The following is a 233,278-nucleotide window of genomic DNA, read 5'->3' as shown; positions in this document are numbered from 1 at the left end:
GGAGGTTGGAAAGTCTTCTCGGTTGAAGAAGTTCTACTTATTCTGGAAGGTAGGTTATGCTTTGAAAGTCTTATTATTTGAGATCAAATAGTGCTTAAATTTTTGTTTTTAATTATCATAATGTTATTTATTTATTAATTAACAGCTTGCGCAAAGTCACCCCATCTGACTAACGCTCCTATACTATCAGAGCTGACCTATCAAGAAATATTGGAGCAAACAAGTTCGCAAGTTAACGTTATTTTAGTATTCATTATGTTATTACAGAGATGCCAACTGCTGCGGACACGCCAAAATAATTAAAAAAAAAACGGTAAATAACTACAAAGTAAATTTTGCAAATAGTTGACAATATTTGCTTGCTTTTAAAAATGTAAAGCATGTCATAAGTACTATAAGGTGGTGAATTATATAAGCCTACGCAATGTTTAGAAATAGTGGTGGATTAAAATCTACTAAATCGAACTTACGAAACCAAGAATTACAATTAATAAACTACCACTTGAAAATATTTATACGCTGTGCTCATGTTAGCTCTTACAATAAATGATAAGTCGGCCTGTCTAATTCAGGGGCTCTACATCTGACGGTATTTAATAAAAAAAAATAAGTAAAAGCACTATTTTCGTACGAAATAGCTGTTATAGAAATTTAGGTCTATTTTTTTTAATAACAAAAAGATAAATGGTTTATATTTAACTAATTTCTTTATTGTTCCAAGCCAACCCACGCAAGAAAAAATTAATTTATGCAGTAGGTCATTTTAATACATATATTTCTCATTTACCCGTGACTTTGCATAAAGAGTATTTTTAAAACCAACTCTCAGCTGCATTTTTCTTTATCCTTGTAAATTGTTCGCGATTTATCAAAATACACAAGGGTTGAACGAACTGTGGAAACACAATCTTTACTAACTCCATATAAAGAATACATCACTTAGCAGTAAATGTTTTGAACTACTTGTATTTTAATTATCGAACTTTGAAAAATCATTCTTGAATCATTTAGTAATGATGTCCTTTTTATCCATGCAAAATTTGCATCAACAGAAATGAAACTAAAAAGTTATAAGATTCTTCTTTTTTTCTCAATTTAACTATAATTAAAAAAAAGCATTTTAATATAAACTTTGCAATCTTATAATGCAATTTTAAAAATCGTTCGTATTAAAAAAACGCAAAAAAAAAGAAGTTATCTTCCCCTCTTCATTGCGGTCGATCTGAATTGCATATCTAAAAATGACAGAGTTTTCAGAAGCTAAAAGAATGATCTTTCAAATTTGGCCTACAGTTTAGCAATCTTAAATATTACAAAATATTTTCTGCTAAGAGAAATATTGTTTACATTTCAACAATGCATAGCAGGCGTGTTATTTTGTCGAAATGGGCGTTTCTGTCAAGGTAGGTGTGCTCAGATCACGTCCGCAGGTTACCAACGTGGAGAGAATGTTATCGACAATGTCAACCTTCATCTATGAGAAAGTACCCCCAACGTAGAAACATAATCTAAACTTTGGATCAAAATCCTTTGAAAAAAAGGTATGTTTAATCAGAAAAAGTTCGTTTTTGTGTCTGATTCCGTTATTTAAAATATCGTCTGCATTCTTAAAACAACATAATTCATTTTGAACAATTTATATTATTATAATATTCAATATTAAGCAGCATAATGAACACGTGAAGATTCTATCATTTCATCGAAAGTTACACTAGGTGGTCCGTTTTTTCGACGTAAATGGGTAGGATGAGAATTACGAGATATCACAGTCAATTTGATCTACTATTTTTGAAATAATGTTTACTTTTTTACAATCCTAATCCTGTAGTTTGGCCGAGGTGCCTGAGGCCATAGGGCCCTTTACCTCTTCATCATGTGGTGCAGATCTTTCTGGTGTAACCTTGAGGTCTTTGTTCCTAGAATTGAAATTAGAAAATTAGTATGAGCCATTGCTCAGGTATAATCATAAAGATGATTTAATAGTAAAATTACGAGATATTAGTAAATATTAACATGATAAAATAAAATAAAATAGAAATATACATGATAATACATAAGTATGCAATTAGAAATAAGAAAGTCCTGTAAAGAAAAAGTGAAGATTATTATTGACTCCTGATTAGGAGCATGTTAGATTGCTCGCCAATAAAGCAAAAGTCAAGATTATAATGACCCATTATAGGGTATGGTCCGATTTATAATTATGAGGTATGGTCCATTATGAGTCGTATGATTCATTTTGTTTTATATTTGTCCGTGATTTAGTCATGTCCGAGTTAATTGTCAGTAATCAGTGCCATTATATAAAATTATAATGCCATTTTAAGGTTATTTGCCATTATATTTTGCTGCCATTGAGTTAAACTCACATGGTCAGTATGGCATCACTTGTAAAGAAGTGAGCCACTGGCCTCAGGGAGGCGTCTTCAGCTAAGTTTTCGAACTCAAAAACTGAGTCGAAACTTGCTGCAGTACACGTCAACGCTTTCTTGAAAAAGTTTCGATTGAGTTTGGTAAAGTGATGTTCGAAACTATCTAACTCTAAGTCTGAGTGAATGTCAACATTCCTCTCGTACCACTCTGCGCCTGTTAGTTTTCGCAGGATCTTGTTCTGCGTGGTTGTGAGTTTCCCAAGCTCACTCCCTGAAACATTACACCATGCTGGCAAGGCATAGGTCATGATCGGTCTTATCATGGAGGTGTACAGTAGCCTCTTAAGTTTCAGGCTCATCTTCCCACTGTACATCAAGCTTTGCAGTTTTATAGTTGCAGCGTTTGCCTTGTTTTTAACGTGGTCCGACCAGGTCAGTCTGCTGTTAATAACTAGACCTAAGTAAGTTGCCTTTTTAACTCTTGGTATCACTTGGTTAAATAGTACCAGTTCGTTATGCTCTCTGATTGATTTCCTTGTCTTTTGGATAATCAACAGTTGGGACTTTTGAGCATTTACTTCAAATCTCCAGTCTAAACACCACTCTTCGTAGTCATAAATCTTATCCTTCAGTTTTTCTATAGCCAAGTTTGGATCTCTAGATCTTACTATGACCCCAGTGTCATCAGCATAAAATGCAGTTAAGCTATTCCAATCGCCCCTATCTATTGGAAAGTCGCATGTAAGTTTTTACAGTCTTAAATCTGGTAGCTATTTATTTTACTTTCTTGATTTTAGTTTTAAAATAATTCGTTTCTGTAACGATTATTTATATAAAATTTATTTAATGTTTACAAAGCTGTAAACTTATTTAGGGTTGACGTTAATCAGAGAAATATATACAAAGTGGTATCGTTAATATAAATAAACGAAATGGTATAACCTTTTATACATTTTACTTTTAATTAAAACACTTCTGAAGTATTTAACGTTCCAATTTATAATTTAATCAGATTATAATTTCGATTTTGAAATAAATGTAATTGGAATCATTTCTTTTTGTTCAAATTTTCATCAAATTGTTATTAGCTCCGCGCTGAAGACCATTTCCTTATGGCAGGGTTGTCAACTCTCTCCGCTTTTTGGCAGTATATATTCTAATGGTAGCTAAATTTATGATTTAATCTTACAGGGATGCCAACTGCTCCGCTTTCTGGAATAGTTTTAATAAAGTGGTAGCAAACTATGTCGTAAAATTCGGTAAAGAAGGGTAATTACGCTTACTTTTTAATAGACTTACCAGTAGATTGATATTTAAACGTTGCATTTTATATGATACTTATAATTTTTGTTACTTAGTGGTGAAAAAAAATTACTTAAAATGAGAAGTACTAAACTAAAAGTAACTTAAATTTCGATACCACCAGAAAATACTATTTTACAAAGCGGAATAAGTTGGCATCTCTGAATCTATGATTTGTTGTCTCGTAAAAATGATTTAATACACTTATGCTGGGATGAAAATTGCTCCGGATGAGACAAAATATTTTAAAAAACGGTAGAGAACTGAAATTGGCATATTTTCGGTTTATTTTATTAGCTTTTTAAAAAGGCTCAACACGACTTAACAGTATTTATTTAGTGGAATTACATACATTTGCAGGCTTGTGTACTCAATTTAGGCTTATAAACCTTTGTAAAATAGAAGGACAGACAGCACGGAGATGCATCCAGGATAGCAGCGGGATTCAAATCCGTTTTACCTCCACGTTTCGCATAGTGTTTTGCGAGTGAATTTTATACTAGTGAACTAGACCTTTGCACTCCAATGTCACCCACGGAGGCACCATAAACAGGCACCACTTTAAAATTAAGAAATTTTGCACCTTAATAGTTAGTAAGTTCATTATTTTTAAGAATTTTAAAATTGCATGATAATACTATATTGTGTATTTTAAATGCTGAAGGGTTGATAGTAGATCAAACAGCTTTTAAAAGTACTCGGAGTGCAAAGGATTAATAGTTATAGGATACTAGTGAACTGGAATCTAAATTTAACTGTTGTAGTGGTAGATATGCTACAGGCTCTGAGTCGTACGCTTACAAGGGTCCTATATATAAATTAATATTGGTCCTATGTTCAAAACCATTCGAAGACCAGTATTAAAAAAATAAATACCCCAATAGTGGCCATATATTGTAAACCTATAAAAATCCTGCATAGAAATAAATACTTGGCCAGAATACAAAGCCATTCTAGGACCTATTATTACAAAACTTATACACCTCAATCTCAGTCCGATATCGAAGACCATTGTTTAGAAAGAAAGATATAAGATCATTACAGGCTAATTATTAAGGTCCAGTTTCTTAAATACATCTCTTGAACCTGGAAAGACTTAAATTATTTTAATAATATATATTTCTAAATATAGTTCCCTAATAAATGATTTACAATACGAACAATTTAATACCAACAGATTTTTCTTTTTTGCTCATGAGACATTTTTGTTTATTTCGCAATAATCCAAGTACAGTACAATATAAACATTCACCTTTTGAAAATAAATATTTTTTCTTTGCTCGTCTACTTAAATTCTGATAGTTCAAATTAAAGTTTGATAAAACTATACAAGATTGAAAGAAAAGTTTTGCTAAGGATTATTTATTTTGTTTTGGGATCATTTATTATGATATAAGAAAAATCACCGCGTTAATGCTTTGTCTTAAAGCTCTCAACTGATTCAAATATCTTGAAATTAATTAATTAATAAACTTATTATACTGCTTTTACTTATTATACGGCTTTTGTGGCCCAATATGGTGTGATTTGGCATAAAAAACTAAGCGATGTATGGGATCTTAAAAATTTATTCTAATTCTTGATATTACAGGGTATAAAAAAATAGATTACTTAAGCTGCACTTGAGCTATCGGCTCCATTTAAGAGTGGGTTTAGAAGATACAAAAAGATATCGGTTGAGTCAGACACTTCTATATCGATCCGACATAGGCTGAATAACGGCTATAAAATATTGGGTGAACTTAACAAATCTGTATAGGGTCGATATTGGGTATGAATAAAGGGAATAAAATATGGGGCTATTTTGACAATTTTATTCAGGGTAAACATGGGCTGAATAGTGGCTATAAAATAACGGGTGAATCGGATATTTCTATATAAGTCGAATATTGGCAAAATAAATGGCCCTTTAAAACCTTGTTGAGCCAAGATTGGTGAATATTGGCCCAATGAGTTCGCAAGTTATATTGCTACTAGCGTAAGATGTCAAGTTATACGCGTTAATTTTAAATTTGTTGCCGATATGATAGCGAACCATTAACAGCTTTAGGAACAATTTAAAATAATGTATACTTTTAAATCAATTTATTATTGGAAGTTATATATTTGTTACCAGTAATAAAACTATATCGCATTATACGATGAAAAACAATTACTTGCTAACTCTATTGGTTTTCCCGGAAGATTTTATTTTTACATTTAACGTAATGGCAAAACTTCTAGAATCATATTTTAGTTTTCATTACATAAATACGGTTAGAAATTATTTTGACTGCCGCAGAATTTGAATAATTTATACATTTATATGGTAAACATATATATGAAAAAGAGACATGTACCAAAAATAAGACATTGGAGTTAACGACTAGGTGGTAACAAAATCAAGAGTGCAAGAATCATGTCTAAATCTAAAAAGTATGTGAATATTTTGTAACGAGATATTATACAAAAATCAAATATTATATAACAGTTTATTAAAAAAAAAGAAAAGAAAAACATAACAACTTGACTGAAAGATAGTAAAAAATCCACCTGAATCGTTATAAACATGTTTGAAAAGGTTTGAACCTTACGCCTGCAAAAATATTCGTATAGTTAGACCAACATTAAAGTAAAATTCAACAAAAACCAATCGAGTAATTTCATTATCTTTTTCTCCATTTTAAGACTCTGTTTGCTCTGCTAAATAGGGAAAAATATAAATATTTTAATTCAGTTATAACTCCATTTTTTTAAAAATACAACCCTTTGGATCCGGTTTATTTAAATTCCGAAATAGCAGGAAATAACCAAATCAAAAACCTGGTATTAAGTGTTTGATTAAAAAAGTTTTTTTTTGTTAAATAGTTACCAAATATGACCTGACACCTTCACTAAATGCTTTGTCATTTATAAGATGTGGTAGTTATCAATACATTATTTCTTTCTAAAGTAAACTGATTGCGAAATATTTTAGTCACCACTTTTTATTTATTGGTAATAAATGCATTGACGAGTGTCACTAGTCAAATGTACCCAAAGGGTTAAAAACCATTTGTAGAAGTATGAAAGAACGAGAAATATTTGTAATGTTTAAGTGAGTTAAAAATATATTTGTAGACGAGAATAAAATTTAGCTACCACTTTTTTTTATTTATTTGTGGTCGTTACAGCCATGAAATTGGAATTTTCTTTTCTTAACTAAACCGAATTTTATTTTTCTTAAAGCCTGAAAATATCAGTTTTAAACATAATTTTATTTACAAAATTGCATTAAAAGTTTTTTTTGTTTTTGATATTATTTCTTAAGAAAGGATTAAACTTTTTGTTTAATAGGTATTAGATCATTCAAAACAAATTTTCATCACACTGATCATTAGAAAGCAGATTATTTATTGCTGTGTGATTAAGTTTGAGGGTTAATAACAATAATTTACTGTACAACACGAGAATGTCCTTTAGATGAAAATATGATTATCTTGTATATTTTTAACTGAAAACATAATTGCTTTTACATACAAAGTGGAACTATCCCCAAAATTCGGAGTTTAGTTAGGCGAAATCGTGTATTTTAACAGCATTTAGTAACTTATAGCGGCAAACAAGTGGACCGTTGTTAACTTGCGAATATTTTGGTGAATTAGGAGACAGTTTCGGAAATATGAGTCGATCTACCTTCCAATGATTTAGGACTTTAGCTGCATTAGGATTCGAGATATCCAAGAATTCACTAAACGCTTTCAGATTTTTTTGTTCGTTCTTTTCGTATAATATGTAATGAACCATTTTGGTTTGAATACAAAAAATCAAGCATCTTTTGTTTTTGTTTATACAAGACCATCCAGCTGCAATGGATATTTTATGTTTTAAAACATGAATTAAACATTTATTTTTTTTATATATACAGAATCTCAAAGTCACATTAGGATTCGAGATACCATAGAATTCACTAGAAGTTTTTCAATTTTTTTGGCAACTATTTTCCTTTGATATGTAATGAACCATTTAGGTTTGAATGCATGATTCAAAAACCTTTTGTTTTAGTTCATACATTATCTCACAGTCACACTGGAGGATTTCGGTTCCAGTACATAACTCAAGCTCTAGTTTCTGGATTTAATACATGGATTAAACACATTTTGTTTCTGTTTATACATGATCTCACAATCACAGTGGGGGATTTCGGTTCCAATACATAACTCAAGCTCTGGTTTCTGGTTTAATACATGGATTAAACACATTTCGTTTCTGTTTATACATGATCTCACAATCACAATGGAGGAATACAGTTCCAATACATAACTCAAGCTCTGGTTTAATAGATGGATTATATACATTTTGTCTTTGTTTATACAGGATCTCATTGTTGCAATGGACGATTGCAGTTCTAATACATGAATCAAACACTTTTTGCTTTAGTTTATACATTATCTCACAGTCACAATGTAGGATTTCGGTTCCAAATACATAACTCAAGCACCTTTTGTTGTCGTTTATATAGGATCTCTCTCTATTATTTAAGGGATAGTTAAAACGTTCAAATGTGTTGCAAAGTAGAATTTATCTACACCGGAATGTCATTCAGAAAAACCATATATGATGAGTAGTTCTCTATGCATCGATGAATAATTTGAAGAAGAGAAATAACTCTTCTGTCTAGAGCATGAAGGTGAGGTTCTGTTAGTACTGGTGCTACAGGATCTCCATAGAGACTTTCTCTCATCAGGTCACTTAGTGAACGTGGTCCGATTAAAAAACTGTACAGTTTGTTGAAGGTAGACAAACGTATCTGGCAACACTGGGTTAATGGCGCAATTATACTTTTCTCATCATGGTATGAACGCGCAAACCTATAAAAATAAAGTATGTGATTAAATTTTACATGTGCATGCAAAGATGCTAATTTGCTGTGCTTAACAGAGAGAAAATATTCTAATGGTAGCATTTTTTGTGTTTTTATGTTTGATTTTTAGTTTAGAAAATTAGATTTTAGTAAATTTAAAATTATTTTGTCAATCACTACATTTTATGAATTAAAACAATTATAAAAAATATCATATTTTTATCTCGATATGTTCCGTAAACTTTGACTATCATTTACAGAAGCTTGTATAATTTCACAAGCTTTAATGTAAATTTCACGACTAATTTTCGATGAATTCTGTCTAAGGCGGAGGTGCTAAATTTTTATATATATATATATATATATATATATATATATATATATATATATATATATATATATATATATATATATATATATATATATATATATATATATATATATATATATCAGTTTGCATAGAGGTTCTATGCAAACTGATATTACTTAATGAGAGCATTCAAAGTAATTAACGAAAAATATGTTAATAACCAAAAACCGACTTCTTATAAGAAATATTTAAAGTGTAATGTAAAGTATTTATGTAATTATACATCCGATGAAAATGATTTTGATTACCATGACACTTTGATATTTCAAAATTCAGGACTCTAGATTTTGTCCGAACACCATGTATGCTAGCGTAATTAAGAACGATATATCAAAGCATAACTCTCGCTTCCCATTGAAAATTTAAAAATAAAATTTTATCAATATAAACTTTAAATTATCGGAAAACGTAAGGAATTAGCAGTACGGCACTTGAACTTCGAGATGAAGAAGACCCCAGATACCCACACATGTGATCTATGACGTCAGCTGATCGTTAATAAGTGAAATAGCATGTTATGGTTGAGCTAAGTTTCTACACATAAGTTAGAATTGTAATTAACGTGAAGTTAATCAAATACAGTACCGTATCTAACATCGGATTTGTTAAAATATATAATTCTTTCTCGTCTATGTCTTTTAGTTAACTTAATTTTACTATTTGTATTGTATTTTATTGTATTGTATTGTAGTTTACTATTGTATTTTATTGTATCCTTGATAAGTTTTTGTTTTGTGTACCTGGCAATTTATAATATAAATAGTTTGTTTATGTTCCACATGGCTTCATGCCTGTCTTTATGTTAAGAAATATATTGTGTAAGAATAGAAATCTTTGATAAAGAATCTTTTTGAATGAATATAGAATGTGTCAACTAAGAGAATTGATACTTGATGAACTTGGATAACTCAAAATAGAACGGAAAGAACAGTCGCTAACGTAAACAAATGTTACGTTTCAACAACCAATCAGGATCGAAATATCCACACAACGACACCTGCAGGTATCCCATTAATGCAAGATCTCCACGCACTCTTTTAAATGCCTAATACATTAATTTAATACTAAAATTACATAATATAGTTTCGTTTCGAGAAAAAGTAAACAGTTCACATTATTTCTCGTTCGTAATGTCGTATTCGTAATAAAATTCGATGTCTCCTTACAGTTCTTTCAGTAAATTAGAATATATTTATTAATGGTCTTTTTTATTTTTGAGATAAGATATAATTTGTTGTTGTGAGTTTTTTTAATTAAGTAGTTAACTTACCCACGACCATTATCCAGATGAATGATTGTAGGAGAGCTGTCCTTGCCAAAAACAGTGAATTCATCATAGTCATGCCTATCTTCATTGCCTACAATGTTCATACAATTTGAGAGCTTACACAGTAGTTAACATTAATACAATTTTAGAGAGTATAGTCATGCCTATCTTCATTGCCTACAATGTTCATACAGTTTGAGAGCGTATACAGTTTTTAATATTAATGCAGTTTTATAACGTATAGTCTTGCCTATCTTCATTGTCTGCAATGTTCATACAGTTTGGGAGCTTATACAGTAGTCAACATTAATACAGTAGTTAACATTAATACAGTTTTAGAGCGTATAGTATTGTCTATCTTCATTGCCTACAATGTTCATACAGTTTGACAGCGTATACAGTATTTAATATTAATACAGTTTTATAACGTATAGTCTTGCCTATCTTCATTGCCTACAATGTTCATACAGTTTGAGAGCGTATACAGTAGTTAACATTAATACAGTTTTAGAGCATATAGTCTTACCTATCTTCATTGCCTACAATGTTCATACAGTTTGACAGCGTATACAGTATTTAATATTAATACAGTTTTAGAGCATATAGTCATGCTTATATTCATTGAATTTGAAGTTAACTTAAATAAATAATCCCGAGAAACTGAAGCGGTAAAATATTGCCTGATTGTAAACTTCATACGCTTGAAAACTATAAAAAAATAAGTCGACATGTTTCAAGCGCATCAGAAATAGATACCCATTTTCAAGACTTGACTAACGTGAATGCAGCGAAACAAAAATATTATTAAAAAAATTTAAAGTTGTCAACCAAAAACGAAAAAATAAAGGAACGAAACAAAAAAAGATAGAAAAACCGCAGAAGAAGAGAGAGAAAAAGATTAAAAACAGAACAAGAAAAAACGCAGTAGCCGCGAGGCACATCAGAATAAAATGTATTTCCACGCGTTATGGAGAGGCGGAAAAGAACTAAAGTTTTCAATAAGGGAATTAGCATTGAAATCAACTAAATAAGATTCCAGAGTATCAAGATGAGCTGATGTGACTGAGGTGGAAATAATTTCAGCTATTGCTTTACATTGTTGGAATCTTGGGCATGAATTCAATTTCGTCAACGCCAAAATCATTTCCTCCTCATTCACTTCAGATCATCTTCATACCCTGGAATCTTATTTTGTTAATTTGAATGCCGATTCCCTTATTAACGACATTAGTTCTTCCCCACATCTCCATAACGCCTGGAAATACATTTTACTCTGACGTGCTTTTCGGCCACTGAGTTTTTTCTTGTTCTGTTTTTCATCTTTTTCTCTGTCTTCTACCTTGGTTTTTTTAACTTTTTTGCTTCTTATCTTTGATTTTAATATTTTTCGTTGGCGATTTCAAATTTTTTTCCGCAAATCTTTTTTGTATCGTTAGCTTCATTTCAATCAAGTCTTGAAAATGGGTGCCTATATATGATGCACGTTCTGCATGCCGTCTGTTATCTCATTTTTGTATATTTTCGAAGAGTGTGAAGTTTTCAATCAGGTTACATTCATTCTGAAGTGTTTGTTCACAAAATAAGATGAAATTAATATGACAGTTCTGTGAATTTCAGAGTGAAAAAAAAAATGTGTTTGCACATTTTTTAGCAGAGCAGCCACTTTTCTACGCATTTTTAGAAAAATTTCCTTAATTAATAGCTGCATTTATGTTTCTAATGCATGATGGTTTGTTTTGTAAATGTGATTTAACACGTTCACGCCTGGAAAAGTGAAAATACTGGGACGGGAAAAGAGAAAATACTGGTAGAAGAACTATTTCAATATTAGATAATATTCGGGAAGAGTTAATCTATTCTCAACAATAACAATTCACTATAAGGAAATTTATCACGGCAAAGAAGCAATTCAATATAGAAATTTCATCCGCTAAAAACAATTGGTAGTTATTGATTTTTATTTTTCCCGGAAAAAAAACAAAAAATAAAATTTATTTGTTACCAGTTTTTACTCCGATGCGCCGTCAAGATGAGAAAATCTAGCGTGACCCACCGGTGGGTCACCCCGACGTGAACGTGTTAAAGTCATATCCCTCATCGTGGTAATTATTTGAAATTTCATACGAAGCGCCCCTTTGTTCCGATTCTCTTGTGCTAAGGTGTATTTAAACGTTACCACCAAAACCTGAAATTCTAAAAAAAAAACTTTATTTTTTAATTTTCTACCACTCTATATTTTACAACAAGCGTTCTAGTTGGTAGCCTTGAAAATTATTATTAACCGGTTAACGCCCAGCGTCATATACATAGGACAGTTCCTTTTTTCAAAGACATTCATTGTGGTGGGAAACTTTTTTCAGCATTTTCATTTAGATGGGTGAATTAAAGGATTCACAGATACCAGCATGATTTAGTTATTTCTGATTACATGTAGAATTATAAGGAGCAAGTACTTTTTGATCTATCCATGACTTTTTGAATGTCCTGCTAACAGTAGAAAAACTATTAATTTCGATAATATATTATACCACTTTTTCCATAAAACCACTTTTTGAATCATTTCAATAAATAAATTCGGGACAAAACGGGTTTAGTGACAAATCAAGTACGATTATTGTGATCTGATTGAATCGATGATTTTGCACTATATAACGTTTTGTACTAATATATTTTTTAACTTATTCAAGATTGCCACAGGTGACTAGTAAAAAAGTGGGGACTCCTAAAAATCAAAATATATTAAAAGATATTAACTCCTTAATTTGTGCGCTCGAATTAATTCGAGCGCGCTAAACTGTGCACACTCGAGATAATTCGTGCGGCGATGTATTTTATGCTGCTATAATTTTTCACACTCGAATATCGATATATAATCGAGAATTGAAAATAACAATGTGAAAGCTAAGAAGAAAAAAATCGTTTTATTGATATTTATCATTTACATAGGATTGTAAGCTATAACACTTATTTATTCAAGAAGAAAATATAAAAAGATGCAAACTTTGCTCCGGACAGCAAATATATATTTGAAAGTGGTAGTTTATCAATTGTGATTCTTGGTTTAATAAATTGAATTTAGAGGATTTTTACGCACAATTATTTCTACATATTTCGTAGGCTTATAAAATCCACCACTTTAGAGTACTTACGTCATGCTATACTTTTTAAAAAGCAAACAAAAATAGTCAAATATTTAAATTTGCTTTGCAGTTATTTACCGTTTTCTTAATTATTTTGGCGTGTTCGGAGCAGTTGACATTTCTGAATATAGCCTATTTCCGAAAGTATTTCAAAATTGTCCACCAAAAGAAAAGACAATGCTCAAAAGTGTGTGTTTTTACATTAAAAAATAGATTTTTTGGCCGGTTTTTTTTTCAAAAATTCTGTGCGTTAAGGGGTTAAAAAAGCAACTTTTTGTCATATTGGTTTCAGTTTACCATTAATTGGAGAGAAAAAAAGTTTTTGCTTTGAATATGAATAATTTGAAATATAAGTTAGAGTAGTAGCTACGATTGGAAAATTAGAAAGAAAACAAATAGAAGTGATTTGAGTTTCTACCAATTTTTATATTTTTATTTTCCTAGGGTATCCCAGCTTATTCTATCACAGATCTTATATTTAAACGATAAATGTATCTTTTATCTAATTGACAGCTGATATATATCAGCTGTCAATTAGATAAAAGATACATTTATTGTTTAAATAAAAGATTCATCATCGTTAGGATAAGTTTTAATGCGAATATGCAGTGTATAAGAAGTATTCAAAGTGGAGAATAACAATAAATTGCGTATACGTATGCATATTTGAATTGAAACCTTAGAAAAAGTATCGCAAAAATAAATTAGATTTAAAATTTTAAAAAAGAAAATATAAGTAATAAAATAAATAACTACCAGTTTTTATTTTTTATTAAATTAATTATTATTACTTAAAATTTTGATCGCAATAATAGATCTTGCGCCACCCTAGTCATGTTTTAAATTAATTCCTCACATTTCGATATGTTGATGGAAGGAAATTAAGTGATATTAGTCCTACATACTAAACTATAGTATCTCTTTTACTAAAGAAAGTGAGCTCTACGTACATGATTATTACCGATGCATGCCTTTAGCGTGATGCAGATTTTTGCGAAATGTAAACTTTCTCAACATTTTAAGTTACTTCAAATTTTCTCTCGTAACTTGGTTTTGAAATTGTGACCAAAAGAGATGATGAAATGAATTAAAAATAGGTTGTAATTTAACACGTTCACGCTGGGGTGACTCACCGGTGGTTAACGCTAGATTGTCTCATCTTGGCAGCGCACCGGAGTAAAAACTGGTAACAATAAATATCATTTTTTAGTTTTTTTTCGGGAATACTAAAAATCTATAAGTACCAACTGTTTTTAACGGATGCAATTTTTATATTGAATTGCTTCTTTGCCGTGAAAAATTTCCTTACAGTGAATTGTTATCGTTGAGAATAGATTAACTCCTCCCGAATATTACCTAATATTGAAATAGTTCTTCTACCAGTATTTTCTCTTTTTCCGTACCAGTATTTTCACTTTTCCCGGCTTGAACGTGTTAAAGAATCTGGCTTAATTGCTCTTTTTTTCCTGTAGTTCTTGTTTATTCATAAGTGAGGAAAAAATGATTTTTTTAAAAATGTCATTGTACCACGGTGTTTGTCCTTTCAGAATAATAAGTTATAGTTATTGATAGAAAACTCATAAAAATGTCTTCACTTTGGATTATACTTAAAATACTGTCCGTCTTTTCTGTCAGAAAAAGAAAAATGATGTAAATTTTAAAACGGCACTTAATTGCAACTTTGGTAATTTTTTCATGAAAATAGAATGATACTTCATTGTTTTCTTTTCCAAACATTTGTATGTATAAAGAAAAACTCTACCAAATTAAACTGTTTTTCCAAAATGCAGAATAGCAGTAAATTGCATATATGTATGCATATTTGAATTGAAACCTTAGAAAAAGTATCGCTAAAATAAATTGTATTTAAATTTTAAAAAAGAAAATATAAGTAATAAAATAAATAGCTACCAGTTTTTATTTTTTATTAAATTAATTATTATTACTTAATATTTTTATTTTATTCTCGCTCGAAGAACCATATCTCAATTTAATGCTTTTAATTAATTCCTCACATTTCAATATGTTGATGGAAGGAAATTTAGTTATAATAGTCCTACATTCATAGTATCTATCTTTAACTAAATACGTACATGATTATTACCGATACATGCCTTTAGCGTGATGCAAATTTCTGCGAAATGTAAACTTTTTCAACATTTTAAGTTATTTCAAATTTTCTCTCTTAACTTGGTTTTGAAATTGCGACCAAAAAAGACGATGAAATGAATTAAAAATAAGTAGTAATTTAAAGAATCTGGCTTTATTGCTCTTTTTTTCCTGTAGTCTTAAAATACTGTCCGTCTTTTCTGTCAGAAAAAGAAAAATGATGTAAATTTTAAAATAGCACTTAATTGCAACTTTGGTAATTTTTTCTTGAAAATAGATAAGACTTCATTGTTTTCTCTTCATCTTTCCCAAATATTTGTATATATAAAGAAAAACTTTACAAAATTAAACTGTTTTTGAGGGGGGAAGGAGGCGATGATCCTTTTTTTTCTGATAGGCAGTGTTGCCATGTGCCGATAACCGTTCACCCCCAGATTGCGTTGTAAAATCCCCTAAAAATTTAAAACAAAAACCCAAAATTTTTTACTTAATGTATAAGTATTAAAAGATAGTACAAAAGTTAAATAATGTATAGAAAACATTGCTTTAGTACTATTTAATATTTTATTAACCACGAATTAATCTTTTTTTCAATCGTTGCATTATCTTTAATTTCTACTAAAATATTCAAGATATTTTTTTCAATACTTTTTGACTCACACATTTTTTGATAAATATTTTATTATCAAAGATATAGTCTTTTTAATATTTTAATTCAAACATTATGCTTAAATTTCTGATAAAATATCCAACATATTTTCGTTAATACTTTCTGATTTGTATATGTTTTTGCTGTTAAACATTTTTAACATAGAAAAAGCGCAAAAAAGCATCAGCTGTAGTTATAGACATTTTATTTCTCAATTTGTCTTTAATAATATTTAATATGGAGAAACGTCTCTCCACAGTTGCATTTGAAAACGGAATACTTAATAAAGCTAAAACAAGAGTCGAAATATGTTTGAATTTTAAATTTCCACAAGAATTTTTAATTTCACTCATTTTTACCCATAAAGATTCTGTAGAATCACAATTCAAATCATATACATCCGAAAATAAATTCCACTTAGCAAATGTTTCATCAACATCAATACAAATTGATGAAAAATTTAGCAACAATATCTGTAATATTTGCCTTAACAAATTTAAGTTTTGAATCCGGTGAATGTAGACTCTTATGTTTCAAAATTATCTGGTATTCTGTTCTGAATTTCTTTGCATAATTTAACAACAAAATTTATGCATCTTTCTTTAACATAACGTACGATTTCGGAATCAATATTTATTGCAAGAGAATTGAATTCGTAGTTAAAATCAACACAAAAGGGAATCATTAAAAACGACTCAAAATTGAAATTATGCATTGATAATTTATTCACTTAACTATTGCGGTACAATGATTTGCTGTAAAGAAAAAAAATCAACTCGTGTAAATCTTCGAATAATTTTAGCTAGTAAACTAGTAAAATTCACAAATAACCCTAAAACAAACCCCTAAAAACAAATTCCCCTAAAATACCCACTGAAGATAAAAATTCCCCCTAAATTTAGGAGAAGGCCCCTAATATGGCAACACTGCTGATAGGTTTAAATAAAAAATTGGGTATGTAGCATTCTTTAAACTTTCAGTGGCTCTATAATGGAATCAGTGTAACATTTTTTATTATTGCTGTGGTTTAAGCAATTTTCAGGACAGAAAAACGCCAAAATCTGTTTTTCACTAAATGACTTAAATTTAGCACGAAAAAAGAACTTGGAAATTAGAAAAACGTCTTCTGAGATTTTAATGGGACATGGTTTAATTACCTGGGCCTTTTCTAGATAAAGAAAACGTGACGCAATCTTAGAACAAAATTGTTAGGCTTCAAATTCATATGTTTATTTGCAGACTTTAAGTTGTTAGAAAAGTAAAGAGAAACTAAATTTATATAATTGAAAAGATTCTATAGAATTATCCCTTTCAAGTTTAAAGTCTACTTGAGTTGGTAATTTATGCTAAACACTTACCAATAAGAAAATCGAAAATGGCGCAATCTATGACATCATACAACCTCCTAGTTGATTGAAATAATTTCAAATTCTTGACAACATCGTTACAATAATTTGAATTCTTTTCCCATTCGGCTTTCAAGCCAGGTATGTAAGTCCTCTTCCAAGGATTTTGTACAAGTCTTTGAGCCAACAACTCATAAGGAGCTGGAGGTAAGTAGGCTGCAAAACTCCCTTCAATGATGTCGGGGTTTCCACAGAAACTATACCGTTTATCACAATACATTCGGCACTTTCCATAGAAACAATGCTTGCCCTCTAAAACAGAGAAGATATTTATAATGCAATAAACACTATCTGAGATACGGATAATTTTTTACTATTTTGGAAAAGCCAGAAACAAATTGATTAAATACCAAACTTAACTAATTTAAACAGGGTTACAACGAGTCTAAAAAAAGCTTAATAGCTGCAACGAATAGGAAACAAACCTCAATTATTCAACTTATCTGTGAACACAACTTTCCTTATGTTTTTTTTAATAAGCAGCTATACGTATATATTTGAAAATAATTTTCCAAAAGTTCTAAAAATTCAAAGTGCTATCTTAAAATATAGGATTTTGCTCTGGTAATTGTGAATGTCGTAGTTTTCTCAACCTTGAATAAGATGACGGAGACAAAGGGAAAAAATGCTATGTAAATATATATATATATATATATATATATATATATATATATATATATATATATATATATATATATATATATATATATATATATATATATATATATATATATATATATATATATATATATATATATATATATATGTATAATATTATGGGGCTATTAAGTCTATGATAATAGCCTTATTTGCTTTGAGAGATTTATAAATCCCATATTTCAAGATCTTCTACCATGAGGAGTAGCATTTATTTTTATGGAGGACATTTTTATTCCCACCACGGACGAATTTGAAGGGTTAAAGCGGTTAACCTGCTTCTGAATATTAGTTGGATTTTAATTTAAAGAAGTGTAAATTTTTAAAGAGTTCAATAATTGACTTTTTGGGACACTTTATTGAGATGGGGGAATTTAGACCCTCTTTAGAGAAAACTTCGGTAATCCAGAGCCTCAAATTCTTAACATATGCAAAGTTTCCTTGGATTAACGAGATATTATCGAACATTTATTCAAAATTTAACGTCGCTTTAATTTGTTTAGACACTAAGTGACTTGCTCAGGATGCTGAGTATTTTGGATTAAACGAAAAGCGAGATGGGTGTTTAAAAACAAGCAAAACAATATTCGCCATGTGAAAGAAAATAGAATAAAAGAGAACAAACCCGCTGTTATGTAGAATGTATTGATGAGATCCAAGTTTTTAATCAATGGAAAAAGTTCTGACGCTATGTTGATTCTTCTCCCTACCACAGGTGGTGCTCGTCTAAATCCCAAAATCCTAAATGAAAATTTTATACTTTTTATTAAAACTTTAATAAAAATGTATAAGCATTATATTTTAAAAATTTATGTAGGTATATTACTAAAAATAAACATGAAATTAGATTTAACTAGTTACAGTGTAAATTCAAGAAAAATATATTAATCCATCTTTAATGTAATTGCCTCAATGTGATTCAAATTTTTTTCATGTTTAGGAAATGTAAGTTTAGAGAAAAAGATTATGTGATATTAAATTCAAGCAATGTCTGGTTAAAAATTTAAACTTTCTTTATTACTTTTGATTTATTTTTTTGAAAACTTATAGATAACTATCAGAAAATTTTCTTATAATTTGTTTTGTTTAGTCTACCATTTTATGGGTTGCAGGAAAAATAGCTTGGTGTATTTTCGAAAAAGTAATCATTCGTTTTTTATTGTTATATTAATTAGCGTTGCACCGCAAAACATTGGAATACTTTAAAATAATCATGTGTATGTAGAATGTTTCTAAACTCAAGGGTAGAAATTTAAGGGACGATAGAAAACTTATAAAAAGCAATTTTAACATGCGAGAGCGGAGAGTGAGCTAACTATTAGGAGGTATTTGCTACTGTCACGCGAAAGAATGAGAAACCGTACAGAAAGAGGAGGGAAGACTAAATAAATTTTATTGGTGGCATCTGAGTAAAAATTACAAAAACTGTTTAAAAAAAAGCGAACGCTTCTAGGAATACAGGTGTTACATCTTTGGCGTAACAAGTTTTTAAACACACCCTGCATTTCTCAGACAAGCAACAGGAATCTTGGCAAATAGGTTAGAGTTGATGAGGGCGAAACTTTTTAAATGGTCTCACAGGAAAAAGTCCAGACAAGAGAGATCAGACGGTAGCCAAGACAAGGACCTACCCGGACTAGTCCATCTCCCTGGGAATTTGAAGTACTCAGCACATTCAAGCTGAAACAGTATTGTACTCTGTAACGCTGGCACAAACGCATCAGGACGAAAGTTCATACGGGAATTGCAGCGCGAAGTAGTAATGTAATGTTGGCACAAACACATTTTATGTTGGCTGCAGTAGTTTGAAGTAATTGGGGCAATATCTTTAGTAAAAATGTGATGTATGTTCTGCCGTTCACAGTCAAAATGACAGAAAGTATGGGCTGATAAAAAAGTTACCCAGAATTGCATGTAACAAAATTACGATGTAAAGAGGCTCGAAAGAACGTGTGTCATATGGATTGCGAGATGCCAACTTATAGAGGCTGTGCATATTAGAAATGCTGTAAAGAGTGATAACGCATTTTTTTCGTGAATAACACGTGGGCACTAAACTCAGATTGACTTACTAGCTGTTTCGAAAATCAATATGCAAACTTGTATGCTGGCTCATACTCTGCAGGTATTAAGCCTTGTACTTTTTGTACATGGTAGGGTATAAACCTTCGTTGCGTAGTACTCACTAAACAACGGAGAGGGGCTCTTAACAGGAAACCTTTCGCGTTCTAATATCCGTACGATCTACCACTCTTTGCAGGATGTCTTCCACAATTTCTGACTTCTGCAAACTTCTGCCACGCCGTGCATTATGCATGCTAGGAGCATCATGATGTGACGAGGGCGGAATGAGTTTCGTCATTATCGAATTCATCAGTATATCCTGATACTCTTGAATCTTGCTTGAAGACTATCTTTTCGAGAAATCTTGACAACACTCTAACAAAAAATTGCAGATAGCAAAATTGTATAAGTGAAGAAAAGTTAGAAATAAAATAGTTTTACTGATAGTTTTATTTTAAATTTTTGAAAAACTTCAGCACTTTAAACCATAGAGAAAATTTCAGGTTAATAGTACTTATTCTACAATATCATATATAATTGAATTTCGTAGCATTTTATTCTCATTTTATTTGTTACTTCAATTCTAATTGTCAAAGCAAAAGAATATTATACCTAAACAAAAATTTTTCTCAGAAACATAAAGCATAAAATCAATGACTTCTTGCAATAAACATTTCAATACCATGGAAATGAGACAAAATTAATATCCTCATTTAGTAAATACTAATGATGAAACCTTATGATTATTACCTGTCTAAATGAAAGGCTGCAATTTCACTGACATGTCGCTCATGATCACTCAAATATAACGTTCTCATAGGCACTGCTTTATCTCTAGGATATCTGAGAAAGAAAAAACGTAAGCTTACAAGGAATGTATCAGTACATATACATTCCTTACTATATATATATATATATATATATATATATATATATATATATATATATATATATATATATATATATACCAACAAATGAGTGTCTCCATAAGTGCTTACTCGAAAAAAATGCAGAAAAATGTTCATGATTTTACTTATAAGAGAATAGATAAAAATTTAACTGAAACTATCACATATCACTAATTTCAAATAGTTACACACCATCATCGGTACTTCTTCATCTCCAGGAAAGGTAAGAAATAAATGTAGGCTTAGAGCTAATGTTTCCATAGCCATCGTTCAAAAACGTTTCAAAAAAATTTAAAGGATTTCATTAATATCCGAACAAGGATAGATAAAACAATCCCGCATCACAAATTTCAGACAGTCACACACCACCATAGGCATCTCTTCATCTCTAAAAAATCTAAAAAAGAAATGTAGGCAAACAGGCAACGTTTTCATAGTCATCTATTTAAAATCTTTGTCACAAAAATGTACAAAATTTCATTTGTATCTCAAACATAGAGAGAAATTTAAATGAAACTATCACTAATTTCACACGTTGGCGTGCACTGCCTCCTGCAGCAACATAGATCTAAATTCTTTCCAGGGGTGCTCCGAGCGTTCTAGGCGACTTGTCCTGCACCTTCTGCACCAAACGTTGGGTTGCCAAATCGAGTACCCCTGACATCCATCATGCTGGCAGTACTCATCTGACTGCCGCTGAGATCACCGTAGTCAATTAATTGGCAATTTTGTCTACATTTTTACCGGATTTGATGTGATTTGGAGAGAATGTCAAAATAAACAAATTTAGCGATGTGTTATTGTTTTAGGTTGACCATTTTTATAGGATCTCGAATATAGGCATGATTAACATCTGCGCTGATTATCCTTATATATTTTTTTTCTATGACGTCCGTGAGCCTTCGATGACGCAGAACGGCGAGTCCGATAATTACGTTTTTCAAATATATCAAATAGTTTTCGAGCAAAACGGTTTCGCTCACATATACTTCATATGAGGTATCGCAATATGCAATTAAAAATAATCGATATTTTGAAATTTCCAGGTCAGAAAACCCCTTAACACAATATAGGCAAAGTAAGAAATGAAAAATTTTAAAAATGTACACAAATATAAATACTAAAAAGATCATTCGTCATAGATACAGAGATGCCAACTTACTTCGGACAGAGAATAGATATTTTCGAGTGGTGGTTTATTGATGTGTGATTCTTGGTTTAATAAATTCAATTTATTAGGTTTTTATCCACCACTATTTCTAAATAATTTGAAGGCTTATATCATTTGCCACTTTGTATCATGTAAGTCATGCTCCACCGTTTTAAATGTAAACGGAATTAGTCAAATATTTGCAAATTTAAGTTCGTAGTTGTTAACCATTTTTTAAATTAAAATGGCGCATCCGGAGCAGTTGGCATCTCTGAGGATGCATATTTAATAAGACACCGGTAGCACTTTCCAGTAGAAAAATATATCTGTATATACATATCAAATTTAATTATAAAATATATTGTGGTTGAAATAAGAAACTTGAGAAATATTACGAACAGTCAAGAAAGTGTTAATTATTTAACTTACCTCATCGGTTTAAAAAGAGCTCTTCCTCCATCTTCGAAAAATATAATAAATTTAAGTTGTGTACCACCAGGGTGTTGTTCTGCAAAGAGAATTTCTATCAAACAATTAAATAAATACAATGCTTTTCTTAGTTTTCAAAGTCCTTTTAAATTGCATTAAATATATTTCAATACGAGCAGATATTCACCAGTCACGTAGCCGTGCCTGAATACGCCACCGGAGCCAACGCCTCCCATAGCTGAAAACTTCCACGCCACTATGAAGATAAACCAGTTTACGACAGAGCTATGTAATAGAAAATCTAGTAAAAGTAAGAAAATAGTAGAAAATATATATCTAAAAATTTATTTAATATATGAATATGATTGGTTTGTTCTTATATACTTGTCAACCACCAAAGATTCAATTCTCAAATACATAGAAAAAATTTATCTCAATTACTTTTAAAATGGAATTTGGGTTCATGATCATCATTATCATCGAAATATATCTGGGCGCCTGGCGCCGTTAGCGGCCTTTTTCCCATTCGTCTTGTATTTGGGTTCATGCGCGCAACTGGTTCCCCTTTTAAATAATACTACTTTAAAAAAAAACAGTATAGATGTAGGAGGTGATGCCGGAGCATTGTCTAGTTCCCAAGATATTTTATTAATTTATTTTACTTTATTTACTTTCATAATGCACATATTTTTGTCCCCTCCATTTTCGTTAGCTATTCATATAGTGCTACAAGTAATAACTATTAATAGAAAATTATAAAATCCTGAGACAATTAAATTATATTTTTTCGATATGAAGTTGATAAATTTTAAGAATGAAAGTTGAACTGAAAACTTTAAATATTTTAAAAAGTTTCATTAAAAATCTTTCATAAATTTAAAATTATTCCTGCTAGCATTAAAGCACTATCACAGCATACTACTGATTGCATACAACATACAATCGAAAATATCCCCGACACACTTCAAAACGATATCATAAATAGTTTCTTAGAAAAGGTTCATAGAAAAAGGTAAGTTTCTGCGTTATTGATCTATGCCCTACTGACTCTCCTTAATTATTTGACCGTTTAGACATATATGTCCCGCAGAAGAAGACACTCACTTCAACAGGATATTCATTTCCAGTGGATCCCATCCCATGTGGATCATTTGGTAACGAGAAGGCAGACTGTCTAGCAAAGAACGGTTGCAGCCTGCCAACTTCTGCATCTGATGAACTTACCTACCTAGAACTTTTCTCTCAGATGAAAAACTTAAATAGGAGGGTTTGGCCGGTGCCTGTCACTCATGGTTGGAATAGTGTTAGTAAACCGGCACAGTCGTTGATTCTTCCATGTGACAGAAAAAACAATACTTCCTTTTCACGCCTTGCCAGTTGACATCTAAAATGTCCTACTTTTTCTCAAGGTATAAAATCCTACCCTCTCTGCCCAAAATGCCAGTTGCTTGGGACTTCTTTGGTAAGAAATTTACACTTCTCCTCTCCTTGTTTCCGACTTTTTGCTCATCAACGGACTTATGGATCTGGTTTGAAGCCGTCAGACCTTTGGAGATAAGTAATAACAACATCAAGAAGAAGAAAACACGGGCTGGGATAGCCTGATCGGTAGGGCAATAGGCTCATGTCCGAGAGTTCATGGGTTTGAATCCCGCCGTCTGAAGACTCCCCGTGTAGTGAAATGGTGCTTCTTGCATGTTAAATCTATCGAGTTACAAAGTTCTCCAGGTTCCCATAACAAATCAATACCTCTGGGGTACCGAATTGGAGATTTATCTTTCTCTGATTCAGGTCAAAATTATGATCTGTGGATGAATGAATGGGTCCGCCCTATAAACGGGCGTGACGTATGGGTGTGGCAGAAGGCGAATTCTTGGTCATAGATGGAGCCACTGGAAAACAAGAACAATCACACCCCTCTACCTTAACAGGCATACGAGAGAGAGAAGAAAATACCGTTAGGATGCATGTGTCCTGTCTAAAAACCCCAGTTGGACGCATAAGTGCCATCCCCCAAATTGTACTAATAGTTATTAAAGTAATGATTTGTCTTTTTATTGGGAAAAAAACTGCTTTCGAAAGGGTTACATTATAAAATGAAGTTGTGGTTAGCATTCTTTTAATTCGAAATCATTAAAATTCGAATAGAAGGAATGATGATTAAGGAATTCATAACGTTTGATAATAATAGGGGTGACTATTATCAATCGTACATTATCCGTGTGTACGGATATTTCCGTAGAAATTGGAGATAATGCTCAGGGTAATGACATGATTTTTTTCTTCGCCGTGTAATCCGTTTCTTGATACGATGGTGTAAATGTACATATTGTTCAGAAACTGTTCTTACAAAGTAAGTGGTATATTTAACTTAAACATGGTGTACATTTTTTGTTCAGGGCTGTTTGTATCTCGCTAAGGAGATATGAGTATTTATAAAACCAGTCCTTATTTACATTGTTTTGGGCATTAGTAAACATTGTATTTGGGATAGTTGGGATTAGTAGCTGTGGCTACTAACACTTACTACATATTATCACATGAATGCAGGATAATTTCTTTAATTTGGAAAAATTAAATAGGTGTAGATAATTAATAATGGAATGTAATTAAAGTTTCAGCTATAAAATCATATTATTACCTTTTTTTCCACCATGAAAAGAGTTCAATCTATTTTTAGGGGCTACGTTTAATTTTTTTTAAACAAAAAAGGGAAGAAAAAAAATTCTATAATTTAAGACTAATGCTAATTTTTTCGATGCCATATTTCTTAATTTTACAGTAACAAGTAATAGGAATGAAATTAATTAACGCCAATGCTGTTATCGTCAATGATCGAAATTATTTATCGTCTGTATCGAAATTATTTATCGTCAATGCTGTTATTTTTTACGTTTTATTTGTCAAAAATTTGATTTTTCTTCCTATTTCTTCACAAATGTAAACCATACTTTTATAAATACTCCATCATATATCGTCGTGATATATATTTGTCAGATATATTGAGCAGAATTTGGAACAATTTTACCTCTTGGAGAATAATATTTAAGATTTGTTTTTCTGTTTGTATACTTTTGCGTAGTGATTATATATAAAAAATATAATTTAATTCACCCAAGTTGATCAGAGTGTTTAACCACTATGAAAAAAATATATGAGAGGTAAGAAATTTGATTTACGTAACAATTTGGACAGTTTTATGGTTTATAAATATAGAGTGCTTACATTTCTGGAATCTTTCTTTAAAGTGGTAGCTAAATTGAGATGTATTTAGTTGTGTTAAGCTATCAATAAAATTTAATTTTTAGGAAAATTTATGTGAGTGCAAAAAATAACTCTTGAACAGAATTTTCAAATGAAAGATAAGTTTAACCATTTTTTCAGTATTTTTGTAAAATCTTAGCTACCACTTATTTTTTTCCAGGTCTTATTACTTGAATCTAGTGGATTTTAATTTTTTTACCAAACTATAAAAAAAAATTTAATCTAACTATTTAACCAAATCATAAAAAATATTTTGCAATAAGCAAATATTGTTAAAAACTAAAAAATTATAATTTTATGAAATAATTAAAATTACCCAATAAAACTTAATAAAGTTAATTAACTGAATTATTTTATAATAAAAATAAATATTTCCTCTCTGTTAAAGAGCTGTGTGGATAAAACGGGTAAGTCATACCTGCCAACTTTTAATCCCTTCCATTATCATTTTTCCCAGTGGTATTAAAATGGAATTAAAACTTCAATTTTAAGCAAACAAATACGTTGCATTTGACAAAACTTAAGTTGACAATCATGATAGTTCTGCATATTAATACATGTGCTTAATTTTTGAAAGAATAGTGGTGATCAAAATCATTTAAAAATTAAGTTTGTAAAAGAAAAAATAGTATGCATTTACTACCACTTTAAATTTGAAAATAAAATCTTCGGGAAAATCCGGAAGAGTTGGCTAGTAAGGGGTAAATGATATTATCAGAGGGGCTTAAACCCTTTCGCGCCGACTGTCACAAGTACGTGCCAGCATAAAACCGTCTCAATCAGGGTAAAAAGATAAAACTGGTAATCAAAGTATTTCGCTAGCAGTTTATTTGTGGGCGAAGTTATAATTGCTTGATTTATTTAATTCACCATTACTTTGTTCAAAATAAAACTATTTAATTATACTTTGAATTAACATTGATTATATATATGATTAAGCTAACAATAATTATAGTCAAAGCAAAGTAAGTCTGTCAAATTAGCAACGACTACATTTAAGTTACCGTTTTTTATTTAATTACAACTTGATTCTGATTTTGTACGAATGTTTTCTGAATCACCCGTCCCCAAGGGGTTAATTGGAGTAAGAAAGTAAAATACTATTCTATCACAGATCTATTGGAAGGCGGAACTATTTACCCTTATTCTTTGACTTATTTTATTTACCACTAACTAATTTAAAATGAAAATCTTCCAACCAAACTCAAAATCCAAACTCATTTGAATAGGAAATGTCAAAAGTAAAGTGAAAGCATAGACAATTATATGTTACAATAAACATTCCCATCCTGATAATAGCAATTTATGTAATATTCCCAGATAAATAAGTACCCTTGAAAATATCACTTACATACTTATCAACTTCAACTCTCTTCGATGATGATTTACCCAAGTGTGATTTAACAAGAGGTAATAAAATTACTACTGAATTACCAATCATATGCAGAAGAGTATTTTTTAGTCTGTAAGAGCACAAACCGACCATCATATGAAGATCATATTTCTAAATATATGTTTACTTTATTTATAAGCAGTAATAGTCAAAATCATTTTAAATCATGTTTATTAATTCAAGAAATAAATAGAATGCATAAATTTTATTAGCACTTTAAGTAGAAATATAAATTTTTATGCAAAATGCGTAAAAGTTGGCAGCTATGCACTTATCTGCTTCATCTACTAAGTTCCTTTATTATGAGTTTACTTTCTTCTAAACTACATATTAAGCAGAAACCAATACTTAAATCTCACATTCCGGATAAATATAGAACATAATAAGGAATGATTTATGCAAACATTACGTATTGACTCCTTTCAGTAAAATGTAATAAATTAAAAATAACAAATTAAAAATAATAAATTAAAAATAATAAATTAAAAATAATAAATAAAATAGAATAATAAATTTCTCTATTTTAATTTATTGCTAACCCCTAATTTCACTGACGATCTATACTTAACATAAAATTGCAAGCATATGATTTGTTTCTCTGTATAGGTCTATTTTATTGCTTTTAGACTGAAAAAAAACCTACTATTTCAGACTAGGAAATTCTTTTTACCTACAGCAATAATTCTTTGTGTGGCCATATCTTGCAAAAGTCCTTCAATTATTGTAGAATCTTCATATAGGTGATTTTTACTAATTTGATAGTGGAATTTTGTCCAATTCGGCATTTCGTCCCTGTGAAATCAAATATATAATGTTGATTTATCCACTTTTGAAAAATGCAGAAGCAAAATAATTTGAACATTTATAAAATTAATTCATTATAATAGAATTTAAAAGGCAGGATGATTGAAATATTTTTTGCTTTGCTTCTTTAAAAAAACTAAATGTTATTAACAGGGATGCCACAGGTGACTATAAATGTAAAAAATGACAGAATTCAATGAATTTTGAATTATTTATTATTTCCTTAATTAGTCAATCGTAACTACCACTAGGATTTGCTTTTCAAATTATTCATATTTAAAATAAAATCCTCATTTGCAATTATATATTTATACGATAACACCGTAAAAACAAATAGATCAATGGCGCTGCGCGCCCAACACCAAGATAACTCAGATATCCAGCATACCTAATACATCTGGCATGATGTTTCCTCTACTTTATATTTTTTTACAGGTTCTAATGAACCAACACTACACCTATTGTACGTATGCCCCCCTTTTTGGGATAACACAAGATGGATGGGAAAATGGCCATCAGGACTCAGATGCCCAGTTTTTAAGCAAAAAAGAAGAAGACCATGCGAGCACTCTCTAACTCTATAGTAAAGTTTAAAAAAATTACAAAAAGTAGCTAATTTTAATCTTTTTAATGAAATTTTAAATAACATTAGTCACCACTTTTAGCATGGCAACCCTGTGTTAAATTATTTGACATTAGTTATTCTGAAGAAAGCAATGAATTAAGAGAAGATTGCAATAGCTTGTAATATTGATGTGATCTCATTTTGGAATTGTATTGAAATCGTGCTAACATACCGTAACTAAATTAACAAATTAATAAGTTTTCTGAACATTTTGTCTTCTGAACTGAAAAGATTATTACAATATAGTAATAAGATGTAATAGCTATTTTGGTGGGTTCAAGACTCAAATCATTTTCAATAAAAAAGTATACAATTTACGATCGATATATTTTTAATAAGCAAGAATGCTAACTGCTCCGCTTTCTCCTAACATTTTTTTTAGTGGAAAAGTAAAATATACTGTAATTTATAGAAATTAATATTTTCATACATATGGGCCTCATACGAGGACAAATATATTTTCACGTCAAAATGTTATTTAGATCCGCATTTGTGTTGTAATTTACAAGTACTTTTCATTTGGAGGCTCCAAACAGTTCTTGGTAACCGCACCAGGTGACAGGCCATTCAAGATACACTGGTGGACAAAATTAAGAGATGGAAAGCATTTTCGCACATTTATTCGCACATGCAAGATACTCGCACACCGCTCCATGTGCTTGACAATGGTTCCGTGAATGCCCAGAGGTACAGGCAGGAGGTCCTAGAGCCCTATGTGCGCCTTTTCAGGGGCGCTGTTGGCCCTGAGTCCATTTTTATGGACGACAATGCGCGACCACATTAGACTCTCATGATTGATGAGTATCTGGAAAGTGAGGATATTCAACGAATGGATTGGCCAGCCAAATCCCCTGACCTGAATCCTATTGAACATGCTTGGTATTCTCTTGGGAGAGCTATTGCGATGCGCCAACCTTCCCACAGAGCCATTCTAGAGTTAAAAACTGCTCTGGTGGAAGAATGGGAGAGTCTTCCACAAGTCCTCCTTAACTCCCTTATTAACAGCATGCATACTCGTTGTGCATGCTGTCTGTCTGTCAGGGGTGACCATACACCATACTAGAGGCAACACACACTGTACAAGCCTCACTTTTATTGTCATCTTTTATCCTTAAGTTCAGACTACATTGGATTTATTGGCAATAGGTCTTGAAAGTGAATGGCACTTTCCTTTTTGTTTTGCATGCTTTATATCACGGAATAAGCTATATCCATACCAAATTAAATTTCATTTATTTATAATCAGTATTATTTGAGATATTGGGAAAATGTCTTCCATCTCTTAATTTTGTCCACCAGTGTAGTTAAAAAATATGATCAAGATTTTATCTCCCTCAAAACAGATCGAGTCAGTTGGCATTTTTGGTAATACGTTAAAATTTGTTATAAACATTTCATTAATGTGAGCAACATTTCAATTTCTTTTAAAGAGTTACTCAAATGCATAATTTTAGATAAAAATGTAACTACTTCTTTTTTGGTTTAATATTTAAACTTACCTGAAAGTAATTGCTGACTGAAACTTTCAAGCATTTAACGAAACTTTGAATTTCTTTGTTCTGACATAGAACTACAAGTATTTCACTAACAGTTTTAACTCAAATTTAATGTTATTAACAGTTATTATTTGAGAAATTGTTGTTGTTGTTTTTTAACAAATTTTATATCTTTTTAATTCTATCATTTAAATTTGATAACTGTGCTTACAAAGATGATTTATGTTTTCATTTCTTGTTACAAACCATTGACCGAGAAAATGTTCTATCAACTCTTAGCGTTTTTTTACCTGTTACAGCTGATAAACAATTCTTATCCGATTTTAGAAGAGACATTAATGTTTAGAATCAAAATAGCTAACCAAAAAGTAGATCTTTATAGTAATTTAAAAAGTGATATTTACAGTTGCTCGAAAAGAGATCTTTACAGTCGATCGAAACGAGGTCTTCAATCTCGATTAAAAAGAGATCTTTACTGTCAATTGAAAAGAGTTCCTTGACAAAAGATCCTTACCGTCAATCGGAAAGATATCATTAAAGTCAAGTAATAAGAGATTGAAAGGATATCTTGACACGTAATCGAAAGAAAATCCTTACTGTCGATCTTGCTCGAAAATTTAACTCAATGCATATTCACGATTCTAACCATCACCTCCTACACCAAGAAGCCTCCGCACGCTCTTTTATAAGTAGTCCGCACAGACTATTTAAAAAGTGAACCAGTTGCGCGCATGAACCCAAAACCTTTTATAAAAGTAATTGAGAGAAATGTATCATATATATTTGAGAATTGAATCTGTAGTGGTTGACAAGTGAATAAGGCAAGCCAATAATACTTATAAATAAGACAAATTTTTAGTCATATATTTGCTACCACTTTCTTATTTTAACTAGATTTTGTATTAAGTGATTCGTTTGGAAAATGGATATACATCACAGTGGTCTGATCGGACTACCTATAAAAAACCGTGTGGAGGCGTTGGATCAGACCATTGTGATACCGAACGAGTCATTTAATACTGAACGTAGTTAAAGTAAGAAAGTGGTAGCAAATATATGACTAAAAATTAATTTTATTTATGAATATTGCTCCCGAGACCGACAGTGAAATAAAAAGAGAATATCCCGACAACACCTGCGGAGATAGAAACAACTGAACAGATGGAAACAGGAGCCACTGCTGAAGCCCCGGTTACAGTTGAGACACCTACTACAAATCCTGATCAGACAGAAATCCTGCGGCCCACCGGCAGGAAAATTAAAGTTCTCTTCCGGAGACTTGATACCGAGATTTCCAATCTCAAAAGAACTTTATACTATTGGATACTAGCCAAGAATAATTGAACAACTGAAGAAGAGGCGCGGCCTAGAGTATAAGCTCCTCCCCCTCTTCCTTAGCATCCTCCCAGATGATCCCTAGCATAGGGAAATCTTTCATACGGACAAACAGCTCGACACACCCGTGCGAGCTGAAAGATTTCGCGGCGGCCGTCGCGAGATTCAGTGCTTCAAGTGTCAAGGCTTCGGTCACAGAAAACTGCACCGGACAAGTTGCGTGCATGAAATGTGCAGGAGCATATTGGACATATCTTTGCAGTAAGCCAATCAACGAGCCTCCAACCTGCATCAACTGCCACGGCGATCACCCAGCCTGTTTTTCAGGCTGCGGTGCCAGAAAAAGGAGGAAAACACCACCAAAGAACAGGCAACACAGGAGTGCTGCCGACTCTGCCTCTAGATTTCTTCGAATCGTCATCAAGGAGTTACAAGAACTTTTGAAGGACTCTGAATTAGTCAACCTGATACAATCCCTTCTCCCATCAACCAAGGACTAGAGTGGAAACACTACATGGAGATAAACACAGATTTTTTCTGTGATACACCCCATATCTTCATCGTCACATAGTCATCGCCGCCTTAGGGCAAATTCTTATCCGACGAAGGAGTGAGATCCCCGCTTGCGCGGGCAGTTACTCCGCATCACCTCATATCAAGTCAAGTCAAAAGTGGATATCCTTCACAGTGGTCTGATCGGACTGATTAAGAAAAACCGTGTGGAGGCTTTTAGTTATAGGAGGCGTTGCATGTTCAAATCATTTACAATAAAATTTAACCTCTCTAGTATTTTAGCTAGTTTCAATTCCAATAGCTAAATTGAAATTGGTAGTAAATACGCTTCACCACTTGACTTTTTATTCAATTAATTAGTTTTACAAGGATTTTGACTATATAAGCGATTTATGTAAACAATTTAAGCAAATATCTCATGTATGTATATCATGTATGTATATATATATATATATATATATATATATATATATATATATATATATATATATATATATATATATATATATATATATATATATATATATATATATATATATATATGATATAAAATTAGGAAATTACTTTTATAAAAATTACAAAAATTTCTTTTTGAGTGATAAATATTTGAAATATTTTTAGCTATATTAATAGTCCTCCTCATTCCCATTTATATAAATAAACTTAGCTGCCAACTTTTTACGCTTTTTGGAAAAATTACTTCTAGTGATAGCTAAGTTTATGTTTTAATGTATGATTCTTTGTTTTGTAAACTTGATATAAAGTTACTTTCACAGGATATATATATATATATATACACACAGAGATAAATAGATATATAGGCTCAGGTGTACAATACTTGTGGTGGATGTTTCACAAAATAACAGAAATTAATAAGAGATCAAAATGTAAGCGAAGTGCATAAAAAGCTTCTTCGCGCATGCGTAATATTTTTCTTGTTGAAGAGAAATGACGTAACGAAGTCTGACACAAAAGAGTGTAATAACTACTTCTCAACTTTACTTTTAGAAAGCTCCGGTTTTCTCAAAACCTGATAGATATCATCGCTGCTCAAAATTTTTCATGTTTGTTAGTCACATTAGGATAATTAATGAAGCACTTTTTCTAAACATCACAAATCTTCTGCATTCATAATAGAAATAGAAAATACTTACAGTATTGTAAAATTCCATATGTCGGCTAAGTTTGGATTTTCCGTTTGTAGTAAATGAGATGGTGCGTATTCCATATACTTTTCATAGGATGGGCTGTAGATTGAAAACTTATATAAATCAGTAAGCAAATTTTCAATGTTCGTTGAAATTATATCAGGAATTGAAGCACTTCTGTGTCGGGCACTGGGATTGCTCTCAATTTTGCTACCTGTGTTAAATACCAGTTTAGCATCTGAATTTTCATGTTGCTCCATAAATCCAATTTCATTAATTATTTCCATGTTAAAATTAAATTCAGGTTGCAAATTGTAACTCAGAATTTTTATGTAAATTAGGTCATTATAGAGCAGTAATATAAGAAATGCGACTGTAAATGTCCACACAGTTGAGAATAATAACTTTTCATGGCTTCTCTTCATAGCTATTCGGTCCAATGAATCTTTCTATGGAATTAATTTTGCCTCTTTCATATGGATATGGTCATCACGTTAAAAATTACATGTTTTGTAAAGATTATAGTTCAAATTTAAAATTATCAAATTGCATAACAATATTTCAGAGGTAGACGTACAAGTCAATAACTTGCTCTAAATTCTAGGCAATAAATATTATAGAGCTTACAGTAGTGAAGAATCTCGTAAATAAAAAGATATAAAATGGATTATGCTAGAAATATTTACGGATGAAACACGTGATTGAAGGTCCTCGAGCAATAAAAATCGCTAACTGATTTTGTATAAATACTGATTTGTACTTTTAACACATTTCATATAATATCCTTTTTAATGTGTTTATAATACTTTTTCTGTGGCAATATTTACGAAAGTAGTGTAAAGTTTCGTCACTAATTGCAGATATGTTAATTTCTGTGATTTTATAAAGTATTTTTACAGAGATGACACAGTTGCTTAAAATTTATTGCCTAGAAATGAAAGAAGCACTGTGCAAATTAAGAAAATGTGTCAAAAAATAAAGTTAAAATATGGAGACAAATTTGTTACTTTTGCCACATCACACAATATTTAGAGAGTTTTTAAAATAAAAATAACATAACATTAAGTATTTTATATGAAAAAAAAATTAAGAAACGCAGTCTTCCAGCATTTTCCCTTCCTTTTACGTCATTAAGTAAAATGTTTAGAAAAGGAAAAGCTAATATCGGGGAACATCTTTTTCTCCAAACTCTTTGGATTTTTATACAATTTTCTCTTTATTATGAAAGTGATAGTAAAATTATACTTTGAATTAGTGATAGGTAGTGGTAGAAAAATTAAATTTCGTTACCAATGGAAAATATTTTATTTTAAAGCGGAGAGCAAGTTGGCTTCTCTTCTGTGTGTGTGTGTATATATATATACTATATAAATATGTATTTATTAAAAACTTTTTGTTAATTTATGTAATTTTTGCCATGTGTAAATCGTGGGCTAAAAATATGTGCAAAACAGGCAATTCATGTTTCTTTCCTTTTTTCTGAAATAAAAGTTAATTTGCTAAAATCATGAAAAATTGTATAATTAAATATCAACCTTATTAATTATAAACCTCTTTAAATTATCCAGTCTAATATTATCTTGCGCACGTCTATTTTTGGGCCCATCCTTGGTAACTAATAAATCAAACGCGCTTCGAGTACTGCAGTAAGAATGAGCTATAAAACAAAATTCTTCTATTTACGCTTTTACCTCATATTGCTCTACGGTTTTCTTATTTTGTAATCTGGCAATCTCATTACGAAAATATTTTAAATCATTCTTGAAAATTTTCCCGTTCATGTAAGTTCATTTGAATTCGATACTCGCTTTATCGATTTTGTTTTATGCTTTGTTTTTTTTTTTTCTTTCCATTTTATATATATTTTTTTTTTTTTTTTACATTTTATTTTCTGCTTTTTTTTTGCGTGATATTTATTACTTAATGTGTTCGATTCTATTTTGTTTCAATTTTTTCAGTGCTCCTCACACTATTATATTAATATACTTTTCTTTTGCTATATTGATACAATATTAGAAAGCACGCCTTTTTGGTGGATATAATCGTGTGAGCTGATGAAGAGATTATATCTTTTTCGGATTTTTATTAATTTTTTCAAAAAAATTTTCTTCTCTTTTTTCATTATTCCGTAATTTTTTCCATGATTATAAAATAAAGGTATTTCATAATACCTTCTTACTATCAATTTTAGATAACAAGAAATCCGTTTCGGTCTCAGGCACCCCGACCAACCGACAGGGCTAGGACTAGGCATTACTACTCGTCCAATAAAAGGTATAAATTGTTAACGTCCAGGGTTCACACGATAAAAAGTAAATTAGTGGTAGCTAAGTTTTTTCAAGGCTGCTGAAATATGCTTCAATTTTTCTTTCATTTCTGAATTACAGCATTTTATCAGAGTTATTTTTTGCATCCATACATATTTCCAATAAATTAAATATTTATTGATAGCTTAAAGCATCCAGACCTTGGGAGTCCTGAATGATCTTTCAAATAGTGCCAAAGCAAAACCTTTGGTGCTGTATACATAAGGAAGATTCTACATTTCTATAGATAAGGATGTTTTCTTAGCAATATAAAATTTTAAATACATATAATTTAAATAACTATTGAACCGCCAATTTAAACGGAACTATTTTAAATAAAATAAAGCATTTTTTTGAACCATTTGAATTCATATACTTTCTTGAAAAAATTTTATTCAACAAAAAAATAGTAATTTGATAAAAATAAATACATTGAGCATCAATATTTGAAACAAGTATGAAAAAGAAATTCACTTCGAATATATTTCTTACTAATGATTGGATTTCTCGTTGCAATGTGTCGATCTTAATGGTTGAAAAGGTTCTTTTTATCTTTTAACTTCAGTCACACTAGTCACAAAACTAGTAACTAGTCACAAAAGCGTTCTCTCTTTGAATAAACATATCTTTACTTTTGGAAAAGTTGACAGGCATGAAGTATATCTTATTTTAATAACGAATAAAAACTTTTCATCAGCAAAGAAACCCGCACTTATGGGCTCACCCATCACCTCCTACATCAGAAAGCCTCCACACGGTTTTTTATAAGTAGTCTGCGCAGATTAATTAAAAAGTGAACCACTTGTGCGCATGAACCCAAATTCTATTTTAAAAGTACTTGAGAGAAATTTATCATATATATCTGAGAATTGAATCTGTAGTGGTTGGCAAGTAAATAAAACAAACCAATTATATCCATAAATTAAACACATTTTTAGACATATATTTGCTACCACTTTCTAATTTTTAATAGATTTCATATTAAATGGTTCTTTCACTAATTGATTTACTTTCATAGTGATGTGATCGGACTACCTATAAAAAAGCGTGTGAAGGCTTTCAGTTATAGGAGGCGTTGGCTCACCTAGAGCTGAATGTCTTTTGACTATATAGATTTCAATCGTTTCTTGACTGCGACAACCAGCATTCATATCGCTTATTGGAATAGATCGCCATTCAAAATTTTGAAAAATTTCCATCTCGCTAGAACGTTCAAAATTCTACCTGATGCCATTAGAAGTTAAAATTTCTTCCTAAATGATTCAAACACAAAACTGAAAAAAAAAAAACTTTTAAAACTCTGTTACTTAAGTGGACTAAAAATAAGAAAACATTTTTTAAAAATTTTTATGAAAAAATAGGGTGTATCCTTTCTGTAATTAACTTTTATCCCCACCAAAAATATCCCCCGCCTCTACTAAAAGTACTGCAGATTTCGTTTCCTTTTAACCCTTAACACACGAAGCCCTTTCAACGGTTGAAAAAGCGAACTCTAAACACAAAAAGTTTACTAGACAAAACTCCTCATTATATTAATCATACAGAGAGGCAAACTGCTCCGTATTTCACTAGTTTTTTTTTAAAAAAAAAAAAAAAAAAAAAAAAACTGCAGAGAACTACAAACAAAAATTTGCAGATTTTCGGTTAATTTTACCAACTTTTTAAAGGGCTTGACCAGCCCCCACATGGTTTTTTATAGGTAGTCCGATCAGACCACTGTGAAGAATATCCACTTTCCGAACGAGTCACTTAATACAAAATCTAGTTAAAATAAGAAAGTGGTAGTAAATATATGACTAAAAATTTGTTTTATTTATGAATATTATTAGTTTGCCTTATTCACTTGTCAACTACTACAGATTCAATTCTCAAATTTATAAGATGAATTTCTCTCAATTACTTTTATAAAAGGTTTTGGGTTTATGCGCACAACTGGTTAACTTTTTAAATCGTCTGCGCGGACTACTTATAAAAGACCGTGTGGAGGCTCAACACGGCTTAACCGCTTCAAAGCGGGCGAGTCATCTATGCATTCTCATGGTGGCGACAATCACGGTAAAAAAGATAAAACTGGTAAATAAACTATTTTTAAAAGCAGTTTGTTTGTGGGCGGGGTTAATAGTGTTCTTTATTTAATTCACCACTACTTAGTTTAAATTAAAAATTATATACTTACACTTTTAACAAATATACATACCTGCCAACTTTCACTATTTCCGAGAATGGATTTTCAGAGTGGTTATAAAACAATAAACGAAAAACAATATGACTCAAAAATATATTTATAATTTGATCCCGTTGAAAATCGCTAGCGCAAGGATTATTATGCTTTTATATATTAATTGTAATAATTTATATGTAGTGGTGGTCAAAGTCATTTATAATTATATTTATAAATCAAAAAGTTAATTGGAATATCATGAGTATTACTATCACTTTAAATATGAAAATAAAATCTTCCGGAAAATCCGGAAGAGTTGGCAGGTATGAATATAGATTTGAGCTCAAATATAGTTTTACAAATACAGCTCTTCCCCTCACCTTATATTTTATAAGCACGACTACAAGTATAAACTTACGTCGACCAGTGCTTCTGTTAGTCTTGTTATATTGCTATAAACACAGTACTCCAGTCGAATACGGGCATCATCACAGATGAAGAAGTGGAGTACCCGCTCCGCGGTCAGGTACTTCATACTACACCTCAGTCTAAGTCAGTCTAATATACACCGAAGAGCCATTACATTATGAGCTCCCTGCTAATAACATGTAGGACCACCTTTAGTCCTCAAAACTGCTAGCACCCGTCGTGGCATTGATTCCACAAGGTGCTGATAGGTAGTCTGAGGTATCTGGTACCAAGCGCTCACCTACTGTTCCTGCAATTCCCTCACATTGCGATGGGGTAGCGTGGCAGCACGAATTTGGTTTTTCAAGTAGGACCACAAATGCTCTATTGGATTCAGGTCAGGTGAATTTGGGGGCCAAGACATGACTTGAAAGTCACTGGAATGTTCCTCGAACCAATCCATGACGATTCGACAATTATGACATGGTGCATTATCCTGTTGGTAAACACCATCCCCCGCAGGAAAAACTGTTGCCATGAATGGGTGAACCTGGTTTGCAACTATGTTCAAGTAGCTTACAGACGTCAGGGATTATTATATGAGGATTATGGGTTTGTTCTTGGGCGAGAAACCATGAAAACCTGGGCGAGCCCATTGTTATAGATGGAGGGTGGTCATAATGTAATGGCTCTTCGGTGTAGATTGGATGTATTAGATTTAAAGCAAAAGCAAAAAGAAGGTTGTCAAATTAGCCATGCCCAAACTTATGCTTCCGCTTTTTATTTTTTCTATCCTGTTTCTGATTTCATACGAATATATTTATGACTGACCCGTTCCGAAGAGATTAACTGTAATGTCTTCGGAGCTCTAAATCTGTGTACTTTTAACCCTCAGCCAGGGCCGGAAGCCTATATATACCAAGACCTAAAAGATCAATCACTGGTACGAAATGCATCTCATTCTAGCATTATTTTCAAAAAAACATTAAATTTCTGCAACTACAGCGATTGTTTTTACAATCTCTGATTGTTTTTGCAAATATATAAAACTTCTTTTTCCCTGAAAAAAAGTAGAAATTGTTGAACAGTTTGAAGAAGAAACTAGATCTACTCCTACCGAAAGCAAGTTTTAAATCTGAAATGGGGTTGCTCATCACCTCCTACATCAGAAAGCCTCCACACGGTTTTTTATAAGAAGTCTGCGCAGATTAATTAAAAAGTGAACCACTTGTGCGCATGAACCCAAATTCTATTTTAAAAGTACTTGAGAGAAATTTATCATATATATCTGAGAATTGAATCTGTAGTGGTTGGCAAGTAAATAAAACAAACCAATTATATCCATAAATTAAACACATTTTTAGACATATATTTGCTACCACTTTCTAATTTTTAATAGATTTCATATTAAATGGTTCTTTCACTAATTGATTTACTTTCATAGTGATGTGATCGGACTACCTATAAAAAAGCGTGTGAAGGCTTTCAGTTATAGGAGGCGTTGGGTTGCTACCAGCTTTTTCTCTTTTCAGTGTCTATCTCTCACCCATGCCCTTAACACACGAGGCCCTTTCAACGAATTAAAAAAGCGAATGTGAACCACGAGAAGTTTACAAGATATAACTGCTTTTCACGTTAATTATACAGAGATTTCAACAGCTCCGAATTCGATAAAATATCTTAAAAAAAACAATAGAGGACAAACTAAAATTTGCAGAATTATATGTCAATTTTTTAAAGAGCTCGACCAACGCCTCCTATAACTGAAAGCCTCCACACGGTTTTTTATAGGTAGTCCGATCAGACCACTATAAAGGATATCCACTTACCGAACGAGTCATTTAATACAGAATATATTTAAAATAAGAAAGTGGTAGCACATAAATGACTAAAAATTAATTTTATTTATGAATATTATTGGTTTGCCTTATTCACTTGTCAACCACTACAGATTCAATTCTCAAATATATAAGATACATTTCTCTAAATTACTTTTATAAAAGGTTTTGGGTTCATGCGCACAACAGGTTCACTTTTGAAACAGTCTGCGCGGACTACTTAAAAAAGACCGTGTGGAGGCTCGACATGGCTGAACTGTAACAAAGTGGTATATAAAGTAAGCTTTTGAATCATTTAGAAGTAGTGGAAGGTATTAAAACCCTATAAATCAATTTTAACAAATCAAGAATCATACATTAAATGACAAACACTCGGAAACATCCGCTGTCCGGAGCAAGTTGATATCTCTGTGCATATTATACTTGAAGACCACTAAATAAAGTGGTCAAGGAGTAAAAAAATCTAACATTCCGAATTGTAAACAGTTTATAAATGAAATTTGTGCCTGTGAGACACTTTTTGAGTGAAAAATGTTGCTTGGCATATTTTGCTCTTTTTAGACGATTTCTTTTATTTTTATATTAATGATAAATTTTATTATATTACATCATCTTGAAATACAGTTGGTCCGCCATTTCCTATTAGACAAAGTCTGATTAAGGCAAGAACTTTTTCTAATCTTCTGTCCAAGGCTTCGAGGTGGCTTTCAGTCAGTATGGGAGAAAGTGGATCTTTGGCAAGACTCTCTCTCATTAATTCACTCAACGTCCGTTCTCCAACGTATAGTTCATAAAGCCTGTTGAATGTTGACAACCTCACTAAGCAACATTGGGATAAAGGTGATAGTATAGATAATTCATCGTGATCCGAACGTCCAAATCTGTGGGTAAAATTATTTAGTAGGTTATTAGAGAACACTGCAGAAGTATAAGAGTCATAAATAATAATTTTCCTTCCGTTCCAAATTAGATTTAGGTCGAAAGTTTTATCCTAAATCAGTTGCTATATTTCAAGCAAGTGAAGTTATAAATAACTTCTGAGGCTGTTTAGTAGATCGATTCCAGTAAAAGCAGGGTTGCAAACTACTACGCAAAATATTTTATACAGTGGTAGACATTTAAAAATTGAAGCTTTCAAAATGTTTGGTAATATAGCCACCATTTTAAGAACTTAACATTGATAGAACTAAAACAAAGTGGTGTTGCATATGAACTTTTAAATCATTTCTGAAGACATAAAATCTAATTTAACATAATTAGTAATAAAATAATGAAAATTCTTTATCCTCGTAATTAAATATTTTAAATATAGTCTTCTGCTGCTTATGACATTGACAATTACCTTTATAAGCTTTATTTATGAAGTCGGAGTTAGGTCGAACAGAAAAGATCATTTAGGCTTCCGTAGCCGAAAAATTTGGGAACCGCTGATCTAAACTCTATTTATGTTCATTAAATATTTTTCTATAGACATTTAAATTTGTTTTAAGGCAATGACTGATGTATACTTTATACTTCGAATGCATTTGCTTTTGAGGTTTTTATTGATTGAATATAACTGATTGATTTGTTATTAAGAACAACATACTAATAAACAATTTAATTTAAATTTCAAAATATACTAACCCTTGACCATTGTCGAAATGTATAAGTGTATTAGTGTTGTCAGCACCAAACACTGTAAACTCGTCAAAATTCACCCTATTTTCATTTCCTGAAATATCGAATTCTTTGTAATTGAGAACATAAATAGTGCATAGGAAACATTACTATATGAAAGAAAATAATGAATAAAAAGTTGAGTGGATGAAATGTGTTAAGTGACAGTTTTATTAGATCTACCGGAAAATTCTGTCTGAGAAAGAACAGACCCAATTCTATGACAATAGAAAAGGTGCCTTAATAAAAAAAAAAGGTGGCAGGGCATTTACACTTAATGTACGCATCAGATGCACCGCTTTGTTCAGTCGCATACTTTCGTTACAAATTTGAAAGTGTACACACATGTTAGGGATACATAAAAAAGAAACTTTATCATTAATGAAAGCCAAAGAATCCTACTCAATTGAAAATATTTGTACATAGTAAATGTAATGTAAAACACATAAAAAACCTGGTTGGTTGGTTTGCTAGTGTAGGGGGAACTGGATGTGTAACCATCTGCGTGTACTGAGTTCTATGTTGATCAAGTTAATGAAAACAATTCTATACTAACTTTATGAGCAGTGGAGGCTAAAGGAATAGAATATACGCCTTACAATGAGGAGAACCAGGTTCGAATCCAACCGATGGCTAGTTGATACGAATTTCCCACCTTCTCACAGGCCACAGTACTGACGTAAAATATCCTCAGAGGTAGACGGATTATGGGTTAGAGTCCCCTTGCCCTCAGGCTAACCATGGGAGGTTTTCGTGGGTTTCCTCTCCATGGAACGCAAATGCGGGTTAGTTCCATCAAAACGTCCTCCACGAGGGCAAATTTCTCCCAATACTTGATCGAGGACTTCCCTTGCCTTCTGGATTGGGTTCAAAATTAGAAGGCTACGGAGTTGAACTTTAGTGGTCGTAAACCCCCAAAAACTGGGTCGGCTGTTCAACGACGGTTATAAAATAAAAATAAATGTAATTGCCCATCGATATATGAAACTTGTCTGGGGAACAATAATGCAATGTAATATAAAGAATACTATGCCAGACTACGAATTTGAAGGTACGAGATTTGAGCAAGAATAACGGAGAGTCAGAAATCACAAGTTCAAAAGAATACTGAAAGAGGGAGAAAGGCGAAATATTATTCAGAAGGTAAAGATAAAGTTTTTAAGATCTGGAAAGAAGGGTGTTTCTTCTTTCTTTTCTAGACTGCTTTTATTTCTTAATTTTTTTAAGTTTATTTCGGAAAAAATTTCTGACTTTCTTTTTACCAAGTGCTTCTGATTAGATATTATACATGTATGCTTGAATGTATAAGACAGATCCAGATTGAATTTGTATAGGAAAGAGTATGGCACAACTATATTTGTGTTATAATGCGGAGCGTAAAATCAATACCTCATAGAAAAGAGAAGGCCTCAGCACGGGTTACCATAAGCAAGAAATTCGATCCTTTAGTAGTCCAAACGTAATGACATGTTTCGTAATTTCCACTACTGCGCAGTTTAGTAACCCGAACGTCGTGGCAATCTTTCTAATTTTTTATCCATTGCGCATTTTAAGTTCGTTACATCGGACTACTAAGATGATCCGTGCTGAGGCCTTCTTTCTTCTAGGAGGTGTTGAAAGAATGCTCTCGTTGATTATGTTTTTCGGAAAGTTATGTTCGCGTGCAGGTCGTCGGGCTACCGAAGCGGGGGTGCCATCCCCTCTGCAGAGGATCAAAATTGCGAAGGCATGTCTTCGGATCACCCTCAGGGATGTTTCCCAGACCGTCGCCAATAGCCCATTGTGCAGCTCTAGTGCGACGTAAATGAACAACAACAACATCAGAAAGTTATGCGATATTTAATTTAAGTTATTTTATTTTTTGCTAAATGAAATTTTTTGTAAGTTCAAAGATGAATTTTCAATTATGCTTGCTTGCTCTTTTACACTATGCTCTCAACTATTCTAGTATAACAACCGTTTTTTGTAAAATAACAAATTTTGTAAAATAACGGATAGTATACAAGAGGATTAAAACAAATTCATTAATAATAATATTAATACTCACTATTACAATGTTTTCTATAGCTACTTTTTTCATGGGAGTTTTTTTTTGTTGGAAAGAAACAAAAATTAAATTTTTTATGTGAATAAATTGTATAAATTAGCTCTCAATTCCCATGGGCCAGGATAGCTTGGTTGGCAGGGAGCTGGACTCCCGTTCGTGAGAACAGGAATTTGAATCCAGCCGGCCGAAGATTCCCGTGTACTAAATGGTGATTGGTGCACGCTAAATTTGTCGGATCACAAAGTCCTCAATTAATCCATAAAAATTACACCTCTGAGGGTACTGAATTGGAGATTGGTCGTTCAATGGTTCAGGTCAAAATTACGATCTGAGGATGAATGAATTGATGTATGAATGGGTCCACCCTATAAACGAGTGTGACGTATGGGGTAGGCAGAAGTCGAATTTTAGGCCATAGATGGTGAAACAGGAAAACGAAAGCAATCGCACTTCCTCTTCCTTAATGGTCGACGACGACTTTGCTTTGCCGATAATATGCATTTGATTAAGCAAAATGCTTGTTTTTCATGATTTTAATGAAATACGACGCAATGTTTCACGTTTCTCTCTACATATTTTCATGTTATAAGCATTTAGCTTATCAAATCAATAATTTGTTGGAAAGATTTAGAATCGAAGAAGGATTATGGAAGAAGCATCTCGAAAGTTTTGGAAGAGAGTTCAGCTGCCAGATAGTTGTTCTGTAATGAGTTTAAAATAGGACATCCAGTCGTTAAGAACATAAAATATTCCGTACTATTAATTCATATCATTTATGACTGTCAAAAACAGTTTTAGATAGCAGACTACGGTTATTTTGTTTTCAAATATTATCTGACATTTTATAAACATCAAATATTCTTTACTTTTTATCTTTTATCAGTATAACAGTCAAAACCAATTTTAGAATATTTGGCTTTTATATATTATTTAAAATTTTACAAATATTATATATTTCATACCTTTAATCTCTAACACTTATTACTGTTAAAAACAATTTTAGATTGCTCACTGAGACATATTTATTTTTCATAAAATATCTCAAATTTTATAAACATCAAACATTCCGTGCTTTTTATCGTTTAATTGTTGATAACAAATTTGTACAGAATACGTCAGAGTATTTCGTTTTATTGAATGTAACATTTGAAATCCCTGAATAAAAAATGCTACTTGAGACAGTCATAGTAAAAATATATTAAATTTGAGTGACAAACATTTTGTTTCTAAAAAGTCTATTCCAAAGAAACATTCTGCGCTCTGTATGAGAATAGTTTTCTTTCTTAAAAATTGTCTTAGCATAAATTGCAGGGTGGTTTCAATTTACTTCAGAGCACGATGACAATAGTCTAACTTATTTTATTCGTCTCTCCTTGCTTGAATTTTAAATTAGGCGAGAATGCATAGAACAACTGTAGACAAGATTTGTTAGAACTAAAATAAAAGTAAATGGAATTTTTTTTGACAGCTTTTTACTTTACCGTCATTTCCAAACAACATAAATAATGAGCATCATAAAAATACAGTCATGAAGATTAATACAAAAATATTAAAACAATAAGGGTTAAACCAACGCCTCCTGTAACTGATAGCCTCCACACGGTTTTTTAAAGGTAGTCCGATCAGACCACTATGAAGGATATCCACTTACCGAACGAGTCATTTAATACAGAATATAGTTAAAATAAGAAAGTGGTTGTAAATATATGACTAAAAATTTATTTTATTTATGAATATTACTGGCTTGCCTTATTCACTTGTCAACCACTACAGATTCAATTCTCAAATATATAAAATAAATTTATCTCAATTACTTTTATATAAGGTTTTGGGTTCATGCGCACAATTGCTTCACTTTTTAAACAGTCTGCACAGACTACTTATATGAAACCGTGTGGAGGCATCTTGATGTAGGAGGTGATGGTTAAACGCATTAACTCTTTCAGGTCGAATTTGCACAATTATGCGGGTTAGATATTTACCCAATGTGCGAAAAATAGTAATATATGTGTTTTAAATCATGATTAAACTAAATTCAAAATTTTTTCTCTTTTACCATTTTGATTTTTAAAATATTCTAGTAATTTCCTCCCACACATAAATATAAATGTTAAAATTATTTATATATTCTATTAGGCATAGGGTATCTTTTATTGCTTTTCAGCAATTAAATTCGAATTTATTTTCTTAACTTTTTATAAGCTTTTTTGAAGAGTGAGGAATGGATAGTTAAAAAGTACATGCGGTTGTAATGTACTCGTATTATCAGCCATTACTCTCGTTTTTGTTTGCACTTCTTCCCCAAAAAATTTAAAAGCGGTCATTTAATTCAATCAATTTTTAAATTTCAATTTGGTGACATAACATTCCTATTCACCAAAATATACATAAATAATCTAATAATAATATTAATTTTATCTAATAATAATATGTATAAATTATTTATACATATTATTATTAGTATAATCTAAGCTGTTACATATTCATTTTTTGGACCTGAAACTTCACATATGCAACATTGTTTTGAACTAAAATGGTAGTTACTTAAAATATAATTAACTTAGATTTATAGTTAATTCTCTACCAATTTTTGTTTTCAAATTGACTCCTTCAACATCACTACATAGTCATACCTGCCTACTTTTAATCCTTCCGAGGGCGATTTTTCCCAGTGGCAGTAAAATGGAAATTGAATTAAAATATTAGGCAGAAACACACTGTAGTTTGAAAGAGTTCATGTGGACTACCTCAACAGTATTACTTAATAATATATATGCTTAATCATTATAAAAATAGTGGTGGACAAAAAGATTATAAATTAAACTTATAAATACAAGGAATATATTATAAGCATGCATTTTACTACCACATTAAAGATATAAATAAAATTTTACTCCAAATGCGTAAAAGTTGGCAGGAAATCATAGTGTTGCGGAAACGCAATGTAAAATCTGGAAACGGTTTAAAGATCGACTTTCCAATAAAGATAATTAAAATTTATCTCGATGCAAAAGACATTTATGTTCACCGCAAATTATCAACAATATTTCAATACATAACTATATTCCATTTACTATTTTAAAACTCAACTTATAGGAAATGGTAGAAAACGACAAATCTAATTTTTTTTAATATATTCTCATAACATCACTACAAATTGTTGCAACATTATTCTCCTGAAAGGATTAATTTTTCATTGTTGAATTTCTCAGATTTTAATATATAGTTATATTTCAGTTAATATTTTTAATGTCCACTTGTGGCCAATGTTAGAAAACGTCAAATCTAATTTTTTTAAATGTGTTCTTTTAACATCACTGCAAAATGTTGCAACATTAATCTTCTGAAATGATTAATTTTTCATTGTTGAATCACTCAGATATATTTTGATGAGTAAAAGTTTTTTTTTTTCTTTTCTAAATAACTATCCCTGTTAAGGAAACATAAACTAAAGCGAATAAAAACAAGTTAATTGACATACCTATAAGAAAATCAAATATTGCGCAATCAACGGCATCATACAACCTTCTGGTCTCATTGAAAGGACGAAGATGCTGGATCACATTTTTGCAGAAAGATGGATCTTTTTCCCACTCAGCTTTTACATTCAGTTGGTATGTTCTTCTCCATGGATTTTCCACCTCTCTGTGTTCCAACAATTCAACAGGTAGAGGTGGTATGTAAACTGCAAAACTTCCTTCAAGCATATAAGGATTTCCACAAAAACCACTAAACAGCTCGCTACAATACATTTTACATATTCCCGCTAAACAATAATTCCCATCTGAAATAGAATATGCATTTCACTTATAAACAGTCGACGTTCTTGTTTGTAAATTTCATATTTTTCTTGAAGACGGATAGAGCGTTCGACTTTCAATGAGGTGAACCGGGTCGATATGAAATCCGCATCCGGCTAGCACCGACCACAGTGCTGACGTAAAATATCCTCAATGGTAGACAGATCATGGATTAAAGTCCCCTTGCCGCCAGGCTGACCATGGGAGCTTTTCCTGTCCATGTAACGCAAATGCGGATTAGTTAAATCAAAAAGTCCACCAAGTAGGCAAATTTACCAACAATACTTGATCCAGGAGTTCCCTTGTCTTCTAGAATGGTTTCAAAATTACAAGGCTACGGAGTTGAACATTAGTAGTCGCAAACCACTAAAAAATTAGGTCGGCTGTTCAACGACGGTTATAAAATAAAATAAAAACTTTACTTTTATCTTAGAGAAACGAAACGTGTATGACTATTATGATTTATTAGTAACTTAGTACAAATTGATGATTTATTATGATTTAGTATGATTTATTACTAAATTAGTACAAACTTTTTTGTTTCAATCCGAATTCATGATATTATAATAATTAACAGATTAAGATGAAATGATTGACTGACTTGAATGAACTTGGCAGTCCAATACAAACTTGTGAATTTTCTACAGTGCTACTACTTAAAAAGTGTTTACTCAGGTCACTAGCATAACAAAATTTTAAGTAAAATTAAGCGTATATTTATGACTACGGCAAAATAAAGCACATAAACATAAAAAGTTTTTCAGAGATAACCTGATTAACTAAAAATGAAATTTTGACAGAAATTATAAATCGAAACTGAACTGGGAACGTTGGCGAAATCATGTCAGCGAAACGATCGTGTCAGTGAAATGATTATGTCGGCGAAGTGATCGTGTGGGTCAAATGATTGCGTCGATGATAGGAGTCGTCGGTGAAGTGATTGTTGGCGATATGTATATGACCCAATGAAAAGATTCTTTGCAGAGAGTTAAGATAGTTTTATAATTTTTATTTTATAACTGCCATTTAACAGCCGACCCAATTTCTGGGTTTACAATAAATTTGTTCAACTCCGTAACCTGGTAACTTTGAACCCAATGCAGAAGACGAGAAGACTCCTGGATTAAGTATTGGGAGAAATTTAATTTCGTGAAGAACTTTTTGATGGAAGTAACCTACATTTATGTTACACGGAAGAGAAAATCACCATGAAATCCTCCCATGGTTAGTCTGACGGCAAGGAGACTCGAACCCATAATCCGTCCACCACTGAAGATATTTTACGTCAGTACGGTGGGATATTTTACGTTTACTCTGTAAAATTTGCGCGAAAGTTTGAAATTCATTTATTGACCAGAGCTTAACTTATTTAGGTTATTCAAACCAACAAAGAAACATTGCATAATAAAGCAGGTTTACTTCAGAATTTTTAGGACACTTAAACAAAATTAAGAAATACCTAATTTTTTCCAAATTTTCATTAATTTTAAGTATGATTTGAGAACGGAAGATAATAATCCAGTTTAAAATTTTCAGGCTATTTTTATTTATAATACTATAGGCAACTTTTCCGAGTTAAAGTGTTCTAAAGTTAAATAATTCATTTTTTATACATAAATTTTACTTTGGCTATATACAATAATCGTAAATACTATTTTGCGAATATAATCCTTTGGGTTGTCAACAAGATGTTTCCGTTATATTTTTTTTTCACCACTTTTAAATTTTTTGAGACTGGATTTTGAAATTATAGAACGAATAGTTCACAAAACTGTTGTTGGAAATGTTACAATTTTTAATTTTACTTCATGAATTCTGTTGATCAATTTCAACACAAATCTTTGATTTACAAATTTCTTAAAACGTCTTATTTCTTCTATTGTTTTTCTCGTAGCTCTTAAATTATCCCACTTTTTAGGACCTCTGCATTCACCAGTAGGTGTCGTAAGAGACTGGTAAATACCACCTGCGATGGTAAAATGCATTTAATATTAAGCAACGGCATTCACCGGAATATATAAGTTCCAGCAAATGGGTTCAATTAAAAAACATATGTTATGTAAAGAATGAATATAACAAATAAGATTTATGAAAAGATAAAAACTTTATTTTATTTAAAAAGGTGGTAGATTTAAAAAAAAGTTTAATGAAAATTTGAGATTTCATTTTTTTTGCTGATAAAGCTTGTAAAAAATTTTGAATGGTCAGCACTTTCAAATTTAGTCATTTATCCAAACAAAATTTAAACTCGACCCTTTCAGGTGCAATGTGTTCAGTTTGGCAACTCTAACTCATAAGATATTAAAAAACCAAAAAAAAGTCCAATTATTGACTTCTTAGCTTACACAGTGTTTTAGCAACAAATGTACTTTAAATAACATAGAGCTTAAGTCTTTATTTAAAATTTACGATCTGGGATTGCAGTTACTTATGTGCTGTCTTCGTTAATAATTCTTTAATATACAAACTTAGGTACCATTAGAATAAATTTTTACAAAATCGTAGAAAGTTGGTTGCCCTTAAGATGTCATCTCTGAGTAAGCATCAAAATTCACCCATTTCTCAGTAGTTAATGCCACTTTTATATTTAAAAATTAGAAAACACGTAATATTATAAATTTCTTTGTAATATAATCCTATACAACAATCCTACAAACATCTACGAGTTGAATGCAGATTTTATCAAACATGCAGTAAATAGTGAAGTAATATCAATAAAGAACTAGATTTCAATGTTGGCAGCTTTGAATTCTGTCACAGACTAGTACTGCTTCTTTTTTGTATGTAAAGTGTGCAAAATTAAAAAGAAGTCACCTTGAACAACTTTTTTTTTGACTGATCGGATTTTCATCAACTAAGAGCCATTCTTTAAGGATCAAAAGGGGTACAACAAACAAACAAATTAAATATAGCTTACTTTTAATTAAATTTTAGAGACAGACAGAAAAAAGTTCTTTCTCTGAATGAACATATCTTTTTTTCAACAGAATTTTATTTTTCTAACAATCAAAACATGGGAGGTAGCCGCAATCTGGAAAATATTCTTCGAAATCTACTACGTCAGGAGATCTGGGGAAAATGTTGGCTCCTTAATGTGAACTTCAATTTCTGCGTCTTTAACCATATCTCAGTATGTTTTGAATCAAATCGAAAAATTCACAATTATAAAATTAATTTGTTTAAAAATATTTCCTTTTGAATTTTTTATTATTATTTTATTTGCTATACATTTTGTTTTGTATATTTGTTTGGATTGATTACTTATTTTTTCATTTTGAATTTAACTATAGAAGCTGATTCTGGTTGTCTGATATTTAATTTTTTTCCTAAGAAATATTTATTTATTTTATTTATTTATTTTGCAATTGAAATTAATAGATATTAAAGACAAATTCGTTTTAATTTTTTCTAAAATTTATTCATGTAAATAAATGAAAATAAATTAATTTTTAGCATCTATACAGTTGTTTATTTCTAATTTAATATTGAATGAACTAAAACGTTTGAAAGGTCACATTTTGATCCAGGAGTAGCAATTGAGACAATTGTTTTCCCTTAGGTTTTAACCCATTCTTTTGAGCTTCTGCTTAGTTCCCGTTTACTTGGAGTTTTATAGGCTGGTAGTACACTTGTTGGCTGCAACGGGGGGCGATTTTAAGTAGAAAAAGGTAAGAATAATGCGTATATCATGTGTATATATCATTTTTTACTTTTTACGATGAACGCTGTGAAGGACTAAGAGCTGCGAACAAATAGCGTAATATTTATTGTGAACTCTTTTATTGTCCTGAATAATGTCATTGTTTATGTAAAACTTGTGTGATAGCACTATTAAAGTTTCCCAAATGGTCCACTCTTTTCACGGGCAGACTAATCGTATCGGCAACACACTTTATGTTTCTTTGCTCTGTACGGTTGACACTGTAAAGGAAAAACAGCGGCGAACAAATAGTGTAAAATTTATCGTGAACTCTTTTATTATCCTGAAGAATGTCATTGTTCATTTCAAACTTTTTGTGTGATAGCACTATTAAAGTTTCCCAAATGGTCTATTCTTTTCACTGGCAGACATATCGTATGGGCAACACACTTTATGGTTTTTTGCTCTGAACGGTTGACACTGTAAAGGAAAAACAGCGGCGAACAAATAGTGTAAAATTTATCGTGAACTCTTTTATTATCCTGAAGAATGTCATTGTTCATTTCAAACTTTTTGTGTGATAGCACTATTAAAGTTTCCCAAATGGTCTACTCTTTTCACGGGCAGACATATCCTATAGGCAACACACTTTATGTTTTTTTGCTCTATACGGTTAACACTGTAAAGGAAAAACAGTGGTGAACAAATAGTGTACAATTTATCGTGAACTCTTTTATTATCCTGAATAATGTCATTGTTTATCTCAATTTTGTTGTGTGATAGCACTATTAAAGTTTCCCAAATGGTCTACTCTTTTCACGGGCACACATTTCGTATGGGCAACACACTTTAAGGTTTTTTGCTCTTTACGGTTAACACTGTGAAGGACAAACAGCGTTGAACAAATAGTGTAAAATTTATCGTAAATTCTTTAGTTATCCTAAATAATGTCACTGTTAATATCATTGTTTATCTCAAACTTGTAGTGTGACAGCACTGTTTAAGTTTCCCAAATGGTCTACTCTTTTCACGGGCAGAAATTTCGTATGGGTCGGTAGCCCTCATATTATAATGTTAAACCGAATTTTATTTCATTTTTAGAAGCGAGAATACTTCTTTCAAATATTTTATACTATATGACATCTTGATGTGACTTAACTTGTGGTGGCGCGAAGATTCCACTCTCCATCTGAATTTTGCCCTTGTGTTACAGAAACAAATGAAAAGTTAGCACATGACATACCTTCTGTATAATATGTAACATGTAACACTTACCTGGCGAGTAAAAGAATGTATCAACCATATAAATATCATCCAAAACTAATGGTAAAAGCTCTCCAGTAATATTTATTTTTCTCCCAACAACTGGAGGTACTCTTCGAAAACCTAAAAGCCTAAATTATCAAATGATGATATGAATATTTTCATTAAAATAAAGACTAATTTTAATTAATGGGACTAACTCAATTAATTAATTTCTAATTAACTAAAAGACTAATTTCAATTTTTTTAATTAATGGATATGAAAAAAATATCATAGTACACTTTACACTTTTCAGTATGTAAAAAATAATTATAAGTTTTCGATAATTATTACATTAACGCTACAAAGTAAGTATTAAACTTGCATTATATACACTGAAGGGATCTGCCTTCTGCTCGCCTCGCTCACAGACCTTCAAGATTAATAAAATCATGTATTATTTCTCAACATTAAATGTGTTGTAACGTCTAAATTAAATAGTATATAGTTGGAAGAACATTAAATGCGTTGTTACGTCTAAATTAAAAAGTATTTAGTTGGAAGAACATTAAATGTGTCATTACGTATAAATAAATAGTATTTAGTTGGAAGAACATTAAATGTGCAATTACGTCTAAATTAAATAGTATTTAGTTGGAAGATCCCAAATGTTTTATTATAGTATCGCAGATTTGGTTTCGAAGATTTAATACCCGATTCAATTAAAATGAAATTTAAACCAAATCTATTCATTACGCTAGGTTAGCACTACAACTTCATCTACATTTTCTTAAAAATCCTATTCATTTTTTTTGTCATTAAATAAAATATGTTTTTCACCAAAGAGACCATTTTGTAATAATGCGAAAAATTAAATCCCAATAATCTTTTCCAATTTTGAAATCTTATTTTAAAAGCAAATGTTGATTGGTCACAGTTTTCATAGTTAATTATTAAAATAAATATAACTTATATACCATTAAATAATTGCAAAACAGTTTAAAAGTTATGCCTATTTGAAGTACGCCTTTTATAATGAAATGCAGCGTAGTTTGGTTGTGTCCTAGGATTATTTTATAGCAAAATGGCTACCTTAGTTTTAAATCTTTATTTACTATCTTTTTTTTAAATTTTGGCGACCACAATGAATAACAGTTCTTAAGCGTTGTATTTTTATGTTTTATATGGAAAACCAAATTTCCTGTTAAGAGATTTACCTTATTCTGAGATAACCCTTAATTTAAGATAAAAATACCCACTATTTAAAATGGAGTGCAATTAATCGTATTGATAATTGCACTCCACAACCTGTGTCAACGAATTAAACTCTATCTAATTTAATTTTACATTTGATTCAAAAATGAAGTGGAAAGTAATATAAAACATGAACCCTGAATTAACCTAACTTTAACGCTTACTTTGTATTAGTTGAATATTCAGATGAAGTTTTTGAAGGAAAAAAAAAACATTTTACTTTTCAAACATTTTCTATTACTAAAAAATTAGTTGAAGAGCTTAGTAGATGAAACAGTAAGTGACATTCTCACATTTGATAAAATCAGGGTAAGAAGAAAACAAGCAGCTATTTTATTATAGATTTATCAGAAGATTGAGTTTATAATTCTCTGATTACTTTATTAACTACCACTTTATTTAAAATATTCCTGCAAACTTAATAAAAGTAACGCAGGATAAAATATTATTGGTAAGGGCCATTTAGGTCCCAGATGCCCAGTTCTAAAACAACGAACGAACGAAAATATTATTGGTGAAGTAAAAAAAAGAAAACAATTCCGTTACACTGATCATACATATATTGAATATAGCTCTTAATATTTTATTCCCTGATTAAATATATGCTTCTGGAAATGCCAGTTACAGTCTTTATTATAATCTTTTTAATAGTAAATTTTTATTTATTTGTTTAATTTTTCTTGTTTTGAAATTTACTTCAAAGTAGAAAAAAATATTCCCTATATTTCCCAATATAATGTGAATGAATACCTGTCTAAATGAAATGCCGCAATTTCACTCACATGTCGTTCGTAGTCAGCTAAATACAAGACATTTTCATTGCGTTCGACATGCCTTGGAAATCTAAAGATTAATAAAGTAATGAATAAAAGTACGAAATAATTATGTTCAAAATATAAATTAATGAAAATGACAGTTCATTTTTGTTTATTTATTATCTCTTTAATAATTCAATATATTTGGCAATTTACATTTTCATCAATTATGTCTTTCATTTTTCAAAAATCAATTTTTGTACACATCAAATCATGTTTTATCTTTATTTTTAATTTAAGTCTACAATCAATATTTATAATGTTATGTAAAAACGTCAATTTGTCATATTGAATTTTTTCATTGTTTTATTATTTCACAAGCAAACGGCTTGATTTTTCATGGCTACCATAATGTTTGCCAAATCAATGTATTTTACCTTACTGCATGTAATTTAATGATGAATGAGATAGGGGCCACTTCGCGGTCCAGGTGCCCAGTTTATTTAAATAAAGAAGAAGAAGGTAATTTGCATTTCAAACTTTTGATATTTAAAGGAAAAGCAATTTTTAATTTGTGACTATTTTTACCGTCAACCACCTCATTGGGGGAGTAACACAGATGCCAACTACTCCAGACACGCCAAAACAACTGTAAATAACTATAAACTAAAATTTGCAAATATTGTACTAATTTTGATCCCTTTTCATAAGATTTAGCATGACTTAACTTTAACAAGTGGCGAATCATGTAAGTCTTCGAATTAATTAGAAATGATGGTGGATAAAAACCTAATAAATTGAATTTATTAAACCTAGAATTACAATTAATAAACTACCACTCGAAAATATTTATCCACTGTGTGTATTGTGTTGGTGACTCTGGAATAACCTATACCATGACCTCCTACATCAAAAAGCCTCCACACGGTCTTTTATAAGTAGTTCACGCAGTCTGTTTAAAAAGTGAACCAATTGTGCACATGAACCCAAAACCTTTTATAAAAGTAATTGAGAGAAATTCATCATATGTATTTGAGAATTGAATCTGTAGTGATTGACAAGTGAATAAGGCAAACCAATAATATTCATAAATAAAACTAATTTTTAGTCATATATTTGCTACCACTTTCCTATTTTAATTAGATTTTGTATTGAGTGACTCGTTCTGAAAGTGGATATCTTCCACAGTGGTCTGATCGGACTACCTATAAAAAACCGTGTGGAGGCTTTCAGTTATAGAAAGCGTTGCCTATACACGATTTTTTATTGGAGTTCAGATTAAAGAGCTATTTATACAAAATCTAGTACAAATAATAAAGTGGTAGCAAACATATGTCTAAATATTTGTTTAATTTCTGAATATGATTGGCTTGCCTTATTTACTAGTCAACCCCTACAGATGAAATTTTTTTCCCTCTATTATATACGATAAATTTTTCTCAATTGCTTTTAAAATATAATTTGGGTTCATGCGCACAATTGGTTCATTTTTTAAAAAGTCTGCTCAGACTACTTATAAAATACCGTGTGGAGGCTTTTTGATGTACTAGGTGATGCTCCTTTCGATAAGCTTCTACTCCTGTTATCCACATACCTCCTTTGCCCTATTCGTCATGAAATCACGCTTAGTGTCCGTCCTTTGTACACATTCCTTGTATATATTCTTTTATTTTTATTCGTACTCAGTTATTTTATCGCCATCAACATGTATATAGCCCGCTTTGTAAATAGTTTCATCTTTTTCGTTTCGCTTTTTAATTGCATTACTCACTATCGTTGACTTTGATTATGTATATAGCCCATTGTTTGATTATTCTTTTATTTACTCAGATTTTTTCTCCCATTATCTTTTTCTGTATCTCATCATTATCGTTGCCCTATAGATGCTGATTATTACGACACAGCGTGAATTGTCCTCGACGATCATGCTCGTGCACGCTCCTCCTCTTCCTTCACTTTTCCTTTTTTTCCCTCACTCAATTTCATTTCAATTTGGCATACTTAATTTCTCCATTTATCCATCGTCCATTTATTATTATTTTTTTTTTGGCATACTTAATTCCGACAAATCGGTTTATTGCCGCCTTCGGTGGCAGACACCGAGATAATGCAATCTTCGTGAATCGTGAATTCTTGCAATTCACTTTCCAAAGCGAAAACTAAAAAGAAATATGCTAAAATATGCTATTGCTAATTTTAAAAACTTTAATTAAAATAACAGTCATTATATGCTTGTGACAACCCTATTTATTTGTGTCTCAGTGAAAAATTTTGTACTAATCAAATTCATAAAAAAGTTAAAGAAGTTATCTTTCCTACCACTACCGAAAATATCTGAAAAATGTCTGTGAAAGAATAGTATTGTTAAACCTACAGCATTTTTCAGTAGATTCTATTAGACAGCTAGAGTGCATTATTTTGCTAAGCTTACAACAAGAGTGCTAAAGTATGCAGGAATGCTATTTGCGGCAAGAGTGCTAATCCTACAGCATTTTTTTCGCAGTTATTTGTGTGTCGGTAGTTTCGATTAATTAGCTAGAGTGCAATATTTTACTCAACCTACAGCAAGAGTGATAAAGTGTCCAAGAGTGCTAAACCTACAGCATTCTTCTGAAATTATTTGGGTGTTAGTAGATACCATTAGTTAGCTTGAGTGCAATATTTTGCTCAACCTACAGCAAGAGTAATAAAGTGTGAGGGAGTGCTAAACTTACAGCATTCTTGTTGCAATTATTTGTGTGTTAGTAGATTGCATTAGTTAGCTTGAGTGCAATATTTTATTCAACCTACAGCAAGAGTGATAAAGTGTCCAAGAGTGCTAAACCTACAGCATTCTTCTGAAATTATTTGGGTGTTAGTAGATACCATTAGTTAGCTTGAGTGCAATATTTTGCTCAACCTACAGCAAGAGTAATAAAGTGTGAGGGAGTGCTAAACTTACAGCATTCTTGTTGCAATTATTTGTGTGTTAGTAGATTGCATTAGTTAGCTTGAGTGCAATATTTTATTCAACCTACAGCAAGAGTGATAAAGTGTGCAAGAGTGCTAAACCTACTGCATTCTTGTAGCAATTATTTGTGTGTCAGTAGACTCCATTAATTAACCAGAGTGCACTATTTTAGGGAAGCTGAAGAGTTCAATTTATGTTAATTAGATATTGTTAAAAGCTTTCAAACGAATCACTCAAGATAGAAATTATGAAAGAACTGATAGTTTATTTACATATTTAAATACTGCCTTAGTAAAACTGGAAACATTATGCTTATTTTTTTTAAAAACTACTGTGCTGACTAATGATATGATCCTCAGATAACTTGATCCTAAAAAAAATATTTTCGTGATTTTAAACTGACCTCATTGGTTTGAACAGTGCTCGACCTCCATCTTCAAAAAGTACAATTAATTTAAACTGAGTACCACCTGGATGCACATCTAAGAATTGCAAAAACAAAAATAGGTTTATTATTTTCAAAGTACAGCAAGTCCGTAAAGTCACGGTGCACTTTTGATCAGTTAATGATCATATAAGTGTATAATGACTTTACGGACACTCAGCAAAAAAATACTGAACCATTACAGCAAATTTTAAAATACATAGAATTTAATTTTTTTTTATTGAGGAAACAATTTAATTTGTTCTTTAATGATAGACAAAAATAAATGAGTAAAAATAAAATTCGTTTGTTTTTGTGAGATTTTGGATGTAGGCTGTTAGATATGTCATGTTTAAATTACCATTTTTAACATCGTTATCTTATAAAAAACTAAATCAAGTCTTAAAATTTTTCTGATCTGTATGTTTATTTTTTAAAGGGAACTTTAGATTTAGAAAATCATATTTTTAAAATTGAAGTTCGATAATTTTTTTTAGCAACACAACTGATTTTAAGAATAAATTATGAATAATAATAAAATTTTTTAAAAATATTGTTTTTAAAATATGCAAAAAAAATACTTTTATGAAACGCATTATTAACTACCACTAAATAAATACTATAAAACTTCATTTTTAGAGCACAGTTAAGGAAATCTATGGTACTATGTTGAAAACAGACATTTGAAAAGCTGTGGTTGCATAATTGCGAGCGCAGAATATTTATTAGGCAAATATTTTCCAGCAGTTTCGTATTTCACTTAACTGGTAAAGATGCTACTGTCGTTTTCTTTTATTTTTTTTTACTATATTTTCAGGAAATTAGGTCCTGTTCTAGTTTATTCATGTGCATACAAGCACCGAATTAACCTGTTACTGCCCAGCTTCATATTTATAGGACAGTTTCCTTTTTCAAAAACATATATTGTGGTAGGACAATTGTTCCCATTTTGTCTTTTATCTAGGAGAATTAAAATTTTCCCTTCCACCATAATTTTTTAGTGATTTAAGTTTCTATCACTAGATGTATAACTATAAGATGCAGGGACATTTCGAAATGCAATGGTAAAAAACAATTGATATTAGCCATTTAGTTGAATAACATATTATACCACTTTTTTCATAAAGCCACTTTTTGCACCACTTCAATATAAAAAGACGGGATAAAACGGGCTAAGCCGGCATCAACGCGATGACCAGTGTGTACGAGCACCGTATTTAGTCAGCATGATACCGTTTTTATATAACTGAAAGCCTCCACACGATTTTTTGTAAGTAGTCCGATCAGACCACTATGAAGGTAAACCAACTATTGAAAAAACCATTTAATATGAAATCTATTAAAAATTGGAAAGTGGTAGCAAATATATGTCTAAAAATTTGTTTAATTTATGAATATGATTGGTTTGTCTTATTTACTTGTATACCACTACAGATTCAATTCTCAAATACATATGATAAATTTCTCTCAATCACTGTTAAAACAGAAATTGGGTTCATGCGCACAACCGGTTCGCTTCTTAAATAGTCTGCGCAGACTACTTATAAGAAACCGTGTGGAGTCTTTTTGATGTAGGAGGCGATGCCTAATCTGCTTCAAAACTGCCACTGGTTAACCCCTTGGGGACGGGTGATTCAGAAAAGCATTCGTACAAAATCAGAATCAAGTTGCAATTAAATAAAAAACGGTAACTTAAATGTAGTCGTTACTAATTTGACAGACTTACTTTGCTTTTATTTTAATTATTGTTAGTTTAATCATATATATAATCAATGTTAATTCAAAGTATAACTAAATAGTTTTATTTTGAACAAAGTAACGGTGAATTAAATAAATCAAAAAATTATAACTCCGCCCACAAATAAACTGCTAAAGAAATACTTTGATTACCAGTTTTATCTTCTTACCCTGATTGATACGGTTTTTTGCTGTCACGTATTTGTGACAGTCGGCGCGAAAGGGTTAATATTCCACTGACCTGAATAGAATTCAAGCAACTAATTATATTTAAGAACATTTTGAATACTCTTAAAAATTTTCATACATTTCGCATTTTATTTTGAATTTTTATATATAATACTTGCATTTGCGTCGATTGCATTTTTACTTATGATACTTGCAAGATCTCTAAAAATATTTTTCTAACACATAAATAAGAAAATCCGAACACCAGCTCACTGACATGCAATGTGCACATTTTGTGGGGGGCAGCAGCGTTCAGTGATGTCACATCAGCGGGGTCGACCACTTTAAGGGGTAGTCTAATCCTTGTCGTTATTTATAACGTGTGTATTTTCGAAATTAAAAAAAAACTTCCAGATGGTAAGAGAAAATGTCCAGATGGGATCAAATTAATCATATTTTAGTATAGAGGAGACATTTTTTATAACAATACACTTGCGCGTAATCAGTAAACAAAGTTATGTTAAAAATTTAGAGAATAAATTTTACCTACTGCAATGATCTTTTTGTTGGCCATATCATGCAAGAGATCATCAATTAAAGGCGAATCTTCATATAAGTAATACTTGCTGATGTTGTACAAGAATTTTTTCCAATTGGGCATTTCTTTCCTACAAAAAAAGGCCGATAGCTGCTAAATGAAGGCTTAAATTTCTAAACTGAATTAGTGTCTTTTTAAGAAAAAGTTAGCAACAAAATTTTTAAAAAAAGCACTTTAAATGTTTTAAAAAATATAACATTTTCTGAAAAGTTACCTATGTACTTTTTGCCAAACTCAACGAAAGGGCAATTTTATGGTTGACAGCAATGTTTATAGTGAAAAAAAAGTTAACGAATTATAGAAAAACTTTGTCAGTACTTACAGTTTTAACAATTCTCAAGCTGTTAAGAGTAAATCTTTAAATAATTAAAAATCGTGGTGGTTAAAATTATTTTAAATTAGAGTGAAAATGTGAAATTCGCAACGATTTTATACTTGTCAGATCTGATATGGCACGGATTAAGCCTGGGTTGGAAATTGTTTTAAAATGGTAGATAAATTTTGATTAAATATACACGTTTTAAAGTATTTATATCTCCTAAAAATATTGTCTAAAAAATTATCATGTTATGAAAATTTTGAGACTGATTTTATAAAAATGAATAAAATTTTTAACAGTCTTGAGAAAAGTTCGTCGCAGCTATTTAATTTTTCTAGGTAGTAGGTATCCTAGATTGGTGATTTATCCTAATCGGATCTAACATAGAATATGAAGTTGTAAAGAAGATGAGCAATTCTAATAATACCGAAAAATTCTTCTGCTAAATACCGACGAAGTTAGCAATCTTGCTTTTATGGATTAATGTAACATTTTCATCTTTAATTTTCATCGTTTGCAATGATTCAGATTTAAGGCTATTAAATGTATTTTTTTGTTTAAAGAGTAAACTAAAAAATATATGTTATCGTTTTTCTTATTATTATCTATGTAAAAAGCTAAATTTTCCTCTGAAAACTTTTTTCCATAATTTCTAAAACCTTATAAGAATGTTTGAAATTTTTTTATGGTAGCCGAATTATATGTACACCCTCTGTCCCAAATTAGTTGCTACTTTTTGGTCAAAAATTTTGTCCCAAATTAGTAGCTACGGTTCAAATAGATGTAGTCATAAATAACTTCCGTAGCAGTTTAGTAGATTGACGTCAGTAAAAGTATACAACTGAGGAATTTAGGATTCATTACCTAGCAGACAGTTTTATATGATTACTGTTGAAAGTCTTTTCAAAATAGGACGTGTATTGACCCCTTAACTTGTGCGCTCGAGTCGAGAGCGCTAAACATGCTAAACTGTGCACACTCGAGATAATTCGAGCGGCGTTGTATTTTAGGCTGCTATAATTTTTCACACTCGAATAAAATAACAATGTGAAAGCTAAGAAAAAAAATCGCTTTATTGGTATTTATCATTTACATAGGATTGTAAGCTATAACACTAATTTATTCAGGAACAAAATATACAGACATACCAACTTGCTCCGGACAGCAAATATATATCTTAAAATGGTAGTTTATCAATTTCGATTCTTGGTTTAATAAATCCAATTTAGTAGATTTTTACCCACCACTATTTCTAAATAATTCATAGGTATATATAATTTACCACTACATAAGAGTAATGCTAAGCTATTACTTTTAAAAAGAAAGCAAAGATAGTCAAATAATTGCAGAATTTACTTTGAAGCTATTTACCGTTCTTTGAAATTATTTTAGTGTGTCAGAAGCAGTTGGCATACCTGAATACAGCATTTTTCTATGGAACAAAAGCGCAATATATCAAAATTGTCCTTCCAAAGAAAAGACAATGTTCCAAAATGCGTATTTTTACATTAAAAAAATTGATTTTTTTTTTGGTCGGTTTTTTTTCTCAAAAAATCTGTGTGTTAAGGGATTAAGAGCTTGCGAACCCTGAGATTTTAAATCTATCATTTAATAAGGAAGCAGTGAATGCTTAGTAAATAGTTTGCGTTGATTGATAGCGTAACACGTTGAAATCGTTAGTAATATTAAAACAAAATCCAAAGAATTATCAGTATCAATTATCAGCAGAAAAATATTTAAATGTAGCAATTAATTTGGGACAGAGGAACCATAAATTTTATTCTTACATATAAAATTTATCTATATATTTTCACAATAAGTGTGCATGTTGAGGTATTAAATAATTTTAAATTGAACTAAACAAAAAAATAAATATATATATATATATATATATATATATATATATATATATATATATATATATATATATATATATATATATATATATATAGAGAGAGAGAGAGAGAGAGAGAGAGAAACGAAGAAATTAAGGGAAAATTAATAATATAGAACTCAAAATAAGTTTATAAGTTTAATCAGGGTTCCCGCGGTCCCTGAGAAGTTTTAGTAGCTGTAGTAAATTTAGGTTAATAATAGAAGATATTTCTTATTCCACTTTATATCCTTAAGTGGTTTAGAAGCCAGAATTTTCATGCATATATACTTTCCTTGGAAAACAATTTTATATCGGACACAGAAATTAAAGTATCGACACAACTTATCGTATTTCGTTACAACTTTTTAAAATTTCAATTCTTTCGGGAACCCTGTTAATATACAGAGAAAATATGGAAATAATAAAGATTAAGAAAAGAGAAGAGAAAAAATTATTAATATAAAATATTTTTAAAAAATATTTAAAAAAGAATTTCTTTAAAAAAAATATAAAAAAAACAAAAATTATTAAAATGCTGGGAAACAGACTAATGAAAAAATATCTCATCATCAGCTCACACAATTATACCCACCAAAAAGGAGTGCTTTCTAATATTGTATTAATATAGCCAGAGCAAAATATATTAATATAAGAGTGTGAGGAGCATTCAAAAATTAGAAATGAAATTAGAGCACATTAAGTAAAAAATATGCGACATAAAACAAATCATGCATAATCAATATATAAATTTTCGAATACATATTTTAAACGACATAAAACAAATCAAGCAATAATCAATACATGAAGTAAAAAAAACAGAAAAATAACAGAAAATAAATTTAAGAATAATACAGAACAAAACACCAAACGTAATCTATAAAGCGAGTAGCGAATGAACTTGCACGTAGCAGAATCTTTCAAGAATATATATATATATATATATATATATATATATATATATATATATATATATATATATATATATATATATATATATATAAAGGAATAAAACTTTGCCACAATTTTACGGATATTTGTTCAAAAACTATTTCCATAGGTGATAAATATAAAATTTAATTACATATGAAAACATAAAAAAGCAACAATATTTAATTTCTAATTTACATCAATAAAAAAATCAGATTATTACTTACGTTATTCTAGTTTCCCAAATTTCAGCTAAATTTGGATTGTGGTCTAGATTCCAAAGCATTGGTGGCCATTCTGTTAGGTGCCTAAAGCCTGAATTGTAACGCGAATATTTATGCAGTGCATCTTTCAAATGTTTCTTTGAATCTGTAACGTTTCCAATTTTTGTATTATTAAGATAATGCAACGTAGAGGCAGTGGCATTTGCGCTGATTTTGTTGCTATTGGAAAAATCAGTTGATTTGATAATGACTTTCGCATCTGCATTCACAACACGTTTACCTCTTTCTTCAACCAAATTGAAATCATATTTCACTGTAGATAAAGTCTTCAAATTTACATTATCTACATACGTAAAGTTTTTAAACAGCAATACCAATAGTACTGTTACTGGCAATGCAAAAGCGGCAATTATCAGGAGTCTTTTTCTGTGAATTACCATTTTAAATAGTCTAATTAAATATCCAAATTAAATTCATTATAATTAAATAAAAAGAAACTTTCGTGTTATCAGCTTAAGTCGTCATCAAATATTTTTTGCACCATAAGTTACTAACAAACCAAATTAAAAACTCGTAATTAAACTATTACGGACCAATCAAATATTAACTGCGAGAGTTTGTGTGGGTAATTCTCACTACGAACTCTAAATGGTTGATTCTTTCTTAAATCCATAAAATCTATTTCATCTACGTTCAGTGTTTACTCGAGACGTATTGAGGATAAAAAAAAAGATTTGTTTGAAACACCATTTAGAGTGTACGGTTATGTTTGAGATGAAAATTGATATCAATCGGGAGTGTGTTCTGTTTAGTCTTTCTTACCTACAATGTTATAAACTTTATTTATCTGCTAGACTTATATTCGGAAGAATTACCGTAATATAAAAAAAAAATTGTAATTTACTGTTTCAAGTTACTAATATTTATTTTACCAACACATCGGAAAAAAAATCTTTAAACATTAATAAACATTTCATAAGCTGCGGATGAAGCTTAAAGCTTGTTTGGATAGTTTACAGGCTAATAATTAGAATTCCTTGGAGCAGGCCTTGTATATATATATATATATATATATATATATATATATATATATATATATATATATATATATATATATATATATATATATATATATATATATATATATATATATTAGAAAATTAATACAACTGATTATAATTAACATAATATTTAACAATTAGAAAAATAATATTAAACTTGATTGAATAATAAATATTGAAGTAGTACTGAAATAAAGAATAAATATTTTCAGATAAAAAGCATTCTTCATAATGCGTCTATGCCTCTAAAAAAGTTTTAAAAGAAATACTGTAATTGTAAATGTTTTAAGGATAAAAGAAAAAAAGGCCGAAAACAAACTTACCGATAAAAATAAAGTTAAATAAAATTATGTTGAAATTAATTACAATAAATGAAAAAATTTACTAAAAAGAAAATCATAATGAATGTGCTTTTAGCTTAGCTTAAACGTATAAAATAATTAGTAAAAAACTGTTCTCGTTTCCGTGAAGGCTTATTAAATTCGTAGAGAATTAAAATATAAAACATGTATAATAAGTGTTAATTTTGCCAACTCTTCCAAAGTCTCACCAAATGATAACTGCAGCAAATATTCAATATGAGGCTGTGAAATTTCGATACATAGTGGTGAAAAAATAACTTAAAATCGAATCAGAAAATAACTTACGTTTCGCTACCACTAGAAAATATTTTATACGAAGCGGACTCATTACTCATAAATTTGAGAGCAGCATAAAATCATATACTCTGTAGAACTTCATTATTCCTTTGTTAGTACTGATTACGCAAGACATTAACCATTTTGTTTCTGACTTTAAAACTGGTTTGCGAAGAAAAACAGGCAAGTATTGTTTTATATAAATAATCTTGATTTTTTTTAATTTAAAAAAACAGGTTTGTAAAGAGAATTGCGTTGTGAACTACTTCTTTATAGGAATGATTTAATAATCACGTAAAAATTTTAATTGCATATAGAACGTAATAGTTTGTTTCTGAATCCATAACTTTTTTCAAAAGTGTTTCACCAGCATTTTCAAATTATATGCTTCAAAATTTGATACTTGATACTTTTAAAATTCTCTAATAACAAAGATATATTATTAATATTTGAACTCTTTAAGGTAATTTTTATAAAAGCATGACTTTTCTTTAAAATTGGTTATTCTTGCAACAAGCCACGTATATAACCTTTAGGTTTTATAGTACATAAACTAAAATATTTTTACGCAATCGATAACTTAAATTTCTTATAAGCATTTATGGTTTGTTCACAATAGTATTTTATGGTGTCTATAAAAAATTTTATTTACTCAGGAATGTATCAAATGTGGTTTGGATCCTTACTGTTATGCACAAAATAATGTAGAGCACTTAATGTTTATGGCCGTATAAATATAATGCAGTTAATATCGAAAAACTGTATTATTGTATCAGTAATGGCTTTTTTAGTATCAATTTCCTTTCGATATTTATACAACCTAAATTTTGAGAAGTAATTAAATATTTTGTAATTTTAAATAAATATTGATGATGACTTTGAATATGAATGGCTTAAACATGGAGGGTATTTTTCATCTCTTATTCTGTTGAACATCGTGTGTTTTTTTTAAAAATAGAAATAAGGACATTATTTTAACATATTTTACTTTGAAAAAGTAGTCAAGATTTCCACCCTTGTTAATCTGCCTGAGCCCTCTGCATCCATATTCAAAAATTTTCAAAAATATATATATATATATATATATATATATATATATATATATATATATATATATATATATATATATATATATATATATATATATATATATATATATATATATATATATATATACATATATATATATATATATACATATATATATATATATATATATATATATATATATATATATATATATATATATATATATATATACATATATATATATATATATATATATATATATATATATACATATACATATATATATATATATATATATGTATATATATATATATATATATATATATATATATATATATATATATATATATATATATATATATATATATATATATACATATATATATATATATATATATATATATATATATATATATATATATATATATATATATATATATATATATATATATATTACATTCTACAAATCCTTATTCTTCCTTACTGATAGAAATTTCAGATTTTGTTAATCTTTCCTTGCGCCCTTTATATGTTTTAAAATTTTTGGAAATTTGAAAAAAAAATATTCATGTACAGCTCTAGTTTATAATTTTCAGATCTAATTACCACATACTTTTATAACGTCCCCTGCACTCGTTGTATGCTATAAAAATTTACAGAAATTCGCAAAGAATATTTCGTTTTCTTTTTTACATATTACAGGGTTGTCACTCAAATCTGGAGAAAAAATATTCCCTGTGTTTTCCCTGTACATATTATGCACAATATATTAAAAGGAAACAACAATTACTGTGCTCTTGTGTGAGCTATATTGGGAAAACTATATTTATTAGTTTTGATTGCTTGAAAAACAGCTGAACATACCTAAATAATGCTATAATAATTGAAATAGTTTAGTATAGCTGAAATATCATGGTTAAATATCCCATAGATTACACTTTGAGAGATCAAAATTTTTTAAAAGACGAAAGTAAGAAACAAAATTCCCTGTATTTTCCCAGTTTGTAAAAAAAAAAAAATCCAAATTCCTTGCATTTACCCTGTTATTTTAGGTGATTTTCAAATTCCCTGTATTTTCCAGGTTTTTCATGTTCTCCCTGTGGAGTGGCAACCCTGTATTACAACTCATGTGACATTATATTTTGTTAATATTTTGCTGATCTAATTACTACAGATCTTGTTGCTGTCTCCGGTGTCCTTTACATTCTGCCAAATGTTTTTATATTATATAAATGTTACAAAAGGTATGCAGAAATTAGCTTTTAAACTATATTTTCTTTTAAAATAGTTTCATTTTATTTCAGTTGGAAATGTTTAAATATTCGTAATATTTTCACCAATTTTAAATTTTTTCTATACTGTAAGAATTCTGAGTTAGGCATTTTTTGATTTAATAATAATAATAAAAAAAATCCATTCATAAATTAATAAAAATAACACATATCGAAATTGTAAATTTTTATTATTATTTTTACATACTTATGCACAATTCACACACACACAATAAAATCACAAATTCATCAAAATAATTTTGTAAATATGTGTTTGTAAATATTTTTTTATTTCATTTAAACGGAGACTAGATATGTACTTTAAAAAAGTAAAGTCATTGTTATTAGATTTCATAACAGAACATGAAAAATAACATTGTTTTTCATTCTATTTATAAAATAATATGTAAAACAACTAAATTTTAAACACAACACATTTGAGATTGAAATATTTGCCTGGAAGAAGCACAATTAAATAAATTTCGGCAAAGACAGTTAAAAAATATTTTGATTGGTAAAAAAGTAAAAAATTATTCACATTCGGAAAGATGTAGCAGATACTCAATTTGCAGTTACTCCAAAAAAAATTTTTTTTTTAGCATGTGTGAAAATCTAAGTGCTTAGTGCTCAGTTTTGTGAAAAGTATTTTGAAACGTTTAAATTTTTAAAAAAATCTTTTAATGTTCAAAAAAAAAAAGTAAAATATTTCCAAGATCGTAAGAAAATTATCATGATCAACCAAATATAATAAATTCTTGGTCCATACATTTCTTCACATTCATTTTCAGCTTTTGTAAATATGTGTCTAAGTTTATTGTGGAAAATAAATGCTAAGCTTTCAAATAAGAATTAAGATTACAAATTTAAGGTTACTTAATTTTTAGTAAAGCTTAATTCAATCTAAGATAAAGGGGGAAGACAAAATAAATTTCGTATTGAGAACAGCCTAATTTATTTTATTCAATTTATGAATTTATGTTATTATCTTTATTAATTATTAATGGGGACGATTATAAATTTTATTTATAAAATATTGTTTTTCTTTTTTATCCCTTTTTGAAAAGGGGTTAAAATTTTCTGAACATTTCATCACAAACTAATTGTCCACTACCGAATTCCTTTAGAATTCGGCAACACAAATTTATTAAGGTAGAAAAGTTATATAGAAAAGTAAATTAAAATGACAATTTTTGTGCTGCCATCTAACGGGGAATTAGAGTAAAATTAACTTGACTGAATATTTGAAATTCCACGAAGACATTGAATGCCTTCTACAACAATTTTTTAATAAAAATTTATTACGTTTTCAATTCTTAAATTTTTTCAATTTTTTTAGTACTTTCTGAGTTTAAATGTTATATAAATAATGTTATGATTAAATAATAATAATTTGTCATTTAAAAAATAAATAAAAATAGAATAAAAGTTTTTATTTTATTAATCACTGAAACCTAATAGTAAACTCTCAAAATAATTTGCAACTCACTAACGTTTCATTCAAATATTTTAAAATTAAGATTAGTACATTATAAACTTAAATTAAAGATATGCTGAGACGTGTAATAAAGAAAGAATATTGCTTTTAAGCGACACTAAGAGTGCTTAAAATTATAAGAAAAGTCTACAAGATAAAATTTTGGCCAAACTTACAAGAAATGAATTATCAGTAGTTGTAAGTGACACATAAATATTTTAAAAATATCATTTAATAAAATATTAGCCACATCTTAAAACACAACCATAAAGTAAAAAAATATATATATCCTAAACTTATACCTACAATTGATTTCAAATTCATGTAGTTCTTGAAGAAATTTTTTTTTCAGTGGTTTTAATTAATATATTAAATTGGGAGATAATTTAAATAGAATCTGAATAATTAATAACCGAATATAGATTGAAATCCTCAAAACTAGAAATTATACAGAAAATAAATTCCTCTACTAATCTCAGACACTGTTTTTCTTAGCAACACGCTGCATGTAATAAAAATTCCTTTTTTAAAAAAACGAAAACATTCATTTATCTTCTTCAAAACTTAAAAACAGAAACTTTTTGCTTTAACATTTTTTAATTTGGATTCCCACAAGTAGCCCCATAAAAAAACAATGAATCACATTATGTTATTGCCTCAAATAAGAAAAAAAATGAGGCAATATTAAACACTTTCAGCAACAAACATTGAAAATAAAATTTTAACGGAGAATCAAAACAGTCGAAAGATTTAACAAAATCAAGCAAGTGCAAAAGTTCAAACACTAGTTCTTGATTTGATATTCAAATCACAATAGAATGTTCAAGTTACGTTAACAATTCGGATTTTTTTAAATTTTTTTTTAGTAAAACGTTGCATGCAATAAAAAATATATTTCTTAAAAAAAACAAAATCATTCAAATATTTTCTTCAAAACTTGAAAACAGAAACTTTTTTCTTTAACATTTTCAATTTAGATTCCCATAAGAAGCCCTATAAAAAAACAATGAATCACATTATGTTCTTGCCTCAAATAAGAAAAAAACGAGGCAATATTAAACACTTTCTGCATCAAGCATTGAAAAAAAAAAAAGAATTTTAACGTAGAATCAAGGCGGTCGAAAGATTTAACAAAATCAAGCAAGTGCAAAAGTTCAAACACTAGTTCTTGATTTGATATTCAAATCACAATGGAATGTTACATTAAACAATTAGGAAGAATTTGTTTCGCAAATGTAGTAAAAAATAGAGTTACATATCATCGAGGAACACTAAGTCTGGCTTGTTGGCCACAAGGCACTGTCGTATAGCATCTAATACTTTGGCTACCCTGCGATCCAGGGCTTTCAAATGAGCTTCCAGGAGAACAGGTGCAACTGGATCATCGGCTAGGCTGTCTCTCATTATATCACTTAATTTGCGTGGTCCCAAATTGAATGCGTACAGTTTGTTGAATGTTGAAAGTCTGATTACGCAGCACTGTAGCAAAGGAGTTAGTATACTCATTTCGTCGTGATTAGCTCGACCGAATCTGTAACAATAAAGGAAATGTTTAACACACAAATATGCTGAGAATTTGAACTTAATTACATAAATTTTAAAAAAGTTAAATATGTTAAAAAATATGTTTGGCGAGATTTCTTACTTTAATATAGAGGCTATTGAATTTTATTGGAAACGACTTCAAATATACTTGATGTAATTAAAATATAGTTAAAATAATAAAATACACTTGCTATTGAAATAATATTTGCTGTTGTTATATATAATAATTATATATATATCTAATTTTGATATAATATAATGTTTAATACGGTTATAATATAATGTTTGATACTGTTATAGGATAATGTTTGATACTGTTATAGTCTAATATTTGATACTATTATAGTACAATTTTTAATGCTGTTATAGTATAATGTTTGATACTGTTATAGTACAATTTTTGATACTGTTATGGTATAATGGTTGATACTGTTATAATATAATGTTTGATACTTTTATAATATAATGTTTGATACTGTTATAGTCTTATGTTTGATACTTTTATAGTATAATGTTTGATACTGTTATAGTATTATGTTTGATATTGTTATTGTAACAATCAACAATAAATGTATTTATATGATCCAGACAATTTGAGATAAAGCCTTTAGATAACATTGTTTAAATATCAGTCAATGACAAACATGATTTGAATGGTGCTAGCAATTAAAATGACTTAATTTACTTCTACAGTAGTCAACAGAAAAAAAGTTATTTGAATGGTCAAGAGATTTGAACTATTAAATTTGATTCCACAATAGTCAACCGCAAATAGTTATTTGAAAGTGCAAGCGGTTAAAATTATTCAGTATTCTGCTACCTTTGTCAATAGAAAAAATTTATTTAAATGGTCAAGTGGTTTGAGCTATTAAATTTGCTTTTATAACAATCGATGGCAAAAAATTATTTAAATGCGGTGTAAGAGGTTTGAAGAATATATGCCCCACTACTTTTTTCTGTAAAGGCACCTTTTTCACCGTAGCATAATGGCACGTGTTCTTTCACAGACAGAATTTTCCGATAGATCTAATTTAATCTGAATTGTTATATAACTTGAAGGACGTATATAGCGTGAAATTAAAATATTCATAAAAATGAAACTAAAAGCAATTTTAATCAAATGCTAATCATTTTACAGATTAAATAATTTTTTAAATCTTTCAATTTTGTTTTCAATATTATTTTATCCTTCTTTATAAATTTTTTTTATTCTCATTAAATTCTTAATAATATAAACTTAAACATTAAAAACAAACTAATCAACAGGTTGTTATGGTTGGAAAAAAATTCTACCCAATTAAAAATGCTTTCCTAAGTAGTCTACAACAAGGAAAATTATTTAACAAAAAACTTAAATGTTATAGGAAGTGTAATTAAAGTAATTATGCAAAATTATTCTGAATATTTTTTTAAATTTAGAAGATTTTTTTATACACATTAAAAATAACAAGTATTTAAATAATATAAAAAATGTTTTAACAAAGAAGTGTTATTGCATACATGTATAAACGAAAGCTGTATTTTTATTTCATTATTGTTAATTTGCTTTCATTATTGTATTTTTTTCTTCATTATTGTTGTTCATTATCTGCCATTTGCGTTTTTTTTGTGCAAGAGTTTTCATAGTGTAGTTGAAAAACATTAAGGATATTAGTAATTATTTTTTAAAATTTATTCAGTCTTTTACACATATAAGGAGAGATGCCAACTGCTCCAAACTATATTTTACAAATATTTGACTATTTTTGCTTGCTTTTTAAAGGGTGTCGCATAGAAACTACTACAGAGTGGTGAATCATATAAGCTTACGAATTATTTAGAAATAGTGGTGAATAAAAATCTACTAAATTGAATTTATAAAAGTAAGAGTCACAATTGATAAACTACCACTTTAAAATATTTATTTGCTGTCCGGAGCAAGTTGGCATCTCTGTATAAGGCATAATTTTCAGGGTCCTTACACATGTTGTTAATTTTTTTTCTGTGTTAATAAGAATGTTATTTTCTGATACTATTAAAACGTCAATAGTTGGAAGATATGTAGATGTTTGGTTAAATAAATATGTTTTATCAGTATGACCAATAAATAATTACAGCATACATAAGTTACAGGGGTAGAACAAAATTTGGGAAAACCTAGTTCACTAACTCTATGTAGTCGATCTTTTATCAAGCAAATGTCTAGAAAGATTTCCCGTGACAAAACTTGCGGCACAATTTGAAAGAGTGATTTATGACTTGAAGCTTTTAAAAATGGTGTCATTTTTACTAAAGTAAAATACGTATTAATCAAAGTGAAGAGAGGAAGTTGATAACTTTTCCCTAACAATGAATGCATCAACTTAGAAACCTTTCATGATTACAATATTTATATAAAAATGCCGGTTTTTTTTTATTTATAGGAATATTGAAATAAGAAAAAATCTTTTAACTTCTTTTCATTTTGGTTGATTAAAATTTGTATTGGTAAAAAGGACATCGTTTGTGCTGTTGTTGTTGTTTCTAATGCTCCGTACCAATACCAGTAAGCCTGATTCGTGGAACCAAAATTTAAGGCAGAGGATGGTTTTCCTTGATTTTCAGTCGCGCTATCAATGGTCAAGAATATGACTTCAGCCACATACCGCCCGTTTATAGGACGGTACATTCATACATCCAGTCATTCATCCACAGATCGTAATTGTGATCCGAACAATCCATCTCGTATTCAATATACCCTTAGATGCATGATTTGTTTTAGGAATATGGAGGACTTTGCGACTCGACAGATTCAACGTGCAGCAGTCGCCTTTACCACACGGGAAGTCATCGGCAGGAGGGAATCGAACTCACGACCTCTTGGACATTTGCGTACCAGCTAGCCTATCTCAGCCCTACTTCGCAATACTAAAAACTTCATGCATGATCTTATTTAAATCATGAGTTTAGTTTTGCCATAAAAAATGAATCTTAAAAATTTTTTGTAACTATCAGAAAGATTGTTTGTATAGAGTTAGAGTAGAAGTGTTTCCATATTTTTGTACCCCGTCCCCTGTTATAAAGAATCATTGATGCTTACCCTCTTCCATGGTCCCAGTGGATAATGGTGCTCGCGTTACCAAATGTTGTGATTTCATCATAATGATGTCTGTCCATATTACCTAAGAATGCAAAAGAAATTATGAACATACAACTTGCTATCATAATTCCTGTAAAATATTTTTTTACCCGTAAAAATATTTTTGTAATACACATAAAATATTTTTACCCGTATATGACGATATATATACGGTAAAATATCTTTACGGGTAGTAATGAAGCTACACAATTAGTTATCTTTTAATATATTTAGACGATACCATCGTAAGAAACAGTTATAGATAAAAAAAAAATACTTTATTAAAAATACATATTTCTTGGAAGTCATACAAATGTATTTATAATTATTGAATGAAAAAGAATTTACATTGTTTTTTCAGTTCTTTATTTGGTATTTTACTTATGAAAAACTGCATATTTAATCTCAAAAATAATGGATTTTACATATTCCGAATAAAGAAATAATATTTTCATAAAGTTTAATTGTTGTAATTTTTATTGGGGAAAATTTATGAAGCACGCTCTCTGAAAAATGTTCAAAATCATCAATAATTCTTACAAATGTATTTAAATGCAGAAACTAATTTGGGACAAAAGGAGTACAATTAAAAAAAAAATATAAAAAATGATTGAAACACTTTTCGTGATTGAACCACCTATTTTGTGTTTTAAATAGTTCAGTTAGACTGACCTGTTATATAATTATCTTCACTTTAAAAACTTCTTCATTGGTAAAAACTGAATTCACTATTATTTATTTATCTCCTTAGATATTAAATCATAAATACCAATATGATTTACATTTCAAATTATTAATATTTAAATCAAAAGCATTCTTTAACCTTTTGACGGTCAGGGAAATGAGCAGTTTTCGTTTCATTAATTCGCGCACTATTACGTGCAAACAGTAGTCGAAAGTGGCATCTGTTTTCCACCTCTGTTCTTCCGAAAATGCATACCTGCCAACTTTTAATCCCTTCCATTATCATTTTTCCCAGTGGTATTAAAATGGGATTAAAACTACAATTTTAAGCAAACAAATACGTTGTATTTGAGAAAACTTAAGTTGAAAACCATGATAGTAACGCATATTAATATTTGTGCTTAAATTTTGTAAGAATAGTGGTGATCAAAATCATTTGAAAATTAAGTTTATAAAAGAAAGAATAGTATATATTTACTACCACTTTAAATATGAAAATAAAATCTTCCGGAAAATCCGAAAGAGTTGGTAGGTATGGAAAATGTCACCGTTCTCTGGCAATGCCAACTGCTCCGTATTCTGGAATTGTTACAATAAAGTGGTAGCAAATTATGTAGCAAATTTCGTTGGAGTAGGACAATTACGCCTACTTTTTAATAGAGTAACCAGTAGATTATTGCTTACAGTTTTTGATATTTAGTGGTAAAAAAATTACTTAAAAGGAAATATACTAAACTGAAAGTAACTTGACTTTCGCTATCACTAGGAAATACTATTTTACAAAGCGGAGCAAGTTGGCATCTCTGGATGCGGTAGATAGCTCGCCTCAAGCGTTTTAAAAATTTCTTAAAGTATTCGTAGTACATAAATAACAGTTTTTACGTAATTTTCGTTTTTAACCAATGCAGAATAATAATGGCGAACGAGCTTGGCTCGTCAGCGCGCATTGGGGAAAAATTTCACTACGCGAGTAGTGCTCGTTACTAACCATTACGGTCAAAATCTTGCTCCCGAGCGGAACTCGTTGGCGCGCATTATGAGGCCCGATTCGATTGCGAGCTGAACTCGTTCATAACCGTCAAATTGTTAATACTTTCAACAGTGGACTGAAAAAAATATGCTATGCACTAGATGCTTATTTTAATTTCTTTTAATATAATCTTGAATTTTATTAGTCAGTACTTCTTACAATTTTAGTCTCCCATAACAACCCCGTTTAAGCAAACAATTGAATTTAAATTATCTTTTGCCCAAAGTAATTCATTTTATCAATTGTTCTGACGACTACTTCCAAGAAAACGCGCGGAATCTTTATAATCGATGGCAAACCAGAAATCGTAAAAAACGTGGTCAGGTATTTAAACCTAAGCACTCTCAGGCACTACAAATGAATTTTAAAATTTTTGCACTTTAATGCTTAGCAACCACTTTATTTAATACCCTTCTGGTGTTACCTTGTAATTCGCAAAACAAAGCCCATAGTTTGCACAATTCTTAGTGGATATGTTCGTTTTTTAACAATAAAAAGAATCTCCAAATGTTATTTTCAAGAGCAGCACGTTCAAATAAAAATATATTTTAAATATTATTCATACACTTCGTGAATAGATCCTAAATTTGTCACATTCGAATGAATAAAAAGTCAAAATTTTTCAACTGCAACAGGAAAACTCTAATTCTGTATTATTTTTATGAAACTATAAGCTTTTAACTAAATTAAATTCGAATTCAATATTATTTTTCTGAAACTATAAGCTTTTAAGTGTTTTTTCATGGATTAAAATTTTCCAATAAAAAACTAATTAACACCTTGTTATAAGCCAATGTTTTGAATTTTAAATAAAAAATGCTTTTAGAGTGCTAATAATGAAATTATACGAAAATTTCATGTATTATTTGGAATCGTACGTTCTTTTCAGAGAAAATATAAAAACTGTTCAATGTCATGAGCAATTTAAAAATGCAGCAGAAAGTAGTTTTTTGTAAAATATTAAAATATGCTCATCACCAAATAGAAATAAAGAAACGGGGAACTTAAGAATTAAACAATTTAATGACGAGAAAATCATTCAAATCTTTAAAAGAGCAAAAGTTGTTAAATATCTTAGTACGCTTTTCATGTTTGTGCTTAAGGTGCGTTGGTCATGGTCTTATTCTTAGTTTATCATAGTAACGCCCTTTTCTCTTTCAATGAAATTCTGATTTTTATAGCGTTATTATGGATATCTATTATAAAAGTTCAATTCCGTAAAAAAAATAACTAACAGTAAAACTATTTCATTTTTTTTGTTATTTTAAAAAAACAGAGATTTTTTCCATAGTTAAATCATTTTCTTGATTCCCCTTTTGAAATTGTTTCAGGTCCTGTCTTTGGTTTAGAACATAAATAATTTTCAATTGAAAACTTCTTTCTGCAATATTTTTTAATTTGTTTTATAACATTTAGCAGTTTTATATTTTCATTGAAAAGATCTTATTATTTTACATACTACCTGAAATTTGTGTTCAATGTTAGCAGTCCTTGATATAATTTTTTTAAATAGGTAAGTGGAAAAATTCAATTGTTTAAAACTAAGTGGAAATTGAATTACAAGGAAAATAATTTTATTTCATAACTAAAGACATTAAAGACTACTAAGTGTTTTATAAGATAATATTAACGTTCGATTATTTCTAATACAGTTGAGTTACTACAACGCGGAAATTAAAGGTGATTTATTATTTGTTTTCATGAACTAACCAGTCAAGAAATCAAAGACTGCACAATCCATTGCATCATATAGCCTCCTTCCATATTTGTATGGTGGTTTTGATTTGACTTCTCTGATGCAGTAATAGTCACTGCCTTCCCACGCAGCCTTCCTACGCTTATTGTACGATCTTCTCCAAGGACTTCTTAGCGGACGTCTATCCAAGATGTTCCTTGGAGGTAGCCAGGCAGCAAGACTTCCCTCAATTGTGTCTGGATTACCACAAAAGGCATGACCAGTGTCGCAATAATACGTGCATTGTCCATGAAAGCACACGTTTCCAGCTAAAGAAAAATTAAGAAGACATTTTTTTATCAAAATATATCATAATCAGTTGGCGGAAGATTAAAATTTTAGCTCATTAATAGTCAATGTTTCCATTTTGGAAAAATGGAATTCAAGTCTAGAAATCTAGCGGTAATCTTCGTCGTTTAAATACATTTTGCCACAAAGTAATTAACGAGGATTCCAGTCCTGTGTGAATGCGCATTGTAATCCATTAAAATGGGTTTACGAACGTCTTAGAACTATCTTTGACTCTAAGATCTTAGTCCTATGCTTTGAAGAATTCAGGATGCGATACCGCGAAAGACTTCCTGGTATGTGTGGACATTCAGCTGTCCAAGATGATAGCATCTCCGATTCTATAGAAGTCACTTTCCACGATTTTGAAGGGATAACCCCAGACCTCTGGCTTACTCCACATGTAAGAAAGCCAAGTATAATTGTTCAGACAAACTCGGCTCTCATCAGTAAAGAATACTTAGGTTAACTGCATCACCTTCTTAGAAGGATGTTACTTGCTCCAGTTCGGGCAGTCTCTCCAAAGACCTAGAAGTGTATCAGAAAAGCATTCTGGCTTCTTTGATTTTAAAGTCCTGACTACGTTGGTTTCGATCTTAGAGTCCTAAGTACGACTGTACAGAATCGCTATTAGACCTCAATATATTTTTATCGATAGAAAAAAAAAGAACTTTGAAATAATAGATATTCAGACGATGGAGTGGTCTGCCAGATCTCCAGACCTGATTCCCAAATATTCTCGCGCAGGTTTTTGGAAGAGAAATTGCAACTCACTATCCACTTTTTAAAAACCTCCTGTTGCTAAGAACTGCCGTAGAAGGATGGGTGGAGTTTATTTTCCCAAAACATAATAAACTACTTCGCAAAGAAAGCGCATTTGAGAAATCTGTTTTCCTCTTTTTCTTTTGGTTTATTTATTATTTTATGTTTTGACTTAAACCTACTTTATTACACCGCTTGATTTGTAATAAAAAATTTGAGTTTTGTGTAGCATTACCATGTCTTGTTTCATTATATTCTACACATAATTAAACCCTCTAAAATTAAATAGTCTACTAACATTTCGTTTCAATACATTAAACACGGTATTTTTTTACAGTACTGAAACAATTATTTTTCTTATGAACATGATTACTTGAGTTCTTTACACGTTCTTTACGTTATTTTACTATTAGCAGAAAGTGAAATTTACTTCTTTTGGACATTTTGGATTAAGAAAGTTACGCTTCCTTTTCTACCTTATTTACATAGTAAATAAATATTAATTGCTTTAAATTCAAACATACTTACAAACAGCGATTTAAATGCCATACCTGGAGAAATGAAAAATGTTTTAAATAGTTCTGGTGGAGCTAATGGATACAGTTCTTCCGTGATATTGACTGTTCTTCCTATAACTGGAGGAGCTCTTCTAAATCCAAAAACTCTACAAAATATCAAGTAATATCATCAATCATATCAGTAATATCAAGAAATATCAGTGTAATAAAGTAAAACTATAAGTTATGAGGTCATTCATGAAAATATAGTTTTTCTGAATAAATAAATATCATTATAAACACTAAATGGAAAATATGGTACCACAATAGTTTAGTCAGAAGAGCGGTTAAAAATGAAAGTCTGTTACTTTCGCTTTTTGCGTCATTCATCAAATGTTTTTAGCTGCTTTGCTATTCTTTTATAAAATAATTATTAATAAATTTTAAATATCAATAAATTTAAATATTAATATTAAATATAATTATTAAATAAAATTCTTTTATTAAAATTATATAATAATTCTTTTATGCAAAGCTTTATTCGAGTAAAAATATTTGTTTATAATTATTTATTTATAATTTTATTGAATGAAGGTTCACGTCAGTTTTCTCAAGTTTTTACATTCTTTTAAACAATTTAGAACTACCGACAATTATTTACCAGATTTCGTTCCTATTTCGAATTTTGTCTGCTTCAATAAAACTTAAATGACGTGAAAATAAATTATAAAATATTTAAAGATTAAATAAAAAATCGTTGTTAATTGACGACTCATAATTTTGGTTTAAACCTTTGGTAAACTAAAATCATATACGGTATAGTTACCGATAATTGGTATGAGAAGGATTAGCCAATGGAGTTTAAAGCACATAAGAGATAAGAAAATGATGATTTTTTCCCTTTAATATTAATTGACGGCTCATAACTTTGGCAAATAAAAATCATATACGGTTAAGTTACTGAGTATTCGGAAGATTAGCCAATGGTGTTTAAAACACAAAAGAGGCAAGAAAATGATAATTGTTTCTTAATTGAAGGTTCATAAGTTTGGCTAAAAACTTTGGCAAATTAAAATCATATATGCGTGAAAAAAATTAACGTTTTTATATTCTTCTTAAACATAAAAAACTAGAGATACTTTGAAATACCTGTCCAGATGATAAGAGGCAATTTCACTAACATGCCTTTCATAATCAGTAAAATAGAAATGATTTGGTAAAGTCTCAACTTCTCTCGGGAATCTGAAATATAAAAACACAGCGAAGATTAAAAAGTGGAAATTACGAATAATTCTCACAACTATTAGTCAAACCCTTCGCTCTTGATTTTCTTTTGATGTTTAAGAAACAAAGAAATGTAGTTTTTTTTTTTAAAGATTTCAAGAACAAGGATGCTAGCTGCTTGAATATTTTATAAAGTGGTAATTAATGCTTATAGAACTGTAGTTAATCTTGTAAATACACCGAAGAGCCATTACATTATGACCACCCTGCTAATAACATGTAGGACCACCTTTAGCCCTCAAAACTGCTAGCACCCGTGCAAGGTGCACAAGGTGCTGATAGGTAGTCTGAGGTGTCTGGTACCAAGCGCTCACATGCAATTCCCTCACATTGCGAGGGGGTTGCGTGGCAGCACAAATTCTGTTTTCCAAGTAGGACCACAAATGCTCTATTGGATTAAAGTTAGTTGAATTTGGGGACCAAGACATGACTTGAAAGTCACTGGAATGTTCTTCGAACCAATCCATGACGGTTCGACCCTTATGACATGGTGCATTATCCTGTTGGTAAACACCACCCCCCGCAATAAAAACTGTTGCCATGAATGAGTGAACCTGGTCTGCAACTATGTTCAAGTAGCTTATAGACGTCAGGGATTGTTCTATAAGGATTATGGGTCCTAATGTGCCCCATGAAAACATTGTTCCTGGGCGAGAATCCATGAAAACCTGGGCGAGCCCATTGTTATAGATGGAGGGTGGTCATAATTAATGGCTTTTCAGTGTATATATCGCAATGTCTGATTAAATAGAACATTACATGTATTCAGATAATTGAATTTCTGATAATAATTATAAGAAATGAGAAAAATACACTGAAATACTTTTTTTCTATTAACGATATTGTAAATTTATTTTATTAATCTGTTTTATTTACTTATTTATTTATTTACTTTTTATAAAAAAAAAAATAATTTTCCTTGCTATGACTACTCAAAGATTCGTTTGAAATATATTTGCTGTCAAATAAGGGCAAGTGTCCATTTACAGGGATTTTTTTTCTACCTTCCATTTAATTCTCTTTTCTAGATAGTGTTGTCATATCTGTTTTCACATTGACCCGCTGGTTTGTTTGGTCCAGTTGAACTTGGAGCATAGTTTCAAGGTAAAAGTTTTGCAACTGAATTTCGTCTTTGCGGTCAGCACTTCATATTAATTGACAAATATGAGACAAAAACATAACGCTGCTTTTTAGTTTAAAAGGTAAGAGAAACCATTAAATACTGGGCGAGCCCATTGTTATAGATGGAGGGTGGTCATAATGTAACGGCTCTTCAGTGTATATGCAGAGCTATCAACCAGAAAGTTCTAGTTTTTCACGATACCTAAAGTGGTATTGTAATAATAATTAAGTAAGAAAAGATTCGCAAATTTGCATCAGGTTATAAAGACAATATTGAATGCTTTTCTAAAATGTTCAATATTTCTTAATCATATAAAACAAACTGTTAAAATAGAAATGTCAAAATATTTGGGGAAACTGCGGCTAAAAGCAGGAGAATTTATTTAATATTAATTGACGGACACAAAAGAGTATTGTGTCCGTCATTTAATATCCGGAGTTCTCCGGCAAAAAGTCGGAGAATTTTCAAGGTATGCATATTGAAGGCTTTCCGGAAGATTTTTGGAACATAAACTAAGTTAGTTCCTGTTATCGAAACGGGCATTTCCCTCTTTCACAAGCGGTAGTGTCAGTAGACGACAAGAATAATGGCAATAAGAAACAAATTCGAGAAGGTAAAATTATTAGAACAAACTGGAATTTGATACAAGATATCAAATTTTTTATGCATACTGATTTTTAACATAAACTTAAATCAAATATACTAAACCAACAAAGTAGACATAACAGAAGAAAAGTGAGAAAAAACTCCCAAGAGAACTCAATATTCACATATCAAGCCACCTACGTGTGCCTAACAGATACGCCAACTGCTCCGGATGCGCCTAAATAATTTAAAAAACGGTCAATAATTACAAGTTAATTTACAAATATTTGACTAATTTTGCTTACTTTTTAAAATGTTTTGCAAGACGTATCAAGAACAAAGTGGCGAATTAGATAAGCCTTCGAATTATTTAGAAATAGTGGTGGATAAAAAACCAATAAATTGAATTTATTAAACGAAGAATCACAATTAATAAACTACCACTCGAAAATATTTATCCGATGTCCGGAGCAAGTTGGCATCTCTGGCAAAAATGTAAGAAGTGATAGGTACTAAATTTATTTTTATCGTTTGAATTGAAGTGTTTAATCATTTAATTGTAACTACTACCATGGATTACAATGTGAATTGTATATATAAAGAACATATTTTGAAACAATAATTTTAATATTAAAAAGACTTTTAAAATCGGGTGGTGGTGCTCCGCGCCAAATACCGAGATATAAACCATATCCAGCATAGGTCTTTATTTTAGTGGCCTAAGAGCTCTGCATTTACTCTCAATCTGAGCCTAATCAGTCATTACACTCACCGTCAACAGTAAATAGACAAAAACATGTCGGGAAAAGTTGCTAATTTTAATCTCTTTTCAGAAAAATTTTGCTTTTTACAGTTAGCACAGTCTCAAACGTCCGTGGGACCTCACATATAAAGATGCCAACTGGCTCCGCTTTGTAAGAAAAAATATTTTCTAGTGGTAAGTTAATTAAGTTTATAAATTTTCAATTAAAGTAATTTTTCCACCAATACAAATGGAAAATTCAAAGTATCATATCTCAAATTTTCTCGGGTTGACACTTTTAAAGCGTGGGCGTGTTTATCCTTATTCTAAAAGTTGCACCAATTTAATTCGTTACCAATTTATAGAAACCTACGCCAAAAGAGGTGCAGTTGGCTTCACTGTATTTAATACATAGGATCTATTAAATGAAATAGTTACCTAAGTTGTTAAAATGTCAATATTTCAAAGGCTAGGTATTTTACGAGTGGCAGTGGTAAGTGAAAGTTACCTTTTGATTATTAAGATTAAAATTTTTATTTTCCACTGAAAGCCTCCACACAGTTTTTTATAGGTCGTCCGATCACACCACTATGAAGATAAACCAGTTTACGAAAAAGCCATTTAATTAAAAATCTAGTAAAAATAAGAAAGTGGTAACAAATATATGTCTAAAATTTTTTTAAATTTATGATTATTATTGATTTGTCTTATTTACTTAACAACCCTTACAGATTCAATTCTCAAATATATATCATAAATGTCTCTCAATTACTTTTAAAATAACCTGCATCCAGTTCTACAGCCACACATAGTTTAAAACAAGCTGCTTTGTTTTATTTTTTATGATTTTTATTTATTCAAGCAAGGGGCTTGAATCCCCCTCATAGCTGCCACACTGCCTGCTGACCATAAAGAACTCACACAATGCTAAATAATTCACGACGGATGGGATAGGGGGCGCTTCACGACGCAGGTGTCCAGCTAGCATAACTAAAGAAGACTTTTAAAATAAAATTTGGGTTCATGTGCACAACTGCTTCACTTTTCATATAGTCTGCGCAGACTACTTGTAAAATACCGTGTGGAGGCTTTCTGATGTAGGAGGTGATGCCTAGACTCTAAAATTTAAATATTTTATATTATAATTATTAATAACCGCACTATTTTATATATTAGATAATATACGAAAATATTATGCGATGTTATTCTAAATGAATTAGGTTTCACATTAGTTCAAATATCATATTACACAATTATTTGTACGAAGTGGTTGTTTCTTACTGTTACTGATAACTTTAACTTATAAAGAACTTCGTAAAAATTCGTTATAAATATTTATATTATTAATGCGTTCCATTTTTATGTATTTCAAAATTTTTTATCCGCAGGGATGCCAACTGCTCCGCTTTCTGGAATAGTTTTAATAAAGTGGTAGCTAATTATATAGTAAAATTCGTTACATTCGGACAGTTACGCTTTCTTATTAATAGAGTAACCAGTAGATTGATGCTGTAACGTTGCATTTTATATGATACTTATAATTTTTGATATTTAGTGGTGAAAAAATTACTTAAAAGGAAAATTACTAAACTAAAAGAAACTTAAATTTCGCTACCACTAGAAAATACTATTTTTTAAAGAGGAGCAAGTTGGCATCACTGCATCCGTTACACATAAGTATTTAAGATTACAGAAAGCATAACTACTACATTTAATAGTTGTCATTATTTTGTTGGCACCACATCACAGTACAGGTTGAAGATGAGATATTAAGGTTCATTATTCTATCCATGGGTGAAAGCCCTTATATAGCAAGACGGAAAAGATGAAAAACTGGTACGAAAGACATTTTATCACAGCATATTTCCCGAGAAAAATAAAATATCTGTAACTACCAAGATTTCTTTAAGATTTTAACATATATATTAATCTGCTTCTTTTCTGTGATAAAATAGAAATTCTTAAATAGTTTAAAAAAAGAATAAGTAAACTCCGCCCAAAAATTAGCAATTACTGAGATTATTTTACTACCAGCCTTTTCTCTTTTCCCCTGATTCTATCGTAATTTATTTATAGTTGCACTGTGCTTGTAAAACACACACCTAAAAAGTCCCTTTAAAGTAGAAGAACAGATAACATAAATAAGAGTAGGATATCACAAGGATGTATCCTGGTTTATAGCGGGATTCAAACTCTGGATCATCAGGATGCAGAGCATTTAGTGAATCAGTGAGAATACTCGATCAAAGAGGCCCCTTAATGTGATATGCATATTTACCAACTTGAATGATCTTTGAGATTTTTTTTTTTACTTGTGGTAGCAAGGTATATGTTTGAATTTATAAATCTTGAACTTAAAATTTCAAAAGAAATTGTTTTACTTACTACATCGATTCAATAATTCGAACATATGTATATAAGATTGATTGATTAGGCCAACATAATTTTAAATGTTGGCGAAGATTATTTTCAGAAAAATTTTCCTACTTTTATTGCAATTTTAGTTCCATTTTTAGCTCAGGGGATAGATCTCTTACCCCCAATGATGTAACTCAGGTTTAAACTCCAGCGATAGCTGGTCGATAAGAATTTAACCTCAGTGCTGACTATATCCTTACTGATAGACATGGGTAAGAGTCCCCTAGGGAGGAGGGTGTTTTCGTGGTTTTCTTCTCCCAAGTTCCATCAAGAAAGTCTACCACAAAAGGCAGTTTGTCCAAATAGCAGAACATAGAGATCTTTCTTCTTCTGAGTTGGATTCAAAACAACGAGGCAACGGATTTCAGCATTAATTGCTGTAAATCCAAAACATGGATCGGCTGTTTAACGATGGTTATAAAATAAAATATATTTTTAAAAAAATGAAAGCTTTCCTAAGGACTGCACTTTTTAGCAGCCATGAATCTACACTAACTTATTCCGAATTCGAGGAAATTTCGATCAAATGTTAGACAAAACATGACTAATACAGTTTATTAGTACTGCCATACGATATAGTATTTAACTTCCCAGATCGTTTTTTAATTTCTTATTTGTATTTTTTGAACGGACCCTAGTTTTTTTTTTTTTTTTTTTTAACTTTTACTTACTTTTCTTTCATTTAGTTTCTTCTTTAATTTTAATTATGTTGTTTTGTTGTTACTCATTTTTATATTGCTTTTTTTCAATGTTTTTCGTGTTTTTATAATATTTTTGTGTTATGTGTACTTTGGTTATTTTACATTTCTATTTGGTCATTTTACATGTTCAGTCAGATAAGTATTGGTTGTTTGTATAAACAAATGATCGCCTCATGCTTCTGTTCTATGTATTTTTAAAAACAATGGCTTCCTGACTTTTTCCAAAATCTTTTTTTTTTCAAAAGACATTCTTCAGATTTATTACAAGCACAAAATTTTTATTCAAATATCCGTACTCAGATTTGATAACGAAAAAAACTTCTAGAGGATGCTTTTATCAGATTTCCAGCTGATAAAAAAACTGCAATAAATTATAAAATTTAGAAATTGTCCTTGAAAAATGTTTATTTTCTTTCGTGAATCACAATTGTAAGTGTTGATAACGTTTTGCTTTCATGCCTGTTAAAGCGAGAAATTTTGCTTGAAATTGTATTGTATAGGAATTCTACGGTTGAGCTCTTTTAACAATAATATTAAATTGAAAAATTTAAAAAGTTTAGCCATTTTATTTCTTTGTGAACTTTCTAGGGACTACGGAATTTTCGTACTTTAAAAAAAAAATTTCTCCTGTCGCATGAGAATCTTTAATGTATCAAAAACATGTCTGCCGGCAAATCGGCAATCTTTTAAAAGATTCACCTAGAGAGAGCTAGAAAAGATTGGTGTAAACTTTTAAATAATTTATATATAGTGGTGGAGAAAATGAATTTAAATGAATAGATATATAATAATACATTAAAAAATAAATTTAGCTATCACTAGAAAAGTTTTTTTTAACAAAATGGCAGTTCTTTACCCTTTAAGGATTGGTGATTCCGAAAAGCATTCGTACAAAATCAGAATCAAGTTGTAATTAAAAAAAAACGGTAAATTAAATGTAGTCGTTGCTAATTTGACAGACTTACGTTGCTTTTACTTTAATTATTGTTAGTTTAATCAAATATATAATCAATGTTAATTCAAATTATAACTAAATAATTTTATTTTGAATAAAGAAATGGTGAATAACATAATAACAAATTATAATCCAACATTATAATAACAAAATATAAATCAAACAATTATAACTCCTCCCACAAATAAACTGCTAAGAATTACTTTGATTACCAGTTTTATCTTTTAACCCTGATTGATATGGTTTTATGCTGGCACGTATTTGCACACCTGCCAACTCTTCCGGATTTTCCGGAAGATTTTATTTTCATATTTAAAGTGGTAGTAAATATATACTATTTTTTCTTTTATAAATTTAATTTATAAATGATTTTGATCACCACTATTCTAACAAAAATTAAGCACATATATAAATATGCGTTACTATCATGGTTGTCAACTTAAGTTTTCTCAAATACAAAGTATTTGTTTGCTTAAAATTGAAGTTTTAATTCCATTTTAATACCACTGGGGAAAATTATAATGGAAAGGATTAAAAGTTGGCAGGTATGTATTTGTGACAGTCGGCGCGAAAGGGTTAATACTATTTTACAAGAAGTTTCACTTCATTAACTAAAATTTCTATGCAATTCAATATCTTATGCAAAAAAATATTTTATTTAATTAACATGGTTTTGAAAAGATTAATTCTAAAACCACATAACGGTTCCATTCTGAAACAATGAAAAAAATATTTTTAAGATTTTCAATCATCAATAATTGTATGATTGATTTGATTTATAATTTCGAATTAATATCTTGTCCAGAAAATATGAAATATTACATTCATAATTTTCATAAATTCATGAAAATCATAAACTTGTGTAATTAAATTCTACTTTAAAATATTATTCAATAATTTCTTTAGATGTATGTCACACGTCAAGAAATTTTTTTTGAAATATCTAATTCAGAAGAATTGAAAAAACAAAACAATTGAATTGTCGAGTAAGTGGTATACAGGTCATGATGTTACACTTATGCGACACCGTTTTTCACTCATACAAGTACAATTCGAATTGTGTGGTCAAACTTATTGAAATACGATATATTTCCCCCTTTTTTTCATGGAGCATTATATATACATATAAGCCTTTACATTCTTTATAAACTTTTTCATTCAGGCAAAAAAATAAAGTAAACCAATAATACCATTTTGAACCAATAATACAATGGCTTTCCGAACAAAACTAATTTAAGATTTGAAATTCTTATTGCAGAATTAGGTAAGATCAAATGTTTGAATTAATGCAACAAAAAAATCGTTCCCCTGAATAACTCAATAAATTAGAAGTAAAAGTACTTTGTCCACCACTAAGTATAAATTATTTAAACTTTTAGATAAACTGACAAACCTATGCATAATATTGTTGCAATGTGCCAAAATCAGGACTACATACCTGCCAACTTTTAATCCCTTCCATTATCATTTTTCCCAGTGGTATTAAAATGGAATTAAAACTTCAATTTTAAGCAAACAAATACGTTGTATTTGAGAAAACTTAAGTTGACAACCATGATAGTAACGCATATTAATATATGTGCTTAATTTTTGTAAGAATAGTGGTGATCAAAATCATTTGAAAATTAAGTTTATAAAAGAAAAAATAGTGTATATTAACTACCACTTTAAATATGAAAATAAAATCTTCCGGAAAATCCGGAAGAGTTGGCAGGTATGGCACTATAAATGTATAGCTTAAATTATTCCGTTATTACATCCAGCTTAGAGCTAAACTAAAGGAACAATGATATCCTCTCCAATAGGAAATATTTATAAATTTTATCTACCTCACTGACTGTTATAGGCACGATGAATTGGATAAAACATCACCTCCTACATCAAGAAGCCTCCACACAGTCTCTTATAAGTAGTCCGCGCAGACTGCTTAAATAGTGAACCAGTTGTGCGCATGAACCCAAAACTTTTTATAAAAGTAATTGAGAGAAATTTGTCTTATATATTTGAGAATTGAATCAGTAGTGGTTGACAAGTGAATAAGGCAAACCAATAATATTCATAAATAAAATTAATTTTTAGTCATATATTTGCTACCACTCTCTTATTTTAACTATATTCTATATTAAATGACTCGTTCAGTAAGTGGATATCCTTCACGGTGGTCTAATCGGACGACATATGAAAAACCGTGTGGAGGCTCTCAGTTATAGGAGGAGTTGGATAAAACCATTTTTGGCTCAGGTACCTAGTTCCATTTGATAAATGCAGTTAACTAAATTTCCAACATGCCTCGGCCAGCTGTTAAAATTTTCAAGTGGTAGTCTTTTAATCTATAATTCCTGCTTTGGCAAATTCGATTTAAAAAGTTTTTACTCACTACTACTTCTAATTGATTAAAAGGGTTAGATAATATGCCACCATCGAACAATTAAGTTGAGTAAAGCCTTTAAAAAAGTTAACAATATTTATCATACTCAGTAAATTTTAGTATGTAGTTCTCTACCGTTTTTAACCCATTCTAAGGCCGTGGTAATTATGTTTACCACCGCTATAACTTTGGTATACCATTTGTTATTAACTTCAGCTCTGATGAAGTAATATTGAATAAAATTGGTAACAATATGCCTGTTTTTAGGAAATTTAAGGTAAGTTATAATATATAATTCCTTTTTCAGTTTGGAGTAAATATAAAATTTATTTTACAAATGAAAGTAATTAAGTCTCTTACTTTTTTTATAACACCTATTGGGCAACATACCTAAGCACACTTACCACAAAATAAATGTTGTTAAAATTCAAATTAATTTTATCAACTAATCTAAATGAATTTTTTCATCTAAATTCAAACTGTATTTTAACATACACTTACTAGAAATAAATGGCCCATTAAAGGGTTAAAAATATTTTGTCATATCGCAAGTATTTGGCAAGTCTGTTAACAGTTAGTATAAATAAAGCTTTTAGTGTAAGTTATAGCCCATACCCTAATTTGGTAAGATCAAATACTTGCGTAAATACAACAAAAAAATTTGTTCCTCTACGTTATCCGGCATTGAAGCAATCTTGAAAAATGTATTATTTTAACATTAATGGATAATTCTACATTATTTTCAAATATTTATTATATAAATATACGTTTACTGTAATGGTTTTCCTAAGTTAACTATTTTATAGTTACCCTTGCAAAAAGTTAAGGTGTTTTTGATGTTTACTTAAGGTTGTTTTGAAGTGTTAAGGGTAATTAGAGGTTTATTTGAAGATGATTTCAAAAACAATCTTAAAAAATGAATCTCATGAGGTTTATAATCAAGTTATATGACGTTGTTTTATTCACACTTGAGGTTATTTTGAGGTTAATAAAAATCTATCTCAGAGTCACTAACTTTGGGAAATTGTTTTGAGATCTACTGGTTATTTTTTCTATACCTTAAAAAAATAAATATACGTTTGGGGTGTGAATAATTTCATCGACTTCAACCAAAAATATTGCTGCTCTATACATGAGGTTGATTTTATGAGATGTAAATGAGGTTGAAATTGAGGTTTGTTGATGAGATTAATTGTGGTGCAAAACAATACCTCATTTTCTGCCTTAGGTGTATTTTTTTATACCTTTAAACATTAAAACAACCTCACAAATACCTTATTTATTTTAAAGGGTTGGGAAAAATGGTATAAGATTGAGCTGGTAAGCAAACAAGCAGAAATCAGAAGCGTTGCGATAATTGCCCGAAATCATTTATCGCAGACTTTCCAAAATATTGAAAATTGAAATGACTCTGATAATTGTCCATCAAAGGATAGGGTATACTTGTGATATGTTGTATAAAGCAAATAACAACATGAATAAAGCACACCTTTGTCCATTGATGTATTTTCTTTTGTGCTTTGTTTTTGCTTCAGTGATTCAATGTGACGTAATCTAACGCAATAACAACGTGATCCAATCGTGATCAATCCGTAATAACAACGTGAATAAAGCACACATTTGTCCATTTATATAACCTCATTTATGCTTTATTCACGTTGTTTTTTGCTTTAGTCTGATAGTCGTACTTGTGACACAACTTTTAAATAATTGTGGTGAGAGAGTATAATATATCCTGCAAATAGATAAATTTCAATATTGCTATGAAATTTTAAATTAAAATTACTTCAGTTGCTAAAATACAGTAAGCGCCATTTTGAGTAATACTAGTTTGAGTATAACTAGTTTGTTTAAATTGTTCATTGTTTTAATTTCAATTATATATTAAAATATATATTAGATCTTTTCGAACATTTTATTACGTCATGTGGAAACTGAAAGCTAAGTTAAGTTAAAGTTAAATTTAAGTGTTAATTGTAAATTTTAAAAAACTACGACGTTAAGAAACCAAACTAATACCATACCTGCCAACTTTTAATCCCTTAAATTATCATTTTTCCCAGTGGTATTAAAATGGAATTAAAACTTCAATTTTAAGCAAACAAATACGTTGTATTTGAGAAAACTTAAGTTGACAACCATGATAGTAACGCATATTAGTATATGTGCTTAATTTTTGTAAGAATAGTGGCGATCAATATCATTTAAAAATTAATATTATAAAAGAAAAAATAGTATATAATTACTACCACTTTAAATATGAAAATAAAATCTTCCGGAAAATCCGGAAGAGTTGGCAGGTATGTAATACTGATATTCAGCAATGAGAAATTAGATTAATTTATGTGCTTAAAAGCATCGTGGTATACTTTATTTAAGTAATTTGTATTTTACTGTTATATTTTTGCATAAACTTTTTCCTAAAAAAACTTAAAACTTTACTATTTAAACTATATCCTTAACAATTAAATATTATTTTCGCAATGCCCCCTGAAGTCTATAAACCCGCTCATTCCAATTTTCTTCCAACTTTTTAAACCTTTTTGTGGTTTTTCAATATTTATTTTCATGCTTCAACTTTAGCATTAATATTCAGATTGAATTCGTTTCGTTAAAAGGTATAATTATAAAGAAATTAGCTTAAAAAAAATTCTTTCTGGAATAATTTCTTCACGGAGTGTATAAAAATATATTTTACTTGCAATAATTATAAAGTATAAAAAAATATGTTTATTAGAATAGTTAAAATATATGTTTCCAACATATACTTTTTTTTAAATAAAAAAGAATGATATAATGGAAGAATAAAATATAAAATGAATAATAAACCCTACATTAAATCTTTTATGAAACATAATAAACATTTTATGCTACAAACGTTATCCTACAAATCAATAACTTTATGTTCCATCTTTATTGCGATTTCCTTACAATACCGAAAAAGTTACAATTTAGTTCAACTGAAATGGGTAATAATAACATTTCAAAGCAACTCACTAACTTTTAGAATTGCATCATAACCATATAAAATCGTATTTGTTCAGGAACTACAAAGCTCTCCAATTTTCATAAAAGTTTGGAGGAATTACTCTGAGGTTTGGTATAGATTCTGCGAATATTATGGTGAATAACTCATGTATTTCATATATAAGTGTTACATTTGATTCAAATGTAGACGAAAAGAAAAATATTTTTTAATGAAATAAAGTCATTCTCAATTTAAATATGTATGGAATAGCATACAAAATTCTTATTTATATTTGCTTTGGATAAATAAGATTTCTAAAAATATATTTTATTGTACTATACTTTAACAAAGATGCCACCTTGCACCAGTTTGTAAAAAAATATTTTCTAACGGTAACGAAATGAAAGTTTTTGCATTTGCATTCGCAGTTCAGCATTTTGCATTTGTAAGTAACTTTAACCACCACTAAATATCGAACATTCAAAGTATCATAAAATTTGCAACTTTATTATTCGTGGTGACACTTCTAAAAATAAAGTGTAAGTAACCGTATCCTACAAGTTTACTATTTATTTCGCCACGTTACCAATGTATTAAATATTTTACAGATAGCGGAGCAGTTGGTATGCCTGCTTTGACACATACCAACCAATTTTTTACAATTTTTAAGAGCAATATTTATATTGATATACAATTTTGAACTTTAAAATATTATTCTAAGTTTAGAAATTTCGATTTAGCCGGCCAGTTGGCCGAGCGGTTAGCGTGCCTGACTGTGAAGCCAATGGCTGCGGGTTCGAATCCCGCTCTGGGCATGGATGTTTCTCTCTGTCCTCTGCTGTGTGTGATGTGCGAATGTGGCCCACCCTATGAACGGGTTTGTGGCAGTGTGGCGTGGGTAATGTTGCTCGCCTCCGTGACTTAGGTTCACAGGTGCCCACTGGGTAACGTTAAATGAGCAACACTTCCGGCATCTTCCGAGGCGAAGAACGAGAGTTCAAGTGCCTGCCGTTATTTAAAAAAAAAAAAAAAAAAAAAAAAAAAAAAAAAAAAAATTTCGATTTGAAATTATTTGAACTACCACTACATAAAGAATTTAAAAAACAATTAATAGCTAAAAACCTCGAATGCAAAATTGCTAACCAATTTTATGTTCTTACTCAGCTTTTCAATTCACCTTCAAAAATTAATGGCAGATATGGGTGGAATTTATATAACTTAACCCATAGCTGCCGACTTGTAACGTTTTTAGAAACGACTTTCCCACGTGCAGGGTTGCCAACTACCAGCCCTTTTTGGGAAATTTCTTCTAATGGTAGTAAAGTCTGTCCTTTAATGTTTTGTAAATTCAGTTTAAATTTATTTTCCCCACCTCTACATGTAAATGAAAACGTTACTCAGCAACACACCTTTTGTGCAGGGGTGAAAGCGAGACGGAAAAGAGGAAAGCCTGGTAGTAAAACCATTTCAGTTATAACTAGTTTTGGGGAGGAGTTTACTTATTCTTTTTTTAAATTTTTCAACAATATCTACTTTATCTTGGAAAAGAAGCAGTTTTATATATATGCCAGAATTATAAAAGAAATCTTGATAGTTACAGATATTTCATTTTTTTCGAAAAAAATGCTGGAATGAAATGTTTTACGTACCAGGTTTTTCTCTTTTCCTTCTTGCTATATAAGGGCTTTCACCCACGCTATTGTGGAAAGGCTTTAAAAACGTTGACAAAGTAAAAATAAGTAATTCCTTAATAATTAAAAAAATATCATTCCAAACTATAATTTATTTCAATAATATAACAAATCTATGGTCAGGAAAAAAACTTATACACATAGAAAGAATTTTCATGAGGCCGACCAAAATTTGCTACTTTATTTTTTAAATTCCCTTAGATTTTAAAAAAATTATAATTTAGAAATTAATTTTTAACATCGGGATTCATCTACTTCAATTTAAAAATACTTCCTGATAGTGAAAAATACACTTTAATTAGACTAAATGAATCCTATTTTTTTTTCAGAAGAAAATAACTTTGATTGAGATGAATAAAAAAAAAATCTGATACTCACCTCATTGGCTTGAAAAGTGCTTTAGCTCCGCTTTCATACGTAAAGACTAGTTTTAACTGCGTTCCCCCAGGTAGTTGCTCTAAATTATAAAGAGAAAAAGATTTACACAATGTATATTTCAGTTGTAACTATAAGTAAAGAAACATCCAGAGACTAAAAAAGAAAGTACTCTTAACTTAAAAGTACATAAAATAAATTAATAAAAAATAAAAAAATAATTAATTATGCAATCAATTAATTTAAAAATTAATTTATTTATATTATAATTAATTTATTTATTAATTAATTAAAAATTAGTAAATAAATTTTTAATTCATTAAAAATTAATTTTTGAAAATTTACACATGAAAAAAACAATTAAAAGAAATCCGGTAAAATCATAAAAAGACACGAAAAACGGGCTATGTACAAGGTAACGTGAGAGCTATACTCAAAAGAGTGAGATAAACAACGTGAAAATCTATACAAGATCGAGGCTAATACTAAAACGTTTATGACGGGCGATGCATGATAATTGAGGCAAGTCTAAACAGTGACTTAAGGGATCTAACGGGGGGGACCCTCCTCCCTCGCGACTGTCAGCAGCTTCAGTAAAGGGTTACTCCCCGCCGAAGTTACGAACGAAAATAACACGGTTATAAAATTCGGAATAACAATATGAAGTAGTTGTTTTTTGAGTAAGTTATTTGACTGGCTGGTGCCAGACAGTAAAAAGGCAGTACGTAAGATAACTGTACTAATTAACTATTCAAGTATTTTCGGAGTGGCTATCCTAGATGGATATCTGATCCTTCATCGAGTTTAGGTAAAAGGAAGGGAAGGGAGGTGCGGTACTTAATATTTGTTAAATCGCATATAAATACAATTGGGAAATCAAATCTGGTTTAAATATAAGTCGCAAATAGTACATAAGATAATAAAAACAATAAAATATTTACAAAATTTACAAATGGGGAAGACTCCCTCTGCACTCCCTCGCCTCCCCCGGTAGCCGGGCTTCATTGGTGTAGAGTGCAGAGTTTGTCCAGAAAGATTAACTGAAATGCCTAGATAGAACGTAGTCGCTCAGGAAAAAAGCGATTATCGGGCTGAAGTTTCAATAAAATCAATATCTAATAGTTTGTTAAAATCACACGTAGAGCAATTTTTTGCTCCTTTAAAAAAGGTATCGTTGAGTTTGTATAAGTATTCATCGATTTTATCTATATTAAAATCGTTGCAAAGTGTGTTATTACGAACAAACCAGGGAGCCCCTGTGATTCTTCTGATAACTTTATGTTCAAATGTCCTCAGTCTTTTTTGTTGGGCGTTTGAGAGAGCCCCCCTAGGCCGGGGATGCATAGCAGAGTATCGGTCTGATACACATCAGATATACTTGTATATGCCTTTTGGTGTGTAAAGCCAATTTGCTATCTTTGTTTAGGATTGGTTTAAGGGTTTGATAAGCTGCTTTTGCTTTTCTCAGGATGTTTGATACATGTAATTTCTAGTTTAGTGAGCAATTTATAATGATGCCCAGATAATTAGCCTTGTCGACTTGGAATTCAGTGATGAAAAAAAAATTTGACTCTTCAAAAAGTTCACTCTTTAATTTACACTGATATAACTTGCTCCGCTTTGAGGAATATGTTTTCGAGCGAGAGCAAAATTTTTGTTTTTATGCATGAGCCAGCCTCGGTTTAGATAATATTATTAATTATTCCGGCCATCCCTATGCCTGTATAACTTAAAACTTCGTATAAAACGCCACTTTAAGTTAGTTATATCGTGGGGAGCTTTGAATGTGCTGAAAAAAGTAAATCTATTTCTGGAAGTTTCAGTTTTCGAATTGTACCACTTTATAAATACTTTTGAAGGTTGAGCTGTTGCCACCTGTTTTTGAAGAAATATATACAAACCGATGGTGCTATCATTGTTTTATAAGGGAGATTAACACTCCCCGTTGCAGTGAAGTCAGACTGGCAACACTAATAAAACAAATGTTACAAACCAGTAAAATGTAAAACATTTAACAACCGTTTTTAAACGTTTAACAACCACTATTCTTTAAACAACAAAGAGCTACAATATATTACTGGAATATCATTTTAACTTTGAACACAAAATCAAAACCAACATTTACAATGGATGAAGACTATTATTTTAAACCTGTGGCATACGATTCAAGATGCTTTGTTCTACGCAAAACTGCAGATCTGTGAGCAGAAAAATTTGGTAGATCATATATTTTGATTAATTCAGCGATAAAGAGTGCAGCTTTCCTTTATTATTAACATTAATGTTTAAAAAATATTAGGAAACTTCTATTGATTATTTAACTACTTTTGACTAAATTGCATAGTTAAAATAAATATAATTTTGAAATAGCAAAATATATCTAGTTTCTTATGGAACTAATTCAATCAGGCAACCATTATGTTATACAAAAACCAATGAAATTATTTTTGAAGTTATATTTCTTATGCGACTTCCAACAAGGTTGCGTTAAACGTTTAACGCTACATTTTTATTGGCCGGGAAAATCGCGTGGTAGGATCCAGTTTTCCCTCATTCATTTCCATATCGTTTTGGTTCTCTCTAGCATAAAAATAATAAAAGTATTATTTTTCTATAAATATTTTTTTAGTTTGTTTTGATACAAATATAATTTAATAGGGTAGTATTTTTTATTTTCAAATTTAGTGGATAACAATTGTAAAAAATGAGTGAAAACAATCCCACGGACTATGCGACGGATTTAAGGTTATGTCAAGGTACGTCTCTTGTGAATATCAATTGATTGTTAGGTTTTCTCTTCTGAAATTACATTATGGCGCATTCACATTATAAATACAAATACATTTTCCATGGCTAGACGATGAAGCAGCCACAAGCACTTCCACTGGTTCAAGAGGTCCACGAGGGAAAAATGCACAATATTATCGTTATTACAGAGCACGGAAGTGAGCGGAGCAGGAAAAAGAGTCGTTGAGTAGATTTAGTGATCCTTCTACGACTGCTGATTCTTCTACAATTAACGTCGCAGGTTACGAAGTTTAACTTCTTACGCGCTGAGGGACTCCACGCATTTTTTTTTATTGAATGATCCAATGGTTGTAAGATCAAATTTGATTCATTTCTAAATTTCATTTAAACATTTATTCACATTCTCATTCCATGCCTATGTTTTTAGTTCGAAGGTAGGCTTAAACATAAAGCAACGTTTAACACCTATAAACAGCGTGCTTGCAGTTTTGTCTTTGTAGCGTAAATCCCGCCAACATATCGTAAAGATACGTAGCATCTTATGCGAGCATGCGCAGTTGCTTCAGGTCTTACGTACGGGGGAGTACGGAAGCTAACGTAAAAGTGTGAAATCTCCCTAATGAATATAGAAATCAGCCTAATAAATTGTCACGCATAAAGAAATAAATCGTACTGATGGAAAGGAAAACATTATAATATATATTAAATATTAGAAAATGAATAAAAAGTCTTACCTAAATTAACAATTCTCTCTGATGCCATTTCATGCAAAAGATCTTTCACTACAGGGGAATCTTCTGGATACAGGCTATATCTTGATATTTGTAAGTGGAACCTTTCCCACGTTGTCATATTCGGCCTATTTTCAAAGAGAAATAAAAAAAAATTGTTTATACTGTAACCAAAAGCTTTAAAAAAAATAAAACTTTTTTTTTCTTAAGTCTCAGAGATGCCAACTGATCCAGATTCTACAAAATACTTTAGCCCCTAACGCACAGACTTTTTGGAAAAAAAACCCGGCAAAACAAAATCAATTTTTTCTTATGTAGAAAAACACACTTTAGAACATTGTCTTTTCTTCTGGTGGACAATTTTGATATACTGCGCTTTTGTTCCACGGAAAAAGGCTATATTCAGAGATGCCAACTGCTCCGGACAAGCCAACACAGTTAAAAAATCGGTAAATAACTACTAAGTAAATTTTGCAAATATTTGACTATTTTTACTTACTTTTTAGAAGGTATAACATGAGTTAAGTACTATAGAGTTAAGTACTATAAAGTGGTGAATTATGTAGGCCTACGAATTTTTTAGAAATAGTGGTGGATAAAACAGTACAATAATCTAATTCATTCCTGCTAGCTTTTGGAAATGGTGAAGTACCCATCACATCCAAAATTATTAATTTAAATATAAGCAAACAAAATACTGAGGTTCCGACTTTCACTTTAAAATTAAAAATAACAACACAACTTTTATAACTAAATATTATTTCTAACATTGTAAAGATAGGTTAATATATCATTTCATTCAAGAATAAACGAATAAAGACAAAACTCTCATACTATTGTAATTTTAATTGGGGGCTTTGACACCTGATTTACCCATGGATGGACAGGATTTTACCGATTTAAGCATAATTTTAATGAGTAACTATCCTGTAGGGCTATCTGCTCATTCATTGAAACTGGTTTAACAATAAGAGAAGAATGAGGGTTGCAGAAATTACGCAAGTGTAAAAAATTAGATAAAATAACATAATTAAATGATAAAATGGACAGGATCTAAAAGTGGTCTATGTATACAAAGCAAATCTGTGAAAAAAAAGTGGCATTGCATGTTTTTTTATACCAAGTGAATATTTTTTTCTCCAGTTATTACCATTAAAAAAGCGCTCTCTGTTGATTTTAGATCCAGATATACAAATTTCTATTGTTAACATACGAGTATTGCGTTAGAAAGATTTATTTTGTTTTTTCAAAATATTTCCCAAATAATCAAGTACTTGTGCCATCTTTTTTTTCTTTCTTTAAAAAAAAAGAAGAATGTACAGCCGTTTTAAAAAGACGCTGGTATAAAAGGGTTAAACTACTTGAATATCAATACATAAATTTATTATATATACATATATATATATATATATATAGAGAGAGAGAGAGAGAGATTAATTTTTAAAATGAATTTTGTCAAATCAAATTAAAATTATTAACGTGAACATTTATATTAATCACTTAAATTACAAAAAGAAATCTCGCGACATAACCGAGGGCGATTCGATATTCGGTTGTGTTTTTGACATACGTCTTAAATTGTTTCTGCCGATATATATATATATATATATATATATATATATATATATATATATATATATATATATATATATATATATATATATATATATATATATATATATATATATATATAACCGTCTTTGATCAACGTACCTAATTTTTTGGGTTTGCCACTACTAATGTTCAACTCCGTAGCCTTGTAATTTTGAACCCACCCAAAAGACAAGGGAACTCTTGGATCAAGTATTGTAAGACATTTTCCTTCGAGGAGCACTGTTTGATTAAACCAACCCACATTTGCGTTACATGGAAAAGAAGACCACGAGAACCTCCCACGGTTAACCTGATGACAAGGAGACTTTAACCCATGATCCGTCAACTACTGAGGATATTTTGCTTCAGCACTGTGGTCGGTGAGAGTCGGGAATGGAATCGACCAGCCATCGCAGGGATTTGAACTCGGTTCACCTGATTAGAAGGGGAACGCTCTATCCTCTGAATTACCTCGGCTCATATTTTGGTATTTTAAATGAACAAAAAGTTCATTTAGCTTATTTGATAAAATTCATTTGAATGTTTAGTTAACATTATTATTAGTAACCAAATATGAACCAAGTAATTAAATAACAAATTTAAAGCTATAAACTGCAAATGGAACTAAAGTGATGGGAAAATTAGTCTTAAGTATGCATAGTACGGTTTTATTTGATTCGTTTCCCATTCCGACAACATCAGGGTTCGTACAATCTTTGAAATAAAACAAATACGGTAGTATATTTGAATATTTTATAATTAATTATATATGAACTTGCTTTGCTGTTATCAGTTTTTTGAACTCCAATTTAAATTTTCCACGTTGGAAACTTTGTAAAGTTTCAATGACTCTTTCATACGCGTGATTAACGCGACTTTAATAATAAAAAATGCTTATTTAGATTACGTTTGAAATCCGTGTCATTTTATAGCTGAAACTGTCAGTAGTATAAAAATATATTTACTATTTTAACCAAAAACTAACTATCACTGTTTTTCCTTACACCTTTTTTTCCCCAATAGATGAAGTCTTATGCATTACTTCCTTATTTGGTTTTGAAAACTAAAACATTTTAAACTCCACTCTTTGTAAACACTAAGTATAATTTCTCAATTCCTTGTTCTAGTTTATATTTCAGTATATTGTCTGGACTAAATAACTTTCATTATTAAGAAATAATGTTTATTTAGCAATGAAACAGGAGATATTCTTTACAGGTGTTAAGATATTTCATTAAAATTATTTTCAGCATGCAAAAATAAAATTCCAGAATATCATTTTTGCAATTATGGGAAGTATTTTGCTGCTATTAGTGTAATACACGTGGCATTTTTCAAAAATTAATCTAACATTTTTCAAATATTAATGTAACATTCGTAATATACGAATTATATTATCGTGTTTGCATTGGTGTAATATGCAAATTGCTCTTAATCGAACTTGGAAAGTTCGTTTTATACATAATTTATAAAGTATTACTACTCTTAGATATTAGAAGAATGAAGAAATTAATAAACAGTTTTAACGATACTTTTTTCATTTCATTTAAAGAAAAAGCAACTTTTAACTTTTCTTTTTTAAAAAAAATTAATTTAACTACGTTTTCTTTCTTTGAAAAAAATAAATTAGTATATTCAGTTATTTTCTAAGTAAATTAGTATATTCAGTAGAGCTTGAAAAACGAAAAAACAATTTTAACTCCCCATCATATTATCTTTGGCATTCAGCTTGGTCATCACCTCCAACATCAGAAAGCTTCCACACGGAAGTATTCTGCGCAGACTGTTTAAAAAGTGAACCAATTGTGCGCATGAGCCTATATTCTATTTTAAAAGTAATTGAGAAAAATTTATCATATATATTTGAGAACTCCATAACTCCAACGTCATATATGTTAATGCTCAAAAAAGGAAAGCTCCATCACCAATAATTAGTATGGCAGTATGATGCACCATAGCACCGTTTATGTTTAAATTTTCAATATCCATTTTAAGAAAAGAATCAAAAGTAAATCTTTATCATTTTGTAACTAAATTTTCATTTCAATAAAAATGCAAAATTATTCAAATAAATACTTAACTTATTATTTAAGACAACCTAACCAAATGAATCTAAATTGGGTATACTATAGCCTACGTCACAGATCGTGTTATTCCTACTAAATTTAACTAGTAAACAGCATTTTCTGCGAACCTGATTTCTAGCAACAAGTAAAAGCATCAAACGAAGTGTCTTGTTATAAGTCGCTACTCGCCAGGTTAGAATTGGGTATAATATGAAAAAAACACAACTACTTCTACTTACTAAGAATAACATTTACCTTTTAGTTTAATTAATAAGCTGAGTTCTAAATATGTTTACTAAATTCACATTTCAAAAGGAACTAGACTAATACAATTCCAACCTGCCGAGTAGCGACTTATAACAACACACTTCATGTAATGTTTACTTGTTGCTAAAAATCAGGTTCGCAGAAAATGCTGTTTTTCAGTTAAATTTAGTAGGAATAACACATCCTGTGAAGTAGGCTATAGTATACCCAATTGTATTAGTCTAGTTCCTTTGGAAATAATTTATATTGTTGTTTTACCGAAGTTTATGAATTTAGTAAGCATATTTAAAACTCAGTTTATTAATTAAACTAAAAGGTAAATGTTATTCCTAGTAAGTGGAAGTAGTTGTGCTTTTTTCATATTATACCCAATTAACAATTAACATGTACATAATTTTTAGCACTACTTAAATTATTACTTAAGACAACCTAAAAAAATGAAAGATAACTGACTAGTGGGCAATATATAGATAAATATCCGCGTTTATGGTGCCACATAAGATAAATTCATCTATAGATTATATAATGCAATATCAGATACATAGCTTGGACTGTACTATCATAAAAATATTATAGAAATAGATGCTCCGAATAAATAAATGGAAATTTATCTATTGCATTTTAGCTTTGCCATCAAAATTACTAAAGTTTATTTTCACTCAACGATAATGTTTCTTATCCATAACATAAAAGTAAGCATTTTTTAGTGGATTTCCTCCGTGTAAAAGTGTTGCCAAATACTAATATAAAATAGTCGAAAAACTTTGACAGAAGCATATATTTCTATCTTTACTCAACCATATGCTCCATAAATTATTCATAACCACCCATCTGTTTGACATATCGTGAAACCGAGCCTCTTCTGGCATAAAATCTTTCAAGTGAGTTAGTTCAATCTATTACTTGATTTATTTATCTTTGATACCGGGCAGTTAAATCTTTCCTAAAGAGTTTCATGGTCGAGCAAGTAAAATTTCAATGAAATTTCTCAAATTTAAAGAAAATGTAAAAACAATATATTACGTTTAGTTTTATAAATCATTCCGCCATTTATTGTCAAATACTTCGAATTCAATAATGGACTGTTTCGAAACAATCATTTTGACAAGCATGGATAATTTTTATGGAGGAAATAAAATAAAATAAATTTCAGTCTTGTTCATGAAATTATAATTTTTTATTCATTTTTAAATTAACTTCACGTTTTATGATAATTTTATATACATTGAACCCGAAAAGAATGTTTTTTATAACCATTTTCTTAATGCATAGATTGAGCCATATTCTAAATCTCTATGCCTTTCATTCAATACGGTATTGATCCCTATTGGCAAAAGACTCTGATGTTAAAAGGCCATCTTCTCATTATCTCGACGTAGATATTTCAATACAGTATTAATTCCTATTGGCAAAGACTTAATTTGATGTTGATAGGCCATCTTCTCACTAACTCGTTGTCTTTCTTTTAATACAGTATTATATCCTACTGGCAAAGACTTAATTCGATGTTGATAGGCCATCTTCTCACTATCTCGTTGTCTTTCTTCTAATACAGTATTAATTCCCAGTGGCAAAGACTTAATTTGATGTTGATAGACCATCGTCTCACTATCTCGTTGTCTTTCTTCTAATACAGTATTAATTCCCAGTGGCAAAGACTTAATTTGATGTTGATAGGCCATCTTCCACTATCTCGTTGTCTTTCTTTTAATATAGTATTAATTCTTATTGGCTAAGACTTTATTTGATGTTGATAGGCCTTCTTCTCACTTTCTCGTTGTCTGTCTTTTAATATAGTATTAATTTCTGTTAACAAAGACTTTATTTGATGTTGATGGGCCATCTTCTCACTAGTTCGTTGTCTTTCTTTTAAGACAGTATTAATTCCTATTGGCAAAGACTTAATTTGATGTTGATAGGCCATCTTCTCACTATCTCGATGTCTTTCTTTTAATACAGTATTAATTCCTATTGGCAAAGACTTAATTTGATGTTAAAAGGCCATCTTTTCATTATCTCAATGTAAATATTTCAATACAGTATTACATCCTATTGGCAAAGACTTAATTTGTTGCTGATAGGCCATCTTTTCACTATCTCATTGTCTTTATTTTAATACAGTATTAATTCCTATAGGCAAAAACTTTATTTGATATTGAAAGGCCATTTTTAGGCCTGATAGGTATTTTAAACAAATTCTTATTTACCAAAACACTTTATAATTTGAAATAGAAACATGAGTTGAGCAAAATTATCGAAGCACTTCTGTACTAACTCTTTTTAAACAGTGTATCTCATAGCACCAAATGTTCTGAAAGATTTAACACGACAAATCTTAGCACAATTTGAAAGATCATGCTTAAAACCTTTAAAAAAGGTGCTTTTAACCCTATCCATGCAAAATTTACATGGATAAAATTGAGCTTATGAGCTTTTTTCCATTTTCAATTCATGATAGTGGTATATCATTAAAAAAGCATTTTTAAACAAGTATTGCACTTCTGTAGAATAATTTCTAAATTGGTGGTATTAAAACTGGTAAAAATAATGACTTCCTACGCTCCTTTTAGTAAATCCGAATTTTGTATGGGTAAACTAATATCATTTTTAAAAGCTTCAAGCATGATCTTTCAAATTTCGCCAACAGTAATTGCCATGTAAACTCAAAATCCCTGTAAAATCAAAATCCCTGTTAATGCAGAAGTATTTGCATAATTTTGTCCAACCTCTATATATCTAGTTGGGATCATACTTGAATCGAATCTTTTAATTGGAAAGTGAAATATGAAGAAAAAAAAATTTGACTTCTACTTTACAAATCTGACACTACTTTTAATATTTTTTAAGAGCCATACAAATTCTTTTGTGAACAATATTGATATGTACTATTTTATAGTGACGTAACTACATATTGTGATATAAACAATGTTAAAAACCTATTTTATTTCAAAGATAGTTAGGTACGATACAGTGCTATATTTTATTTTATTTTATAACCGGCGTTAAACAGCAGACACAGTTATGAGTTTTCGACTATCAATGTACCTGTAATTTTGAGACAACTCCAGAAGGCAAGGGAACACCTGGATCAACCAATGGGACAAACTAGCCTTCGTGGAGGACTTTTTGATGGAAATAGATCGCACTTTTTTTACACGGGGAGAAAAAAATCGAAAACCTCCTATTAATAGAACGGCAGCAAGGGGATTCTAACCCATGATCAATCCACTGAGGATATTTTATATCTACACTGTTGTCCATGCGAACCGGGAGTAGAATTCGAATGGCCCAGCCTATGCTGGGATCGAACCTGGGTCACCTTGTGGTGCACAAGATCAATAAAATAACACGCATCAATATTTTTATATGTATATAAACTATGCATGGCTAGGATAACGTAACCTTATTTACAATTATGATGTTCAATCCACTTCGATATTGAAGATATTATTATATAATGAATGTATTTATTTTTTCTAATTAATTATGTATTTTATAACTGAAATTAATTGTGCCTATAACTTTATATTAACTTGCAGATAGCAGTAAATATTAAATATTATAGTGTTATAATTTGTTATAATAATATAATACTATTAATGATAATATAATATAACAATCATACAATAATAATATATAATAATAATATAATATTAGTAATAATATAATATTATAATTATATAAATATAATAATAATATAATAATATTAATAATATAATATTATAATTATATAATATATAATAATAATATAATAATATTAATAACATAATATTATAATTATATAATATGTAATAATATTTAAAATTTGTTTTGTTTTTGTTCATCTAAAGCCTTATACTGTAGAAAGTCTAAGTACCTTCCCTTACAACCTCAAGACGAATGCTCTATCCCCTAAGTTACCAGGTACAGTGTTAAAGAGTTAATATAAATTGAGCTTTAAAATATAAAAGTAAATGGAATAAAATAAATTCTTCTAAAAAAAACCCAAAGAAATATATCTGCCCAGATAAGGAATTGTAATATAATCTTATGAGTCCAATTTATTTTCTATTGTATATATGAGAAGAGAAATAGCTTTACAGACGATATTTAACTTCAACCTGGCGGAAAGCCGTTCATAGATCACTTAAGATCACGGGGTGAGAAGGAACGTTTAATATTAATGAAATTCCATTTGCGTTTTTTTTTTCTTCTCTCAAAGCGCCATATTGTTAGATCCCAGGAAATGGGATAAAATGTGAAAAAGAATATTTTTTCGTCTTTCCTACATTGTGGGTGACAGATTGTTCAATTTTCGGGCGACAGCCAGAAGGATTTATTTTTCGTCAGTGTTTTTCATTGACTTCAAATCACCTCATTTTCTTTATTTTGAAAATAAATAGTTATCGTCTGCATTTTTAGTCTGATCGTACCACAAATTTGTTTACAATCGTTTGGCATTGGTTTAAAGTTATGATCACAAAATAACAGTATTTCACAATTCTTAAAAGAATTATTTTCATTTTTTTTTTCATTTCAAGGAATCGAATTTCTATGAATAAATTATGCTATTCACAAAATACAAGCTATAAATTACATCTTCCAAGGCACGGTATGGTATTTTTCTCTAGAACAGATTTCTGTCTGAAAACTTCGTACAAAACCAATTTTTACTCAACTCCAAGATTTTTCATAAATGTTTAAAGTGGTGGAGAATAATTTTTATCTTGTGATGATTGTTCTTTATTCAGAAATATTGCATTAAAATATACCAAAAGATGTGTCTTGAGGAAGACTTTCGGTTTTTCAAATTAATAGTTTTCTTTTTTATATTAATTTATTTTTATATTATTCTACTATTTATGTTTATATATATATATATCACTATTTCAACCTGTTATTAAGCTTACGCAGATGCGATTTAAAAGAAGAACCCCTTATTTCATACATACACTAATTTAAAAAGAGCACTCTTTTCCCCCATCACAGCAATATGTAAAGCTTGGCACTGTGAATTGGATCAAAATAATTGGTGAAATCAACTCTGTTAAACAACAAAATATAGCTAGTTTTTCATTATATAAATATAAAGAGGATATATTTGGCCCAGTAAAAGATTAAAAGTCAATTAAATAGCATGCGTTTTAATATCTTTCAAGTTCAATTATATTAAAAAAAATAATAACCCAAGAAACGATAAATAATAATTTCTCAACTAAAAACTTCATTGGATTCAAACTATATTAACCCTTTAATGGGCCCTTTATTTCTACTAAAGGTAAATTAAAGTATTTGTGGAATTGAAATTGTTTTAAGAACAGTAATTGATTTAAAAAGAAAAAAAACTCATTTAGTTTATAAAAATGCCATTTTTTTGGTGGTAAATATATTTAACATGACCTATTAGGAACTTACTGACTTTTATTTTTCTTTATTTATAAAATAAATTCCTTAAATGCTACAAACTTCAAAAGGAATTATGCATTTTATAACTTTTATACGTTTTTTAAAAGTGACAAATGGTTACCAATTTTATTCAAACTCACTTCAAGAAAGAAGTTATTGAAAAATGGAAACCTAAATTAAAAGTGGTAAAACGTGGTGGTAAGTATCTTACCACGGCCTTCGAAAGGGTTAAGATGGTATTAAAAGTTGACATGTTTCAAGCTCTCGAAAATAGGTGCCCATGCTCAAGACTTACTAGACGTGAATGAGAGAGAACAAAAATAATTTGAAACATAAAACATTAAGTTACAAGCAAAAAATGTATAATAAAGTAGAAAAACAATATCAGTAAATCCACGGTATGCGAGGACAAAACAGGAAAAAAAATCTTTATTTTTTGGGATGGTGTAAATATTTTACTGTCCAACTAAATAAATTCTAATAGAAAAAAATCATGAATATGAGGCTGTTCACAAACCATGTAATGAACAAACAAAGCTGGAGGAAAATTTGAATCTCGAACTTAATCTCTAAATTCGCCCTTTTAACAAAACTATCAAACCTTAGTGTTTCATAAGTTCATGTCATGCTATAATATTCTTTTTGTCCAGAGCCATCGCCAAATAGGTGTTATCTCCTGGCACTTGATGATAATGGCCGTCAAAAAGAAAGATAACAAAAGTCGATGCTATCTCGCCAACTTCGATCAAAAGAGAGCAACAGAGCGATTTAATATAATAGTTGCTTCTTTTCTTACTCGCTTTTCACGTTTTATTTACCTTTTTCTTTCATTTAAGCCGATGGCCAGAACTCCGAGTCATGGTCACCAACCGTGAATTAACCACGATCAGCGATGGAACTCGCAAAGAAAAAAAAACATAACTTCACTTCAAATGATGTTATTTTTAGGTAAAGGAAAGTTTTAATCGATGTTTTTCATATCCCTGTGTGACAGGAATTTGTCAGATATAGAAAATAAAATGGTCTTGATCTATGGATTTGTAAGCGTTTCTCTAATATCATTGACCTTTGTTAAAAGATATTTATTTGATTTCTAAAGAAATATACTTTAAAGAATTACATGAAACATTGATTTTTAGGTTAGTCAGATAGATTTTTAGTCGTTGACTAAAAGAAATTTTAGAAAAAATGACATTCTAATTTTATCTTTACTTGATACACATCTTTACACTTGGTAAATAAGAGATCATATAAAGTAATTACGAATTAATAAGGTATACGGATAATTTAAGGATTATAAGTTTCCTTTAAGGCCTATTTATCGATGATATAATTGATTTTTTAGAAAATTTGAGTAATACACAGTAATGTAAATAAAATATTATTTTTTGTTCTTTTTGTATAATGGAAAATTCCATATGCATTAAATTTGGTTTCAATTTTTTTAAACCTCATCTCGAACTTATTTTAAATATTTTGCTGCGCAGCATTAAAGATAATAAGTTTTTTTGATGAATTTAAAAAATCGAAATTAAATTTCCTATGATTAGGGTTTTTCTAATTTTGTTTATAATTGATTTCTAAAATTATTTTATCAGTTAAAGATATTGTGATAAACGAGCAATAAAATCTTGTACAGACGAGTATTATACGTACATATATATATATATATATATATATATATATATATATATATATATATATATATATAAACATGTATCATTCTAAATATGATTTTCCTGAGTTTTACATCGAAGTAAAAATGTAAAAATTAAGCTTTTGTTTGACTTCATATCATATTTATAATAGTAATAATAATCAATAAGTTTATAATTATGAGTTTATTAAATTTCTTGAGAAAAAAAACATTAATATAAAAAAATGAACAAATTGTCACTTGAATTGGCTAATATTGTTTTAATAACTATATGGCCACAAATACATCTTTTAATCGATTTAAATATTTTTCATGACTGTCCCTAATTTTATTAACTAATTGTTTTCCATAACACACAAAGGTCACACGTAGTCTTTTTGCAGTTCAGATATTATCCTGTGTGGGATTGCATGTACCATGTTTTTATTATTGATCTTTTTAATCAGAAACAAACAATACCGTCTTAATTTTTTTTTAAAAAAACATCATATTGAAGAATTCCGAGCAACAAAATACTATTTATATCAAAAGTAACATTTTGCTTTATTTTGTTAAGAATTTACAGTTCCTTTCTATGCATAGATATCATTTCATTTAGTAGTGTTTTATATAGATATAATATATAATTTGCAGGCCAAAATATAATTCTTTCAAGAACTAAATGTTGGCCATTGTAAACGTGCAACATGCTTGGTGAAAAGTCCTTCATTTATTTATTCAGACACTATGAATAATCCGCATGAAATAAATCAATTGTCATGACAGAAGAGATTAGGAATCAAATCAAAAACGAATAACTAACTATAACGTTCTCGCATGTTTGTATGACGTATTGTTTTGCACAATCATTGAGTGCATAAATAAACATTGTACTGCAACATAATTGAAATCTTAAATACTCTATCATTCAGAATTGTTTACTCAGACGCTATGAATAATGTCAAACATTTAAAAATATTGTCAACAATTAAATTAAAAATGAATAACAAGCTGTAATGTTGTCTCATGTTTATATGACGTATTGTTTTGCACTATTATTGAGTGTATAAATAAAAAATTTACTGCAATATAATTGAAAACTTAAGCCCTCTATCATTCTGAATTGTTCTTTTTTTCAGAAACTACGAATAATGTCAAACATTAAAAAAAAAATTGTTCAGTAAATTTCAGAGAGTAAAACATGCACACTTTTTAGTAAAGAATCTAACGCTAGTGCATTTCAATCCATTAATTTACTTTTGTTATATTTGGTTACGATTTAGGAATTTGGATTTAATAGGCATACAAATTTTAAATATTGTGGGGATACTTGTTAATGACAATGTCAACCTTTATCTATGAAAACATACTCCACCCTTTTTTAACTCATTCATCTCAGTGAAAGAAAATTAAAATAGCCGATGCTGATTTTTGTAGTGGTAGAAACACTACAGAAATTTATTCCCACTTTTCCGTTAAAGAGGAAGCAATTCTTTTCTCTCTGTCTAAATAAAGTAATACTAAAATTCAATCGCTTGAAAATGTGAATAAACGCCCTCTTACATACTTCAAGCTGAAAAACAATCTTTCATGCTTGATAACCTTTCTATTCTTTCAGGAAATTTGATTTTTACATTTTAAGTGATAAAAAGATTTATATTTGGATGTTTAATTCTTAATAAATTTGATTTAAAACACTTTTGACTGTCTAGTGCAAAAATAAGTATATGAAAGTCTCGATAATTATTCAGAGATACCACCTGCTCCAAATAATTTATAAGACTGTAGGGAACTGCAAACTGAAATTCTATGTTTTTTGGTTAATTTTGTCAAATTTTTAAAAGAATCAGCACGGCTTTATTATAACAAAGTGACAAATCACATAAGTCCTTGAATTATTTAAAAGCATTGGTGAATAAAAAATCTTTAAATCGAATTTGCTAAATCAAAAAATTACACATTAAAAGACTACCAGTCGAAAATATTTATCCATTGTCCAGAGCAAGAGGGCATCTCTGAATATGTAGAGAAATTTCTAAATGTTGTTTAAGTCAAAAATACTTTTGCGTCCAACTATAAATAAATTTGGATATTATATCCGAGCTAAACGGAAATATCTACTGGAAAATCGTTGAAGTTGGCAGCTGCAAGAGCATTTCATTTAAAATTAATTTAATTCTTATCGTTTTTGTGCAAAATTTATTTCTAAACTAATTGAAAAATTAGAAATCCATCACACGGTAAGTTTTCCTTCTCTCAAATAAAAGACTTTAAATAAAAACGTGGGAACAAATTCAGATCCTTTTTCTTTAAGTGTAGCAATTATTTTCAAAAATCTTTTTCGTGTTGCTTTTTTCATATTTATTTTTCGAAAATACAAAAGTAGAAAATGCATTCTTTGATTTCAAATTATATTCTAAAGCACTTGTTGTTTAATGTCTTATAGTTTGCTTTCATGGTTTAAACAAAAAATGATAACACAGTTGAACAAATGTTTTGTTGCTTGTGCTTGATCCTACTTAATTCGGGTGTGGAGATTTTAAATCTGAAATTAGTTTCATTCGGAAAGCTACATATTTCTATATCAAATAATATTTTTAGACTAGCTTATCTTTTGTCTGAATGTAAAAGTTTATAGATAACATAGAGGTTTATATACATACATATAAACTTGTCTGCTTCCTTGAAAATAACAGTTAAGACAAAAAGCATTTGGCGATATGGCTTTTGATATGAATGATTCTAGAAGAAAAATAATTTAAACCTGTGATTAGAATTCCAATTATGAAGGACGATGGAAGATTGGTAATCTTGATCCAATGACGTTTTGAGTTTAGATACATCTTTCGTGTTCTTAAAGATTAAGGATGCTTTTATATACCAGCTAACTTTTAATACTTTCGAAGATGATTTTTACCTGTGGTAATAAAATGGAATTTAAATTACAATTTTAGGCAGAAACATACGCGGTATTTTGAAAACGCTTAGACGGCTTATCAATAAAGTATTACAACTTAATATATATGCTTAATTTTTAAAGAAATAGTGGTGGTCAACAAATTTTTAATTAAGTTTATATATGCAAGGAACAAATAGAAAACACACATTTCGCAACCACTTTAATTATAGAAATAAAATTGTATGCCAAATGCGTAAAAGTTGGCTGGTATGAGTTTAGTTAGATCAAATCCACAAGACCACACAGTGATATTATTAGACGGCGTATTTATCAAATATTGTCATTGGGCAAACTAAACGTTCATTTTCTTTGCTTGACTATCACCTACTACATCAGAACGCACAGTACCTTCATCACGGTTTTTCATAAGTAGTCTGCGTAGACCATACCTGCCAACTTTTAATCCTTTCCATTATAATTTTTCCCAGTGGTATTAAAATGGAATTAAAACTTCAATTTTAAGCAAACAAATACGTTGTATTTGAGAAAACTTAAGTTGACAACCATGATAGTAACGCATATTGATATATGTGCTAAATTTTTGTAAGAATAGTGGTGATCAAAATCATTTAAAACTTAAATTTATAAAGGAAAAAATAGTATATATTTACTACCACTTTAAATATGAAAATAAAATCTTCCGGAAAATCCAAAAGAGTTGGCACGTATGGCGTAGACCATTTAAAAAGTGAACCGGTTTCACTCACGAACCCAAGTTCTATTTTAAAAGTGACCGTGAATAATTCATCATATATATTTGAGAAGTGAATTTGTGGTGGTTGACAAGTAAATAAGACAATATATCCCTAAATGTAAAAATTTTTTTTAGACATATATTTACTACCACTTTCTTAATTTTACTAGACTTTCTATTAAATGGCTCTTTTGAAAACTGGTTATCCTCCATAGAGGTTTGATCGGACTATCTACCAGAAACCGTGTGGATGCTTTTAGTTTTAGAGCATGATTTATTGATTCTTTAACTATTCATATCCACCCCGTGTGAAGAGCGGATATTCAGCTAAATACACTTAGTTAATTAAATCCTTGCATGGTAAACAAATTTAAATTGTTTTACTTAAATCAGAATAAAAGATAAATTAGATTTTTAAAAGTGTATTAAGTGTGATGGATTGATTGAGGAAATAAAAAAAGTCGAATCCAAATAAAGACAAATGAGGAAAGGAAGTTCTAGGAAAGAGAAATTGCTTCCAATCATTTGTTGTCTTTATACAAAACAAATGAGAAACAGATAGTATTAGAAATGCTGTAAATTCGAGATAGCAATGTATCCTTATTTTGGGATCAATTTTCTCTTACATTTACAATTACACATTGCACATTTACAATAAAAAATTGTGTTCTTTTACAGAAATGAAAAGCGCGGTAGTTTAAGTGCCTCTTTGTTGTGATTTACTTTTCAAACATAAGATAATTCGGCTTAACATAATATATCGATAATATAAATATTTATACGGTTTAACCTTTTCGGGACGGGCGAGTCATAAATCTATTTGTACGGAATCAGAATCAGGATAGTAAAAAATAAAAAGCGGTAGCTTCAGTTTGGGCATAGCTAATTTGACAGATTTATTTTGCTTTCACTTTAAATCTAACACATCTAATCCTTGTGTGTTAAAAGCGTAACTATACCTTATTTTAATTCGAACTAAGTAGTGGTTAATTAAATAAAGCAAATTATTATGACCCCGCCCACAAATAAACTTCTATTAAAATAGTTAGGCTACCAGTTTTATCTTTTTTACCCTGATTATCGACACCCTGAGAATCCATATATGACTCACCCGTCTCGAAGAGGTCAAATATTTCGTACAATTAGCACCATTTAAACGAAATTGCTTATCGTTTATAAATTTATAATATCTTATATTTAAGTTTAAAGTATATACTTACAGAATGCATATTTTTTGTTTCAATTCTCGTTTTTCTAAATTTAATTTGGAATTATTTTGTCCTTCAAATCATGCGAGTAAATTATACATGTATATGAGTAAAGGATAATCACACGATGGTGTGATTAAAAATTGGCAAAATAATAATAATAAAAAAAGTCTACCAACAATTGTGATTTCTCTATCGCTTGAGGAAATAATTTTTTTTTCTTCAATTTTTCAGTAATTTAAAAAAAATTATTTTGCTTTTTTACCCAATTATATGAATCAGGAGAAAAACAATAGAAAAAGAATAGTCATAATTATAAAAAATAGAAAAGCTATTAAAAGGAATTTTACATTCTACTTGACATTGTGGTACAGTGAAAAAAATTTTTTCAATATTTAAAATTCACTATTTATATCAGTTTAATTAGCTTAGTTTAATTAATTAATTTAGTTTAATTAATTGATTTAGTTTCATTAATTAATTCAGTTTAATTCATTATTCTTGCTTACATTTAATTATTCCAGCAATTGTTTACAAAATCATACCTGCCAACTTTTAATCCTTTCGGGGATGATTTTCCCCGGTGGTAGTAATTTAAATTAATTATAATTTAAATTACAATTTTAAGCAGAAACATACGCTGTATTTTGAAAAAGGTTATACGGACTACAGCAATAGTATTACATATTAATATATCTGCTTAATTTCTTCAAAAATAGTGGTGGTCAAAAAGATTATAAATTGAGTTTATAAATGCAAGGAATCTATAGAAAGCATGCATTTTACTACCACTTTAATTATAGAAATAAAATTTTACGCCAAATGCGTAAAAGTTGGCATGTATGCAAAATTCATGATTACTGCAGAATTTCGGATTTGAAATGAGATTTAAATACTTATTTCAGTGAATTTTTAAATTTCGTTTTTAAAGTTTACATTATCATTCATTTTAATCACTCAAATAAAAAGAAAATATTCCTAGAAATGTGATAAAAAAATTATCTTCGTAATATTAAAAATTAATGACATATAATGTAACTGTTATAAAATTTTTTAAAAATTACGCCAAAATATTAATGTTAATAATTTAATACATGATAATATTTTTACTTGTAGAAATTTAGAAAATCATTACTTTTGTTTATTATAAGTAACATTTTAATGTTGCTTTATAGGAAATTTTTTTAATGATTGTTTAAGTTAAAACAAACTAGGTTTACAAAAAAAATAACAACATTCATATTTAGTTGCGAATAGTATAATAGTAGCAAAAATATTCGTATTGGTTCTAGTATAAAAGCGGAAGTGAGAAGTTTAAAGCAAATAAACCTCTGCTGTATTTCCGGAATAAAATATTTATCTATCACGAAATCTGCACACAAAGAAATATCATAGACTGAAACATTCCTACATTTTGTCAGGAAACGGTTATAAAATGAAATGATAAGAAAAGAAAGACTTCAAACACTAAACTTATATAAGATTTTTTTAATAGGGAAATAAGAATAATTTTAGCTTCTAACGAAAAACAAATAGATGTTACAAAATGAGTTGTTCTGATACCATTTTTATAGAAAGAGAATTACTCAAAGGATAGAGCGTTCGCTTTCCAATGAGGCGAACCGGGTTCGAATCCCAGTGAAGGCTGGTCGATACTTATTCCGCACCAGTCTCGTACCGACAACAGTGCGGACGTAAAATATCCTCAGCGGTTGACGGATCATGGATTAGAGTTCCCTTTCCATCAGGCTAACCTAGTGAGGTTTTCGTGGTTTTCCTCCTCATGTAACGCAAATTTGGGTTAAGGCATATTTCTTCCAATACTTGATCCACGAGTTCACTTTTCTTCTCGATCGTTTTCAAAATAACAAGGCTACGCAGTTGAACATTAGTAGTCGTAAGCCCTTAGCTGGGTCGGCTGCAAGTGACGTAGCCTGGGTATCTCAATCCTGATTGGTTGTTGAAACGTGGTATTTGTTAGCGTTAACAACTGCTCTTTCTATTCTATTTCGAGATAGACAAGCCCGTATTTCAAAATCTTTCTCAGCTACCGTATAAATTGGCAGGTATGAGGACGTTAATTAGAACAGATATGAAAAAAGAATTGAATTTCATGTCGTTTTTTAAAAAGAAAAATTACCCATTTCATTTCCTCGCCTTCAAGGCATTCCCTTAAAGTTTGATTAGAACTGCAAACCAAATGAGATAATTGAATTAAAATAGTTAATTAAAAATCTTATTGATTTTTTTTTATCAAGTGCAATCTTTCTCCATTTTACCTAAGAAAATTGGAATATAACAATATTTTCTCAAAAAATTATACTTCAAACTTTATTCAATTATTAAATTGCTGTTATTTCAAGATCGTTAATTACATCATCGCTGATAACAGAACATGTTTCTTTGACAAAATATTATTCATAAATTTAAAATTTGAGTTAAATTTTATTTTTATATTTAAAGAGGTAATAAAATTTAAACTATAGTTTTTGGGTTTATAAATTTAATTAAAATTGATTTTGACCGTATAAACAATTTAAATATGATTACAATTAATTCATTAAGGTAGCAAATAAATCTTTAGTACACCAGAGAAGCAGAAAAATGGAAAAAGTAATGATTATTAATATCAAAAATCTATTAAAAATATTAAAATTAGCAACTTTTTCTAGCACAAGTCTGTTAACTTTCCACTATTTTTGTAAAAATTTATTCTAGTGGTAGCTAAGTCATGGTTAAAATGTATTATTATTTATACATTTAAACTTATTTTTCGCAATACTACAAATAAATGATTTAAAAGTTCAACGCCGCTTTGTCTCAGCGGTTTCATGGCGAGGCGTTTTAAATGTAGGTAAAATTTAAAAATATTCCGTACAATTTACCCGGGCGTTTCAACACTTAGAGGGTTAATTGCGCTAGCATTTAAACCAGAGATATTACATCAAGATATGACAAAATAGGCATGTCTGCGTATGCTATTTCTTAAAGAGCAAGCACTTTATTTTTTTTTTAAAATGTACGCTTGTATGACATGAAATCGGAATCTAAATATATTGTAAACCACAAAAATCTTTTTTAAGTCCTTAAAAGTATTTTTTTCCTTAACAATTGTCAACTATCTGCCAACTTTTCGACGATTTGAAAAAGCATTTTTTGTGCAACACTACACACAGTTGCCAACTTGCTCCGATCGTCAAATAAATATTTTAAAGTGGTACTTTATAAATTGTGATTCTTGGTTTAATAAATTCAATTTAGTAGACTTTTATCCACCACTATCTCTAAATAATTCATAGGATTATATGATTCACCACTTTTTCAAATTTGTCAATCATAACACCAGGAATTGCGTACCTACCAACCTATAATCTTTTCGAAGATGATCTTCCCCAGAGGTACTGAAATGAAATTTAAATTACTATTTTAGGCAAAACATACATTGAATTTTGAAATATTTTATGCAGACAAACAGAATAGTAGTACATATTATTATATATTCCTAATTACTTTAAAAATAGTGGTGGTCAAAAAGATTAATAAATAAGTTTATAAATTCAATGAATATATAAAAAGCATATATTTTACTACCACTTTAAAGATAGAAATAAAATTTTACGCCAATTGCGTAAAAATTGGCAGGTATGCGAGTTGAGAAATAACTATTCAAATGATATTTCAGGCAAATAATTAATTCACCTTTCGCCATCGCTGAGAACAAATTTAGGTGAATAGCTGGTGCTTTATAAGTATATTTAAACTAAGCAGTGGTAGTTAAATAGTGAATTAAGACATATTTGCTAAAATAGAAATCAAAAAGTTTGTTGTCACATTAAATACAAAAATAAAATCCTTCAGGAAAAAAAAACAGAAGAGTTCGTAGGTATGCACCTGCTTCCCGTACCTCTTAAAATGTTACATTTGTTCAATTTATTAAAATCTCCAAAATAAGTAGTTTAATAAGCATCTCTTAGAATAAAAATAATTTCTAAAATAACACAAAACGCATCAAGTTAATTGATTGGTGTCAGCCACTTTCGTTTCGAGTTTATCAATCACGCATGAGCTAATGTTTGTCGCATGTGACTAACTGACTACACGAGCGTGCTACAAAGAATTAACCGAGTTCGGAAAAATTTCCTTTCAGACAAAACAAGTTAAGAATAGGTTCTTTTATTTCTTCTTGCGGCTGTAATCTTTCCTTAATGTCTCTCCCGTGAAAATTCAGCAATACAAAGTAATTTAAAATTCATAAATACGGATGTTCTTTTCATGATCACGTCTATGGTGTGTTTAAAAGATCCTCGCTTTACAGCCAAATATGATAGCCACGTAAATGCAAGGACATGACCGATTGCAAACTTGAATACAAAGATGAGTAAACTGCCATAAAGAAAGTTAAAAAAAAATTGTATTTATTTTACTAATAAAAAAGATACTTTTATGAAATCTCAGAGTGCATAATTTTAAAAAATGCAATATAATAAGTAAAAAGAATATTATATTGATAAGTTAGAATGACTAAAAGAGTAATTTCTCATTAAAAAGAAGTAAATTTTTTAAATTTATTTTACTAATAAAAAATATACTTTTAAGAAATCTCAGAGTATATAATTTTTTAAAAAAATGCAATATTATTAGCAAAAGAATATTTATATTAATAGGTTACAATAAATAAAAAATAAAATATGAGAAGAAAAATTAAATTAAAAAAATATCTGAAATATTAATGATATTTTCAAATTTTCGGATAAAAGTTGCAGCAATAAGCAGATATGCATTACTTAACTGACACAAATTAAACAGTAATGTATTAAAATACTTTTACAATGACACATGTTCAGGGCTGCCAACTTTCTATGCTTTAATATATTAATCTCAGTCCATAACATTTCTTCTAGTTGTAGCTAAGTTTATGCTTTAATATATTAATCTCAGTCAATAGAACTTCTTCTAGTTGTAAAGTTTACGCTTTAATATATTAATCTCAGTCCACGAAATTTCCTCTAGTTGTAGCTAAGTTTATGCATATTAATCTCAGTCCATAAAATTTCTTCTAGTTGCAGCTACGTTTATGCATATTTATCTCAGTCCATAGAACTTCTTCTAGTTACAGCTAAGTTTATGCATATTAATCTCAGTCCATAGAACTTCTTCTAGTTGTAGCTAAGTTTATGCTTTAATATATTAATCTCAGTCCATAGCACTTCTTCTAGTTGTAGCTAAGTTTATGCTTTAATATATTAATCTCAGTCCATAGAGCTTCTTCTAGTTGTAGCTAAGTTTATGCTTTAATATATTAATCTCAATCGATAGAACTTCTTCTAGTTGTAGCTAAGTTTATGCTTTAATATATTAATCTCAGTCCATAAAATTTCTTCTAGTTGTAGCTAAGTTTATGCTTTATATTAATCTCAGTTCATAGAACTTCTTCTAGTTGTAGCTAAGTTTATGCTTTAATATATTGATCTCAGTCCATGTTCTTCTAGTTGCAGCTAAGTTTATGCTTTAATATATTAATCTCAGTCCATAAAATTTCTTCTAGTTGTAGCTAAGTTTATGCTTTAATATATTAATCTCAGTCCATAGAACTTCTTCTAGTTGTAGCTAAGTTCCTGCTTTAATATATTAATCTTAGTCCATAGAACTTCTTCTAGTTGTAGCTAAGTTTATGCTTTAATATATTAATCTCAGTCCATAAAATTTCTTCTAGTTGTAGCTAAGTTTATGCTTTAATATATTAATCTCAGTCCATAAAATTTCTTCTAGTTGTAGCTAAGTTTATGCTTTAATATATTAATCTCAGTCCGTAGAACTTCTTCTAGTTGTAGCTAAGATGAAAAGCTTTAATATATTAATTATATTTAATATTTTAATATATAATGCTTTAATATATTAATCTCAGTCCATAGAACTCATTCCAGCTGTAGCTAAGTTTATGCTTTGATATATTAATCTCAGTCCATAAAATTTCTTCCAGTTGTAGCTAAGTTCATGCTTTAATATATTAATCTAAGTTTCGAAAACTTGATTAAAAGTTATTTTTTAAACATATATAAAAGTTTATATACAGACATATGCATATTCCTCTTCATTCCAGGAATATAGGGTTTCTATCATAGCTTTTCATCTTACTCTATTTGTGGCCAGATATTTTGCTTCTTTCCATGTCTTTCATACTGTTTTCAATCCGTTTGCAATCTTCCTGCACCAAATATTTTTAGGGTCTTCCACTTTTTCCATTGCCCTGAGGGTTTCAATCAAAAACTTACTTTATTTTAAAATTTTCAGGTTAACGTAGAACTTGACCAATCCATTTCTCTTTACGTTTTTAAATTTCGAGATCAATCATTTTCTGTTTTGCTTTTCTAAGGATTTCTGCATTACAAATTTAATGAAACCAGTAGATACGCAAGATTCTTATTAAACAGTTCATAATAAATACTTGAAGTCATGTTATTGTTCCTATATCGTAAAAACCTACTTGTTACAGAAACCGAAAATGTTTATATGAAACCTACCATGTTCCATTCATCTAGATACTCTACTGCATGTAACTACATAGTCAGAATTCAATGACCATCTATCCCCACGAATACTCCTTTACTTCATTTGCATTCCAATTCCTATCATCCTCCACCTACTATCGAAACATCACAAAGTTCTAGTCAAAGATGAATATGAAAAGGGCCACAAGCTGCCTCAGGTGCAGATATATTTCATACAGTTTAGTTCCAGCCTTTTAGCCTTTATAAATGTTAGCAAGATTACCAAAACTTAGGAAAGCTTTAGTTCTTAACACGTTGAATGCCATGGGGGTCACCGGTGACCGACACTGAGTTTGAAAAGGGCCGCAAGCTGCCTCAGGTGCAGATATATTTCATACAATTTAGTTCCAGCCTTTTAGCCTTTATAAATGTTAGCACGATTACCAAAACTTAGGAAAGCTTTAGTTCTTAACACGTTGAATGCCATGGGGGTCACCGGTGACCGACACTGAGTTTGTTCGTAGAGCCACGGGGGTCACCGATGACCGGCGAAGAAAAGATTTTCAGACTCATATAATTCGAGTAAATGTCGATTTTTTTAAATATTATTATCGTTATAAAAATGGTTTGAAGAAATTAATGCAGTACAGAACACACAAAAATAGTTTTATTTATATACACAGAGATGCCAACTTGCTATAGACAGCGAATAATTATTTTCAAGTGGTAGTTTATTAATTGTGACTCTTGGTTTAATAAATTCAATTTAGTAGATTTTTATCCACCACTATTTCTAAACAATTCGTAGGCTTTATTCAAATAAGTCATGTTAAACCTTTAAAAAACTAGCAAAATCGATCTAATGTTTGCAAATTTAGTTTTTAGTTATTTACCGTGTGGCCAGAAGGTCAAGCCACGAAAATTAGCGTGGCATTAAAAGGGTTAATTGTTTACCACTCAATAAAAAACTTTGCCAAAAAGCGTAGTAGTGGTCAGCCCTACATGTCACCTGTGAAATTTCAATCATAAAGTGTACCCATTAGAAACGTCGAAAGTACAGATCTTGTCATATTAAGAAGCTGTACAATATTTCAAAAAAATTAGGAATAAAAATGAGTAGGATCTGTTATATATCCTATTTAAAACACAATTTAATTTTTTTAGCATTTAAAACATGCTATAACAAAACATGATCTTTGGCAATAGCTAAATTCATATCTTATGTTGTCAATTCAACTTTTAAAATCTTTGACATGTTTCAATCGAAGATATAAAATATATTAAAGTGTCTACATTTCAGCTTTTCTTAAAATGAAATTGGATGCAAAGTTACTGAAGACAGTTTAGAAAGGGTTTGTCAAAAACAAGTGCGAAGTTCAGTTTATCTACCCATATTAAAATATGTGTTATGTAGAATAAATGCTCGATATCAAAAATAAGACTAAAGGCAAAATTCATTAAAACATATTTCTTGGTGAATAAAAATCATGTCAGTGAACACTTCTTATAGTTGTTTTTGATAAAAAATAAGATGAAAAACAATATATTTAAGAAATATTATGTTTTCTATTTTTAAATTATACATAAATTATTATCATATAAATGATGAGATAATTTTTTTATTTTTTTCTCGGTTAAGTAAATTTTATAAACGAATAGATTTAAATACCGTAGCATCATATAATATTAACACAATGTGGTATTAAAATGCAAGGTTGCATGCATTTTCTACATTCAGTGGGGTTTCTAAGAACTCGCTCCAAAATAAATATTATTGTATTGTTATTACATACGTAAATTCTCATTTTTTTAACCCTACAACTTTTTAGAAACTTTTATATTTACACATTGCACGATGACACAGAATGAAAATACCTTAGTCATTATGATTCGAACATTCGTGAGAAACTGTAAGAACGATTGCGTAAAAACAGAGCGCATGGCTAATTTAAGTTAGCTACTAAATTAGTTTTCAAAAAAGTCGCTATCACAAGATATTTACCTACATTAAGGATTCAGGATCTATAATATTATAGATGACATGAATGATAAAATGATATTATAGATGACACGATTGATATTATAGATTAAATCTCTCATCCACTCCTAATTTATTTTTTAAATCATCTGTTTATAAGTGGGAACGCTGACTCCCAGTAGATTTCAAACTTGTATTAATGTTACAGTTTCTATCTTAAAAAATGAATAAAAACATTATTAGTACAGGCAGTTCACAATTGGAATTTATTCATCACAAACGTGATAAATTAGCCCCATAAATATAGCTGCCAACAACTACGATTTGTCTGCAGTATTTAATTTTTAGACTTATAAATTTTATTTAATGTGATTTTGACTATCATTAAATGTCAAATGCAAAGTTCTTAATTTAAAAAACTCTTCTCAGGCTAGTCTTGACACATGCTTCTGAAACTTGGACAGTAACAAAACTGGAAGGCAACTAAAATTTCCGCACTAGTCTTTGCGAAAAAACATGCATTAAAAATGAAATTCTACTTTTTTTCTCTTAATTCAGAGATGCCAACTTGCTCAGGACAGCAAATATATATTTTAAAGTGGTAGTTTATCAATTGTGATTCTTGGTTTAATAAATTCAATTTAGTAGATTTTTATCCACCACTATTTCTAAATAATTCGTTGGTTTATAAAATTCACCTATTTTTAGTACTGAAGTTCAACTTTACCTTTTAAAAAGCAAGCAAAAATAGTAAAATAATTGCAAAATTTACTTCTTTGTTATTTACCGCTTTATTAGTTGTTTTGGCATGTCCGGAGCAGTTGGCATCTCTGTTAATTTGTAGTTCAAAACATGTGCATAGCTGCCAACTCTTCCGGTTTTCCCGGAAGATTTTATTTTCATATTTAAAGTGCTATCGAAATTCATGTTATTTCACTAAACTTTTTGAATTATAATAATAATTTTAAATCAGTTTGACCACCACTACATATAAATAATTACAACAAATATATAAAAGCATATTATTATTTACGATAGCGAATTTCAACTTGATTAAAATATAAAAATTTTTGAGGAAGATAGTTTCTCGGTAATTGTTTTACTACCACTTGGAAAATCCATTTTCGAAAAGAGTGAATGTTGGCATGTATGCTATAATCATGAAAACGGATGAAAAAGTGTAGATAATTATTTTGAAAACAACATGGAGATATCGTGATTAAGGTGGTGTATAATGTGAAAAAAAATGTGATTTTGAGATAAGTCCACATTTAAAGACTTAAAATCACTAGTCTATCCAATGTTATCCCCTTGCACAAAAACTGCTACTACTTTGTAAACAATTGAAGTACAAAAAGAAGTTAAGTATTTTTAGAAAGCTAAGTGTACAAGGATTCTAAATTTATAACAACCTCGATTTCGAAAATCTTGCCCAAATACATCTTTTTGCACTAGTCAGACAGTAGAAAGTAAACAGATATAAATAATAAAGTTGTTAAGTAAGTAAGTAGTTAAGTAGAGAGATATAAAAAATATTACAGTTTGCAAATCGTTTCCACTTTTGAAATAAATGGTAAATCTATTGCAAAATTAGCGGCAGCTTTAATACGCCTTGCTACTTTTAAAAGAACAGATTCCTTTTTTCCAAAAAAAAATATTGCATAAGAGTTTCACTATTTTAATTTATTCTGTAGGAATGAGATAGCTCTTTGCACCGTCAGACGTAAATATTTATAAAATATTTTTTAAATGTTCCATTTTTTATACTATTATATTTGTATCAATCAGAATATTTTATTCTGTTTAAGTAAGTTTATAATAGATAAAAAGAAGACGAGTATAACATTTTAATTCGATGGTGGAGGCTAATAATAAACAATTTTCAGCCTCGTTATAATGAAATTGTTACCAGTTATTAATTCTCTCCAGGTGCTTGTGAGCCCTGGTATAATTTATAATTTTAATCATAAATAAGAAGCAGTAATAATGGAAAACAGGAGTCAACATCTGACAACAGTAATGACAAGATTCAAATATCTACGATGAAAATTTTGCAGCTTATATTTTAGATACATTTCTATTATATAAAATTAGAAAATATTTTTTAATTTTAATAAGTTAATAAATATTTTTCCTTGACATATTTGAAAAACAGTTTCGAATTGTATTTTTCTTCTTCTTTTTTTTCCTGTTAAAAATGAAATTTACGAGGGAAAAAATCGATTCTTTGACATAAATTTTCAATACCTGCGTCAGTATTTGTTTTATACTGCTACAGTTTCAAAACCGACGCTTGTACGTGTATGGCTCATAACTTTATTTATGACATAGGCACTTACATCTAAACAAATAAAGATTAAAAGCAAAGCAAAATATGTTTAGTATACGTATATTAACGCTAGTGATGAAGAAGAAATATTTAATAATCGAAATTTTCAGCACTTCATTAAGATTTTAAAAAAAAAGAAAAAAAAAGCTGAACGTGACTCTAAATTATCGATATTGAACAAAACAGTCAAATCACATTAATATACCTTTTTAATCAATTTTTTAATTATGTTTCTTAATTTACAATGACCCAATAATAGTTTAAAGCTATACTTTTGGTTTTAGTTTTATACTTCATAATTAATATCGGGAGAGAGAGACAATTTACAATCAAAAAGTGTCAAATTTTGCTTTTGTGTCCTTTTTCTCTGATTTTTATTCATTCTAAGAATTAAAGTTAGAATTACATTAAGAAACTAAATCTGTGGTATCTCCAAACATTGTCATTTATAACTGCGTATACAGGTAATGTATACACAGTAATAAATTTGTATGAATTGTTTGTTCGAAATCGTAGTATTGTTTGTTCCTAAGTAGTATTGTTTGTTCTATAAAATTAAATAAAATGCAGATATGTGAAAGGTCACCAATGTATGCGTTGCATATTATTAGTACTTCATTTGTAAATGATTACCACCATTTACGCATAACTAGACTAAAATGCATGGAATACATCTGGTGACTAAAATGTAAAAAGTGCTAGAAACTCAATTCATTTCGATTTATTTACTGTCTCTATAATTACTAAATCGTAACTATTATTATGACTAACATTTCATATTATTCATGTTTAAAGCAAAACCATTCTTAGCACTTTCAATAATAAACCAGAGATGTCAGCTTGCTCCGCTTTGTAAAAAAATATTTTCTAGTGGTAACGAAATTTAAGTTATTTTTAGTTCAATTTTTCAATTCCTACTATTAGTTCACCCTCTCCCTATATCTTGTTCAAATTTTTAATCACGAATAAAATACTTTTTTTTCCATCCACTCAAGTTTAAATACTTTTTAATTAAACTTGCAGTGGATGACACTTGACAGAGATGCCAACTTGCTCCGGACAGCAAATATATATTTTAAAGTGGTAGTTTATCAATTGTGATTCTTGGTTTAATAAATTCAATTTAGTAGATTTTTATCCACCACTATTTCTAAATAATTCGTAGGTTTATATAATTCACCACTTTCAGAGATGCCAACTTGCTCCGGACAGCAAATAAATATTTTTAAGTGGTAGTTTATATATTGTGATTCTTGGTTTAATAAATTCAATTTAGTAGATTTTAATCTTCCACTATATCCAAAAAATTCGTAGGCTTATATAATTCACCACTTTATGGTTTGAAGTCATACCAGACCTTTTAAAAAGCAATAAAAAAAATTGTCAAATAATTGCAAAATTTAGTGTGTAGTTATTTACCGTTTTTTCTATAATTTTGGCGTGTCCGGAGCAGTTGGCATCTCTGCACTTTGAAGAAATTAAGTCATGCTATACCTTTTAAAAAGCAAGCAAAAATAGTTAAAAATTTGCAAAATTTACTTTGCAGCATTTACCGTTCTTTTAATTATTTCGGCTTGTCCGGAGCAGTTGGCATCTCTGACTTGATACTAATATAGTTTTTTAAACTATTAATTCATAAATTAAATTTAAAAATTAATAATTTTAGTTTTATATGGATTCCATTAGAAATATTGAAGCCATAAGTCACTATTTTTAAAGCATTTAGCACACGAAATTTTATTCTTTAGAAAAAGTCGTCGATACCCATTCTGCTTATGCTAACGCGGAAATTCTTTGTCAATAATTTTGCCAAGTAACTAAAATAATTTTTTTCTCTGGTGACCTAAGTAGGTATTGACTTTTTTAAAAAAAATTTATTTCTTGTTCATTTTAAGTAATTTATCCACCAATAAATATGAAAAACTCAAAGTATCATATGAAATGTAACTTTTTTGGAGCCCTCCAGTGGTGACTCTTTTAAAGTGTGGGCGAAATTATACTTATTTTCTACAAATTATTCTATCTAATTATTCCATCTACTTATTCTATTGTATCAAAAAACTGCCTTTAAATAAGTACAGTTATAGATGTTTTATCGCAATTTAATGATTTGGTGACTAACTGTTCTAGCTTGTCTAATCCTTCAATTACGATAAAATAGCGTTTCTAAGCTTATTTCAATTTAACTCTCTGGCTGAGACAAATTCTGCATCCAGCTTGCACCGACCACAGTGCTGCCGTAAAATATCCTCTGTATTAGATGGATCATAGGATAGAATACCCTTGCCGTCACACTAACCGTGAGAGGTTTTTGTTGTTTTCCTCACCATTTAACTCAAATGCTGGTTAGTTCAATCAAAAAGTCCTAAACTAAGTCAAATTTCCCCCAATACTTGATCCAGGAGTTCCTTTGTCGTTTGGATTGGGTAGAAAGTTACAAGACTACGGAGTTGAACACTAGTTGTCATAAACTCAAAATTGAGTCACCTGTTCAGCGACGGTTAAAATAAAATAACAACATGAAATTAACATGAAGTTAAAATATTTAAAAAAAATAAAAATTCAAGTTCAAATGCCCACGATCTACATGCTCATAATAGGATAGTGTCACTAGCAGCGTAAGACGACAATTCCAGTCATGGTTTCCTAGATAATTCTTAATCTATATGATGTGCCCTACTGCCTCTAGAAGTTTGCCACAACATTTGCGGTACACCCTGTTAAGAACATGCCAGACATTCTTTTTTTGTCTTTCGGAGCCATGAAAAAAAATTGGAAAATATTTTCGTTTTTAATCACTTTGGTTGTCATATTTACAGATCAGCATATTTTTTCGAAAACGATAAATCGTGAAAAACTAAATTGCTTTGTTAGCATTCAAAGGCTGCCAACTTCCTATGCTTTTTGGGGAAATTTTTCCCAGTTGTAGCTACGTTTATGTTTTAATGTGAGATTTTTTTTCTGTAAATCTGTTTTAAAGTTATTTTCCATTCCACTACACATGAATGATTCAAAACCTCTTACGAAACACCATTTTGTTTCAGCTCTTTTGTGGCGAGACTTTTAAACCTCAGGCAAAATAATCAAAACTTTTGAAAGCTTTTGTTTTTAATTCTCTGCAACTCGATAAAATATTTTGCAAAAGGACAGTAGCTTGCAACCCTTATTATCTCTAACGTTTAACATCTAAAGATGGATGACAAGATAATATTAGTGCTTCTGTACTAACTCACAGAAAACAACTTTTCTTTTATCAGCAAATTTTTAAGAAAATTTTGTATCGCAAAATATTTTGGCACAGTTTGAAAGGTCGTGATTGAACGTTGTAGAAATGTTGTCCATACTACTCACGCAAAACTTTAATTGAACAAAATGAGTTTAATTAAGGTTCATACGTACCTAGGAAAACTTAATAACTGGTATCAATTTTGTTATTAAGAAGCTAATAATTTCTTAGTATTAGCTCTTCCACTACTGAAATAAAATTTCATATATGCCACCTTCGTTTCTATGTTTATTTACCAAGCGATATAATAATATAAAATATAATAATATAAACAAAAAAATTATTAATATCTCTACCACTTTAATTCCCTTGCTTTGGTAGCCCTACGACTTGCACGCGAAGTCGAACACTTTACGGTAGAACAGTTTAACGAGGTCCAATACCGAGCACATTCGGTCCCTACTTAGGCTGATCAAAGTGGTCATCCACCAGTTTACTGACCACAACCAGTGATCCCGGTGTTCTACTGGGAGCCGTGTCTTTTCGATCAGTCCACTGCGGGACCATTTCTTTAAGTGAAATAATATACTTTAGCTCTTTGTTGTTAATCGAATAGTGGTTTATAAGCCTTTAAGCGCAATTAATGGCTTGTTGGATTGCCAAACAGGGTACCCTGCACCAGAAAGGGTTAATTTCTCCTAAGGAATCCTATTGAATCCATCCTCCATCCGAAATTTTCATGGATAATATAGCACACCGTTTCTAAAAGCTTCAATCTCGATCATGTGCCAATAGTTAAAAAACATTTACTCCTAAAAGAAAGATTGTCTACATAAAGTTACAATTAGTCTGTTGCTTCAAAATATATCGTTAATTTGATTATCAACGTTGGAACTCGAAATTGTTTTGCTGCAGACCTTTAAAACTCAAATACAGTAAAAAATATAATAATAACTTGTCCTTTTTAAGGTACTTATCAGATCGTTTCTGTGATTAAAAGAGAAAGTTAAGATAGTGTGTTTAAAGAAAAATTTTACCTCCTCAGGCTATTTAATGTGACAGAAAAATCACAATTAAGGTAGTCAAAAATCCTTTAAATTTGCCAGCTATAAAAACTATTATTGCGTGAGTTCAGTTGGAATTGAGTTTGTATTATGGATGCTTTTCTGAATTAAAAATAATTTAAAGTCAACTAAATTGAAATCAAATAGTTTGAAACAAATTAGTTTGAAATCGAATAGTTTGAAATCAAATAATTTAAAATCAAATAATTTAAAAACAAATAATTTGAAATAAAATATTATAAACTAAAACAAGAAGTAATACATTTAAAGTTCCTTTAAACTAAACAAATGATTAACTATTACTAAAATTAATGATATCTTTAAAAATCCTTGTTAGTTGTGTGGTTGTAGGATTACAATTGAAATTATTAATGCCATTAATGAAATTAAAGCTTTCACTCATATATTTCTATGAAATATATATAAATTATGTAAATTCATCTCTAACTAGAGCACGCATTGCATTAAATAATTTCACAGTGATAAACAGAACTGCGTGCGTTAAACTAAATCATCTATTATCACTACTGAAACTGTGTGAATAGTTAATCTCAACAGACAAGTACCTGAAATCTGAAAGAGAATTAAATTACACGAGGGCTAACGGAGCCGTATAATCCCATTATTATTGCCTCCATTAATTAACAAAATGGAGAATTTCAGCTTCACTAGTTAAAATTAAATGTGACTCCTCATAATCGCTTGCAACCTCGAATTCCCAAATGAAATAAATTCCCATTCCATCAGGAATATGTTGTCGCATCTCAACATAGAACTAAAATTATGTTTTCTTCAATGAAATTATATTTGAATGAAAGTATATTTATGTTATTTAATTTCTCCCAGTTTACATTTCAGTTTTGAAGATTTACATACACTTTAATAATTAACTACCTTAAATTGATTGTTTGTTTTACAATAATTTACTTGATTGAAGACAATTCTCTAACGTGATAGAAAAAATTGAATTTTTAAATTTGTCCTTTAATCTTTTGAAAATTTATTTAAAACTTTTTTACTTAATTTGATTTAATTTCTTATTTAAAAAAGCTTAAACCAAACTTATTTATAACATCCAAGTAATTATTAAAGTTTCATTTTATGCTTCAAATGCATATTATTATTATAGTACTTTAATTATAATGCAGTTTATTATTATAATATACTATAATATATAATTATATTGACTTTATTTATATTTTTGCAACCAATTTTTTTCGATTCTTAAACATTTCCATTTTTTGAAACGCAATTTAATGGAAACCATGTAATTCAAAATAAAAATATCTCAAAAAATCCAATTATCTTCTTTTTAAGTATAGACACAAAAAGTTTAAATTTTAAGACTTCAGTTTTAAAGGAGATGAGAAGAATTGAAACTTTTGTTTTCTTATAGAGTGATTTGTTATGTCTTCCTTTTGGAGATTTAAATTGAAATCTCTCTGTTCTGGGTATTTATTTCTGTTTGCATTAAACTGAGTTTTTCTAAACGTTAGCTTTAAATGCATACATATTGCAACGATGCTAACTGCTTCGCTTTCCTTTCTGCAAAAGTTTTAATAAATTTGTACTGAATTAAATAGTAAAACTTGTAGGAAAAGGATGCTTGCGTTCACTCTTTAAAAATGTCACCACAAGATGACTGCAGAGATGCCAACTGAAAATTCGACAAAATTTTTAAAAAAAAACGGTAAAGAACAACAAACTATAGTTTGAAGCTTCTCGGCTGATTGCTATTTAATTCCTACCAGTTTATTAAAGCTTTTGCAGAAAACGGAGCAGTTAGCATCTCTGCATTTATGGGTTAAGTTTTTTTTATTTTTATATGACTATGAATCTTGCAGGGTTGCCAATTTTTTACGCTTTTTAGGGAAAAATCTTCTTCTAGAGTAAGCTCAGTTTAGGGGGAGATAAATATTATATATATATATATATATATAATATTTATCATCTCCTTTGAAAATAACACTGAAGACATAAAACCTTAACTTATTGCAACAAAAATGCGTTTAAGAAAAAATTTATAGAGCATATACGTTTAAACTAAGTGTTGAATCGAAGATGAGTTTTGTTTAATATACGTTTAAACTAAACTCATCCTCGAAGAATCAATGTGCTCAGATTTCCAAATTTTCGCGGTCCTCGAAAATTCTAAAAAGAAGTTGCGAAAAAAGAAACGTCGATATTTTAACGCCTGTATAATCACTAGCAAATATTATTTTCAAAGAAAATATTCCCGTGTGAAAATTTTGTCATGCATGCCAAATCAGTAAACGGAACACTATGGTAAGTTTAAAAAAATCTTACTCGTTGTATTTTAAAGTTACAAACACTGTTAAAATTTGTATGGCCCACGAATAGCTTAGAAATTATATTATTAAAAACAATTTTATATTATACTATATTATATTGATTTAAAATATTAATATATTAAGTTATTCGGAAAGTAATTTTTTCTTTTAAGAAAATGAAAGGGGATTTTCTCTATGTGAATAATTATTTTATTGTATCATATATAATCCCATACCTGCCAACTTTCACTCCTTCCGAGAACGGATTTTCAGAGTGGTTGTAGAACAATAACCGAAAATCAATCTGATTCAAAATTATATTTATATTTTGATCCCGTTGAATTTGCTTGCGTAAAGATTATTGTGCTTTTATATATTTATTGTAATTATTTATATGTAGTGTTGGTCAGACTCATCTATAATTATCAATATAATTCAAAAAATTAATTGGAATAACCTGAGTATTGCTACCACTTTAAATATGAAAATAAAATCTTCTGGAAAATCCGAAAGAGTTTTCAGTATGTAATCCATTCCAATACCTCTTGATAGTAGCCTGATTTCAAACACTTAAAATATTTGTTCTTTGCTGGCAAAAAACAGATTGCAGGAGAGTTTTTCCCCTTATTTGAAGTAAAGATTTTACCGTCTAAGTTTTGCAGAGACCACAACATTGTTGCAGGTAATCCATTTCGTCTTCCCAGATATTATGCACGTTAAAAATGCATAATTTTCCGGATTTTTGTGATGCAAATCACTGTCGTCAACACGGCAGCACAAATTTCTTTCCGTAAGTACAGAATTCATATGTCAAGCTTTTGGAATAAACTTTTAAGATTTTCACATGATCTTGAGCAATCGAAGTCAATAATTATAATGTCCTAGCAATGTCACGAGTTGTTATTTGCAGGTTTCCATTAATTAATGCCGTTTTTGCGCCTTCATAAGCTCAAACTGGCTTGGTACATCATGAAAATTTTGCCGGATCGAATTTTAATAAACCAGTTTTAACACTGGTATACTGCCAATACATTTTCTCCTTATACATAAATTTTTTTTCCTAGCCTAAACAGTATTTTTACCTTTTCGACTGCAAAAAAAAAAAAAAAATATGCTGAAAATTCGTTTTTCACTTTCTATATTTAAAAGGGCACCGACCAAAAACTAGAACCACCAGAACTTTTTAACAAGCAAGCTTTGCTGCATAAGCTGTCAAAATATATAATGATTATGCGTATGCAATTATATAATTAGTATATATATAAATTAATATGAAAAAATATAATTAAATCCACTGTTGGAAAAAAACGAAACTACTTCCCGTGTATCCAACGCCTCCTATAACTGAAAGCCTCCACACGGTTTTTTATAGGTAGTCCGATCAGACAACTGTGAAGGATATCCACTTCTCATTCTCATATGTGTTGGTTATCTTAGCATCAGCCCCGCTAGGGGCTCTAACTAATTCATCTGAGTGGAAATAAGGATATCCACTTACAGAACGAGTCATTTATTACAGAATATAGTTAAAATAAGAAAGTGGTAGTAAATACATAACTAAAAATTTATTTTATTTATGAATATTATTGGTTTGCCTTATTCACTTGTCAACCACTACAGATTCAATTCTTAAATATATAAGATGAATTTCTCTCAATTACTTTCATAAAAGGTTTTGGGATCAAGCGCAGAACTGATTCACTTTTTAAACAGTCTCCGCGGACAACTTATAAAAGACCGTGTGGAGGTTTCTTGATGTAGGAGGTGATGGTACAACCCAATACCATGATAGACAGAACTTGATTCAACAAAATAAATAGTTAATGGAATCTTAATAACTGCAGAAATCACTTTAATTAAAATTTATCGATTAACTAGTTACTAGGTTACTGTCTCTAAAAAAACTTATTGACTCGTAAGTTTGCTGTCTCTCTTGATATATAACCACACCTAATTCATCTATACATTTCGTAATCCAAAAAATAACAAAAAAATTCTGAAACTCTGAAAGCTCATTTCTTTTCTTTCGACATACAAAGAAAAAGTGTTCATAAAAGGAATCGTGTATGAAATCTAAAAAGAAAAATGACTCCAAGCATTAGTGTTGACATCACAATATAAAGCATTCACGCTCTAGTATAGCTCCCTAGGGGCCAGAATAAAGCGTGTACATATATATTCATTCTCGGGGCCACATTCTCTCCCTTGGCAATTTCCATAAAAGCCCAGGTAATTTGTTTCGTTTCCATGACAACTGATACATCTAAGGATTTCATTTCCTCTAATTCGGAGGATGGAAAAAAAATACAACTCCCCTGTTGCTTTCGTAAAGGTAATGCCGTTTGGAAATGTTATATCAAATCGTTACGATCCGTTAACACTTCATTCTGAATTCCAAGAGCAAATGCATGTTTGGAGTATATATTAATTTAACGCACTTAAGACTTGTTAAGTTAAGCTTTTATTGCTGCACTGTATTAAATGTTAGGGGGTGCTTAAATGTAAGTTAATGAAAGAGCAATTTAGTGAAATGGAATTTTTAAGTACATTCTTATGTAAATAAATGCACTAAATTTCCTGATTGCGTTCACTTTTACACTAGTGCTAAGCGTGGGTATATGTTTACACGCATTAGCATTCAAATACGGATTATCTTAATATGTAAAAATATAGCATTTTTATTATAAGTTTCAACTTCTAAAGAGCATTTTAAGATACTAGCTAATATATTTGCGATATGTTTTTCAAATTTCTTGAATTAAATGCCGAATTATAACTGACAAACCACAAATTTTAGACGATTTTTATGACTGTAGAGAAAGTTTCTTAGTAAAATTGCATCAACTTGTTACGTTAATTCAAGAAGCGAATTTTTCCATTGGATTAACATTGCCTTCGGGATTTATACTCTAGAGGAAGAAATAGAAAACTAAAAGTAATATTGAAATTTTAAAAAAAATTATTGCTTTTTTAATTTTTATGTTTTAATAACTATTATACAATGTACCTAAATGCACAGTCTGGTGTTCTAAATTTCTTGTACTGAGATAAGAGCTAATGCCAATAAATTTTCAGCTTCCTTACATTAAAATTTATACCATTATTTAAATATTTCTTGGTACGTACAAACTCTGGTCATTTTAATGCGACGAAATTGAAGAGGATATACAGTGATACCGAAAGGAAAGACCACCTCTAATGTAGAAACCTTCTCTATTTACGACCACTTAAGGGAGGCACGGAATTTTTATCCATAGACTTTCTATTGAAGAAAACCTACATTTAGGAGAGACCATTAATGTCTCTCTCAGCGTCCGGGCAAACTTCTGCACTAATCGCGAAAAAGGTCAAATAAGGAAACACGAAAAAATATCAAAACAAAAAACATTAACGAAACAAATAAGTAGATTAAAATGTATTCAAAATAATTATGTGAGGCTCTTATTCAAAGAGCACTTTTTGACGATTTCTGAAAGAGAGCAGTCAGATTGTATTAAGACGATACCATCACTGATTTACGTTTTTTAATTGAAAATTAAATAAGAACAAAAGTTATTTAATAAAAAAAACTAAGCAACTCAAACAAATAAACCTCTTCTCATTTTTTAAAGCTGACTAATTTTTTTGACATAAAAATTAAGTGTAAACAAAAACAACAAAGAAACATAATAGGTTATATCATTCATAATTGATAAATTTGTTTTTACACATAATTATATCTGTAGAGATCCTTTTTATTGACACTAAATTTCACTCATCTATCTGGTTTTCATGACGTCAACACAAGTGGCATTTGCAGACCAAGAAAATGACACTGGCAAGAATTAAAATAGTTTGCGAAAAATCATGTACCTTCGGTACCATTTTGGAGTCAATGGAGGTAACCCCAATAAATACCCAACCTCCATTAACCCCTTGGGGACGGGTGATTCAGAAAAGCATTCGTACAAAATTAGAATCAAGTTGCAATTAAATAAAAAACGGTAACTTAAATGCAGTCTTTGTTAATTTGACAGACTTACTTTGCTTTGACTTTAATTATTGTTAGTTTAATCATATATATAATCAATGTTAGTTCAAAGTATAACTAAATAGTTTTATTTTGAACAAAGTAATGGTGAATTAAATAAATCAAAGAATTATAACTCCGCCCACAAATGAACTGCTAAAGAACTACTTTGATTACCAGTTTTATATTTTTACCCTGATTGATACGGTTTTATGCTGTCACATATTTGTGACAGTCGGCGCGAAAGGGTTAACGTATAACATAACATAATATGTTATGATTATAAACTCCGATGTATAAAAATAAACATTCCGATGGATTGCTGCTTACAAATTATACAGAGATGTTAACTACTCCGGATTCGATAGAATATTTTAACTGCAGAGAACTACAATCTAAAATTTGGATTTTCAGTTAATTATGCCCGTTTTTTTCTTTAAAAAAAAACTCAACACGGCATAACTGAATTGCCCTCGGGCATCATACATTATACATTATACATACGTATTATACATTAAAAAGCCTCCACACGGTCTTTTATAAGTAGTTCGCGCAGACTGTTTAAAAAGTGAACCAGTTGTGCGCATGAGCCCAAAACCTTTTATAAAAGTAATTGAGAGAAATGTATCATTTATATTTGAGAATTGAATCTGTAGTGGTTGACAAGTGAATAAGGCAAACCAATAATATTCATAAATAAAACAAATTTTTAGTCAGATATTTACTACCACTTTCTTATTTTAACTAGAATTTGTATTAAGTGACTCGTTCGGAAGGTTGCATTCCTTAACAGTGGTCTGATCGGACTACCTATATAAAACCGTGAGGAGGTTTTCAGTTACAGGAGGGCGTTGCCCCGGGACTATATGCTCTATCATCGAAATAGAGCAATGAGGGAAGAAGTGGAATGAAAAATATTTTACGCATACGTTAATTATGAGAGTAATTAGTAGAGCAATATAAGTTAATTATGAGAGTAATGAGTAGAGCAATATGGCGTATTATACATACCTTTGAATTATTTATAGGTAGTGGTAAGTTAAAACCTCATAAATCCAATTTAGTAAACCATAACTCACACACTGAAAGACTACCACTTAATACTATCCGCTATCCGGAACAAATTGGCATCTCTAATTAGATGCTAACAATATTGGTAGCGGTGTTAAAATAGTATGAGTAATATTATGTATTTATGGTTAAATATGGAAGTAGATAATATATTGACTTAATTCTAAGTTACATCTTGATAAATTTAAGTTTTCCGAAAATATATTTTGTTTTTTAACGTTTAAACGCAAATTCTGGAACATGTTATAGAATTGAACGTGTTTAAAATGTTAGAGACTGGTAATTCAATTCTTTCGTTCTTAGCATTTGTATAGAAGAAGCTGAACATTCCTATTAACCAAAATATGCTTATTAGAAGAAAATCTATATTTGATTACAAAATAAAGCTGCTATTACGTATTTTTTTAACCAAATAGGTACTTCTTTAATATAAAAGAAAATTTTCATTTGATTTATATGCTAACTTGCTACCATTCGACCATTTTTACAAAAAGAGTAGAAAGTTGGCAACCCTGGGTAGGGCATTTGTAAAGTTTGTAAAATTACCAACAATTCTGGAAGCTTCCGTTTTAAATTGCTTACTACTCCATGAAGCATTTTGGGAAAATCGTAGTAGTTAACAGCCCTGTCCGTATAATTATCAACAAAAAAAGATGAAGTCTGAAGCTCCTTTAACCCGTTTTGTCCCGAATATATAAATTAAAATGATACAAAAAGAGGTTTTATGGAAAAAGTGGTAAAATATATTATCGAATATATATATTATATTGTTTTTTCTATAGTTAGAGCATTCAAAAAGTCTTTGATAGATCAAAAAGTACTTGCTCCTTATAATTCTAGATCTAGTCAAAAATAACTAAATCATTGTGGTATCTGAGAATCTTTTAATTCCCCCATATAAATGAAAATACTGAAAAAAGTTTCCCACCACAATGAATGTCTTTGAAAAAAGGAACTGTCCTAAATATATGACGCTGGGCGTTAACCGGTTAATAATTAATAAAACTACATTAACATTATAATAATATTTAATAAAATAAAATAGCATTTCAGACCAGTCAGACATTACTTAAAATATACACTAGTAAAAAGCAGAACTACGTGGTTGATAAGTCAAATTCATATTTAAAGTTCGTGGGTACAAATTAATTGAATAACAAAAGTATGAAAATTAAAATAATATACTTAATACATAAATTTTAATGACATTTTAAAAATTTCAAAACAGTCTTCCATTTAAAGCTGAATAAGTATCATGCTTCAGAATTTTTTTTCTTCCTTTTTTCAAATGAGAAGGTTTTTACTTGTACGAAATTGTCAACATTAATTAATAAGCTTTTGAAAAAATTCTGTAAATTCTTCCTGGTTAAAATAAAAGAATTGCATTCCTACCTTTTTAAATGAATTCTTTAGATTTAACTTAACATTATAATTTGAAGGAAGTTTATGAAAATTTGCTTTTTAAAAAAAGTGAGACATACTTTTAATTAAGGAAAGTTGATATTTTTTATTAATAATTATAGCCTTCAGTTAAAAAAAATTGTGTGGAGAAATTTATATTTATTATTCATTAAAGTTGACGCAAACAATTATTATAAAACTTAATAAATCGAAGGAATAAAATAATTAACTCAGAGCGTTTTTATTCTAATGAAAAATGAAAATTGAAATATTCGTAGCTATTGGGCTAATATGCATGCTAATTAAAGGTTAAGACATTTAAAACTTTCATTATCTATAAAAAGCCGTATAGATAATAACACTTTTTAAAAAGTTAATTTTCAATTAGCTGTTTAAATATCTTTTTTTAATTATGTATTTTTTTAACTTTTGACTATTTTTAGTGACGATGATTAACCATTTTTATATTCGTATTTTCCATGCGGAATAAACAATTAAATTGCGATAGCTCGTTGTTGCCAATCAACACCCAACACAGATGGAAGTGTAACGATGTGTTTGAATTCTTAAACTAAGATTATTATTTGAGTTTTCATTTAATCAATATTCAATAAACATTAAAAAAAACTTTCCGAAAACAATTATAAAAATTCTAAAAAGTTCTTACCCGTCACTGCATACGATTTTATTTCACTTTTATTTTATTTCAACCGTAGTTGAACAGTCGACCCAATTCTGGGTTTACGACTACTAAGTTCGACTCCCTAGCCTTATATTAATTTTGAACCCAATACTGAATACAAGTAAACTCCTGGATCAAGTATTGGGAGAAATTTGCTTTCGTGGAGGACTTTTTGATGGAACTAACCCGCATTTGCGTTACATTGAAAGGAAAATCTCTCACGGTCAGTCTGGCGGCTAAGGGACTCTAACCCATGGATCAATCTACCACTGAGGATATTTTTCGTCAGCACTGTGGTCGGTGCAAGCCGGATGCGGGTTTCGTATCGACCAGCTATTGCTGGGATTCGAACCCGGTTCACCTCATTGGAAGACGAACGCTCTATCCCCTGGGTCTAGTAACATTGTCTTCATTGTAATCTCTAACTTGATTTCAAACCAATTCGAAGAACCCAAGCTAAATCCTGTCATGGCTCTCCCAATTTCCTTCCTGATTTCGACACTTAAAAACTCCTTCTAAAAATATCATTTTTGGTGCAATTGACCAAGCCTCCACACGGGTTTTTATAAGTAATCTGCGCAGACTATTTAAAAAGTGGACCACTGGTGCGCATGAAACCAAATTCTATTTTAAAAGTAATTGAGAGAAAGTTATATATAGATATTTGAGAATTGGTGGTAGACAAGTAAATAAAACAAACTAATATTCATAAATTTTTAAAAAAATTTATACGTATATTTGCTAGCACTTTCTTATTTTCACTAGATTTTCTATTAAATGGCTCTTTCGTGAACTAGTTTACTTTCATAGTTGTCTGATCGGACTACCTATAAAATACCGTGTGGAGGCTTTCAACGAGACTGAAGATCAATCCAGTAAAGGCGTATTATGAGGTTTTGGATGTTTGGAAATCATCCTGGGCGCTTATTTATAGATCCAGGTAGAACATATTAAATAACTTTTTTGATATTTTTAACTGATCAGATTAATTTGCGTTTTTAAATCGACTCAGTTATATTCTTTGGAGAAACCATGTAAAAAATATGTATATATATAATTATAAATAATATCAAAGTCTCTTTTCAATTTCATTTAGAAAATACCTAATTTAGTTTCCATACTAAATTAAAAACGGATTCTCACTTCATATAATAACGATTATAATTATCGTCTATGACGTGTGTTATTAATTTCATTTAAATCAGGGATACCACAGGCGAGTATTAATTAAAAAAGTGCTAGAAACACAATTTATTTTTGTTTCTTTATTATCTTTTAAATTATTCTGTCGTAACTATCACTATAACTAACTTACATTTCAAATTATTCATATCCAAAGTAAAAGCATTATTTGCATTGCATTTCAATGGTAAGTTAAAAAATCTCGAAAAAGTAGTTAATTTTAATCTCACTTAATAAAATTTAGAATTTTCTTAGTCACCAGTATTTGTATTTTTAGTCACCCGTTGCAACCCTGTTTAAATACTTAATCAGAAACTGATTTTAACCTCATATAAAAACAATTATAATTATTGTCAATGATCTATGTTCTTAACTTCATTTAGAAAACATAAAATTTACTTTTAATGCTTAAATAGAAATTAATTTTGATAGCATAAGAAAACAATAACAATTATTTTCATTGAACTATGTTCTTAATTTCTTTCGTACAATAATTTACTTCGAAAATACTAAATTTACTTTTTATACTTAATTGAAAACGTATTTTACCCACACAAAAAGCAATTACAATTATGGTCATTGAACTATGTTCTTGATTGCATAGAAAAAACTAGGATTGAAATAATTTCTAATACTAGATTTAAAATTCGCTATCATTTCTAAATTGATATTAATAAAATATTAGGTTTTACACAATTTTAGTTTTCGTCAATGAACTACGTTCTTGATTTCAATTAGAAAAGGCTGACATTTTTATAGTCACTATTTCTAACTAGTAAAGTGGGATAACAGTCTTAAAAGTTTTGACATCGGAGATACTTAGTGTGTATTGATTTTTCTCTAAATTTTTCACTGTTTAAAGTTTTTAGAGATAATGAGAACAAAACGGATAATTGGAATAAACTTTTTGAAAGTATATTTAATATTAACAGATTAAAAATCTCATTCGCTTCAAAAATATACAAATATGAAATGACAATTATTTCAAGCTCTCAAAAATATGCACCCATTTTCAAGACTTGACAAACGCAAATGAATAGAAACAAAAGGGATTTGAAAAATAAAACGTAAATCTGCCTACGAAATATAGAAGAATATTGGTGGAAAAGAAATAGAAAAACCACAGCAGCCGAGAGGAGCAAATAAGGGTAAAATGCATTTCCACGAGCTACGGTGAGATGGGGAGGAACTAATGTTGTCAACAAGGGAATCAGCATTTATATGAATAAAACAAGATTCCAGGGTATCAAGATAAGCTGAAGTGACTGGGGTGAAAATAATTTTGACAAGGTCGAAATTAAATTTAAACCCACGATTCTCATTCACGTCTGGCAAGTCTTCAAAATGGGCGTCTGTTTTTGAGCGCTTAAAACAATCTATAGTTCTTCATCTCAATAGTTCTTTATAGTAAACAGTATATATTTTCTCTTTTCTATAATATTTATCAATATTAGTTTGTGTACTTTAATATTAAATATAAAAAAATAATCCCAAGAAACCATATCGTTAAGATATTAGCAGATTAAAACTTCATTCGCTTACAAAATATATTTATAGGAAATAACAGTCGGTGTGACTGTTATCGGTATGACTGTATTTTACCATTTTAGCTTTAAATATGCACCATGATTTAACTTTAGACCCAACAAAGACAATGTATTATTAATGAAATATAGCGAACTGAACTATCTTGTTTCCAGTATCATAATGCTAAAAAACTTGATCGATCATTTATTTATTTTTACTTTAATTTATTAATTTCATAAAAGGAATCGTTCTTTTAAAAGGAAGCTAGCGCTAGGTACAAATTGGTTTTTTAAAAAAATTAGTTCTTTGCAAATTCTAGTCACTTTGTTTTGATGAGGAAAGTTTACCAGAAAGAAATTTTTCTGTGCACATTGTTCATTGAGGAATTATGATGAGAAGCTTTGGCTTATTGATTATTTTGACTTATTGAAGTTATTTTTATCATTAAAAAAAATTGTCTTCCAATAAAGAAGCCAGGCACTAACAAATTAAAGGTTTTATTAGGATTAAAAAATAAACATACAAAATGCATTAACCAATCTTATTTTTAAGTGTAGTTAATAGTTTATCTTTTTTTTAATCAAGCGAACTCTCCTTAATATATTATTTTAGTAAAATTAAATTATAATACAATAATATTACAAAGATAACGAAAACCTTCTAGAGTAAGTAATTTAATTTTTTTCTTAATATTATTGAAATTGTTCTCAAATATTGAAATAATTTTTTTTTAGTTTTAACGATATTTTTTTTTCTCAAACATACGAATGCATAGTCAGCACTGTTAAAATTTAAAATAAATAAATAAAATATAGTCAAATTTGTTAACATCTTCAGAAAAAATATATATATAGTAAATTTCGTTAAATTTTGATTAGACCATTCAAACCGTGTGAGCACAGGGGACAGAATGCTCACCCTCCAATGAGGTAACCGGGGTCGAATCCCAGCGATAGCTTGTAGGTAGGAATTTCGCAACCGGCTGACACCGACCACAGTGCTGACGTAAAATAACCTCAGCGGTAGTCCGATCTTGGGTTAAAGTGGCCTTGCCGTCGGGCTAATTGTGGGAAGTTTTTCTGGTTTTCCTCTCCATGTAACGAAAATGTGGATTAGTTCCATCAAAAAAAGCCCCTCACGAAGGCATTGGGTAGTCGTAGACTCAAAATTAGGCCGGCTGTTCAACGACGGTTATAAAAGTAAAGAATAAATTTAGTTTATTCCGTTTATTTATTTCAATTCCCAAGGATTCTGTAAATTGTAAATTGTGTACAATAAAAATTGAATACCTATAATAAAATTTATATCATTTTGGTTAAATAAATATAGATTTTTATATTCATTTATTTACGTGTTATTTAATTACTGTAATCTATTCAGTGCAATCTGTGTGTATTATTTCTGTTAAATATGATCAATGTAGAGATCGTTTTAAATATAATTTTGGATAAAGAACGAACAAAAAATAAACCTCTTACATCAATTTAGTTAAATTCATTTATAAATTAAAATTTTAACATTATCTTATTACACAAAATAAATTGCTATGAATACTTTCCCCAGGTAATTTCATAAAATAATTTTATAAATAAATAAACACAGAAACAAGAAAGGAATTTTGAGCAGCCGGAACTAGTGAACAATTTAGATTTTGAAACGTAGGTGGATATGTGTTTACAAGAATCACGTAGATGAATTTCGTCAGATGATGTTTCTAGTTTCAGATAAGTGGCAATAAATTTCATCTCAAAACTTAGATACATTTAAATCCTCTCGTAAATTAAGGTTAAATTTGTTTTTTAAATTATTAAGAAGTTTACAAAGCTATTAAGGGATATTTTTATTTTTAATACTTATGATGAGGGAATAACATATTTACATGTTATACAAAATCATTCATAACGATTTTTTTAATAATACTAGAGGGGGGTCACTGCACATTTCTATACCGGAAGTGACGCAGCTCTGTTTTTAATTTTCATTTTTATTCTCAGTGCATTAATAGTATGTTTATGAGCTTTCAAACATTCTTCGTGCCATTTGGGAACATTGCTACCTATTCCTTTCGACGGATGCTTTTAAGAGATAAAATCTTAACACCAGATGTACATTTTTCCTAAAACTAATAACCTGAATTAGTTATAATAACCTGATAATAGTCATAATAGCCTAATAACCTGAATAATTTTAATAAACCTGAATTTGGTTCTTTCTGCTGATTTCTAATATCATTTAAATCAATATAATGAGTCTTTTATCCTAATTGTTCATTAAAATTATTTTTATAAGTGTAAAAGTAATCCTTTTTTTATTATATTTTTTTAAAGAAATCCTTCTACAATTATACCTAACAAATATATTGTAAAAAATAACCTTATCATTTTTGATATTTCATCATATTATCTTATTCATAACAAAAATCTCATTAAAATAATGAAACGTTTATATTTATAGCTAGAAAAAGTATGAGGCTTATAAAGTTACTTTCTTAGAAAATATTCTTTTTCAGAAAATATTTTTAGATGCATATTATTTTAAAAATAACGTTTTTTTAACATTACGAAATATTTGATTCTAATTAAATGATCTTATTGCGCTCATTCAACATTTGCGACCATAACAAACCGTACCCTCTTCGGGACAAGTAAGTCATAAATTTATTCATACAAAATCAGAATCAGGATGAAAAATTTAATTAAAATAATAAAAAGTTTAGATTTATTATTGAAAAAAGTATCAGGCTTATAATGTAAATTTTATATAAAAAAAAAATTCTTTAAAAATTGCGCTTTTTAACGCTACAAGTAGAGAAATGTGTGGTAGGAAGTCAGCCTTTAAAAAATTTAAGGAAGTTATAGAATTTCAATGTGATTAAATTCAGCAACATAAGCATATAGATCAATTTGAAAATATCACACAGTTCAATCAGGATGAAAAATCTCATTAAAATAATAAAAAGTTTATATTTATTTCTAGAAAAAGTATCAGGTTTATAATGTCAATTTTATTAAAAAAAATATTCGTTAAGAATTGCGTTTTTTAACGTTACAAGTAGAGAAATGTATGAGAAGAAGTGATTCTTCAAAAAATTTAAGGAAGTTATCGAATTGCAAGGTGATTAAAGTTAGCAACATAAGCATATTGAAATTACAACGTAAGCAATTCGAAAATACAACAGAGTGAATATTTACAAAAATATATGAAAATATGTAATTTTCATTAAATAATCTAATTGATACCATAATTGATAGACGGGTGAATCATAAATTCACTCATACAGAATCAGGATGAAAAATCTCATTGAAATAATAAAAAGTTTATACTTATTGCTAGAAACAGTATCAGACTTATAATGTCAATTTTTTTAGAAAATGTTCTTAAAAATTACGCTTTTTAAGATCACAAGTATTGAAACGCGTGAGAGAAAGTGATTCTTTAAAAAATTTAAAGAAGTTATAAAATTACAAGATTATTAAATTTAGGCTTCATTTCAAAACATAACGCAGTGAATATTTACAAAATATATGAAAATATGTGAGTCATAAATTCATTCATGCATAATCACAAAGGAGAAATATAAATAGCATAAGCTAAATATGAGCATAGCTAATTTGACATAGTTATTTTTGCTTTAACTCTAGCATATTCTAATTACATAATTCGTGGCTAATTCACCCCCTCGCCACAAATAAACTGCTATAGAAATAGTTTGGCTATCACTCCAATTCTTTTTTTACTCTAATTGTCCCCACCCTGAGAATGCATATAAGATTGACCCATCTAGAAGAAATCAACATTCTAACGGAAATATTTTTAAATAATGACTCCAGAATACGAGATCTCTAAACAATAAATTTTAAAAAATGGATTTTTCCCACAGAGGATTAATATTAACTACGACTATTATACATTTTTAGATATTTAGAACATTCTATGGAAATAAATCTTACCTCATTCGAACTTTCAAAACGTCTTCTAAAGTAGGATTCTCTGGTGGTAACGAATAATGAGGAGGCCATTCCATATAAACCCTCCAATTTGGCGAATAAATTGTGTACGGAAATAAATCCCAAAACATATCTTCGGCTTTTTCTGTCGGCTTTGGCGTGGAAGTAGTTGATTTAGTCGCATTCATTGGCTTTGCTGTAGGTGGTGCTATCAAATTAATTTGTTGATTATTGTTAAATTCTCCAGAAACTTTAGAAGTTTCTTCCCTGTTAAGGAATCGTCTGTGCAGAATGAAATCATGCTTTCCATGCACCTCATTATTATCGTTTGCACTTCCAGCGTACTGCAGTTCACTTTCGAACACAAAAATTACAAATAGTCCAAGTGCAATGCATGCAAAAATAGCAATCAGTCTGTGCCTTAATTTCATCATTGATAAATCGTTTGGAATGTATTAACAAATGCAGAATTCCATTATCATCCAAAAAGTATAAAATGATTTAAACATATAAAATATATGTAAATAAATAAAAAAAATATTCGTGAAAAGGTGTCAAAACATAATTAATGTTTCGTCGGAACTTGCGCGGGGGGAAAGCCTACCTACCGCAGCGATCATTGTTGGAAAGATTTTGCATCGTGATCTTGAACACTATATACGAGCAACACGTGGATTGCCCACTGAAGAACGGTACTCCGTGCGATGCTTTGCGCAGGCCCGTTTCCATGACAACTGAGAAATGATGGAGTTATTGTTCAGTTCGCTTGACTGGATCCGTGTAAAGCTTTCATTTTCTACTTTGATAACTTTTGAATATTTTATAAACTTTCCCTTTATTTTATAATGTTAATTAGTTTTCTAAATAAGAGAATTTTCCTGGGAGAGTTTAAAATAAAATTGACTATTTACTGTCGCGATGCAAGCTTTTTTCTTTGCCAATAGTACAAACCATTTATTTCTCACGAAGTTTTTTTTCAGACTGACAATATTTTAAATACTTCTTTTCAAAATTTTATTTCGAAATTTTTCTTCCCTTGGCAAATTTCAGAATATGTTGCTTTCAGAAGTAGAGATTATAAATTATCGAAATTTATACTTCAAGCTTTTCCTTTGGATTACAAAAACATTAACTGAAAAGTTATTTTTTATCTAGTTGAGATAACTATATTGTTTTTTTTGCCTGAAACACATCAAAAAGAAATAAACCTTCACACTTTTAATCCATACAAATGTGTGCTTTGAACAGCGACCGTCTTTCAACAACTTAGTTTTTTTTCGTCACTTTCAATTTTAAGAAAAAATATTTTCATTAAAAAAAAGCATTTTTTGAAGTTTATATTAAAAAATTCCTTTCCTTCTTTAAAAGAATCTTTTTTTCTAAGAAAGCGTGTCCTATTTCTTAAATCTTCTTTCAATAATCTTCTTTGTTGGTTAAGCTTAAAGTGTTTCGGTAAACTGAAACAGGATAGTTCTACTTTCACATCCAGTAGTTTTCTTTCATAAGAAACGCAAAGAAATCACTAAACCTGCAAGGAAAAAATCTCAGATTAGTTGGAAGTTCTTTATACATAATCAATAAAAGTAGTAACTGTGTCTATTTCCGTATTTTTTGTCATTGAATAATATTTTTTTCTTAAATAAAAATGAAGTTGTTACGTATTATTCATACGTTGTTTGTATATATTATTCATGAGTTGCTATTGAAATTGCCGTTTAAAAAAATGACTTTTTTTTAACATAATTAAAAACATAAAATACAATTAAAATGTTTTAATTTTCCACACATTAAAATGGGACAGTGTAACTTTAAAATAACATTTTTAAATTTTAAATGTGCTGCTAACATTTTTCGATCATTAAATTTAAAATGTAAAGGATTTTACGAATTTTACTATATATATATATATATATATATATATATATATATATATATATATATATATATATATATATATATATATATATATATATATATTCGAAAAATGTTGAATCAATAAAATACATTTTTGAAAAAAAAAAATTGGATTAGTTTTAATTTTTTTGCACATTTTAAAGAAGCAATTTAAGTAAAAAAATTTTCTCTTGCAACATGAAATGAATTTTTTATGAAGCACAAATTTATGTATAGTTCGTACAACTACAGCAATTTTCTATGCGTACAATAAATATTAATGTTATCGAACTTTAAGTTGTCGCTTAAGTTTATTAAAGGGCTTTTTTGTACGTCAATAAAACTTTTAATGTACTATAGCCAAATTTTATTTTAATTTAAGGACTCAAATTCAGGTTGAAACTTAATACTCTCTTAGTGAGTACAGTGGAAAACCTATAAGCAAAGTTATGGCTATATAGTTATATTGTAGCTATAAACACAGAATTTATAAATCCGGCTATTTATAAGCGCATAAATTCAAATTTATGATAATTTCTTCCGAATCGATAACATTTTGAAAAATCCTACCAGCTTTCCCACCAATTAAAAGTCTTATAAAAACAAATTAATTTCGAGCATTTAACTTATTGAATTTCTTTTTATAAATCATTTTGAACTCTAAAAATATTTTAACGCAATAATTGGCTACTTGCTATTGATTGGCTAAGTTTTATAGTTGCCTAATAATTGCTTACTTGTTTTATAGAAGAAAAAAAAACTTAAAATGTCTTCAAAATTTATTTTTAGGAACTCAAGAAATGACACAGTCGTCATCATTTAAATAGAAAGGAAGAACTCTTAAATATATTTTATCATTCTATTTTTATTTAAACAGTTTTTTATTCCTTTTTTTCAGTAAGATTAGTAAAACATCACACATTTCCGCCTTCTTTTTGTTTTTCCTACTACAGAAATAAAATAAAAAGTAAAGAAAAAATTATATTAATCGAAACCAATAACTTGTACCATAAAAATTGATTAAAACTATGATTTTTTATAGCCTCAAGCTTGTTTAAGTGACGTAACCGAAATGCAGTTAACAACAAACTAAGAATTCTCTTTCGTTGAGATCTTATCGTATCCAAGAGATAAAAAAAGTAAGAACTTGGATGCAGAAATATCTTAGTACATTTGAAAAAAGAATATTAAGAAGTCCTAAAGGAACCTCTGTTCCGAGTACAAGTAATATAATAAATTATATAATCTTCTAACATCCATGTTATCTGAAGTAGAACTGTTTATAAATTTTCAAATATAACTTGTTATAAAAACAACAATAAAAATAATATGTCATAATTGTTCAGTTCCAATTTGAGATCGTTTTCTAACCCTTCAATAAAATACTTAAAATACAATAATTAAATTAATTTTTACAGGCGATATTTGAAGTTATGAAAACCGACACTAAAACGCACCTTCTTATACAATTAATATAGTTTATAAATTTTCAAATATAACTTGTTATAAAAACAACAATAAAAGTAATATGTCATAATGGGGTATACTATAGCCTACGTCACAGGTTGTGTTATTCCTACTAAATTTAACCCATGAACGGCATTTTCTGCGAGTCTAACTTCAAGCCACAAATAAACAAACGAAGTGTTTGATCGTTTAAATAGCTGCTCGCCAGATTTCATTGCATTATAAAGAAAAGTAATTGATATTCGATTTTTGATTAATAATTGATTTATGTGGATAGTGGCATAGAATTTAGCATTGCGTCATGGTAAATGTTATTCCTACTAAGTGGAAGTAGTTGTGTTTTTTTTATATTATACCCAATCCTTCTTTAACAATTAATATTTGAAATTTTATAAATAGAAATGTTTATAAAATTTCAAGGATTAATTGTTATAAAAACAACAAGAAAAATAATATGTCATAATTGTTCAGTTCAATTTGATATCGTTTTGAAAACCTTTAATAAAATACTCAAAATACAATAATTAAATTAACTTTTGCAGACGATATTTAAAGTTATAAAATCAGACACAAAAATTCACCTTCTTTAATTACTTTTTATAATTATTTATAATTTTTATTGCTTTTATTTACTGACGGATCGAAAAATGTTCAATTATAAGGCACAAAAAGTATTACACCAATTTAATCCATTTTATTTTAAATATCAGAGAACACAATTTAAACAAATTCGGTTCTTTTTAAAACTTGAATTTCATCATTTAAAGTTACGTGGATGAAATCCGAGTAGAATACTTCTTTCAAAATTTTCCCAACCATTAAAAAATTAATAATCTTATATTTAAAAAAAATCGTTATATAAGAATATTTTCACACAGAATTATCTTCGAGTAAACAAATTTTCTGGTTTTATGATAGGCAAAAAGTGAAATTAAAATTAAGAGATTAAAATTAATTAAAACTTTTAGAGCGATCTGAGTACGACGACCCCCATATAATATGTGTGTCAATAATCCAAATTTTATTTTATTTTATCACCGTTGTTGAACAGCCGACTAAATTTTAAGTTTACAATTACGCATTTTCAAGTCCGTAGCCTTCTAAATTTGAATCCAACTCAGAAGACAAGGGATCAAGTATTTAGTGAAATTTGGCTCCGTGGAGGACATTTTGATTTAATTTACCCGCATTTGCGTTATAGGAAGAGGAAAACTACGAAAAACCTCCACGGTTAGCCTGACGGCAAGGGGACTCAAACCCATGATCCATCTACCACTTAAGATATTTTTCGTTAGCACTGTGGTCGGTATGAGCCGGGTGCGGAATTCGTATTGACCAGTCATTGCTGGGATTCGAACACGGTTAACTTCATCGGAAGGCGAACGCTCTATCCCCTGAGTCACCACTACTCAAGTAGCGAAATTTGTCAAACAAAACGTAAGTTTTTTTTCCAGAGAATGTACGTTTGTGTGTCTGATTTCGTAATAAGAAATATTATTTGTACTAGTTAATTGCAAATCTAAGGTTAAGTCCTAGAACCATTAAGATTAAGTTCTAGAATGTGAAAAAATTGATTACTAGATAAAAAAATTTATTAAAGGGTTTACTTTATTTTATTAGTTTATTCTATTTTGTCAATAGTCACTTTTACGCAATTGTTCAGCCATTTTGTTCACATAAATGGTTTTCCCATACCACTTCCTGCTCCCGAGTGTTAACTGAATTATAAACTTTTTAGTGGTTTTAGGAAAATGAGGTATTTAATAAATCTTTCTTTTTTTTTAATAGAAATTTATTTGGAACCTAAAAGCTAGTAAAAATTATTACAATCCATCTTAGAATATAATATAACATTAATTTTCTAGTAAACGAAAAAAAAATACTGCTTATAATTAAAAATAAACACAAAAATATGTCATATAAGTTTTCAAGTACTCTACTCAAGCTGATTTCGCAATTATTTTTAAAAATAATAAACAAAATAAGTAATAAAAATATTGCATTACCACTTTATCTTTTAAAATTAAAATTATATATAATAGTTTAAATTAAAAGCTAATATTCGCTATCCAATTTTTTCGTAAATTTGATTGAAACGAAGCTAACATTAGTTGGCATGGATTCGAATATAGCAAGTAGATAACTCCTACATCAGGAAGCCTCCACGCGGTTTCTTATAGGCAGTCGGCGCAGATTATTTAAAAAGCGAACCATTTGTGCGCATGAACCCAAATTCTATTTTAAAAGTACTTTAGAGAAATTTATTATATATGTTTGAGAATTGAATCTGTAGTGGTTAGCAAGTAAATAAAGCAAACCAATTATATTCATAAATTAAACAAATTTTTGGAGATATATTTGCTACCACTTTCTATTTTTTAATAGATTTCATATTAAATGGTTCTTTCAATAATTGGTTTAACATCATGATAGTCTGATCGGACTATCTACAAAAAATCGTGTGGAGACTTTCTCATCGGGCGCGCACCGGAGTAAAAACTGGTAACAAATGAATTTCATTTTTTAGTTTTTTTCCGGAAATAATAAAAATCCATAACTACCAATTGTTTTTAACGGATGCAATTTTTATATTGAATTGCTTCTTCGCCGTGATAAATTTCCTTACATTGAATTGTTATTGTTGAGAATAGATTAACTCCTCCCGAATATTATCTAATATTGAAATAGTTCTTCTACCAGTACTTTCTCTTTTCCGTCCCGCTTTCAGGCCCAACACCCGGCGTGAACGCCTCCTATAACTGAAAGCCTCCACACGATTTTTTATAGGTAGTCCGATCTGACCACTGTAAAGGATATCCACTTACAGAACGAGTCATTTAATACAGAGTATAGTTAACATAAGAAAGTGGTAGTAAATATTTATTTTATTTATGAATATTATTGGTTTGCCTTATTCACTAGTCAACCACTGCAGATTCAATTCTCAAATATATAAGATAAATTTCTCTCAATTACTTTTCTAAAAAGTTTTGGGTTCATGCGCACAACTGGTTCACTTTTTAAACAGTTTGCGCGGACTACTTCTAAAAGACCGTGTGGAGGTTTCTTGATGTAGGAGGTGATGCCATAACAGTATCAAAATTCTTTAAATAGAAAAGCTTCAATTTTAATGTCCTTTTTCATTGCTGGATTTCTATTTTTAATAAATCTATTCTAGTGGTAGCTATATTTGTGTTTTAAAATATTATTCTTTACTTACTTATTTTCCCCAACACTACATATGAATGATTTAAAAGCTCATATGCAACGTCACTTTGTTCCACCACTTACGTGGTGAGGCATTTAAAATATTGGGAAAATTACCGAAAATTCTGAAAATTTGCCCGTATTTTTATCCACCGCAGCTCATAAATTATTTAATCAGAAATAAAAAACGTAAGATAAAAAATTTTCCATTATAATTTCTAATAAAAGTTTTGTAGGAATTCGTTTTGTTTCAAAATTGAGTCTCAATGCTGGAAAAATTATTCCTCGAGAATCTCAAAAATTGGAGGGTATGTTACATCTACTTATTTTTCATAATGTTTTGAAAATATTATAATTATTTCGAACAAAATCATATCTTGCGTTTTGAAAAATATTCAGATGAATTAATGCTGATCCCCGGTGCTTTTTTCTCGTAAATGAATATATATGAGTTATGTACTCAAAGATATATAATCTATAAGCGCTAATAAAAATCATATTTTAAAATATTCTTAAAAAATAAAGACAGACATTTTTTGAAGGGAATTTGATTTTTATTGACAGGATTGGAATGCACTTTTTATTCATATAGTGAAAATATCAAACTATATAGTAGTTTTATTTTTAAAAAACTACGTATTCTTATGATTAAAAAGCAAATGATCTTTGCTTAGAACGTTTTACTTCGATAAGTTTTTAGTCTTATCTATAAAAAAAAACAAGCATCGATCAAGAAATCCATTAAAAGCTTTAGTTTTATGCCTATTTCATCCTTTTTGCCTCAAATTCTCATGTATTCAAAAACTCCATTTCTTCGAATGTTTATTAACTGTACTCATAAAAAGAAAGAACATCACATTTCCTTAATTTAAAATATAGAATGAAAGCTATAATTTAGAATTCTGCAGAAACAAATACATTTTTATCGAAAAAAATTACCACAGAATTAATCTTGATTTAAACAAAGAATCAAGCTTTTCAACTAACCGACAGTCCATATTTAAATAAATTACTTTTAGAAACAATCATACAAAAAAAAAATCGATTGAAAATAACTCCTTCGATATCTCAGAGGAATGACCCCAACTGATGTGAAAAAAGATTTTCTTTCCCCTATGCTACGATGACGATCGCTGATTGTGTTGTCCATGTTTGGAGGCTTCGCTAATGAAACACCTTTAAGGATAGCGGATACTATTAACACGTTGAATGCCATGGGGGTCACCGGTGACCGGCACTGAGTTTGTCCGTCGCACCACGGGGATCACCGGTGACCGGCGAAGATAAGATTATTAGACACATAATTGCAGAAATATTATTATCGTTACTAAAATGATTTGAAGAAATTACTGCAATATAGAACACACAAAAATAGTTTTATTTATAAACACAGAGATGCCACCTTGCACCGGACAGCGAATGAATATTTTCAAGTGGTAGTTTGATTCTTGGTTTAATAAATTCAATTTAGTAGATTTTTATCCACCATTATTTCTAAACAACTCGTAGGTTTATACAATTCACCACTTTTTTTCATTTGCAAATTTAGTTTGAAGTTATTTACCGTTGTTGCTAGACGGTCAAGTCATGTAAAATTAGCGTGGCATTCAACGTGTGAACAACGTGTTGAGAACATAGTTCAGTGGCAATAATTGATGGCCATACACCATATTTATGCATATAAGTGCAGAGATGCCAACTTTTGCCGGACAGAAAATATATATTTTAAAGTGGTAGTTTATCAATTGTGATTCTTGGTTTAATAAATTCAATTTAGTAGATTTTTATCCAGCACTATTTCTAAATAATTCGTAGGCATATATAATTTACCACTTCATGTTACAATGTCATGCTATACCTTTCAAGAAGCAAGTAAAAATAGTCAAATATTTGCAAAATTTACTTAGAAGTTATTTACAGTTTTTTAATTATTTTGGCGTGTCTGGAGCAGTTGGCATCTCTGTAAGTGTTATTGCTTCAACTCTTTTCTCTTTTGCTCGTTTGATAAAGGCACCGTTTGCATCTTTATATGGTCGGGCGTGCTTTTCGGCAGTCTAAATTCACTGGTAGACCTGATATTTGCCTTTGATATATATATATATATATATATATATATATATTTCTCATACACGGCACCAAAAAAAAGCCTCATTACATCTCCCCGAATGGCAACGTTAGAAAATCGACCAATGATTGCTGCTGAAAATGTCACATGCCAAATCTAGCTCAGGTGGCTCAACATATAGCGCTTTTAAAAACGGAAACAATAACCAGAGTGAGCATTGTCAGGTTGTTCAATTCAGATTCATGCCCTAAAAACATGATAATAAAATTTAATGCCACCTAAAGGACTCTGTAATGCCACTAGATTAATTGTTACAAACTTGCAGCGTAATTTAATTGAAGCTAAACTGATTGATGATGATGAAGCAGGTACATTTTTCATTCCGAGAATACCTCTAATCCCCTCTGATAACAACATGCCGTTTTCCTTTAAGAGAAAACAATTTCCTATTAGGCTGGCCTTCTCCATGACTATAAATAAGTCACATGGTCAGACTTTTGAGAAAATCAGTTTAGTATTGACTAAACAAGTTTTTAGTCATGGACAACTTTATGTTGGCCTGTCAAGAGTTAAGTCATTTGACAGCCTTTCAGTAATTGTTCCAAGATGCCAAATCTATTGTTGTGTTTTCAAAGAAATTCTAAATGCTTAGTGTTAATTTCTTAGAGCTTTGCAGAAAAAAAAATGTTTTTTGGAAAAAATTTAATTGAAACTTCAATTGGCAGTAGGCAAGGGGAACTGCCAAAATCAAAACTCCCCGATTAGAAATGCAGCAGGGCGACCTCCACGTGGTATTTCTAGGGTAATGCTAACAGCCATGCATTTTAATTTATTGTATGTAAAGCATCTTTATTTTGTTCTAAAATGTTATGTATTTTATCACAAATGTTAATTAATATAGAAATTGATTTCAATAATGCTGATCACCAAAAAATATTTCATTTGGCGATAAAACAAATTTTTGTGTTCTTGAAAATGAAAGACTTTTTGAGGGTTATTATCTCACAAGGAAAAGTTAGGGTTTAAAGTTTATATTTTTAAATAATAAAATTTTTTTCTAAAACTTTCAGAATTTCTAGCATTAACTGATTTATTATACACATATAGTTGAATTTAGGTGATAAACTGCAATATTTGATAATTTATTTCGCTAATATGTTTTTCATTTAGCTAATGTTTTGATTTTTTCACCATGTACAATCTAAATAGCTAATATACTTTTTTAAAAGCCAATAAGAACATTGATAGAATTCTTCTACATAAGTACAATACTATGTCTTTGATGATAAAATACTATGTCTTTGATGATAAAATACTATGTCTTTGATGATAATATACTATGTCTTTTTTCTAGAACATTGTGTTAATTGGAGAGCGAGCGCAGCGAGCCATGGTTCACGGCGTGAACCACATAGGATTGCGTAGCAATTCTCGGGGGTTGACGAGTGTTAGCGAGCAGGGGGCGGAGCCTCCTAGTATATATATATATAAAGAGTAAAAACCAGTAAAAAATTATTTCACTTTCGATTATTTTGAGCGTAAATACATTTTGGCAGAGCAAAAGATCCATGATTACCAAGATTTTTTTTAGAGATATAATATAATACTTCTGATCCAAATAAAAGATAAATTGTGGTACTTAGCTCAAGTTATGCATCATCTTTTTACATTATGCTCTTATAACCTTACTGCATATAACTACACAGTCGAATTCAATGATCCATATAAATACACCTTTACTTCATTTGCATTCCACCAACTCATCAAAACACCACAAAGTTCTCGCATTAATTTTAATAAAAAACATTTTATGTACTATATAATTTTAATAAATTCAAAATCATAATCAACTTAATTTTAATGAAAGTAAAATAATTAAATTAAATACATTTTTTCTATTTTATCATTTTAATTTAAAAACTGGAATAAAAAAAGCTTAATGTAAGTTAAGAAAATTTAATGTTTTAAAGCTTCAAATTCTTAACAAATTTAACTGAAATAAAAATATCAAACTAAACAATTTTTTCGGTATTTGTAATATTAATTTAAACATTTACCTGCCAATGTTCCGTTAATGCAACATGGATTTTGAGTTTGATTTCAACGAGCAATTAAATTTCGTATAATATTTTTTATCCACAATTTACATTTATGCTGTGTAGTATTTTTTTTTTTAGTTTAATTCAGTTCCCATAATTATTTATTTTTTTTATAAATTTTAAAAACCTAAGTTCTTCTTTGGTGAAGTTTCAGATCAGCGAAGTTTTGTACCCACGAAGTTAAGGATTATGGATCCGCGAAATTTTGCCTGCAAGGCTTTGTCCAGCGAAAATTTGGCCGTAGAGATTTGACCCCAAACAACGCCTCCTGCAACTGAAAGCCTCCACGAAAGAGCTCTTTAATGGAAAATCTAGTAAAAATAAGAAAGTGGTAGCAAATATATGATTAGTTTGTCTTATTTACTTGTCTACCACTACAAGATTCAATTCTCAAATATATATGATAACTTTTTCTCAGCCACTTTTAATAAAGAATCTGCTTTCATGCGCACATTTGGTTCACTTTTTAAATAGTCTGAGCAGACTACTTATTAAAAACCGTGTGGAGGCTTGTTGAAGAAGGTGATGCCCCGAACCCTTGAAATATACCTGAAAAAAAATCATAAATAAAACGTTATTTTTAAAAAAAAATCGAAAATGGGGCTTCATAATTTGTTTACAAATGCTGAAGCCCAATTCATTCACACTAATTTAGCTTCATGTTGAATGTCGCAATTTTAACGCCTATGGTACACCCGCAATCATGTCGGCATTTTAATGCCTATCGTACACCCGCAATCATGTCGCCATTTTAATGTCTATGGTACACCCGCAGGGATGCCAACTGCTCCGCTTTCTGGAATAGTTTTAATAAACTGGTAGCAAAATATATCGTAAAATTCGTCAGAGAAGGATAGTTACGACCACTTTTTAATAGAGTATCCAGTAGAATGACGCTGCAACGTTGCATTTCATATGATACTTATAATTTTTGATATTTAGTGGTGAAAAAATTATTTAAAATGAAAAATATTAAACTAAAAGTAGCTTAAATTTCGCTACCACTAGAAAATACTATTTTACAAAGCGGAGAAAGTTGCATACCTGCCAATTTTTAATCCCTTCCATTATAATTTTCCCCAGTGGTATTAAAATGGAATTAAAGAAAACTTAATTATTGAAATGAAATTTGAGAAAACTTAAGTTAACAACCATGATAGTAACGCATATTAATATATGTGCTTAATTTTTGTAAGAATAGTGGTGATCAAAATCATCTAAAAATTAAGTTTATAAAAGAAAAAATAGTATATACTTACTACCACTTTAAATATGAAAATAAAATCTTCCGGAAAATCCGGAAGACTTGGCAGGTATGAAGTTGGCATCCCTGCACCCGCAATCATGTCGCCATTTTAATGTCTATGGTACACCCGCAATCATGTCGCAATTTTAATGCCCCCGGTACACAAGCAGTCCGGTATGCAGACATACAAATACACATTCTTTTTCTTATTATATGTAGATAGAGGAAGAATATTAACAGATAATTTTTTTAAACTTTTTTATAGGAAATAAATATGAAAACAAAAATACCATTTCTATTCTAAAAAGTCATAGATATCTCGCTACGTTTTTCTTTTTTTAGAAATCATCACTTATTTCCTAAACCAGAAAAATAAAATATTAACAGACATCTCATATCTTTTTCAGAGAACAGTTCTTTATTACTTTTTTTTTCCGTGACGGTTGATTAAAAAGGCAGCCGAGCGAAAAGAGAAATGGATCTCTACCAACGGCATTAAAATTAAATATATAGATCTTTTTTAGCTACCACCTACACATAATAGACTGACTAAAACTCAGTCAACGAAAAAAGAATTATACGATGAAAGAAATGTTTCATCGATTATTTGTATCGTAATCAATGAATGTAACTTCGGATAATGCGTATATCCTCCACGCCCACTATAATTTTAAAGAACAGAAAAACATACAGTTTTGTTACATTTCTCATATGGTGTGAACTATCCTAAATATATAAGTTATTTTATTTAATTGAAAACCTTTTAATGTCGTATTTACTGCTTTTATTGATTCTTCAGACAAACTAATGTTTTTTCAAATAAAGTTAATAGTTCCACATGTATTGAAAATGTTTCTTAGCACATTAAACTCGAATTTAAAGTTGAATTTCCAATAAGTTAATGGTTTTAGTGATTACTTAAATTGGTAAAAAGAAAAAAAAACTCTGTAGGAGATAATTGTTAACTTCTGAAAGAAAAAAGACCAATAAATAAGCAAAAAAATTGCTTTTGAGTTTTTTTTAACCAATTAGTTAATGACGCTCCAATTTTAAGAACATTTTTTTACAAAGCTGTAATAAAGATAGAGCATAATTTTCTGCAAGGCATTAATTTTCCGAAATTAAGACTTTCGACTTAATTATTATTAAATCTTCTTAACGTAAATACATTACGATATGGTTATAATAGCATTACATGGATCGATTGAAATATTAACCTTTGTTTAACAGAGTTGATTTATAATGATTTCGATCACCATAGCATTTAAACAAATTAAATAAATTTACAAAAATCCCAATAATATTCTTTAAAAAAAAGTTAGTGTTTGTGTGCTTAAAATAATTTCTGCTTACAGTAACAAATTAATTATTTTATTGCCAATACTGCAAGGAATCTAAAACAAAAAATTTTAAAAAAAGCAGTTATATGACATCGATCTAAAATCGTTTAAAAAATTCTTTATCTATACATAATAATAAACGCGGCTGAGTGTCTGTAATCACAATATATCGCCCCAGAAGCCTCGCCCAGGCACGAAACTCGGCACATAATTGTATTTTGACATAATGAAGAAGTATTTTTTTTCTTTTTCAAAAATTTGGATTAGTTTTTTAGTTATCAGTCATTTTGTAAGAAAATCTATGCTTTTTCGTCTTCAAAGAGCCATATTCAAAAAAATTTTAAAAATGCATATACTTTTCTCCACTCTTATAAATGTATGCTAATGCGAACCTTACAATAGAAATATTAATTTTCGACAACTTAAACCAATAATATACGAAGGAATTGATAATTTAATTGTAAGGTTCGCATTAGTTTACATTTATCAAAGTGGAGAAAAGTTTAACTTTTGTATTAAAAATGTGGCAACATATTCGATACGTAAATAGAATGTTTCGTTTTGATATATTTGAAGCAGCGATAAGCAGAGAGCTCGCCGCACTTAACTATACTCCTTGGCCAAAGAATACCTGAGGAGGCCTTTTCATTTCAATTCCAACCTTCAGTAAGGATAGGTTCGAAAAGGGACGAAATATATTGCACCTCCAAAACCCGTTTCACTGTCTCCCCTACATTTTTTGTGGGGGTGCGTGTGTTAAGTAACCCGAAACTAATCACTGTCACAGAAGGGGAATTGCAACCTGCGGGGGTCAACTAGCTTTCAAAAGATATCAGAAGAAACTCACTCTTCATCTTATATTATGCTTTTTATCTTTCTAAGATAAACTTAAAAAATATTTTTTTTAACTCTAAAACGACTTTATTTATTTTCAAAATAGTTTTATCATTTTATTTAACATGCACTTTTTCTAATTATATCTTGAATTGTTTATTATTTTGATTTGATTCTTAACAAATAAACACCGGGGTTATTTGTTATTTGTCACAAACAAATTGAAACATCAAAATTGAAAATTATTCGATTTAATTATCACAAAATTTTAAATCATATTAAGACAGATCTAAATTCCGATTATATCACTTAACTTATTCAAATAATTTAGCTCGGATACATTTAAAACTTCACCCACAAACTCATATTCATCATTTTTACTTACATTATTTCTACTCAGTTATAGTTACTTTAAAAACTTATCGCCAAAGATATTATTTAACAATAATACAAAAGAAATTCCTTATTGATCTAAAGCAGTTATTTAGTATAAATTTATTAAACTGCACATTTTGAAAGCGCAGTTTTATATGAAGTTTATTTTAAAGGAATAAAGGAAAACATAACTTATTAAAAAGCGAAAATATTTTATTTATCAGCTTTTGCTTGTTAAAAGGTATTTATATTTTATCAAATAATTTTTATCAAGTAATATCTTGTGATTACTTTAATAAAGGAACTTCATTTTTAATTTTAGGCCTTTAACTTAAAATTATTATAACCCTAATAACAAAGAATGATGGTAAAAGTGGGTAATGAACGCATTTTATTTGTAAATGTCGTAAATAAAAGGACAAATAAATAACTTACAAAAGTATAACTTATTTCTAAGAAATTCCTTAAAAACTATCTTTGATAAGCATTATAATTTTTAAACGTAGAAGTAATATTATAAGAAAATTGATGTAACTCTTTCATTTCAGTTTTGAGGATTCATAAAAAATACCATCATTTCTGTCGTAAAAATAAATTATAACATTTTCGACTAATAAGCTGAAGTGACAGTTTAAATTTATTTTTCTAATAGATCATTTCGATGGATCATTAAAAACAACAAAATAAAACAATTCTATGTTATTTTACATTTTAGTACATAGATTTGTGAGACTGCTCACTGTAATTAATATAAAGATTTATCAAAATAATCGAAATTAATTTATAAAAAAGTACGATAACGAAATTTTTGAAAGAAAAGGCATTTATTGGTTTTCATTAAAACTTACAACATAACAACAGATTGAGACAAGTTTACTTTACAAAATTTTATTAAATACAAAAATACAGAAAATTATGGTTATCAGGGAGATATATTCATATAGATGGCATGCTGGCTAATTCTGGGAAGTTTTCATGTTTTTCCTCTTTATGTAATGCTAATGACGGTTAGTTTTCTTATATTTTAATTAACTATAATTACACTAATTAAAGTTTGCAGTATAGAAATTTCTACTAAAACTCTTCTCCATGAATGGCAAAAGAGGGTCAGGGAAGAGAAATTAAAATAACACATTGATTACATACTTTGTTCTAGCAAAAAATTATGAATAAAAGTTACATTATACACTTTTAATATGAATTCGAAAAATTTTTCATTATTAAATACATAAGATATTGCATAATTACTACTCTTAATATATATTTTTAGAATATTGCGAAAAAAAGTTTTAAAAAGTGTATTAATTAGGAATTACCGATTAGGGAATCAACTAAGGAATCAGGTCTGAAAACATCAAAACCAGTTTGACTGTCTGAAGTAACAAAGAGTAACTTAACTCTAAGTATTACAGCTTATTTTTATTTTTTAATTTATCGTAATGAAATTTCGTGGTGTTTATAATAATCACATTTCTCATTCTTTTTATTTCATCTGGCAATCAAACTGGTTTCAATATTTTCAATGTTGCGTTCCTAAGCATCGATTCATTATATTTTGATACCGTTTGTATTTTTCTCTCGTGAATATTAATTATGACCACTAATGTTCTTTTACTTCCCTTTTTTTTTTTTTAAGAATTTTAAAATACATGCGTGTATTTTCATATTTTTCTTCATTTGCTGATTAAAATTAAAATTTCATAATACTTTAGTGTTCTTGTGTATTTACATTAAAGCCCTAAAAACAGGGTTAAGTGCTTGTTCATGTTTGGATGATGCGTGGTCTTGTGTACTAGCTATTTCTTTTTCCTTACCGTGAAAAAACATACTATCCCAGCTATTGGAGTAATTAAAACTATTTACGGAATGAAAAAATTGGAACCTTTTAAATTTCTTTAATGTAAATGTTTTTTCAAACCTACAAATGAGTGTACGATATATTTTTTTTTAAAAAAAGGAAAACGGTGGTTTGTGATGCTTTATAGCATATTGGAAGATCTTTACGTCATTTATTCGATTTTAATTAATCTCACTTTATTCAGGAGCTAATTTTTTTAATTCTGAAACATCTTTAAAAAACAAGAAACAAAGTTTAAAAAAAGGGGAATAATGTATTTAAAAAATAAATTCCATTCTCAAAATGAATAAAAACAAGAAAATTATTACTACTAAATAAATAAAATGTATATAGAATGAACGAATTATCAGCAAATATAATTTTCATAATAAATTACAAGCTTATAACTAAAGAGAAAGCTATCGGTTTTTAAAGCGTTCCCCATATCACTTCTTCAGAAGGACAGAGAGAGAGAAAAAGATTTTCAAAAGGGGGCAAGACCTCCCACCGAGAAGATTAGTGAACTTGGGGGTGGAAGTTGCCTTCCTCCCTTACTCAAAGGTAGAAAGTGACTTGTGTTTCAAAGGCAATATTTCAAAAAGTAATAAAGATAAAAAAAATTAACCTACATTTTCGTGGATAGGAAAGATTGAAAAAATTATTAGTATTTTTTTTTAATTGATCACTCCGATTCTTGAACAAGAAAAATCGATTCAAAGTATGACAAGCCCGCCATAGACTTTACATGTTAAAAGCAGAATTGAGGAGTCTGCTTGGTGCAACACTTTTCTCCCGGCAACCACGATTCATGACCCTGATTTTCTGCTCTTTTGAGCGCGCCCCGTGTTCTTTGTTCGCCAAGCTATACTCAATACTATATTTGTCGCTGCTCATAATTGTTATAATAAGTTTTTCTTCTTCTTTCCACGTTCTATTTTTTTTTCTTAAGCGAAGACGACAATTTTTGTAGCGATATAGAAATAGAAATTGATACCATAAAAAATTATACAGAAATAGAAATTGATACCATAAAAAATTAATTCGTTTTCGTGTTCTTTTCATGTATTTAGCATTTTAGTTTTTTTTTTTCTTAAGCGTTGTAGCTATATAATATATAAAATAGGAATTTAATTGTTTTTGAAGGAACGATCACACTTACCTTGGATCTCTTTGGTTTTTCTATTCTTTATTTTAACAGTTTTTATTAAATGTAATTAGTTATTTTCAGAAAGTTTCAGTTTGCAGGTAAGTACTTAGATTTTAATATAGAAATTTCATGATTTGCTTTCATAGTAATTGTTGTTCTAAAGTATTCGTTGACTTCTTAAAACCCCAATTACTGACATGGCAGAACCGCCTTCCAAAAAACTTTGTATTTTGTCAAAGAAAAAGATATTAAGAGATTCTCAAAGAAGAAGAAGGGCCCAAGAAATGTCTGTGAAGCGTCAAAGAAGGATGGAACATGACCGAATTTCAACAAGCAATTCTAGAGCCCAAGAAGTATCAGAGAAACGTCAAAGAAGATTAAAAGAGGTTTTCAGCTATTGGCCAATGATGATTTCGAAAGCAACTTTTGTATGCTTTTACAATTTCTGAGTCTTCCCCTGATAGTTATATTATAGGTTAGGTTACCATAGGCCTTAGGTTACCTTAGCAAAGTTACATCTTCAAACATCCTCAAGAGCTATAACACATCTGCAGCAGAACTGGATATGAAGACAAAATTGCAGGACAGGAACACTTTAATTGTCCACTAATCTTCAGATTTCCTGCTATGATTTAAAAAACTTTATTTGTGAAAACCTTTAGCGTGGCGGACAGCTGGCCGCCTTTGGCGGCTAGTTTTAAATAAAAAAAAGTTATATTTTATTATTATTACAGTCGTTGAATAGCCAACCCGATCTTGAGTTTACGACTACCAATGTTCAATTCTGTAGTCTTGTAAATTTGAACCCAATCCAGAAAACGAGGGACCTTTTGGATCAAGTATTGGGAGAAATTTGTCTTCGGGGAGGATTATCGCATGGAACAAAACCGCACTTGTGTTAAATGGTGAGGAAAACCATGTAAATCTCCCATGGTTAGCGTGACAGCAAGGGACTCTAACCCATGATCCGTCTACCATTTAGAATATTTTACTCCAGAGCTGGAGTTTGAACCCGGTTACCTTCCCCCTCTGCCACCATCGCTCAGTGATCATTAATTAATTTTATTTTATAACCGTCATTGCACAACAGACCCAACTTTGGGTTTACGACTTCTAATGTTCAACTACAGAGCCTTGTAATTTTGAACCCAATCCAGAAGACAAGCGAACTCCAGGATCAAGCATTGGAAGGAAATTGCCTTCATGGAGAACTTTTTGATGAAACTCACCCCTATTTGCAAGAAAACAGCGAAAACTTCTCACTGTTAACTCGACAGCAAAAGGGACTCTAACCTAAGCCCAGTCTACCACTGATGATATTTTACGTCAGTACTGTGACTGGTGCGATCCGGGTGCAGAATTCGTACCGACTAGTCCTATCAGACCACTTTTTTTCGAATTCATTTTTTGATACTTCCTACAAATTTATACAACAATTATTTACATATTTGTATTAATATATCTGAATAATATTTCAAATACATCCAAAATATATCTTTAGAAATTCTCTATATACATAGCAGCTATTATACCGTTTATATTATCTTCTGATAAATAGCTGAGCAAACGTGGAAAAGTAACGAAGAAATATGTGAACACTTTTTACTGCAATGAAAGGTTATAATAACCGGAAAATATGAAAACTATCTCTGACGTTTAATTCTTGTTCTTCGTTGTAAAAGCTTTCCGTGCCCTCAACAAATGTGTTAACTTTTCAATTTGGTCTTAACTAACGCCTCGTATAACTGAAATCATACCTGCCAACTTTTCCGGAAGATTTTATTTTCATATTTAAAGTGGTAGCAATACTCATGTTATTCCAATTAACTTTTTGAATTATAATGATAATTATAAGTGAATTTGACCACCACTACATGTAAATAATTACAATAAATATATAAAAGCATAATAATCCAAGCACAAGCGAATTTCAACAGGATCAAAATATATATATATATCTTTGAGTCAGATTGTTTTTCGTTTATTGTCTTACAACCACTCTGAAAACCCATTCTCGGAAAGCGTGAAAGTTGGCAAGTATGTAAAATCCTCCGCTCAGTCTACGAAAGAGTCATTTATTAGAAAATCTATTAAAATTAGAAAGTGGTAGCAAATATATGTCTAAATTTTTTTTTAAATTTATGAGTATTATTGTCTTCTCTTATTTACTTGTCAACCACTACAGATTCAATTCTCATATATATATGATAAATTTCTCTCGAGTTCTTTTAAAATAGAATTTGGGTTCATGCGCACAAGTGGTTCGCCTTATAAATAATCTGCGCAGACTACTTCTAAAAAACTGTTGTGGGGCTTTCTGATGTAGGAGGTGATGCATATCTTCGTCTTTTGCATGGTTGAACTCTGCATTCATGTCGGCCAATCACACAGATTGACAACATCTATATATATATTTCTCTTACACGGCGATAAAAAAAAGCTTCATTACAACTCCCCGAATGGCAACGCTAGAAAATAGCCCAATGATTGCCACTAAAAATGTCACATGTCAAATCTAGCTAAGATGGCTCAACATATAGCGCTTTTAAAAACGGAAACTGAACTAACCAGGGAGAGCATAAGCTAAGCAGAAGTCTTTGTCGATAGATCTCTATTTTAGTTTTTTGTCGAAAGCGTTTTTTTTCCTCGAATTTGCAATTCACGTATTTCAATTTTAAATAGACTTAATTATAGCCGAAATTTGAACCTTTTTAAAGAGATATCAGTTTTAGAAATTTTATCTTAAGATTATATACTATAGCACATTTCTAATAGATTTTACGCATTACATGTCATTTATTTGAATTCAAACTTATTTTAAGGACACAGTTTTTTAGAAAAAAAAAGTTGTTATATGGATTTGAATGATTGTTTTGAATTCTTAGAATTTTGTGCATTTGTAATGTACTTAAGTTAGTAGCGAACGAAGCGAGCTTGGTTTGCGAAGCAAACCATATAACATTGCGTAGCAATTTTCGGGGGTTGGTGAGCGTTAGCGAGCAGGGGGCGCAGTATGTTATAATATGTCTTCTCTATATGAAGAAAGAACATAATTAATGTTACGAGTAACAGAAGAAGCCCAGGGTTTGCCTAGTTGTATTGAAATATCTGTGGCTCAGGTTGAGTTGTTAAACACAGTCGCACATATTGTAAAAACTTTCAAACGGTGGGAAAATTAGTAGTTTTTTTTTTTAAATCCTACTTTACTTCCGCGACAAAGTCTTATTCAAAATCATTTGTTACCATAGATAGAAAAACAAACAAATTCTAAGATACATGTTTCAAAATTAATTAATGCTTTTTCTAATGTTTAATTTGGTTTTAAAAAATGTATACGTAATATCTGAATTGTTCTGTCCTTTAATTATGTATATTCCATTTTAATAAAATATAAAATACTAACCGCCTTTGGCGACTAGCTTGGTCACCTTTCAAAATTTTTTTGTACAACATATTAGTTAACAAAGCTGAATGCGCAACTGTATTTGAATTTACTGCTCCCGTACGCATCTCTCGAACCATAACTTGAAAATCGTGTAATCGGAGATGCCAACTACTCCGCTTTCTGCAAAAGTTTTATTAAATTGGCAGCGAATTAAAAAGTAAAACTTGTTGATTAAGGATAATTATCTTACTCTTTAAAAGTGTCAACAGAGATGATTATCATCATCAAAATTTATCTGGGCACCTGCGGCTTTTTTCCCATTCGCCTTGAATTTTGATCTTCAAGGTGGTTCTTTCTGGTAATTGGAATGCAATTGCAGAGATGCCAATTGCTCCGGACACGCAAAAATAATTAAAAAAAACGGTAAATAACTACTAAGTAAATTTTGCAAATATGTGACTATTTTCGCTTGCTTTTTAAGAGGTATAGCATGACATAAGTACTGTAAAGTGGTGAATTACATAAGCCTACGAATTATTTAGAAACAGTGGTGGATAAAAATCTATTAAGTTGAATTTATTAAACCAAGAATCACAATTGATGAACTACCACTTTAAAATATATATTTGCGGTCCGGAGCAAGTTGGCATCTTTGCAATTGGAGTACAGAGATGATTATGCAAAGTTGCATTATATATGGTATTTTGGATTTTTAATTTACAGTGATAGTAAAATTAATTAAAAATGAAAAATTCAAAAAAAATCTAACATAGATTTTGTTACCACTAAAAAAGAGTTTTTACAAAGTAGAAGAAGTTGGAGCAATAACATGTATATAAGTATATATACATGCTATTGCTCAAAAAAGACAAGCTTCGTCATCAATAATTGGTATGACAGTTTACGGAACCATTGCAACGTTTATATTTAAAATTTCTATAGCCATTTTAGAAAGTATCAAATAAAATTCTATATAAAACCGTAGTAGTTAAAATTTTGTTTCTATAAAGATACAAATAAATACTTGACGGACAACTAACTATTCAACACCATTTAAATTATTACTTGAGACAAAATAAAAAATTGAATCTAAATAAATACTTAACGTGTAATTTATAAATTAACACTACTTAACTTATTACTTGAGACTAACCTAAGAAATTGAATCTAAATAAATACTTTACGTATAACTTATAACAATACTTAAATTATTGCTTGAGACAACTTAAAAAATTGAATTTAAATAAATACTTAACGCATGACTCATAAATTAACGCTAAATAAATTATTACTTGAGACATCCTAAAAAATTGAATCTAACTAAGTATACTTAACGTATAACTTATTCGCGATCGCAACGAACTATAGGGGGCGTTGTTGTATGAGACGCTTACCTGCGATTTCCATATGAACCGTCATTCAGTTACTCTGGAGACGTCGTTAATGTAGCGTGTAGCATTGCAACTTTCCTTCTTTAATGTGGCTTATTAAATTTAAAAAAGAAAAATACTTGATATTCTTTCTTGTACAACCGAAAACAAAATGGTATCTCTTTTTATTAGAGAAGGAATATCCAAAACACATCGGAAAAATATTTGTACATTAACAGAAAAAAATATGTATATTCTTATAAGAGTTAAAACCTAATGCCCGAGAAATAGTATTACTAAATTTAATGATATAACATGAAAGGCCCATTTAAACTTTTCATTCTATAGTTTTAAGAATCATATTAGTTCAAAAATTAAAATGAACAAAAAGTATACATAAGCCTCATAATTTTATGAAATTTAATTTTGTATACAACGTTTTTTGACAACAATTTTTATCAAAAAATTTCAAGTTTCAATAAAAATTATTATTTAGAAACTAAGAAACGTAAAATAAAGAATGCTGACGAAACAAAAATAAAAAATAACAAAACAATTCTTTTTTGTCGCCATTTTTAGTGCTACGAATATTCGTCTTTGGGATTTGCCAAAAACAAAACAAGATGCAATTTTATTTTTTCAGGAGGGAAATATTTTACCGAAAAAACGAAAATGTACCAATTCCCACAACATAAAACTTTATCTTGGCAAACGTACGTTTTGGAAATGTTATTTCATTTGGAATCTTATTCATCAGAGTTCATATGGCGATATGATTGTTTTGAATCTATGCTAAACTCTATATCGGCTCATTTTCCACCGAAATCCAATTAACTATTTTGATTTTAAATAAAGTGTTTTATTTTATGAACTGTCGCAAAAATTTTAAGTGTAGATTGGCGGCACTTAAAAACCGCCAAATCTGTAGCGGTGGTGGCGTTAATACGTCGTAAGTACCGAATTTTTATTCCATACTTTTCTGAATCATATTATTTCAAACATTGGAATATACAAGAAGTATACATAAACACGTAATGTTATACCATCTAATTTTTCAAAAGTATTTTGAGAACAATTTTTATCAAAAAATTATAAACTAAAAAACGGAAAATAAAGAATTCTTAGGATAAAAAAAACGATTTTAAGAATTATTAACATTGAAATAAAAACTTTCATATTGTTTCTTTTTTATTATTCTTATAGTTCTTAATCAGACGTAAAAAACCATTCTGTAGAGAACCATCATCAAAGGAAAAAAAAATATTTACAAGCAAATTTTTTATTGTAAAAATCATTGCACTTACCTGATTTATGATTCCCGGAGAATTCCAAAATGATAAGTTCCTTGTTTGAAAACTTTATTCTCAAATAATAGATACATAGTTTATACCTTCATTACTTTTAGATAACATACTACACAGCAAAATTTTATAATTGATATGAATTTGAATATGTAGCTAAAAACAGAATAGCTGAATTCTAGTTGAACTTATTCTTTCAAAATTAAAAAAAACTTACCAAGAAAACGATTTAAATTAATTAAGAATCAGCACAAATGGCACTATTTCAAGTAACTTGGATAATTTTTTATTGTTGTTTTCCGAATTATATGGATACAGAAATATATACTATTCTATAACGAAGAAGAATATGCTATAACTATTACAATTCTGTATGTTCTGAATTCATATTTATTCACTGGAATGACGAAAGAAATGTTGACTTCACTTTAATTCGTAATGAATTGAAGACAGAAGAAATGCATTTTACCTTAATACACACATCTGTAACAGTATCCGAAATCGGAAGTCATCAGTTGCAAGTTTGTTGATAATAGAAATTAAAAATAATTGAGGAATTTTTCTTCAAATGTTTGGCGTGTTCTGTTCCTGAAAGATTTACTAATATTCTGGAGATTTTTTTCAAGTTCTTCGGCCTTTTCCTTAGGGAAATTTTGTTTCTTATTTGCTGCTAAAAAATGGCGTCTGATTCAGTCAATGACTTTGATGGAACTAAATGAAAACGTGATAAATTAATGTCCGATATTTACAGGCTCCCGCTAGACGGCGTACTCGAGCGTTGCGATCGCGAATAGATTAACGCTACTTTAATTATTACTTGAGACAACCTACAAAATTGAATCTAAATAAATACTAAATTTATAACTTATAAATTAACATTATTGCTTGAGACGACCTACAAAATTGAATCTAAATTTATATCCTTTACTTATAACTTATAAACTAACACTATTTAAAGTATTACTTGAGACAACTTAAGAAAATGAATAGTAACTAAACTGTTGCCAATAGATTAAGAGATACCCGAGTTTCTACTGCAACATAAGAGAAATATATACATTGATAATACAAAAGACAATTTAATGGTTAAAAAAAATTTTTTTTTGCAGCAAAACTTTACAATATACTCTTCAGAAAATAAAAAATATTAACAAACTAATCAATGAACATGAAAACATCAATTGTTAATATAACTCACCAGTGCTAGTGCATGATTCACATTGCAATAATATGCACATATATGATAAGACATTTTGCGCATACCCCAACACAGTCTAGACATTTCCACCAGTAATTTACTCAAATGCCATACAATTCTAACCCATATAAGACCCTTATTTTCCTTTTGTTGGAAAGGCAGAAATTCTCGCCAGAACTTTCCCCTAGAATTGATTTGAGCCACAGCCCAATGATTCTATTGTTTCACATAACTAGCACCATTATTTAATTGTTATTGTTACAATGATCTGGAGTTGCTTTCAATTTCCCTGTCGCCAGGTTTGTGGACAATAGGATCTTTTATGGCGGTGTGGTCAATAGTTGGATTTATTTTAGGATGTTACATCAATATACTTTCACTTGTTTGGGGGTGGGAGGCTTTTGTATCTTTCCGCATCTGCTGATTGTTCCGGATCAGCTATTTCCTTTAATATAATGCGAAATACAATAACAGTTTGTAAATTAAGAATAAATTGATCAGAAAGGAATTTTTAAATTAGATTTTTATTCTGAGAGCTTATTCTAAAGTTTAACTAGACAGTCAAGGAAAAAAATAGTTTTTTAGAGAAACGAGCGAGATACCTCGTCTTCTAGTGATATTTACCTTGCGCAGTAGCTTTATTCGTGAGTATTGTTATTAATTGCATTTATGTTTTTTCAAAGTAAAATAAACAAGTTTTAAAAGAAATTGTTTTTTATTTTATTTTATTTTATTTTAGTGCTTTGAGGAAACTCTTAATGCAGAGGGTAAGACAGAGGCACTTTTTTGCCCTAATAAAAGTGTTAAATGTGTTACAGCATCAATAATTTCAGTCAATCTCTTATATTCGAAAATAAAATCTCGACAAATGTAAAAAGATTTTCCTAAAAAATTCCATTTATTGTTTGGAGGTATTAAATGCACACAGCAAACTTACATGCATATATATATATATATATATATATATATATATATATATATATATATATATATATATATATATATATATATATATATATATATATATATATATATATATATATATATATATATATATATATATATATATATATATATATATATATATATATATATATATATATATATATATATATTTATATATATATATATATATATATATATATATATATATATATATATATATATATATATATATATATATATATATATATACTGCGCATAAGCTGCAAGTAATAAGATAGCTGCAAGTAAATAGAAAACATGGAAAAAATTACAGAACAATGCAAAAAAGGGAGAAACGAAAAATAATAATAAAAATAACAAGAAACCGGAAAAAAAATCCGAATAAAAGGAAAAAATCGGAAAATAAAAGATATAATCTTTTCATCAGCCCACACGATTATAACCGCAAAAAGGATATATATATATATATATATATATATATATATATATATATATATATATATATATATATATATATATATATATATATATATATATATATATATATATATATATATATATATATATATATATATATATATGTATGTATATATATATATATATATATATATAGGGTGATTCAAAAAAGATGGGCAAAATTTCAGAAAGTGATAGTACACACAATTTTTATCAAAGAATGCATGGTCGAAAACAAAACGCAAAACCGCTAGAGGGCGTCAAAGTTTATGTTCTTATATGAGGCGAAATCACACAAAGAACGATGAAGTTAAGTTATAAAAGCAAATTTAATGGCATGTGATTACAATAAGTGTTCAAAACAGCGGCCGGCAGCGGCTATGCATGCAGTACAACGGCGAAGAAAAGATAGGCGAACGTTCTGAAACACACCAGGCATATCACGAACCTTCCCTGCAGCTACCGAAAGCTTGGCGAAAAGTAACGCAGCGCAGTAACTCGCAACAGGAATGGAGCTTTCACGTTAGCATCAAACAACTTTCCAAATGCGCCAGCACCTATGTGTTTTGTTTTCGATCATGCATTCTTTGATGAAAATTGTTTGCTTGAGTGTGTACTATCACCTCCTAAAATTTTGCCCATCTTTTTAGAATCACCCTGTATAGTGTTTAGTTTCCTTACCTTCTGGATTGGGTTCAAAATTACCAGGGTACTGGGTTGTGCAGTAGAAATCATAAACTCAAAATCGACTTGACCGCTCAATGACGGTCATAATACATACCTGTCAACTTTTCCGGATTTACCGGAAGATTTTATTTTCATATTTAAAGTGGTAATAAATATATACTATTTTTCCTCTTATAAACTTAATTTTTTAAATGATTTTGATCACCACTATTCTTACAAAAATTAAACACATATATTAATATGCGTTACTATCATGGTTGTCAACTTAAGTTTTTTCTTATGCGACGTATTTGTTTGCTTAAAATTGAAGTTTTAATTTCATTTTATTACCACTGGGAAAAATGATAATGGAAGGGATTAAAAGTTGGCAGGTATGGTAATATAATTAGGAACTATTCGTAAGATTTTCATACAGGGCGGAAAGTCCATATATATCAAGACGGAAAAGAGTAAAAACTGGTAACAAATAAATTTCATTAATGGCTTTTTTTCGGAAATAAAAAAATATCCATAAATAGCAATTTTTTTTTAACGGATACAATACATTTATTGAACTGCTTCTTTACAGAGAAAAAATTAATAGCAATGAATTGTTTATTGTTAATAATAAGTTTACTCCTCCCGAAAATTATCTATTATTGAAATATTTTTTTTCTCTTTTCCGTCTCGCTTTCAGGCCTGTCTTTACAAGTATGAAACAACTGATTATAACCAAAATAAAAAATAAGATAATTGAAATTAATGAAAACTTTTTTATAATGCTTCACGCATATACCCCGAAAAACTTTTAAATATTTAGAAATAAACATCGATCAAAAATATATTCACAACAAACATTTTTTTTAAATAAAACTCAACACATTTTATACGTAACTTTAATTCACTGGATAACTTATATTTACTCTATCACTTAACCTCAAGCAACATCTCAAAAGGGAAAATACTAACCCCGAAGTCTACTTTCCCGAACTATTATTTATTATCTTAAATGTTTGGCGACCATTTCTGGCTAAATGGAACAATTTTCCTATAAGCTTCGATCAACGAAAAGCTTTTTCGAAATATAATAAATCTCTTTTGAGGAGAAAAAGAATACATTTTTTCATCAACATGAAAAGAGGTTTTTTTTGTCGTTTAAGGCAAGTTTCAAATTTTTCTTTGAGTGAAATTCAATTTTCCAGTTCAATCTACAAAATTGAATTTTGTTAGATACTAAAAAAGGCGTCTTTTTCTTATATATAGTTTCCTTTTACCTTGAAAGAGGAAAACTTTTGCTTCGCCGTTACCTGAAAAATGTTTAGCTGCTAAATCAATGAAAGAAAAATGGAATAATTCTTGTTTGGTGATCTATAACTAATAATTGTTGAAAACGAAAAAAAAATTTTCTGCAAGGAAATATTTCGGAAGCAACGCTGTTTGAAACACTTTAGTTTTAGCATTTTTTGCATAAATTTTTAAAAAAATATATATTATCCATACATAATAATAAACGCGGCTGTGTGTGTGTCTGTCTGTAATCACAATATATCGCCCCAGAAGCCTCGCCCAGACACGAAACTCGGCACATAATTCGCGATCGCAACGCTCGAGTACGCCGTCTAGCGGGAGACTGTAAATATCGGACATTAATTTATCACGTTTTCATTTAGTTCCATCAAAGTCATTGACTGAATCAGACGCCATTTTTTAGCAGCAAATAGGAAACAAAATTTCCCTAAGGAAAAGGCCGAAGAACTTGAAAAAAATCTCCAGAATATTAGTAAATCTTTCAGGAACAGAACACGCCAAACATTTGAAGAAAAATTCTTCAATAATTTTTAATTTCTATTATCAACAAACTTGCAACTGATGACTTCCGATTTCGGATACTGTTACAGATGTGTGTATTAAGGTAAAATGCATTTCTTCTGTCTTCAATTCATTACGAATTAAAGTGAAGTCAACATTGCTTTCGTCATTACAGTGAATAAATATGAATTCAGAACATACAGAATTGTAATAGTTATGGAATAGTATATATTTCTGTATCCATATAATTCGGAAAACAACAATAAAAAATTATCCAAGTTACTTGAAATAGTGCCATTTCTGCTGATTCTTAATTAATTTAAATCGTTTTCTTGGTAAGTTTTTTTTAATTTTGAAAGAATAAGTTCAACTAGAATTCAGCTATTCTGTTTTTAGCTACATATTCAAATTCATATCAATTATAAAATTTTGATGTGTAGTATGTTATCTAAAAGTAATGAAGGTATAAACTATGTATCTATTATTTGAGAATAAAGTTTTCAAACAAGGAACTTATCATTTTGGAATTCTCCGGGAATCATAAATCAGGTAAGTGCAATGATTTTTACAATAAAAAATTTGCTTGTAAATATTTTTTTTTCATTTGATGATGGTTCTCTACACTACAGAATGGGTTTTTACGTTTGATTAAGAACTATAAGAATAATAAAAAAAGAAACAATATGAAAGTTTTTATTTCAATGTAAAGAATTCTTAAAATCGTTTTTTTATCCTAAGAATTCTTTATTTTCCGTTTTTTAGTTTATAATTTTTTGATAAAAATTGTTCTCAAAATACTTTTTTTGAAAAATTAAATGGTATAACATTATGTGTTTATGTATACTTCTTGTATATTCCAATGTTTGAAGTAATATGATTCAGAAAAGTATGGAATAAAAATTCGGTACTAACGTATTAACGCCACCGCCGCTACAGATTTGGCGGTTTTTAAGAGCCGCTAATCTACACTTAAAATTTTTGCGACAATTCATAAAATAAAACACTTTATTTAAAATCAAAATAGTTAATCGGATTTCGGAGGAAAATGAGCCGATATAGAGTTTAGCATAGATTCAAAACAATCATATCAACAAACAATCATATCAAAACAATCATATCAAAACAACAAACGCCATATGAACTCTGATGAATAAGATTCCAAATGAAATAACATTTCCAAAACGTACGTTTACCAAGATAAAGTTTTATGTTGTGGGAATTGGTACATTTTCGTTTTTTCGGTAAAATATTTCCCTCCTGAAAAAATAAAATTGCATCTTGTTTTGTTTTTGGCAAATCCCAAAGACGAATATTCGTAGCACTAAAAATGGCGACAAAAAAGAATTGTCTTTTTTTTTTTGTTTTTGTTTCGTCAGCATTCTTTATTTTACGTTTCTTAGTTTCTAAATAATGATTTTTATTGAAACTTGAAATTTTTTGATAAAAATTTTTGTCAAAAAACGTTGTTTACAAAATTAAATTTCATAAAATTATGAGGCTTATGTATACTTTTTGTTCATTTTAATTTTTGAACTAATATGATTCTTAAAACTATAGAATGTAAAGTTTAAATGGGCCTTTCATGTTATATCATTAAATTTAGTAATACTATTTCTCGGGCATTAGGTTTTAACTCTTATAAAAATATACATATTTTTTTCTGTTAATGTACAAATATTTTTCCGATGTGTTTTGGATGTTCCTTCTCTAATAAAAAGAGATACCATTTTGTTTTCGGTTGTATAAGAAAGAAGATCAAGCATTTTTCTTTTTTAAATTTAATAAGCCACATTAAAGAAGGAACGTTGCAATGCTACACGCTACATTAACGACGTCTCCAGAGTAACAGAATGACGGTTCATATAGAAATCGCAGGTAAGCGTCTCATACAACAACGCCCCCTATAGTTCGTTGCGATCGCGAATTGTGTTTTGACATAATGAAGAAGTATTTTTTTTTCTTTTTCAAAAATTTGGATTAATTTTTTAGTTATCAGTCATTTTGTAAGAAAATTTATGCTTTTTCGTCTTCAAAGAGCCATGTTCAAAAAACTATTAAAAAAATGCATATCTCTTTTAAATGTATTCTAATGCGAACCTTACAATTGAAATATTAATTTTCGACAACTTAAACCAATAATATACGAAGGAATTAATAATTTAATTGTAAGGTTCGCATTAGTTTACATTTATCAAAGTGGAGAAAAGTTTAACTTTTGTATTAAAAATGTGGCAACATATTCGATACGTAAATAGAACGCTTGGCTTTGATATATTTGTCGCTGTTCTTAATTGTTATAATAAGTTTTTCTTCTTCTTTCCACGCTCTATTTTTTTTTTCTTAAGCGAAGACGATAATTTTTGTAGCGATATAGAAATTGATACCATAAAATATTATATAGAAATAGAAATTGATACCATAAAAAATTAATTCGTTTCAGTGTTCTTTTCATGTATTTAGCATTTTAGTTTTTTTTCTTAAGCGGTGTAGCTATATAATATATAAAAGCATATGATGCTACTAATCTTCAGATTTCCTGCTATGTTTTTAAAAACTTTATTTGTGAGAACCTTTAGCGTGGCGGACAGCTGGCCGCCTCAGGCGGCTAGTATTAAATAAAATAAAAAATACTTTTTCTTTTAAAAAATTTTTTAAAAGTTTTGAAATGTCCGTGGAACAAAATAACATAACACAATACGTAAACGCAAAACTTTAAAATGGCGCAAAAACTGCCTTCATGAAAAGGGTAGTTTGTAGTTGGTGCTTAAAAAAATTAGAACTTCAAGCTTTTGCTGCCACTTTATTGCTAATAAAATGCTTCAGTCCCAGGATTTCAGATCAAAGTTTTGCATCACGAATTTATTTTCAGTCATGAAACTTCATAACCTCCTTAATATCAGAAATTAATTTTCCCAGGGGCATTAAACGTTTTTTTTAAAATTAATATCTAATAAATAGGAATTAAAAGAATTTACCCACCACTGTATTGAAATAATTTAAATAGCTATGCACGCAGTCGTATTGACAAATGATCATGTTTTTCATTTCTGATTAAAAAAATAATGTTTTCATATATTCTATTTGTTTTAGGACTTCCTCGATTAGTTTACTAACACTAGAAAAAGAAATTGGCAAACTGTTAAGTGTTGAAGTGTGTATCTATGTTACAGAAGGAAAAGCGACGAGAAAATTGTCTTAAAAAAAACAGGCAGAACATTTGTTTATTTATACAAAAACGTTTAGTGTGAAAGTGAAACAAAAATTTTTTCTGCAATCCTCCAAACACTTCTGAGGTCAATGTGGAAAAAAGAGGTATAATATGAATAATAAACTAGTTAATTTACAGATAAATCTTAAAATTGATTTCGAGCAAAAACCAAGGGCAGGCCAGTCCCACTAGGGGTTACCAACACGTAACACGTGTTATTTACCACAAATAACACGTGGTGGTAAAGTGAAAGTAATAGGTAAAAATATTCCAAATCGAAAAGAAAAATTAAGTTTTTTCTTTCTAATTTTTTATTTCTTTAACTTCAGATCATTCCCTTTTCAGCTTAGGTTTTAGTATTTCCGATATAGCCTAGGTTTTAGTATGTATCTAAACCTAGGTTAAGTTGTTCCGATGTATCTAAACCTAGCGAAACCGTAATGAACTTTGTTAAAAGAAAAATATCGTTCATCACTGACTCATAAATACTTTAAATATCTTTAACTGTTCCAAGGCTGAAAAAGAAAAAGCGAATCGATCTAAAGTGACTCTCAAATCTGTTCCGAGGATTGTCGAATGACATAGAAAGTAACGAAAATCTTTAATGCAATTGAAATAAACGAACCATAAAAGATATTAAAGTATAAAAACTGGGGGGGGGGGGGGTATTATACAAGGCTAAACAGTAAAAGAGTGAGCAAAGTGATCTTTAACCCCTTGGGGACGGGTGATTCAGAAAAGCATTCGTACAAATCAGAATCAAGTTGTAATTAAATAAAAAAACGGTAACTTAAATGTAGTCGTTGCTAATTTGACAGACTTACTTTGCTTTCACTTTAATTATTGTTAGTTTAATCATATATATAATCAATGTTAATTCAAAGTATAACTAAATAGTTTCATTTTGAACAAAGTAATGGTGAATTAAATAAATCAAACAATTATAACTCCTGCCACAAATAAACTGCTAAAGAAATACTTTGATTACCAGTTTTATCTTTTTACCCTGATTGATACGGTTTTATGCTGGCACGTATTTGTGACAGTCGGAGGGAAAGGATAAAGAAACTGTATCGATAATATCGGGGGTAAATGAGCAACAGCGAGCAGGGCCGATGGACCCAATAAAAAAAATTGTTTGAAAATTAATTTTCTGTTATTAAAATAAACTATATCATTTTAAGCAAATTTCCATAATTATTTTATTATAAAAAATGTTTTTATTATAATAAAAAATTTTATTATAGTACACTCAGTTATGATTGTTAGCAAATTTTAAGTTAATTTTTTTAAATGTAAAAAAAATAAGTTTAGTTTCCTATTTATGTTATAACTTAAAATATCTTAAGACTTTAGTTTTTATTACGAATTTTAAATTATTTGTAACTAGATAAACACCCGTTCTTCGTATGGGGTGAAAAAAGTAAACAATCAATTAATCGGTATTAATAAATACTCATCTAGCAAAAAACTAAAAGGCAAATATCGACATAATTAATGACTCAAATGCGTGCCATATATGATTCGTAAAAATATTATATTTTCATAAATTTTGCTTCGAGAATAAGTTAGATAAATATTTTAAATCATTAATTGTCATTGAGTATTTTTTATCAGTTCAGCTTATTTTTTTCAATGTTATAAAAATTTAAGAAACGAAAAATAAAAATGTATTACATTTTATATTAGTTATTAAATATTGTCCGTTTTAAATTTAAAATCACTCATTTGCACCATGCTCCATAACTTAACATATCTGAAAATAACCAGCTTCCATAAACACATTAGATTGATTAAGCCAAACACCTTCAGCCCATCACTTATTCATGATCCAAACACTATCCAATGGAGTACAATTAATTAGAAACAGCCATGTATAGTTTACAGACATGCGAAGGGAAGAATTCCGTCGATAAATTACTTCCCGTTAATAGTTCAGTGTCGTGTCTCTCAGTGAATTAAAAGCTATGCATACCAGATTTCAGTGGCGGTCCTGCAGTTTTTAGCAAATTAGTTTAAGCCTTCAGGTGCTATTCAATTACTTTAAGTCACTGGCCAAGCGCATCTTTCACTGTTGTGGAACTGATTGTTACAGGACCCCCTGCTTCATCACTATGCACGACATTTAAGTTGCCCAGTGGTCAAGCGTGCGTTTCAAGGTCCATTTAAAGCACGATATCTAAAAATTGTCATTAAATTCATTTTTGGAAACCACTTCTATAACAAGATTAGTGGGTCAGTGTTATTTACGGGATTAGTGAGCATTCGTTATTGTATTGAATTTAAATAAATTTCACGATTGTATTAAGGGGGGCAATTGATTTTATTTATTAAATAACAATAATGCATCGTGGATGTGATAATTTAAGCTGTTATTTATTTATTTAGTTAGCTAAAATACTCCTTTTAGTTTTTAAAAAATATTTTATTTGTGAATTTTTTTTTATTAAGTTACAAAATGTATTTTTATTATGTATGTTAGATAGAATAAGTGTGGATTCGATATCGTAATGTATTTAAATAAAATTACGATATCGAATCCTCAATTATCCTCACATTCAGCTTAAACGCAATGAATAGAACTTATTATTATTGGTAAAAAACAATAATTTCTTCATAATTTCTATAATTTCTTCAAAATTGGTTTCGTAAAAATGATTTTTTGAAATCCAAATCATATTAATAATGACAAAATTATCCAAATCATATAATCAATACAACTACTATAACTAGCAACAACTGTTATGACAAAACAGAAGAATTTCTTTTTAATTCTATTATAATTTCTTCTAAATTGGTTTAGTAAAAATGATTTTTTGAAATCCAAATCATATTAATAATGACAAAATTATCCAAATCATAGGATCAATACAACTACTATAACTAGCAACAACTGTTATGACAAAACAGAAGAATTTCTTTTTAATTCTATTATAATTTCTTCAAAATTGGTTTCGTAAAAATGATTTTTTGAAATCCAAATCATATTAATAATGACAAAATTATCCAAATCATAGGATCAATACAACTACTATAACTAGCAACAACTGTTATGACAAAGCAGAAGAATTTCTTTTTAATTCTATTATAATTTCTTCTAAATTGGTTTAGTAAAAATGATTTTTTGAAATACAATCAATGTACCTTTACCTAGAAAAATAATTTTATAAGTGCACCTAATAATAATAATAATAATTACTTGTTTATTTCATTTAGTTTAGTCAGGCTTCAAAATTACTGTGTTCTCTTAGGGGTATCTGATATTCAAAAAGTTCGTTATTGTGACTCAAAAAAAGAATATAAAAATTTTAACTGTGCCTAGTATAAAGGCGAAACTAAACGGCAACGCACTCATCTTTTAAAAAAGAAGCTCAGTTTTTGCAAAATGCAACAGCTTTAGATAAAATTTTAAATAAATACAAGGAAATAGGTAAATAAGTTGAATAATCCAAACTTGTTTATCGTAACACGGAACAAAATATACAGCAAAAGAAACTTTCATAATTTTATCAGCGATGTGTTTACATTCAAAGAATATTTTTGTATCTCATTCAAATGAGCAAACGTTTTTATTTAGATTAAAGCCATTTCATGACATTTGAGGAAAACAAAAAACACATTCTACAAACAATTCAAGGGAAGTGAGATAAAAATGATGGCGATAAAAATAAAAGAGAAAACAGCTATTTTTTTTCTATTATGTGGTGTCTAAAACTGGGCATCGGATGACTACACACATGCTTCAATTCACCCAACCATGACCACAATCATCTTAATTACGCATAATCGTACTTTTAATGTTCGTAACTGGAATGAATTGATTTGAGTTGCGGGTGGTTGTACAAAATCCGCACCGTAGACAATAAAAAAGTAAAAAATAAAAAGATTCAAGGCTAAGAGAAAAAATAGGTCTGTGTGTTGCTCGAAAAATTGAAGTGTTCTGATTTAACCATCGGAAGAAGGTAATGAACAGGGCAGAAAGTGTTTTACTTAAGCCTTTATTAAAACACGGTGTTTACAAATGGATAATATGAAATTCTAACAAAAAAGTAGGTCAGCTTTTCTTTTAACTACTTTATGAGCTTCCTAACTAGAGATAGGTCGGTACAGCAAACTATTAAAAAAAACTGACAATACGTAAACAAATACTTGACTGAAAATTTTTTTCTATTTTACTACCACTTCGAAAAATCTATCTTGAAAAGAGCATAAGTTGACAGATATGAAATTTCTACAGATCCAGAGATGCCAACTTGCTCCGGAAAGCGAATAAATATTTTCAAGTGGTAGTTTATTAATTGTGATTTTTGGTTTATTAAATTCAATTTAGAAGATTTTTATTTACCACTGTTTCCAAGTAATTCGAAGGATTATCTAATTCAACACTTGTAAATATAGAGATGCCAACTTTCTCCGGACAGCAAATATATATACATATATTAAAGTGGTAGTTTATAAATTGTGCTTCCTGGCTTAAATTCAATTTAGTAGATTTTTATCCACCACTATTTCTAAATAATTCGTATTTTAATATGATTCACCACTTAATAGTTCTTATACCTTTTATAAAGCAAGTAATTATAGTGTAACCTTTTCAAAATTTACTTTGAAGTTATTTTAATTATATTGCCGTGTTCGGTGCAGTTGGTATCTCTGTAAATAGTTAGAGTATACTAGCAAAAGCTTATGACCTGAGGACACAGGACATCACAGATTCGACGAATACCGAGCTATCCAAAATATCCAGCATCCAATAGTTAAGTCTCGCTTAACCTTTTAAAAAACAAAAAAATAAGTCAAATATTTGCAAAATTTAGTTTGTTGTTATTTACCGTTCTTTAAATTATTTTGGCGTGTCCGGAGAAGTTGGCATCTTTGCAAATCTAATCGGTAGTTAAAGGTTTCTTTATGTGACTACCTATATGGTGATTTGAATAAACCTGAAATATCTTTGTACTTACTACTATCTAAATGGGCTTATTTTTCTATACATCTGAAAAATCAACCTAACAGCCAATCAGTTTCAACGCACACGCGTGACGTCATTTGCAGGTAACCAATTAAATCTAATACGAATATAATCCAACTTAATAGCGCATAATTTCACTTTTAATGGCTGTAACTGAAATCAATTGATTTGAGTCGCGTATGGGTCTACAAAATCCGCAATGTTGTCCAAAAAAAATCAAGGCTAAGAAAAAAATAGGTCTGTGTGTCTGAATTGCTCGAAAAATTAAACTGTTCTGATTTAAAAAGAAAAAGAAAAAAGAAGGTATTGAACAATGCAGAAAGTGTTTTAGTTAAGCCTTTATTAAAACATTGTGTTTACGAAAGGATAACATGAAATTCTAACAAAAAGTAGGTCATGACAGCTTTCATTTTAACTGCTTTGCTCATATATGCATTTACTTTTCATTACACGAATAAATAAGAAATAACAAAAAAACAATCAATAATTTATCTTTATTTTTCAAACGACTAGTATGATAAGTAAACGGTCAGATATTTTGCATCGAGCAATTTTAAAGCAGCAGAATCTTAACAAATTTAATTATCAACGATTCTAAGCTTTTTTTTATTAAGAACTTGACAATAGTTTAAAAACGATCGTTTGATTTAAAGAAAAACCTAAATTAAAATACTAAAGCAATAGATTAGTAAATTATTGAAAAAATAATCTACGTGACAGCGTAAAGAATAAAATGTTGAAAAATGGAAAAAATATAATTAAATAGTTGGTGAAATAGACCTGCAAAACAAGCGCGGTCAGGTAATTAAAAAAATTATTTTATTATTAATTATATCCATTATTATTGAAAATTTATTTATTATATTGATTATTTATTTTTAATTAAAAATTTATTAAGAGGTTTTAAGACGACATGTTGAGAAAAACATGTTTCAAGATGTTTGAAATTGTTGGCTGCGTATTCAGCGACTGAAATATCAAAACACTAATTTACATAATCATGGTTGATAATACAATTTTATTTAAAAAGATATAACGATACCTTTTATCAGTCTTTTATCTTCAATTAATTTCGAATAGCTTGATAATTTAAAAATGTGTTTTAAAGAAATTGTTATATATATATTATTTCAAATCCATGCTGACGTATGTATATTATTGAAACTGTATCAATTATTCAATGAACCTGCTAAAAACAAAATTAAAAAAGCAGATGTATCACCACATTCTATCAGAAACATGCTTTTATAAAACTCAACATCTGTTGAATATAATGTTTTATTCAAATCTCTTGCTAAATTATGAATATATTTTCAGAGGACTTAAAAAGAAACATCGTGTTTCGTAGGTAAAAAAAATAACATTCGGCTATCAGCTTAAAAACTATAAATGAAATTTTACGCTACGCTTGCATAAGTCAAATATTCCTCGCAAGTTATACGCATTTATATATTTGTCACCACATTTAAATATTTATAAATTGAAGCCAAATTATTTTTTTCAAAATAATTAATTTGAATTTGTAACGGCTTCTACTAAATAAAAACAGTTGAAAATGTAGATTTTGCGTAGAGTTATATGGTATAAGAAAATTATGCCTCATAATTTAAAAATTTTTTCATCCACAATTAAATTAAATAATAAATAACTATTAAAAGTTCTTGCTTGCATGAAATTATCTTAGAATAAATGGGTTTCATGAGTAGGTGTATTTTTTTAAACATTACTCAATTAATTTTAAAGGTATGACTAAAAACGGAAAAAGTGAAATTGACATAAATTTATCAATCTTTCATCCGCTCTCCTGACTAAACTAATAGAGTCACAACTTCCAGTACGTCTGTGAGCCTGATATCGTAATATTTAGCAATTTTATAGCATATTAATAATTATTTCAATATAATTAATAATAATTAATATTTTTCAATATTTTATAGCATATTTGAAGCATATTAGCATACATATTTTATAGCATATTAGCATTTTTGAAATCACCCCAAAAACCATTAAAACTGATACTTTGCACGTGTATTACGATCCTTTGGAACAAAACTTATTTAGGGTGATATCTTACTTTTTTGCTCATTGTACCACTACATAAATTTCCTTATTCTTTCATTTCATTTCATTTTCTCAAAGGAAATTAATTGACTTAAATTTTAAATATCTTACATGTCTGTAGGCCGGCCTATATTTCTACCGAAAAACTCTTCACCTCTGAACCCTTAAGCACAAATATTTCATTAACATAATTTTATACCTTTTTCATTATTATGTGTTCACTTAGGTTAACACGTTCACGCCGGGGTGACCCACCGGTGGGTCACGCTAGATTGTCTCATCTTGGCAGCGCACCGGAGTAAAAACAGATAATAAATTTCATTTTTTAGTTTTTTTGCGGGAATAATAAAAATTCATAACTACCAATTGTTTTTAACGGATACAATCCTTATATTGAATTACTTCGTCGCGATAAATGTTCATGCCAATAGTCACCGTTGCCCTAGGGCAAATTTTCAGATGAAGAGGTCAGGTGCCCGCTGACGCGGGCAGGTACCTCATTCAATCCAGATCGTCGTCGCGATAAATGTCCATACAGTGAATTGTTATTGCTGAGAATAGAGTAACTCCTCCCGAATATTATCTAATATTGAAATAGTTCTTCTACCAGTATTTTCTCTTTTCCCGTACCAGCATTTTCACTTTTCCCGGCTTGAACGTGTTAAAAGAAGTGAAAAATATTATTATCAGCGTTTAAATAATTCGGTGTCTTTATTTGGGTAAAATTTAAAATTTTCCGATCATGGCTTACTTTCCAAAAAATAATTTTTCAAATTTGCAGTTATTCAGATCTACGAGAAACAGTTAGCCATCTTTGAAATTTCTTTAATTCTCAAAATTAATTATTGATACATTTTTAAATATAAATGGAAAAAAAATCCTCAAACTACGTTTTTTTTGAATTTTATATTATCGAACAATTTATTAATACTGAAAATATAAAACAAATTTAGTAACTACTAGATTGTTTTTCATAATTAAAAAATTCCAAAATATGTTTTTAATTAAAATTTGAGCGTCAGAAAATATAAAAGGTATCCCACGTGCTCCAAAGGGTTTAAAAAAAACTATAATTTTTGTGAAAAATTTGAAATAGTTAAAAATATCATGAACATGTGTTTCATTCATTATCGTAATTTTTTTCTGGATGTAGCAGTCACAGACATATATTTTTTATAGATTTCAAGAACAATAGTATCAATATTCCATAAAATATTATTGCACACATAAATTCAGTTCTAAATAGCCTAATAACACAATCATGGAAAGGTTAATACGATTCACCAAATAAAATTAAATCCAATTAAGTTAATATTTTTTTTCATCTTCTTCATATTTCAAATAATGAGCTCAATTTGAAATGAAAAACAGAAACGAACCATTTTTGGAAATGTGACTAAGTTAATAAAGTAGTGAAGATACAACTAGAAGAGAGGAATGTTTACTGACTTATACTTATGTTGTCAATCTTTTTTTTCTGTTTGATTTGATGCGAAAAGTATTTTTTTTTCTTGAATGATTCTTATTTGATTTAACGACCCATAACTAAATGTAGTATTTGATTATTTCTATTAGATGCACCGAATCATTACATATTGTAACTGCTCTATTTTGGTTTTTGGCCGATAAAACAACATTTATCGTTTCACCCATTTGTTTTTATATCTAAATGATAGTATTAGTGAGATTTTTTTGGTGCATTTAAGTATTTCGTCCATGAAGGAAACTTTACAAGAAAAAAATTTTTTTTTTTACTTTTCTTTAAAAATTTTAAATGGAAGTTATTAGTTTACTTTCTTAAATACAACAACAACAAAAAGATAGGTCTAGCGGAAAGTCACTCTACCAAAGTTGTAGTAATTTTTTTAAGTCGCCCTAGAGCTGCTCAATGGATTATTGGCGACAATCTGAGAAGCATCCCTGAGGATGATCCGAAGACATGCCATCACAATTTTGATCTTCTGCAGAGGGGATGATACCCCCGCTTCGGTAATCCGCATCCTGAGCGTGAAGTCGAGCACCAGCCTACAATAGAACTCGCCCCTTCATACAAGGATACCAAAAGCGTCGATAAAGTAAAAAAGTGGTAGAGTATTTGCCCTTAAATGTATATATCAGATGTACCACTTGATTCTGTCGAATACTTCCGTTACATGTTGGAATAAGTATGCACAAGCTCTTTTGCTCTATGTATGCAGTGTCTTTTTTAAGTAGAACATTCCCATGGAGTTAAAGGGTTTTCTTAAGATTCATAAGACGATATCTCTAAACCATTGTTTCAGAATTGGTAGTTCGCGAGCTCTAAGACGATATCTCTAAACCATTATTTCAGAACTGGTAGTTCGCGAGCTCTAAGACGATATCTCAAAACCATTAATTCAGAACTGGTAGTTCACGAGCTCTGGAACGATATCTCTAAGCCATTATTTCAGGACTGGTAGTTCGCGATCCCTAAGACGATATCTCTAAACCATTATTTCAGGACTGGTAGTTCACGAGCGCTAATACGATATCTCTAAACCACTGTTTCAGAATTGGTAGTTCGCGAGCTCTAAGACGATATCTCTAAGCCATTGTTTCAGAACTGGTAGTTCACGAGCTCTAAGGTTCTAGCAAGAGGTATGAGAGTTCCCGAAAATGTCATTGTTGACCCATTGACGCAAATAAGACACACACCGGTGTCCCTTTGATATATTTTTTCGGACGCTCTAATTAGAAGCAAAAATCTTGGTGGCTTTAATTACAAAAATCAGTCTACTTACATGCTAAAAAATCTGCTAGATTATTGGAATTATATTTGCAATAAAATATAAAATCCAAAGAAAGTAGTTGTAATTTCTCTGTCCTTCATATTCAGAAATATACCAAAAATATTTTGCAAATTAAAGATATTTAATGATAAATAACTGACTCTCTTAGATATAAATAACTACAAATTTGAGAAATCATTGTTTGGAAGTGAGCAGTTTTTGAAATATTTTACCTTCGACGCAAAAAAAAGACACATGTGTTTCATGCGGTATTTCATAACCATAAATTATATTAAAATGCTAAATATGATATTTTTCACTAATTTTGACCTAAATTTATGCAAAAAAAATTTTAAAAAGTATTAAAAACACGTTAACAAATATTCTGAGTCAAAGGGTTATGGCGGAAATTTAAATGCCAAATATAAAAAAATAACGAAAAAATAAATTTACTATTCTTTATTTATTTCAAAATTACTAATTCAAAAACGCGAATTCATTTTTTTTTCTTAATTATTATTTCATTTGTTCTTTTTCTATATCCGATATCGCCTGCAAAAGTTTCAAAATTTAGTAGATTAATAGGCTGGTAAATTAAATGAATTTAACTTATTATTATGCATTTTTTAGAGGTTAGTATTCATATAGTATACATATGCATCATAAATTAGAAAACATTCTAAGCCGTAACCTAATTTAATATTCGGATCGGTTCATTATTCTCAAGCGTATGAGATTTTTTATTTGGTTTCTATAAAACAACAAAATGATTGTTTTTCCACCATTAGAATATGGTGAATTAAATATGATGAATTAATTTCATGAATTTTCAAAATTTCATGACTTTAGCAAATAGAGGACCATAAACATTACATAACATAATTTCGTTAATATCATATAGTATATCTCAATAATAAATTTCAAATCAGTATAAAGCAGTATTACATTCATTACGTTTAACTATAAGGAAAAAAAATGATATTAAACGAAAATATATACTAATACTTTTCTGCGACCTTTTAATAGAGTATATTTTTCTGAAAATATAAAGTTTATTATTGCAAAAACAAATAAAGCTTTATTTTTAAACATAAAATTAATGGCAATATCGTTGCTAAGTAACGTCGTAAATTGTATTTTGTTGATGACGTGGAGTTTGGGATGAATTACACGTATCATGCAAATATTTATTTATCGCTTGTTATTTTAGTCTATTATTTTTTTATTGACTTCATGTCATATATTTTAAACTATGAATGCAAACTAAGAGTTTTACTATAATTCTTGGTCTGTTCTAAACGGATAATATTTCATTCAATCAAACCTTTCACGCTGACCGGTGTCCCTTTCATATACTTTTTTTCTGATGCTCTAACTAAAAGTAAAAATATATTTTGCTATTTTTAAATTATAAAAAAAAATACTCTAAAAATTACTAAAAAAATTTTTTTTTATTATATAGGAATTATATTTGTACTGAAATATAAAATCAAAAAATATAGTTTGAGAAAAAAATTGTCTTTCATTCATATTCAAAAATTTACAAATAACTGATATTGTAACCTAAAGAAATTTCTTCGAAAAATAACTGGAATCAGGAAAACCTTCGAATTATTTATAAGTAGTGGTGAATAAAAACTCCATAAATCGAATTTATTAAACCAGGAATCATACATTAAGAGACTATACGCTCGAAAATATTTACCAGCTATAAGTGCTATATAGCCGGTAAATATTTTCGAGCGAATAGTTGACATCTTTACTTAGGTAGCAGAGATATAAATTACTCAAATATTATGTGTTTTAATGTATGATTCTCGAATTTGTAAATTTAATTCAGAAAGATTTATTCACACTGTCGTAGATAAAAAAAAAACTCCAAACGTAAAACCTGGCATGCATAAATGCTTCATCTGCCTGAAATAAAATTTAAATCTTTAAAAACGTTAAGATTGGTGCAAAAAATATATAATTGGTGGCATTTTTCAAGGTCATTTAAAACAGTTTTTTGAACTATAACTTATGTACAGTCAATTTGTATGCATATTGAATTTGTATTGTGTAATAAGCATTTTTCTTTCCCAGCAATTAGAACATTTACATGTAATATACACATATATATTGAAAGTTAATTAAAAAAAATTAAAAATCATAAATAAAAGAGCAAAATTTATGAATTATTAACGCATAAAATACGTTTTTTTCTGATAATTTCTTGTGTCATAATTTTTTTTAAAAAAACTGCTGCAATATATTTAATTATCGATAACGATAAAATGAAAGAATACGAATGAATAAGTAAATAAATATGAGTAACAGTTTAAAATATTTCGAGTTCTTAAAACTTACGTTTATAAGATTAATAATTCCATTAACCACATTTACCAAAGATTTACCACATTTACCAGGCATCTATTTCCAAGACTGAAGTCAAACATTTTAAATTGCTCGTTAAAATAAACAGATAAATATAAAAGGAAAAACTTCAAGTCTTTGCATATTATCAATAATGCAACTAATTATATTTACCAAAGATTTAGTTTCGTATAAATTGCCAGATGTCTAATTCTAAAACTGAATTCAGTGACTTTAAATCAAGAGCAAATTTTTCCCCGCAACATCAAACCTGGAAAGAAAAAAAAACCATTTTAATGATATGGCTCATTTCACAAATAGAGCACAAATAATTCTAAAATAAATCAAATTTAACTGCAAATAGATCTTGAAGCACGAAAAAGTGTTATTTACTTAATATATTACATAACTTAATATTATTTTAAGTTCCTAAAAAGTGTGGAAGTAGAATTCCGCTTAGTATAATTATTACCTGTGATGGGTAAAAAAAGTGGAAAGAAAATACATTATAGTTCTGGCTTGAATTGAATTTGTTTTTTTAGTTTTATTTTTTATTATCCATTATGTGTACAAAGAGGAAGTGTTGAACTTCTTATAGATTCAAAACTTAGTTATACGGAAAAAGAAATTTAGATTAAATAGAAAACCTTATACACGTCATTTATGAAATAAAACTTCATAGATATAAGTTAAACTTAAAAAAAACGTTTGAAAAGCTGAGTGGAACAACCAGGAAAGTTCAGAGTGGCTGTTATTAGGGTACAGGGATGCCACAGGTGACTAAAAATGTAAAAAGGGGTTGAAACTTAATTGCATTTCATTTATTTATTATCTTTTTAATTTCTCAATCGTAGCTACCACTATGATTTACATTTCAAATTATTTATAGAAGTAAAAATGTAACAGCAGTTACATAGAATTCTATACCTGCCAACTCTTCCGGATTTTCCGGAAGATTTTATTTTCATATTTAAAGTTGTAGTAATTATATACTATTTTTTTCTTTTATAATCTTAATTTTCAAATGATTTTGGTCACCACTATTCTTACAAAAATTAAGCACATATATTAATATGCGTTACTATCATGGTTGTCAACCTAATTTTTCTCAAATACAACGTATTTGTTTGCTTAAAACTGAAGTTTTAATTCCATTTTAATACCACTGGGAAAAATAATAATGGAAGGGATTAAAAGTTGGCAATTCAACAGTAAACTAAACTAAACTATGCAATAAAAAGATGAGGAATTTCATTAGTCACCACTTTCTGCAATTTTAGTTGCCGGTGGCAACCCTAAAGGTAAGAAGAAGAAAAAGTGATATCCGAAAATTATATTATTATAAATATAGCAAAATGGGGCATGTAAATATTTACCAGTATCCAATTTCATACCTGCCAACATTCACTCTTTTCGAGAATGGATTTTTCAAGTGGTAGTAAAACAATAACCGAAAAACTATCATCCTCTAAAATATATTTATATTTTAATCAGGTTAAAATTTGCTATTGTAAGCAGGGGTGAAAGCGAGACGGAAAAGAGGAAAGGCTGGTAGTAAAACCATTTCAGTTTTAACTAGTTTTGGGGAGGAGTTTACTTATTATTTTTTTAAATTTTTCAACGATATCTACTTTGTCTTGGAAAAGAAGCAGTTTTATATATATGCCAGAATTATAAAAGAAATCTTGATAGTTACAGATATTTCATTTTTTTCGAAAAAAATGCTGGAATGAAATGTTTTACGTACCAGGCTTTTCTCTTTTCCGTCTTGCTATATAAGGGCTTTCACCCATGATTGTAAGTACTAATATGCTTTTATATATTTGTTGTAATTATTTATATGTAGTGGTGGTTAAACTAATTTAAAATTATTATTATAATTCAAAAAGTTTAGTGAAATAACATGAATTTCGCTAGCACTTTAAATATGAAAATAAAATCTTCCGGGAAAACCGGAAGAGTTGGCAGCTGTGCAATTTGAAATAAAAATCATGCAGGTATACTCAAACGTAATGACTATTACTAATGTTAAAATTAATGCGAAAACAATAACAAATCTGTTATATCTAACATACTAATTTTAATGTGACCATTTTATGGTATTTTCCCTGTTTAATTATTGCCCTTGAAAATGTCACTTGTCTGCTTCATTCACTAATCTTTCAATTAAGAATAGTAAGAACTTATTTTATTTCTCACGAAAAACAGATATAAGTGTTAATATTTTGTTTACAGTTTTTTTTTCTTTCTTTTCAGTCTTATTTTCAGCCCTGTGTACTTAAAATAGGGTTTCTTAAACTTTGGACGAATTCCTTGGAGTCACTGGACCTACAGTTATAAATATTAGTAATTTTGATATTTTTTTAATTTATTAAAATAATTTTATATTTTTCCAAATATTTTTATACAATGTATCTGGAATCGTGGTGGCTGAGAGGTTAGAGCGTTGCCCCCAATAAGATGAACCGGGTTCGAATCCCAGCGATAGCTGCTCGATACGAATTCCGCACCCTGCTTACACCAACCACAGCGTTGACGTAATAATATCCTCAGTAGCAGACGGATCATGGGTCCCCTTGGCGTCAGACTAGGGGAGATTTTCGTGGTTTTTCTGTCAATGTAATGCCATACCTATCATTACTTCTGGATTTTCCGGAAGAGTTTATTTTCATATTTAAAGTGGTAGTAAATATATACTATTTTTTCTTTTATAAACTTAATTTTTAAATGATTTTGATCACCACTATTCTTACAAAAATTAAGCACATATATTAATATGCGTTACTATCATGGTTATCACAATGCCATTAGTACCAGTCGCCCTAGGGCAAATTTCAGATCAGAGGTCTAGTGCCCGCTTGCGCGGGCAGGTACCTTGCCAAAATTACACGATCCAGTCAGTCATGGTTATCAACTGAAGTTTTTTCAAATGCAACGTATTTGTTTGCTTAAAATTGAAGTTTTAATTCCATTTTAACACCACTGGGAAAAATGATAATGGAAGGGATTAAAAGTTGGCAGGTATATAATGCAAAGGCGGGTTAGTTTCACATACCCTCCAACTTATGAAGATTTTGAAAATAATTCTTTCTAGTGGTAGCGAACCAAAGTAGAAATTTTTAAAGAAGAAATTAAAGAATTAATTTTAAAAGTTAAATTTTCAAAGTAGAAATTAAAGCAAATGGATCTCTCATAAAACTTTTATCAGAACTTAAGAATCTAGCCATATGGCCTGCACTTTTATAAGTAATAGTGGACAAGTTACGCTAAAATTAATTTTTTTTAAATATTAAGACTTTAATTTTGCTACCGTCTGAAAAGAAGATTTCTAAAACTACGGAAATTCCGTAGCAGTTTGAGGGTATGGTTCATCAAAAAGTCTTCCACGAAGGCAAATTTCTCCCAATACTTGATCCAGGAGTTGCCGTGTCTTCTGGATTAGGTTCAAAATTACAAGGCTACGGAGTTTAACATTGGTAGCCAGAAACTCAAATTTGAGTCTTCTATTCAACTACGGTTATTAAATATTAAATAAAATAAAACAATGAATCTGAAGATAGATAAAGACAGTACTTTAAACCTTTGACGCAGAATTTACGTTAAACATATTTTTAATACTTTTTCTCATTATTTGCATTAATTCATATGAAAATAAGAGGAAAATATTGTATTAAAAATTTTAATAATATATGGTTATGAAATACAGCATGAAACATCTGTGTCTTTTTCTGTTAAAGATAATATCGGCCAAACACGGCTCATTTTAAAACAATATTTTTTAAAATTTACACTTATTTGCAGTTTTTTAAATATAAGAGAAACAGTTAATTTCTGTCATCATTAAAATGTCTTTACAGTAGCAATTATTTTTACATATTTAAATATGAATGGAAAAAAAATTTAAACTACTTTTTTGGATTATATATTTCAGTAAAAATATAATTCTGATAATCTAACAGATTTTGTTAGTAACTGTTATACTTTTTTTAATATTTAAAAAATACCGAAATATATTTTTGTTCGTAGTTAAAGCGCCAGAAAAAAAACATGGAAAAGGAACATCGCTGTCTCGTCTGCTTCAAAGGGTGAAAGAATTGTCCCAAGTAATTAAATTTAGATTTTCATTGTATTATAAGTTTAAGAATTTGATACTTTTTTAACATTGTTACATGTCATAAAGTTAATGGCTTATAACAGTAAGAGTTCGTTACAATGCAAGTAAAGAAACTTGCACTTTCTCTAAGTCGTTTGTCGGATTTGCGCAATGATTAAGAGTCCCACAAATTTTCGTAAATATTATGGTGTCCCTACGCCAAAAAATTTAACAAACTCTGATTTAAAGAATAGGAACTTAGTCATTGAGTTCAGATTTTAATGAGAAAAAGTTAACTATTTTCCTTAGCAGAAATCAAAAAATTGTACATATCTACCATCTTTACTTTTTTGATGTCTTTTAAAATGTGGGTAATTTTTGGGACACCGTACTTAAAACATATAGTTATCGGATGATCTTAACTTTCACACATAACCATTTAGTGTGTGTCTTAGAGTACTAGGTGCGTTTTCAACAACCAATAATTCATTTGTGTTGTTGTTTCTAATACCTCCTGCCAAATACCAGGAAGCATGCTTGGTGAAACCAAGCGAATTTAAAGCAGAAGGTGCGGTTCGCGTTTTTCAGTGGCTCCATCTATGACCAAGAACACAACTTCAGACACACACTCCCGCCAAAGCCAGTTTTAAATTGTGGATCCATTCATTCATCCACAGATCGTAATTTTGACTTGAACCAGAGAATGATCAATCTCCAATTCAATAAACCCAGAGGTATTGATTTGTTATGTGAATTTTGAGGACTTTGTGACCCAGCAGATTTAACGTGCATCAGTCACCATTTACTGCACGGAGAGTCTTCGGTCCGTTGGTACCGAACTCTCGATCTCTTGGACATGGGCCCAACGTCCTACCAATCAGACTATCCCGGTCTATAATTCGATTGTTCAGCTATCCAACTTGAGAAAGGAAGATATGCGTATTTACTGAAAATATCAGTAATATATAAATAAACATCATGTACTGATAAATTCTTGAAAGTGTGATTTTAAAAAAAAATTTTAGTACAAGTATGTCACGTGCTCCTGAAAATGTAAGAAGAGATAGAAACTCAATTTATTTTTATTTATTTAATATATTTAATTATTAATCGTAAATACACCCATAAGTTCCATTAAAAATATTACAAACTACTAGAAACGCGAAACTTTTTTCACTAAATGATCACCAAGTTTTTGTAATTACTGTTCTTTAAACAACAAAGAGCTACAAAATATTGCTTCACCAAGAATAAACTAAGATTGCAGGTGCTAATGTAATGCCCGGAAATTTTCAATCGAAAATTGCTGCTCCAGAATGGGTGAAGAAGATAATACAATATAAGAGCCTTTTCCAATTATTTACATTAAAGAGTAATAAAATTTGCCTCAGTGGAGAATGTCAGCTCTTGTTTCAGCGTTACGAAATCGATTTTAGATAACTCCACATCTAATGTTTAAATTTTTAGGATGGAAACAAAAGTTGTATTTCTTGTGAATAATTGATAATAATAAAACAATATTCTTACCACAAATTACATTTTTTTTAAATAAATTATTCCATATACATGGACGTGATTAAATATAAAACTTTAAGAAATTTATTTTTTTTTAAGTTAGAGTCATGGTTTTTAGAAAGTTTTATTTCCTTATTATTTTTTTAGAAAGGAAAACAGAGATAATACAATTGTTTAATTCTCATTTATCTAATAGTTAGAAATTTCCTAGTTCCCCTCTTAACATAATAGTGGCAAAAATATTTATAATTAGAAATGAAGTTATATGGGTATGTAGCTTTTTGAGAATAAACTATTGCTACAGAAGAAAATATCCGCTTATGTTAAACAATAGTCTAGTAAAACATGTTAACACTTTCACGCCGGGGTGACCCACCGGTGGGTCATGCTAGATTGTCTCATCTTGGCAGAGCACCGGAGTAAAAACTGGTAACAAATAAATTTCATTTTTTAGTTTTTTTTCCGGGAATTATAAAAATTCATAACCACCAATTGTTTTAAACGGATGCAATTTTTATACTGAATTGCTTCTTCGCCGTGATAAATTTCCTTACAGTGAATTGTTATTGTTGAGAATAGATTAACTCCTCCCGAATATTATCTAATATTGAAATAGTTCTTCTACCAGTATTTTCACTTTTCCCGGCTCTGAACGTGTTAAACAATAATCTCAACTCTTTTCATAAAGGAACTTCTCAGATCATTATTTTATGAGGCGATTTTAAGAGAAAAGTTTAGGATAAAACAGGTAAACCGAGGTAGACTGACAAGTGTTCCAAAGTGGTACTTATCTTGTAACTCATAATTAAACACCTTTTGACATGTACGTCACGGGAATTGCGAGAGCTCTACCAGAATTCTTCTGATCTTCATATCGATCAAATGTTTTTTTATTCTTTTCAAAAATCAAGTAGCAGCTAACCAAAAGAAAATATTCATTCAGTTAAAAAAAAAAATGACAATTTTTTAGCAGAAGCTTTTTTGCGTCACGGCATATAAAAATTTAGGCTTTAATGCGTTTCCATGACAAGAGAATGCTTTCGATAACATGAAAAGAAGACATTAACATTATCTCTGTTCCGTGAAAAATATAAACTAAAGAATAAATTGCATACACACCCACCAAAAATCACGAACGAACAAAAAATATCCTGAGAATCGTATTTATTAATAATATTTCAATTAAATAGCGAATAACATATTACACACTCTAGTGAAAAAATTAATAAAGTTTTCGAAACAGAAGACAGGGAAGAATACAGTAGAACTAATGTACACATAAAAAAAAATTGATATGTCTCTATAAGATAAACAATTCATAAAAATGACAGTAACATTAACCTTTTTCTGAGAAGATTCTATTTAATCCCGCATTTCAAGGCAAATCGAGATAAAAAATAAAATTATATCGGCTACTCGCTTCGTTGAACAAAAACGCATCACTCTTCATTAAATTACCAACCAAAAACTAGCAGGGAATCTTCCAGGGCTCGCTTCATTAATTTTCGAAAGGAAATCAGGTGACCGAATGAAAAGATCGCTAACTAGGCTACTCTGTCTTAATGTGAAGTGGAAGAAAACTTTGTAAAACTAGCATAAACAACATAAGTTTTGCGGCTATACTCATGTTTTCTCATTAAATGTTTCAATCAATTGATAATCCGGGTTCTAAAGTGTGTCATATGTTATAGTGAAAGAATTAGAAAACGATTATTTAATTGTTATCGAAAATAAAAGTCGTCTGCCGATTAATGCGATGCCACGAAATTTATAATCATTAAATAGAGCTTTGTTTTCGAACTCAAAATTGAAACTGACATACATGCATCAATTTTCTTTTTCATTCGTTAAAATGTTTGAAATACTTGTTTGAATTCTTACTATAATTTGGTATGATGTATTTGTTCGAAATCTGGGTTTCTAACCTGGGTTTATAATTCGAAGTAAAAGAATGTTTTTATAAACCTAACATAAAAAAACGAAAACGATCCAACGATATTCATGTTACTTCATTATACGTCTCAATCAACTCATAATCCGAGTTTTTAAGTGTGCTAAAAAGAAATAAATAATAGACTATTATTATTATAGATTAAAACCCATTGAAAATAAAAGTTCTCAGCTGATTAATATGATGAAAAGAAATTTTTAACATTTGAATAGAATTCTAATTCAAAACTGAAACTGATAGTAAAATGAATGCGTAACCTACAATTGTTTCAGTGAACTTTAATCATACATTTCGTTTGTTTGGTTTCTAACTCTTATTTGGTGTAGTGTATTTGTTTGGTATCTTGGATTCTATTTTTGGTTTCTAATCTTAATATAAATAACGAAAGCATTGCAACGACATGTGTGTTTTCACATTAAAATCAATTAATAAATAGGGTTTTTTAAATTGATTATAAAGTGAATACACATAAAATATACAAAGTTTGCACATTAACGTGAAATAAATAAAAAGCGATTACATTGGGAAACAAATTTTTGTTGCACTGATACAAGTACTTAATTGTACCTTAGGGTTAGGGGAATTCAAATTTTAAATAAGTGTTGTGCGGAGAGCTACAGACTTTTTTTCAAATGATATTTTTAGTTTAGTTAATTATGTGTGTGAATTTAAAAATGAATGTTTTAAAAATATGTTCGAAATGGTTTTGTTAAAAATATGAATTTTTTTTAAAATATAAAGTAACATCCTCTTAATTTGAGTATATTATTTCAAATGACAAGATTCGAAATTTGTAAGCAATTGTTCTTATAGTTTTTGAGAAAATAATTCTATTTAAATTCTAATAAATTTTCAAAAATAATAATATTTTGATGGAACTCAGTGTGTGAAAAATCTAATTACATTCATGGGCTAAAATTCTTCAACCCATTCTCTTGAAAAAAACTACTGAAATCATATTTTTCGTACTGCTTAACTCCCATATCTTGATGGTTAGGAATCCACCTAGAAAAAAATTTTATTGCGAAAAAGTAAGAAAAATAAGATAAAGTATATAGGGTAAACCAACCAGTGACGGAACACTATCCAGTGAAGGAACATTTCATATTGATTAAAAATAAGAATTTGAAAGTTTTCGTTTAGATTGATTGGTAACAATAGCTGACTGCCAAACAATAGAAAGTCATCTAGCAATGTTTTGGATTACCTGGTCAAATAGACTTCTCTGGAAAAAAATTTTAAATTTGTTATTATCTCTGCAACACCTTGCTTCTTTGAAAAAATTATAAGGTGAGTGTTTGTATTTATATGTTTGAAGTGGAATTAATTGCATGTAATAGTTTTACTTTTCTCACTGTGAAAATAAGAATTCGAAATATATTATTGAAGTTACGTTTTATTTTTTTAAGCATCATAGCATAATCAAGTACTGAGATAAGGGGGTGTTTATTCGCTGGATCACCAAATGATGAAGAACCAGTGAAGGAACAAGTAAGTGTTCCTTCACTGGATTTTTTCTAAGCTAATGAAAATAAAAGAAAACTTTAATTTTCTTGTACCTTTCGTGATGTTTTGCTTCAAAAGTATGTTAAAATTACAAAAAACAACTTCTAACCAGTGAAGGAACAGGCATGTTCCTTTATTGGGCTTAGATTTCCCAGTGAATGAACACATTGTGTTAATATGTTGAAACTTTACTTTTCAATTCATGATTTTAAAAAAAAGTTAACATTTTCCAAGGATTTGTATGTTATAATTTCAAGAGTAGGCTTGTTTTTAGAAATTTGTATGGCATATAAATTCATAAAGAGCATTAAAAAATAACCAAAATAAAGTGTTCCTTTACTGGAAAATTTTGTGTTCCTTCACTTTTTAGAGCTGTTCCTTCACTTGGTCTTCTTACTACTTGCTATTTGAACCTCCAAAACTTTAAAACAATATTATGTAAGCTCTCTAAAAAATTTTTTACATAATTTGCAATTAGTAGCAAGTATGTTGACATTGTCATTTAACTAAAATTACGAATTTTGAAATTAATATGATTTTTTAAAAGGCAAGCGAAGCTTAAGTGTTCCTTCACTGGTTAGTTTACCCCATATATATATTTTACTAAAATTAGTTCTGATTCAAAATTTGCTTAGACAATTTCGTAGATAAAGTAAAGTAAGTAAAAAAGTGAAATTACAATTAAGGAAACCAAACTTTCCCTGCCCTTCTGACATTATTTAGACTACTTTTTCTAGATTGTGGATTTCTTCAAATTCTTAACCTTTAAAATGTGAGGAACTACATTTTTATATCTGATTTATTAACTTAAAATATGATCTGCTGTAAATAATAAACAAATTTAATATTTACCCTCAAACTAGTAAGATTGCTTCGCAGCTTTTAAGTTAGAAAGTAATGGTGTTTCATTTTTATTTATTTATTTATTTATTTCTGGCACTGCCCAGTGTATACCATTATCAAAAACTAGCCATAAAAAAATAATTGTGACTCTAATTAAATTTCTGAAAAAAATGCACAAAAAAATAACTCCCCTCCACCTAAAAATTCAATTCCACCTTTTTTACGCTAATTAAGCATTCGTTATAATTATACTAAATGGTACGACACAGTACCAAACGATACCAAAAACTTTCATTTTACGCTTCACATGCAGTTTCTATTTATGTTATCAAATTGGAAAAAAAATCTATGTATAAATAATCGTTTGAGTTTCAATTAGAATATCAGCTTAATTAATCAGAATCTTTTTTCCTTGACAAATCATCAGTGACATTGGAAGCCTTCAAAGAATAACTAATTTCTCACTAAATGCACACAGAACAATGCTTTTCGGAGAATTATTCTTTTTTTTTCTTCAAGCTTTTTTCCTCTTCGTAAGCTACTCTTCTTGTTCTTATTCGTCACGGGCTGGTGTTTAAAATAGCTGATTGTAGACTTGTAAGAAAATATCTTTATGAAAGTTTATTTTTTTCTGATCTTTTGTTTTTTAAAAATCATTAAGAATATTATTTCCCAAAAACTGCGTGTGAGCCCACACGCCTATTCAGAACAGTTTTTTCCTCTAACAAAGAAAAAAAAATTATAAATATCTCTACTGTGAATCGCTACTAAAAAGAAAACTGCGTTGTATTTTTCGCAAGTGAATTTTAAATTATTTGATATAAGGAAAAGATTGCTTTAGGAAACTGAAAGAAAATAAGAAAAAAAACTAATGTTTAATAACGCATTAGCTTAACTTTGAAAACTGAAATAACAGAAAATAAATCTGTAAAAAAATTTATTTCAAAAGATAAAAGTAGGTTTTTTAAGGAAGATTATATATAATTTTTAAATATTATTCCTTATAAAAGAATCTAATTTATGAAACCAGTCATTTGTGATTGATGTTATTTTCATTCCACTATTGAAGTTCGGAAGGTCACTTTGATGACTGGGAAATTTAAAAATTACTAAAAAAAGCTAGAACTGTTTTAATCAAATTTTCTTTCAGAAGATTGGTATTTTTTACTGACTTGTCACTGTTTATTCTTCAACAATATGAATGCACACGAAAAAAATGGTATAAAAAATTTTGTAACTAATAATCTGTCTTTGGTTTCGCAACATCGTAAGAATAATTAAATATTTATAAAAAATGTATTTTTTGGAATATGTTTCTTATAACAATGGAAAAATGATCACTTTTCTTTGAAAAGAAAGTAATAGATCCGGATTGTTACTTATAAACATTAAACAATATTTTTTACTTTCACGCAATATCGCCATTTTTTTTCGAAACAAAAATCCTATGTAACTTTAAACAAATTTGAGAAAACAATACCTGCTTCATTTCTTTCCTAAGAATTGTTTCAGAATATTAGTTTTTCTTCATAAAATCAAATACAAATGGATACAAATAAAAAACAAATATGAATAAGGCTGTTGTAGCGTTTCAACTTTGTAATGTGACTTTCATTTTATTCTAAATAAGAACAAGTATAACAGGGCTGTTAAAGCATTTCAACTCTGTAATGTGATTGAAACTCATTGTATTACCATATTTTGAAAACAGAACAGAAAGATTAGTCATTTTCTCTGACTCGCGATCAGCATTCGAAGCAAATTGCAATGGCGGAACAAATTTAATTCAAAGCATCAACAACATTCTGAATCAAATATTAAAAAAAACCTTACATCCTGCAGTGGATTCTTGCCCTCGTGTTAATTCAGGAATACACAGACGTCTTGACTAAAGAAGTCCGAAACTTTGATTAATCCCCCATCATCACCTCGCCTGACGCAAATGTTTTTGCTAATCGCAAACTTTTCAAATAATCATTTAACACGTTGAATGCCATGGGGGTCACCGGTGACCGGCACTGGGCTTGTTCACATCGCCACGGGGGTCACCAGTGATCGGCGAAGCCAAGATTATTAGAAACACATAATTCGAGTAAAATTTTAATGTTTTTTAATATTATTATCATTACTAAAACGGTTTGAACAAATGAATGCAATATAGAACACACAAAAATAGTTTTATATAACAGAGATGCCAACTTGCTCCGGACAGCGAATAAATATTTTCAAATGGTAGTTTATTAATTGTGATTCGTGGTTTTAATAAATTCAATTTAGTAGATTTTTATCCACCACTATTTCTAAGCAATTCGTAGGCTTATATAATTCACCACTTGTGTAATATATGTCATGCTGAACGTTTTAAAAAAACTAGCAAAATCTGTATAATATTTGCAAATTTAGTTTGTAGTTATTTTACATTGTGACCAGACGGGTAAGCCATTAGGGTGGCATTCAACGTGTTGAAAAACATTCCATTCCAGACTTTAACTATCCTAGAAACCTCTCATCTGTAAAAGCAAGACTCTGACCGCGACACTGCAAGAACATGAAGATATTTTTAGACAAGACCACCAGATGCTACTCCATTTGCAAACACAATTGAAGGCAGAACACCTTTTTTTTAACTTTTTCGAACCCACAGACATATTAGCTCCGTACCCAGAAGCCACCCAAAATGTCTTGACGCCGTTACTACCTTGACACATCTCCTCCACTCAAAGAATTTAGCGTTCCGAGGTTCCTAAGCCGTTTCACAAACTTCGAAACTCAGATTATTTACAATGAGTTATGTAAATTAGTTTCATCAGTATTTAAGAACACTCATTTTAAATGTTGTGTACTTCTTTATGATGCAACTGTCTAGCTTCGTAATGGTAACTCTAGATGTGCTGTATGGTTTCTCAATACTTCGCTATTTTCCTTTGCTATGAAGCTCTAGGATTAGCTAATTTTACCCCACCATTTTGTCAGCTCACTGATTTTAAGCAAACATTTTGACTAATAGATTCTTCAATAGATTTACCATGGTACCAACCAAGATTTTATCGTTAAATAAGGGCAAGTTATAAGCCGCTCAGCCCTATTTCATGGTTTTTATTCATACAACTAATTTCGCTATCCTAGTTTGACATTCATAAATTACTAAAAGCAGGGTTGCCAAGGGCAACTAAAAATGCAGTCTTTCATTAAAGAATATTAAATATATTTTGGCAGTTTATACGTGACAGTAACTAGAGAGAATATTTTGGCTTTAAATATGAATACTTTGAAATATAGTCATAGTGGTAGTTACGATTGAATAATTAAATACATAATAAATAAACAAAAATGATTCAGTTCCTGCCACTTTTCATAGCTTTTAACGCCCGTGGCATTCCTGTATACGGAAGGGGTGGTCATAAAATTATACTATTAAGTATTTCATAGGAGGTGTTGTTTATAAATTGATACCCAATCGGCAGAAAAATTAAATGAATAATAAACAAAACTAAAAATAGTTTATGACCTTCATGTGTAAATAACTGTAAATAGTTAAGAAAAATTGAAAAAATAAAAATTATGACACACTAGAGTTACTTGAAAAATGCCACTGATTAAATTACGACATGAATTTTAATTTAATACATTCTATTTCTTTTTTCTTTCTTTTTCAAATCCCGAAGTTTGATAAGAACTGGTCATCAATTGCAATTACTCTAAAATTAAAAGCTATATTTTGGCGCATGTCAAATGCTTCGCTTTTTACAAAAGATTTTTTTAAATAAGGAATTTTAAACAATAACTTGCTAACTTTTAAACAAGAACTTGGTTTAATTTTGCCAGAACCTGTCGCCACGAGATAACTAAACAAAAACGGCTTTTTTATGAATATTTGAATTATTTGTGTGAAGTGGCTGACAACATAAATTTCACCCATTAAGTACCATTTTTTTTTCAGACAGATAAGCGTTGGTAAATTGGATATTTCATTTTTGGTTTTTATTCAGTGGAAACAAAATTATTCGTGTTTATTCTTAATTTATTAATTTTTTTTAGCTTGAACATTTAACTGGGTGTCTGAGACTACGAAATGGTCCTTTACCCAAGAACTGTCCCTTTACCCAAGAACTGTCCCTTTACCCAAGAACTGTCCCTTTACCCAAGAACTGTCCCTTTACCCAAGAACTGTCCCTTTACCCAAGAACTGTCCCTTTACCCAAGAACTGTCCCTTTACCCAAGAACTGTCCCTTTACCCAAGAACTGTCCCGTTTGCACAAGAACTGGCCCTTTACCCAAGAACTGGTTCACCAAGAATGCCAAGATCTGGCAATTGTGACCTTGAGAAATACTCTAAATGGTATCAATTAAAAAAAACATACAACACACACGGTAACTGCAAAAGCAATTTTGAGCAAAATATCAATAATTACTCAAATTTCAATCATTGAGGGATTACGCTTGAGGCAGTATAATAAGATAGTTGAAAAAATTTATAAATATTTACAGTGAGTGATTTGCAAAGCTGTTGGAATATTTAAAAACAGTAAGGTGATAATACAAATGCGACAACTTAACAAAGTGTTCGTAGCCAAAATTGTGAAGTTGAAATAGCAAACTTCTGAAAACTACAATAAATAACGGTAATTGATATTAGAATATTTACGAAATGCACGAAAACAAACTTGGGTATAAAATCATAGAGAATAATGTTTGCTTTAAAATAATGCTTGTTAAATAAAGCTTGTATCCAACATTAGAAATATTATATTAATAATATCACAAATGTCCAACCATTTTTTTCGCAATAATCTATTGACATCATTGAAAAATAAAGAAGTTGTTTTTTTCAATCATTAGAAATCATGATCATTAGAATTTTTTTTTTTTGAAGTGAATTGAATGAAACATACTAAACCATTAATCACAATTTAAAACACCAATTTTACTATCACTAGATAAAGCGGAGCAAGTTGCTTTTGTTCCATATATCAATGATATTGATGACATATATATGGTATTGATGACAGTTGATTGTTTTAGAACTTTACGCTTGACTGAAATATTCATTGAGAACTGAATGTAGAGAAGAAAAAAAAATATTTTGCTGTGAAAAGTTTGTCAGTTTGAGATCATAGAATAATAAAATAATAAAGTCAGAAGATTAAGGGGAGGAAAAAAGTGGACACGAAATATGTTCCGCAGTAAGACACAGAGCGGAAGGGAGGAGTGAGAATAATAATAATAATAAAATAAAAAATAAAAAGTGCCATTCATTTTGTTTGCTCTTTTAAGCCGGCACGCGTGACTTGACCAAAGAATAAGCTGCTTTTCCATGTAAGAAAGCATAAAGCCAATGTAACAAGTGTTGCATTTTCATTCTTCGGCAAGTGCCGCCACTAAGGCCTTTAACCTTTGCCGAATGACTGCCAAAAGATGCTGCAAATGCGTGTCCTTCAAATCACCACGCCTGAATTTTAAATAGGCTGAGAAATCCCATTTCCTATTTCTCGAGAATATAATATCGTAGAAAAATAGTTATCGTTTCATAATATTCGAAGGGAACTAATTCTAGATCAATATTTTAATAGATTTCAGAAATTATTTTATTAAGTATTGTGAACAGACCCTTCCAACAATTGAAGATAGTGGAAAATATATATTTTCCAATGCGCAGTGAACGATTGAACTGAAGCAGAAACTTTTAAATCAAACATAATTTAAAACAAATTAACAATCTCAAGACTCTCATCACTAAATAATATAAACATTTATAAATTTTTTAATATTTCACGGTGGACAATTTTCTTTTAATTATAATTTATTGAGATATTTGTACAGAATGTTCTCAAAGCCCTCACACGGTATTTTATAAGTAGTCTGCGCAGATTATTTAAAAAAGTGAACCAGTTGTGTGCATGAAACCAGATTCTATTTTAAAAGTAATTGAGATAAATTTATCATATATATTTAAGAATTGAATCTGTTGTGGTTGACAAGTGAATAATACAAAACAATCATATTCATAAATTAAGAAAATTTTTCGACATATATTTGCTACCACTTTCATATTTTTACTAGACTTGGCACTAAATGACTCTTTCGTAAACTGGTTTGCCCTCATAATGGTCTGATCGGACTACCTATAAGAGACCCTTTGGGGGCTTTCAATTGTAGGAGGAGTTGCTCTATCAATCACTATAGTAAATGTTTTCTGATATTAAGGAAATTTTCGTAGTAGTTCGGTGGTATGAATATCATAGATACTAACAACTACGAATTGTCCGTAGTATTTCATTTCTATATTGAAAGTGGTAATAAATCTCATAAATTTCTTTTTAACTTTTGTGTATATGAATTTAATTTAATATAATTTTGGCTACCACTAAATGCAATTAAATCAATCTTATATATAAAAGCCAGTTTGATATAGGTAAAAAGTGTAAGTCATAGTAATAGTATAACGTTAATTCTATTTACAATTTCATCTAAATTCGTCTTCCACTGTATCAAGAGAGAAAAACGTCCTCAGAAGGAGAAAATTTGGCAATCAAAATTATATAGAAACATAACTAATGTATTAAATAGTAGATAATATAAGCAATACATTGTACGCAATATTAAGTATTAATATAAGTAATATCAATTTTAAAACTAAATAGAACTAATACGATAAATAGTATCATAAATGTCATCATTCTTAAATTTTTTTAACATTGTTTAAATTATTATCAAGACTTAACATTATACGCAATGAAATGGTAAGGAAAGGCAAAATTTTGGCTTAACTCAGAGATGCCAACTGCTCCGGATTCGACAAGATGTTTTAAAAAACGGTAGAGAACTACAAACTAAAATGTGCCAGTTCCAATTAATTTTGGTAATTTTTCAAAATGATCAACTCGCAACAAAGTGGCGAATCACATAATTGTTTGAATTATTTAGAAGTTTTGGAGTGTAAATTCGAATTAGCTAAACCAAGAATCATACATTTAAAGCCTAACACTCAAAAATATTTATCCATTTTATTTATCCAATATTTATCCGTTTAACAAGTTGGCATCTCTGCATAATAAAATCACTGCTTTGAAATTAAAGAATAATTTCTGTAAATAAATTAATGTATTTTGCAAGCCATGAAAAAATAATATAATCTTACTCTGAGGAAAGAATTCAATCATTCCATATACAGCATATTCATACGTAACAAATATTTAGATTTCATCATCAAACGAAGAAATATAATAACAATATATAAAAATAATAAAATAAAAAATAAATTGCTTTGAAAATTTCTCATTTATTCCATTGCCTGAGCATCAGCTCAAAATTAAAAAATTGATGGTTTTCAATCTTTCAGAGAGATTGATTTCTCCTATTTTTCATACTAATTTTTCATGCTATGTTTTAAAATGTATTTTTATCTTTACGAAAGAACTCACTTCTCTTTCAAATTTCTAATCTACATTACTACAAAAATTCTTTTCATGCATACTACCTAACAAAAAAGTTTAAAGAATTATACTTCATGAAATGTTTAAATATTAAGCACAAAACAAATTAAGAAATAAGCAATTTACGGATAAATTGTTTATCAGAAAATGCATTGTACGTTCATTATTGAACGATTGCTTTAGCTTTATTCCAAGATTGCTTCAGCTTTTCCTCGAGGCATCGCTTGAAATCTCTCAAAGCTGAATAAATAAATCTTATTTATCTAATTGAATAATAGATAAACCATCCAGACGAAAGAAATAAGATGAACAATTGGATTGCTGTAACAAATAACATTTCATTCCAAAATTTATCATTCTCATAAATACATTGAAAACAATGCGATAGAACGTGATAGCAGAAAAGCAAACGATTTCGAAGTGTTAGATGAAAAATAAAATGGCGTCAACTCTAATGTTCTGTGAAGGTATATTTTATTCGCGGCGTTACAGAAGAGAGATTTCATTCTAAAAATATAATAAATCTCCGAGAAGTTGCATTAGTAATGCTTGAGTTTTCGCGCGTAAAACTGGTTTAATTCATCTTATAAATCTCGACGAGGTTTTCGTAAATAAATAAAGTGACGGAATGTAAATGTATTCAGATTTCAGTCAGATTCGCACTAGTACATAATAAATTTAGAGCGACAAAGCGTAAAATATAATACAAATGTAAATAAAGCAGACGCTAGGGGAACTTCTTAAATAATGTATGACAAAATAATATTAAATCATCATAAAAGGTTATTAAGAATAGCCTTCAATCGCATTTTAAAATCATTTAAAGATCATGCATTAAAAAAATTAAATATTTTAAATTTTTAAGTATATCTTCAAAACTTGTGGCACACGTGACTAATCGTATGTAGAAAGTTAAAAGATGGTAAAATAAAGTTAAATCCATTTTTTGTTCCTTAACACAACGGAACATAAAGAATTTAATCATCAATAATTTATAGTATTATTAAAATTTTAAAAAAATGCTTAATGCATAAATATTGGCTGTTCTAAATATTTTGGATCTTTCACGTCTTATTTTTAGAGAGATAGCAAATTATATTTATAGGTATTTTATACTTTGTTCAATGAAAATTATATGGAAATCATTTTAACCTCCACCCCACGTAAATATATTGTAGTCTTAATGACAAGGTTCCAGTGAATCAGATACAGAAAGCTTTTAAGATCGCATTTTAATTGTTAGGGACACAATGTAACTAAGGCTCCTATACTATCAGAGCTGACCTATCAAGCAATATTGGAGCAAACAAGTTCGCAAGTTAACGTTATGTTAGTATTAGTTATGCTATTACAGAGATGCCAAATGCGCCGGACACGCCAAAATATTTTAAAAAACGGTAAATAACTACTAAGCAAATTTTGAAAATAGTTGACAATATTTGCTTGCTTTTAAAAATGTAAAGCATGTTATAAGTACTGAAGAATTATATGAGCCTACGCATTGTTAAGAAATAGTGGTGGATTAAAATCTACTAAATCGAACTTATTTAACCAAAAATTACAATTAATAAACTACCACTTGAAAATATTTATTCGCTGTGCCCATGTTAGCTCTTCGCTCCAACAATAAATAATAAGTCGGCCTGTCTAACTCAGGGGTTCTAAATATAACTACCAACTAAATTTGCAATTAATTCACAGATTTTGCTAGTTTTTAAAAGGTTTAGCAAGAAACCTCTGCAATCAAGTGGTGAATGATATAAGCCTACGAATTGTTTAGAAATAGTGGTGGATAAAAATCTACTAAATTGAATTTATTAAACCAAGAATCACAATTAATAAACTACCACTTGAAAATATTTATTCGCTGTCCGGAGCAAGTTGGCATCTCTGTGTATATAAATAAAACTATTTTTGTGTGTTCTGTATTGCAATTATTTCTTCGAACCATTTTAGTATTGATAATAATATTAAAAAAATTAAAAATTTACTCGAATTATGTGTTTCTCTTTGCTGGTCACTGGTGACCCCCATGGCTTTCAACGTGATAAAAATAATTCTGTAATTATATATTATCCACTAATATATAGTTATAGAATGTATATTAATAAAATCGACTCTTGCTTCATCTTCATCTCCAATTTTAAAAATTTGTAAAGTCACAGGAACCCAGTGATCAATTGAGTATTATTTGTTGATGCCAACTGAAACAATTTCTACTAGGCTGATTTTTCACCGGAAAGGTGAAAGAACTGGAAGTAAAACCATTAAATTTTTAGCTTGTTTTGGAAAGATTAAGAGAACCTTGACTATCGTGAATTCTAACAGTTACACCGCATACGCATGACTGTTTTCTGTGAGAAAAAAATAATTGTTAATAAATCTTGATAAAACAGAAATTTATTCCTCTTATGGTATGCGACTAGTTTCGACAACTGTTTTTTTTTTAAAAATTACAACAAAATTTTGAAGAACTAGTCTATTTGTTTTATTATGTGTAAAAACGTATAAAACTAGCAAAAAAATTATTACTGTTTTTTTTTTCTTTAAATGGCAATTTTTTGGTGAAAATAATGAACTTTTCTGCATATACTCTAAGCACTGTAAAAAGAATTCTGTAGCCAGAAACAAAAAATCCTTTGAGGATTTTATTTAGAAGCCTATCAACTATGTTTTGAGCTATTATCTTAAAATTAAGTCAATATGCTACTGAGTTAGGTATCAATGTATTTAAAAAATCACTTTTTTGAAGAAAAAAATTTCCGCACTAGTCTTTGCGATAAGACATGCATAAAAAATTAAATACTACATTTTTCTCTTAGTCTGTGGTTCAAAACATGCTTGATATTATCATAAGCACTTATGAAAAATTGCAGACGATTACCTTAAAAACAATATGAGATATCATGTTTTAGATGGTATAAAATTTAAAAAATCTGATTTTGAGATAAACGCTCTTAAAATCCTAAACTCGTTAGTCTATCCACTGTTATCAACGTAATGGGTAAAACAAAATGAGTAAATGAGTAATGGGTAAAACAAAATGAGTAAATGAGTAATGGGTAAAACAAAAGTGTTATTAGTTGTGCTGAATATCATGCATAAACTAATAATATTCACTATGCACTGCGCTGTTTCATTTTTGTTATATAGGGCGCGAATAAAACAATTGAAACTTTTTCAAATAAGTGATTTACGAATCATTTAATTCTACAAAAAGTCTGTACTTCACAAACTCGTGACATAATGATGACATTTAACGGCCCTTTGATTAGAAAACAAATGGAAAAATTCGCCATTTAGAGGAAAATCTTCCATTTTTTTATAGCAAACAGAATTCAGGAAATAGTGAGTTACAATCTATTTATTTGACAATTTAAAGTGTCACGGCTGACCGAATGGGTGACATCTGCCACTGAACTAAAAATATTTGTGTTTGAACAGTGCCATAATGGTTATATAATGAGGAAAACTTCACTTGGATGGATAGTCCCGTGTTGAAACATGAATTTTACAAAAAAAAGAAAAGAGGAACGTAATAATTCAGTTTCTTGTATGCATGAAGTAATATAAAACATAAGAAATCGAATCACATAAATACAGCGTATTTCAATCTGAGTATGTTATATTTTATATTTTTTGAAAATTCCATATCCACTGTCGAATAACCGACCCAATTTTGAGTTTACGACTACCAATGTTTAACTCCGGAGAATTGTAATTTCGAAAGCAATTCAAAAGACAAAAGTCTTATTGATGGAACAAACCCGCATTTGCGTTCCATGGTGAGTAAAACCGCGAAAACCTCCCACGGATATCCTGACCGTAAGGGGGCTCTAACCCATGATCAATTTAACACAGAGAATATTTATGTCAGCTCGGTGGTAGGTGCAAACCGGGTGCGGGAACCACTGATTTAGAGTCACGTGTCTTTGTGGTGCAACTATCACTATAAATATTAAATACCATTTCACTAGTAAATAAAACGTGTTAACTTAATTATATATTGAGATAACTTTAGATGGATGAAGATTGACATAGTCAATAATTGAATCCCCACATTGGTGACCCGGACGTGATATGAACTTCCCAACGTATATGGATGGTCCACATTAAATAGTGATTTGCAATATAAATATAGTGCTCCAAGAAAATCCTGTGCAGTAAATAAAAGTCTCCCGGCCAAAAAACAAAAAAAGAACAAAATAATGCGTGCCATAGTCAATAATTAAATCCCCATATCTTCCGAAGAAGAAAATATTTTTCATAAAATTAACATATATTTTCATATGAATTTATGTATCCGTATATGTATTTTCATATGAATTATGCAATTCGATTTAAGTAATCAATATATAGAACTTTAAAATTGAAATATACTTTCTGATGAAGTAGGCTTCATCAGAAAGTATATTTCAATTTTAAAGTTCTATATATTGATTACTTAAATCGAAATAAATGATTCAGATTCATGTATGGTAAAATTATATAAATATAGCTTATATGTATATTATGCCATATAAAATAAATATAGCGTATATGTAGCTGCCAAATCATGTAAATATAGAGAAAATTAATTTCGTTATAATCTATTTTGTTTTTAAATAATTGCTACCTGATCATTTGAGCGGCGGTGGCTCTGGGTATAGTGCGCTCGCCTTCCAATGTTCGATCCAGGTTCCCAGCGATTTGAATGTTGTGGACGCAAATTCTGCCTCCATCTCGCCCAGATCACTGTGTTTACGTAAAATATTCTCAATCAATACTTGATCTAGGAGCTCCTTAACTTCTGGATTAGGTTCAAAATTACAAGGCTACGGCGTTAAAAATTGATAGTCTTAAACGCAGATTCGGGTAGGCTGTTTAATACTGGTTATAAAGCAAATATATATTTAAAAAATACGATTTTCATCTGTTTTAATTTTTTATATGTTGACCTCAACAAAATCCATTTAATTCCAATTTATTAAAATGTACCTCTAGAGATTAGGAATAGTTGAGACTACAGAAATTCCGTAATTGTTAAAGAATATGCCTTTATCTATGCCAATAATAAAAGAAATACTAGTAGAGAACCCAAACTAATCTTAACAATTTCATGTGTGTTAATGTGTTCTAGCTTTGTGAATAAAATGGTGTTTACTCATATGAGGGAATAATTGAAAAGTGAGAAAAAAAGATTTAAAAATACTATTTGAGAAAAAATTTGTATTACCTTCTTTTTAGTTTCATTAATGCAGTAAATTGAAACTTAGAGTTTCGTAAAAATCATCTATTGCATAAAAAATTAAAATATTATCTGAACTTTAAAAATTAACGTATTTGTGTTATAAAAATAAATTTTTTTATAACACAATTAATAAAATTATTTCTTAATATTTTTTTTACAGAAACATGACCAACTCTGAGTAAAATTAATATAAATATTATTTAAATCCAAAATGAATCTTAATCATTTATCTTTATGCATTCACATGCATTAAAATATCATTAGCATTTCGTGAAAGAAAAATTGCAAAAAAAGCAAGGAAATTCGTTCCTGAATCTACATAAAAGGCAGCCCCCCCTTTTTTTCAGTATTATTAATACAATAAAACATTTTATATAAGAAAAATGAAACATTTTCTGAACTATTAAAATTAACATATTTGCATTAAAAATAAATTAGTTCGGGGAAAATATTTAAAAACGTTCTTATTTTACCAATAAAAATCAGTCATTTTGAATAAATTTTGTAGAAAAATTACTATTGAATTCCGCAATGAAACTTATTAAATCGTCTTAAGCATACACATGCTATATCGAAAACTCATTAGCAATTCATAAAAGAAAAATTGAAAAAGTAGTAGATGAATTCGATTCTGAATCCAGATGAAAGGCAGTGTCTGAAAATAAGCTTTTATGACATCTCATTAGAGAGAAAAAATATCGAGGAATTTCTAAACTAATTGAGCACAAGTTTTGAAAGTTGATTTTCAAAAGAAATCGCGTCTTTTAACAGAGCAATTAAGCCTTTGTAAGACGAAAAATCGATCTTTAAGCCACGAAGCTTACACGTTCCATTCTGTTCAAAATGCCAATTAGTTTTAGAAATTTTAAATTTCTTAAAGCAACTTTTTTAACTTTTTAAGCTTATCATTTCATTTTTCTCTGTACTAGAAATCAAATTTAAAACCTTTTATTCAATTTCGAACTCTCCTGAAATAATCTTAAGTTGTAAAGACATGAGTTAACATGGTTTTTCATAGCTCTTCTGCCAAGGAAAATAAATAAAAAAGAACATCAGTTTAAGTGCCTTACATTTGAATAGCTAAGTCATAATTTTAAACTTTAAAAATCGCCAATTTTGCCACTTAGACGAAAATTATTAAAATCTATGCCTTATTTCCATTTTTCGCAAACATTTATGGGTCCAGATAATGCAGCATTGGAATAAGTTTTTAATAGTAAAAAATTAGACCACAAACGCTTTTCATTTTTTTCATTTTCACAGAACTGTGGCTTTTTTCCACAATGACGTTTTGCGCCATTTTCAGAACAAACATAGAGGACGATAGCTAAGATCTCTCACTCTTTCTCTCTCGCTCTTTTGCTACTTTTGATTGACATCTACAAGATCGAGAATGAAATAAAGAAGTAAAGATTTCATGAGGGAAAAATAAATTATCTTCAACAGCGGATAAATATTTAAAGCAAAAAGCTGGAATAAAATCATGAAAAAGCACTTAAATTTTCAAAAACCTCCGAATAAATAAGAATTTTGAAAAAATTTCTAGCTAAATGTATACTAACACAAAATGGACCTAGCAGCACGTCAAATTTGAACTTGGTATTTCAGCGGATCGAACAAAATGACTTTTTTTTACTACAAATTTAATTCTTAATAATTCTTGAACAAATATCCGAATCGAATTTTTTTTTTTATTCAATCGAACTCTTTCTACGTTTTTCAACACACCATTGTAATTTCGAAGTTTCATAGATTTTGAACAGCAAAAGCAAATGTAACGGAAAACAAAAAAAAAAATAATAGTAAAATGATAAAAAAATTACAAAAAAAGCACTTAATTACAATAACTTTCAACAAGTGGAATTTTGAAAAACTCTGCACTAACTTCATTGTGTGGTTCTTTCAACATACTATATTTCAACTCTGTAGTTGTAGGATTTTTTCCCCAACAAGTAAATAATTCCTGAACGAATGTTATTCTTCTTTTTTCATCGTAATCCTTGTGCAATTTTCTAGACTCTTTAGTAATTTCAAGTTTCTATGTCTTATAGTGTTTGCGCAGCAAAAACAAAACAAAAAATTAATGTTATGTTGAACACTCAAAGCTTAAAATTTTTTAATATAGAAAGAAACCTTTGGGACGTCTCCGAATAAATAAAGACAATTATTTGATAAGAAACCTCATAGTTTTTTCTACTTAACACATTGAATGCCACTCTAATTTTACATCGGTAAATAACTACAAACTAAAATTGCAAATATTAGACACATTTTGCTACTTTATTAATAAGTGAAAAAAGTGGTGAATTATATAAGCCAACGAATTGTCTAGAAATAATGGTGGATAAAAATCTACTAAGTTGAATTTATTAAACCAAGAAACACAATTAATAAACTACCGCTTGAAAATATTTATTCGCTGTCCAGAGCAAGTTGGCATCTCTGTGTATATAAATAAAACTATTTTTGTGTGTTCTATATTGCATTCATTTCTTCAAACCATTTTAGTAACGATAATCATATAAAAAAAAAATTTAAATTTTCTCGAATTATGAGTTTTTAATAATCTTGGCTTCTCCGGTCACCGGTGACCCCCGTGGCTCTACGAACAAACTCAGTGCCGGTCACCGGTGACTCCCATGGCATTCAACGTGTTAAATTTATTAACGGTGTAATAAAAGGAATATTTTAATAGTAAATTTATAAATTGAAAAATTAAAGCATTCTTAGGTTAAACCAGGTTTTTAAATTGAAACGTTAAATTCGTTCCGAATCTTTAAATTTTATTTACTGCATTATTTTTTTTAATGATTTTTTATTTGTTTATTTTTTTTAAATGTGCATTTATTTTAATCTCTTCTTCCACCAACAACCATCAAAATTGTTTAAGATTTCATCACAATCGGATTTAAATGAATTCTTCTAAAGTTATTGAATTTCTGAGTTCAAAGAACTGATGAAGGGAAGGGTGGTTGGGACGGGAAGATGATTGAAAAGAAAGCTTATATATGCTCGCATTCTCTTCTGATTTACTCAAGATGAACTATGAGGAAGCTTAAACTGTTAAGAACGTTATTAGAAAAATAATCTCTCCAAAATTTATTTGACCACTAAAGCGAAGACCTAAGATAATATATTTTCTCTCTGTTTTCCTTACGAAAGATACGATATTCAGATTTATTCTAAAACCATTAATCAGTAATAAACGACATTCGTTGTTTTTCATCGTTCTGTTTTCGCATGAGATAATCTTTTTTTCGAATAATATGCTGTTTTTTTTTTTTAACTGTTGGGAGTTTGCATCAATAATTCAGGACTGACAATAAGTCAAGTTCAGCCTATCTTTAGCCAGCGCTAATTCTGAAAATGGCGCAAAACGTCAATATGGAGAAAAGCCACTGTTTTGAAAAAATGAAAAATCATCTGTGGTCGAATTTTAATGTTTGAAAACTTACTCCAATGCTGCTTTATCTGAGTTAAAAAAAAATTGCAAAAAAATAAGAATAAAGCATTGATTTTGATAATTTTTATCTTGGTGGAAAAATGTCGCCAAATACGCAACTTTCAAAAAAAGTTTAATACGCTTTAAAAAAAAAATCTTTACATTATTTGTCCGTTCTAAGCCCAGATAATTCTTCACCGCAATGTGGCATATATAGTATAAAAAGATAGCTTTACTTCAAGTGTAAGGAGCTTGACTATGGTTTTTTTATTTCCATCGACTAGACTGCTTCTAAATGCTTTTCAAAGACAGAGAAATGCTCAATGCAAATTTTTATAATGAGATACATGCAAGTGACGTAGTGTGGGTATCTCGATCCTGATTGGTTGTTGAAACGTGGCATTGGCTTACGTTAGCAGCTGTTCTGTCCATTCTATTTCGAGTAAGCCAAGCCAGCCAAGCATCAATTCTCTTAAATGATATGTTCTATATTCTTACACAAAGATTCTTTCACTATGATTACAATTCTTTCTCTATATATTTCTTACTTATTACAACGACAGGCATGAAGCCATGTAGATCATAAACAAACTAATTATGCATCGAAGTTGCCAGGTTCACAAAACAAAAATGCATCATGGTTACAATAAACATGAACAAATAATAAGTCTAAAGTAAGTAAAAGACGTAGAAGAGAAAGAATTAAATTTTAATAAATTTCTTGTGTGTTACGACATTGCATTTAATTAACTTCACGTTAATTAACATCTTAGCTTATGCGGAGAAACTTAGCTCAACTTCAACACACCATTTTGCTTATAAACGATCAGCTGGCTCTGAGTCATAAGTCACATGCATAGGTATACGTGGTCTTAAGTGCAAGTACTCAATTAGCACAGTTCGCAGCGTTGTTATAACTATGCTCATAACAAAAGTACATGTTCTATTGTTCTAACGGGATATATTATTTAATATTATTATATAGACAAAAGTCATGCGACTATGGAAAATTCCAATTACGGTAGTGGATAATAATAAAAAAGAAAGGGTTTAACAATAATAAAACAAATAGACATAAATTTTTTAAAAACATGTTAAAAATACTAAAATCATAAGCAAGCTTGCTAAAAATGTAAATTCTGTATAAAGTAATTCTTTGAAATAATTATGATTACAAATAGCTTCCTAATTCGTAAGATCTGACTTTTTACAGAAAACTAAATCATATCAGAACAATTATCAAAACCTTATTTAAAATATACTTAGTTAGAAATTGATATAAAAATAAGAAACAAGAAAAATATCTACAACAATGATGGAACTACAAAATTATTACGCAAAGTAGTAACATGAGAATAAGGATTTATTTTAAATAAAGAAAATGTGGAAAATTATATTGAACATTTATAGTGATAAAGTGATTTTAAATATTCTAGTAGCTTAAAGATAATATTATAATACTCCAAATTATATCGAATAAAAATTATTTTCAAGGTTTGCCAGTTTCTGAAGTCTGACTTTTCGTTTTATAAAAAGAGTTTTTGACATTTAAGAAAATCATTTTTTTTTAATTTTATTTCCTTGAAATTCTGCAAAATTAATTAATGATGAATTTAACATTTTATTCTAAATAATACAACTAAATTGCAAACAACAAACATGCTATATACTACTTGGAATACTACAACAAAATAGTATTAATACAGCAAATACAACACTAAAACTAAATACTATTAATACTACTGATGCATACTATGCATACTGATAAATACATATAAATTATTTCATAAAACCATAACCATGACTATTTAAGGTTATATTAAAATGAAGATAAAAGAAATCCAGATGATAATTTTGACATCGCCTCATCATAAATAAATTTAATCAATCATTTAACTTGCATTTGTTAAAACAATTTTAGCTAATTATTGAGTTATCTAAGCTGACGTCACCTCATTTATCTGACCACTGACAATTCATCAGTGATCAATGAATTACAGATAGCAACCAATAAGAATACGTTTCGATATGGATGCGAATATGAATCCTCTAATAGAAACGCTGCAAACGACATTTGATTGATTCATTCCAATCAGTGATCTAGTTCATCTTCTGGCTTGGATATCTCTTTAACTAAACTATTATGTTAATATACCGTGTTAAAAAAAATTTACATACATTTCAAAAATGCTATATTGCTATATAGTAAGTACGAATAAATACTACACAGTGAGTTATAGATATTAAATAAAATAATTTTTCGGTTTTTATATATAATTTTAAAAATTTTATGAAGATTTAATTTTTCAAAATTTATTTTCTTGAAGTTCTTCTAAAAGTATTAATGATAAAACAGTAATATATTACTAATTATATAAAATCATAATCATGACTATTTAACGTAGTGCATAAAAATAGGTAGGGTATAATTGAATAATAATATTAAAAATACTTCATTTGAAATGAATTCAATTATACATTCAATTTGCATTTCTCAAACAATTGGAACAATTTATCGATAAAATATTGTGTAACATTTATTTAGTTTAATAGAAACTGCATAAACTTTGAAAATGCTTCATTCTTGTAAATGTTTAGTTACAATTTTTATTTTCAATATATGGTCCAAAAATGTTTCAAAATATTTATTTATTTATTTTTGCTTAAAATTTTACAAATATAATTAAGGCTGAAACATACGTAAATTGCTATATAAAATCATAACCACTTCTATTAAACATTATGTAAAAATAAAGATAAGAGAAATTCAAATGATAATATTATAATATTGCCATATGATATGATAATATAGCATAAGTCAAAACAATTCGAACTAATTATTAAAATATTGTGTTAATCTAATTTGGTTAAAAAAACTGATTTAACTTCGAAAATACTACAAATCTAACAACTGTTTAGTTATAGTTATGCACAAAAAAATATATTTTCAATATATTGTTCAAAAACTATTGAAAATATTTTATTTTTTTTCTTGAAATCATCTTAAGAGAATTAACGATGAAACAAGCTTATATAAAACAAACTTATATAAAACCTTAACTATAACTATTTAACGTAATTAATAAAAAGGCAGGCTTAATATTATTAACATTACCTCATCTTATATGAATTCAATCAAACATTTAACTTGCATATGTCAAAACAATTAGAGCTAATGAGGAAACTTAGAATCACATCTGCACAAACAACGAATGTATCCCGTTAAAATCACAAAATAACCGGCAATCCTAGGATTGCATAATTTCTTCGTTTTCTAGAAAAATGAATGTTTACTTAAGCTTGTTTTTGCTTTAAAAGATCAGAAATTTATATCACGAATTTCTAGAATTTTTTTTTCTCTATGCTTCCGGATTTCATTTCTAAGAAACACGTACTATTTTCTAGAAAAACGCATCGATTAAAAGCTATATTTTCGCCGAATAATTGAAAAGCACACCGTTAGAAGTTTTATTTTTGAATAATAATTTAAATGCCTGCAAACATGGAATAGTTACTTAACACGTTAGCAGTTCTTATATTGTTGCACCTGTGTTTGAAAGAATAGGTTACTAAATTCAATGCACACGTGTATCTGGTTTCAAAAGCTGTAAACTAATTCATAGCGATATACATTATCTCTAAAACATTAGAGAGCAGAAATAGTCTAACAGAACTTTAAAGGCGATTAACTTTATTTTTTATAAGTTAAATTTAAAAAGGTTGCTTATTTATTTTATATAATATTTTTACACATACATATGCGGGCTAAATTGGTTGATTAAAAACCGCGCATTTTAAAGAATAAAAACCTTTGCAGTTTTCGTGGTTTATTTGTCGAAATTAAGTGGGACTGGTTTCTTTTATTCTAATCGTACCTGAAAGGGTTAATAAAAAAAGACAGCTGAGCAGCTTTCATAAATTAAAGTCATAAATTTATGTTATTTTCATTAATTTTAAGGTTTTATTTTTAAACCTTTGCACTTAGAGTACTTCACTGTTTGAACTAATATAACCCCTAGATAAATTAAAATATATAATACAGTTTTTTTTTATATAATCCTTAAAATAATGTGGTTATTAATTATTAAATTATAAGACTTTTTTAATTTTAGAGAGGTGACATCGGAGTGCAAAGGGTTGATCATTATTTTCCATTTTTAAAGATATGATAATTGCTCCGATTTTTATTCAATTTATTTAAAAGGAAGTTAATGTTAACTTTGCATGAGTTAAACGTTAACTAATTTTTTAATAACTTAACTGAATAATAATTAGCTTAATAATAACTAAAATATTTAATTATTTTTTTAAGAATGCAGAAGAAGGACGTTTTTAAAGTTTAAAAGATCATTAAACCATGCTTTTCTTTTGCAATATTTCTATGGTTAAAAGGGAAAAAAACTATGATATTTTTATATTTTTTTAGAAATTATTTAATTGTCAATCAAACATCTTAGTACCTTTTGCACCAAAATAATTTTTCTTACATTTGAAGAATAAAAATAAATGTATCCTTATTTAAAATGAGTAACTCATTTACGGTAGTTTAAAGAAGTGAAATATTGAATTATTTTATACAGACTATAGAAAATTTTTAAAGTTTGAAACATCTTTTAGCCATATTTTTCCTTTACAATATTTTTCTGCTTAAAGGGGAAAATTGAACTAAAATATTTTATATTTTTTCACGAATTATTTAAATGTTACTAAAATATTTTGATATCTTTTACATGAAAATTTCTCTTGTATCTAAAAAAAAATTTCTAGCTTAAAACGAGTAGTTCATTATTTGACGAGATTCTAAAATATATTATGCAGTTCTATCAGCATCTATTGAACAATGTTTTCAATAATAAACTGACAGCTTTCCATTAAAAGAAGCATGTATATCCACCGTACACATCTCATCACAATATAAATCCTAAATGTAAAGTCTGCCATAAGATATAAGAATAATCTTTAAAACTGAAATCTTCTTTAAGAGATTGAGGTCAAAAAAACCACTGTATTGCTATGAATATACGATGAGTTCTTTCAACAACAAAATGTAAACAGAAGATTTAATACAACACGTTCGCTGAGAAATATTTTATCTTAAATCAAACTTTTTCCCACTGTAGAGCATGTTTGATAATGACATTGATAAAAAGGAGGTTAGGTTTAAGTTCTTCTCACTTTAAGTACGTTCAGTTCTTGTTCATTTTCTCTTGTTCCAAATAAAACGAGTAGCACAGTTTTAATTGTTTCTTTTAAAATAATATTAAATAAGTGCACTAAAAAAGGATACATGTTTCCAACTCATTAGTTACAATAGTATTTTTTTTTAGAATACAACGTTTGTCTGTTATATTTATTCAGTTAATTTTGTTGCGAGTTTTTGAGAAAATTGCGTTTAGCATGCATTATTATTCTTTAAGCTCAAACTTGGCAAAATTGAGAGAAAAATTCAAAATTAATAGCAAAACTAAAAGAAACTCAAATAGTTCACTTTATTTAGAATCGGGTAAAATGATTTCTTGAATTTTAAAAGAAATTATTTTAGCAGCGTTTTTACCAAATTGAAAAAACAGCGGTATACAAGTTAAAATGAAGTTCAACAAGTTCAAAGGAAACTTAAACGAGAAATTTGCTCAAAAACACTATAAAATCAGGTAGTTTTGCGTTTATAATACCAATCATTAGCATAAATAGATCCATTATTAGACCATGCAATAAATATTTGATAAAACGGTTGAAACTGCAAGACTAAATAAATATAAGTTTAGGTAGAAATGCTTAGTGAGATGAAGAACTGAATGAATGAACCAGGTAAGTAGAAGAGATGGATTGGCCTCGCTTTTGGAGGTACCCGAGTCCAAATAATTGGAATACTAGCTGACCCGAGCCCGAAATACATAGAAATACTTAGAACCCGAGTCTTTCCGAAATGTACGTCGGAGGATAAGTTCAAATTATGCAGTCTCGCTTTTAGGTGTTTGCAACCTAAACATGGAAATTAGTCATTAAAAACTTTTTATCACAATGAATTTTGAATTTTTTATACTAAATAACTGTAACAACCGTTGATAAACTGTAGCAAACGTTAAAAAAACCGCGATGGTTCAAGGGATAGAAAGTTCGCCTTCCAATGAGGCGAGCCGGGTTCGATTCCCAGTGATGGGTGGTCGACACGAATTTCGCATACAGCTTGCACCGACCACAGTGCTGATGTGAAATATCCTCAGTGGTAGACGGATCAACTGGTTAAACTCCTTTTGCCGTCAAGCTAACCATGGGAGGTTCTCGTGGTTGTCCTTCCCATGTAACGCAAATGCGGGTTAGTTCCATGAAAAAAGTCCTCCACGATGGCAAATTTATCCCAATACCTGATCCAGAAGTTCCCTTGTCTTCTGGATTGGGTTCAAAATTACAAGGCTGCGAAGTTGAACATTAGTAACCGTACACCTTAAATTGGATCGGCTGTTCAAAGACGGTTGTAAAATAAAATTAAAATTGGAAAAAACTTTGCTTAAAAGAAGTAAAAAAGTTTATGAAAATTTTATCATGAGTCCGGGCTGGGATATTTTTTCAGTAAACGAGCCCTGTGAGCTCGGGATCGGGCTGAGGCAGTCTTATCTCTTGTAAGTGCAACTATTATCAGAGCGGTTATCATCAGATTAAGAAGAAAAAGGATGCATCCGTACTATTTTATTATAGATTTATTAGAAGGAGGAGCTAATAAATTCCTTGCCTTATTCTGTTTATCTCTACCTAATTTTGAAACATAATTCGTGGTCAGAACGAATTCGGATTCGTTATGTTGAAATTAAAGTGAAAGCAATTTTGTTACATATAACTTTATGTTATTTTTCTTGATTGAAGAATAGAGCTGAAAATGTTATTTATCTGATATGTTTACTATTGCTCTTCAAGGAGCTTAAATTGAAATGCTTAAAGTGTCATTATCTTACGTTACTTTTTTTATGCCGTTTTAAATAATAATATTAAATATTTAAAGTAATAATAGGATAATAGGTAGTATTAAAAAGTAATTTTTTTTACAATTATTTTTGCAAAGCATTACAGAAAAAGAGACTTCGATAATATGGTAGCAGACTTAGAAAACGACTGCAAACCCCGCTCCGGTAGAGCGATTTTTTTTTTCAATAGTAGCAAAATTTAAGTTTTAAAATTTTTTACTTGTTTTATTTAATTTTAGAAACAAAATTTAATTGTACACCCATACATATAAACAATTTTAGCGTACACATAAAAGAGACACCAATAATTACGGATTCTCCGAAGTATGAATTTCTTCCCGAAGTAGCAAGGGTAACGTATTTATACTTCAGTAATATATATATTACTGAGCACACACACACACACACACACACACACACATATATATATATATATATATATATATATATATATATATATATATATATATATATATATATATATATATATATATATATATATATATATATATATATATATATATATATATATATATATATATATATATATAGATAGATAGATAGATAGATAGATATTGATAGATAGATTTGGCAGGCTTGAAAGTTTACCAAACAAATTGTTGAAAGATAAATTAAATTAAACATGACCACACTTAATTTATTTTCTAAAGTTTGCAACCAAAATATGTTCATTTTAATGCATTTTAAATAAATAGCGCATCAGTTTTACTTTGGGTTCCCAAAAAAATTGGGGGTCTGGGTCCGAAGACCCATAATTCCACCCCTCTCTTATTTAAGTATCATTCATGAATTTTATATTCCCAGTTATTGCCGGAAAAAATTCCTTTTCTTATTTTGTTTTGTCTGATTACTTTATTTTTGTTATCATAATTATTTTGTTCTAAAAAACTATGGTTTTAAATTGAATACATAATACAGAAAGTCACACGTGATCGAGGGGTCACGTGTTAAAGACCTTTAACTTTGATCATATCTTCCAGCTGCTACCGCTATATCTCGAGAATCAAGTGATGAAAAAAAAGTACGTTTATTCAGAAAAGTTAGAATTAAACTTCTGGTTTTGTAATTAAACTATCGTCTGCACTAATTAGTCAGCATATCTTTGGTTAATATACCGAAACATGAAGATAGTATCTAATAAGGTAAAAATCGGATTAGTTTTTTCAAACAAAAAAATCTGAAATCTGCAACAATGTTTATTTTTCTCATTTCATTTCACTTCCGTGATGCTGCAAGCTGTTGCCAATCTTAGCAATGTAAAGTTTAGCCTTACAGAGAAAACTAAGACCTATTATGAGACTAAAGTCACTAATAAATTGAATGATGAATGATTACATTGAACTGAACTGAATATTCATACAGCATGGAAGCAGGAAAATCCACTAACTCTTTTCTTTTGATAGATTCCTTTAAAATGTGATTTCCTTATTTATTTTAAGTATAAATAAATATTAGACAGAGATCAGACATTGCACTGCAGTTTTTGAAAATAAAGCTGAACCTTTCACAGAAAAAAAGACCTTCAGTAACATTTTTTTTCTAAATTACAAATTGAACTAATGAAAAATCACAATTTAAAAAAATCATTATATTAAATAAAGAATAAATTGGAGAAAGATCTGATTAATAAGCTTGATCACTGAATTTTTTTTTACATATTTAGATGAGTTTTTACGGACTAAACAGTTTGAAAATGAAGTCAGTCTTAAAAATTCCACAAAAAATTCTTTGATTCTAAAGTTCAGAATTTTTCATAACCCCTTACCTATGCATTAAAATCTCGTTGGAAAACGTATATTGCAGCAAATTTAGCATATTTTAATTAAATAAACAGTTTTGAAAGTAAGATATGCAGTTTTATATTTTCATTTGAAAATCCATTTTGTTAATTTGATATGAACAACCTAATATTAATATTTGTTTAATATGTCACAAAAATGAAATTGTGATATAGAACAATACCATAATTATAGGTCTTCTTTCCACTGACCGATTCCCTTCGGAAGTTACGTAAACGGAACACAAGTTGTGATGAAAAACTGCAGTTTTCAAATGGTGTTCCTCAGAACCCTAGGGTTCCGGGGCTCCGACACTAAAGACTTGTTTTTACCTCACAGTAAGGATTTTGAAATCTGTATTTGTAATTAAATCTAATTAATATTTAAATCTCATTAATAATCAGTTATTTATATAATATTTCGGTTCTCTTTATAAAATTAAAATGAATTGCCAATGAAAAAGAAATAAAATTTTTTTAACTTATTATATTTCTAATAACATTATTTGGAATAAATTGTGAAAAGGACCTGCATTTATGAAAAACTACATTATAATCCCCATCGTGCTTTTCAAATCAAAATAAAATAACTGTATTCGGTAATAAAGAAATATGTTCCCCTGGTAACCATTTTCAACGTTTAATAGCAGTTTTTTTGCCTGCCATTACAACAAAAACCATAATTTGCCTTATTTATTTCACTTATTTATGTTTTAATTTAAGATTCTTTTTTTTTGTAAATATGTTTTACAAAAAAAAGACTTTTTTTTTTAAATGTTTTCCACACTTCTTCTTGCAAATTATTTACAAGTTTGTAAGAAACGCCACTTTGTATTTTGCATTCGATGAAAAAATAATATAATCTTACACTAAAGGAATTTGATCATTCCATGAACAGCATAGCATATTCATACATAGCAAGTACTTAGATTTCATTACGGAACAAAAAAAAAATAACAAACTAACATATTAAAATTGCGTCGAACATTTCGCATTTGTTCCATAGATAGGGTTCCCACGATCCTTGAAAAGTTTCAGTGGCGGTAGTAAATTTAGGTTAATGGTAGAAGATATTTATTATTTTAATGTACCACTTTATCGTTAAATGGTTTACAAACTCGGATTTTCATTGGATATATACCTTCTTTAAGAAACAAATTTTAGTGGTGATTACCCGGAAATTAAAATATCGATATTTGTTTTATTTCTGTTACCACTTTTTAAAATTTTCAAGGCCCGCGGGAGCCCTGCATAGACTAAATTCGGCATCAGCTCAAAATTAAAAGATTGATTGTTTCTACATTAAATTTTTCATACTGTGTTTTAAAATTTATTTTAGCTTTTCCACAGAACTCATTGCATCCTTTCAACCTTATGATCTACATTACAAAACGTCTTATACTAGCTTGAAAGAAAGTTTACAGAATTATACTCCGTTGAATGTTTGAATATTAATTACAAAACAAATTAAGAAATAGAGTAGCTGCACTAAATTGGCGTATCACTTAAGCCTCTTAATTATTTAGAAGTAGAGGTGAATAAAAACGCTAAAAATCGAATTTTTTAAACCAAGAATCATACATAAAAAGATAACCACTCGAAAATATTTAACTGCTGTCCAGAACAAGTTGGCATCTCTGTTGTACTATGTAGTTCAAATGATTTAGTGTTTACATTAGTTCAAACAGCATATTAAAGTACTCGGAGAACAAAAGTATTTTATTTTATAACCGTCGTTGAACAGCCGACCCAATTTATAGGGTTTACGACTACTAATGTTCAACTACGTAGTCTTGAAATTTTGAAACCAATCCAGAAGACAACGGAACTCTCGGATCAAGTATTGGGAGAAATTTGCCTTCGCTAAGGACTTTTTGATGGAACTAATCTGCATATGCGTTACATGAAGAGGAAAGCCACGAATACTTCCCACGGTTAGCCAGGCGGCAAGGAGGATATTTTACATCTGAACTTTGGTTGGGCGAGCCGGATGCGGAATTCGTATCAACCTGTCATCGTTGGGATTCGAACTCAGTTTACCTCTGTGAAAGGCGAACGCTCTATCCCCTGAGCCATCGCGGCTCAAGTTAGAGTATTCATTAATATTTAAAATTTCATAATGATGTGTTTTAAACCCAACTTAAAAAAATTTAAAATAATGAAGGAGACATTTAGTTAATACACCGTCGAATGTAAATAATAAAAGAATAGGAAAAGAATATATTTGCAATAAAAAGCGCACCTCACGCCGTATACATCTGAATAAATAAATATTTTTTCTATAATTCTATACTTATGCATTGCTCATTTCAATATCATTTCGTAAATGCTACGAATTATGTGATTGAATTTTTCTTAGATGTCTCAATAACATTTGCCATGTTGTGAATTTATTTCAACTGTTTGTGCGATTCACAAAAATTACATAGAATTTGATTTTTGAAACAAAATTGCAATTAATTTATAAAAATTGTGAGTTAATAATTTTGTTGCATTTATTATTTGATCGAAAATTCTACAAAGTCTCTTTAAAAGGTTTTATAATGATCAAATTTTAATGTAATGAATTTACAAAAAATTACATTACTTAACAGAGTTATGATTTGAATTCAGTTTCGTGCTCTGAATAAATAGACAACTCTCATGCTAATTTTCTTTCTTTTTTCATCGCAAATGGTTGTAAACAAAAGTATTAAATCTATAAATATGTTTATAAAAATATTTTAAATTAAAATTTTTACGCGAGCTTTTTAAAAATTATCCAATAATAAATTTAGTGTTAGTTGTAGCTTTGTTTAATTTTAGTTAACAGTTTTACTTTCGTTTTTGCATGTTTTGATAGCAAAAAAAGGCATTTTATTTAAATTAGATTACTGAGCTATTTTTTTGAAACCACTGAAAAATTTATTCAAATATTTTGAAATTGAAGGGACGATAAAACATTTTGAAATTTTGTTTGATGATACTTCCTCAATGTAACAGTTATTGATGCAGTTTATTTGAATTGTAAATCCACTGACTTAAAATTTCTTATACCTGTATAATATATCGACCTAAAATTGACGACATCATTGGTTTTGGATTTGTTCAAGTTCGCGTATGATCTACTTCTTATGACGAAGTAAAAAAGTCGTGATTTTAAAATTCGATTTCTCAGGAGCTGTTCGATCGATTTCGCTCACATTTTGTATGATGTCATATAAAACTACTTTCTTTAAAATGGTGTAAAAAAGTGCATACTTTACAATTGAAAATTTTTCGACTATTATTGAATAAAATAACAAAAAATGATAAATATATGTATATTAAAAAATTTTTTTTACATGGAATTAACTTTGAATAAAAGAATTTTATAATTGTGTGCAAAAATTTTTCAATTCGCTTTAGAAGTTTTCAATATATGGGGAAATACGCAAAGGTAAAATTAACGTTAAAGTGTTCAAACATTAGCCAGCTCTCCTGATCAAACTATCGGGAAATTTCCCAGGTTGCGGCAACCCCTATATCCCGGGTGTCAGAAATCTGAATTCGTAAAAAAAAAAGGTGTATTTATTCAGAGAAAATACGTTTTTATGGCTGATTTTGCAACTTAAAATATCGTTCGCACTAATTAATTAGCATATTTGAGGTCACAAATTTGAACCATTACGATTGAGGTCTAGAACAAGAACATACTACGATTAGATGAAAAATTATTCAGGCTAGTCCATTTATATTTTTTTGCACATAGTGCATTAATATTTGTTCTTATTGCTATGAAAAAATTTCATCGACTATAGCAAAAGTTGGTAGCTATGCCACAATAACCAACGTTAATTAGAGAAACCATATATCTGCTTTGAAGCAGGTGTTTTTTCAAAATCCTGTTTTCACGAAAAAGAATTCACGAATCATTGCTAGAAATAGAAAACTCTATTACGCGGGGGTATTTGTACTTCATTGGAATAGATTTAATCAAGATGATTTCGCTTATTCCCATATTTTTATCAAGGCGAATATTATTTTTATCATGACGAAATGTATTCAATCGTATCCTATTAAACTTATTTTAATAAGTCTCATGAGCTTATTTATAACGATGAACATAGATGCGAATGAAAGATAGCAAAATAAACTCTTGATAGCAAAATAAACTATGAACAAAATACCTCATTTTTTCCGTATTAGGTTAGTTTTCTTTAGTTAGTAATAAAAACCTAATAATTGGAGGGATTTATTGCAGATATGAGTTTTGAGAAAAACATTTTAAAGCATGAATTACCTTGAACTACTTGATTTTTTTAAAATTTAAATATTCTTATTTTATTATTTTTTATTCGTTATGACAGATAGGGTTAATGATCAACATGGATAGCATGTAAGTTCTACGTCACAGAATTGCTATCTCCAAAGTTATCGGGAACGAAGAGTTCATTATGCTTATAATAAAGCTTTCGAAAAGTGTTTTTATAAAACTAAATTTAAAATCAATGGTAATTGAAATGAAAAAAAAAATGCCGAATACTTTTGATATTTGGCTAATTTACTGGTTAAGAATACACCGATACAAATATAAAAACGCAACGAAAACAAGAAAAGAAATAAAGATAGGGAAAACATTTTTTAAAGAGAGAAAAAGTTAAATTATTATGAAAAAATAATTAAAATTTTTATTTAAAATTAAAAAAAAAATAATAATAACTAATTTTTTAAAAACTTCAATGAAAAAATTAAAAAAAAAATAGAGAAATAAAAACAACGAAAAGATATCATCAAAGATATCATCCTGTGATATCATCACACGATTATTCAAAATGAAACAAAAATTCTAGAAAAATACAAAATAAAACACAAATAGGAATATAAAACTAGGAGCGAAAACAGACGTTGATTTCCTTACTGACATCTTGCAAAATATCAGTAAGAGCATAAGTTAATAAAACTTAATAAGTTAATAAAACTTAAATATATATTGCTGAACTAGCTCATAGCTATCAAGTGTTTATAAAATTTATTTTTCAACTACTTATTCGTCATAGCGGGCAAAATATTTTTAAGTCAATTTTATTAGTAAGTAACCCGACAAAATTGAAAAACTGACCAAAATTTCTTAAAAGATATACGACAACTCACTGCTTTACTTTCCCAATTTAATATTCTGAGATCAGGAATTAAAAAGATTCTGTAACAAAAATATATATATATATATTTTTTTTTTTTTTTTTTGTAATCGGATAGGAAAAGCGACGAGTTTACAAATGCTCTCTTGGAAAACTCATGACCAATTTTTTTTAATTTTGCTGGTCAGTTCATTTATTGGACAAGAAATAAAAATTTAAATAAGTATTTCAAACTACACTAGAAACTAGAAAAATCCAACAGTCAAAATGTAAATGAAAGTAGTTATATTTATAGGATTATTTACAACTAAGGAATTTTGAACATTTGATGTTTATACATAAATAAATTTGATGTTTTATTTCAACAAAAAATCAAAATTGAGTTTAAAATATTTGAAAGTTTATTTCCAAACAGAATCTGTTAATAACTGTTAATTTAAGTTTTTCTTTATGGTATCCATTATCCTTCCATCCAACAATGAGTACCTTTTTCGTATTAATATTTGCAGAGTGTCTGAGATAATTAGAACCCCTCAACAATCAGTATTTAAAATACGAAACAATTATTACTTTATTAATTCATTTTCTAGCCTTTAGTAGTCTGGTAGTCTAATAACTAAATGTAAGTATCTTTATTCAAATAATATTTTAAATAGAAATTTTTAACTTAAAAAATATTACACACAAAATTATGAAATAATTTACAGTACATGTATTTAAAAAAATGCATTTTCGATACAACCAATTAGTAAATTAATATTTTTGAGTTAGTTTCGTATTGGTTGATTTTTTTTAAATGGATAATTAATATATAATAATTTTTGAAATGTATAATTTTTATTGTATAATAGTATAACTAATTGAATGGCACAAGCGATAGCTTTATCGCAACTATATTGCTCCAAATTTAAACGATATTATATTGATTCATAACAACAAAATCAATATGTTTTACGGACCTTACTAAATGCTACAAACTAAATCTGACAACTAAATTATAAACTAAATGTATCTCAATTAAACAAGATTAAACTTAAACTAAATCTGGCAAAAAATAAGATGAAAGAAAAAGGAAACAAAAAATTAACTATGATGCCTAAGGGACGTGGAACCCGCATGTTTTACATTTAAGAGATGAACCACTTCATGGTTAATTCCTTTTAATACATTAAAAACATTTGTCCTGTATAAACATGCTGTAAACTAAATCTGACGCAAAAATAGATGAAAAAAAAGAAATCCAACAAACAAAACAAAAAACAAAAAAGTTAACTATGATGCTTAAGGGACGTGGAACCCGCATGTTTCACATAAGAGATGAACCACTGCATGGTTAATTCCTATTAGATATTATTGGATATTAAAAACACTAGTCTTGTACTTGAAAACCTTATCTTATATTTTGACAAGAATGTAGCTCTTCTTAAATAATTGTACATTACAAGTGCTTAAATAAAATGAAAGGAATGGAGGAAAATTGTTAACAATATAGTTCAATTAGATTTTTAATGTATTTTAATTGCTATGTCAGTAATTCATGGAATATAATTAAAATGATTCTTCGAATTTATAAACGAAATAAACATTAATGCACTTAATTTAGGCAACTTGTCCGTCAAAAAATATGCATATAAGTTCACTTTTAAATATAAAAGCAAAAAGTTTCAATAAATATTATATAAATAAAATTAAAAAAAAGTTTTGAAACAAAATATTTCAAACAATGCCTTGAAGATATAAGAAATCAAACTTTGTGCAAAATAATCAAACTTCAAGAAAAAAGAATTTAAAAACTGGACCTAATAATCAAAAAAGCTTAAAATGTCCTTTCTTTATATTTTGAAAAAAATAACAAACTAAAAAAAATTAATAAGCAACTCGAACAATCGAAAGAAGAAAGAAAGAAAGAATTTAAAAGACACCTGGATATTAGTTATTATTTTTCTTATTTTGTTCTTTTAATTTCTACGAAAACAAAAGTCATTTCGAACTTCGCGAAGCAATTACGTCAGTAAACAAAATCTTCGTTTTATGTCAAACGATTCCAATAAAACTTCTAAAAGAATAATAAACTTTTAAATATCTCCAACTTACCTAGAAGAAGAGATGATCGTAAAAATATTGATTTTTGCTCCGGAAGAAGTAACCAGGTAAAGATGCAACACATTAAATCGAATATTTACTCAAGTGTCTTCTCGACGATCCATAATAATTTAAGATTTCTTCCAATCACAGAGATATTTTTTTTCTCTTTAAACTATAACCGTACTCGCTACCTGTTAAATAGAAAGAACAAGAAAACGATGGCTCTATCATTTGCTGGGAAAGACCAGTGATAGTTTTCAATGAGTAACCAAGTGTCATCAGTAGTATTTCTTTCGACCACGATTTGGTTCAATGAATTTTTGCGTGTGTCGCCATCTTGTGGACAAAGGATGAGGTGATTTACTGCATGACGATGAGGATATTTGGAAGAAAATATCAGATAAACAAAAATAAAATGCGATAAAGTTGTGTTTATTTTATAATATTTTCTTTTATTTCGTTTTTCCGCGGTAGACGTTTTTTTTGTCGCTGTTATCTGTATAAAGTCGGTGAACAAATAATATCCATGTTTCTAGGTAGGATTAAGATAAAATCATAAAAACTTTAGTTTTAAAAATGCGTAGTCGAATAAAATATTTATTATTTGTGTTATCTCTTTCTAAAAAGAAATTTTTTTTATAACTTTATAGATAAATTTAAAAAAAAACTCTTGCAATGAAATTTTGTTGTTAATGTTATCAGTTATTATTAAAAATTTAATAGAACCTATAATTTAGATTAAATTTTCAAGGGATACCTACGATTCAAAATCTGGTTTAAATATAGAACAAATATCAAAATTATTTTTATCATTAATAAACAATCAGCAGAAATCTCATCAACAGTTCAATTATATACTTATTTAGTTTCTCGATTAGATAAATGTGGTACAATTGTTAATCATTGTTAGTGTTTCAGTTAGATACTAAATCTTTTTTTCCGTTAAATAATTATCTAACAGGAAGAATCTTTTTTCCAATTCCACAGCGGATGATATATATATATATATATATATATATATATATATATATATATATATATATATATATAGGTCATTCTCACAAAAACAGTCATTTTCTTTTCATGTCTCCAGTATATTTTATGTTTGTTTTACAACTTACGAAGAAAAAATTTCAGGGAAAGTGTCCTTCAGAATGCAAGCTAACAAAAGAATAAAAATAAAATTATCAATTTTTTTTTTTATTTATTTTAGGTAATTAAAATATACCAATATGTCACTCCCTCACTTGTCCCCACTGCTGATTTAAAAAAAGAAAAAAATTGTTTCTGAAATAAAAATTTTTTTTTTTACAAATTCGTGTTTTTATTTCAGAATATTGAAATATAGAATTCAGAAAATCAATTTTACATTTAATTTCTGATAAAAATTTTAACACAGCACTATTTTAAACTTTGTCCCTAGTGTTTCGCATCATTCCCTCACAACTATGTTCTTATTACCTGCACTCTTCTTAGAATAAAAATATTTTAATAAAATCTTTAGCAGTTAACAACTGGCATCGTCGAACAAAATTGCAGTATGCTTCCATCTTCAACTTAAAGAAGCTTTGCTGTGGAATAAATTTGAATGAATCAAATCAGGTAAAATTTTTTACATTTGTCATTCCCTCATGTCATTTTTTAGAGTAAAATAAAATACAACTTCATCGAGAAAGTGGATAATTATATGTTGCTTTCTTGCATGAATATAATTGTATGTGATTGACTTCAGAAATTAATTAGGCCTAACTGTTATTTTTAAATTTTATTGAATTTGTCATTTCCTCACTAGTGTATAAAGTGAGGGAATGACGCTGAAGTGAGGGAATGATTCAAGATGAGTATATTATTAAATTTTTTTTTGTTCAATCGTTCCAGCCAATTTTATTTCCCAAACCTGTAAAAACTATTAAATATATAAGACTAAATTATAATAAATAGTAGATATACTTAGTATGTTATCATTTTCAAACTTTAGGTAGATGTAACTTAGATAAAAACATGTATTAAAATAAAATATCATTCCCTCACTTTTTAAATAGTGAAATTAATTAATTTATTTATTAATTAATTTAAGAAATAAATTAATAAATTAATTTATTAAATTAATTAATTTATTTATCAATTAATTAATTAATTATTATAAATTGATTAATTTATTTATTAAATTAATTAATTATTATAAATTAATTATTTAAAAAATTAATTAATTAATTATTATAAATTGATTAATTTATTTATTAAATTAATTAATTATTATAAATTAATTATTTAAAAAATTAATTAATTTAAATATTAAGTATAATTTATAGGATATATACTTTCCTTATAATGCCATTACGTATTTCTATTAATATAAAAGAGCTTTTTATTCACTTTACTTTTTTGGGATTTTATGAACTGAAAAATGACAGTTTTCGTGAGAATGACCCATATATATATATATATATATATATATATATATATATAATATACAGTCTGATCTTCATTTAACGAAGTCGCTAAATCTTGATAATAAGTTCGTTGTATGGGAAATTCGTTAAATAGAAAATCATCTTTTGAAATACTTAAACGGCACAAAACAGGTTTCAAATTCATAAACACTACACATAATTAAAATAGCAATGGATACATCTTTATATTGTAGAGTAGTATCTGCAATTTATTTTATAAATCTTAATCGCAAAAGAAATCTGCATGGAAAGCAAGAAGAAAGTGAAACATTATCTAGTGTTACACAACCATGCTAGTTACATTTTCAACTAAAAAAAGATAGATTTACGCATAAAATTATAACTGCATTTATTATAAAAGTAATTTTAAACATAAATTACCATATGCTTTTTAAAGTTTAATTGCTACTGATAAAATTCTTTAATTTTGTCGCTGGAAATGCGGACAAGAAGGGAAAGTGATTTTATTGCTTTCTCTGAAAGTTAAGTGGCTTCGAAATTCAATTCAAGGTTATTTCCCCCATAAA

The 233,278-nt window shown here is 29.2% G+C and overlaps 3 protein-coding genes across 4 annotated transcripts; all 3 read right to left on the bottom strand.

Annotated features, from left to right (window-relative positions):
- Window positions 1-7,672: 7,672 nt before the first annotated feature.
- On the bottom strand, window positions 7,673-33,818 carry LOC107446380 (extracellular serine/threonine protein CG31145-like). The gene is made up of 8 exons (XM_071185211.2): window positions 33,230-33,818; window positions 27,973-28,094; window positions 22,646-22,724; window positions 20,909-21,001; window positions 18,720-18,835; window positions 17,390-17,689; window positions 10,137-10,224; window positions 7,673-8,503 (listed from the first exon to the last, which is right to left on the bottom strand). The coding sequence occupies exons 1-8, from the start codon at window positions 33,646-33,648 to the stop codon at window positions 8,218-8,220; spliced, it is 1,503 nt and encodes a 500-aa protein (XP_071041312.2). The 5' UTR covers window positions 33,649-33,818; the 3' UTR covers window positions 7,673-8,217.
- A 6,683-nt stretch (window positions 33,819-40,501) lies between these two features.
- On the bottom strand, window positions 40,502-64,285 carry LOC107446379 (extracellular serine/threonine protein kinase FAM20C). The gene is made up of 8 exons (XM_087163556.1): window positions 63,561-64,285; window positions 60,160-60,281; window positions 57,688-57,766; window positions 54,330-54,422; window positions 52,358-52,476; window positions 47,124-47,426; window positions 41,563-41,650; window positions 40,502-40,817 (listed from the first exon to the last, which is right to left on the bottom strand). Exons 1-8 carry the CDS (start codon window positions 63,995-63,997, stop codon window positions 40,535-40,537), a joined length of 1,524 nt encoding a protein of 507 aa, XP_087019682.1. The 5' UTR covers window positions 63,998-64,285; the 3' UTR covers window positions 40,502-40,534.
- A 3,443-nt stretch (window positions 64,286-67,728) lies between these two features.
- Window positions 67,729-230,696, bottom strand: LOC107446378 (extracellular serine/threonine protein CG31145). Of its 2 annotated transcripts, XM_087163554.1 has the most exons (10): window positions 230,308-230,696; window positions 188,518-188,614; window positions 144,364-145,888; window positions 97,361-97,485; window positions 93,882-93,960; window positions 79,818-79,910; window positions 78,723-78,835; window positions 77,097-77,390; window positions 73,634-73,715; window positions 69,911-70,561 (listed from the first exon to the last, which is right to left on the bottom strand). In XM_087163554.1, the coding sequence occupies exons 3-10, from the start codon at window positions 144,792-144,794 to the stop codon at window positions 70,282-70,284; spliced, it is 1,497 nt and encodes a 498-aa protein (XP_087019680.1). In that variant the 5' UTR covers window positions 144,795-145,888; window positions 188,518-188,614; window positions 230,308-230,696; the 3' UTR covers window positions 69,911-70,281. The 2 variants fall into 2 exon arrangements, with proteins under 2 accessions (XP_087019681.1, XP_087019680.1); XM_087163555.1 differs by lacking the exons at window positions 188,518-188,614; window positions 230,308-230,696 and having other exon boundaries at window positions 67,729-70,561; window positions 144,364-145,017.
- Between the last annotated feature and the right edge of the window lie 2,582 nt (window positions 230,697-233,278).

This window comes from Parasteatoda tepidariorum, chromosome 5 (genome assembly GCF_982258835.1).
Source record: "Parasteatoda tepidariorum strain Cologne lab strain chromosome 5, Ptep-v5.0, whole genome shotgun sequence".
NCBI classification, from domain to species: Eukaryota; Metazoa; Arthropoda; class Arachnida; order Araneae; family Theridiidae; genus Parasteatoda; species Parasteatoda tepidariorum.
This window is presented reverse-complemented; position numbering and strand designations above follow the sequence as displayed.

Bases quoted from the DNA above. Each gene is read 5' to 3' on its own strand.
- LOC107446378 (XM_087163554.1), bottom strand. From the start codon at position 144,794: ATGATGAAATTAAGGCACAGACTGATTGCTATTTTTGCATGCATTGCA. The intron at 93,961-97,360 runs GTAAGACTTTTT...TTTATAATTTAG, and splicing joins AGAGAGAATTGTTAATTTAG to AGCAACTACCTGGGGGAACG. The intron at 77,391-78,722 runs GTATGGCATTTA...ATTTTTCTTTAG, and splicing joins AACATTTTTCATTTCTCCAG to CTGGAAACGTGTGCTTTCAT.
- LOC107446379 (XM_087163556.1), bottom strand. From the start codon at position 63,997: ATGGTAATTCACAGAAAAAGACTCCTGATAATTGCCGCTTTTGCATTG. The intron at 60,282-63,560 runs GTAAGTAATAAT...CTTTTTTTGTAG, and splicing joins ATTTGGGAAACTAGAATAAC to GAAAGAAATGCCCAATTGGA. The intron at 57,767-60,159 runs GTAAAATTTATT...TGCAATTCTTAG, and splicing joins CAAAAAGATCATTGCAGTAG to ATGTGCATCCAGGTGGTACT.
- LOC107446380 (XM_071185211.2), bottom strand. From the start codon at position 33,648: ATGAAGAGAAGCCATGAAAAGTTATTATTCTCAACTGTGTGGACATTT. The intron at 21,002-22,645 runs GTAAGTTAAATA...TTTCTTTCTCAG, and splicing joins GCTCTTTTTAAACCGATGAG to ATATCCTAGAGATAAAGCAG. The intron at 18,836-20,908 runs GTAATAATCATA...ATTTTCATTTAG, and splicing joins GCAGCCTTTCATTTAGACAG to GATTTTGGGATTTAGACGAG.